General features: G+C 44.9%; 7 protein-coding genes across 13 annotated transcripts; 4 read left to right on the top strand and 3 right to left on the bottom strand.

Moving 5' to 3' along the window:
- The first annotated feature begins 24,945 nt into the window (after positions 1-24,945).
- LOC311229298 (protein FAM89A-like) lies at positions 24,946-39,797 on the top strand. The gene is made up of 2 exons (XM_084315373.1): positions 24,946-25,563; positions 33,219-39,797. Exons 1-2 carry the CDS (start codon positions 25,309-25,311, stop codon positions 33,528-33,530), a joined length of 567 nt encoding a protein of 188 aa, XP_084171499.1. The 5' UTR covers positions 24,946-25,308; the 3' UTR covers positions 33,531-39,797.
- A 1,461-nt stretch (positions 39,798-41,258) lies between these two features.
- On the top strand, positions 41,259-49,111 carry LOC311228278 (uncharacterized protein; the record flags this gene model as incomplete). Its single annotated transcript, XM_084314186.1, has 2 exons — positions 41,259-41,399; positions 47,831-49,111. 2 exons carry the CDS (start codon positions 41,259-41,261, stop codon positions 48,140-48,142), a joined length of 453 nt encoding a protein of 150 aa, XP_084170312.1. The 3' UTR covers positions 48,143-49,111.
- Positions 49,112-93,790: 44,679 nt separating this feature from the next.
- arv1 (ARV1 homolog, fatty acid homeostasis modulator) lies at positions 93,791-100,759 on the bottom strand. The gene is made up of 5 exons (XM_084314845.1): positions 100,640-100,759; positions 98,929-99,048; positions 96,583-96,736; positions 95,894-96,118; positions 93,791-94,262 (listed from the first exon to the last, which is right to left on the bottom strand). The coding sequence occupies exons 1-5, from the start codon at positions 100,733-100,735 to the stop codon at positions 94,132-94,134; spliced, it is 726 nt and encodes a 241-aa protein (XP_084170971.1). The 5' UTR covers positions 100,736-100,759; the 3' UTR covers positions 93,791-94,131.
- A 282-nt stretch (positions 100,760-101,041) lies between these two features.
- On the top strand, positions 101,042-194,409 carry ttc13 (tetratricopeptide repeat domain 13). The gene is made up of 23 exons (XM_084313740.1): positions 101,042-101,214; positions 106,590-106,684; positions 129,145-129,220; positions 131,891-131,961; positions 132,063-132,128; positions 132,631-132,723; positions 135,474-135,590; positions 135,888-135,998; positions 137,105-137,187; positions 144,494-144,635; positions 153,628-153,802; positions 169,109-169,265; positions 173,121-173,251; positions 174,492-174,624; positions 175,813-175,905; positions 181,247-181,330; positions 182,901-182,985; positions 183,317-183,426; positions 185,367-185,502; positions 185,951-186,030; positions 187,113-187,191; positions 191,110-191,189; positions 191,675-194,409. Exons 1-23 carry the CDS (start codon positions 101,046-101,048, stop codon positions 191,787-191,789), a joined length of 2,481 nt encoding a protein of 826 aa, XP_084169866.1. The 5' UTR covers positions 101,042-101,045; the 3' UTR covers positions 191,790-194,409.
- A 4,438-nt stretch (positions 194,410-198,847) lies between these two features.
- On the top strand, positions 198,848-225,850 carry selenol (selenoprotein L). Of its 7 annotated transcripts, none has more exons than XR_014619736.1 (8): positions 198,848-198,977; positions 199,720-199,798; positions 208,696-208,749; positions 209,975-210,020; positions 210,243-210,370; positions 223,404-223,526; positions 224,228-224,365; positions 225,717-225,850. XR_014619736.1 is itself a non-coding variant. In XM_084315357.1 (7 exons), the coding sequence occupies exons 1-7, from the start codon at positions 198,872-198,874 to the stop codon at positions 224,142-224,144; spliced, it is 630 nt and encodes a 209-aa protein (XP_084171483.1). In that variant the 5' UTR covers positions 198,848-198,871; the 3' UTR covers positions 224,145-224,170. The 7 variants fall into 7 exon arrangements, 5 of the variants coding, with proteins under 5 accessions (XP_084171483.1, XP_084171486.1, XP_084171485.1 ...); XR_014619737.1 differs by lacking the exons at positions 224,228-224,365; positions 225,717-225,850 and adding exons at positions 216,513-216,627; positions 224,051-224,170; XM_084315357.1 differs by lacking the exons at positions 224,228-224,365; positions 225,717-225,850 and adding an exon at positions 224,051-224,170.
- Positions 225,851-230,864: 5,014 nt separating this feature from the next.
- On the bottom strand, positions 230,865-271,187 carry clec11a (C-type lectin domain containing 11A). Its single transcript, XM_084314453.1, has 5 exons — positions 270,867-271,187; positions 260,489-260,627; positions 244,031-244,138; positions 239,613-239,696; positions 230,865-231,640 (listed from the first exon to the last, which is right to left on the bottom strand). The coding sequence occupies exons 1-5, from the start codon at positions 270,951-270,953 to the stop codon at positions 231,228-231,230; spliced, it is 831 nt and encodes a 276-aa protein (XP_084170579.1). The 5' UTR covers positions 270,954-271,187; the 3' UTR covers positions 230,865-231,227.
- Positions 271,188-275,671: 4,484 nt separating this feature from the next.
- cUnh1orf198 (chromosome Un C1orf198 homolog) lies at positions 275,672-287,627 on the bottom strand. The gene is made up of 6 exons (XM_084313770.1): positions 287,142-287,627; positions 285,505-285,555; positions 281,984-282,109; positions 281,313-281,492; positions 278,065-278,544; positions 275,672-277,250 (listed from the first exon to the last, which is right to left on the bottom strand). The coding sequence occupies exons 1-6, from the start codon at positions 287,445-287,447 to the stop codon at positions 277,194-277,196; spliced, it is 1,200 nt and encodes a 399-aa protein (XP_084169896.1). The 5' UTR covers positions 287,448-287,627; the 3' UTR covers positions 275,672-277,193.
- Between the last annotated feature and the right edge of the window lie 731 nt (positions 287,628-288,358).

Below are 288,358 nucleotides of genomic sequence, written 5' to 3' on the forward strand. Positions count from 1 at the left end.
GATGCAGAAATTAGGTATAAGACAGCGCCTTTCCTGTGTCTATAGTCCCGGGTCGCAGGGGAAGGTGGAAAGGGCCAATCTGGTCATTAAAAACAAACTGTTGAAAATCTGTATGCAAACTAAGCTTAACTGGATTGATGCTTTGCCACTTGCTCTGATGGCTATTAGAAGCAGCGTAAACCGCCAAACACAGCTAACACCGCATGAAATGCTTACAGGCCGCAGCATGCCAGCACCGCCATTTAGACACCTGGCTAGGGGCCCGGCATTAGATATTTTTGAGCAAGATCTGAAAAAATATCTTCAGCAAGTGACTAAAATACATGAAGCTGTGTTTCGACAGGAGCAGAGAAAGGAGAGAAAGGGGGAGAAGGAGGCGGAGAAGGAAGCCACCAAACCGAGACTGATCCCTGGGGACTTGGTCTTCGTAAAGGTCCACAAGAGAAAGTGGTCATCACCCCGGAGAGAGGGCCCGTACGAGGTGATCCGATCGACTGGAACGGCAGTCCAAGTCAAGGGATCAGCGACCTGGTTCCACTTCAATCACTGCATAAAGGCCAGCGGCGATCTCTTGGGGGATACAATCGATCGCAGTTATGCAGAACCCGACATGGAGGGTCCGAGACGGCAACTGGAAGGTGCCTGCTGATGCTCCCGCAGATGTTGGCAGCAGTGTGCGGACGGTCGGCCGGGCACAACGACGTCATTAAGAACCGTCACGGTCGACCCGTCCTTGAGGATGACGGGTTTGAGTGGGTAGGAGTCCCACGGGGTCCCGCTCAGGCTCAAGTACCAGCAGACTTTCATGACCAGGCTCAGAATCAGGCGCCCCCTTTTCCCTCCATCGAGGAAGGGGGGGAGAAGATAAGACTACAACCAAACGGGGTGTTTCCCGTAGGACCGCAAGGGCATGTTTTTGATTTTGACCATTCCCCCGTTACAGGCGGGGATACTTACCATTATACTAACGAGCATCGGGTTGTGGGGGTAGATAGGAGAGTTGAGCCTGTCCCGAACCAATCACAGGGGACAGGGGTGAGGGGAAAAAGGGAGGTCAAGGACACTGAGTCGGAAGAGGTGGGGGGACAGGATATGTTCCAGAGGACAGCCGGAACGTTGAGGGACTCAGTGGGCTCACTCTGGGCCAGGTTGAGGGGTTTGCTTCCTTCCGGGGAACAAGATGGGGGCGACTATGACTATGACGAGGAAGACCCGGAGGCTGACCCGATGTATAGGGCGGCTTTAGGGAATGAGTGGTTTAAGTGGGTCCAGTACACGAGCGCGCAGAATCAGATAGAGGATTGTTATGTCTGCTCCAAGGCACGTCCGGATAGGCTGCTGGTGAAGGGCACGAAGTTCAGTTGGGCTCAGTGTGACAGGGACGCAGAGGCATGGGAGGGGCCCCATAATAGTCGCCCTTGGTGCGAGGCAGAGTGTTTGGGGTTTCTCGGCTCTAGTCGTTTTAAGGCGGCAGGAAACGTCACGGATTTCAAGGATGTCACTATGCGGGAACGGTGTAGGAAATTGGATGTACGTGTGCAGGGGGTAGCGACGGGGTTGCCAATACCCAGAGGTGTCAAACTATGGCTGACCAAGGATTTCGAGTGCTTGCAAAAGGAGGGGACCCGGGATGTAGGGGAGGTGGCAGAGGGGCGGTGCACTACTATTTGGAGCATCACGACTAACTGTACGAAAGAAGGAAAGTGTGGACACGGGGTCGTGTTAAAGGGAGTGGATACCAACCCACGGCCTGTAGCTTGCCCTTTTCATGTCCAGGATATGGCACTGGCGGACCAATACTGGCTCTGCGGCGGTAGGAGGTTGAGGAATACACTTCCTTTAGATTGGTCAGGTAGATGTGCCCGGGTTCAGGCGATCATGCCAATGGTGGTCCTACCATTATCAGTGACGGAAGGACCTTCTGAGTCTCCTATCTCTCGAACGAAGCGTAGCTACAAGGCAGACCCAAGGGTGTATCTGGACAGCATAGGACAGCCAAGGGGCATTCCAGCCGAGTTCATGGCTAAGAATGAGATTGCGGCAGGGTTTGAGTCTATTCTGCCATGGATATCGGTCAATAAGAACACCGGGTGGATCAACTATTTGTTTTACAATCAGCAGCGGTATCTCAATTACACCGAGGAGGCGTTGGATGCAATGGGGGACCAGATGCACGCGACCAGTACGGTGGCGTGGCAGAATAGACAGGCTCTGAACTGGTTAATGGCGGAGAAGGGTGGAGTCTGTTCCATGTTTGGACAGTACTGCTGCACATTCATTCCGACGAATGTGGGGCCAGGGGGAAAGTTCTCCGAGGCCATGGCTAAGCTGAAGGATTTGAGGGAGGAGTTGAGGGGGAATTCTGGCCGGAATGAAGAATGGTGGGGGAGTGGGGTGTTGGAAAGATTGGGACAGTGGGGAAGCATAGTGATGCAGACGGGGATATCCATCGGGGTGGCAGGGTTGATATTGGTTCTCCTTTTCTGTTGTGGTATGCCTCTCTTGGGTAGGCTGGTAACTTCACACGTAACGAGCCAAATGCTGATGGTGGGACAGAAAGAGATTGAGCCACAAATCGGGCCATATCCTCAGCTTTATGCTGCCTTAGAGGGAGACGAGGGGATAGAGGATTAGGGGTATGGTGAGGTAGGGACATTTTCTTTTTGTTGGTTCTTTCCTTTAAGAGTGACGGGGGATGGTCTGAGTGCAGTTTTGTTGGTTTATTCCTTTAACTAGGAATTTTAGTCTGATTTTCTAATGATCCTTCGGCATAGAGATTGCAACCATTGAAAATCATTGCATTGTTTTTTATTTTTTTATTATTTTTTGTTTATTTTACTTGTGGTCCTGGTCAAACCGGAATGGGAAGGGGCATCGGCAGAGTGTCGGTTCTGAGCCTGAGGAAGCATTGAGAAGAAGTGGTCGGGGGATCGGTTCTGGGGACTGGAGGGACAAAGGGGGGGGCTAACGCAGTGGGCAAGATGGGCACCTCCCGTCGAAGATGGGGGGACACGTGGTGAGGTCGGTACCAGCGCCTCCCGTCCAGGCATGGGGACATGCTTCTACGAGGACTGGAGGTGTGGCGTGGTGGTTGCTGTATTGGCAAAATGTGACTTTTGGCAATACGGTGAGGAGACTATGGCGTGGGCATGGAAGGGGGGCTGAGCGATGGACACTGGGACTCAATGTTATGGAAGAGACAATGTCATTTTTTTGGGAGGGATGTTCTATGTTTAGTTCTGACGGTCAACTTCTCCTTTCCCTGATGAGAGTCGCGGTTTCCGGCCGGAACTGTGGCTCATTTGGTAAGCGGTGGAGGTTGGGGGGATTTGTCTGTCAGGTTAGGATTATAAATTGGGGTATTTTTTTTTTATGTTTTATTATTACTCTTGTTTTGAGCGGTTTTGTGTTTATTGTGAGAACGGTAGTCAGCCTTTGTTGGTCCGTTAGGGGTCCAGTGAATGAAGTAAGGTTTCTTGTTTAGTTAGACGTTCACATTTTCTTGGTTATATGATTTGGGTGGGACTAGGGATAGCCCCAAATGGGGGAATGTTGGGGAAAATATGTATGAGGTGGACTAGTTTAATATAGGTCAACTAGCAGTGCTGAAAGACGTCTGGCTGACGTTCTTAAAACAACTTGGACAGAGGGACATTTCAGTACGGCACATTGTGTGCTGGTAATCTTATCTTGTTCTTTTCTCTCTTTCATACATACACAGCACACACACACAGACACAGGCACAGCACACACACACAGACACACGGACACGCACATACACAATACACACATACAATACACATACGTCTGTACGCAGACGCACGCACACACAGACACACACACACATACACACACACACACACACATCTCACTCTCTACATCATATCGTGTGTGGATATCATATCTTGCTTATCTCTCTTCATGTTCTCTCTCTCCGATGTTAAATCTACGTATCATCTTAATGTACGTCATGTCAGATCTGACATGATGTGATACGTCATCATATCTGTCATGGGGGGGCAGGACTGAGAGGGGATTTAGGGACAGGCAAAGGGATCCAGGGGAGAGTGTTTTTTGTTCAAGCCGTGGTGATCCTCTTTGACCCATAGCTCTTGCTGTTAAAGAACTTCTTTTCTTAAATAAATTACCTATTTGTTACAATTGGAAATATCGTCTCCTGCTGTGTTAAACAACCTTTCCACAACACTACACTCATCTCTTCTTAATTAACCTCTACTCTCAAAGGGTCTAGCAGAACCCCTCTTTCAACCTGAAGCCACCCAGCCTGCTAGAACTGGTGATAACTCCAGGCTATTCATCCAATCAAACAGGCCGCCCTAATCAAATGTAAATAACCTCATCTGATTTGGCTCCTATTCTCCTACCCTCTTCTTAAATTAGCCGCTCTCTGTCTCAACCTCTCCCCCGTCGTAAAAATAACTGTCATCACTTTACAACTGTCTTCTGCATCTTCACCTCTGACCTCTACTTCCCCTGCTTCTAACTGCCTAGCTCCATTCCGTCTCCCTGTTTGCAGCTGTACAACTGTACACTCCTATCTTCACCTCTGTGACCTCTCTCCTGTTGCGTCCAGTCTCACTCCCTGCTTGGCCCCCCTTGGCCGTTCTTACTGCTTAGTAAAGATAGCCTGGGTCACTCTTTATGAGTTCCCATGACCTAAAATAAATCTCTTTACCCCATGACCCCCCTGTAACCCAACAGAAGGATTAATCATTACACACAAAGTCATTTATAATAACTGCTAAAACACAATCTTACATCAAGGCAGCATCAATCTTACTAAAAAACATCAGCCTATGTACCAATGGCATTAAAGATATAACACTCTAACAGCATTTCATCATAGCAATGCAACAAAATACATATACCAACAAGTCTACATCTAAAGATTTGCAACAATATTATTCCAACAGTGTACCAAAATCAATGTATCCTATACAAGCATTTTTTCAAGCTACATTTTCCAAGCACACTATTGTACATGTCACACAGATTAAAACAATTACTTTTTTAACACAACATCATCTAAGTAATAAAATTACAACCTAACTACCCCCCTTGGTAAGGGCATACCCTTGTGTAAAACAACCTTGCTTCCCCCACAGACTTAATGTATATATTTTGTTCCCACTTTTAAATGATACATTTACCCAGAGTAGTTAAATTGTGTGTCTAACTTGGTCACAGGCAAACGAAATCATTCCCTACTGATAGACACACTGCAATGTTTTGCAGTATAAACCCCCTTGGTTAAAAATATACCCCTACGTATCCAAGACAATAATACAACCTACCCAGTTCAGCCGGTTTTATGAATCCCAGCTTAATTATGGGCATGTATATTAAATCATCCACACTCTGACAACGTCCGCAACGTATTCTCAACTTCCTCCCTTAAACCAACCACTGATAAGTCACCTATCTCTACCCCTGCGTACACATAAATACAATGCACAATATACAAATATAACCATAATACATAATATAGAATATCCTCTCACCCGTTATTTCTGTCCCCTGAGCGAATTACGAATTACGAATGCATTGATCCACGTTGCATCGCGCATGCGCAGTGGCCAACGTTGCTCCCCGGACGATGTATTCCGGCAAAGCATAACTACACACTACCACGACATTCATAACCTGCCACGACATTCACAACATGCCACGTTCTCTACCCCTCCCCAAACATCATTCTCAAAACTCGAAACGTAACATATGTCGCTCGCAAACGCCACACAACAACAGCACGCAAGCTAACTAGCTTAGCCAGCCTCCATGCGAGGTTCAAGGCCCTCACGGGAGCCGTGCCTTTCAAGATCCATTCATCCACGCAATTCGCTCAGTACCAATCAAAGCATAAACAACTCACACAAGCCTAAAATAACCAACTCTAAAAGAACAAACTAACGTAAAAGAATTTAAAAACATTCTCATATATCAACGCCGTTACACAGATCAACATTAATCATTCCTCCTACCCGTCTCTCCGCCTGGTCGCACGCGCCGTGAACGCTACACACTCCCCATCCAACACCACGACGTCATCATCATGCGACTTCTTTCATTCACCATGACTAACCATGACGTCATCATCCTGCGACTTCTGTCATTCACGTTACTCTTGTACACAATTTCTACCGCATCATATACAACCACTAAAACGACCCCAATCACTGCAACGAACGCATCGACTCGCCTTCTAACAACAATTTCTCTCACAGCGTTTCGCAAATGTCTTCACAACGGCGCTCTAACATCTCTAGAATACCGCATCTTCTCCGCCAAGCTAAACTAGTTAGCTCCAACCTCCAATACGATTCGCTCCAGACTAGTATTGATCCGATCCACGTCACAACATAACAACCTTCGTCAAGCTTGCTACTGATCACATACATTTTACACAAATACACAAATACACAAATACACAAATTCAAACAAACCGACCCCCCGTACGAGACATCGATTACATGGCGCAACGCTATCAACCTTGGATTCTTGTGTAAGCCGACTTCCCATCTAAAAATTGATCACTGAACATCCACTCGTGTCCTTTTCCTAAATACCCCATATTTTCCATCTCCCGCGTCATACACAGTACCTCCGAGCGGCAAGCCCAGTCATATACTTAATAATACCAATTTTCGACCCACTAACAGGGTATAGAATTCCCACTATCACACACTCACTATACTCCATTTCTCTAATTCTACACTACATTCTTTTCATTATGTCTGGCTTCCCCGCCTTAACCACTTTAGCCACCTCACAGTCTCCTTCCCGCATATCTGTGACTTTCCATTTTCTACCACCCGACTCCATCTCCCTTAAATATTTTACCTAAACTAAACCCTTGCTTTCACCAGACAGACATACAGATTCGTACACTTTCCCTCACTTAGGCCGCTCCTGCACGTCGCCTCCTAACTAGAGATTCCTCATCACTCTTTTCCAAAATGCGCCCCTAACCATCAGCCCTAGCCTGTCCCTAAAATATGACTAATAACTCTTCGTCGGCTGCCGCTCTTATATAATCAAAAAAATTTGCAAGTTTCATCCTCCTGCTCACAATGACATTTTACAAACACGCTGCTCGCATTCACTGTAATAAAACTCAAAATAAGCAGGTTTTTTGGACATCCTAAATATAACATCACCCACCAGTCCTGTATGCAAACAATACACATATCCACCCTGGGTCCTACTGTGGCTATACACAACCATCAATATTCCTATTCACCCCACGTCTCTCTCATCCTCCAGACAGCCTCTCACTCTGTACTGCAAATTTCCAACTTCCCGGTTCTTTTTCTGCATGCTCATTATGTGAACAAATCAGAACGGGTCTTAAAAACGGCACCAACTGTAGTATATTCCTATATGAATATCTATTAATTACAGCACAGTGAGGTTGTTAACTAGAGGAAGGAAAAGATCACAGTGTGATAGAAACAATGGTCCTCATCTGGGCTCCCAAATTTAGCCAGTAGAGAATAAGTTGTATACAGCCAGACAACCAGCAGCTATGGTCCAATATTCATTTAATTGCAGCGTGGGCCGAGATGGAATAATGCATTGGTTACATACAGGACACTTCAAGCACAATACATGAGTTGTACAAAAGGATTTGATGAGGTTAAATCACAATAGCCCTCGTTGGCTTTTTACATCAAAGACAATAATGTACATTTAGTCATGTTATGTTAATGAAATAAGAATGTACTAAGCCATACATATGGGCACAACCCGGTCCTAAGGTAGGAATCTGTACATGTTACTCTAACCAACAATAATGAGTAACTTTCCCAACACTGGATTCTACTCACATGTATAACAGCACATTCTCTGGTGGCTCGATGGAGGCTCAGCCGGACCCCCCTGGGGACGGGTCGGTGGGCTGGCCTCCCAACTAACTGCACTGCTCCAATACTTATAGGCCCAATATGACCTTCCTATCTTTCAACTAGTTCAACCAATCACATGTATCTTCTTGTTGGGGCTGCTCTGCCCCCACATGTCCTTGTGGAGGCCAGTGTCGGTGGCCCCCTCCTTTTTGGGCCGTGGCTTCTTATTGACAGAGGCCTGTCTCCTCTGCAACCACTTCAACATTCCTCCATGCACCATTTTGACTTTCCCACACATATGGTTCATGCAATGACCTATAGATCTCTAATATCACCCCAGTACAGTCATTGCTTCTAGGCTGATATCAAACATCACAGGAGCAGCACCAACCTTTATTTACCAGACTGAATCTTTATAATATAACTGTGATTTGAAGGAAATGGCTTTATTACTTCCAGTTTTGACATTCCTAAAATGGTATTCTTCTTTGTAAGTTATTTTCTAATTTGTTACTATAATCTTGTTATTATTCCAATATTGTTTTTCATTCTAAACTAATATAATGCAATTATGTTTCCTGTGACCTCTAATCTTGGTTAGGCAACTGCCTTTAGGTTTTACTGAGTCACAGTTTTTCTGTGGTGTGTGACTGAGTAAACAATGTCGTCATGAGAGGTGTCGCCTGGTGATTTTCAACATGATGAGGTCTGATGACTTCAGCCTTAATAGTGCTTGTGTTGAAAACATTAACCCAGTATAGTCAGTGCTCCTTAGGTTAATACTATTCAATTCACAAGAGCCATCCCAAAAACCCCATCTACCAAACTGGCACTTTGTATTTTCTGAATCTATTTGTAAAGATTCAACCACATTCTTACAGAGGCATTTCCGCTTTTTGGTCTCTTCTTGCTGTGCTCAACTGTCACATGTCTAGGTGTTTGGTTTCCTGTGGGGGGTTGGAATGGCTCCCCTGTTACAGCTTGTTCCATCACTCTTGAGAGTCCATGTGATGAACATTACCATCACTACAGATACTTTTAGTTTTCTGGGTTAATCTAACATTTTTGATTATGAATTTATGAAATTATGAAGTCAAGTTTACCACATCTGTCTTCCTTATGTTATCATGTGTCTGTCTTCCTTTAATGAATCCGGTCTGGTCTTCGTCTATAATATCTGTCATAAATGTCTCAAATCTTTTGGATATTATTGATGTATACATCTTGTAATCTACATTAAGTATGGACACTGGTCTGAAACTGCTACATAGTTCTCTATCTTTCCCTTCTTTTGGAATTGTAGTAATTATGGCTTCTTTCCATGAAGGTGGCATTGTGCCTTCTTTCATCGTGTGTCTGAATGCCGCTTCTAATATGGGGCTCAGTTCCTGTCTAAATGTTTTGTAGAATTCAGAGGGGAATCCGTCGCTACCCGGTGACTTACTGTTCTTTGCTTTACTGATCGCATTCCCCACTTCCTGTTCTGTAATCTCTGCGCTTAATATTTCATTCTGTTCCTTCCCTATCCATGGTAGATCAACATTTTCAAAACAATTCTCTATCTCCTCTTCTCCTGCCGCTATCGGTTGTGTGTATAGTTTCTTATAGTATTCTTCAAATGTCTTCTCTATTTCAGCTGGTTCTCTTAGTATTTTGTTTGTGTTCGTGTCCCTTATTGTGTGTATTGTGTTCAGTTTTTGTTGTGTCCTGATTCGTCTAGCTAAAAGTCTGGTCGCTCTCGGTCCTCCTTCAAAGTATGTCTGTTTCATGTGTGGTAATATTGACTTTGAATTCCATAACTAAAATGTGTGAATAATTAGGAAACCATAACATTATGCCTTGTATACTGTTTAGCAGCAGAATGGGCTGCAGGGATAAATGAGGAACGATACTAGAGACAGTTGCAGCAGATAACAGACAAAGGTCACACCTACTGTGACCAGATTACAACCACACCGACGGGGGCCACTAGCAGAACCCCGCTGTACTCAGCAAAAGATCACACCGACGGGGGCCATTGACACCAACCCACACCCGAGGCTGTGTATTGAGTCACGACCCACACAGGAGATCGAGGAGGTGGGGGCAGCCAGCCCCCACAGAGGACCGCCCACAGAAAACCACAGGATTGGACCAAAATGTACTTTTAGAAATGTTATGATTGGACAGAAGCTATAGTATATAAGAGCAAACATATTGGTAGTTCAGGAGCCGCAGAAACCCCAGGTCTGCGGCTCCACCCCTCCCCACCAGAGAGACTGTGCTGCTTTTGATGTAAGTAAGCTAGATGGAACCATTATGTTTGGTTAGAATAGAATGTAACTTAGCTTAGAAACCAGGCTTACTTATATGAAAAAAGGGCTTACAATATTTTCTCTATGTGCAAATTATGTTAACAAATGACTGTTGTATGTACCTACATGTTGGGGTTTGAGATGCAAACCTTGTTGATTCCTGTACACAACAGACATATTAATGTTTTCTGATAATCCTTGTATGTGAAAGGCAACCTTTTATTCACTCTTGGCACTGGGACAAATAAATCAGTTGAGTTGAAATAGAGTTCTGGTTGTCTGGCTTACACGTTTATTTCTCATCTGCTTAAGTCAGATGAGGAGACCAACAATTCTATCACTTATGATCCTTTCTCCTCCTTCCAGATAGCAATCTCATTGTACTGTACAATAACCTTAGATTATTGTAGGATTCTATAGGATTATACTACACATGTACCTAGCTTTCTTCTCTATTTCTGTCAGCAGTTCTTTGTTTATCTTTCCTCTAACTTCCTTTACCTCTCTAAGTGTTAAGGATGTGTTAGCAGAGGGCCCAGGCGCAAACAGATACGAGGGAGAGGTAGAGGTAGATTGTCAAATATGAGCACTGCTCCTTTAATTCGAGTCACTTGGAGCCAGGGGTGAAGTGTAACAAAAACAGCTTTACTTCAAAAGAGGAGCAGTAGCAACAAACAAGGATTCTCCAAAGGACAAAAACAAACTCAGCAAGGCTGGCAAGAAAATGATTGCAAAATCTAACTACAAAATAAACACGAACCAAAAACTCGAACTGTAAATGCAAAAAACAAGGAAAGTCACAAAACAAACACTAATACTTGGGAACATACTATGAGGCAAAAACAGGATCACGTGAGACAGAGAGCAGAGCAACAGCAAACAGGAATCTCAAACATGGAACCGAAACAATGAACCGACAACAAGAGTAGGGAACACACACCAGATATAGGGGAAACAATTAACACTAGAGAGACAGCAGGGCAATTAGCAAAACGAGACGCACATGAGGGAAACATAAGACCAACACTCTGGGGAAAAAAACAGGGAAGCACACAGAACTAACTACACAAGAAAAGACTGAACACTAGACAGAGTAAACATAACAACCATAAAAGGAACTAATAATTAATTACAAAGGGAACGAGACTAAAGACAGAACACAGTTAAAAAACACAGGAGACAATAAAAACGCCAAGAGTACAAGAATGTCCAAAGGTGGGGGCTGTTGAGGAGAGTAGGAGGCAGGGAAAAGTTCTCGCAAGGGTGGGGGCTGTTGAGGAGAGTAGACAGGGAAAAAGGGTCCAGGGACAGGCGAATCCTCACACTAAGTGTCTTTTGGTTCTTTGAGCTTTGGTGTTCTTTCTCTAATTCTTTCAGTTTCTTTATCAAGTTCTGGTATGTCTCTATTCTGGCCTTCTTGAGTAATGCAGTCTTTGCTATACATTTTCCATGTATTACTACCTTTAGTGCATCCCATAAAATGTTTGGGTCTACCTCTCCATTATCATTTTCTTCTCTGTATCTAATTATGTCTCCTTTTACTTCGTTAACCAAACCTTTGTTATTTAATAGTCCTACGTTCAGTCTCCAAACTGTATTTCTCCGCCTACTTTTAAGATTCACTGTCAGATATATTGCGCTATGGTCTGATATGTCCGTTACCCCTATCCTGCAGTCTTCTACCCTGTATCTGTCCCCTGTTGTCATGAGAAAATAGTCTATCCTTGAATATGTTGTGTGTGGATGTGAATAATGTGTGTATTCTCTGTCTAGTGTGTGCATTTCTCTCTATATATCCATGATTCCTAATTCTGCCATTTGTATATTCATATATTTGCTAATGTTTGTCCTCCATTTCTTTGTGCTTGTCGTGTCTATGTCATAATTCAGTACTACATTAAAATCACCTGTACAGATTAGGACCCCTTCCCCTTCCATCGCTATGATATCAAAGATAGTTTCAAATAGATATTTCTCACTTTCTGGTGGAGCATACACATTCACTAGTGTTACCATTTGACCTTCCATTTTCCCCTTGACCATTACATACCTCCCCTTTTTATCCCTTATTTCCCTGATCATCTCAAACTTCACTGTGTTCTTAATTAGTATAGCTACTCCTCTTCTAAGGTTCTGTTTAAAAGAACTATAAAACAAATTCTCATACCCGAATCTCTTCAGCTTTTCATGTTCTTGTGATATTAGATGTGTTTCTTGTAAGAAGATAACCTTCTTTCTTAAGTTTCGTCATCACCTTACTCCTTTTGATCGGACTATTCATACCATTAACATTCAACGACATAATTTTGATACCCTTAACTTGTGTCATATTTCTTCCTCCCGGGGCTGGTCGGGGACTACTTCTTGGGTAGTGGCGGGGGGTAAAGGCATGTCCGCTCCCTCCTGGTCCCCACCGTGAGCTTGGTCAGTTACATTAGGACCTACTAGGGCCTCTGTGGTCGGGGAAACCTGGTCGTTAAGGTCAGACATAATTTTACTTTCTACTTTTACCGCGTTTACCGTTTGTCGAAGGCTAGGTAGTTGACTGACAGTGTAAGCCTCTAAGTACTGAGGTGTCTGTCGTCTGCGCCGTGGGCGTTCTAGGTTAGGAGGATCGTTTCGTGGAGTGTTCATCATAGGCCATTTCAATATTAATAACACTATATTAATATTACACTAGTTACCCTCCGGCTCGAAGGACCAATTGTAACTGAGGGGTACAATTCCCTGACTGTATTGTTAGATATGATATTTAATACCACTACCTCTTGTACTTTAACTTCTGGCCATCCAGTACATGATATAAGTATGATGAACACTTTCCCACCTGATGAAACGAATCCACACAAATGTACCAAATCGAAGGTTTAATATAGCAAAAGGTATATACAACGTTCACTTAATTACATTTATGATTTGAAATATGAAATATGCACTTTTATGGCAAATGAGTATTCGTGGGTAAATCAACATTGAATGTCCAATCTCTGGTTACGCAGGGAGTAAGTATACAACCTGGAATATTTAGGAAACGATAGCGATGGTACTTAAATGATTATAGCTGGATACACTAAGGGGGGGGGGGGTCCCGCTGGTTGTAAGACAGTAGGAGGGGGGGGTTAGAGAAGCCGCTGGCGGTATCCCATCTGGCCGACGGTGTCTTGGGAGAATTCAAAGTCTTGAACACGGTGCCCACAGAACCTCGGTCCGCAGACGAATACAGCTGGACCCTCTGTGGACGGTAGCTGCCGGTCCACAACGGAGAGACGTGAGGCGACCTCACTGGTGTAGAGCGCCGTCTCACCTGGAGTCCTCTCCGGGGGGTAGTTCCAACACTCCGCAGTGTTGGCCTTTATCCATGGAATAATCAAAGCACCCAAAGCATAATCCAAGCCGTGGAAGGCTCGCCGTCGTCCGGGTAGAGTAATCCAATATACAGGTCCGGTCGCCCTGGCCCGGAGCTCCTCGGATGCAAGCACCACTAGGGGTCTGCCCAGCCTGGTTAAGCGTCCAGATAACGCCAGGAACGATGGGGGTACTGATAACTTTAGAACTCTAACCGAACGATGCACCATACATAAATAGACTATTATTAGCTTAATAGAATACGTCCAACTCGACGGTATAGTGCCAAACTATGACTATTCAACTATTAATCTACACGATATCCCAATGCCTATTCTGGGGCCAAGTAGGCCTTACTACACCACACGTGCGTCGTGGGGAGGCTTCGCGTCTGTCACTCTGTTGGAGGGTAAAGAACTGGACTAAAAAGGAAGTTCTACTTTACTTGCGCCATATATATATGCGCTATGAACAAATAGTACCATTCGTATTTCGCCCGACATATTCCTGCGCGGAACCGGGGCTTGCCACGACATGTTAGGCGGCACGATTGAACTTGGACCTAGGGGTATGGCAACCTGGCGCCAGGTTCTCGTCCAATGGTAGAATGAAACTATTATGGGCTGTTTAGTAGACTAAAGGGATATTCAGTGCATATTGTACAAGGAATATACAGGGGATATCAAACGATATACAAATACAATTAAATATATATATATAAATAAATATATATATTCGGTTTAATCTGATCCTTCACAACAGCCGCCCCCTAATTAGTCCCACCTAATTAGCTAAGCAGAGACAGATTAACCGCACTGTCTACCACTCAAGGTCCGCTGTAAGGGTCAGTCAACTCACAAAGTCATGGGGTCATGGTCATCATCGATAGTATCTGGGAGTCGGGGCAGTTCTATGAGCCTCGCCACGGGACGTGTGTAAGTGCGCCCTTGGACGAGTACTTCAGCTGCTCGGACCTTGCCATCGGCACCGGTGATCACTTTGCTTACGCGGCCAGCCGGCCACATAGCTCTGGGTAGTGACTGGTCAATAATCATGACGACTGTTCCTTCTGTCAAATTGTCTCTCTCTTTTACCCACTTCTGGCGGGTCTGTAGAGACGGTAGGTAGTGAAGTAGGAAGCTGCTCCAAAACTTGTCAGCTAGTACTTGGCTGTACCTCCACATTCTTCGGCCGTTCGCTTCTTCAGGCCTGTACATTGTCTGGGGTAGCGCGGGGTCCAGCCGCCCCATTAGGAGTGTGTTGGGGGTGACTGGGTCGACATCTGCTACATCACTGGAGACGTAACCGAGGGGCTTTGAGTTCAATACTCCCTCGATCTCCGTGAGGACTGTCATTAGGACTTCCTCCGCCACAGTCTGGGCCCCAAGTACGGCGTACAGGGCTGTCTTTATAGAACGTACTTCTCGTTCCCAGGTTCCACCGAAGTGGGGTGCGTTCGGGGGATTAAACTGGAAGTCAATCTGGGATGGAGCGAGGTGGGTCTTAAGTTCTGGGCCCATAGCTTGGAAGCTCTCTCTCAGCTCTCTTTCTCCGCCTTTGAAGTTGGTCCCGTGATCAGACAACAATGTAGACGGTTTTCCTTTCCGTGATGTGAATCTTCGGAAGGCCATAAGGAATGAGTCTGTGCTCATGGTCGGAAGGAGCTCGATATGTATCGCTCTGGTGGTCATGCATTTGAATACAATACCCCACCGCTTCTCGGTGCCTCTTCCTCTCTTTATATACAACGGGCCAAAGCAGTCCATGCCTGTGGAGTGGAATGGCTTGTCGCCGATTCGGAGGCGACAGGGGGGTAAGTCAGCCATTCGTGGTATGCTGGGCTGCGCGCGCCACTTACGGCAGTCTAGACAGGTTCGCTGGAAGCGCCGTACTGCTTCTCTCCCTTGCAATATCCAATAACGACGTCTGATCTCCGCGAAGACTCTCTCTGCTCCTGCGTGGTGTACATCCTCGTCGTATTTCTTTATGATCAGCTCTGTGACCTTGTGTCGGCTGTTCAAGACGATCGGGTACTTAATGTCATCTGGTAGATCGGGGGCTCTCCGCAAGCGACCACCCACTCTGATGAGATTATGGGCGTCACTCTCTGGTGCCAGGTGAATCAGTCTGCTGTCTGATGGGACGGGGTTTCCTCCCTGTAGACAGTCTAGCTCATCGGGGAACAAGTCTCTCTGGGCTCGTTGTAGTAGAAGAAGTTCTGCTTCTTCGTAGTCAGCTGCTGACATGTCAGTGGTGGACTGAATCTCTGGGTGGTGCCGCAGGAATGTTCTTTACTGCGCACTCTCTAGGGTAATGCAGTCATCTATGTTGGGGTCTGTGGAGGCGACGGTGCTCAGTCCACAGAACATAGGTTTCTTGTTCTCAGCCTCCTCGTTACTTGCTTCCCGCGGGGTGGGCGTAGGCCAATCTCCTTCCGGGAGCTTGAGGAATTCTGGTCCGTCACTGTAGATGTTGCGACGGGTTAGGTCATCCAGAGACATTCCCCGGGTGATGACGTCAGCTGGGTTGTGTTTGGTGTCCACATACCGCCAGCTCGCTTCTTCTGTTACTCTTGAATCTCGGTGACTCTGACTCCCACGAAGACTTTGTATCTGCATGAATCAGACTTGATCCATGTGAGTACTGTCGTGGAGTCTGACCACAAGATTGTTCTGTGCACCGGAATGGTGAGTTCACGTTGGATTAACGTGGCTAGATGCGCTCCTGCGAGGGCTGCGCAGAGCTCTAGACGTGGGATAGATTGTTGCTTACGTGGGGCTATTCTTGAGCGGGCCAGGATGAAAGCAGTGTGTATCTTTCCTCCCTTCTCTTGGGCACGCAGGTAGGCCACCGATCCGTAGGCTACTTCGGAGGCGTCGCTGAAGACGTGTAGATCAATCTCGCATGTCTCTGGCCTCACTGTGGATGGGAAGTAGCTGCGGCGTATATTGACGCCGGGGAGTGAGCAGGGTCGGGGTAGCGCCGTCTATGAGCGGGATAGGTAATTGGCGCAGGTGCACATATTTATCCATCAACTTGGTGACAGGGTAGGTGTACTGCGATAGTCCTATTTCTTGGCTGGTGAAAGCATTTGTAATCTTGTACCGTCGCTCTGGCTGCCCGTTTGCTGCGATGGTGAAGGAGACATTCTCGCCCTTTATCGTCTTTAAATCTCTTCTTATTGTCCGAATCCTCATTTCGTTCTTGCTCCCCCGCAGTCCCAACTGGGCTGCAGCGGACGCGAGCAGAAGGGTCTTCTCTGACCCGTCATCAAGGACGGCGTAAGTGTCCATGACTTTATCTTGGTAGCTCAATGTCACACGGACTACCTTTAAGAGCACTTGGGCGCCGCTGCTGCTGGCGGGGTCAATGTACATGACACTTGCCTTGGTGCCGCTCCGTGGTGCAGGTGGAGGCTGTCTTCTGTTACTATCGTGTAGTATATCTAGATGGGCTCCATCGCACCGGCTGCACCTTTTCTTTAGGCGGCATTTGGCTGCCATGTGGGGCCGCGCACATCGATAACAGCGCCGGTTGGACTTTATCCATTGACTCACTTCTTCTGCATTCATCTTTGTGAATAGGTCACATTGTGACAGCCAGTGTTCTTTCTCACAGTAGGGACACGCTATCTTCCACTTCTCTTTTCTCGAGGGGGTGCTGTGACTCTTACTGCTCGGTACTGACTCTGAGTGGTGCATGACAGTCACCGATCTTCTTCCATCATTTATTCTCCTGGGTCCCTCTCTGGAGCTTGGCGTGCTCCGCCCAAATGTATCTAGTCGTAAGCTGCTGACTTCTCTCGCCAGGAAGTCGGCTAGATCAAGGAGGGATGGCTCGGGGCCGTTGGGATCCCGGTAATCTCTCTGCCGCCTAAAGCGCTCCTGTCTTGCGGGTGGCAGCTTCTCCAAAATCCTCTCGACGTTAGAGTTGGCGTATAGCTCATGCATGCCCTTCTCCCGTTGCGCTCCCAGCATCCCTACCAGGGACTGCACTTTGATTGACAGGTCGTCTAGTGAGCGATTGTCTGTGGCTGGGGGTAGGCGATCAATATGCCTTATCTCTTGGATTACGTAATCCCATATACGTCCATATCTCTGGTCCAGCGCCGCTAGGGCCGCTGTGTATGGTGTCGAAGAGGTGGCATAGGCTAGCGCTATATTGTGCGCTCGCGGTACTTTCAGGTGCTTCAGTAATATTGCATACTTGTGGCGTTCATCAGCGACATCCACCATCATTGTCTCTAAGCACATCCGGAGCTCCGTGTACTGTGCTCGACTCTCATAGGCGAAGTCTGGGAATGACGGCGTGGCAATGTATGACGCCGTGGATGGCTGATACATCGGCGAGCGTTGGGGGAGAGACCTCCTGGGCGAGTCCCCTCTTGCGCCTCGCTGTGGGCTGGTACTGACAGGGTACCATGGCCCGCTGGTCCAGGTGCTATTCCTCGGGGCTGGTCGTGCGTCGTGCTCACCCGTGAATAGAGTCTATATGACTGACTGGGTTAGCTGAATCTGAATCTAGAATCTGTAGCGCAGCGCCGCGGGGGTATAGCCTGGACTGTATGGGACCTCCTGGTCCGGTGGAGTACTGTGCTGTCGTCGGGCTTGGTTCTCCTCCTCTCCCTCTTCTTCCTCTATCAGATCTTCCAGATCCTGTAATCGTTTATTTAGCTTCTCCGCAGTGTATGCCGCTCCTTCCTTGTAGCTGGGTCTCGCTTGGACCGGTCTGTGAAGGGGGTCTGCGGGGGGTATAGGCTCGGTCTGTTGGTCAAGTTCAGGGTCGCTTGCTCGTTGAGGAGACGCTGCCCTTGACTGTTGTCTCGACAAGTTCCTTGAACCCCTGGCGGAGGGGGAGGGTGTTGCCTTGCGGATCAGCTGCTCTATTAGTTGCGCTTGTAGTCTGTCGCGCTCTGCGTCTCTTTGGGCACCGGCAGCGGCACGCTGGGTGTCTGCTCGGTCTCTTGCCATATTCTCTTCCGTCTGAAGGCGTCTCATTTCCAGGCGTATGTGCTCTTCTTCGCTCCGTTGCTGTATCTGAAGTCGATCGCGTTCACCCTGGAGTCGATCGCGTTCGGTAGAGGCTGTCAGGCTGACGAGGAACGCCTGTTGTAGCATCCTCTCCGCTTCGCTGGGGGAAGGCGGTTGTGGAGGTGAGCCGCTCCTGCGTGAGCCGCTCCTGGGGGTACTCGTTGGGGAGTCCTGGAGCTCTATTTCCTCGGCGCTCTCCTCCTCTTCTTCCGTGCAGAGTTCTCTCTCTGTAGGGTTGTCTTCCTCCCGGGGCTGGTCGGGGACTACTTCTTGGGTAGTGGCGGGGGGTAAAGGCATGTCCGCTCCCTCCTGGTCCCCACCGTGAGCTTGGTCAGTTACATTAGGACCTACTAGGGCCTCTGTGGTCGGGGAAACCTGGTCGTTAAGGTCAGACATAATTTTACTTTCTACTTTTACCGCGTTTACCGTTTGTCGAAGGCTAGGTAGTTGACTGACAGTGTAAGCCTCTAAGTACTGAGGTGTTTGTCGTCTGCGCCGTGGGCGTTCTAGGTTAGGAGGATCGTTTCGTGGAGTGTTCATCATAGGCCATTTCAATATTAATAACACTAGTTACCCTCCGGCTCGAAGGACCAATTGTAACTGAGGGGTACAATTCCCTGACTGTATTGTTAGATATGATATTTAATACCACTACCTCTTGTACTTTAACTTCTGGCCATCCAGTACATGATATAAGTATGATGAACACTTTCCCACCTGATGAAACGAATCCACACAAATGTACCAAATCGAAGGTTTAATATAGCAAAAGGTATATACAACGTTCACTTAATTACATTTATGATTTGAAATATGAAATATGCACTTTTATGGCAAATGAGTATTCGTGGGTAAATCAACATTGAATGTCCAATCTCTGGTTACGCAGGGAGTAAGTATACAACCTGGAATATTTAGGAAACGATAGCGATGGTACTTAAATGATTATAGCTGGATACACTAAGGGGGGGGGGGGGTCCCGCTGGTTGTAAGACAGTAGGAGGGGGGGGTTAGAGAAGCCGATGGCGGTATCCCATCTGGCCGACGGTGTCTTGGGAGAATTCAAAGTCTTGAACACGGTGCCCACAGAACCTCGGTCCGCAGACGAATACAGCTGGACCCTCTGTGGACGGTAGCTGCCGGTCCACAACGGAGAGACGTGAGGCGACCTCACTGGTGTAGAGCGCCGTCTCACCTGGAGTCCTCTCCGGGGGGTAGTTCCAACACTCCGCAGTGTTGGCCTTTATCCATGGAATAATCAAAGCACCCAAAGCATAATCCAAGCCGTGGAAGGCTCGCCGTCGTCCGGGTAGAGTAATCCAATATACAGGTCCGGTCGCCCTGGCCCGGAGCTCCTCGGATGCAAGCACCACTAGGGGTCTGCCCAGCCTGGTTAAGCGTCCAGATAACGTCAGGAACGATGGGGGTACTGATAACTTTAGAACTCTAACCGAACGATGCACCATACATAAATAGACTATTATTAGCTTAATAGAATACGTCCAACTCGACGGTATAGTGCCAAACTATGACTATTCAACTATTAATCTACACGATATCCCAATGCCTATTCTGGGGCCAAGTAGGCCTTACTACACCACACGTGCGTCGTGGGGAGGCTTCGCGTCTGTCACTCTGTTGGAGGGTAAAGAACTGGACTAAAAAGGAAGTTCTACTTTACTTGCGCCATATATATGCGCTATGAACAAATAGTACCATTCGTATTTCGCCCGACATATTCCTGCGCGGAACCGGGGCTTGCCACGACATGTTAGGCGGCACGATTGAACTTGGACCTAGGGGTATGGCAACCTGGCGCCAGGTTCTCGTCCAATGGTAGAATGAAACTATTATGGGCTGTTTAGTAGACTAAAGGGATATTCAGTGCATATTGTACAAGGAATATACAGGGGATATCAAACGATATACAAATACAATTAAATATATATATATAAATAAATATATATATTCGGTTTAATCTGATCCTTCACAACACATTGCATAAGTCATTTTCATGTTTACATTTACTTGTATTGTGTGTGTCACATGTATACCAGTCTAATGTGTATTGTACTTATCCTTCCTTGGATCACGTGTCCCATCTCGTCTCCTCTCTTCTCCCCTTCCCAGTGTCTTTTCGTCGTTCTTCTCAGTTGATCCGCTTTGAATCGGTTCAGATCTCCTTCACCTTCCCCTCCTCCTCTCCTCGTCCTCGTCCCTCGACCCTGGTCCATCTTCTCGCCTTCTCCAACCTCTGCATCAGCGTCGGTCTCTCTCCTTCTCCTCCCGGCACCCTCCATCCTCTCCGGTTCATGTCCCTCGTTGCTTCCCTCACGTCGTTGTACACCTCTATGCCTTCTTTCCAATGGACCTTCAGCGTGGTCATTGGTGATTGAAATCTGATTCCTTTCTCTTTCAAAGTATTTTTTATCTGAACATAGCTCCGACGTTTTACAGCCACCTCTGTTGAATAGTCATGGTTGAAGGTTATCCTCTGGCCCTCCACCTCCATCTCCGTCTGCCAGGCTGCTCTGAGAATGTTTTCTTTGACTTCGAATTTCAAGAAATTAACTTTAACTGCTCTCATGGTCTGTTTATCTGTGGCTTCGGCGCTGGGGCCCTGTGCGCCCTTTGAATTTCTATCTTGTCGAGGTCTGACATTTCTAATTCTTCTCGAATTAGGTTGTCTACATATTTGGTCATCGAGTCTCCTTCTATCCCTTCTCCCAGTCCCCATATTCGTATATTATTTCTCCTTGACCTCCCCTCCAAGTACGTTAGCTTTTCTCTCAACATGTTTTTCGAGTCGCCATTCGAATTCCTTGTATTGCTGTATTCCATTCCTCCGTTTCAGCTGTCCTTTCTTCTAACATCCTTATGTCTTTCTCTTGTTCCTGTAGTTTTCCATCAATTGTCTCGAGTCTCTTATTTATTTCTTCTCTGAGCTTGTCCTGACCCTTCTTTAATTCTTCCCTGAGTCTGTCGATATTGTTCTGGATGTTCTGCGTGTTAGCTTGGATGCTAGTCTGTATGCTAGCTTGTAGCTCCTCTACCCAAGTGGGCACCTCAGCTCTGTCGCCTTGTGCCATGCTAGCTTGATTTTCCTGCGTCACCTCCTCGTGTCGATAACTTTCCTCCGGTGCAGGGCGGCTACGTGGCGTAGTGGGCAAGGCGCTCGCCACGAATGACGGAGACGTTGGACTTGCCTGTTCGAGCCCAGCGCTCCACATTGCTTTCAGTTTAGCTGGTCGTTCATACTAATACACATTGGTCGTATTAGGGGGTGGGAAACTGATGGGTGGGGATCGGGCGTTGTGGACAGCGACTCCTACAGGTCGGTTGGTGCGCCTGCGCAGTAGAATCAGGAAGTGTCTGGGGCAGCGTGAGCCTCCCACGCGTTACTCCTCGCCACTGAGAGATCAAGCTGCGCAGGTGAAAAGATGCGACTGCTGTTACCTCAAGTAACCGGAGGGGACTTGTGCTATGTATGACTTAGTCCACATTGCAGCCGGCTTGTGGGAGGCAAGAAATAGCGTTCGTGACAGGGGAGGGTTGAATTGGATGATACGAAATTGGGATGGGAGAAAAATATAGAAAATGGGAGAAAAAGTGGATAAAAAAAAAACGTTCCTCCGGTGCTTGTATCTCTTCTGGGGTCGCTTTTCTTTCGCTTTTTCTCGTGTTCATCCTTCCTTTTCTCTTATATCATTGAATTGTCACTTTTTATTTTGTTTTAGATATTTTAACTTCCTTTTTCGTTGTTCTTTGACCGGGAGCTCTTTACAATGGCCGTCTACCCGAACATCTCAAACCGGAAGTCCCCCAAATTGTATTTTCAGCTAACCCAGTCAGTCATAGTTTTGTGCTAATTCTTGTTTATTCCCGTACCCGTGTTGCCTTGCCTAACCCTGCCTTGTCCTCCTTGTCAACAGTCCTCTACAAAACCCGGACTGTATTAAAGATTGTTTAGATTAAACCACTACTAAATATTATTACTTGCCAGACAGTACAGTTAGTTAAATATGGCAGACACTCAATAGACGGCACAGGGACAAAGAGATCACGTTTACAGTATTTTAATAGCAATATCAATATACAACTGAATTAGTACGTTGCTCTTTTAATAGTGAATGATAGTAGAATGTCAGAGTATCAAAGTCAGGGGGAATGAATAATTCCGAGGTTAAGAATACTCGACCGGAGCTCTGCATGGAGTGAGAAGGCGATACAGGGCAAGCGAGGGGGATAGCTGGAGACAATGATTTCCCCCACGGAGTGGTAAGCTCCAGAGGAATTGAAGAATAGTCGGATACTCCTGCGGTCACTGAAGAAAAGGGGTTCTCGTACGGATCCAGTCCTTGTAATCCAAGTGCCCGATGGCAGGGTAATAGCTCGTAATCCAAAGCCCGACGGCAGTGATGATAGCTAGCTAGCTTCGTTGGTCCTAGAAGCTAGCCCGATGAAGGTCTTCAGGTGTAGTTAGATCAAACGCCAATGGTCTTAACTATGCTCTTCTCCACGTTACTTCGCTTACACAAGTCACTATAATACACCAACAATGGTTCTACAATATTAGGGTCATATCTAAGTAGCTACTAGCTATCCGTAACGATACACCGCGGGTAGGCTTCCACTGCTCACATGTCCACTCGTTCTGCTGTTAGGTTACTTCACACTTCACCTCGTGTTCTGATACTCGTTACGTTAAGTTCACACACAGCTGCACATTAGATTAGGTTCACACTACGGCTGCTGCGCCTTCTACAATATATATACTCAGAGTGATTTCAAGAGCGCAACCGAATTACTTGTCCGGAATCAATGCGCCGGCTAAGGGCATGTCTGAACTTGCCCGGACACGTCTTTGAACTTGTCTGGGGGGCGCGACTGCTGGCGCCGCCAATGTCAAGGGCGGTGTCCAATGAGGTGAGCGAATAGTACTATGATTCAAATGGAAGCTTAAAGGTATATAGCTTATATATATAAATAATATACAAGTTATACAAAATAATAAACGTAGATTCTCAGTGTTAATCTGGCCCTTCAGAACAGTGCCCTTAATTAACCTGCATATTGGCTAGTCCTTTATATGCCCTATTTATTATATAGCCCAGGCTGGTATATGTTGTATTTATATTGTGTGACCAATTGAAGGGGAACAGGGGAAGCAAGAGGGGTAATTAGGACCTGGGGAGTCTGCCATAATTAGTGTGTACAGTTGATCTATTATCTATGAGTGCCTATTTGAGAGTGTGATTAGCGGGCCGTGTGTGGGATTAGGCATCTACTTTGTATAACGCACAGTGCCTCTTAAGGAGGGTGTTTTGACGTGTGTCACTGTGATAGGACATATGCATGTTCACAATTGCGTGCCTCATATAGAGGGTGACTGAGTTACGTTTGCAGACTACCTTTACGGTGCCTGATTAGTCCCCCCAATTAGAGACCCCTAGTCCTCTGTATGAATTACTTAGGTGTTGTAATAAAGTGTCCTATTGGGCATGAGGCCGTACCAAGAGAGAGGGGTGGCGGAGGATTTACAGCGAGAGCGTTGGCTGGTAGCGGGAGGCGATGCCCTAAATATTCACATGGACCAGCTGGTCTGATAGAGTGTGTGTGTGACTATTGTAAGTGCATTGTGTATGTACCGTACCTCATTCAAACTAAGGGTTGTTGCCCATATAAAAGTGTGCTGTGAGATGTGCTCTACCTAGAGGTGAAGGGTTTACCTATATAGAAGTGCTGTAATTTATAGTGTGCTTAACTTAGAGGTGATATAATTTACCTAGGGGACGCCTGTCTATACCTGCTGCATTCTCTGGTTCTGTTAAAACCTGTCATGTCTCAGAGGGGAAATTCGTATTGGCTTCATGGCTCATAGGTTTTAATTAATAGATCTCGTATCATTGTTTAGCATAGGACCTTGATGAAATAAAGTTGGTATTCCTTGTAAACCGGTTGTGCAGTTGGTTATTTCAGGCATTTGGACAAATAGCAGTTTCCCTGCTACATAGCAGTTTCTCCTGCTACTGGTATAACTCACGTATTTATTACACTATAATACTGTACATACTAATATTGTAACACTGTGGATACATCAGATTAGCATTATTACTCAGTAGTAACAGTACTCATTATGTACACACATGTATGCTGACAATAGATTTGAATCTAATCTAATCAGATTATCATTATTACTCAGTAGTAGTCATTATACATAATGTACACAACCACTACACGTGTATGCTGACAATAGATTTGAATCTAATCTAATCAGATTTTCCTAGTAGCAAATCATAATTTCCGAGTTGTGACGGAACGCGGCAGGAGACGCCTGTCTCGCGCGCAGCCACACCGCCAGTGTTAAAAGGAACAGGAAGTAGATCCATTCCAACCACAGTTCCACAGATTATTGCTCCGTCCACAAGAAAAACTGCTTTTTTGTTTTGGTCGAAAAAGGAACGTTTATGTTATCTATTCGGTGATTCATACGAACTAAAAAAACTCAACATTTGTACGGTAGTTATTAGTTTCGTTTCTGTTTTCGTAAGGATATATACACGCGTCCAGGTGCGAAGAAAGAAAACGACTGTTGCTCGTGTTGTTTTTGGTCGAAGGCGTTTTTTTGTTTTGTTTTTACATTCCCTATGTTTTGATTGACCGGGCTGTTAAAAGCAACAACACCATCCGCTCGCTAATTCACCCGTTCGTAATAATTCAATTGTTTGTGTGTTTGTGAGTTTCAAGAAGGATAATAATAATAAGAAGAACGATATGAACGGTAAATGTGTGAACGGTTCGGCGGGGGGGATGGCCTGTATCGAGGGTCTGCCCCCGCTGCCCAAGAGCCTGAGCGGCTTGCTGCACACCAGCGGCGGCTCCTGGAGGGACATGGAGCGGATGTACGTGAAGAAGACCATGATCCAGGACGACCTCAGCCGCGGGAGGAACTACCAGCCCGACGCCGGCCTGCTGGCCAACAAGCCGGCCAACCTGGACGCGGCGCTGGCGCTGCTCCGGAAAGAGATGGTATGAATGAATGAATGAATTTATATAGCAGCACCCTTCACAGCACGAATACACGGGGTGCTTTTACACTACAGCTTAGTATATATATATATATATATATATATATATATATATATATATATATATATATATATATATATATATATATAAAAAAACACAACAAAAATAATAGAAATAAATGACAACAACAGACGGCAGTTAAACCAGATAAAAAAAAGTAGAATAAAAGAATTTGGATAAAATCATGATCACTAATTAAAAAACAAAACTATAGGAACAGTGAGGACAAGGAAGAGGTATGGTATGTCTGTACATGCCTACTTGCACACTTTGTATTTATATTTGCCGGATATATATATATATATATATATATATATATATATGTCTGAATAGACCTGCATACAATAATTTATATATACTTACGTATACACTTATACATTATACTGCATATAATCTATATAACTGTATGATAACATGTACAATGTATATACAGCATATGTATCTATATGTATTTTCCCCGCATTTATATATCCATATTTATCTGAATATACCTGCACTGTATGATGGCATGTACAATAAGGATGTATAACCATATATATATATAGCTTACTTATTCTTACCGTATACATATTTATCCACATCTGTCATACCTGCATTTATAATCCTTTTTACAGATCTGTTAGATACTAGCCTATATCTATATCTGTATATCTTACCTTACCTACTCTTAGTTACTAACTTACTACCATAGTGTCTTTATTCCTGTATCACTGTACACAATATTGCTACAACTATGTACATACATCTGATTAGCACTATTACTCAGTAGTACTAATTTATGTATTTTATATCCTATTTAATCACCTGTACATTGTATATTACTACTGCACTTTACTGTTACATTTGCACTCTGGTTAGATGCCAAACTTATTTTCGTTGTACTACATGATAATAATAAACTGCCAACAAAGATGTTGTTTCAACAAATGTATTCACAAAATGGATTACCATCCAAATGTTATTGAAGACTCCTGTGACCAGTAAGTAGGTACTACATTCATCTTTTCCTAACCATTTTGTGACTGCAGCATTTGCTACGTTATGTGCGCAAATATAATGCATAAGCCTATTTGCGGCTTGCATTTGGACATTTAATGCAAGAAGTTGGAGGCTTTCACTTGCATGCATCCAGCACACAGACTGTGGTTAGATGAAGCACGAGTGGATTTTTATTTAAATGAATCTTGCAACAAACCAGTTGTGTTAGTGGAGGGTTGAATCCTTGCCCACTGTTGTGGACGTCTCATCTTAGCTAACTCCTCATAGAGGGGATGGAAGGGGTTCTCCAAGATGGCATCCAGCTCCTTTCTCATCCACCTTTTCGCAACCACCATCTAGTTTGTCCAGTTTGATCCCCACTACACCAGCTTGTTCAGTTTGTTAGTGTCTCTTGAGCTGATGTTACCCCGGCCAGCATACCACAGTGAAGTAGGGGCAACCCGTGGCTCAGGAGGTAGAGCAGTCGTCTGGTAAGCCTGCACAGTGATTGATTTAATGAAAATTGTATTAACAGATTGCAGAATGGGTACAATACAGTACGGCTCAATACACACTTGTTAAGGGGATGCAGACCAGAGAAATACTTTCGTCTCGTTTACATCAGGATCAGGGTCCCCCATTTTCAATTCATAATGTATTGTAAGTAAGGGTGCAATCAGCACCGTGCAATCCATTCTTTGTGGATCTAGCCCGGGTGTCTTTCTTATCAAACACCGGTAAAACAAAATACTATAGAGAATTGTCAGTGCTGTAAAGTTGAAACCTTTTTAAATCTTAGACAAACGAAACACTTTGCTTTTATGGAATATTGTTTCAGTGTAAGCCGTCATTTGAGGTTTTATAAAAGCGCAAGATTTTGCAGGTGAATTTTATTAACATTTTTTGTTGAATTTTTATTTTATGTTCCTGTTCGAATCCTGTGCCAATCAAACGAAGTTCGAAGCTTCGAAGTATTTAAGAAGCCCTAATACGCAGCATTATTTTCACTACCATCACACTGCACAGTGGTCAACAGTGTCCGACTGTGGTTGTACTGGGCAGCTCCTAGTGGTCAACAGTAGACTGTGATCGTACTGGGCAGCTCCTAGTGGTCAACAGTGTCAGACTGTGGTTGTACTGGACAGCTCCTAGTGGTCAACAGTGTCAAACTGTGATCGTACTGGGCAGCTCCTAGTGGTCAACAGTGTCAGACTGCGGTTGTACTGGCCAGCTCCTAGTGGTTGTACTGGGCAGCTCCTAGTGGTCAACAGTGTCAGACTGTGGTTGTACTGGGCAGCTCTTCGTGGTCAACAGTGTCAGACTGTGGTTGTACTGGGCAGCTCCTAGTGGTCAACTACTCCTAGTGGTCAACAGTGTCAGACTGTGGTTTTACTGGGCAGCTCCTAGTGGTCAACCATGTCGGACTGTGGTTTTACTGGGCGGCTCCTAGTGGTCAACAGTGTCGGACTGTGGTTATACTGGGCAGCTCCTAGTGGTCAACAGTCGGACTGTGGTTGTACTGGGCAGCTCCAAGTGGTCAACAGTGTCTGACTGTGGTTGTACTGGGCAGCTCCTAGTGGTCAACAGTGTCAGACTGTGGTTGTACTGACCAGCTCCTAGTGGTCAACGGTGTCAGACTGTGGTTGTACTGGGCAGCTCCTAGGTGTGAATTGGGGGTTGGGGTCCTTACTGACTGGCTGTTGTATATATCCTGGATGGAGGGAAGCTCATGTCCACTGATGTTCTGTGCTGTCCGCACAAATCAAATGTATTTGTAACAACACACGTTAATGTCCCCATGGGCCGGACACGTCTTCTTTAAACAAGTCAAGAAGAAGCATCACAATAAATCAAGAACAAACCAAAAACACCATGAAGTCCAAACAATTTTAAATAAATAAATGAATGCAACATTTCCCAGACATACCCCACACGAAGGTAAGGAAAAACGTACTAAAAACCTAGCAATAGGAAAAAAGCACCACAGGCAATGTGCAGGGGAGAAACCTTAGAAGGGCCGTTCAAGGGGGGATCTCCCTTCTTAGATGCACAGTCAGGATGCTCTCAGTTGTGCCTCTGTAGAATATGTGGCAAATTTCAGAAAGAAACTTCAAAGACCTGTTTAGGGGACCTCAAAGACCCATGTTAACTTGTTGAAAAGGACTTGAATATGTCCTCTTTTAATCATCTTAGTTCTCCTCTGCTGCTCTTCACCAGGAAAAGAAGAGGAGCTTTCTAGTCCAGCTGCAGGCTAAAAATAGCCCCAGGGCTCGAGCTGTACCTTCCAGTCCCTTAACACTGAGTGCCAGCAGGGGGCGCCAGAAATAGCGCTTGAGTGCCAGCGCTGTAGTCAATGGGAGGGCGAGCACATTTGCGAACGCATAAACTATATCTTAAATGATGGCTATGTGTTAGGGGTGTAACGGTACACAAAATCCACGGTTCGGTACGTACCTCGGTTTTGAAGTCACGGTTCGGTATTATTTTCGGTACGGGGGGGGGAATACAAAAAAAAATGCTTTGTTTATCTTTCTTCCCCGATTTTTCTTCCATCCCACCCTTCCTGGTTGTTGCGTACTTTCCCCTACTGTTGGTCCGAGAGACCGGAGACTGTCGCATGCTTTCCTCCGAAGCATGTGCAGCCTGCCGGCAGGCCAGCCTGGCCGCGCAGGTTCTCACCGGGGAGAGTGTAGCGTGTGAGAGGCCGCACTATCTCTCCCTAGTTCCTACCCTTGCTGAGCAGGCGCCCTGACCGAACTGTAGGGGTCGCTGTCCACAACGCCCAGGACCCACCCTTCAGCTTTCCCACCCTCTAATACAGCCAATTGTATTAGTGTGAGAGGCCAGCCAAGCTGATAGCAACGCCAGGAGCTGGATTCGAACAGGCGAATCCAGCGTCTCCGGTGTTGGTGACGAACGCAATCTCCGCTACGCCACCTGACCCCCTGCATTTATCTTTTAACTGTATTAAACAATATAAAACGAATTGGCCATAATTTACTGAGCAAACTAATGCTTACTGCTGTAACCAACTAACTTTATTATTATATAGCAGATGCCTTGGAGCAGGGGTGCCTTGGAGCAGGGGTGCCCAACCTTTTTTGAACCAAGATCTACTTTTTAATTTGCCACCTAGCCGAGAGCTACCAGCCCAAATTTGTCCTACTCTCGGCTAGTATTAGTATATATATATATATATATGATTAATTGAAAATGGGGGACCCTGATGTAAACAAGACGAAAGTCTTTCTCTGGTCTGCATCCCCTTAACAATTGTATGTATTGAGCTGTACTGTACCCATTCTGCAATCTGTTAATACAGTTTTCAATCAGTAGTAATAGTATTACCTAGAGCTGCCGCGGTATTGATGTTTTCCTTACCGCACACATTTGCAATATATTTCCTACCGCCGCGGTATTACCGCACACACACACAAAAAAAAAGTTTGAATGCATTTTTTTTGTAGTCTACTCTTTATATAGTATTATAGCCTGCCTCTAGTCTAAATGTCTATCTTTAGAGGATGACTTTGCAGCATGAATATTGTTTGGGATTCGGCATGCACGCATTCGTTATTAAAAGTGAAACACGGATTCGAAATCTCCCCTCTGGTCGTGCGCCGTTCACTTTGTGTCGGTACCCCCCCGACCCTTTCTTCTTCTTATTATTATAACGTTACTACTTATGATTACAAAGGCATTCGATTTGTGGCATTAACGTTAGTATAGTTACACGTTCGTATTTACCGGACCATATCAAGGCAAGCGTTACTCAATTAATATCTAAGTTCCTTTCTTTGCTCAGAGCGTGCCGAGTTGTACCCATTCTGCGGTCTGTTAATAAAGTTTTCAATCAGACAAGTGTATAGAACGAAGGGCTTTTATTATAACATTTCGTTGCAGTAAAATCATTATGCCTCGTTCCCTGAGGAGCGACGGCGTCGGTAATCCACTCGGGTCTCCGGTAGGAGCTAACGTACTATTAGCCGTGTTGTGATGGCTGAGATTCAGGAAATAAAAGCACTGCAAGATGCTCCAAGCATGTGACGCGTATCTCTTCTGACCAATCAGTGGTCTGCAGTGTTTCATGTGACTTTTCTGGTACCCAATAGGGTCGCTTGGAATCTCGACAGAGAAGTAGGGTATATCTGCAGAGCCGCAAGCCCAACGAGAGCGTAATAATAATAATAATATAATAAAAAACAGCGGTGATGCCGGTATTCAGCCCAACGCTGCGGTGGCCATGATGTAACAGCGATACCGCGGTAATACCGATACCGCGGCAGCTCTAGTATTACCCATTCAATATGCACATGACAGAAAATATTATATGGCATATAATATGTTCTGTCATGTGCATATTGAATGGGTATATAATATAATATGCTATTTTATATATCATTGTAACAGTGTAGTGTAGGAATTACAAGAATGACAAGACTGTAACTTCTCACGTTTATTTCACACTCTGCATACACACTGACCACACACACACTCAGTTCAATGGGCATGAGAAAACATATGTTTACATTGCCAAAGCAAAAGTGGAACAATACAATCAAAACAAAAATATATGTACAATTAAAAGGGAATAGGAATGATGTGTAAACAGAGCTGTCACATTGCAAAATATAATACAATCAAAAAACAATTCCACAAAAAGGTCTGTCAACAGTCACTGGTAGTTCTCCTTTATCTGTTTTTTTCTTTTTTATTAAATGTCTCTACCTTAGTGAGAACGCTGGCACTGGGAAGAGGAAGCTAGTTTTTCAAAGTCTGGGTTGTAGGATCTGGTTGCAAGCCTCAGGCAGTCCACAAGATGGTCATCTGTCAATGTGGTTCTGTACTTGGACTTGATGATCTTCATGTGAGAGAAAGAGGCAGCCACAGTCAATGCCTCTTTTACACAGTCGCCGTCTTTGAAGGATTTTTTCTTTTTAGCGAGAATGTGACTGACACGATAAGATGCAATTGTTGCAGCTTTTGCCTTGGTGTTGGGCTTCGTAAAAGTGGACTGTTGTCCCACTATGGACTGTTGTCCCACCCGAAAATGTAAAAATCGAAATATTGCTTTTTTGACTGCATTGAAATGTTATTTATCTGTTCCCTTATTTGCTAAACTTAACACAACTTGTAAATGAGTTAATTCTTGTTATTTGTCTGACAGTATTGTGTCCCAATGCTGGTGGGAAGACTGTAATTAAACATTAAAACACCTGCGGCTTATATATGTACACATCATTCAATTTAGCTGCTGCGGCTTATATTCAGGTGCGGCTTATAGTCTCGAGGAGAGGTTTGTGAACCACTCGTCTAGAGCATACATTTGAGCCATCAAAGAAATTAAGCAAAAGTGACTACCTGTGTTGAATAGTTTTTTTTTTTAGAAAATAAAAAAATATAGTCTATTACTATTACGACTACCACTGCCAATACTACTGATGCATCCCTATTGGCAAACTTTATATTTAAATTTTTTTAAATCTTATGTATATATTTTTTGATTCATTATACAACTGTGGCGGGACTAATTAGAGCTGCCACAGTCTAGGTAATTAATGGGAAACCCTGTGTTGAAAGAGGAGCTGTCATGACAAGTTGCGGAGGCTCTTGCACTCTTGCCATCTTCGGAGCAAATGAGAGGATTTGTTGACGAGACGGGTCTGTGAGGGGGAGGGGCAATGCGTGCACTGCAGCAGCGTGTGTGTGTGTCAACAACTTGCTGTAGGAGAGAAGACAGCGAGAAAGCCAGCTGGTATCGATAGTGCCGAACGTATCGATATTGCGGGAAATTAATATTGAAACTGTTAAAATATTCAGTATCGAAAAATCGATATTTTTCACACTTCTGAATTCACCTCATTTGAATGTCTTGCTTTCCACCTCAAAATTCCTGTCAACCCTGTGCTTGTCATTCTTGTGTATAGACCCCCCAAAGCCAATAACACTGTTTTTCTCAACAAACTATCTGAACTACTGTCTGCCCTGTGCCGCAGGCAGCCCCATAAAATAGTTCGCAACAATATCAATAATGGTAGTTTCAACATGCTGCAATATGATAAACTATAATATATCTCTCTCTCCCAGGTGGGTCTACGTCAGCAGGACATGGTTCTGCTGTGTCAGCTCTGGTCTCTTAACTATAATATCTCTCTCTCTCTCCCCCCCAGGTGGGTCTACGTCAGCAGGACATGTCTCTTTGTCAGCTCTGGTCTCTTAACTATAATATCTCTCTCTCTCCCCCCCCCCCCAGGTGGGTCTACGTCAGCAGGACATGTCTCTTTGTCAGCTCTGGTCTCTTAACTATAATATCTCTCCCCCCTGTGTCTATACTTTAAGCAAGTGGCTTGTCCTTCCGCGTTCCCGTTTTGCACTCTGATTGGCCACGCACGTTTCTGGTCATGTGACATGTGCGCCAATCGTGGGACGGCAAGTTCTGCGCCTATTGGGTCTGCGTCAGCAGGACAAGTCTCTCCTCTTGTCAGCTCTGGTCTCTTAACTATAATCTCTCTCTCCCCCCCCCCCCCCCCCCCCCCAGGTGGGTCTGCGTCAGCAGGACATGTCTCTCCTTTGTCAGCTCTGGTCTTTTAACTATAATATCTCTCTCTCCCCCCCAGGTGGGTCTGCGTCAGCAGGACATGTCTCTCCTCTGTCAGCTCTGGTCTCTCCACGAGTCCATCCAGGAGTACAAGGGAAGCTGCCAGGACCTCAGCTCCGCCTCCAGCGCCGACGGCCCCTACGGCCTGCTGGAGAACGGATACTTCGACGAGGACGACGAGTACTACCAGGATCCCGGGGCCACGCCCACCGGAGAGCAGCCGGACGGGGAGGGGGCCACGGCCCTGGGGGGGGGTCCCAAGAACGGGAGCGGAGGAAAGGACGGCAACAGCAGCAGCTGGCTGCAGGACTCGTTTCACGTGACCATCTGAACGCCACGCTCCCGGCGGACGTCCAGGCAGATGTTACCAGCATCTGTCAGCAATGCATACAAGACGGGTTGGGGGGTGGAGAGAGAGAGGGAGAGGGAGAGGGTTGTAGTTAATACAGCCGTCTCTGCAGACGGACGTTCACACAGCAGAATAGTTTTTTTTCTCAACATCAGGGTATTGAGCAGAGTGGTGGCGTGTTTTGAAGAGCGGATTATACGGCTACATTAACTCTGCAGGAGAAAGTGGCCCAAATCATTTATTTTTGCTCATGGATCGGATCGGATCGGATCTGATTTATTTTTTTCACAACAGCGTGAAACGGCACAAGTCACATGGAATCTAATCATTTCAATTCTGATTTGGGCCACTTTCATAATTGTGGTCCTAAATCAGATGCTGGTCCGATTTTTCTTTTGTGCAACTTGACCTCAAATCTGAACAGTCGTGTTGGAATTCATGCAACTTTTACGTCACTCTAGTCTAGATTGACGTTCTGTGGTGGGAGTCACTCTTAATACAAACACGGAAGACTGCTGTGATCGAGGTGGCCAGTGGGGGGACAGTGAGGATCTTACCATGTTATTTGGGGTGATACTTCTGTAACTATCTTCGCTGGACACTGGAATCTGATCTTGGTCACATACAAAAAGAAATATAATAACGATGTGAACAGCCGACACAAAACAATCCGATCTGAGCAATACATCAGAATTGATACAAGGCTTGACCTCTGAAACACCCAGGGGTTGAGTTGGACTCTCCTGCCCCACTGGACTCTGAACAACCTACGTGAGACAACATGCTTTTCTTAAGTCCCAGTTCTGCCGACACGTTTACGGCCGCTGGTGCTATGCTAGCTCATCATCCCTTTTTACATATACAGATATATAAACAAAGATTGATTATTTATTATATGAATAATATTATAGTATTTCTTTTTCTTTCTTTTTTTGGTTTTACTGTTTATCCTGATTTTACAGATTTTTTTTTTTACTAGGAACTGTGGTGGGAGACACGCAAAGTACAAGTATGTGAACAATGCCGCTTGTCTACATATTAAAATCGAGTATATCTAAGCCTTTGGTCCACAACCACACATGTAAGGTTTCAGGGTGCAGGGTTTTTTCAGCACCCACTTTCACGTATGTACAAGTGTTGGGACTTCATTTCCCGCAGGTTAGCTGGAGCAGACTTTTTGCAGTGAAAATGTGAAATGTTCAACATGCTGTAAATGGGTTTACCTGTTGGAATGGGTTTAAGTCCTTTTGAAGCTGCAGATGGCGTGCTGATCTGCAGGCCTCACCCTAGCCATCAACAAACTGTATACAGGGTACTTTCTTACCATTTGACCAGTGTATTTACTCCTGCTATGCTTGGTTTTAAAAGATTCATAACATCCACCTCAGCAACACCTGGCCTACAGTATGAACAAGACCCACCAGTCTTCCTTGAGATCAACACTCTAGAAGATCTAAGCTAAGATCAACTCTCTAGATCTAAGCTGAGACTGTTTCTCTAACCAACACTGCAAAGTAGGGCTGTACATTTCAATTCACTATCAGTGCAATTTATAAATGTGAAGAGGTTTTTCACCACAGGTATTCTGGTGCTTTGCATAACCCCAGAACTATCGAGTTGGATATCTGTGAAAATATTTTAATTACCGGTATACGGCATTTGTAGCTCTTTTTTATATTTTTGAATATAAAAATAAATGAGCATAGCTGTGTTCACATGTACCACAATAGAATATAATTCAACTGTGATTTAATTCAAACTAAAATAGAAATAATAATAATGACCATAGTTCAGCCCTACATAGATGCAGCTGTGAAATACTGGAGCAATAGACCTGATCTCTAAACAATAGCTCTATAAACCATCAGTCATCTGATTGACATTGTTTATAAAGTGCATTTGTGAGGTGATGTGTGGCTGTGTTGTTCGTGTATAGCTTGTATGAATCATCTGACATTATGTTGAAGTTCATAGACTGGCCCACAGTTTGTGTGCTTGTGGTATGCAAACCAAAGAAAGCTAATTTTTTTTTTTTTTTTTTTTTTTTTTTTAGAACTCAATTGTATGATTTAATGTATATTCTGCACCTGGTTGGCGTTGCCTTCCTCAAACTTTTTTAATATAATTTAGTAGTTAAAACAATTCTGATATGAAGAATGTTTTAACAATGGAAATTTGGAAACATAAAGGGGCTGAAAGATAGTGACCGAACAATCTGTAATGGTGTCACAGGGAATGCAGTTCTAGAATGTTGGCGAAGGATCTTTCGGGCATTAATTGAGCCTTTCCACTGAAGAACTATATAAGTCCATTTTTTTTTAAATGTTTTTGGACGGCTCATGTATTTGCAGTTGTGAAGTTAATCTAAATCACTTGGTGTGTGAATATGATGCATCACAAGTAACTACTCAACCTCAACTTGTCTTTTAACTATGAGTAATCACAACACTCTTAACTTGACTATCTATAGATAATAAAGTTTGAAAATATTGTTCCTCTGAAAACTTAAAACGGACTTGTATGGTTCTTTGTCTGAGGTGCTCAGTTATGTGGCTCTGCGGAGGTGATAACTGCAGCCAGTGTATTTTAAGAATGTTCTCTGATGCATAAAGTAAATTGGATAGCAATCATCAAGGCATGGGTTCCAATCAAATGGTAATGAATTGTTATAAAGCTGATTTCATTTGATTCTCAATGAAAGTTAGGACACTATGCCTCCATATTTATTGCAAAACATAGCATTTAAATTGTTGTCCTAACCGTTACGTGTTTGGCCTCATGATGAAACGGCAGAGGCATAGCTGTCGCACTAATAGAAGAATGTGATGTAAAACACAGTTTTTTGCCTCCTGTGTGACTGTATATCAACCTCCATGTTCACAGCCATCTGTCCAGAAACCACCTTGTGACCTCTCTGGATCTGTAAGGAGAAGGATGAGTATGAAGGCTACCTAATCTTGGCACATAAATTCCAGATGATTTATTCGTCTAGTTAAAAAGTAAGATGGGAGTTGCTGCACCACTCGATAAAGTTGATTGAATGTTTCCTATCTCGTTTACACTTATCCGATTCCACACTTATCTGCTTTCTGCTCATAGGTCAGTGGTCAAGTGTTTTGTTTCTGGACAGGGTCATGGTTAATGAACGTGAGGCGGCCACAGTGTTACTACAGCAACAGTCCTGTGTTGTTACTCCACAGCATGAATCCTGGATAGACATGAGGCAGAATGTTAGTAGGAAGGAATCCATTCATTCAGCTTCCTGGGTTGATTGTAGTTGCCTGGTATAGCGCTGCCTAACGCCTATAGATTGTCCCAAGCAGACCAAACAAGAGGAATTGGAAGGTTTTCAGTTAATGCCTGACCCAGGTCTCATGTAATGTTCCCTGAGCTGTAATTAGTGCCTTTCTAAATCTTCAGGTCCCAGACCTGAGCTAAACTACAAGCTACCTGAAAACACTTTCAAATATTTGAGCTGCTTGACATTCGCTCAATTTAACTTGTCTGGCTCAAAGATCAACTAAAAGTGGCAGCTGGGTAGCGTAGAGGTCTAAGGACTCTCTTACCACTGTGGTGACCCGGGTTTGATTCCTGGCAGCGGTACTTCCAGCTCGGTCAGACATCCCTACGAACACAATTGGCAGTGTTTGCGGTGGGGTATGAGTCCTGGTCGTTGCAACAGCGACTCCTACTGGTCGGTTGGGGAGCCTGTTCAGCAGGAAGGGGATTTGGGGGAGATGGCGCAAACCTCTTGAGTGTTACGCTCTCCCAGTGAAAGTCATCGCTGTCTGGTGAAAAGAGGATGGCGACTCCACATGTATTGGAGGAGGCATGTGGTAGTCTACACCCTCCCCAGACCAACAGTAGGGCAGCACAACGACCAGTGGGGAATTAAAAAGTATAAAGGCTAAAAGAAGAAATATCACCTGAAATACAAGCTACTAGTTAGATTTTTTATTTGATTTTGTAAGTAGAATAAAGAACTGAAATGAGTCGAGCTAAATGTAGAGCTCTTTATGATTTCAAATATTTGAAGTGTGTTCAGCTGATGTTTTGCACGTCTGCTGTTAAATGTCTTTCTCCCTAAAACCTTGTACCTGTCTTCTTATCCTGTATTATGGTCACTTTTTCCAGCACAACAAATGGTTCCAAATCTTACGAAAAGGAGCCACGCCAGCAAATTTGTACCCAAAACCAAATGTTCATTAATTAATTGATTTGTATGGGTTTGTATAGTCTCTGTCTACAGCCTACTACTGTGTGGTGATGTCATCTGATGGGGAAATGTTACTGTTACCCTGTTGTTTTTCTTGTGTTATTGGCTCATTATCAAAAACTATAGATGGCAGTTTCACCCTGAACTGTCCTGTCCTGAATAGTTCTGAACTGACCCACGCTACTCCTGTTTACATGCTGGGCTGTATCTGAATGACGTGAACCTGCCCTCTGACCTCTCCAGTACAAGTCAATAGAAGAGCGCATGGAGCAACAATACCACAAGGTTGCTTCTTAAGACAATCTGAATTCAGTTCTAATTTTACCAAGAGGGTGTGTGTCTGAATAGTTGTGCCTAAAGCCTGAAACACGTGACACTGCATGGAGCCATGTTCCCTCAGCGTACTGGATTGTTGATAGACGAGATTAAAACTAGTGCACTTCGTAAAAACCTTCCCACCGCTACTGCGCCATTAGAGCCAAGTGATTCAGCGGCGGTTGGAACACTGAACGCTGTGCATTACTGACAGTAGAAAAGAGTGATGTGGATGTATAACATCAATACGGAATAAATCGGAGCCTCTATGGGGATGAACACGAAAAAAAAACTGTCGATCGCTTTTACACACGTAGAAAACGATTTTTCAGAAGTGCTCGTTGTGCGTATCAATCAGGGCTGTTGGCCTGGCAACTAGATTCTTCCTCCACTAACCAGTTGTTTGTCTGAGAAAACAGAACGTCCACATTATTAGCAGTTTTATGTATCTAAAGTGTTTTCAGGGTGTGCTGTGCACAAAAAGTTTCGTAATTTGCTCGCCATCCCTTCTTTTTTTGTACAATTTGCCAGCTACTCTGTCTTTTGTAAGTCCACCCTGCTGTATGACGGTGGTCTTTGTATTCCCCATGCAATGCCTGTTTTCCCTGTGATTATAAAAAAGTACCACTCGCATATTCACCCCATGAATAAAAAGAAAGTTCAGAATCAGCTGAAAAGAGCAGACTGCCCCCATCCCTGTCAGACGACCAACTTCCCTGTGTGTAGGGTCTCATAGGAACAGATCTGGGACCAGGACGTGTCTATTCGTTTCCTAACGCATTTATGCGTTCGCGTTTTGCGAATCTGATTGGCCACTGCCGTTTCTGGTGCGATCTGATTGGCCACTGACGATTCTGGTCATGTGACGTGCGCCCAATCGCGTGACGCGCCCATTTCCGCCTCGACCAGCAGCAAACTACCTAACGCCTAGTTTATCACTGGTTAAGCTTAGGTGACTCTTTCGAAGTTGGTTAAGGTTAGAGTTTGGAATCAGGGCTGGTGTTCTATCGCCCTCCTCTAAGACAAACTCTAACCTTAACCAACTTCGAAAGAGTGCCTAAGCTTAACCGGCGAAAGAACCTGCCGTCACACGATTGGTGCGACCAGAAACATCGGAGCGCAAAACGCGAACGCGGAAGCATAAATGTGTTAGGAAACGAATAGACGCGACCAGCGTAGCCCATGGGGGACCCTGATGTAAACAAGACGAAAGTCTTTCTCTGGTCTGCATCCCCTTAACAATTGTATGTATTGAGCTGTACTGTACTGTACCCATTCTGCAATCTGTTAATAAACTTTTCAATCAATCAATCAATGCTCAGTTTGGTTAGTTTTGGTTGATCTGTGTTGAAACTACCTGCAACAATCGGACAAACAAACCTGAGAATCATTGTACCATTAAAATCCATGAGCATTAGATAAAAACCATAGGCCATAGATTTCTCCTTTTTTCTACTCGGATGATAAATATCATACAACAGTCAAACAGTTCTGAATCTGCCCTCCGCAGGATAGTGGGATCCAGTGGAAGTAATAATAGATCTTTTTATCCTCCCATCAGAATCATTCGTTAAATTTAGTGATGTATGTTTTAATGTTGTCCATTCCTCCTGTCTATCAGTGAATGACCAGACTACTGTTCATTGAAAGATTGTTTTAACGATCTCTTATTATGTCATAGTTATTCTTACTTATATGGATTTAATAAAGTGACTTGATACTCGGATGGTTTTTGTCTTGTTTTATTTGATTACACATTTTTGTCGTTAGAAAAAGCTTGGTTTAGGTCCGGTAAAATAAGACACTGTGATCGTTACAGAAACATGTTTCAGGTTCGGTAAAATAGACATAGAATATACCTTACCTTAGCCAGAAGGTACTCCAAAAAGAATAATTCCAATGATCGTATGGGTTATGATAGCGCTGTATTGGTTATTATGATAGCTCAGTATTGGTTACGTATGGGTTATGATAGCTCTGTATTGGTTATTATGATAGCTCAGTATGGGTTATGATAGCTCTGTATTGGTTATTATGATAGCTCAGTATTGGTTATGTATGGGTTATGATAGCTCTATTGGTTATGTATGGGTTATGATAGCTCAATATTGGTCATGTATTGGTTATTGTAAGGGCAACCTAACAAGAAATGTTGCCAGTGAGGGAATACTGGGTGAAGCTCTTTCCTACGCGTGATGCTTGTTGATAATAAAATGATGTCTTCTCCTTGGTTACTGTTGAGAGTTTTTATTACTACTTGCGGTGTGGACAAATATAAGCATACAAAATAAACTCAAAAAGTGACTCAATATAACTGAAAACAAACAAACGAGCACGGTAAAAAGATAGTGTGGCTTCCCTGTGATAATTACCCAAATTCCCTGCCGCTGCACACCTGTGAACACATACATATAGACTGCACCTAAGCGCACATGAGCCCCGCCTCCTGTGCCCACTGCCTGCTAATTGGTCAACACTTTCATGATGACACGGTGCCTTCATACAATAACATAACGGCAGAAAATCATTAAATTGGCTATAACAGTTATGATAGCTCAGTATTGGTTATGTATGGGTTATGATAGCTCGGTATAGAATACAAGTACTTTATTGATCCAGAGGGAAATTCACCACTGCAAATCATTCACAATAAACATTTAGGTAGGTTATGATAGCTCAGTATTGGTTATGTATGGGTTAACTTATGATAGCTCTATTGGTTCTGTATTGGTTATGATAGCTCAGTATTGGTTGATTGCTCAGTATTGGTTATGATAGCTCAGTATTGGTTATGTATGGGTTATAGCTCAGTATTGGTTATGAGAGCTGAGTATTGGTTATAATAGCTCTATATTGGTTATGATAACTCAGTATTGGTTATGATAGCTCAGTATGGGTTCTGTATTGGTTATGATAGCTTGATATTGGTTATATATTCATACTGGCCAATCGCGTCTCACTCTGCCATTATGAGATATCATCTCCAGCACCTACTGTGGCGTGAATAATTGCACATGCACCTCACTTGCACGTGACCACGCCTACTCCTGTGCGTGCCTCTACAAGACACAGGAAGTGGTCACGTCCACGCCCTTCCTTATTTTTTTCCATCCGTGGATCTGCTATATGCACTTCAACCAGGTGGAACGTTGTTATGAAGCAAAGGGAGAGATTACGCAATGTTGGACTTTCGCCAGCCCCCGGACCCTTCTCGGCACGTCCGGACGGAACGTCGGTCCTATACTGAACTTTCCTCGTCTCTTGGCAGTGGACCGATGGACTATGTGCAGTGTTTGGCAGTCGAGCCACGCCGCGCTCAGGTAGGACCGACAACGCCATGTGTTGGTACTAGCATATTCAATACTACTCGTTGTCTCGTGAGACGACCGGGCGATGTATTGGCGCGGGGAGCTGGGTATTTGGATGAATGTGGTCAACATGACTCGTTGTTGAATGTTTTTCCAATTATCCTGGCGCGCGCAGCTACTGCTAATGTTTTGGGGCGCCGTTCCCATGTGTCCCGCCGGGACAGTTTTCCCTCCGCTTAACCATTTCATTGCTGACGGTCAATCGGTGTCTAATGTTGGGGGTTTGGCTGAGGCTTATTTACCCTTTACACGGGTGGATGGTCTGACGACAGGGCCCAGGACAGGTGTGCCGTGCTTAGAGAAGCGGGTGGCATCGGTTCTTTGCCCTGGCATGGTAGAATGGTATCCCGCCCGGAAGCCGACGCCAGAGGGCGAGTCGGCCCGGCAGGTGGCTGAGTGGGCTGATGAAGCTTATACCGCCGCAGTACAGAATTTAGCAGCAACTAATAACATTGCTCAATTGGCTGCTTTTCTGTCAAAAATTTTGTCGGGTGGTGGGGCCGACGTCAAAACCATCGCGCAAGGTTTTGAGGTTATTCAGCTTTTGACCCAGCCGCAAGCTATAACCGCAGGGAGGGCTAGGATGCTGTCGACGCTTGTTCACAGGCATCTTTGGTTGGAGCAATCTTCCCTTGAGGAGGAGAGGAGAGTTCTCAGGGCTCCCCTCTCCGTGGATGGACTTTTTGCACGGCCTCGCCAGCGGCTGCGGCGAGGCCCCCGACCGGCGGCCATGTGTCCCCCGCCTGGGATAACCTGGACACAGAGAGAACAGGTTGTCACGGTGCCGACAGCCTCGGCGGCCGAGGGATCGGCTATATTAGATGGGCATGCCCTGAAAAACCGTTGCCATCTAGCTGTGTCTAGCACGCTCTCCGGTCACTCCTCCCCGCTACACTATGGGACTCAAGGCTCTGATTTGTCCCCTTTGGCTGCGGGCCACGTTCTTCCAGTGAAGCGCAAGCGGCCCCACATATCACTTCTCATGGAGACAGGGGCTGACACCCAGTTGCTAGCTAGGCCTGGGTCTGTCTATGAGAATGCTGTGCTGTCAGGAGGCTCCCACGCCACACGTCCTGCGTCTGTGTTTGGTGAGCCTAGTGTTGTATCTGACGACGGAGCAGGGTTCCCTGTATCTAAAACATTTTGTCAGAGGGGGAACCCTAGGCCCAGGAGATCGCAGCGTGGGTTCCCCCAGCCCCGCCCTCGCCAGGCCGGGTATTACGTTAGTGCCTCCCCCATCTGGACTTCCGATCCCGCGGTGGTCAGTTAGGCACGCGTAATTTGGGTGGTAGTAATATCACTACAGGGCTACGGTGTGTAGAGACTCACCCTATCGGGCAGCGTGGGGACCACACACCTTGCATGTCCAGCCGCAGAGCAGGCTGTCCACAGCAAGCTAAGCCGGGAAGATGCTCAGCGGGGGAACTACCTCATTCACCGGGGTTGATGAGCGCTCCCCCCGTATCAGACTGCCCCCTTTTTTGTCGGGGTCCCCCTTGGGTGCGATTGCCTCGTTGGTAGAGTCAGGGTGCGATATCCCGACTCCGCGAGACACCTTGCTCGCACGGTTGGCGAAACCAGGGTTTGCAATGCACAGCGGGAGGGACCGGGCCGCCTGTCTACGATTCTTAGAGGACCGCCGCCATTTGGCGGCGGGGGCGCTTTGGGATTTTTACCACGTATGGCTACAGTAGTACCATATGTCGGTGTGGATGGAGAGAACGCTGAGGGCGGGGCTTGTGTTACAGTTTGCACACCCCCACCCTCCGTTTTTGGGTTTGGTACAGACTCTATTGTCAGAGTCTGCGGCAGTGACAGCCCTGGCCGAAGAGATTTGTTTCTCTGGTGGCGAAGCAAGCCATCGTCGTGGTCCCATGGAAGGACGCGATGAGTGGCGTTTACTCCCGATATTCTCTGGTGCCCGAGAAATCGGGGGGGGGGGGGGGGGGTCAGACCTGTCCCATGGAAGGTTGGCAGAGCGAGACGTGATTGGCCAGTATGAATATATAACGAAGGTTATCCTATAACCCTAGTTATATGAATACTGGCTGAGCGTCTCGCTCTTCAGCGCCCTGAGGTCCCTTGGATGTTTTTCATGTATGGAATTCAAACTTGGAAGGGCGTGGACGTGACCACTTCCTGTGTCTTGTAGAGGCACGCACAGGAGTAGGCGTGGTCACGTGCAAGTGAGGTGCATGTGCAATTTTTCACGCGCACAGTAGGTGCTGGAGATGATATCTCATAATGGCAGAGCAAGACGTTCAGCCAGTATTCATATAACTAGGGTTATAGGATAACCTTCGTTATGTATCAGTTATGATAGCTCAGATAGCTAGAGGAATATATCAACAAATTTGGTGTCTTATTACTGGATCTTGTGTTTTACCTACTCTACCACAGTACAGAAATTAGGCATTTTCTTTCAAAAGCGGCTTATTAGAGTTATGCATGCCTTTGTGACAACACGGCCCGACTACTGTAATGCACTCTACTTTGGTGTTACGCAGGCCGCCTAAATATTAAAGGCAACCAACTTGTGTCTAACTACGCCCAACTTGCGTCACATGGGCGTATTGGCCAATCAGAGAAACGCTAAACACAAGTTGGTTGCCTAAAATATTCACACGGCCAATAAATGAATGCAACATTTCCCAGACATACCCCACACGAAGGTAAGGAAAAACGTACTAAAAACCTAGCAATAGGAAAAAAGCACCACAGGCAATGTGCAGGGGAGAAACCTTAGAAGGGCCGTTCAAGGGGGGATCTCCCTTCTTAGATGCACAGTCAGGATGCTCTCAGTTGTGCCTCTGTAGAATATGTGGCAAATTTCAGAAAGAAACTTCAAAGACCTGTTTAGGGGACCTCAAAGACCCATGTTAACTTGTTGAAAAGGACTTGAATATGTCCTCTTTTAATCATCTTAGTTCTCCTCTGCTGCTCTTCACCAGGAAAAGAAGAGGAGCTTTCTAGTCCAGCTGCAGGCTAAAAATAGCGCCAGGGCTCGAGCTGTACCTTCCAGTCCCTTAACACTGAGTGCCAGCAGGGGGCGCCAGAAATAGCGCTTGAGTGCCAGCGCTGTAGTCAATGGGAGGGCGAGCACATTTGCGAACGCATAAACTATATCTTAAATGATGGCTATGTGTTAGGGGTGTAACGGTACACAAAATCCACGGTTCGGTACGTACCTCGGTTTTGAAGTCACGGTTCGGTATTATTTTCGGTACGGGGGGGGGAATACAAAAAAAATTGCTTCGTTTATCTTTCTTCCCCGATTTTTCTCCCATCCCACCCTTCCTGGTTGTTGCGTACTTTCCCCTACTGTTGGTCCGAGAGACCGGAGACTGTCGCATGCTTTCCTCCGAAGCATGTGCAGCCTGCCGGCAGGCCAGCCTGGCCGCGCAGGTTCTCACCGGGGAGAGTGTAGCGTGTGGGAGGCCGCACTATCTCTCCCTAGTTCCTACCCTTGCTGAGCAGGCGCCCTGACCGAACTGTAGGGGTCGCTGTCCACAACGCCCAGGACCCACCCTTCAGCTTTCCCACCCTCTAATACAGCCAATTGTATTAGTGTGAGAGGCCAGCCAAGCTGATAGCAACGCCAGGAGCTGGATTCGAACAGGCGAATCCAGCGTCTCCGGTGTTGGTGACGAACGCAATCTCCGCTACGCCACCTGACCCCCTGCATTTATCTTTTAACTGTATTAAACAATATAAAACGAATTGGCCATAATTTACTGAGCAAACTAATTAACCAACTAACTTTATTATTATATAGCAGATGCCTTGGAGCAGGGGTGCCTTGGAGCAGGGGTGCCCAACCTTTTTTGAACCAAGATCTACTTTTTAATTTGCCACCTAGCCGAGAGCTACCAGCCCAAATTTGTCCTACTCTCGGCTAGTATTAGTATATATATATATATGATTAATTGAAAATGGGGGACCCTGATGTAAACAAGACGAAAGTCTTTCTCTGGTCTGCATCCCCTTAACAATTGTATGTATTGAGCTGTACTGTACCCATTCTGCAATCTGTTAATACAGTTTTCAATCAGTAGTAATAGTATTACCCATTCAATATGCACATGACAGAAAATATTATATGGCATATAATATGTTCTGTCATGTGCATATTGAATGGGTATATAATATAATATGCTATTTTATATATCATTGTAACAGTGTAGTGTAGGAATTACAAGAATGACAAGACTGTAACTTCTCACGTTTATTTCACACTCTGCATACACACTGACCACACACACACTCAGTTCAATGGGCATGAGAAAACATATGTTTACATTGCCAAAGCAAAAGTGGAACAATACAATCAAAACAAAAATATATGTACAATTAAAAGGGAATAGGAATGATGTGTAAACAGAGCTGTCACATTGCAAAATATAATACAATCAAAAAACAATTCCACAAAAAGGTCTGTCAACAGTCACTGGTAGTTCTCCTTTATCTGTTTTTTTTCTTTTTTATTAAATGTCTCTACCTTAGTGAGAACGCTGGCACTGGGAAGAGGAAGCTAGTTTTTCAAAGTCTGGGTTGTAGGATCTGGTTGCAAGCCTCAGGCAGTCCACAAGATGGTCATCTGTCAATGTGGTTCTGTACTTGGACTTGATGATCTTCATGTGAGAGAAAGAGGCAGCCACAGTCGATGCCTCTTTTACACAGTCGGCGTCTTTGAAGGATTTTTTATTTTTAGCGAGAATGTGACTGACACGATAAGATGCAATTGTTGCAGCTTTTGCCTTGGTGTTGGTCTTCGTAAAAGTGGACTGTTGTCCCACTATGGACTGTTGTCCCACCCGAAAATGTAAAAATCGAAATATTGCTTTTTTGACTGCATTGAAATGTTATTTATCTGTTCCCTTATTTGCTAAACTTAACACAACTTGTAAATGAGTTAATTCTTGTTATTTGTCTGACAGTATTGTGTCCCAATGCTGGTGGGAAGACTGTAATTAAACATTAAAACACCTGCGGCTTATATATGTACACATCATTCAATTTAGCTGCTGCGGCTTATATTCAGGTGCGGCTTATAGTCTCGAGGAGAGGTTTGTGAACCACTGGTCTAGAGCATACATTTGAGCCATCAAAGAAATTAAGCAAAAGTGACTACCTGTGTTGAATAGTTTATTTTTTTAGAAAATAAAAAAATATAGTCTATTACTATTACGACTACCACTGCCAATACTACTGATGCATCCCTATTGGCAAACTTTATATTTAAATTTTTTTTAAATCTTATGTATATTTTTTTTGGTTCATTATACAACTGTGGCGGGACTAATTAGAGCTGCCACAGTCTAGGTAATTAATGGGAAACCCTGTGTTGAAAGAGGAGCTGTCATGACAAGTTGCGGAGGCTCTTGCACTCTTGCCATCTTCGGAGCAAATGAGAGGATTTGTTGACGAGACGGGTCTGTGAGGGGGAGGGGCAATGCGTGCACTGCAGCAGCGTGTGTGTGTGTGTCAACAACTTGCTGTAGGAGAGAAGACAGCGAGAAAGCCAGCTGGTATCGATAGTGCCGAACGTATCGATATTGCGGGAAATTAATATTGAAACTGTTAAAATATTCAGTATCGAAAAATCGATATTTTTCACACTTCTGAATTCACCTCATTTGAATGTCTTGCTTTCCACCTCAAAATTCCTGTCAACCCTGTGCTTGTCATTCTTGTGTATAGACCCCCCAAAGCCAATAACACTGTTTTTCTCAACAAACTATCTGAACTACTGTCTGCCCTGTGCCGCAGGCAGCCCCATAAAATAGTTCGCAACAATATCAATAATGGTAGTTTCAACATGCTGCAATATGATAAACTATAATATATCTCTCTCTCCCAGGTGGGTCTACGTCAGCAGGACATGGTTCTGCTGTGTCAGCTCTGGTCTCTTAACTATAATATCTCTCTCTCTCTCCCCCCCAGGTGGGTCTACGTCAGCAGGACATGTCTCTTTGTCAGCTCTGGTCTCTTAACTATAATATCTCTCTCTCTCCCCCCCCCCAGGTGGGTCTACGTCAGCAGGACATGTCTCTTTGTCAGCTCTGGTCTCTTAACTATAATATCTCTCCCCCCTGTGTCTATACTTTAAGCAAGTGGCTTGTCCTTCCGCGTTCCCGTTTTGCACTCTGATTGGCCACGCACGTTTCTGGTCATGTGACATGTGCGCCAATCGTGGGACGGCAAGTTCTGCGCCTATTGGGTCTGCGTCAGCAGGACAAGTCTCTCCTCTTGTCAGCTCTGGTCTCTTAACTATAATCTCTCTCTCTCCCCCCCCCCCCCCCAGGTGGGTCTGCGTCAGCAGGACATGTCTCTCCTTTGTCAGCTCTGGTCTTTTAACTATAATATCTCTCTCTCCCCCCCAGGTGGGTCTGCGTCAGCAGGACATGTCTCTCCTCTGTCAGCTCTGGTCTCTCCACGAGTCCATCCAGGAGTACAAGGGAAGCTGCCAGGACCTCAGCTCCGCCTCCAGCGCCGACGGCCCCTACGGCCTGCTGGAGAACGGATACTTCGACGAGGACGACGAGTACTACCAGGATCCCGGGGCCACGCCCACCGGAGAGCAGCCGGACGGGGAGGGGGCCACGGCCCTGGGGGGGGGGGGCAAGAACGGGAGCGGAGGAAAGGACGGCAACAGCAGCAGCTGGCTGCAGGACTCGTTTCACGTGACCATCTGAACGCCACGCTCCCGGCGGACGTCCAGGCAGATGTTACCAGCATCTGTCAGCAATGCATACAAGACGGGTTGGGGGGTGGAGAGAGAGAGGGAGAGGGAGAGGGTTGTAGTTAATACAGCCGTCTCTGCAGACGGACGTTCACACAGCAGAATAGTTTTTTTTCTCAACATCAGGGTATTGAGCAGAGTGGTGGCGTGTTTTGAAGAGCGGATTATACGGCTACATTAACTCTGCAGGAGAAAGTGGCCCAAATCATTTATTTTTGCTCATGGATCGGATCGGATCGGATCTGATTTATTTTTTTCACAACAGCGTGAAACGGCACAAGTCACATGGAATCTAATCATTTCAATTCTGATTTGGGCCACTTTCATAATTGTGGTCCTAAATCAGATGCTGGTCCGATTTTTCTTTTGTGCAACTTGACCTCAAATCTGAACAGTCGTGTTGGAATTCATGCAACTTTTACGTCACTCTAGTCTAGATTGACGTTCTGTGGTGGGAGTCACTCTTAATACAAACACGGAAGACTTCTGTGATCGAGGTGGCCAGTGGGGGGACAGTGAGGATCTTACCATGTTATTTGGGGTGATACTTCTGTAACTATCTGCGCTGGACACTGGAATCTGATCTTGGTCACATACAAAAAGAAATATAATAACGATGTGAACAGCCGACACAAAACAATCCGATCTGAGCAATACATCAGAATTGATCACAAGGCTTGACCTCTGAAACACCCAGGGGTTGAGTTGGACTCTCCTGCCCCACTGGACTCTGAACAACCTACGTGAGACAACATGCTTTTCTTAAGTCCCAGTTCTGCCGACACGTTTACGGCCGCTGGTGCTATGCTAGCTCATCATCCCTTTTTACATATACAGATATATAAACAAAGATTGATTATTTATTATATGAATAATATTATAGTATTTCTTTTTCTTTCCTTTTTTGGTTTTACTGTTTATCCTGATTTTACAGATTTTTTTTTACTAGGAACTGTGGTGGGAGACACGCAAAGTACAAGTATGTGAACAATGCCGCTTGTCTACATATTAAAATCGAGTATATCAGTCTTCCTTGAGATCAACACTCTAGAAGATCTAAGCTAAGATCAACTCTCTAGATCTAAGCTGAGACTGTTTCTCTAACCAACACTGCAAAGTAGGGCTGTACATTTCAATTCACTATCAGTGCAATTTATAAATGTGAAGAGGTTTTTCACCACAGGTATTCTGGTGCTTTGCATAACCCCAGAACTATCGAGTTGGATATCTGTGAAAATATTTTAATTACCGGTATACGGCATTCGTAGCTCTTTTTTATATTTTTGAATATAAAAATAAATGAGCATAGCTGTGTTCACATGTACCACAATAGAATATAATTCAACTGTGATTTAATTCAAACTAAAATAGAAATAATAATAATGACCATAGTTCAGCCCTACATAGATGCAGCTGTGAAATACTGGAGCAATAGACCTGATCTCTAAACAATAGCTCTATAAACCATCAGTCATCTGATTGACATTGTTTATAAAGTGCATTTGTGAGGTGATGTGTGGCTGTGTTGTTCGTGTATAGCTTGTATGAATCATCTGACATTATGTTGAAGTTCATAGACTGGCCCACAGTTTGTGTGCTTGTGGTATGCAAACCAAAGAAAGCTAATTTTTTTTTTTTTTTTTTAGAACTCAATTGTATGATTTAATGTATATTCTGCACCTGGTTGGCGTTGCCTTCCTCAAACTTTTTTAATATAATTTAGTAGTTAAAACAATTCTGATATGAAGAATGTTTTAACAATGGAAATTTGGAAACATAAAGGGGCTGAAAGATAGTGACCGAACAATCTGTAATGGTGTCACAGGGAATGCAGTTCTAGAATGTTGGCGAAGGATCTTTCGGGCATTAATTGAGCCTTTCCACTGAAGAACTATATAAGTCCATTTTTTTTTAAATGTTTTTGGACGGCTCATGTATTTGCAGTTGTGAAGTTAATCTAAATCACTTGGTGTGTGAATATGATGCATCACAAGTAACTACTCAACCTCAACTTGTCTTTTAACTATGAGTAATCACAACACTCTTAACTTGACTATCTATAGATAATAAAGTTTGAAAATATTGTTCCTCTGAAAACTTAAAACGGACTTGTATGGTTCTTTGTCTGAGGTGCTCAGTTATGTGGCTCTGCGGAGGTGATAACTGCAGCCAGTGTATTTTAAGAATGTTCTCTGATGCATAAAGTAAATTGGATAGCAATCATCAAGGCATGGGTTCCAATCAAATGGTAATGAATTGTTATAAAGCTGATTTCATTTGATTCTCAATGAAAGTTAGGACACTATGCCTCCATATTTATTGCAAAACATAGCATTTAAATTGTTGTCCTAACCGTTACGTGTTTGGCCTCATGATGAAACGGCAGAGGCATAGCTGTCGCACTAATAGAAGAATGTGATGTAAAACACAGTTTTTTGCCTCCTGTGTGACTGTATATCAACCTCCATGTTCACAGCCATCTGTCCAGAAACCACCTTGTGACCTCTCTGGATCTGTAAGGAGAAGGATGAGTATGAAGGCTACCTAATCTTGGCACATAAATTCCAGATGATTTATTCGTCTAGTTAAAAAGTAAGATGGGAGTTGCTGCACCACTCGATAAAGTTGATTGAATGTTTCCTATCTCGTTTACACTTATCCGATTCCACACTTATCTGCTTTCTGCTCATAGGTCAGTGGTCAAGTGTTTTGTTTCTGGACAGGGTCATGGTTAATGAACGTGAGGCGGCCACAGTGTTACTACAGCAACAGTCCTGTGTTGTTACTCCACAGCATGAATCCTGGATAGACATGAGGCAGAATGTTAGTAGGAAGGAATCCATTCATTCAGCTTCCTGGGTTGATTGTAGTTGCCTGGTATAGCGCTGCCTAACGCCTATAGATTGTCCCAAGCAGACCAAACAAGAGGAATTGGAAGGTTTTCAGTTAATGCCTGACCCAGGTCTCATGTAATGTTCCCTGAGCTGTAATTAGTGCCTTTCTAAATCTTCAGGTCCCAGACCTGAGCTAAACTACAAGCTACCTGAAAACACTTTCAAATATTTGAGCTGCTTGACATTCGCTCAATTTAACTTGTCTGGCTCAAAGATCAACTAAAAGTGGCAGCTGGGTAGCGTAGAGGTCTAAGGACTCTCTTACCACTGTGGTGACCCGGGTTTGATTCCTGGCAGCGGTACTTCCAGCTCGGTCAGACATCCCTACGAACACAATTGGCAGTGTTTGCGGTGGGGTATGAGTCCTGGTCGTTGCAACAGCGACTCCTACTGGTCGGTTGGGGAGCCTGTTCAGCAGGAAGGGGATTTGGGGGAGATGGCGCAAACCTCTTGAGTGTTACGCTCTCCCAGTGAAAGTCATCGCTGTCTGGTGAAAAGAGGATGGCGACTCCACATGTATTGGAGGAGGCATGTGGTAGTCTACACCCTCCCCAGACCAACAGTAGGGCAGCACAACGACCAGTGGGGAATTAAAAAGTATAAAGGCTAAAAGAAGAAATATCACCTGAAATACAAGCTACTAGTTAGATTTTTTATTTGATTTTGTAAGTAGAATAAAGAACTGAAATGAGTCGAGCTAAATGTAGAGCTCTTTATGATTTCAAATATTTGAAGTGTGTTCAGCTGATGTTTTGCACGTCTGCTGTTAAATGTCTTTCTCCCTAAAACCTTGTACCTGTCTTCTTATCCTGTATTATGGTCACTTTTTCCAGCACAACAAATGGTTCCAAATCTTACGAAAGGAGCCACGCCAGCAAATTTGTACCCAAAACCAAATGTTCATTAATTAATTGATTTGTATGGGTTTGTATAGTCTCTGTCTACAGCCTACTACTGTGTGGTGATGTCATCTGATGGGGAAATGTTACTGTTACCCTGTTGTTTTTCTTGTGTTATTGGCTCATTATCAAAAACTATAGATGGCAGTTTCACCCTGAACTGTCCTGTCCTGAATAGTTCTGAACTGACCCACGCTACTCCTGTTTACATGCTGGGCTGTATCTGAATGACGTGAACCTGCCCTCTGACCTCTCCAGTACAAGTCAATAGAAGAGCGCATGGAGCAACAATACCACAAGGTTGCTTCTTAAGACAATCTGAATTCAGTTCTAATTTTACCAAGAGGGTGTGTGTCTGAATAGTTGTGCCTAAAGCCTGAAACACGTGACACTGCATGGAGCCATGTTCCCTCAGCGTACTGGATTGTTGATAGACGAGATTAAAACTAGTGCACTTCGTAAAAACCTTCCCACCGCTACTGCGCCATTAGAGCCAAGTGATTCAGCGGCGGTTGGAACACTGAACGCTGTGCATTACTGACAGTAGAAAAGAGTGATGGGGATGTATAACATCAATACGGAATAAATCGGAGCCTCTATGGGGATGAACACGCAAAAACTGTCGATCGCTTTTACACACGTAGAAAACGGCCGCGAGGGACATGATTTTTCAGAAGTGCTCGTGCGTATCAATCAGGGCTGTTGGCCTGGCAACTAGATTCTTCCTCCACTAACCAGTTGTTTGTCTGAGAAAACAGAACGTCCACATTATTAGCAGTTTTATGTATCTAAAGTGTTTTCAGGGTGTGCTGTGCACAAAAAGTTTCGTAATTTGCTCGCCATCCCTTCTTTTTTTGTACAATTTGCCAGCTACTCTGTCTTTTGTAAGTCCACCCTGCTGTATGACGGTGGTCTTTGTATTCCCCATGCAATGCCTGTTTTCCCTGTGATTATAAAAAAGTGAAGTACCACACGCATATTCACCCCATGAATAAAAAGAAAGTTCAGAATCAGCTGAAAAGAGCAGACTGCCCCCATCCCTCTCAGACGACCAACTTCCCTGTGTGTAGGGTCTCATAGGAACAGATCTGGGACCAGGACGTGTCTATTCGTTTCCTAACGCATTTATGCGTTCGCGTTTTGCGAATCTGATTGGCCACTGCCGTTTCTGGTGCGATCTGATTGGCCACTGACGATTCTGGTCATGTGACATGTGCGCCCAATCGCGTGACGTGCCCATTTCCGCCTCGACCAGCAGCAAACTACCTAACGCCTAGTTTATCACTGGTTAAGCTTAGTTGACTCTTTCGAAGTTGGTTAAGGTTAGAGTTTGGAATCAGGGCTGGTGTTCTATTGCCCTGCTCTAAGACAAACTCTAACCTTAACCAACTTCGAAAGAGTGCCTAAGCTTAACCGGCGAAAGAACCTGCCGTCACACGATTGGTGCGACCAGAAACATCGGAGCGCAAAACGCGAACGCGGAAGCATAAATGTGTTAGGAAACGAATAGACGCGACCAGCGTAGCCCATGGGGGACCCTGATGTAAACAAGACGAAAGTCTTTCTCTGGTCTGCATCCCCTTAACAATTGTATGTATTGAGCTGTACTGTACTGTACCCATTCTGCAATCTGTTAATAAACTTTTCAATCAATCAATCAATCAATGCTCAGTTTGGTTAGTTTTGGTTGATCTGTGTTGAAACTACCTGCAACAATCGGACAAACAAACCTGAGAATCATTGTACCATTAAAATCCATGAGCATTACATAAAAACCATAGGCCATAGATTTCTCCTTTTTTCTACTCGGATGATAAATACCATACAACAGTCAAACAGTTCTGAATCTGCCCTCCGCAGGATAGTGGGATCCAGTGGAAGTAATAATAGATCTTTTTATCCTCCCATCAGAATCATTCGTTAAATTTAGTGATGTATGTTTTAATGTTGTCCATTCCTCCTGTCTATCAGTGAATGACCAGAGTACTGTTCATTGAAAGATTGTTTTAACGATCTCTTATTATGTCATAGTTATTCTTACTTATATGGATTTAATAAAGTGACTTGATACTCGGATGGTTTTTGTCTTGTTTTATTTGATTACACGTTTTTGTCATTAGAAAAAGCTTGGTTTAGGTCCGGTAAAATAAGACACTGTGATCGTTACAGAAACATGTTTCAGGTTCGGTAAAATAGACATAGAATATACCTTACCTTAGCCAGAAGGTACTCCAAAAAGAATAATTCCAATGATCGTATGGGTTATGATAGCGCTGTATTGGTTATTATGATAGCTCAGTATTGGTTACGTATGGGTTATGATAGCTCTGTATTGGTTATTATGATAGCTCAGTATGGGTTATGATAGCTCTGTATTGGTTATTATGATAGCTCAGTATTGGTTATGTATGGGTTATGATAGCTCTATTGGTTATGTATGGGTTATGATAGCTCAATATTGGTCATGTATTGGTTATTGTAAGGGCAACCTAACAAGAAATGTTGCCAGTGAGGGAATACTGGGTGAAGCTCTTTCCTACGCGTGATGCTTGTTGATAATAAAATGATGTCTTCTCCTTGGTTACTGTTGAGAGTTTTTATTACTACTTGCGGTGTGGACAAATATAAGCATACAAAATAAACTCAAAAAGTGACTCAATATAACTGAAAACAAACAAACGAGCACGGTAAAAAGATAGTGTGGCTTCCCTGTGATAATTACCCAAATTCCCTGCCGCTGCACACCTGTGAACACATACATATAGACTGCACCTAAGCGCACATGAGCCCCGCCTCCTGTGCCCACTGCCTGCTAATTGGTCAACACTTTCATGATGACACGGTGCCTTCATACAATAACATAACGGCAGAAAATCATTAAATTGGCTACAACACTTGATCGGCCCCCAATTGTGACACAATCTGTAATGGTGTCACAGGGAATGCAGTTCTAGAATGTTGGCGAAGGATCTTTCGGGCATTAATTGAGCCTTTCCACTGAAGAACTATATAAGTCCATTTTTTTTTAAATGTTTTTGGACGGCTCATGTATTTGCAGAATAAAGAACTGAAATGAGTCGAGCTAAATGTAGAGCTCTTTATGATTTCAAATATTTGAAGTGTGTTCAGCTGATGTTTTGCACGTCTGCTGTTAAATGTCTTTCTCCCTAAAACCTTGTACCTGTCTTCTTATCCTGTATTATGGTCACTTTTTCCAGCACAACAAATGGTTCCAAATCTTACGAAAGGAGCCACGCCAGCAAATTTGTACCCAAAACCAAATGTTCATTAATTAATTGATTTGTATGGGTTTGTATAGTCTCTGTCTACAGCCTACTACTGTGTGGTGATGTCATCTGATGGGGAAATGTTACTGTTACCCTGTTGTTTTTCTTGTGTTATTGGCTCATTATCAAAAACTATAGATGGCAGTTTCACCCTGAACTGTCCTGTCCTGAATAGTTCTGAACTGACCCACGCTACTCCTGTTTACATGCTGGGCTGTATCTGAATGACGTGAACCTGCCCTCTGACCTCTCCAGTACAAGTCAATAGAAGAGCGCATGGAGCAACAATACCACAAGGTTGCTTCTTAAGACAATCTGAATTCAGTTCTAATTTTACCAAGAGGGTGTGTGTCTGAATAGTTGTGCCTAAAGCCTGAAACACGTGACACTGCATGGAGCCATGTTCCCTCAGCGTACTGGATTGTTGATAGACGAGATTAAAACTAGTGCACTTCGTAAAAACCTTCCCACCGCTACTGCGCCATTAGAGCCAAGTGATTCAGCGGCGGTTGGAACACTGAACGCTGTGCATTACTGACAGTAGAAAAGAGTGATGGGGATGTATAACATCAATACGGAATAAATCGGAGCCTCTATGGGGATGAACACGCAAAAACTGTCGATCGCTTTTACACACGTAGAAAACGGCCGCGAGGGACATGATTTTTCAGAAGTGCTCGTGCGTATCAATCAGGGCTGTTGGCCTGGCAACTAGATTCTTCCTCCACTAACCAGTTGTTTGTCTGAGAAAACAGAACGTCCACATTATTAGCAGTTTTATGTATCTAAAGTGTTTTCAGGGTGTGCTGTGCACAAAAAGTTTCGTAATTTGCTCGCCATCCCTTCTTTTTTTGTACAATTTGCCAGCTACTCTGTCTTTTGTAAGTCCACCCTGCTGTATGACGGTGGTCTTTGTATTCCCCATGCAATGCCTGTTTTCCCTGTGATTATAAAAAAGTGAAGTACCACACGCATATTCACCCCATGAATAAAAAGAAAGTTCAGAATCAGCTGAAAAGAGCAGACTGCCCCCATCCCTCTCAGACGACCAACTTCCCTGTGTGTAGGGTCTCATAGGAACAGATCTGGGACCAGGACGTGTCTATTCGTTTCCTAACGCATTTATGCGTTCGCGTTTTGCGAATCTGATTGGCCACTGCCGTTTCTGGTGCGATCTGATTGGCCACTGACGATTCTGGTCATGTGACATGTGCGCCCAATCGCGTGACGTGCCCATTTCCGCCTCGACCAGCAGCAAACTACCTAACGCCTAGTTTATCACTGGTTAAGCTTAGTTGACTCTTTCGAAGTTGGTTAAGGTTAGAGTTTGGAATCAGGGCTGGTGTTCTATTGCCCTGCTCTAAGACAAACTCTAACCTTAACCAACTTCGAAAGAGTGCCTAAGCTTAACCGGCGAAAGAACCTGCCGTCACACGATTGGTGCGACCAGAAACATCGGAGCGCAAAACGCGAACGCGGAAGCATAAATGTGTTAGGAAACGAATAGACGCGACCAGCGTAGCCCATGGGGGACCCTGATGTAAACAAGACGAAAGTCTTTCTCTGGTCTGCATCCCCTTAACAATTGTATGTATTGAGCTGTACTGTACTGTACCCATTCTGCAATCTGTTTTTTTTTTTATCCACTTTTTCTCCCATTTTTCCATATTTTCTCCCATCCCAATTTCGTATCATCCAATTCAACCCTCCCCTGTCACGAACGCTGTTTCTTGCCTCCCACAAGCCGGCTGCAATGTGGACTAAGTCATACATAGCACAAGTCCCCTCCGGTACTTGAGGTAACAGCAGTCGCATCTTTTCACCTGCGCAGCTCGATCTCTCAGTGTCGAGGAGTAACGCGTGGGAGGCTCACGCTGCCCCCGACACTTCCTGATTCTACTGCGCAGGCGCACCAACCGACTTGTAGGAGTCGCTTGTTCACAACGTTCGATCCCCACCCTTCAGTTTTCCCTCCCCGTAATACGGCCAATGTGTATTACTGCGGACGACCAGCCAAACTGAAAAACAATGTGGAGAGCTGGATTCGAACACGCGAATCCTAGCGTCTCCACACTGGTGGCGAGTGCCTTGCCCACTACACCACCTAGCCGCCCCCATTCTGCAATCTGTTAATAAACTTTTCAATCAATCAATCAATCAATGCTCAGTTTGGTTAGTTTTGGTTGATCTGTGTTGAAACTACCTGCAACAATCGGACAAACAAACCTGAGAATCATTGTACCATTAAAATCCATGAGCATTACATAAAAACCATAGGCCATAGATTTCTCCTTTTTTCTACTCGGATGATAAATACCATACAACAGTCAAACAGTTCTGAATCTGCCCTCCGCAGGATAGTGGGATCCAGTGGAAGTAATAATAGATCTTTTTATCCTTCCATCAGAATCATTCGTTAAATTTAGTGATGTATGTTTTAATGTTGTCCATTCCTCCTGTCTATCAGTGAATGACCAGAGTACTGTTCATTGAAAGATTGTTTTAACGATCTCTTATTATGTCATAGTTATTCTTACTTATATGGATTTAATAAAGTGACTTGATACTCGGATGGTTTTTGTCTTGTTTTATTTGATTACACGTTTTTGTCATTAGAAAAAGCTTGGTTTAGGTCCGGTAAAATAAGACACTGTGATCGTTACAGAAACATGTTTCAGGTTCGGTAAAATAGACATAGAATATACCTTACCTTAGCCAGAAGGTACTCCAAAAAGAATAATTCCAATGATCGTATGGGTTATGATAGCGCTGTATTGGTTATTATGATAGCTCAGTATTGGTTACGTATGGGTTATGATAGCTCTGTATTGGTTATTATGATAGCTCAGTATGGGTTATGATAGCTCTGTATTGGTTATTATGATAGCTCAGTATTGGTTATGTATGGGTTATGATAGCTCTATTGGTTATGTATGGGTTATGATAGCTCAATATTGGTCATGTATTGGTTATTGTAAGGGCAACCTAACAAGAAATGTTGCCAGTGAGGGAATACTGGGTGAAGCTCTTTCCTACGCGTGATGCTTGTTGATAATAAAATGATGTCTTCTCCTTGGTTACTGTTGAGAGTTTTTATTACTACTTGCGGTGTGGACAAATATAAGCATACAAAATAAACTCAAAAAGTGACTCAATATAACTGAAAACAAACAAACGAGCACGGTAAAAAGATAGTGTGGCTTCCCTGTGATAATTACCCAAATTCCCTGCCGCTGCACACCTGTGAACACATACATATAGACTGCACCTAAGCGCACATGAGCCCCGCCTCCTGTGCCCACTGCCTGCTAATTGGTCAACACTTTCATGATGACACGGTGCCTTCATACAATAACATAACGGCAGAAAATCATTAAATTGGCTACAACACTTGATCGGCCCCCAATTGTGACACAATCTGTAATGGTGTCACAGGGAATGCAGTTCTAGAATGTTGGCGAAGGATCTTTCGGGCATTAATTGAGCCTTTCCACTGAAGAACTATATAAGTCCATTTTTTTTTAAATGTTTTTGGACGGCTCATGTATTTGCAGAATAAAGAACTGAAATGAGTCGAGCTAAATGTAGAGCTCTTTATGATTTCAAATATTTGAAGTGTGTTCAGCTGATGTTTTGCACGTCTGCTGTTAAATGTCTTTCTCCCTAAAACCTTGTACCTGTCTTCTTATCCTGTATTATGGTCACTTTTTCCAGCACAACAAATGGTTCCAAATCTTACGAAAGGAGCCACGCCAGCAAATTTGTACCCAAAACCAAATGTTCATTAATTAATTGATTTGTATGGGTTTGTATAGTCTCTGTCTACAGCCTACTACTGTGTGGTGATGTCATCTGATGGGGAAATGTTACTGTTACCCTGTTGTTTTTCTTGTGTTATTGGCTCATTATCAAAAACTATAGATGGCAGTTTCACCCTGAACTGTCCTGTCCTGAATAGTTCTGAACTGACCCACGCTACTCCTGTTTACATGCTGGGCTGTATCTGAATGACGTGAACCTGCCCTCTGACCTCTCCAGTACAAGTCAATAGAAGAGCGCATGGAGCAACAATACCACAAGGTTGCTTCTTAAGACAATCTGAATTCAGTTCTAATTTTACCAAGAGGGTGTGTGTCTGAATAGTTGTGCCTAAAGCCTGAAACACGTGACACTGCATGGAGCCATGTTCCCTCAGCGTACTGGATTGTTGATAGACGAGATTAAAACTAGTGCACTTCGTAAAAACCTTCCCACCGCTACTGCGCCATTAGAGCCAAGTGATTCAGCGGCGGTTGGAACACTGAACGCTGTGCATTACTGACAGTAGAAAAGAGTGATGGGGATGTATAACATCAATACGGAATAAATCGGAGCCTCTATGGGGATGAACACGCAAAAACTGTCGATCGCTTTTACACACGTAGAAAACGGCCGCGAGGGACATGATTTTTCAGAAGTGCTCGTGCGTATCAATCAGGGCTGTTGGCCTGGCAACTAGATTCTTCCTCCACTAACCAGTTGTTTGTCTGAGAAAACAGAACGTCCACATTATTAGCAGTTTTATGTATCTAAAGTGTTTTCAGGGTGTGCTGTGCACAAAAAGTTTCGTAATTTGCTCGCCATCCCTTCTTTTTTTGTACAATTTGCCAGCTACTCTGTCTTTTGTAAGTCCACCCTGCTGTATGACGGTGGTCTTTGTATTCCCCATGCAATGCCTGTTTTCCCTGTGATTATAAAAAAGTGAAGTACCACACGCATATTCACCCCATGAATAAAAAGAAAGTTCAGAATCAGCTGAAAAGAGCAGACTGCCCCCATCCCTCTCAGACGACCAACTTCCCTGTGTGTAGGGTCTCATAGGAACAGATCTGGGACCAGGACGTGTCTATTCGTTTCCTAACGCATTTATGCGTTCGCGTTTTGCGAATCTGATTGGCCACTGCCGTTTCTGGTGCGATCTGATTGGCCACTGACGATTCTGGTCATGTGACATGTGCGCCCAATCGCGTGACGTGCCCATTTCCGCCTCGACCAGCAGCAAACTACCTAACGCCTAGTTTATCACTGGTTAAGCTTAGTTGACTCTTTCGAAGTTGGTTAAGGTTAGAGTTTGGAATCAGGGCTGGTGTTCTATTGCCCTGCTCTAAGACAAACTCTAACCTTAACCAACTTCGAAAGAGTGCCTAAGCTTAACCGGCGAAAGAACCTGCCGTCACACGATTGGTGCGACCAGAAACATCGGAGCGCAAAACGCGAACGCGGAAGCATAAATGTGTTAGGAAACGAATAGACGCGACCAGCGTAGCCCATGGGGGACCCTGATGTAAACAAGACGAAAGTCTTTCTCTGGTCTGCATCCCCTTAACAATTGTATGTATTGAGCTGTACTGTACTGTACCCATTCTGCAATCTGTTTTTTTTTTGATCCACTTTTTCTCCCATTTTTCCATATTTTCTCCCATCCCAATTTCGTATCATCCAATTCAACCCTCCCCTGTCACGAACGCTGTTTCTTGCCTCCCACAAGCCGGCTGCAATGTGGACTAAGTCATACATAGCACAAGTCCCCTCCGGTACTTGAGGTAACAGCAGTCGCATCTTTTCACCTGCGCAGCTCGATCTCTCAGTGTCGAGGAGTAACGCGTGGGAGGCTCACGCTGCCCCCGACACTTCCTGATTCTACTGCGCAGGCGCACCAACCGACTTGTAGGAGTCGCTTGTTCACAACGTTCGATCCCCACCCTTCAGTTTTCCCTCCCCGTAATACGGCCAATGTGTATTACTGCGGACGACCAGCCAAACTGAAAAACAATGTGGAGAGCTGGATTCGAACACGCGAATCCTAGCGTCTCCACACTGGTGGCGAGTGCCTTGCCCACTACACCACCTAGCCGCCCCCATTCTGCAATCTGTTAATAAACTTTTCAATCAATCAATCAATCAATGCTCAGTTTGGTTAGTTTTGGTTGATCTGTGTTGAAACTACCTGCAACAATCGGACAAACAAACCTGAGAATCATTGTACCATTAAAATCCATGAGCATTACATAAAAACCATAGGCCATAGATTTCTCCTTTTTTCTACTCGGATGATAAATACCATACAACAGTCAAACAGTTCTGAATCTGCCCTCCGCAGGATAGTGGGATCCAGTGGAAGTAATAATAGATCTTTTTATCCTTCCATCAGAATCATTCGTTAAATTTAGTGATGTATGTTTTAATGTTGTCCATTCCTCCTGTCTATCAGTGAATGACCAGAGTACTGTTCATTGAAAGATTGTTTTAACGATCTCTTATTATGTCATAGTTATTCTTACTTATATGGATTTAATAAAGTGACTTGATACTCGGATGGTTTTTGTCTTGTTTTATTTGATTACACGTTTTTGTCATTAGAAAAAGCTTGGTTTAGGTCCGGTAAAATAAGACACTGTGATCGTTACAGAAACATGTTTCAGGTTCGGTAAAATAGACATAGAATATACCTTACCTTAGCCAGAAGGTACTCCAAAAAGAATAATTCCAATGATCGTATGGGTTATGATAGCGCTGTATTGGTTATTATGATAGCTCAGTATTGGTTACGTATGGGTTATGATAGCTCTGTATTGGTTATTATGATAGCTCAGTATGGGTTATGATAGCTCTGTATTGGTTATTATGATAGCTCAGTATTGGTTATGTATGGGTTATGATAGCTCTATTGGTTATGTATGGGTTATGATAGCTCAATATTGGTCATGTATTGGTTATTGTAAGGGCAACCTAACAAGAAATGTTGCCAGTGAGGGAATACTGGGTGAAGCTCTTTCCTACGCGTGATGCTTGTTGATAATAAAATGATGTCTTCTCCTTGGTTACTGTTGAGAGTTTTTATTACTACTTGCGGTGTGGACAAATATAAGCATACAAAATAAACTCAAAAAGTGACTCAATATAACTGAAAACAAACAAACGAGCACGGTAAAAAGATAGTGTGGCTTCCCTGTGATAATTACCCAAATTCCCTGCCGCTGCACACCTGTGAACACATACATATAGACTGCACCTAAGCGCACATGAGCCCCGCCTCCTGTGCCCACTGCCTGCTAATTGGTCAACACTTTCATGATGACACGGTGCCTTCATACAATAACATAACGGCAGAAAATCATTAAATTGGCTACAACACTTGATCGGCCCCCAATTGATACTATATAAACATGTAACAATTCAATGCATGCAAGTGATTGTAGCCAAGTGCGTAGTCCACGTTGATATTTAATTCGTAATGTCCAAAGTTCATGCAGTCCAAAGGAAAACAGATACTAATCTAATCAGCTTCCAAAAGAAGACAGATCTTGGTGATAGTTCAAAGTTCATGTAGTTCATACAGTTTATGTAATCCAGTAGGGTTGGTAACCCCAGTAATAGAAAATTGGCTTCAGTCCATTCAGCATCCAATAGAAGATAGGTCTTTGCGATGGTTTGCTCCAGGACGTTGTACTTGATCCGGACATTCAAACTGCACAAGTCCATGTCTGACAGGATCCACGAGGCGCATTAGAGTCCGCTACCATGGAAACGTCTCCTATGAAAAGTTCATCTTGTTCTTTGGCCACCGTTGTCTTTGTCTTTTCCTCGCTGTCATCCCTCTTGTCCGACAGCTCCTGTTTCCTTTTCTTTTCCTAATTAGAGTCAATTGACATTGTCTTTACATTCCTTGTGTTCCTTGTGTGTGTGTAGCATCCACAGAGTCTCTTGCCTTTGTTGTGTTTCTCCAGGGAGTCTTTCCTCTCTTTAGCCATGTCAAATATGCCCTTTTTCCTCCTTCTTCTCTTTATGGTCTTTCTCTTTTGTTTTTTCTGTTGGGAAGTGGTTCAGTTCATCCTGACCAGGTGTTGAGTCTTTCCTATGGGAGTCAGAGAGGCCTGGAGAATCACTTAACTTAGCTACACGGCGTTTGTGGGATTTGTATTCCTTGTACTCCTTCACAGGACCGTCCCAACTGTCGTCCCCGTAGAGGCAGGAATCAAAGAAGGGGTCTGAGGCCCACCTGTCGTGGTGGTCATCGGAGGCACTGAGCTTGGTATCTTTCATGTTCAGGAAACGGTTGTTGACGTCGTAACCTTTATGTTTCGGCTCCCCCTTTGGTGCCTTTTCATTTTTAGATTTCTCCTCCCTGGTGTTCTTCTCCTTGTCCATCTGCAGATGTTTCTCCTCGTTCTGTTTACTTTTCCTGTCAGCCTTTGAGGAGGACTTCTCCTTGGACCTTTTCTCCTCTTTGTGAGCCTTAGGTTTCTCCTCCTTGAGCTTGTCTCTCTCTTTGAGGGTCCTTTCCTTCTTGGCTGATTCTTTAACTTTCTTAATTTTCTCCTTCTTCGCCGTTCTCTGCAGCTCTTTCCCAGAAGACCAGTCCTCGTCCTCAGGTTCCATTTTTGAAAGCCGCTCCTTTGACTTATCTTTCTGAGAAATGGAGATGCGGTTGGCTGTGACTGTGGGGCAGCTAATCCCACTCTCATTGCCTCCTCTCAATGGTCCGTTGACAACCCATCCCAAAAGGGTTCTAACAGCGTAAGGTCCTCTACTCCTGCTGTTTATCACCTCCCATGGCTCCATTGCGTCTGGAGTATTAGTTCCAATTAACAACTCCACGTCAGCGTCAATAGCAGGAATTTCCACAGTGTTTAAGTATGGCCAAGCATACAAGTCCTTCTGTCGCGGGATGTTATCGCGAGTCACAGGCATCTTGTGTTGGGTGTACACATCAGGCAACTCAATGTAGGTGTCACTGTTTAGTGCCGCAACTTCTAGTCCCAAGATGACGTGACTGTTGACGAAGTTTTCTTGGTTCATCGTTTTCATTAGGAATCTAGTGTTCCTTCCTGTCACGTTGAGCTTCCTCATGAGTTGCTCAGAGCAGAAAGTGGATGAACTGCCGGGATCTAAGAATGCATAAGTTTCTAAAACTGTGCTGCCTTTCTTTGCCTTGATCTTGACAGGCACAATAGACAAGACGCAATTCTGTGCTCCGGCCCCTATGTGGCCACAAGTTTTGGGAGTGGTGACTTGACTCATTCTGTTTTCATCTCGTGTGTCATCTTGTCGTGATCTTAGTTCTTTCCATTCCCTTTCGTGAATATGGAGAACGGTAGGATTACACGGTAACATTGTGCAGGTGACCTTGAAACCATTCTGTTTGTTTAGACATTTCGTCGTCGGGCAATAGAGGTTTTAGTGATTCATGTACCCGTGTAGTTTCACCAACCAACTTCCACAGTGTGTCGTGCTTAATTTGCATGACGGAAATATTTTCATTTGAGCACATCATTTGATCCAACTCTTTAGCCATTTTACACAATTGTTTCAGTCCAAAGTTCCTTTCTTTATGCAACAACATGATCTTTGTTTCCAAAGCTTTAAATGTGGGCTTAGAAAGCCTTTTGCCAAGTTCATTGTCTGTTTCATCTTGATTGACAGTTGCCTCCATTTCAACGTTAATTTCCTGATTCCCCACGCTACTCATGTCTACAATGTCAAGCAATAGGCGGAGGTTTTATTTAGAATTCTTGGTAGGATTTGCCTTTATCCATTTGCGCGAGGCCACTCCTTTCACAACTTTATTCCATTCATTCATGAATCCGTCTCACCGTAACTTCTTTGATGTGTTGTTCCGCGTTGTGCTGCGTGCATGTTGATATCGTGGTTGAATCGGCAGAAACGTCAATGAAAGGGGCGCTGTTCCTTGACTCCTTCCGTATCTGTCTGTCTTCGAAAACAATCTTGTTTAGAAGCTTATCTTTTTACTTGTGTAAGGGCAACCTAACAAGAAATGTTGCCAGTGAGGGAATACTGGGTGAAGCTCTTTCCTACGCGTGATGCTTGTTGATAATAAAATGATGTCTTCTCCTTGGTTACTGTTGAGAGTTTTTATTACTACTTGCGGTGTGGACAAATATAAGCATACAAAATAAACTCAAAAAGTTACTCAATATAACTGAAAACAAACAAACGAGCACGGTAAAAAGATAGTGTGGCTTCCCTGTGATAATTACCCAAATTCCCTGCCGCTGCACACCTGTGAACACATACATATAGACTGCACCTAAGCGCACATGAGCCCCGCCTCCTGTGCCCACTGCCTGCTAATTGGTCAACACTTTCATGATGACACGGTGCCTTCATACAATAACATAACGGCAGAAAATCATTAAATTGGCTACAACAGTTATGATAGCTCAGTATTGGTTATGTATGGGTTATGATAGCTCGGTATAGAATTCAAGTACTTTATTGATCCAGAGGGAAATTCACCACTGCAAATCATTCACAATAAACATTTAGGTAGGTTATGATAGCTCAGTATTGGTTATGTATGGGTTAACTTATGATAGCTCTATTGGTTCTGTATTGGTTCTGATAGCTCAGTATTGGTTGATTGCTCAGTATTGGTTATATTTCGTATGGCATCGCTCCCGCTCTGAGCCTTACGAGATACCCTATATCGCCTGTGATACCTAATGTATCTCCCACGAACAAAACACATGCACCCCACCTGTATGGGGCCCCGCCCCTTATGGTGGCACCACCCATATAATCATGACTCTGGTCATGACACACCCTTCCTCTATTTTCGTCCCAGCGCACTGGATGCTTGCACCATGCGAGCTAGCGGAATGTAAAAGATTAAGGAAGATTAATAATGTTGGAAGCTTACCGGAGGTTGCTGGCCCCTGGCATCTTCGACGCATGTTTTCGGCGACACGACGGGCCTGTGATGTTCCTCGTTTGATGACTGCACATCGAGGTTCAGCTGTACAAGGCTGGCTGTCGGGCCAGCTTGTACTCAGGTAGGCCCTGTGTCTTCAGGCATGGGTATTAGTGTTAGTAATGCTGGTTTGTGTTGTTAACACAACCTTGTTGTGTGTTGGCGCCAGGGGCAAGATGGTTTGGTGAACGTTCTCTGCAGGGAACGGTTTCCAAGCTGTCTTGGGCGTGCTGCTAAAACATCTAAAGCTATGCTAACATGCTATCGCTACTGCCGCATGCTATCACTACTGCTAATTGCTATGCTGTTTTAATGTCTCCGCCGTGAGATGTTGTCACTCTCCCGCCTCTTGCCCGGTTCATCAATGAAGGTCAGTCGGTAGCTGTTGTGGGGTTTTGAGTTCTATTTACCTTTTTCGGGTAAATGGGTTGACAACGGGGTAGGTCGTGGCTAGGTTCTAGCCAGGTATTACCTTGTGTTCCGGCGGGGTTTGTTGAACGGTGTTCCCATCTGGGTTGGCGTCGGGTAGTGGGGCTATGGGTCCAGCCGACATGGTAAACATGTTGCGTGTCTGTGCACAGGCAATTGTTGTCTTGGGTTCCACATTGCCTGGCGTTAGGCTGCAGTAGTATAAGGGCAGGGCCGCTTGGGAGAAATGTGAGGCCCTGTGCGTTTTTAGACGCGAGGCCCCCCATCTCCTGGGGCGGCCCTGTGTAGGGGGCTATTGTTTCATTTTGTCACTCTGCTATGAGAAGGTCTGTCTTGCTACAGCTTTCTCTCCTCTCAAACCATTCATACTGACGGTCAATCGGTATACTGGGGGAGTAGTGCGGGGGGGGGGCTTTGTTTACCTTTTTTGGTAAATGGGCTAAACTAGGGCTGGTGTTCTGTTGTGAATATTTTGAATGAAGACGGGTCTGGTCCGTCTCCCCTTAAACTTTGTGTGTATGGGTTTGCTCATTCTACAGTTTTTGTGGTTTAGCTCTTTTTATTCATTTAACCTTTTCATGGTCCACACCACAGTGGAGGGTGCTGTTTGCAATCACCACTGGTGCTCCATGTTAACGTCAGTCCTTTGTTTTTGATATATTGAAACAATGCCCCGCCCGGCCGACACCATGGGTCGGCCTGGCGAGATGGTGTCTGGTGGAGGGGCCTTGAGGGCCGGCCGACGTCGACACATCGCGCACGGTGTTGGTAAACCACTCCGTCGAGGATGTTGACGTTATTAGCTTTGACCCAGCCGCAAGCTATAACCGCTCGGGGTTCCCCTCTCCGCAGGGGATTTTGGTCTTCTGCTGGAGCGCGGGCGGTATTGTCCTAGGCCCTACACCGCCTCACACCGCGCAGCCAGAAGAAGAGAGAGCACGGCCTCGTCAGCGGCGATGACGGGGCCCTCGACAGGCGGCCATGTTTCCCCCGCCAGTGGTGCCCTGGTTGGAGAATCGACAGGGTATCGCGAGGCCGACAGTCTTGGCGGCCGAGGGATCGGCCATTTTGGGTGATTTCGGTGTTGGTAAACCACTCCGTCGTCATTTTGCCGCGAGCAGCCCGCTCCCCGTTCAATCCTCTCTCTGGTATCCCCAGAGGCGGGGCTCTGAGCATTCTCCTTTGGCTGCGGGCCGCGAACCTTCATTGAAGCGTATGCGGCCCCATTCTTCGCTTCTCATGGAGACAGGGGCTGACACCCAGTTGATGGCTGAGCCTGGGTCTGTCCGTGAGAATGTTGTGCTGTCAAGCGGCTCCCACATCTTGAACTGTGTTGGTTGAGCCTGGTGTTACGTCTGTCAACTTAAGTGTTGTCAGCAGGGGGGCTCGAAACCTTTTGAGGCACACAGTGCGGGCTTCCCCGGCCTCGCCTTCGCCAGGCCAGGTATCATGTTGGTGCTCCCACTCCTGGAATATTGGCAAGTGGTCGCAGCTCACATGGTTTGGGGTGGTAGTGATATCACTGCAGGGCTACGGTGTGTAGGAACCCATGGGGGCCTTACACCTTGCATGTCCGGCTGCGGAACAACTCCTTCAGCATGTTCTGGAGGGGTGTTCAGTGGGGGGGCTTTTTTGATCGGAAGCCCCCCGTATCAGACAGGCCCTTTTCTGTCGGGGTTCCCCCTTGGGTGCGATTGCCTCGTGGGTGGTGTCAGGGTCAGGTGTTCCGACACGGAACGCGCTCCTCGCACGATTCCAGGGTTGTCTTCGCACAGCGGGGGGGACCGGGCCAACTATCTACAGTTCCTGGCGGACCTGCGCCACGTGACGGCGGGTGCGTTGGGAGTGTCGTCACATATGACTACGGCAGTACCATATGTCGAGGTAGATGGAGAGAATGGTGAGGCGGGGACTTGTGTTTACACAACCCCACCCGTTTTCAGGTTTGGTACAGACCCTGTTGTCGGGGTCTCCAGCAGGGACAGCTCTGGTCGACGAGATCCAATCTCTGTGGACGAAGCAAGCCATCGTCGTGGCGTTCTCCTCCCGGTGTTCTCTGCCCGAGAAGTCGGGAGGGAGGGGTGTAAGACCCAGGCTGGACCTGTCCCATGGGAAGGTTCAGCATTTTTTGGATCGTCTCCTACCTGTTGAACACTGTCAGGTGGGGGTCTGGTTCTCCTCCATAGACCTGTAGGATGCGTATGCGCATCCCCGATCTTCCATCCTAGGGCTTACCTACGCTTCCTTTGCAGGGTTAGCGTATGAGTACCAGAGGCTGCCGTTCGGTTTTCTCTGGCTCCCCGCATCTTCACCAAGTGCGTGGAGGCCGCACTGGGGCCTCTGCGTCATCCGGGGTTACGGAGTGTTCTGCCCTGATGACGTTCTGGTCCTTCGCGGTCAAGGTGGATCGTCAGGTCTCGTACCAGGCAGGTCTCTACCAGCCTGGGGTTGCTGTAGACTGGATGTAGAGTATTCCTCTTCCCAGTCAACGGTTGGAGGGCTATGGGCATCCATCTCGGAGCGTGTTGTCAACACGCTCGGGAGGTTCCGTCCTAGGACGGTTACGGCGCTGTCTCACGTCGCGTTTTCACCGACGCCTCCCTCGCTGGTGATGCGTCGGGCCAACGCAGTAGGGGGCAGCTGGCAAACCATGCTGCCCGGTCTGCGCTACGTTCAATGTGTTGGTGTTGAAAGCGGTCCTTCTGGTCCACAAATGGTGTTGATCAGGACGGACGATACGACGTCAGTGTCGTGTATCGACAGACAGGGAGGAGTACGCTCCCCCTGTCTGCACCAGGCGGCGGGCGGCTGGCTATGGGCGTCCTCCATCTGCGCGGCCTAAGGGCTCCCCACATCCCCGGCAGGGAGAATGTGGGTGCAGGTGTACTGTCGCGGGGCGGCCCTCATCCTGACGGGTGAGGATTGCGTCTGGACATGGCCAGGCAGGTCTGGGACCGATGCCGTGCCGCCAGGGATTCTTCCCCATACATCTGTTAGGTCAGTTGTTGGGACGGGTACGTTGAGGGGTGCAGGTTCTTGATCCTGATGGTGTTACCATCTGGAATGCGCATGCTCCCTCCACTGTCGCGCTTACGGCGTTAAGCCGGTGCAACGCTCCTTGGCTCCGACTTGGGATCTTCAATTGGTCCTCGGTCGGTTGTCCTTGGCCCCGTTTGAGCCGCTCGAGCGGGCGCCGTTGGGACAGCTGTCCTTCAGGACCGCGTTCCTTCTGGCTGTCACTTCCGCTAAACGCGTAGGTGAGCTCTGTGCTCTCTCGGTACGTCCAGAGTGCCTGTCTTTTCGGACCGATTGCGGTGTCACTCTGCGACCTAATCCTGCTTTCGTGCCTGAGAATATCCGGAGTTCTTTCCGCTCCCGGGATATTGTGGTTCAGGCGTTTCGTCCTCCTCCTCACACTGGTGAGTTAGATGCGGGCCTTCACCTGTCATGTCCAGTCCGTGCTTGGGGATTTACCTCAGCCGTACTCAGGATTTCAGGGTTACCGACCAGCTTTTTGTCTGTTACGGTGGGGCTCGTGCTGGTAAGGCACTGTCGGAGCAGCGCCTGTCCCATTGGTTGTGCGAGGGTGTTACCCTCTGCTACACGCTGGCTGGGCAGGATCCCCCTGGGGGCGTCAGGGCGCACTCCACTCGTGGGGTGGCTGCCTCTGCCGCTCTCCTGGGTGGGGCCTCGGTGGAGGACATCTGTGCTGCAGCTTCATGGTCCTCCCCGGGCTCCTTTGTAAGGTTTTACCTCATGGACATGACCGGGGGTTCTGTCTCCCAGGCGGTTCTGGGGTCTGTGGCCTTTCCTGCTTCCCGTCCTTTGGTCGGGTAGCGGGAGTGTATGGGTATGGGCCGCAGTGTGTTGAGTCACACGTGGTTCCGCCTGTACGGTGTGTTCAAGGGGTTCTGGCTCCCTCTTGTTCGCATTCAGGTGGAGTTGACTGCGCCCCCCCTTCGTTAGGAAGGATGGGGTGACAGGGCTCCCCGCACCCCTTGATGTGGGCTTACGGGTCCTCAGGGGGTACATCTGTCGGGTCTCGCACCCGCTCTTCCCCATTATCTCGTAAGGCTCAGAGCGGGAGCGATGCCATACGAAATATAACGATAGGTTATGTAGATAACCTAGTTATATTAGTATAGGCTAAGCTCCCGCTCTGCGCGCCCTGAGTTCCCTCTTGAGGGATCTTTTCCTGGGACGGGTTTTTGGCGAGGAAGGGTGTGTCATGACCAGAGTCATGATTATATGGGTGGTGCCACCATAAGGGGCGGGGCCCCATACAGGTGGGGTGCATGTGTTTTGTTCGTGGGAGATACATTAGGTATCACAGGCGATATAGGGTATCTCGTAAGGCTCAGAGCGGGAGCTTAGCCTATACTAATATAACTAGGTTATCTACATAACCTATCGTTATGATAGCTCAGTATTGGTTATGTATGGGTTATAGCTCAGTATTGGTTATGAGAGCTGAGTATTGGTTATAATAGCTCTATATTGGTTATGATAACTCAGTATTGGTTATGATAGCTCAGTATGGGTTCTGTATTGGTTATGATAGCTTGATATTGGTTATATATTCATACTGGCCAATCGCGTCTCGCTCTGCCATTATGAGATATCATCTCCAGCACCTACTGTGGCGTGAATAATTGCACATGCACCTCACTTGCACGTGACCACGCCTACTCCTGTGCGTGCCGCTACAAGACACAGGAAGTGGTCACGTCCACGCCAGGCCATGTGAGCGGATCGGAGCGTGAGCGGCGCGGGGCGCGGAGCGGGCTGTTTTGACGTGAGCGAGGAGTGGGTTTTAAAATGAGTCGGCGCGACGTCCGGAGCGAGAGTTCTCCTCCGCTCCAATCCACTCCAGGCCGCTCACAGTGGTTTAACACTGTTGATGTAATATATACATGCAGTACAATGCCAAAGCAACAGATGGCGATGTACAAACATGAAGGCCATTTTCAACCAATGAGAAGGGTTCAGGCTTCGTCACTGTAGAGACGCCCACCATAGATATCTATGACGCCCACACTCACTCCTGTTAAAAAAAGTATCGACGCCATTGTTGTTGACGTTAGCTTACATGCTAACGTTAATGGCAGCGACCATAGCATTGTGGCTCGGCTAGCCTATCATCGCTTAATAGAACTAGTGAATGGATAAACAACGTTATTTAACATTGCAGAATGGCTACAATTACAATGCGGCTCAATACAAACAATTGTTAAGGGGCCCAGGGGGTGTAGACTGTTGTAGTTTGAGCTCATTTACACCATGCTCCAAAAAAGAAAAAGAAAAACTGCCGAGCGATCTGGCGCGGGGAGCGGGGAGCGCTCGATTCAAGGTGAGTGGGGAGCGAGCGGAGAGCGACTTGGGAGCGGGGTCAACATGAGCGATTAGCGGAGCGGACCAAGCTTTAAAGAGCGAAGAGCGGATTTCTCGGCCGCGCCGATCCGCTCACGTGGCCTGGTCCACGCCCTTCCATATTTTTTTCCATCCGTGGATCTGCTATATGCACTTCAACCAGGTGGAACGTTGTTATGAAGCAAAGGGAGAGATTACGCAATGTTGGACTTTCGCTAGAGGTTCGCCAGCCCCCGAACCCTTCTCGGCACGTCCGGACGGAACGTCGGTCCTATACTGAACTTTCCTCGTCTCTTGGCAGTGGACCGATGGACTATGTGCAGTGTTTGGCAGTCGAGCCACGCCGCGCTCAGGTAGGACCGACAACGCCAGGCGTTGGTACTAGCATATTCAATACTACTCGTTGTCTCGTGAGACGACCGGGCGATATATTGGCGCGGGGGGCTGGGTATTTGGATGAATGTGGTCAACATGACTCGTTGTTGAATGTTTTTCCAATTATCCTGGCGCGCGCAACTACTGCTAATGTTTTGGGGCGCCGTTCCCATGTGTCCCACCGGGACAGTTTTCCCTCCGCTTAACCATTTCATTGCTGACGGTCAATCGGTGTCTAATGTTGGGGGTTTGGCTGAGGCTTATTTACCCTTTACACGGGTGGATGGTCTGACGACAGGGCCCAGGACAGGTGTGCCGTGCTTAGAGAAGCGGGTGGCATCGGTTCTTTGCCCTGGCATGGTAGAATGGTATCCCGCCCGGAAGCCGACGCCAGAGGGCGAGTCGGCCCGGCAGGTGGCTGAGTGGGCTGATGAAGCTTATACCGCCGCAGTACAGAATTTAGCAGCAACTAATAACATTGCTCAATTGGCTGCTTTTCTGTCAAAAATTGTGTCGGGTGGTGGGGCCGACGTCAAAACCATCGCGCAAGGTTTTGAGGTTATTCAGCTTTTGACCCAGCCGCAAGCTATAACCGCAGGGAGGGCTAGGATGCTGTCGACGCTTGTTCACAGGCATCTTTGGTTGGAGCAATCTTCCCTTGAGGAGGAGAGGAGAGTTCTCAGGGCTCCCCTCTCCGTGGATAGACTTTTTGGTCTGTCCACGGAGGCGCGGGCGGTATTTGACCGGGGCCCCACGCTGCCCCACACCACGCAGCCAGAGGTGAGAGCACGGCCTCGCCAGCGGCTGCGGCGAGGCCCCCAACCGGCGGTCATGTGTCCCCCGCCTGGGATAACCTGGACACAGAGAGAACAGGTTGTCACTGTGCCGACAGCCTCGGCGGCCGAGGGATCGGCTATATTAGATGGGCATGCCCTGAAAAACCGTTGCCATCTAGCTGTGTCTAGCACGCTCTCCGGTCACTCCCCCCCGCTACACTATGGGACTCAAGGCTCTGATTTGTCCCCTTTGGCTGCGGGCCGCGTTCTTCCAGTGAAGCGCAAGCGGCCCCACATATCACTTCTCATGGAGACAGGGGCTGACACCCAGTTGCTAGCTAGGCCTGGGTCTGTCTATGAGAATGCTGTGCTGTCAGGAGGCTCCCACGCCACACGTCCTGCGTCTGTGTTTGGTGAGCCTAGTGTTGTATCTGACGACGGAGCAGGGTTCCCTGTATCTAAAACATTTTGTCAGAGGGGGAACCCTAGGCCCAGGAGATCGCAGCGTGGGTTCCCCCAGCCCCGCCCTCGCCAGGCCGGGTATTACGTTAGTGCCTCCCCCATCTGGACTTCCGATCCCGCGGTGGTCAGTTAGGCACGCGTAATTTGGGTGGTAGTAATATCACTACAGGGCTACGGTGTGTAGAGACTCACCCTATCGGGCAGCGTGGGGACCACACACCTTGCATGTCCAGCCGCAGAGCAGGCTATCCACAGCAAGCTAAGCCGGGAAGATGCTCAGTGGGGGAACTACCTCATTCACCGGGGTTGATGAGCGCTCCCCCCGTATCAGACTGCCCCCTTTTTTGTCGGGGTCCCCCTTGGGTGCGATTGCCTCGTTGGTAGAGTCAGGGTGCGATATCCCGACTCCACGAGACACCTTGCTCGCGCGGTTGGCGAAACCAGGGTTTGCAATGCACAGCGGGAGGGACCGGGCCGCCTGTCTACGATTCTTAGAGGACCGGCGCCATTTGGCGGCGGGGGCGCTTTGGGATTTTTACCACGTATGGCTACAGTAGTGCCATATGTCGGTGTGGATGGAGAGAACGCTGAGGGCGGGGCTTGTGTTACAGTTTGCACACCCCCACCCTCCGTTTTTGGGTTTGGTACAGACTCTATTGTCAGAGTCTGCGGCAGTGACAGCCCTGGCCGAAGAGATTTGTTTCTCTGGTGGCGAAGCAAGCCATCGTCGTGGTCCCATGGAAGGACGCGATGAGTGGCGTTTACTCCCGATATTCTCTGGTGCCCGAGAAATCGGGGGGGGGGGGGGGGGGGGGGGGGGGGTCAGAACTGTCCCATGGAAGGTTGGCAGAGCGAGACGTGATTGGCCAGTATGAATATATAACGCAGGTTATCCTATAACCCTAGTTATATGAATACTGGCTGAGCGTCTCGCTCTTCAGCACCCTGAGGTCCCTTGGATGTTTTCAATGGAATTCAAACTTGGAAGGGCGTGGACGTGACCACTTCTTGTGTCTTGTAGAGGCATGCACGGGAGTAGGCGTGGTCACGTGCAAGTGAGGTGCATGTGCAATTTTTCACGCGCACAGTAGGTGCTGGAGATGATATCTCATAATGGCAGAGCAAGACGCTCAGCCAGTATTCATATAACTAGGGTTATAGGATAACCTTCGTTATGTATCAGTTATGATAGCTCAGATAGCTAGAGGAATATATCAACAAATTTGGTGTCTTATTACTGGATCTTGCTTTTCCAGTGTTTTACCTACTCTACCACAGTACAGAAATTAGGCATTTTCTTTCAAAAGCGGCTACTTTAAGGACTTTAAGGAGAGTTATGCATGCCTTTGTGACAACACGGCCCGACTACTGTAATGCACTCTACTTTGGTGTTACGCAGGCCGCCTAAATATTAAAGGGGAACTATCTTATAAATGGCCTTTTTGAGTGTTTAGCATTGTTTCCTAGCTATGTGAACTTATATTAATATGATCTATGTCTCAAAATTCTCATATTGGCGCATTCTTCCAATTCTCCTCTCACAATATTCACCCTCACTGAACTGAGTCATTTGAAAATGTGCGCGATATGTGATGTCAGAAAGACACCGCTGCATGTTAATGTTCAGGCGGCGGGGCCGTGGCGCAGTGGTTTAGGAGCCCAGGCTCAAAACGGCTTGAGATCTTGAGGTAGAAAAATGCTGTTTTTGAGGACTTGATTAGAAATACAAAACAATGAATAAAAAAAATATATATATATTACAGAGGTGTTCCATAGACTCACAGGAATTGTGTAAAAGTGCTGTTGTGGCTGATGGTTGTTTAACACAGCAAGAGACGATATTTCCAATTGTAACAAGTAGGTAATTTATTTAGGAAAAAGAAGTTCCAACAGCAAAAGCTATGGTTCGAGCAGAGGATCACCACAGCTTGAACAAAAAACACTCTCCCTCTCAATCCCTCTGCCTGTCCCCTAAATCCCCTCTCAGTCCTGCCCCCCCATGACAGATATGATGACGTATCATATCATGTCAGATCTGACATGACGTACATTAAGATGATACGTAGATTTAACATCGGAGAGAGATAAGAACATTAAGAACATGAAGAGAGATAAACAAGATATGATGTACACACACGATATGATGTAAAACATTTAAGAACATTGAAGAGAGAGTGAGATGTGTGTGTGTGTGTGTGTGTGTGTGTGTATGTGTGTGTGTGTCTGTGTGTGTGCGCGTCTGCGTACAGACGTATGTGTATTGTATGTGTGTATTGTGTCACAGGGAATGTGTGTGTGTGTGTGTGTGTCGGTGTGTATGTCTGTGCGACTGTGTGTGTCTGTGTGTGTGTGTCTGTGTGACTGTGTGTGTCTGTGTGTCTGTGTGTGTGTGCTGTGTCTGTGTGTGTGTGCTGTGTATGTGTGTGTCCGTGTGTCTGTGTGTGTGTGCTGTGTCTGTGTGTGTGTGCTGTGTATGTGTGTGTCCGTGTGTCTGTGTGTGTGTGCTGTGCCTGTGTCTGTGTGTGTGTGCTGTGTATGTGTGTGTCTGTGTGTGTGCTGTGCCTGTGTCTGTGTGTGTGTGCTGTGTATGTGTGTGTCTGTGTGTGTGTGCTGTGTATGTATGAAAGAGAGAAAAGAACAAGATATGAAAGCGATACGATGTACGAGATTACCAGCACACAACGTGCCGTACTGAAATGTCCATCTGTCCAAGTTGTTTTAAGAACGTCAGCCAGACCGTCTTTCAGCACTGCTAGTTGACCTATATTAAACTAGTCCACCCCATACACATTTTCCCCAACATTCCCCCATTTGGGGCTATCCCTAGTCCCACCCAAATCATATAACCAAGAAAATGTGAACGTCTAACTAAACGAGAAACCATATTTATATAATAAAAGTTTAAATGGCTGATCTAAACAAGAAACCTAGCCATATAATACATTTTAAATGTCTAACTAAACAAGAAACCTTACTTCATTCACTGGACCCCTAACGGACCAACAAAGGCTGACTACCGTTCTCACAATAAACACAAAACCGCTCAAAACAAGAGTAATAATAAAACATCAAAAAAAAATACCCCAATTTATAATCCTAACCTGACAGACAAATCCCCCCAACCTCCACCGCTTACCAAATGAGCCACAGTTCCGGCCGGAAACCGCGACTCTCATCAGGGAAAGGAGAAGTTGACCGTCAGAACTAAACATAGAACATCCCTCCCAAAAAAAATGACATTGTCTCTTCCATAACATTGAGTCCCAGTGTCCATCGCTCAGCCCCCCTTCCATGCCCACGCCATAGTCTCCTCACCGTATTGCCAAAAGTCACATTTTGCCAATACAGCAACCACCACGCCACACCTCCAGTCCTCGTAGAAGCATGTCCCCATGCCTGGACGGGAGGCGCTGGTACCGACCTCACCACGTGTCCCCCCATCTTCGACGGGAGGTGCCCATCTTGCCCACTGCGTTAGCCCCCCCCTTTGTCCCTCCAGTCCCCAGAACCGATCCCCAGACCACTTCTTCTCAATGCTTCCTCAGGCTCAGAACCGACACTCTGCCGATGCCCCTTCCCATTCCGGTTTGACCAGGACCACGAGTAAAATAAACAAAAAATAATAATAAAAAAAAAAAAAAAATAATGCAATGATTTTCAATGGTTGCAATCTCTATGCCGAAGGATCATTAGAAAATCAGACTAAAATTCCTAGTTAAAGGAATAAACCAACAAAACTGCACTCAGACCATCCCCCGTCACTCTTAAAGGAAAGAACCAACAAAAAGAAAATGTCCCTACCTCACCATACCCCTAATCCTCTATCCCCTCGTCTCCCTCTAAGGCAGCATAAAGCTGAGGATATGGCCCGATTTGTGGCTCAATCTCTTTCTGTCCCACCATCAGCATTTGGCTCGTTACGTGTGAAGTTACCAGCCTACCCAAGAGAGGCATACCACAACAGAAAAGGAGAACCAATATCAACCCTGCCACCCCAATGGATATCCCCGTCTGCATCACTATGCTTCCCCACTGTCCCAATCTTTCCAACACCCCACTCCCCCACCATTCTTCATTCCGGCCAGAATTCCCCCTCAACTCCTCCCTCAAATCCTTCAGCTTAGCCATGGCCTCGGAGAACTTTCCCCCTGGCCCCACATTCGTCGTAATGAATGTGCAGCAGTACTGTCCAAACATGGAACAGACTCCACCCTTCTCCGCCATTAACCAGTTCAGAGCCTGTCTATTCTGCCACGCCACCGTACTGGTCGCGTGCATCTGGTCCCCCATTGCATCCAACGCCTCCTCGGTGTAGTTGAGATACCGCTGCTGATTGTAAAACAAATAGTTGATCCACCCGGTGTTCTTATTGACCGATATCCATGGCAGAATAGACTCAAACCCTGCCGCAATCTCATTCTTAGCCATGAACTCGGCTGGAATGCCCCTTGGCTGTCCTATGCTGTCCAGATACACCCTTGGGTCTGCCTTGTAGCTACGCTTCGTTCGAGAGATAGGAGACTCAGAAGGTCCTTCCGTCACTGATAATGGTAGGACCACCATTGGCATGATCGCCTGAACCCGGGCACATCTACCTGACCAATCTAAAGGAAGTGTATTCCTCAACCTCCTACCGCCGCAGAGCCAGTATTGGTCCGCCAGTGCCATATCCTGGACATGAAAAGGGCAAGCTACAGGCCGTGGGTTGGTATCCACTCCCTTTAACACGACCCTGTGTCCACACTTTCCTTCTTTCGTGCAGTTAGTCGTGATGCTCCAAATAGTAGTGCACCGCCCCTCTGCCACCTCCCCTACATCCCGGGTCCCCTCCTTTTGCAAGCACTCGAAATCCTTGGTCAGCCATAGTTTGACACCTCTGGGTATTGGCAACCCCGTCGCTACCCCCTGCACACGTACATCCAATTTCCTACAACGTTCCCGCATAGTGACATCCTTGAAATCCGTGACGTTTCCTGCCGCCTTAAAACGACTAGAGCCGAGAAACCCCAAACACTCTGCCTCGCACCAAGGGCGACTATTATGGGGCCCCTCCCATGCCTCTGCGTCCCTGTCACACTGAGCCCAACTGAACTTCGTGCCCTTCACCAGCAGCCTATCCGGACGTGCCTTGGAGCAGACATAACAATCCTCTATCTGATTCTGCGCGCTCGTGTACTGGACCCACTTAAACCACTCATTCCCTAAAGCCGCCCTATACATCGGGTCAGCCTCCGGGTCTTCCTCGTCATAGTCATAGTCGCCCCCATCTTGTTCCCCGGAAGGAAGCAAACCCCTCAACCTGGCCCAGAGTGAGCCCACTGAGTCCCTCAACGTTCCGGCTGTCCTCTGGAACATATCCTGTCCCCCCACCTCTTCCGACTCAGTGTCCTTGACCTCCCTTTTTCCCCTCACCCCTGTCCCCTGTGATTGATTCGGGACAGGCTCAACCCTCCTATCTACCCCCACAACCCGATCCTCGTTAGTATAATGGTAAGTATCCCCGCCTGTAACGGGGGAATGGTCAAAATCAAAAACATGCCCTTGCGGTCCTACGGGAAACACCCCTTTTGGTTGTAGTCTTATCTTCTCCCCCCCTTCCTCGATGGAGGGAAGAGGGGGCGCCTGATTCTGAGCCTGGTCATGAAAGCCTGCTGGTACTTGAGCCTGAGCGGGACCCCGTGGGACTCCTACCCACTCAAACCCGTCATCCTCAAGGACGGGTCGACCGTGACGGTTCTTAATGACGTCGTTGTGCCCGGCCGACCGTCCGCACACTGCTGCCAACATCTGCGGGAGCATCAGCAGGCACTGCACCTTCCAGTTGCCGTCTCGGACCCTCCATGTCGGGTTCTGCATAACTGCGATCGATTGTATCCCCCAAGAGATCGCCGCTGGCCTTTATGCAGTGATTGAAGTGGAACCAGGTCGCTGATCCTTTGACTTGGACTGCCGTTCCAGTCGATCGGATCACCTCGTACGGGCCCTCTCTCCGGGGTGATGACCACTTTCTCTTGTGGACCTTTACGAAGACCAAGTCCCCAGGGATCAGTCTCGGTTTGGTGGCTTCCTTCTCCGCCTCCTTCACCCCCTTTCTCTCCTTTCTCTGCTCCTGTCGAAACACAGCTTCATGTATTTTAGTCACTTGCTGAAGATATTTTTTCAGATCTTGCTCAAAAATATCTAATGCCGGGCCCCTAGCCAGGTGTCTAAATGGCGGTGCTGGCATGCTGCGGCCTGTAAGCATTTCATGCGGTGTTAGCTGTGTTTGGCGGTTTACGCTGCTTCTAATAGCCATCAGAGCAAGTGGCAAAGCATCAATCCAGTTAAGCTTAGTTTGCATACAGATTTTCAACAGTTTGTTTTTAATGACCAGATTGGCCCTTTCCACTTTCCCCTGCGACCCGGGACTATAGACACAGGAAAGGCGCTGTCTTATACCTAATTTCTGCATCAGCCCTTTAACCACCTTGTCGATGAACTCGCGGCCATTATCGCTTTGTAATATCGTGGGAATTCCAAATCTCGGAATGACCTCGCGACACAGGAACTTGATCACTGTGTCCGCGTTCTTGTGTTTAGATGGAATGGCCTCAATCCAGCGACTAAAGCAGTCCTCTACTACCAGGAGGTATCGTTTGCCCTGCACTGGCGTTATCATGTCTGTATAGTCCATAATCAGATGTCTGAATGGTCCCTCAGGGAGGAGTGTGTAAGCCGCCACTGTCGGTACTCCTTTGCGCACATTGCCCTGTAAGCATGTTAAACACCTGGCTAGTGTAACGTCAATTTGTGCCTGAAGCTTTGGGGACCAAAATCCCATTTTCGTGATTCGTTTCAGGGTCTCTGCTCTTCCACAGTGATCAACACCATGAGCCTCAGGTATCACTAAGGACAGAAGATCGATGGAGGCGACTATCAAACCGTTATGACTCCTCCACAGACCATCTGCCCCACTTACAGCCCCCCTCTCCGTCCACGACTGTTTCTCGGCCTGCGTGGCTGAGTCCTGAAGATCACTCAAATTATCCTCAGTTACCTCAGTCGTCAGTTCGGCCGCAAACATCAGAACAGCCGTGGACGGCACCGCAGCCGCCGCCTTCGCGGCCTCGTCCGCCGCGTTGTTTCCCGTCGTCACAAAGGACAGGTCTTTTCTGTGTGCCTGGCACTTTACGATAGCAATGCTTTTGGGCAACTTTACAGCCTGAATAAGCGCCACAACCTGCTTGTGGTGAAGGATCGGTGAGCCGTCCGATTTCTTAAAGCCTCTTGCCTTCCAAATGGCCGCGAATAGGTGGCATACGCCATGCGCATACGCAGAGTCTGTAAAGATGTTAACCGTGCGATCTTTAGCTATTATGCATGCTTCTGTTAGTGCTATTAGTTCTGCAAGCTGGGCCGAACATGGTTGCATGCATTGTCCGGCCTTTCTTGTTAGTGTTTCTCCGTTAGGTTTGCACTGTACGACGGCGTATCCTGACCTTAAATTTTCCCCCTCCCGATAGCAGGACCCATCCACAAAAAGTGAGAGTTCTGCTATCGCGAGCGGGTCGACTCCCAAATCAGGACGGAGTTTCACGAAAGCCTGTACCTCCACCTCACACTCGTGCGGTTGACCCTCGCTCGGGAGTGGTACCAGATCCGCCGGGTTACTGCCGTGGCATGTTTTTATCGTAACGTCCGAGTACTGCAGGAGCCTCATGTAAGCCTGTTGCCGTTGGCTGGTCAGAACAAATTTGCCTCTTTCAATCAAGTTTGCCAATTTGTGATGTGTCCAAATGCAAATGTCACATCCCATTGTCACGGCCGTTGCCTTCTCATACATCAAATGTGCTGCGGCCAGGGCCTGATAACAAGGTGGCAGACCCTGCTCCACCGGCGAAAGAGCTCTAGAGTAATATGCTATCGGTTGTTTTTTCCCACTCCCCCCCTGTTTGAGTCAGGACAGCTGTTGCATGCTGCGCTCTATGTGAGACGAATAGGTGGAAACACTTCTCATAATCCGGCAGCGCCAGGGCAGGGGCCTGTAACAACAGACGCTTAATGTTTATGAACACGTCCTCCCCCTCCTCGGTCCATGTCAAGGGAGCGCGAAGCTTGTCTGTACCCGCCTCTTTTATCATCATCCTCAACGGCGCTGTCGCTATCGTATAGTCCTCCACCCACTCAGAGCTGTACCCAGTCATCCCTAAAAACGTCATCATCTGTCGGACCGTCAATGGCCTAGGTGCCTTGGATACAGCTTCGAGTTGCGTGGGTGAGATGTTTTTTATGCCCTTTTGAATGACGCGAGACAAGTACTCAACTTTTGGCTGGCAGTACTGCAGTTTTGAACGGGATGCCTTGTGGCCTCCCACGGCTAATCCACTCAAAACTTTGATGGAGTCCTCATGGCACTGCTGACGTGTATCCGAGCAGATTAGAATGTCATCTGCATACAGTAAAACCGTGCTGAGTAGTGTGTCGCACACTCCTTGCAAGTCTTCCTTGAGCGCCTTCGAGAAGTAATGCGGCGAGTGCGCGAACCCTTGTGGCAACCGGGTGTAAGAGTATTGTTTCCCCCTGTGGGTAAAAGCAAACAGATACTGAGACTCTTTTTCCAATGGAACACTGAAGAATGCCTGCGTGAGATCAATGACCGTATAGTACTGCGAGCTACTCGGGATGTTTGTCAGGAGGGTGTGTGGATTAGCAACTTCCGCCTCTGGTCCAGACACCACGTCGTTCACCGCCCTCAAATCGTGTACCAGTCTGTACCTAGCCCTGTCCGCCTTTAGCACTGGGTGGATAGGTGTATTACATCTGGATTTGAAAGGGACGAGCACTCCCCCCTTTAACAGTCCCTCAATCTGATGTGATATAGCTTCCTCCGACTCTGGCTTCATTGTATACTGTCTGATAAAGGGTGGTCTACAACCCTTCTTTAACCTGACCTTCACTGGCTGTGCCGACAATATTAGACCCACATCTGTGTCGTGTTTTGACCACAACCGTTCCGGGGTGCGCGCCAACATGTCCTGTTCCAGCAAAGCATCCGCCTCTGGAATAACGCAAGGGTCTCCTGGTAATCTGATTACTTGCGGTTTTGCCAAAACTGAAAAGGAAATCATTATTTTTATGAAACTCCCATCTGCGCTGTTCCAAATTAGCGGAGATTCCGTGGAGACCCACCTTTGAGTCTCGGATTCCTGTATCATTGAACCTAGATGTTCGGATTCGTAACCAGGATTTATTCTCAGAGTGATGTGTGGGGCGGCGTCTCTTAGTCTATGTTGTTCCCGTAGATACTTACCCGTGTTAACCCTCAACGCCGCGCCCTGTCTCCCTACAATTATCGTAGATGAGTCAATCTGCACCTGCTCGGGCTGTCCCTGCAACCATGCCTTGTTCCTAACTAGGTCACTATTCGTCAAATATTGTAGTGTGCAATGTGCCTCCATGTTTGTTTGTCTAGACTGAGGCAGTTGGGTTTTCAGAAATGGCTCCCAGGGGGCACAGACCCTTTGCAGCTCTGCATCTATGTTGCCCAGCCAGAACACAGTGGCCTCTTTCTCCCCCGTCCCTTGTAGCATCATTTGGTACACGTCTTGTTCAATTTGAATCCCCTCAGGCGTACATAGGATTTTACAGCCTAGTTTACACATTGCATCTCGTCCCAAGAGATTGCGCGGGGTGCTGTCCGAAATTAATACAGGTATTGTTATGGTCTTGTTGTTATACGTCATAGAGATTGGATCTGATGTGGGTATTAATTGTGTTTTTCCCGAGAATCCGACCGTCCGAACATACTGTCCAGACTGGGGTAAGTGAGCGGCGTATTTTTGCTTTATGCAGGAAAAACCTGCTCCAGTGTCTGCCATCATCTCTGTTAATTTGCCCTCCACTAGGACCTGCAGAATAGGTTCTTGCTCAGCTCCCTTGGAAACCACAATCATTTGATTTCCCCCCGTCGCATTCTCTGGGCACCCCTAGTGATTACCCCCCTGGTTTCGGGGCCCTCCTGTCTCCCCCTGGTCGTGGGGCCCTTGTGACTCCCCCTGGCGCACGGGTCTTCCATACTCCGAGCCGGGACGGTATGGTTGCCTACATCTCATTTCCCTGTGTCCCTGCATGCCGCAGTTCCAACAGTGGAAACGGGGAAACTGTTGTTCGTTCCCCGGTCCCTGTGTAAACCGTGGGCCTGATTGCCCATTCCCTGCCTGCCGCCTGGACGCCTGGTTCTGTGAACTATAGCCATAGCTTCTCACTACCTGAGGTGCAGGCGGGGGTCCCTGGTCCTGCATGGGTGGAGAGGTAGCAGATGACACCATTACTGCCTGCAACCTCCTTTGGGGCTGCAGTTGTTGCTGAGTTAACTTCCTTGCGTCATTTCTATCCTGATCCCTGACTTTCTGCTCCTGAGCCCTTTGCTTCTCCACACTATGTGTTACATGTGCACAGAACAAAGGATAAGTCATGTCCATTAACCCCACCACGTCTTCCAGTCTATTCTTAACCACCTCTGGAAGCCCTCTCATCACACTTTCTCTAAACATCGCTCTCTGCAACGGGTCAATTTCTGGGTTGTGTCCTAGCTCACCTCTCCACTCCTTCAGTACTTTGTTCACATAGGCGCCAGGCCCTTCCGTCTCCATTATGGGGTTGCCTGCCAGTTTTGCCGGATTAATACGTGATGGATATTGATTCCTGAGTTTGTACCACAACGCCGCTCTATGCGCGTTGAATATGTCTCCATCATGGGCCTGCGTGTCGCATGCCACTCGCATCGATGTATCACCCATGATGTCCCGGCAGGCACCAACTCCTAGCAAACGCGTCAACAGGGATTTGACGTCACCCACTGCTAGCAGAAAAGATGACGTATTTTCCTCAAACTGCGTGATCCACCTGGAGGCTCCTTCTGAAAGGTCCGGTAGTCTTACTATTAAACCATCGATGTCTAGAGGTGACCATGGCATGTGAAAGATATCGTTCCCCTTTATTAGCAGGGGAAACTGGCCTGTGCTTGTCACACTTCCCACGAATGTAGGGGCGAAAGTCAGGGTTCCTGTAATGTTTCCTTTCTCCTGTCCTGGTTTTGTGTCATTCTCATCTTCCTCCTCATTCAACAGTTTAGTGTGGCCACACGCTCCGTGTTTCTCTGATGTCTGCTGTGCCACACTCTGACGGGGCTCTTCCTCTATCTTCCTCCCGACTCCCTCCCTCTGCCTGCCCAGGTTCTCTACCTCCTCTTCCTCTGCAGTATACAACTTCCGACGTACTGTCTCGCCATATGCCGCCAGGGCTTTCGGATAGAGATCCTGCGGGGTCAGTTTGGGGGGGGTATCTCGCCTAAGGGAGGTCTCTGATCTAGCGGAGGTTTCTGACCTAGCGGGGGTTTCTGACCTAGCGGGGGTCCCTAATTCCGTCTCCTCATATTCTCCTCTTATTGTCACAGTGCCCACCGGCAATTGCGTGACATAAGGTGGGGATGTTGGTTTCCCTATATCCGTCTCTCTCTGATTTAGCGCTAAAGCTTCCTGCCTGTATGCTCTCCCCTTCTGGGCGTAGAGCTTCATTACCCCCAACTCTTCTGTCCTCTTTTTCAACCTCTTTTTTCTGTTGTCGCCTGGCTTGTGGTTACGAATCATTACATTCATCTCTTCGTTAACCTAGATCTACTACTCTACAACTACCCCAGGACACAGTTAACCTAGATCTACTACTCTACAACTACCACTCCAGGACACAGTTAACCTAGATCTACTACTCTACAACTACCCCAGGACACAGTTAACCTAGATCTACCACTACAACGCTACTACAACTCGGTGTGTGTGTGTCTGTGTGTGACTGTATGTGTGTGTGTGTGTGTGTATGTCGGTGTGTGTGTCTGTGTGTGTGTGTATGTGTGTATGTCGGTGTGTGTGTGTGTTTGTGTGTGATTGTGTGTGTGTGTGTGTGTGACTGTGTGTGTGTGACTGTGTGTGTGTGCGTCACAACCCGCTGTCTACCGGGACACAGGAATGTGTGTGTGTGTGTGTGTGTCTGTGTGTGTGTCGGTGTGTGTGTGTGTTTGTGTGTGATTGTGTGTGTGTGTGTGTGTGTGACCGTGTGTGTGTGACTGTGTGTGTGTGCGTCACAACCCGCTGTCTACCGGGACACAGGAATGTGTGTGTGTGTGTGTGTGTGTGTCGGTGTGTGTGTGTGTCACAACCCGCTGTCTACCGGGACACAGGAATGTGTGTGTGTGTGTGTGTGTGTCTATGTGTGTGTGTGTGTCTGTGTGTGTGTCGGTGTGTGTGTGTTTGTGTGTGATTGTGTGTGTGTGTGTGTGTGTGACCGTGTGTGTGTGACTGTGTGTGTGTGCGTCACAACCCGCTGTCTACCGGGACACAGGAATGTGTGTGTGTGTGTGTGTCGGTGTGTGTGTGTGTCACAACCCGCTGTCTACCGGGACACAGGAATGTGTGTGTGTGTGTGTGTGTGTCTATGTGTGTGTGTGTGTGTGTGTGTGTGTGTCTGTGTGTGTGTGTGACTGTGTGTGTGTGTGTGTGTGTGTGTGTGTCTGTGTGTAGTGACTGTGTGTGTGTGTGTCGTGTGTGTGACTGTGTGTGTGTATTGTGTGTGTGTGTGTGTGTGTGTGTGTGTGTATTGTGTCACAGGGAATGTGTGTGTGTGTGTGTGTCGGTGTGTATGTCTGTGCGACTGTGTGTGTCTGTGTGTGTGTGTGTGTGTGTCTGTGTGACTGTGTGTGTCTGTGTGTCTGTGTGTGTGTGCTGTGTCTGTGTGTGTGTGCTGTGTATGTGTGTGTCCGTGTGTCTGTGTGTGTGTGCTGTGTCTGTGTGTGTGTGCTGTGTATGTGTGTGTCCGTGTGTCTGTGTGTGTGTGCTGTGCCTGTGTCTGTGTGTGTGTGCTGTGTATGTGTGTGTCTGTGTGTGTGTGCTGTGTATGTATGAAAGAGAGAAAAGAACAAGATATGAAAGCGATACGATGTACGAGATTACCAGCACACAACGTGCCGTACTGAAATGTCCATCTGTCCAAGTTGTTTTAAGAACGTCAGCCAGACCGTCTTTCAGCACTGCTAGTTGACCTATATTAAACTAGTCCACCCCATACACATTTTCCCCAACAGTGCCCAAATAGTGAAAGAAATAGTAAAATAGTTCCCCTTTAAAGGCAACCAACTTGTGTCTAACTACGCCCAACTTGCGTCACATGGGCGTATTGGCCAATCAGAGAAACGCTAAACACAAGTTGGTTGCCTAAAATATTCACGCGGCCAGGCCTCGCTGTCGCGTCTTTAGCTGGTCCAAAATGCTGCTGTTCGGCTGTTGACAGGGACACGCAAACGGGATCACTCCTGTCCTCGCCTCTCTTCATTGGCGATCCTGTTATTTGCATATAAAGCAATACATAGCCTGGCCCCACCCTACCTCACAGAGATCCTGCACCCCTACTACACCCCATTCATTACAGTCTCTGAGGTCTGCTGACCAGTCCCTCCTTGTTGTCCCCAAACCCAGGCTAAAAAATAGGGAAGACGAGTTTCCCACCCAAATTAGGCTGGCCCCAACGCTCCCAATGTTTAAGTCCCATCTTAAAGCGTCTCCCTAGCATTTTAAAGATTGTATTGGGTTTATGTATTTTTTTTACTATATTATGGTTTTATTGTGAAGCACTTTGGTCAACCTTGTTGTTTTTAAACGTGCTATACAAATAAAGTTGGATTGGATTGTATACCAATGGTTACAGGCAGCCATGTTGCAAGAAAGAGAACTACGTAAACATTCTGTGAAAAGCTTCCACTGGGTGAGGACTAATATTACTTAACTGTTGATCAACAACACATCTCTCTCTGTCTCTCTCTTCCTCCCTCCCTCCCTCCAGTCCCAGTCCTGTGCCGACTGGCTGAACACCCGTTTGGGGATCACAGTGGATTAACAGATTGGGAGCGCAAATCCAAGGTGCATGTTTCTCTCTCGGTGGAGGCCAAGAGACAGACTGCTACACAGGAGCTGGGCTGAGAACTGTGTCATTCACCAATGTAATATATACACACACACACACACAGATTACAGGGGTAATAGGTGAACAAAGCAGGCATATATATTCATTGATTCAGTTTTGTTGTGTGTCTACTTTACTAGAGAGAGAGAGACATGTTGTTGATCAATAGTTATGTAATATTAGTCCTTACCCAATAGAGTCTTTTCACAGAATGTTTGTGTACTTCTCTTTCTTCCAACATGGCTGCCTGTAACCACTGGTAAACACTTTGAGAAGAAAAAGCCTAATTTCTGTGCAGTGGTAGAGTAAGTAAAACCACCTCTATTGGGACTGTGGTAGAAAATATCACACGTTTCATCCTATTACAATTACTGTATTTGTACAGCTTACTGGGCCTACATTCTCTAGTGTGCTGACAGCATGTTTTTGTCTGGAACCATTTTAACGACCAATTCTCTCATAACAAAATATCTGTTCTAGGGTCAGGTGCAGCTTATCAGTGTTCATCCCACGCTGTTATGAGAACTGCCCGACTTTTCTTCTGTACGCAAAACCTTGATTTATTTTACTATAAGGCTGAAAGCCTCCTTGGGCTTGGGGCTCACTTCACAGATTGTCTTCCGCTCTCTCTATCGAACTGAGACTCTGTCCACAGAATAAACATTTATTTTCTTATTGACTCAATCTCAATTTCTGCAAGCTCACTGGACTTGGTTAAATAATTTCCCACAACAGGACAGAATCCGGTCAAACTCTTGCAGTGTGAATGGTCCATCGGCGGGCCTGAGACAGACCGCTGGTTCTGTTCAGAGAGTAAGAGAGATCTGGTAGAGCTGCTCTTTATATTAAAACCACTTAGACTGGAGTCTCTCCTGGGGATTCAGACACGCTCCATCGGCACACAGGGAAAATGCCAGACATTCTGGGTCATAGACCTCTCACGCGTTCACATTTCTTTCCCCCGCCTATGGCAGAAATTAAGGTGTTTTTCTTTCCCATTTACCAGTGTTGTCCTTGATGCTGCATGTGGGGTTAATGTTGTCCTTGATGCTGCACGTGGGGTTAATGTTGTCCTTGATGCTGCATGTGGGGTTAATGTTGTCCTTGATGCTGCATGTGGGGTTAATGTTGTCCTTGGTGCTGCATGTGGGGTTAATGTTGTCCTTGATGCTGCATTGGGGTTAATGTTGTCCTTGGTGCTGCATGTGGGGTTAATGTTGTCCTTGATGCTGCATGTGGGGTTAATGTTGTCCTTGATGCTGCATGTGGGGTTAATGTTGTCCTTGATACTGCATGTGGGGTTAATGGGAAAAGTGTGTTTCAACAAAGGATTTTGTGTTTCGTTAATATTTCCAATTTTTAAAAGCCAAATTGCTGACCCTAAATGACCGGATGTTGCAGAGAATGCACAGACGCTGGTGACCTGATCTGACTGCAATGCTAAGCTACTTTTGGCTAGCAATTTTTAAACTGTTGCTTAAAATGTAAAATCCCCTGCCTTATCAGAGAGAAATATATATTAGAAGGCTTTCTTCATGGGACCACAGCGGCATGAACCACAGACAAAGCTAGGATTGACCTATTAATAGTCCATTAGTCTTCCTATAACTGCAGCAAAGACTGAATACTCTTAGGAGCTGTGGAATGTGTAGAGGACAGACTAATACCTGTTCAAACACAGAGCTGTGGAATGTGTAGAGGACAAGCTAATACCCATTCAAACAGGGGATTTCATTTGACCGTATTAATGTGTTCATAATCACAAACATGATTGAAGTTTGAGTTAGATGGACAAGAAGCTTTTTGGACCTTTCTTAACCCATTATAAATTCGTATGTAGGTCTATTCTACTCCCTAGACAGTGACACGTGTTTATAAACATTACAAATGCAAACAAAGCAAATACAAGTAAGACCCTTACTAAAGAAACCCAAACTAGACAGTAATGTACTAACCAACTATATTTTAGCACTCTGACTCTCAGGAATGTAGGGTGCGTTACAAATTAAATGTAATTATTATTATTATTATTATTAACTATAGGCCTCCCATTCATCAACAAGATACTTGAAACAAAATTCTCAATACAAATAAACTCCTTTCTCAAAGAAAACAACATGGAGGAATTTCAATCAGGCTTCAGAACGCATCATAGCACTGAAACTGCTCTTACAAAAATAATTAGTGACCTCAGAATAAACTCTGATGCAAACAAAGTCTCAATTCTCGTCCTATTAGATCTAAGCGCAGCGTTTGACACAATCGACCATGATATCCTAATAAATCGTCTAGAAAAATGTGTTGGTCTTTCTGACTATGTAGTAAACTGGTTCAGAACATATATCAAAGGGAGAAAATATTACGTCAGGCTTGGAGATCATTCTTCTGAGAAACATGACACCTACTTCGGAGTTCCACAGGGGAGCTGCCTTGGTCCATTATTATTCTCAATATACATGCTGCCACTCGGAGACATCATTAGAAAACACTGTATGTTTCCATAGTTACGCAGATGACACACAATTGTACATCTCCGCTGAACCAAATGATCACACAGCTATTAACTCCATTTCCGCCGGTCTCTTAGCAATAAACAAATGGATGACATCAATTACTAACGTCCTCATATGAAAACCTCCAACTAGACTCTGTCTGGAGGAGGGATATACCAGACCTGGAAAGTGTCTTTGATTGGCAAGGAGCATGGGCAAATGTCTGACTTGCATCAAGGAACCCGGACCATCAACAAATCAATCTTAACTATATTCACAGGACATACTTGACTCCTATAAGACTGAACAGAATGGGTCTTAAACAAGACTCCAAATGCTCCCAATGTACAAATGGAGACGAAGGGACATTTATGCACATGTATTGGGACTGCCCACCAGTTAAGGCATTCTGGAAAGATGTGACCCAACAATTATCAAAACTCATATCTTGGAATATACCAGTACACCCCTCTGTATTACTATTGAATGATGTTTTTGAGTTTGCAGTAAATCCACAGCTAAAGAGATTGGTTTTATCGGGTATCACAGTAGCTAAAAAGCTGATCGCATCACGCTGGTTTCAACCGGAAAAAATGTGCCGGAAAGTTTGGTTTCTTACATATCTCGATGTGATTTATCAAGAAATATCTACAGCAAGAATTCTGGGTCTCAATGAATCCAAAATGTCAATGTGGTTAGAAGTGGTGGAGAGAATAAAAGCTAGCTTATAATGGTAGTGTCTGGTTAGGAGCGAGGGATAATGGAGGTACTATCCAAAGAGGGGTCCGGGAGGGGGGGGTTCGAGCTGGAGCATATGTGTGTAGGGTTTTAGATAACAGGTATTAGGGGTATATCCTGTATAAGACATTGGTATAATTGGTAATTTCGTTGGATATACACTGTATACGGTAAAGTATTATTATATATATTTTTTTGCTTTCCGTTTCTGTGCTTGCATGTCATTTTAGCCATCTTAATTGTTAGTTTCATTATGCATTGTGTGTTGAGTACTGACTTTTAATCATTTTGTTTTGCAATAAAAAAAAAAATGGATGACGAACAACTTCCTAAAATTAAATGAGGGCAAAACTGAAATCCTACTAGTCGGTCCTATAACAAAAAGAGAAATGTTACAGAGCAATATGGAGCAACTTACTCCTTGGATTAAACCCGAAGTTACAAGTCTTGGTGTTATAATAGACTCAGACCTAAGCTTTAAATCACAACAATCAACAAGGTGACAAAAACATAATTTCCCCACCTTAGAAACATAGCTAAGGTACGGCCGTTTATAAATCAAAAAGACGCTGAAAAACTGATCCAGTATTAGCGAACCTACACTGGCTTCAGGTAACATTTAGAATTGATTTCAAGGTCATACAAAGCACTAAATGTAACAGCAGAACATTGCGATCATCTACTACTCGTCTATTGAAGGTTCCAAGCCACAGTCTAAGGAAAATCGGGGATGCAGCCTTTGCAAACTATGCACCAAAGTTATGGAACACACTACCTACGAACATTAGGGAAGCTAGATCTCTTAATATTTAAAAAAATAAGCTAAAAATGTACCTCTTCACCATAGCCTTCTAATACACTCTGCTGTTGATAGTACTGTAGCACTATTTTACTCTGTCCATTCTATTGCATAATTTTACTATCTATTCTATTCTACTATTTTATTGCACTGTATTATTGTCTATTGCTTTTTATTACAGGTTCAAAACTGTCAGGTATTAAACTGTGGGTATCAAACAAGAGACTGTCAGGCTTTAAAACTGTGTAGGACCCAGGCCTAGAACTGCACCCTGAGAGGGAGGTTTGCCCTGAGTGGGAGGTTCGAAGGGTCAAAGTGGGTATAAAACAGGAGGGTAAAGACGACTTTGAACTGTTAAACAGTAATCCAGAACTATTTTATTGCACTGTAAAAATATATATATATATTTTATCTATTCTATTCTACTATTTTATTGCACTGCACTATTGCACTATTTTACCTTACTCTTTTTATTATTGTCCATTTTAAACTGAATCAAACCATAAACAAGGTTGCCTGTTGGGATGTTAGATCCTAATGTGAAAAACTGTGATTTTATGTCTGCACTTTATGTGCTCATTTTATGCCTGTCTTTTTTCTGTTGTGAAGCACTTTGAACTGCAGTTTCTGTATGAAAGGTGCTATACAAATAAAGTTTATTATTATTATTAATATATTTACTCTGGCTAGTGTTAATTGTTGCCTCAAGAGTCAGTCAACTAGAGAATGAAACCATTTCTCCATTCCCATCTGTTATTTTTGGTGGCAGGGCTACACTTTACAGGCTTTAGGTGTGGGCTCAAGCTACAAAGCTGAGACTGGGTTTTGTATGCTGCCCAGTACAACCAGTCTGACACCATTGATCACTAGGAGCTGGCCAGTACAACCACAGTCTGACACTGTTGATCACTAGGAGCTGTCCAATACAACCACAGTCGGACACTGTAAACCATTAGGAACTGCCCAGTACAACCACAGTCTGACACCATTGATCACTAGGAGCTGCCCAGTACAACCAGTCTGACACCATTGATCACTAGGAGCTGCCCAGTACAACCACAGTCTGACACAGTTGACCACTGAGCATCTCAACTGGAGAAGTCGGGGGTTCCGTGCCTTGCACAAGGGCACTTGACTGGTAGTTGTTGAGCAATGGGAGGGGAGAGCATTAACACTTCTCACATCAATATCTTCTCGCTGGTCTACATATTCAAACCAACAGCCTTCCAGTCACAAGTAGCGGTCGACCGATATGGGTTTTCAACAGTCAATGTCGATACAGATATTTAAAGAGCAAGGTGGCCGATGGCCGATATAACAGCAATATATATAAAAATGTAATAAATTTTGAAATCTCATAAAATACAATGACTTTGTAATAATAACAAATGGCGGCTGGGTTTTCATTTGCCAACATTACATTTGCCAACTGGAAATCTCACTTATAGACTGGAATCAATTGAATTATACAGTACGTACATTTTTGTAAATCCGATGCAGATTATCTCAAGATGCCAGATAGGACAGGGGTCTGATGAACCCAGTGGCTCTAACCACTGCCATCCCCTTTCCTTAAGCCCCGCAAATATAAATGCATATTCTATCATGCATGTCTGAAGATGGTTAAACTTTTTTTAAATTTTATTATTAAATAATATAGATTTTTTCATCTCAACTTTCAAATGAAAACCTCTTGCTCTCCAGTTCAGTTATGTTCCGTTCAGTTCAGTTATATTCAGTGTGATTAAGCCCTTGTCTCAGCCAGTCCTCCATAGCAGTCATTAGAATGTCAAAACATCCTGAATTGTCCTCTGGAAGGCCTTGATTGATTGATTGATTGATTGAAAACTTTATTAACAGATTGCAGAATGGGTACAGTACAGTACAGCTCAATACATACAATTGTTAAGGGGATGCAGACCAGAGAAAGACTTCCGTCTTGTTTACATCAGGGTCCCCCATTTTCAATTCATCGTAACATATGTGACATACATGACATACCGATAGACAGTACTGCTACATCTATACATTTATGACATACCAGATTTGCAATTACAGTACTGTTTGTGATACAAAAAGAGTCCAGAAAGAAAAGAGTATATACATTAGACGTAGAAACTGTACATTGGATTGGGTAGGTGGGGGTGGGGGGGGACTGTACATTGGAGGTGGATGGGTGGGTGGGGTGGGTGGGGGGGGGGTGGGTAGGAGTGTGGGGGGGGGGGGGGGGGGGGGTTGGGTAGGAGGGGTGGGTGGGGGACACTGTACACCTGTACAAACAAACACTGTACATTGGATTATTGACAAGACCATACTTGGTAATTTACTGTACATTGGAGGGGGTTGTGTTCGGACATTTACAGGGGCCAGTTTCGAGTTGCAGTCTCCTTAGGTGTTTTTTGAGAGTGTTTTTGAAAGTGGGTAGTGATTCACATTCCTTTACAGCTTTGGGTAGGGCGTTCCACATTGATGTGGCATAATTGCGAAACGTGTTTAGTCCCTTGTTTGAGCCGAATCTGGGTTTAACATGATTTGTGGAGCTCCCTCTGGTGTTGTGATCGTGGTATTCACTGACCTTTGGGAAGTATTTTGTCATGTACATGGGTACCTTGGTCGTGTAGTGTATCTTGTAGACCAGGCACATTGCAAGTTGCTGTACTCTGTCGTCTACTCTAAGCCATCCTAGGTTGTCAAAGTGGGCAGGGGTGAGGTGGGTTCTAGGAGTAAGGTCAAGGCCTGAGCTGCACACGTCTCCGACAGCAACCCCACACACACAGCCACCAGGGACAGACGTCTACTACTGTTCAGAATGACTGGAGGAGAGGAGAGGAAAGGAGAGGGGAGGAGAGGAATAGAGAAAATAAGAGGAATTGAGGAGAGAAGAGGAGGTGGGAAGAGAGGATGGGGAGAAAAGAGAAAACACGGTTTTGAGATTTTAAACATTTCTAAGATTTCTTTAAATAAAGATTCACCATTTATTCATCACAACAGTTTGGGCATCAAATATACTTCCATATATACTCAAATACTTCTATATATATATATACACTCCCAATACAGGGGCACCAGATTCACCATTAAGAGAACCATAACCATAACTGTTAACCCAACACTTATTAAAACCTAACTTTATATCCTAACCATAACTGTTAAGCGAATCTTAAAACTAACCATAATCCTAACCATGACCATAACATGGGTGTGTGTGGGTAGTGTAGTGTTGAAAGCACTCGCCTAACTACCACAGTGACTGCTGGTTCGATCCCCGGTCGTGGAGTTTCTTTTTTAAATTATTATTATTAATCTTTTTACATACGGCTTTTACCGATACAATATGTAAATATATTACTTATGGCTATAACATAACATACACTTTATGTACATTTGTACCTGTGGTCAAGTACTCAGTAATATGTACATGTACTTAGAATAAGTAGTATTTACTTTTTTGCTAAAAAAAAGTTTGCAGTCCTCAAGTTCAAGTAAAAACAAATTGCCGCTTTTCTGGGTGCATGTTAAGAGGTTAAAAGTCTAGACCCCAGAAATAAGAGAATGCCCCTTTTTCAGATTTTTTTTCTGATGGCATCAATGTGTATTATTTAGATAGTTGATCAGCCAAAGGCTATGAACCCCAGATTCAATAAAATGTATGGTAAACAGGACGTGATGTGAATGTGAATGATTTGTCCAGTTCGTACTAAATTTACCCTCCACTTCATCCCTGAATGGTAATAAAAAGGTATTAAACTGAGTTTAGGTAGGTTTACCCTCCACTACATCCCTGAATGGTAATAAGACGGTGTTAAAGGGGACCCATTGTGAACATGGCCTTGCCCTGTGTGTTGCATTCTTTTGAGGGGTTGTCCCAACACTGAGAAAATTATAAATATGTGCATTGTGCCTTTTCTGCAGTTCAGCTGTGACAAGAACCCTCCCTCTTGAAATGAGCCATTCAGAATTGCAGCCACAATCTCTGTAGTTAATAAACTGTATATGTGCACGTGAAGATATCTTGATAAAATGATGGCGGCTCACACGTAAATCTTCTCTTTTCGTACTGTAAACCTTTGAACCTAATCTATATTTGACAACATTTTTAACAACAAGATTGCTATGCTATTGCTGGATCTTGAGTCATATTTGATTTGCAATGTCTAGTCTGAAAGTTGGATATGAACTTTGTTTGACAGTACAGGCGCGCACACCATTGCTAGTAGATGTACAATAATGATCGTATTTGTACTATAAAAGCAGCTCGCTCGTTACATGCATAGAAACAGCCCTAAGAACAGGAATGAAACGGAGAGGTATAGAGGCTGCTAGAATGCATAATCTGAGTGTTGTTCTCTGCAAAAAACTTAAGACATATGTTTAGGGGACCTGAAACCTATATTAACCAAAAGAATACTAAAATATGTCCCCCCTTTAAACTGAGGTGTCCTACCTCGGACAGCCTGTGAGTTGGAGGTGAGGACGAACAGTTTGATGAGTCCGAGGCAGAGCGGGGAGTAGTCGTGTTCCCAGATGACTGCTGGGATGAGGAGGATCTTCCCGTAGCAGGAGAGGAGCAGCGCTCGGAGCAGCAGACCCAGTTCCACCGGTCCTCCCTGCAGACGAGCCACCACGACCCACAGGAACCACAGGACCCCGCCACAGAACGCGGACAGCTCTGGAGGGACAGACGAGACAGACCGCTGCACTTGTAAGTCTATCTGGATAAGAAATAGAATGCATTCATATAGAGCTTTTATCCAAAGCGCTTTACAACTTATGCCTCACATTCACCCATTCACTCACACACAGATGGCGGAGGCATGCCATGCAAGGTGCCAGCCTGCTCATCGGGAGCAATTAGGGATTAAGTGTCTTGCTCAAGAACACTGCCAGGAGGAGCCGGAATCAAACCGGAAACCTTCAAATTACCAGACGACGTTCTACCTCCTGAGACACTGTCACCTCGAATGAGGAAACCAAGCCTACCTTGAAGAAACCAACACAAACACAGGGAGAACATGCACACTGAACACAGACAGGCCTCCCACCTTGGGTTCAACCCCAGAACCTTCTTGCTGTGAGGCAACAGTGCTAACCACTGCGCCACGTGCCATTTATGGATGGCTGTGCATATCTTACCGAGGGTAGCCAGGGCGAACATGCCGTAGAAGTCCCACTCCTTGGTGTACCTGATGATGTCAGCAGGGTCACTGCTCTGCTCTGAGCCCTGCAGGTGAGACCAACGCAGGTACGCCTCACACAGCAGACAGAACACACACATCTTCCACTGGATCTGGACAGAGGAGACGCACACATGCATATGAATATATGAACATAGACACACACAAACACACAGACACAAACAAACATGTATGAACACATACACAAACAAACAAACCAACGCATATGTGTGTGTGCATTTGGAGTATTATATACGAATTTCGGGAGGACACTATGACGTGCGCCCCTTTGTTTCCTCATACCCAGGCCTGCACCCTATTCCCATGGTTCCCCCTATCCAGCCCAACCGAACCAGTCCATTCAATACACGATTCGGCTCCACCGACATGGTTCGGGAGCGGTTCGCCCATTCACCCAATTTCCCACGGTATGCCCTTTAAAATCCCCCGTTTCCCTTCCTCATTGTCTGTTGTGTTTGTGGAAACAAAAGGTACGTGTGTCAAAAGTCTTTGTTTATATACCGATCATTCAGTCATGTTATTATGCGCTTTTATCCATCTGGATAGTTTATATCCAGAATGTAAGTTAAGTATTTACATCACGTTTAGAATTACGATAAGCATCGGTAACTATAATTGTCAGTATAAGGATTATACATATCCTGTATATCGTGGCTTCGCCAACTATGTCGGGGGGGGGGGGGGGGGATCCCGAGTCTAGCGCATAGAGACGGGGCTCTGGGAAAAGGTCCCCTTTCCTCTCCCTTTCCTCATCCAATCTCCGCTGAGTGCACCTGCGCGCAGCTCCATGTGCATCCTCCCCAAACCGTTTGCATCAGGCTGTTGCATTGCTGCTAATAAACTATACATTTTTATGGAATTCGTTAAACCTATCCCTTGTGTCTGTTGTCATTGTAAGGGTTGAACTCGTGAATATGCACAGTGGGCAGGTAAGATAGCTGTGTGCAGTGTGTTGATATGTGTTCAACGTGTCTATTTTGGTGAAGAAGTCGATTGTATTGGTGCAGTAGGCCAGCAGGTGGTTGTGGCTGCTTCTTATAATAAAACCTGCGATTTTAAGGAATGTATAAATGTACTGAACTTTGTGAAGCACTGTACCAATACACCACAACAACCTTTTCAATTGATTTACATTGCTATGGGTAGAGCTTGGGCCTAAGTCAGCTATTGATTAGAAAACCCAAGCAAAACCCTGGACAGGCTCCAGTATGTTCAAAACTCAGCTGCCAGGGTTCTAACCCGCACCAAACCCTGGCAGCACATCACCCCCACCCTCATCCACCTCCACTGGCTCCCCATCAAATCCCGCATCACCTACAAAACCCTCCTGCTCACCTACAAATCCCTTCACGCCCTGGCACCTCAGTACCTCACTGACCTCCTCCACCCCTACACTCAGTCACGGTCCCTGCGATCCACGGACACTGGTCAGCTCTCCATCCCCCGAACCAGACTACGGACGTTCGGGGACAGAGCTTTCAGTGTGGCAGCTCCCACCCTCTGGAACTCCCTCCCTCACTTTATATGTCGTGTCTGTCCACTATGTTTGTTAATTTGTCATCTCCCCCCCCCCCCCCCCCCCCCCCCCCCCCCCCCCCCCCCCCCCCCCCCCCCCACCCCCCCCCCCCCCCCCCCTTATGTAAAGCGACCTTGGGTCCTCTGAAAGGCGCTATATAAAACGAAGTTATTATTATAATTATTATTATTATTTGGTGATTAAAGTGATTCTGACGGGCAGTCTTGAATCCCCCTCCCTTTCCCAGGTCAATCCCCAGCGCAGTGGGCGTCTAGTTTTTTACCAACCATTTCCAGTTCCGCGTTCGCATTCTGCAATCTGATTGGCCACTGACGTTTCTGGTCGTGTGACATCTGCGGCCAATCGTGTGACGCCTGTTTATTTCACCGGTTAAGCTTAGGCACTCTTTCGAAGTTGGTTAAGGTTAGAGTTTGGTTTAGAGTAGGGCGATAGAACACCAGCCCTGATTCCAAACTCTAAAGAGTCGCCTAAGCTTAACCAGTGATAAACTAGGCGTTAGGTAGTTTGCATGCTGTTCGAGGTGGAAATGGGCAAAGACACAGGCGTCACGCTATTGGGCGCACATGTCACATGACCAGAAATGTCAGTGGCCAATCAGATCGCACCAGAAACGTCAGTGGCCAATCAGATCGCAGAACGCGAACGCTGGAAATGGGTTGGTAAAAATCTAGACGCGGGCAGTGGTGATGATGTCACTGCCTCAGCTGACCTCCCAGCCAAAGACAACTGTTGTGTTCGGCCCCTTACGTTCAGGCTGGTATTGAACAGAATGTGCCTGAAGGCCTGTGTCTTGCACAGAATGGCATCGATCAGAATGATGACGGGGTCGTACTCAATGTACTTATCCACTGGCTTCTGGCAGGATTTCTGAGACAAAAGAAATACACAATTAATAGGCTACTCCTTGTAGAGACGCACTGATACCACTTCTCCACTGACACCAATTCCCAGTCCTAGACTTTCAGTATCAGCCGATACCGAGTACCAATCCGATCCATTACTTTTACTGAACAGTATAGACTTTGACCATTAGTTTGACTGAACTAACTAATCCGTTTACCATCCGTTTACTAAACAGTATAGACTTAAGACCATCAGTTTACTGAACAGTATAGACTTAAGACCATCCATTTACTAAACAGTATAGACTTAAGACCATCAGACTTAAGACCATCAGTTTACTGAACAGGGTGGACTTAAGACCATCAGTTTACTAAACAGTATAGACTTAAGACCATCCGTTTACTGAACAGTATAGACTTAGACCATCAGTTTACTGAACAGTATAGACTTAGACCATCAGTTTACTGAACAGTATAGACTTAGACCATCAGTTTACTGAACAGGGTGGACTTAAGACCATCAGTTTGGGGTCATTGGACAAAGTAAGATCTAACATGCTTCTTTCTATGTCTTAAAAATGCAGCAAAATTAAGTCTGATTTCTAGCAATTAAATTTGATTTCTAGCATGTTACGTATTTCTTACCCTATTTTAGCCTGGTATATCATGCCAGTATCATATCGGTGCGCTATGCATTTAGTTGGGCTGAGCTTTCTCCCACTGAGACCCTGCATCCTGGAATACAGTCCCTGCTATTGACTCCCTCCCTGGAGGTTTCTAAATCAAAAACACTTGTATTCTTTTTAGAGACTATGAAGTATGATGATAGGTAGGTCCCTGTTGTTTTGTTGAACAGCACAAATCATTCATAGCCAAGTTAAGCCAACAGTGCATGGATGACAACTGGACACCGGCTGGCGATGGATGAAAATAAACTGGCAACGCAAGCTACAAGTTCCTACAACACTAACCACGTGAGAGTTGAGATAGGTAACATCACGTTAGAGACATATATTATCATACTATATGAATTGAAAATGGGGGACCCTGATGGAAACAAGACAAACGTCTTTCTCAGGTCTGCATCCCCTTAACAATTGTATGTATTGAGCCGTACTGTATTGTACCCATTCTGCAATCTGTTAAATAAAGTTTTCATTCATTCATTCATTCATCTAGTTACAAGACATATAAACATCACTGAACCCTACTAGGCTAGTAAGTTAGCTGCACCACACACACACACACACACACACACACACACACACACACACACACACACACACACACACACACACACACACACACACACACACACACACACACACACACACACACACACACACACACACACACACACACACACACACACACACACACACACACACACACACACACACACACACACACACACACACACACACACACACACACACACACACACACACACACACACACACACACACACACACACACACACACACACACACACACACACACACACACACACACACACACACACACACACACACACACACACACACACACACACACACACAACCCATCACCAGCCCACTCTTGCGAGGTTGAATGAATGAAGTTCATAGTTAACTCACACATATGGTTATCTTGAGGATCCCGTTGCTGTAATCCCTGTGCAGTTCTGTCGCCTTCTCGTTGCATTCAACACATCTAAACACAAATTTGTCCATCGTTGTTTACTCATAGAAGTGTGTGTGTGTGTGTGTGTTGGTTCTTGACAAGCTGAGGATGGTTCCGGGTCTCCTGAAGTAAATAATGACGTTTTGTTTACTGATTGGTCGAAATGGTGCTCGTCATCGAGCGTGCTTCTACCAAAAAAGAAGGAAAAAAAATACTCTGATTTGTCGCAAAGCTTCTCGGGAAATGTAGTCGTCGCGCGAGGAGGGGGGCGTGACGCGCGCTCGTGAGAACTACATTGTGAACGAACACTTCGCTTCCTGCTCTCATCGTCACCTCCTCCATACAGTAACGAGACACAACATGGCACCTGCTGTTGTTGTTGTGCTCCATGTAGCCCTGTCTCTCCTCTGCCGGTGTCCAGCCGTCCTCTCCTCTGAGTATTTCTCCACCCTCACCTTCTTCAACAGCGAGCTGCACAAACACGGCTGTAGCTCCCCGGCGGACTGGGAGGAATACACGACGGACTGCGGTGAGAGAGACGCTGCTGCTGTTAGCTTGTTAGCTCTGCCACGTCTTTCTGACACAGTAATAGTGCTGTCAAAGAATGAATGAATGAATGAAAAATGTATTTAACAGATTGCTGAATGGGTACAATACAGTACAGCTCAATACACACAATTGTTAAGGGGATGCAGACCAGAGAAAGACGTTTGTCTTAATGTCTTGTTTACACCAGGGTCCCCCATTTTCAATTCACATTGAGACATTGATTGATTGAAAAGTTTATTAACAGATTGCAGAATGGGTACAGTACAGTACAGCTCAATACATACAATTGTTAAGGGGATGCAGACCAGAGAAAGACTTTCGTCTTGTTTACATCAGGGTCCCCCATTTTCAATTCATCATAACATATATGACATACATGACATACAGATAGACAGTACTGCTACATCTATACATTTATGACATATCAGATTTGCAAACAGTACTGTTTGTGATACAAAAGTGTCCAGAAAAAGAGTGTATATGTAACAGAGGCAACTCGCCCCTGCCACGAATTCGACCATGCCTTGAGTGGGAGTCGAACCCCAGGCGTCCGCACTGCGGGCGACATCACAAACCGCTGCGCCAAGAAAGGAATTCCCTTCTAAGCGCTCAGTTTGGATGCCTCTGGGGAGTGAGTTTTACACCCGTTACATTTATACATTTGACGTAGAAACTGTACATTGGAGGAGGTTGGGTGGGGTGGGGTTGGGTGGGGGCTGTACATTGGAGGTGGGGGGGGGGACACTGTACACTGTACACTGTACATTGGAATACTGACAAAGCCATACTTGGTCATTTACTGTGCAACTGGGTTAGGACATTTGTAGGGGCCAGTTTCGAATTGCAGTCTCCCGTAGGTGTTTTTTGAGAGTGTTTTTGAAAGTGGGTAGTGATTCACATTCCTTTACAGCTTTGGGTAGGGCGTTCCACATTGATGTGGCATAATTGCTAAACGTGTTTAGTCCCTTGTTTGAGCCGAATCTGGGTTTAACATGATTTGTGGAGCTCCCTCTGGTGTTGTGATCGTGGTATTCACTGACCTTTGGGAAGTATTTTGACATGTACATGGGTACCTTGGTCCGGTCGCGTAGTGTATCTTGTAGACCAGGCCCATTGCATGTTGCTGTACTCTGTCTGTCGTCTACTCTAAGCCATCCTAGGTTGTCAAAGTGGGCAGGGGTGAGGTGGGTTCTAGGAGTCAGGTCAAGCAGTAGTCTGACTAGCTTGTTTTGAGATGTTTGTAATTTGTTTTTTAGTGCCTTTGAGGTGCTTTGGTACCATGAGGTGCAAGCATAGTCGTAGTACCCTTGAATGAGTGCTCCTGCTAGAGTCTTCAGGGTATTCTTGTTTACCAGAGAGGAGATCCGGTACAAGAATCGAGTTCGTTGGTTGACTTTTTTTATTACATTGGATGCCATTTTGTCACAGGAAACATTAGCCTCTAGGATGGAACCCAGGTAGGTAATTTCATCTTTCCTTGTGACAATATTGTCACCCACTGTAACCGAGAAGCCGTCGGTCTTGCTGAGTTTGTTATTTGAACCGAAGAGAATGGACTCTGTTTTGCCCATGTGTAATGATAGTTTGTTGTCGGCGAGCCATATGCAGATTTTGCCTAGTTCTGAGCTGAGGGCTTTTTCAACCTGTAACTTGTTCTTGTCAGAGACCAGCAGGGCTGAGTCGTCCGCAAACAGGAACAAGTTGCAGTCACAAGCTGACGACATGTAATTTGCATAAATTAGGAATAGTAGCGGTCCTAGTATGCTTCCTTGTGGAACACCACAGCTCACTGTGAGGGGGGGGAATAGGGTACCGTTTACCTCCACCATCTGTTCTCTCCCCTCCAGGTAGGATTGTATCCAGCTCACTGATAGACTATCAAAACCAATTGCTTTTAGCTTGTCAATCAGAATGGTGTGATTGACAGTGTCGAAGGCTGTAATGTATCAGGTTGTAATGAGCTAACATTATTATTATATATATATATATATATATATATATATATATATATATATATATATATATATATATATATATATATATATTAGGGATGCACCGATATGAAAATTGGCCACCGATACCGATTGTTCAACTAACACAATCGGCCGATACCGATACTTGTGGCAAAAAATAAGTATTTGTAATTTTTTTTAATATTTTTTTTTAAAAAAAATTAATGAAACTACTGTATATTTGTATGTGTATGTTTGTATTTGTAGGCCTCTTTACTTACTTAAAAAAAGGAAACATCAAGAAATATGTTTATGGTATCACTATCCCTCTCCCAGTATCGTCTGGCGGCCTGCAGCGGGATACTATTTTCTCAACCAGAGCTTTCAACCAATGCAATGGAACCATTCTGGCGGCCTGCAGCGGGATACTATTCTCTCAACCAGAGCTTTCAACCAATGCAATGGAACCATTTTGATTGACAGTCGATTCGGCCAATTACGCCACACCGCTAGCACCCACCTCCTGCTGTTCTTACCACCAATCGGCAAGCGTTTATTCATTTTCTACTTCGGGGCATGCCGCCATTGATCTGCTTGCGACTCGAGAGCACAACAAACTTAACGTAGCTAATACCTTAGCTGCCCGGCCCGCCGACCAGCGCTCCACAGCATGACCAAATGAGACATAATGATTTTACTGCAACAAATGTTATAATAAAACAAAGCCTTTCTATACATTTGTCTGGTTGAAAACTTTATTAACAGATTGCAGAATGGGTAGTTTGGTACGGAATGAGCAACGGAATGGAACTGAGCTATGAACGGAATAATGCCTTGCTTACTTGCTGTGTTCGCGTAAATAATATGCTGATGTTATATTGAACGTGTAACACTAACTATATAACGTTATTAACTAACTAGCTACCGTACCGGGAGCTCACGTTGATGCCTGGATGGTGCTAACTAACTAGCTACCGTACCGGGAGCTCACGTTGATGCCTGGATGGTGCTAACTAACTAGCTACCGTACCGGGAGCTCACGTTGATGCCTGGATGGTGCTAACTAACTAGCTACCGTACCGGGAGCTCACGTTGATGCCTGGATGGTGCTAACTAACTAGTAGTGGGTAGTTGGGTACGGAATGAGCAACGGAATGGAACTGAGCTATGAACGGACTCGGAGTAATGCCTTGCTGCTATGGGTAATACTAATATGCTGATGTTATTGTCCGTGTAACACTAACTATATAACGTTAATGCCACAAAACGAATGCCTTGTTAATCATAAGTAGTAACTTTGATGCAGTAGCTTGTGTGTGTGTGTGGGGGACGGCAGGCGTTGTGCAGGTAGGTCGCGAGTGAATTTTTATTTTTTTGCCTTTTGACGCTACACAAATTGATGGTTATTTATCGGCGACTGCTATCGGCACATTTGAGCTTATCGGCCGATAGGCCGATTGCAGTCAACAAGGCACTTATCGGCCGATACCGATACCCGACCGATATATCGGTGCACCCCTAATATATATATATATATGCAGGTATATACAGACAGACGTGGATAAATATATATATATATGGTAAGTGTGTATACCTGTCTGTATGAATTATGATGAATTGAAAATGGGGGACCCTGATGTAAACAAGACAAACGTCTTTCTCTGGTCTGCATCCCCTTAACAATTGTATGTATTGAGCTGTACTGTATTGTACCCATTCTGCAATCTATTAATAAAGTTTTCAATCAATCAATCAATCAATATACCTGCATATAATCTTTTTTTTAAAGGGAAAGTCCGTATCAATTTGATCAGATTTGTTTGATTGATTGAACATTTTATTAACAGATTTCAGAATGGGTACAATACAGTACGGCTCAATACACACAATTGTTAAGGGGATGCAGACCAGAGAGACTTTCGTCTTGTTTACATCAGGGTCCCCCATTTTCAATTCATAATTGTCCTTTCAGACCTTAAAAAACACCTCCTTGGGTGGAATAACTATTGCTATACCTATTGTAGATTTGAATCTTGCTCCATGCCTCATGATGGGCCCTGTGTAATATCATTATTAGTGCTCTGTAATATCATGATTAGTCTGTACATTTCCAAGTTATAAGTGTGTGTATTTATATGTGTATGTATATCTGTGTGTATGTGTATCTCTATGCTCTCGTACGTCTATGTTTCCTTCCACGTTGGCTTTATTTACGTACTACTGACGTCACAGGGACATTTAAGTCTTATCTTAAATGTCCTAAAAACAATTGTATGTCCTGTCCTATCAGTTTTACCACAGTAGACATGTGTCCACACACAGTCCACACACCAGACGGAAGACACGATGGGTTTCTGGGTTTGAGCGAGTCCACCTGACATTTGAAGCCTTTCTGGTGACATGACGCAGGTCTGAGATGTGGTTTGTGTGTAGGTGGGAGACAGGAGTAGCGACTCGTGAGTAGTCTGTCCTCAGAGTGAGAAGGACTTTTCTAAACTTTCTTTAGCCATATTCACACAGGACTAGTATTTCCTGGGGTTCACATATCTTCAAGCAACTGAAGTATTGGTATTAAATTCCTCAGTCTAAAGAGATGACCTTGCCCCTGGCAAGCCTTCTAGACAGTGATCCATTGTTAAAGCGCCTCAGAGTGAATCTCTTCCAGTAATGAAGAACACTCTTATCTCAGTTTTTGGATGAATCCCACTCATGAGAAACAACTAATATGTGATTCTTCTTGCAGGGAGTGCAGAAACATCTGCACTCCTATCACAGATAGCTGATAAATTACATTATTAAATGTAGTGTAATACTAAAACAAACTAAAAGCTCAAGGACTCCTATAGGAGCCAAAGCACTCATGAGTTATACTTTATTTCTATTGGCATAGTTGCCTACACTGTTAAAGTCTACATTTCAGAATACAATGGGGCTTAGCTGTATATTTAGGTTATTGTATTATTATATGAATGTTTATATGTTTATTTTTATAACCTTACATTGAAACGGCATTAGGAATATTGACTGGATTTAGATAAAGTAATTGAACCGTCTTATTTGTCATAGGGCCTAACAAAAATAATGGTTTGGTTCCGGTTGCCGACCGACCCTGCCGATTTAGGTGCGACCCAATTTATTTTATGAGTTTAAAAATAAAAAAGAAAGATACATTTTTATTTTTATTTTTTTTACAATAAAGTTTCATAGAAATCTTAGTCAAACCTTTAGTATTATGGATATTAAACATGCTGGCAGAGTACATGCATCCATGTTGTTGTAAACATTTTAATTAAATAAAGAAATTCTCTCTCTCTCTCTCTCTCTCTCTCTCTCTCTCTCTCTCTCTCTCTCTCTCTCTCTCTCTCTCTCTCTTCCCTTCTCCCTCTCTCTTTCTCTCCCCCAGAGTCTTCTATCTTGCAGTTGGAGGATCCAGATTGTGATGAAGGTGGAAGTCCTCCCTGTGAGTCAGTCTTCTCTCTCAATGCTGAGAAGATCCTGGTGAGATCTCACACACACACACGCACACGCACACACACAGGGAACAAAATAAGCACCCGCCAAACGCCAATGGCATGTAGATTTCCTCTTTGGCTGGTAAATTACAGAGGCTACTCAGCCACTGTGGCGTGTAAAATAATTGGGAGCCATATGAGCATATTAGAGTATTATATCAGGGCTATACAGTGCGAGCATTTCACTCGCATTTGCCTCTAAAAATAGATATGTGCAAACCGGAAAAATCATTTAGGAGCACAGTGTGCAAGTAATAGTCTTGCGTAGTGGGTAGGGGTGGAACGATACGCATTCTAACCGTGTACCGTTCGATACGACCTCCACGGTTCGGGGCGTCTGTGTATCGTGCGGTTCAGGGGATGCGCAAATAAAAAAATTCAATAAATCATTTGGCACGGAGCCGGGAGAGGTGAGCGCTGGCTGCAGCAGCAGCACTGCAGCCAGGTGCTAGTCAGTTAGTGTAAAGCACAATATAAATCAATCTTCATTACGACTTTAAAAACATAGCTGTTCTGAAGGGCCAGATTAACTCTGAGAATCTATGTTTATTATTTTGTATAACTTGTATATTGTTTATATATATAAGCTATATACCTTTAAGCTTCCGTTTGAATCATAGTATTATTCGCTCGCCTCATTGGACACCGCCCTTGACATTGGCGGCGCCAGCAGTCGCGCCCCCCAGACAAGTTCAAAGACGTGTCCGGGCAAGTTCAGACATGCCCTTAGCCGGCGCATTGATTCCGGACAAGTAATTCGGTTGCGCTCTAGAAATCACTCTGAGTATATATATTGTAGAAGGCGCAGCCAGCCGTAGTGTGAACCTAATCTAATGTGCAGCTGTGTGTGAACTTAACGTAACGAGTATCAGAACACGAGGTGAAGTGTGAAGTAACCTAACAGCAGAACGAGTGGACATGTGAGCAGTGGAAGCCTACCCGCGGTGTATCGTTACGGATACTAGTAGCTACTTAGATACGACCCTAATATTGTAGAACCATTGTTGGTGAACCATTGTTGGTGTATTATAGTGACTTGTGTAAGCGAAGTAACGTGGAGAAGAGCATAGTTAAGACCATTGGCGTTTGGATCTAACTACACCTGAAGACCTTCATCGGGCTAGCTTCTAGGACCAACGAAGCTAGCTAGCTATCATCACTGCCGTCGGGTTTTGGATTACGAGCTATTACCCTGCCATCGGGCACTTGGATTACAAGGACTGGATCCGTACGAGAACCCCTTTTCTTCAGTGACCGCAGGAGTATCCGACTATTCTTCAATTCCTCTGGAGCTTACCACTCCGTGGGGGAAATCATTGTCTCCAGCTATACCCCTCGCTTGCCCTGTATCGCCTTCTCACTCCATGCAGAGCTCCGGTCGAGTATTCTTAACCTAGGAATTATTCATTCCCCCTGACTTTGATACTCTGACATTCTACTATCACTCACTATTAAAAGAGCAACGTACTAATTCAGTTGTATATTGATATTGCTATTAAAATACTGTAAACGTGATCTCTTTGTCCCCGTGCCGTCTATTGAGTGTCTGCCATATTTAACTAACTGTACTGTCTGGCAAGTAATAATATTTAGTAGTGGTTTAATCTAAACAATCTTTAATACAGTCCGGGTTTTGTAACCCCTCAGTTACAATAGCCATTAACATTACATAGGCCTAGGCCTGCCGCGATAAGCAATAAATCGATTAATTGCCGCGATAATTTAAATGAATGCAATGATTTTGACGGGCGCGATTAATTGCTATTTGCGCGTTTGTTTTAATGAGGCGGAACCAGTGCCCCTTGTCAGTCACTGTCCGTGTTGGGAGGCGGGCCGCTGGCTTTACTACAGAGCACAGCACAGGAGCTCCGTGGGGCAACACCACATAGCTTAACTACATTTCTCAATAGTGTTGCTCCTTTTAACCAAGTAGCGTTATTTGTAGTGTAACGTTAGAATAACACAGAATAACGTTAATACAATTACATGCATCATTGTTTACAATGAACGGGTGGGGCTAGTCAAAGGACTGGAGACGGGGACAAGTTAAACATGAATTAATTTATTATAACAGGTCGTTTTCGAGTCGTGCTGCAGTGCCTACGCACCACAGCTATTCTATTATAATACTGCTTTGGCGCTTCCTCCTCATCGTTGATTGCCTGTAGTAGCTGCATCTAACGTTAGTAGCTAACGTTAAAACTAAAAAACACAACCGGACGAGACAAGTTGTCGGCTAGGATAATCACAACAATACTTCCGGTCCGGTCGGTGGGCTTCAAAATAAAAGTCTTAAACACCGGAAAAGACGGAGCGGTGGGCTTCAAAATAAAAGTTTTGGGAAATACATTTCTCAAAAAAATTCTCTAACCGGTCGCAATAATATTGCTTATCGCGATATTTTCGGGGGCAATTAATCGCCCAGCAAAATGTGTTATCGTGGCAGGCCTACATAGGCCTACACACATCTTGCCATAGCGTTAGCAGTTTATACAACACAACGCATGTTGAACTATGGTAGCCCGCCAGCTAATACAGTCAATGCAATGTTATCGTAGCTACTAGCTAGCAGAGGAGAAAATGGGAGTCTGAGAGGCGGGGTGTTTAAAGACAATGATAGGCGTTTATTCAACATCCAAGAAGGCTAACATACAACTGTATTTACTAACTCCAACCGGGACTATTGCCGCTTTTCCACTGCATGGTATCACCTCCTAACGTTACCGGAGCTGATAACGTTGACTGAGCTGAAGGTCCGTGACACTAAAATGTCCGTGGGGACCCGCCAACCCATAGATAGTTCCAACTCACCGAATTACGTAATCAACCACAGTTGCACTCGATATTTAAATAATGTTAGTCTAAATAAATGTAGACAGATAATGTACGTATTTTAAAAATAGAATGAACAGAGCAGTGTTGTTTTGAAACAGTACAGTGTGTGTATGTTAGTTTGATGTATGCTGCAATTTATATTGATGGCCTTCTAATTTGTTTATTTATTTATTTTAAATAACCGTGACACTTTTCCCTTTGATAAGAAATCCAGCCATATTCCTTTCATTGTATTTCAAATACTGCACTTTAATTTCAAGCAGAAAACAAATCTTTCCATTAAGAACTGACAATCAGGGATGTCAGTGTTGACATTGTTTTTGTGTGTTTATATTAACCCTTTATCTGCCAGGGATTATTCTGATCATATACCCCTCTCTGCCACAGTTGAAAGTCTATGGAGATGTTCCCCTTCTTTGCAGGGCTATAACTTTTTAAATTGTATTGCTAAATTGACATTACTAGGGCCCATTCAACGTCAAGTATCTATCGTTTAGGATGTAGCAACGTTCTACTTTTTCATTCACATATTCATACTAAAATATGGTCTGTGTTTTTGATAATTTTTTTTTATTATTATTTACATGAAAATAAGACAACACAATAACCACAATAACAATACACAGAACTTCACAGGGAAATAACAGAAACAATAATAATACAGAAATAACAAATTATAAAGACAAAAAAAGAAAACGGAGTACAACCTTTTAAAATTTAAGGGGTACTATCTAATAAATGGCCTTTCCCAGTATTCAGCACCGTTTCCCGGCCGTGTGGCCCTATATTAATAAAACTTATATATCTAATTCTCAAAAAGGCCCATTCTTCCAATTCACCTCACAACATTCACCCTCACCGAGCTGAGTCATCACAAAATGTGCATATCAGAGATGTCAGAGATTTCCCAGCTGCATAACAATGTGGCAGATGCCACCGGGTCACACAGTGGTTGGAGCCCAGCCTCAAAACGGCCTAAGGTCCTGAGGTAGAAAAACGCCGCTTTTGAGTACACGACTAGAAAAACAAAACAATGAACCTTCTTGAAAAACAACCTACAGAGGTGTTCCATAGACTCACAGGAACCGTGTAAAAGTGTCCAAATAGTGAAGAAATAGCCAAATAGCTCCCCCCCAATAAAATCCCCCAGTTAAAGTCAATAGGACAACACAAAAGACAAGACAGACCAGACATGTCCTCCTCCCCCTCCCACGAGACCGCCGGACTCCCCCGAACAAGCACCCCAACCCCGCTCAGCCGCACACGGCGGTCCTGACCTTCTCAGCTGCTGCGAACCACAGGTCAATCCCAGCCTGCCCCACCCCAATCACCCGTGGATATCTCAAGATAAATCACATCCAACAGCGTTAGGGACCAGTTAATCACTGTGAGCTTCTCAGGCTCCTTCCATCTCAATGCTATTAGCTTCTTCGCTGCTGTGACGCCCGCTAGGACAACCCTTTTTAGTTGTACGGACGCGGGTAGTGTTGTTATATCGTTCAGGAGTAGCGTAATAGCTGTGAATGGGATAGTTAAGCCACACAGATCTGAAAGTTTGTCCGTTATTGACCTCCAGAAGCGGGCCACTGGTGGGCAATCCCAATACATGGGAAAAAACACCAGGAACTGTTTGTAAAATACAGGTGGATGGAGAAAAACTTGAACAAGTGAAGGAGTACATGTACCTTGGAAGCTGGATCAGTGAAGGTGGAAGAGCTAACATGGACATTAAGAGAAGAACCGGAATTGCAAAGGGCGCATTCTGGAACCATAAAGAATTATTGAGAAGAAATATAAGTTGGAAAACGAAGACCAGGATTTTGGAAACGTATGTTATGTCAGTCTTTTCATACGGAGCAGAAGCATGGACGCTGAATGAAGAGGCAAAGAGGATGATAGACTCTTTTGAAATGTGGACACTGAGGAAGATGCTGAAGATAACATGGAAGGATAAGATCAAGAATGAGGAGGTACTGAGAAGAGCGGATATGCAAGGGGGACAGCTGCTGGAGAGGTTGAAAAAGAGAAAGATGGAGTTGTGCGGGCATGTTCTGAGAGGATCCAGCGGGGAGATGTTCAAGAAGGTGGTGATGGGGAAGGTGGATGGAAAGAGAGGAAGTGGAAGACCAAGAAGAGGCTGGGTAGACGATGTCTGTGATTGGAGTGGAGTGAGAGGCGGAGTCACGGAGTTGGAGAGAAGAAGTGGGGACAGAATGGGTTGGAGAGTGATAGGCAACCTTCGGAACGAAGAAGCCACCTAATGATGATGATGATTTACGCAAATTGGAGGCGAAAAGTGTGACATGACCCCTGATAAATCCCTTCAATGCGTTCCACAGGACCCTAGGGTCTTCGACTGTGCCGACATTGATCTGCAAGAATTCAACTAGTTTACTCCTGAACTCGGTACAGAAATCATCGTTCTTTAATAAGGTTGAGTTAAAACTAGGGATGCTCGATATTGGCTTTTTTACCGATACCGATATTCCGATATTGTCCAACTCTTAATTTCCGATACCGATATCGACCGATATCAACCGATACCGATATATGCAGGGTTTCCCCCCCCAAAAAACGGAATAATTTCAGGTAACTAATAATTTCACTGGATATATATATAACAAATATTGTTATTGTTTTTTTCTTTTTTTAAACCGATACCGATATTTTCCGATATCACATTTTACTGCCGATATCGGCCGATAATATTGGTCGGCCGATAATATCGGACATCCCTAGTTAAAACGCCACCTGGGAGCTCTCGTAGAGAGCCTGCCAAAGGTTGCCATAAGGAAAATCCCCTTGTGGTCCGAGAGAGCTAGGGGAACCAATGAGACGTCGAAACTATCAAACATATTAGGGGACGCGAATGCATAGTCTATTCGAGAGAAGGTTTTGTGTCTGGCTGACAGGTGAGAGTAATCCTTGAGGGTGGGATTGGATATGCGCCAGAGGTCTGCGAGCCCCGTGTCCTGGGCCCACATCCTGAGGGCCTTAGAGGACTGTTTTTGGTCGCTTGTTTCAGAGGACCCGGACCTATCCATCTCCGCATCCCAGCACGCATTAAAATCGCCACCCACAATGAGAGCGTATCCAGTAAGTTCCAACATATTCTTTGTGATTGTATTATAGAACGCTGAATCAAATGTGTTAGGGGCATACAATGCTATTATTGCCATCTTCCTATGAGAAAACTCAACTTTTGCTATAGTAATCCTTCCCTCCGTGTCCGACCACACATCCAGGACTTTGATATCAAGGTTACGTCTTGTAACTATGACGACTCCTTTTGTCTTATTGTCGGCTGAGGATGAGGAGATAACGTGATATTGTCGATTTGCTAGCCTTGACACATCACCCACCAATAAATGCGTCTCACTAAGGAGAGCAATGTCAATATTTCTTCCCTTCAATAACCAAAGGACATTGGCACGCTTGTGTGGGGCGTTAAGACCCCCTGCGTTCCAAATTAAAATATTCAATTTAGCCATGGTCGAATTTGTCTAAATGCGTGGAGAACATACCAGTGCAGCCAGGCTGAGGACAGAGGCGCTGATCCAGGCGGGCCCAGACGGTCAATCCCAAGAGTTCAGAGGAGGAACAATTACACACATATAGGACAACAGTACAGAAAACACAGAAAAATACCACCCCAGTTACAACCCCCCCTACTTCTACTCTATACCCTAACCCACCCATCCTAATAATAACCCTCCTATACCCACTCTCCAATCCCCTCCCTATGCTCCATCCACTAAGGATGGTCATCTCCCTATCGTTTCCCACTGGAATCATGGATCCAATAAGACGCTCTCCACTCCGACCCCCTCTCTAGATAAAACCCTGATTAAACCCCCCACTAGTCCAAGAAAAAAAATAAAAAATTAAAATTAAAGTTATTGGTCGAAAACAAACGTGAGCCTTGGCCCTAACATGACCCAACTATAAGGGAAAAATTAGCTATTATTATATAATAACTCAACATCATCCCTGTAACCAACTACTTCCGAATCTGCGTATCAACGTCGCAATGCTATAGCACAAATGGATAAAAGAAAATTAAAAAAATTTAAGCATACCAGAAGATAGTCTAAGGCAGGACCCGATCACAGTTAAATTGTGCAAACAGATGTCATTTAAACAGCAACAATAAAAAGAAAAAGAAAAAAGGGTTATTGGTCAAGGTGCAAGCATTTCACAGTCCCTCTGGTCAGGCACAAAGGTTGGAATGACATAATCCTATATAAGAATAGAAGTAAACACCTTCATTAACCCGGGGGTAGTAATAAGCTATACCCGACACAACCTGTTATTATATATTACATATATATACATAACCGACCTTCAATGACCGGAGCCTAAGGCTCAAAAACAGTCATAGAGGCGACACACACGTACGACCATGAGGTCAGCATTAGCAAGTAACAGAAGTCATTGGGATGCCCCGCTAGTTTGGATGGGCAATGGCCAGTTAGCCTGTTTGGGCATGACAATAAACAATTGTGAGTAGTCCGCCCTATCAATGTATTTAGGCCCACATCGCCACGTCACTCACCCGACACAGTTATCAAGCTACGGTCTCGGCTATCCCCCCGAGATATTCCTCCGCTTTAGCCAACGACCAAAATGATCGACGATCATCGCCCTTATACAGCACAGATAATCTCGCGGGGAAGAATAGCGTAGGCCTCAGGCCCAATTTCCATAGCCTGGCCATGACCACTTTGTATTCGCCTCTCTGTGCTTGAACCTCCGGCGTAAAGTCTTTGAAAATGGCCACTTTGTGATTGCCGAGACCGAGTTCACCCCTCCTGGCACGGGCCGACCGCATGATGAGCTCCCTCTGTTGTAGCCTGTTTAGCTTAACAATGATGGGCCTCGGCTCCTTGTTCACTCCAGGACTGGTCTTGCCCGCTCTGTAGGCCGACTCGCACATGGGTGGGCTGGGGTGGACATCCTCCCCCAGTATCTTTTGTAACAACTCCGGCATGGTCTCCGAGAGACGACCTCCCTCACTGCCCTCCGGGACACCAACGATCCTGATGTTGTAACGTCTCACCCGGGACTGCATTTCCACAATTACCGACTGTAGTTTGGCAACGTCAGCCTGCCTAGCCAGCAGGGAGCTCTCCAGACACGCCAGCCTCTCGCCCTGTTGTGAGGCCTCTGTCGTTAGCGAGGCTAGTTCGTTAGCATTAGCCATGGAGGCAGTGTGTAGCGACTCCATCTTCTCTCTCAACGGGTCGACCGCCAACCTAATTTCCTCTGTCATTGCCCGATGAAGGGTATCAAAAAATTCCGCCTGTGCTTTTCTTTGTGTTTCAGCAAAGCGTACCTCAAAGTCTGCATGGAGTTTGGTCATGACGGAGAGAACAGCTTCACTTATTTCACTGATTCCGGGCGAAGGCGAGGACAGATTCGGTGACAGTCTGCCGGCTGGCGTGCTCATGGCTCGGGTCTCCATTAACACTGCAGAAAGTTGAAAAAAGTCGACGAAAGTAGTTGCTACTCAACGACTCAACAAGAAAACCAATAACAAATAAAAATAAAATAAAGACTAATGGGGAGAAAAGTGTATTTTTGCACGATAGTAGGGAGCTCTCGTGAAACACGTCCTACTCCATGAATGCTTGGCTCCGCCCCCCCCCCCGTATAAATATCGTTTATCGTTTTCTGCAGCATTCTGCAGAACGTGAGTTATAGCCAAAAATGCATTATATTGATGATCAAATACAGTTTGATAGCGATCGGCGGCAGATAAAAAATTTCAAATGTACGTGCTTCTAGAAGTTACTACTCATCATCTGATGTTGACCGGATGGGGGGGGGGGTCGTTTATAATTCCGTGGCCAACGTTAGATGATTCATGTAGTGTGGGTGATATGATCATCAGAGCAGTTTGTATCGAACACGGTAATAATAAACGCTGAAACTTACCCCAGTCTCCTCGGGCCGTTGGGCGATCAGCTTGGAGTAGAACGTTTTCTATTATGGGATGTTGATCTAGATCAGGGGTGGCCAACCAGTCAGAGACTAAGAGCCACAAAAAAATGACTGTGGTACCACAAAGAGCCACACCATATACCAGCGTTTCTCAACCTTTTTTTTCAGTCACGGCACCCTTCATGTGTTTATAGGTCTCACCCTCTGGCCTCTGAAGTTGCTAATGTCTTTTTTATTTGGGCCTCACAGGGTTAAAAGTACCCTGTGAGACCCACGGTTGCAAAATTACAAAATCACTTTTAGCCATTTAAAAAAATAATGTTTATTTAAAAAATGTTAAAGGGGAACTATTTTACTATTTCTTTCACTATTTGGGCACTTTTACACAATTCCTGTGACTCTATGGAACACCTAGGTTTTTTTTTTTTTAAATGCATTGTTTTGTATTTCTAATCAAGTACTAAAAACCGCATTTTTCTACCTCAAGCCGTTTTGAGGCTGGGCTCCAACCACTGTGTGGCCTGGTGCCAACTGCCACATCAACTGCCACATTATTATGCAGCTGAGAAATCTCTGACATCACAGATATGCACATTTTCAGATGACTCAGTTCAGTGAGGGTGAATATTGTGAGAGGAGAATTGGAAGAATTCGCCAATATGAGAATTAGAGACATATATCCTATTAATATAAGTCCACATAGCTAAGAAACAATGGTAAACACTGAAAAAAGCCATTTATAAGATAGTTCCCCTTTAAGCACATGTATAGTCAATTGGTCCTGTTGTTCAGCCTCACAATGCTATTTGATAGTAAATGTGTTTATATGTCCCACCCTCTGGCCTCTGAAGTTGCTAATTTATTTTTAATTTGGGCCTCACAGGGTTAACCTCTAAAGCCCGAGATATACAGTAAAAGTGTATATTTTCAGCATTATGTTTGTTTACCAATTATTTTAACTGTTATTAGTGAAATATAAGATTATAGAAATCTCAGGGCATTGAGTCGGAAACCGGCGCATATTGACAGGAGGAAGTGGCACAGCCAAAAGTGAGTGTAGTCTTTTGAAGGAAGAGACTCGGGGCTTTCAAATTTCGAAAAACTACCCTACCCAGCTCACACCAGCCCCTGTCAATCATCTGACTTCTGGATTTACTTTTTAATTTCTCTTATTTTTTGGGATTATCTCCCACAAACCTGAACGTTATTGCCATAAAACAGAACGCAGTTAGTTTCTCTACCTTTCTGTGAACGTCTTGCAAAAAACGGTGTTGCAATATGATGAAGAATGGTGGAGAAATTTACATTATAAAAAAGATGGCAGAATTCAGTACTGTATCTACAAAACCTTCTGTTTAATCATCTTCCCTTTATTCATTTGCTTAGATTGTTCAGGTCTGGTCAATTTTAGCATGGTGTTATTTACAGTCAAAGATATATATTTTTTTTAAATAGAATTGATATTCTCCTTTGGTTCATTACAATTTACTCAAGCCTAGTAACAGACACACTATTTCTGACACTGATCCATATATGTCCCTAGATTCAGATACCAAGAACATGCAAATGGACCATTTAAAAAAAAATTGTAAATGTTTATTCTACGTCCTTATGGAATGAGTGACATAAAAAAAAAAAAGTAAAAAAAAAAAAAAAAAAAAAAAAATTTAAATTTTTTTTTATTATTTTTTTATGGATGGAAGAGCCGCACATTGACGGGCAAAGAGCCGCATGCGGCTCGCGAGCCGCGGGTTGGCCACCCCTGATCTAGATGAACCATTTCCAGGTTGTATAATACTATATATGTCCAAATAACGTTGTTTATTGAGTTAGGGCGAGCTATTGATTATCCAGTGTGTCGAGATGGAGCCCCGGGAGCTATAGCGAGTGGCCGGACCGAATTTGGATGAGCACCACTTTCGGTTTCCGGTTTGCTGTTTGGGCGATCCGCCGATCGGCCACCAGATGGCGCTCTTGAACCGTTGGAGAGTTGAGAGGAGATCAACAGGAGATCTCAAGTCTCCGCGGGTGAAATATGATTGCCATCACAGATTTTGGCCAATGACGTGTTACGGCGTCATTGGCAGATTACGCATGGCGGAGAATGGCGTGTTAACTCGTCCATGGCGATTAAAGGGTTAAAGAAAGCAATGCTTGAAGAAGACCGGAAGGGTCGAAACGTTGCATCTGCCTTTTTGTCAATTAAAACACCTTGGAACTACAAATGAGTTGCGAGCCCCGCTTTGTCCTATGTATTACTGTTTTTACAGTTTGGCTCAGCACGAACAAACGGAGGATGTGCGTTATTTATTTTTTCTGTCGGCTCTGTAACAACTCATCTCGAGTCACGCTGCTTCTATGTGCAACGAAAACTCCGTGAGCAGCAGTTCCAATTGTCTAACATGCTTTGCATCCTCGCCAGTTATACCCACATTGCGCTAAAAAACAATAACTACTGTAATGTTATCTGTTAACTGGGTACTCCAACTAAGCTAACCTGCTAACCAGTGGCGGCTGGTGAATTTTTCTCCAGGGGGGTCGATACCAAAAATTAACATGTAACAAGGTATCACAATGTCACACAGCACACAAACACGCTCGTGCGCACGCATCGCGAAACCACACACTGAGTAGCCTACTGTGTGCGTCAGAGCGTCGGTGAAACCACAAGCGTATGAATATTTAAGTAGGTACAGTTACAGTACAACTATCACCATTGCCATCAATCAATATGATCACAGTCCATGCACCAGCCAGGTTTCCAAACATGCACATCCCGATCTCCCGATCTCTCCCTCTCTCGCTCTCTCTCGCTCTCTCTCACACAGCATTAACCTCACGTGGAATCCCAAGCAGATCAGACCTAGTATACTACTGTATATGAATAACGTCAGTATGAGACTGAGTACAGCATAGTTTGCATATTGTTAAAAGAGCCAAGGCTGGCTTGTGTAAATTAAACATAATGACTTACCATCAGAAGAGTTGACATTCAGCTGTCCACAAAAAAATATATAGCTCATTAGTGTGGGTGACCTGGCGAAGCCAGGTTGCCACCCACACTATAGATATTGTTACTCTTTTTATTTCTTTCTTTATTCCACCGATTTTGCAAACACTTTGCAACACGTAAGCGTTCGCGCCCCATACACGTGAAAGGTATCAAAACGAGCGGCTTGCCTATGGCAACAGCGGTCTCCGAACTCGTAAAGTTTCACCGCACCGTCTGGCTACGAATCGACTTTAAACAGTAAAATTTCAGAAATGCATTGCAATTTAGAGTGCGAGATCCACCGATTTTGCAAACACTTTGCAACACGTAAGCGTTCGCGCCCCATACACGTGAAAGGTATCAAAACGAGCGGCTTGCCTATGGCAACAGCGGTCTCCGAACTCGTAAAGTTTCACCGCACCGTCTGGCTACGAATCGACTTTAAACGGTAAAATTACGGTCCCATTGGGAATGCATTGCAATTTAGAGTGTAGCAGCTGAAATAATCTTTTTTCCCCTACCTTGGGTGAATTGCGAGTGTGATCTCAATTTTGGACGTAGAAATAAAACAAACACATCAAAACGATGACACGGCTGTCAGCCCGCTCACAAAAGAAAAATAAATTGAATTGGACATTTCTATCTCAACTGACGACCATTTGTTTGAAGGTTCTCCTCCCCATTGACCGCCATGCAATCGCACTCTAGAAATCACATTTTTCACACTATTTTTTAGCCTTCTGTTCCGATCGCCGAAGGAGTGCCACAATATCGCACGAATGCCACAATTATCGCACACAACCCTTCGCCTACTCGTTGTAGTGCTCTTGTGCGAGTCACAACGCTTCATCTCTTATAGTTTTCTTTTAATCAACGTGACAATGCAGTCATGTAAAGAAAATTCAGAATATGCAAGTCATTGTGCTCATGGCTGATTGGTTCAGGCTTAACAGCTGTGAGGCTCAGGGCTCATGGCTGAGCTGACCTGCCAATGACATCATCCACTTAACCCATCATTGCCCATCACTGTGTTGCAGTACTGAATTGCTGGACAGCGCCCTCTGTCTTGTGGGTTGTGTCATTGTACTCAGTAGGGATATCCTCTTTCATTTTTCATTGGTCCATGTTGACCACCTTTCATTGGTCGATGTTGACCACTCCCCCGATCCTTAGACCACGCCCCCTTAGGCCACACCCCCTCAGTGTATCTCTTGAACCGTTTGTCGTAGAGACTTGCGGATTGTGCCATTGGTCGATGTTGACCACCTTTCATTGGTCGATGTTGACCACTCCCCCTGTTGACCACCTTTCATTGGTCGATGTTGACCACTCCCCCGATCCTTAGACCACGCCCCCTTAGGCCACACCCCCTCAGTGTATCTCTTGAACCGTTTGTCGTAGAGACTTGCGGATTGTGCCATGTATGGAAAAAAGTTCAAAAACTCTGAAAAATCCGAAAACTCGGAAACATCAAAAATCCGAAAAAGTTCAAAAACTCGGAAAAGTCCGAAAACCCGAAAACTCGGAAAAATCCAAAAACTCGGAAAATTCCGAAAACTCGGAAACATCAAAAATCCGAAAAAGTTAAAAAATTCGGAAAACCCGGAAAAATGCAAAAACTCGGAAAATTCCGAAAACTTGGAAACATCAAAAATCCGAAAAAGTTCAAAAACTCGGAAAAGTCCGAAAAAAAATTAAAACTCAGAAACGTCCGATCTTCAAATGGTATATGTTGACCACTCCCCCGATCCTTAGGCCGCGCCCCCTTTTTGTATCCTTTGAACCGTTTGTCATAGAGACTCGCGAGAGACTAATTCAAACCAGACTTGATGCTCAGGATAAATGCGCGCGGCTGCCTCATCTGAAAAGACAGCATATGCCGATCGCAGAAATCCTGATTTTCTAACGGCATTGATTGATTGATTGATTTAAAACTTTATTAACATATTGCAGAATGGGTACAATACATACGGCTCAATAGCCTCGCCAACAGGTTAAATGCATAATCTATAGGCTAATGTTAAATCCCTCATTACCCCAATCAATCAGATTATATTTCTTTAAATGTGCCTGATGGCAGTAGGCTTAATAGAATGAATAATCGAATGAGATCTATTGCTAGCGAAAATAATTAGTTAAACTCTTTCAGAATAAGTAGATACAAACAAGCCCAAAGAGTATCTAATTGATAAGAATTAATAGATGCTTATGAGGATATCTGCACTGTATGCGCTCGGCTTAGGTAACATGTACTTTATATATAAATACAATTTTCAAGGCGCAACCCCCGAAATAACAGAGAGGCTTGGAGCCGGCTATACAGTTTCACTATTAATCAGGTTTTAATCTGTTTCGGACATAATCCATATGCATTGAATTGATTAACCTTTGGTTTATACCAGTGACGCATGTTCATCATCAGATAACAGTGCTTGAACAGATAAATGCATTTTCTCAAATGCGTTAATGTGACGTCAACGGCTCATTCAATTGCTCAAATCTGTCAAACAGCGCATCTCATCAGACATTTTAATCCCAGTTACAATATCACAGTAACGTGTGAGTGATGATACAATTCAACAATCCTCAGATTCCTCGTAATTCATAATCCACAAAGACCACAATCCACGCATAGACACTTACATTTTATGCTTGAATGAAACACAATTTGGGCGCTCCGTTAAGCAAATCTACAGCGGAGAATATATGAAACTAATCAGAGCCAAACGGCCGATAGGTTTCATTAATTAAAAATATCCCAGCGGGATTCACATTTGCAATACGCTGTTATTAAAATAACCACTCCGAGCGCCGTATATGACGTGCATTATTTTATTTAGGACAAAGTAAATCTATAGGCTGAATATGATTTATTATCAGCATTTAGGTATATTATTTTACATTTCAAAAGCCCCCTCTAGGAAAACGAAGCACAAAAACATCATTTAGAATGGTATAATACAGATCTACACTGTGGTAATTATTTCAGGAAGCGAGCTGGCACTTCTTTGCGAGGGTGTGGCCATGGTTCATCCAGCTAACTGAACTTAACCCTGCTCTGGAGCAGGTTCAAACTTTCTGATCTGTTACCATAGCGATTTAGAAAATCCGACATCGGGGAACAGAAATGTCTGGCTTAAGTCAAGCTATGCTGAAGATTATCCGGCTAACTCAGTTAGCCAGGTACAGGGAATAGGGCCCAGCTAAGACAGAGTATAGCCTAACCCTTCAAGCTTTGTGGTCCAGGCTTGAACTTTCCATAAAAGTGTCTATATAAATCTATTTAGTTAGATCCAACACTGTCTGAATGTACAGTATCTTGTGATTATTATCAATTTCCGACAACTCCTAGCCGAGCGTATTTCCCTACTAGACTCGAGGTGAGTAGGGACGTGATGTCACGTGCCACTCTCAGCCAATAGAGTGACTACTTCGGGCACTAGAGATATCGTATTTTATTGTGTTATGTTGTATGTACGTATTTATTTAGGGTACGTATGTATTTGCATTTTGCCCTGTGAGTTGCGCACCTTCGGTGGAGCTGAGATCGAGCGCCCATGAAAAGGGAGTGGAGGGGGCTAGGCCGGTAGGGGCCGGGGGGCGTGAATACTTTCCCCAAGGCAGTTGTATCAGGCCGCATAAACCGAACTCGGAAGGACAATTGCCTTGGGGAAAGTATTCACGCGGCCAAAGAATTCTTTCTTCTTCTTCTTTTTAACCAGGGGGGGGGGGGGGGGCGGCGCTCTAGCGGCCTCTATTGACCAGCCGCCACTGCTGCTAACGCTAACTACTGCTAACGCTAATCACTGGGGACGCTCAGAGGCATAGTGAGGGAAGGAGGAGCTGAGAATCTCTGTCTCTCCGTCTCTCTCTCTCTCTGTGTGTGTGTGTGTCGCTCTCCCTCCCTCTCCCTCTCTCCATCTCTCTCCTGAACCTATTTCATTCAAAAGGAAGATATTGATGGACAGTAGCTATAGTATATAGCTCAGTAGCTGTAACAGAATAATTGTATTAATTACTATTGATCAACTATTATTCAATATCGTTTAAATTATAATGAATTAAATAATTGTATAAAGAATTTTCCATGTTCTGTCATCTAATAATATATTCCATTACCTTTCCTATCTGTATCAAAGTCAAAATGTTGGTATTGTGACAACAGTACAACATACAAAAGCAGCTTGACAACCGATATCCTTTGTGTCTAGTAGGCATGGGTCAATGTGTGATTTTGGTGATATGTGCTATATTGCACCGATGTTGACCCTTAGTATGCACACGCACGCACAGTATAATATGCATGTAATAAATAGTTTGTTAATAAACTCTGTTACTTGAAAAATTTTCACTGTGCTAAATTTCTTTGTGTGCTCCTAATTTTTATTTTATTTAGGAGCACATGTGCTCCCTGGGGAAAAGGTTAGCGTAGATCCCTGTATATAATAATAACACATGGCGATATACTAAAAAGCTATTTCAAATTTTTGGCTGGTAAAATATCTGCCTGGCTGGTAGTTTTTTTAATCTACCAGCCACCTTGGCTGGTAAGCCAAAAAGTAAATTTTGTTCCCTGCACACACACACACACACACACTTCTGTATATTTTACTGTATATTTTAGAATATTCAATATTACACTTACTGTACAGTAGGCTTCTGTATATTTTACTGTATATTTTATATTAGAATGTATAAACATAACATAGGACATGTATATCCCGGAGCTGGGTATTTGTACTCACTGATGACCTAAGAGGTCTAGAGCAGTGGTCACCAACCTTTTAAAGCCCAAGATCACTTTTTTTTTTTTTTTTTTTTGTGAAGGCAAGATCTACCTATTGAAGTGTTGAGAGAAAAAGACAGCCAAGATTGTACTTTAAACAAAATTACTTTTATTTGCCTGTATTCTAATTACATGCAATGTTTTGGTCCAACATTAAAACGTCAAAGTAGAACTGTAATATGTACTTTCTCAGTCAGTGCTAAGTGTAGTCATCTTATGCAGCATCACTTTTCACATCAAAACAAAAGTAGAACTGTAATGTGGACTCTCATATTATTAACATTGACAAACATATTTACAATTAGCATTTTATAAAGTAGAACTGTAATGTGTACTTTCTCAGTCAGTCCCAAGTGCAGTCATCTTATTCAGCATAACTTTTTACATCAAAACAAAAGTAGAGCTGTAATGTGGACTCTCATATTATTAACATTATAAAATGCTAATTGTAAATATGTTTGTCAAAGTAGAACTGTAATATGTACTTTCTCAGTCAGTGCTAAGTGCAGTCATCTTATGCAGCATCACTTTTCACATCAAAACAAAAGTAGAACTGTAATGTGGACTCTCAGGGAAAGATCTAAAAAAAAAAAAAAATTACAGGGAAAGTCTCAAAGATCGACCAGTCGATCGCGATCGACGGGTGGTGACCACTGGTCTAGAGGGTTCATGGGTTGGAAGAGATGTATTTTGGCCCTAAACCATTAAGTGATTTATAGACAAGTAACAGTATTTTTTTTTTCTAATAATTTCTATGTCTTAGTCTTTGTTAGAACTCTAACAGCAGCATTTATAGCAAGTGTGTTTTGGGGAAGACCTGAAAACAGACTATTACACTACTGGAAATGAAAGTGTGTGGAAATTAAAGCGTCAATTCGTTTTTCTAGGTCTTGTTTGGACATGTATCCTCTAATTCTTGCTATATTTTTAAGATGATAATAGTCAGATTTAGTTATTGACTTGATGTGGGTGTTAACACATCAACATTTTGGTCTGAGTCAATATTAACACAATATTATTAAGATTTCTGACTCTAGTTTTTAGACTTTAAAGAAAGGGAGTCAAGATGTGCACTTCGTCTTTAGCACCAAAGACGGTTATCTCGGGGTGTACAGTACGTCAGCATCGTTATGTCACAAGCAAAATGCTTCCTTCGACAGTATATACACCCATAGCTTGAACAGGATGCAAAGTGCTTGGTTAGGCTCCACCCAGGAACTCACAGCCATCAGATACCATCTGGGTGTGAAACGGACTGTTTCACAGTCAAAGGTGGATTCAGTTGAAATCTCTAAGCTGCCATAAGTAGTTTTTCAGAGGAGGAAAGGCTGATGGAAGATACTGTTGGGTTGGCCAACCGTCAAAGTGGCTTGAGGGAGTTGCCAGGCTTATGAGCCACATTTGAAATTGAACTTCATTTCGGTGGTGGCTGGTGTTTATTTTAAAGCCATTGTGTATATATTTTTTTATTTTTATTTAAATGAACCCCGTCTGTCAGTTCAGTCAAATACCCTCAGAGGAAACATACGGTTATCCTATAACCATAGTTATATGAGTATAGCGAGCGCTCTATTGGAACATATCCATATCCAGTCTAATACTGAATACGTTTCTTCACATGTACACACCCATCCGCCTGGCCACACCCCCATCCGCTCCTCTACATAAGCGGGGATGTGGCCATACTAACAGCTCCTTCCCAAGTCTTTCACCACCGAAGGCGAAGACCACGGGGTCCTCAGTGAGTCAGCGCAGAGCTCTCGCTATACTCATAACTATGGTTATAGGATAACCGTATGTTATATATCGTATAGCTTACGCTCTGCGCTCTATTGGAACACAGGAGCTGAGCAGAGTGGAAGCTCGACAAATGTACCCGCTGACGCCCCCGACAACCCATCAGAACCGGAGAGGACCCGAGCCCCCAGACCCCCCTAGTGGAGGACGGGAGGGAATCGGAGCCGACTGTGCGAAGAGGGTTTAGCAACTCAAACGCACAGGGTGAGCAGATCGTGGGACTTACCTTCCCACAGAAGAACCCACGACTACACAGGCGCACAACCCACATGCCACTAGGGAACGAACGGGAAGAGAAAAAAAAACGTTACAATCCCTAATATCACGGGGTCAAGAACCCAGCCCTGTGGCAAGGCCGTAGCAGCGGAGCGCAAAGGAGGACCCAGCCCCAGGAAGGGTCAGGACCCCCCGGAAAAAGGGGGCATGGTGAGGCCAACGACGCCGCATCGAGAAAACAGCACCCCGGCGGAAGGGGCGTTCGGTATGCTGTGCAAAAAAAACCCGGCCCTCTAGAGGGGCCGAGGCAGAGAAGGCTGACACGATTGGCAGACGTCATGAAGGGTGCGGGGGCACAATCGCAGGCAGACGGGGTCAAGCCCGGCCTAACCCGAGAGTCGACTCCGCTACCAACACACCTGGAAACCAACCACCACCTAACAGGAGGCGGTTGTTCCTATAACCCCCCCAAGAAAAAACTCCAAAACACAACTGCGGGTATACACCGGCTATACAGCAGTACAAGTGTTTCAGTTCTCAAGAAGGGGTTAACCCAGGCCAACAGGTCGACGAGAACGAGTCCGGACCTGCGCCCGGCGGACCGGGACGTACACAGGGATGCCAGAGGGGTACAAGAACCACCTCGACAGCCCCCTCCCAGCCCCGCCAAGCAGGAGAAGAGAGGGGCGAAAAAAGAATGGAGAAGGACCAGGCTCCTTTAGCACAGCGCAAGGTACAACACAATATGGACCAAGCAATAGTGAAGGATAACACGCAGTGACATAACCACGAACACCTCCATAACATCAACCCCTGCAACGCCTGGGCCAACCCGGCATTTCCCCCCCGAAAAAGCACAAGTCCTTCAGGGTACCAGAACAGCAGATCTGCGCCCCGGCGGACAATGGGTTAACTGACCTGGGCCGGCGCGACCAGAACCAGTCCCGTGTCCTAATCACGCCACCATCCCCAGTCCTAAGAGGGGGGTAGGTACGCGTGTTGCCAAATGCGTGTTGCCAATGCTTTGATCTATTCCGTTATCTCCCCCCAGAGATGAACGAGAATTCATCGAGACTAACCCAGTACACAGGCGCTCGGAAGAGACAAACTCCATCCTAGTTGCCCCATAAAAACGCTGTTTCAATGATGAGCAACCAAGGCGCGCAAGCCCATGCGTGGTTCCACACAGAAGCACCCAGGGCCAGCACTATGTGTACACGTCGAGACCCAAAACATATCAATGGTAATTCTAACAAGAACCCAGATAACGTTCCCTCCAAGCCGCCTGGGAGAGCGGCAGGAAGCTGGCCAAGACACAGATATGGGTCCCATATGACGCGTCTGAGGGAAAACACCCGTCAACCCTGCCCTGTACAAAAGAGAGGAGACAGGGAACCCCCAGAGAGACTTCCCACGTGAGTAATAATTGAAAAGATATATGTAACATTGAGCTACGTGACCAAGCTCAAGACATATGCAACAGAGCGTAGAGCAGAACTTCTTTTTAAGTTCTCACGCAACGCATAACTCATCCTGACAATAACAGAGGTCCACAACATGGAGCCTGAAAATAACTCACGGAAGTCTCACAACCAATAGAAATGCACCCAGTGACGTACTCTATGGCGGGGGGAATTCCGTGACCCACCTGCCCAAATATGGCGTGGGACCAGGGAACCCCCCCCCCCCCCCCCTGACCAAAAAGGGGAGCGAGGGTTTATCAGTTCACCCCCTCATGACCCCTCACCCCTGATACGATGCAATGACAAAGCAAAGCCATGACACCAGTCATAGCGTGCTACATGAAGCGCATGTATACCTGTTTAAGGTAACAGCTTCACATACTGTAGGCTCATGTGCGAACCTGCCACCTGAATTTTTACACCTTTACCCTAAAGGAAGAAAAAAACACAGACCAAGAGAGGGGCCAAGGGCCCTGGTACAAGAGCTTACACATGTAACTTCTGTAGGCCAACACCTAACCCAGTTGTGGATCTTAAACGTGAAAACGATACACACAACCCTACATCACAACAAAAAAGGGCAAAAGTACACTCTCACTACTGTAAGAGGAACGCCGTTTTTCATGATGAGAGAAGACATAAGTCCTCGATTAAGTACTGGTCACAGGCCTTGCTAAATCCACATGACAGCGACCAAACAATTTTCAGAAAAAATTGCCTCTCTCTAAGCAAGAGCACAACCCCAGCAGAAGCTGAGGGATTACACCGTATCCCCAAAACATAGTGAATCAACACACATTTTGTAAACAAAATCATATTTGAGGGGAGGGGGGGGGGGGGGGGGGGCCCAGGGGAAAACCGGGGAAACCCACCCCTCACCACCTTACCCCTGATACGACGCCAAATGTGTAGAGTAAGCTTTACATCATGCACACCAGCACAGCCGAAGACCTTTTTTGAACAGGCACAGCCCTGCTTATGTGTGAAAAAAACTTGCCACTTGTTATTGTCATCATTACCCTCAAGTAAGAATAACAAGCTGAGAGAGGGACTCATCCCTCGATCACATGCCACTATGCACAGTATTGTAGGGTAACTCAGCCAGTTGTGGGCTCAGCCACGTTGTCTAACGTTACATGAACATACACAACTTCTCAACAACAAAAACACAGTTCATTTTTACTCGCGTAAAAAACAACGCTGTTCCTAGGTAGAGAGAAAGGCACAAGCCTTGGCCAACGTTACCCAAGCTATACAAAGCGACCAAGACAATTCACACACAGCACATGTCGTATCTGTAACATATGTTTTGCAGACAAAGACATCGTTATTAACAAAACATTTGGGAGGGGAAGGAAGGAAGAGTGGAGTAATGTCCAATGGACATCTTACCTGCACCAAGGAACGCAGGGTATCCGTTTGTCCAGAGACCCGGGGAATTGAACCGCAGATTCGGAATCACGGTCCCAGGAAAACAAAGCTCTTACTCGATGAGGAACTAATATTAACGTGGGCATCAAACCAGAACCCTCTCCACGCCGCTAAGTGGCAGCGAAAAAGGATACCAGCCTGGAGCCGGCCTTCGTAAGCTGTGTAGTTGTTCCCCCCACAACTGACACACCTGGCGCCTGCGTCGCAAAAACATCACCCGCCCAGAGAGGCCGTCAGCCCTCACACGGCCGAGCGCCTCCCAAGCAAAGTGTCCAACTGCAGAGCCGGAGATAATGCCGGCGGGGATTGCTCAGCGACGCGAGCCCCTAATATGAAGCGCCGGTGGAAGTCCGAATGATCATCTTCTAGACACTCCGGTGGCGAAGACATTATCGCTGTATTAACCCGAAAATAGTGAGAGAGAAAACAAAGATATAATGTCAACGCAGCTCCTTCTCTTCAACGTAGCTCCTTTCCAACTATTTCGGCACTAAACCCAAGTGGTGTATACAGACACTTGTCGGTGGTGAAAATAAGGAAGGAGCTGTTAGTATGGCCACATCCCCGCTTATGTAGAGGAGCGGATGGGGGTGTGGCCAGGCGGATGGGTGTGTACATGTGAAGAAATTTATTCAGTATTACACTGGATATGGATATGTTCCAATAGAGCGCAGAGCGTAAGCTATACGATATATAACCACTGTCTGATCTCTATCAACTCTCCATCACTATCAATCACTATGTCTCTGTCTCTCTCTCTGTCTATCTCTCTGTGTCTGTCTCTCTTTCTCTCTCTGTCTCTCTTTCTCTCTCTGTTTGTCTCTCTCTCTCTGTCTGTCTCTCTTTCTCTCTCTTTTCTCTGTCTCTGTTTGTCTTTCTCTCTGTCTCTCTGTCCATTATTTCTGTCTGTGTCTCTCTCATTCTCGTTTTCTCTCTCCATCTCTCTCATTATCTGTCTGTGTGTCTCTCTCTGTCCCTCACAGAGCCAGGCCAAGTTGTTTATCGAGCAGAAAAAGTTTCCTTTCCCTGTAGAAAACCTCAACACAAATGAAGAGTTGGGTAAGTTGCCCTGATGAAGAGGGTCACACCAGACCTGTATACCATCCTGTCTGATCAATACATCCTGTTTTATCAATACATCCTGTCTGATCAATACACCCTGTTTGATCAATGCACCCTGTCTGATCAATACATCCATCTGATCAATACATTATTTTTATCAATACTTCCATCTGATCAATACACCCTGTCTGATCAATGCACCCTGTCTGATCAATACATCCATCTGATCAATACATCCTTTTTATCAATACATCCATCTGATCAATACACCCTGTCTGATCAATACACCCTGTCTGATCAATACATCCAACTGATCAATACAGAATGTGTTCTTAATTGCTTGCCTGGGTAAATAAAGGTTAAATAAAATAAAATGCATCCTTTTTACCAATACATCCATCTGATCAATATACCCTGTCTGATCAATAAATCCTGTCCGATCAATACACTTTGTCTGATCAATACATCCATTTGATCAATAGACCCTGTCTGATAAATACACCCATCTGATCGATACATCCTATATCACAATCAATATATCTTATACCTGGCTCAATACTTCCATCTGATCAATACATCCTATTAGGGATGCCCCAATCACGCTTTTTGCCACCGATACCGATCACCGATCGTCGTAAGCCATATCGGCCTATACCGATCCGATACCGATAATTTTTGATTAATATTTTTTTAAATTTTTTTATATAATTTTTTTTTATATAAAATATATATATTATATAATTAGACTTGTACTTGTATTATCTGCGAGACATCGCCACCACGCAACAAGTCAAAATGCTCGCTATCTGCAAACAGCTCCACTGTCTGTGTGTACTAGTAGCCTCCAGCTACGGCCAGGATTCTCCGGCGCTGCAGCTGGACCCTCCGGCGCTGCAGCTGGACCCTAGTATTGGTATAATGTTAAATCACATTCAGCAAGTCCTCAGCTCGAATACGCATCGAGTCAATGTTATAAGACATTGATATCAGGAGCTATCTGTAGCTACTGCTAGCCGGATATATAACGTTAAGACAACGCCTCAGTGAACTATTTAGTTGAATGGGACATTTCGTTTTGAACAGTGAACTAACGTCAGCTAACGCGAGCTAACGGAGGTATCAACATGCACTATAAGACTTGCTGGAGCATTTGTTGATATCAGGAGCTATCAGTAGCTAGCCGGCTAAATACCGTTAGACAATGCCTCATGTATTAAACTAAAAGTGAATAGTTGACTGGGTAATTTTGTTTAAACAGTAACGATAGCTAGGTAGCTAACGTTAGCTCAGGTCGAATACACTATAGACTGAGCAGAGGAGCCTCCTCCTCTGTGTTTACAAACTGTACACGGGTGCGGGCGGGGCTAGGGAGGAGGAGCAGCGGCAGTTTGCAGGTCCGCGATCGGCGAATATGACTCATTATCGGAATTCACCGATCGCATATTTATACTGATTATCGGCCGATAACGATCGGTGGCCGATCGATCGGGGCATCCCTACATCCTATACATCCATTTGGATCAATACATCCTATATCTGAATCAATACATTTAGTAAAAAACCAACCATCCACTTTGATCCAATGTACATGAATAAATAGGACATTCTCCCCTCAACAACTACCACTAAACTGCCTCCTAGTGGTCAACAGTGTCAGACTGTGGTTGTACTGGGCAGCTCCTAGTGGTCAACAGTGTCAGACCGTGGTTGTACTGGGCAGCTCCTAGTGGTCAACGGTGTCAGACTGTGGTTAGGCCTGCCGCGATAAGCAATAAATCGATTAATTGCCGCGATAATTTAAATGAATGCAATGATTTTGACGGGCGCGATTAATTGCTATTTGCGCGTTTGTTTTAATGAGGCGGAACCAGTGCCCCTTGTCAGTCACTGTCCGTGTTGGGAGGCGGGCCGCTGGCTTTACTACAGAGCACAGCACAGGAGCTCCGTGGGGCAACACCACATAGCTTAACTACATTTCTCAATAGTGTTGCTCCTTTTAACCAAGTAGCGTTATTTGTAGTGTAACGTTAGAATAACACAGAATAACGTTAATACAATTACATGCATCATTGTTTACAATGAACGGGTGGGGCTAGTCAAAGGACTGGAGACGGGGACAAGTTAAACATGAATTAATTTATTATAACGGGTCGTTTTCGAGTCGTGCTGCAGTGCCTACGCACCACAGCTATTCTATTATAATACTGCTTTGACGCTTCCTCCTCATCGTTGATTGTCTGTAGTAGCTGCATCTAACGTTAGTAGCTAACGTTAAAACTAAAAAACACAACCGGACGAGACAAGTTGTCGGCTAGGATAATCACAACAATACTTCCGGTCCGGTCGGTGGGCTTCAAAATAAGTCTTAAACACCGGAAAAGACGGAGCGGTGGGCTTCAAAATAAAAGTTTTGGGAAATACATTTCTCAAAAAAATTCTCTAACCGGTCGCAATAATATCGCTTATCGCGATATTTTCGGGGGCAATTAATCGCCCAGCAAAATGTGTTATCGTGGCAGGCCTAACTGTGGTTGTACTGGGCAGCTCCTAGTGGTCAACACTGTCAGACGTGGTTGTACTGGGCAGCTCCTAGTGGTCAACAGTGTCAGACTGTGGTTGTACTTATGTATCACTCTGTTTTCTGTCTGTCTGTCTTGTTTCCTGCAGCTATAGGCTACGTCCTAATAGGCAACGGGCTGTACGATGAAGCCATCAAACACTTCTCACTGCTGCTACAGGTCTGTTTACACTGATTTTATCACCTGATGTCAAAACAATACAGAACACAGCTGACATGGTTTAAAAGAAAACTTTATGTGTGTGTGTGTTCTTGACTCAGGGAGATCCAGAGCTGGTCAGTGCAATCTATGGCAGAGGGATTGCTTATGGAAAGAAAAGTTTACAGGTTAGTAATGATGATGGTGGTGGTGGTGAATGGTGATGATGATTATGTAGGCTATTTTCATGCATTTGCACATATGTTGTACATGTTTAAGTTTGTCTCCTTGCATGTTCAGGATTTATTCATAGATCTCAAGATTAAACACGCACATACACACACACACACACACACACACACACACACACACACACACACCACCTCTGTCCTTGCTGTCTTGTGTCTGTCCTCTCTGTCTCTCTCTCCATATATATCTCTCTCTCTTTCTCTCTCTCTCTCTGTGTCTCTCTCTCTGTGTCTCTCTCTCTTGCTCTCATGCCCTGTCTCTCTCTCTCATGCCCTGTCTCTCTCTCTCTCTCTCTCTCTCTCTCTCTCTCTCTCTCTCTCTCTCTCTCTCTCTCTCTCTCTCTCTCTCTCTCTCTCATGCCCTGTCTCTTCTCTCCATATATATCTCTGTGTCTCTCTCTCTGTGTCTCTCTCTCTGTGTCTCTCTCTCTCTGTATATCAGGACATAAAGAATGCTGACTTGGCATTGTATGAGCTGAGCAGAGTGATCAGTCTGGAGCCCAGCCGACCAGAGGTGTACGAGCAGAGAGCCGAGGTGAGGAACAAAAATAGAAAGTCAACTATTTCAAATACTTTTAAAGGTGCTATAACATTTGGCCGCTAGATGTCACACTAGAGCACCAGCATGTCATTTATCCAATCAGGTGCATTCCACATGGGGGAAATGGGAAGTAGGGAGGGGATACACACACACACACATGTAAACAACAACATTAACACTATCAGTGCCGGCCTTGTTTACCTTTTTACCCCCTTGAATGCCATCATCCACTTCAATGTTAGCGTTAAAAACGCATAATCTATGTTTTAAATTATGGTGTCTAATCTGCCCATCGCTTATCAATGACTTGTTTGCAGTCAACATTGTCGAAACGCATTTTTTTTATCTGTTCATATCTTTTTTATAGCATTTCGAAAAGCTATCGTTCTCTCGAAAATTTCCGGAAAATTGAAAGATTCCCCCATAAACGGCATTTATTGGAATATTCTCGAATACACTAGACACGTTGTCATTTGTCGGCCTATTTATGAATCGTTTTCAAATAAACGCTAGATTATCGATAGTATATGTGTACTTATGCACGCTATAGAAGCGGGCTGAAAAATCTATTCTCTCATTTCCTCAATATTACACACACACACACATACACACATATGGGACACTCTGTTATCTCAGTGAATACAGCTCTGATTATCCTAAAACTGGTAACATAGACTCCTTACCTTAGATCAGATGTTCTCCAAAAAGATTATTCCAATTCCTGATCGCCATTCCAAATATCGATCGCGTTTATTGATTGATTATTGGCTGCTGTAAATATAGATTCCACGCTGCTTTCCAACCCGAGATCACTTCCATGTTCATCAGACGGCTTGCCAGCACAGTGGAGCCACCTCCACAGATCCAGCAGTATAATCGAATGGCCTGCAGTTACACAGGGATAGACGATAGGGGGCAGTATTTTCCCATCTGAGCTCCTAGAGGGTCTGCTGTACTAGGGCTGGGCGATATGGCCTAAATATGATATCACGATATTTTCTGACCTTTCGGCGATACACGATACACATCACAATGTTTTTCTTTTTTTCCCCAAACAATTCATTATGAGGCTTACCAAGACAGTATTTGAGTTTGCAAGATAACATTAAAGACAAAATAAAATACCCATGCATTTAGCATTTTTATATTATATATTAGATTTAGATTATTGGATTATTAGATTATATATTGCATATATTTAGCAAGTGTATCATTAATGAACTGTACCCGATATTTATATAATATCGTCATATCGCCCAGCCCTATGCTGTACCAACGGGAGACTCGGTTGATGAAATATGAATTCAGATCGCGAATAAAAAAATCAAACGACAATACACGTCGTCGGCACTCAACGGGGGGCATGATAAGACGACAATACACGTCGTCGGCACTCAAAGTGTTAATTGTTGACCTGCACATTTTATTTTTATGATACATTCTTTAACTCATTGATCGCCACGCTCTTTTCCCATCTTTACTCAATGGCGCCAGCGTTATTGACCATTTTAGCAATGTTTGCAGACCCATCGTGTGTTCTGTATTATAGATATGGAGACAATAGTATGGCTCATTTGACAGGCATTGTTCATAGTCCATCACTGACTAACCAGTTCATTTCTACATACTGTAGTTTGTGAACTATTACATGCTAAACATCGCTCCTTTCCAAAATAATCCAGTATTTTTTCATAGATCGTGAGATATGACACGTTATATGCATTATGCCCAAATCGTAAGGGTTGCTCGCCTGAAACCCCAAATACTTCCAAATCAAAGGTATATACCATTTACATAATGTGTCTTCACAAAATCATCAAGGGGGGGGGGGGGGTTTCAGGTTCGGTAAAATAGATATAGAAGAGACCTTACCTTAGCCAGTAGGTACTACAAAAAGAATAATCCCAGTGATCCCATCGCCATCGCGATTACTCATATATGTGTATACGGGAAATAGGTTTGAGGTAGGGATGTCCGATATTATCGGCCTACCGATATTATCGGCAGATATCGGCATTAAAATTTGATATAGGAAAATATCGGTATCGTTTTTTTTTTTTACATTTATATAACCTTTATTTACCCAGGCAAGCAAGTAAGAACAAATTCTGATTTTATTTATTGTCAAAAGTATGCATAATGTTGTGTTAATTCCACAACAAGAGACATGTAATGTTAATTACCTGAAATTATTCTGTTTTTGGGGGGGGGGTAAACCCTGCATATATCGGTATCGGTTGATATCGGTATCGGAAATTAAGAGTTGGACAATATCGGTATATCGGTATCGGTAAAAAATCCAATATCGAGCATCCCTAGTTTGAGGTGATAAAATCTCTGAGCGATCGCTCTGTCGCTCTGTCCTCTGAGGGGGTGGAGTTCTTGCAAACAAAAAAAATAAAGAAAAGTGTCCCCACACTAAACTATCCCAGTTCAAAAGGTATCCACCTGGCAGGATTCGATCGTCATTGCAATTGTAACGTAGGCAGATGTGCCAGGGAGACCCAGGGAGCTCCGGCCGAGAACGGGGATCAAAGGAAAAATATCAAAGGATCAAAACCCGAGAAAAGTCGGGTTTGGCGCTCAACCGTTGGCGACGAAACTCGACTTTTCTCGGGGTTTGACCCAGAAAGTGTTTATCAATATTTTTTTGGGGAAAAGCATTTTTATTCTGCACCTTTCTAAAAGGTGTGTGTGTGTGTGTGTGTGTGTGTGTGTGTGTGTGTGTGCGTGCGCACGCACAGATCCTGTCTCCTCTGGGTCGTATCAGTGAGGCTCTGGGGGACCTGACCAAAGCCATCCAGCTGCAGCCGTCAGCTCGCCTCTACAGACACAGAGGAACTCTCCTCTTCATATCAGAGGTTCAACATCTCATCTCTGCTTCCCTTTCTGTCCTTTTGATTTGATTTGCACAATGTATTATATGTAGCTAGCGTAGTTATTATAAAACAGCGTTTGATTAATCATGTGTGTGTGGTTGCTTCACTGTGTGTGTGTGGTGTGTGTGTGTGTGTGTGTGTGTGTGTGTGTGTGTGTGTGTGTGTGTGTGTGTGTGTGTGTGTGTGTGTGTGTGTGTGTGTGTGTGTGTGTGTGTGTGTGTGTGTGTGTGTGTGTGTGTGTGTGTGTGTGTGTGTGTGTGTGTGTGTGTGTGTGTGCAGGATTATGTGGCAGCTATGGAGGACTTTCAGCAGTCTTTGGATTTAAAGAAGAACCAGCCTATCGCCATGCTGTATAAAGGCCTGACCTACTTCCATAGAGGCATGCTCAAGGTACCCTACAGAGAGACCTACAGAGAGACCTAGTGTGATACTTCCGGGTTGAAAACAAGGAAACTATAAAAGAAGGAAGGGTCATCACGTCAGAATACCAGCGTTCTGTGCTCTGCTTGGTGCCAGTTCTATTGAAGCCTATATTAAAATTGTAAATAATATATACAAGCTATCTGAGGAAATATACATCAACCAATATATCAAACATTAGCTAGTTAACAAGGCAACAAGTTGTAACAAAAAGTCATAAACTAATTCAACCATTCAACTTGATGTTGGCCAAACTGAACGTTTCCACACTTGGCACCAGTGTGTGTTCACACACTACACAGTGACGTGATGACCCTTCCTTCTTTTATAGTTTCCTTGGTTGAAACTAATGTGATGAACTAACAATATATAAAGTTAAAATTTGTATTTCAAAATGGTAACGTCCTTTTTGGAAGTAGATTAAGAGTTCAAATGAGCTTTACATTGTTTGAAAGCTACTGATAACTAGCACAGTACTGTGATCTAGGCCTACTACACTATCACAGAGTTAGTAATTAGCTCAAAACCTTTGCAAAGCTAACACTAAACGTTGCAAGTAAAGTGAATGGCCAAGGCTACACAATTAGCCTTCAAACTCTGGGACGTGTAGTTCAGTAAAAACAAGAGATTTGGGTGGTCTAACCTTGTATGCTTGCTGATTTAGGCAAGGAAACTAGCTGATTTCGCCATTTTGAGTTGTCTGATGACTGACATGAACACTTGCAAGTTGTGACTGTAGGATATTTCCCCTCGCTACCTTCTGTCCCACGTAACATGAAAACACCATTAGCTAGTTGGCTAATGTTAGCTTCTCTACCAAGATGTTTTTTTAAACACCCTGGTAAGTGATTGTACATATGACTACAGATTGACTTTATAATTTTGAGATACAAATATGGACTTTATATACTGGACTGACTTATGTCAGATCATTGGACATCTTTACGTCTCTGTTATTTTTTACTCAAAGCATCCGTTTGGGTTGATATATGGACTAGGATTTAAGGCCAACATGTCAAAATTCATAATTTACCGTATTCTTTGTTCAGTCTTTTAACTACATGTTCTCTCTTCAGGAAGCCATAGAGACATTCAAAGAGGCTCTCAAGTTGAAGTCAGACTTCATCGATGCCTATAAAAGCCTGGGGCAGGCCTACAGGTACAGTCAGAACATTAAACCATGCTCCTACAGTCAGACCATTAAACCATGCTCCTACAGTCAGACCACTAAACCATGCTCCTACAGTCAGACCACTAAACCATGCTCCTACAGTCAGACCACTAAACCATGCTCCTACAGTCAGACCATTAAACCATGCTCCTACAGTCAGACCATTAAACCATGCTCCTACAGTCAGACCACTAAACCATGCTCCTACAGTCAGACCATTAAACCATGCTCCTACAGTCAGACCACTAAACCATGCTCCTACAGTCAGACCATTAAACCATGCTCCTACAGTCAGACCACTAAACCATGCTCCTACAGTCAGACCATTAAACCATGCTCCTACAGTCAGACCACTAAACCATGCTCCTACAGTCAGACCACTAAACCATGCTCCTACAGTCAGACCACTAAACCATGCTCCTACAGTCAGACCACTAAACCATGCTCCTACACTCAGACCACTAAACCATGCTCCTACAGTCAGACCACTAAACCATGCTCCTACAGTCAGAACATTAAACCATGCTCCTACAGTCAGACCACTAAACCATGCTCCTACAGTCAGACCATTAAATCATGCTCCTACAGTCAGACCACTAAACCATGCTCCTACAGTCAGACCATTAAACCATGCTCCTACAGTCAGACCACTAAACCATGCTCCTACAGTCAGACCACTAAACCATGCTCCTACAGTCAGAACATTAAACCATGCTCCTACAGTCAGACCACTAAACCATGCTCCTACAGTCAGACCATTAAACCATGCTCCTACAGTCGGACCACTAAACCATGCTCCTACAGTCAGACCACTAATCCATGCTCCTACAGTCAGACCACTAACCCATGCTCCTACAGTCAGACCACTAAACCATGCTCCTACAGTCAGAACATTAAACCATGCTCCTACAGTCAGACCATTAAACCATGCTCCTACAGTCAGAACATTAAACCATGCTCCTACAGTCAGACCATTAAACCATGCTCCTACAGTCGGAACATTAAACCATGCTCCTACAGTCAGACCACTAAACCATGCTCCTACAGTCAGAACATTAAACCATGCTCCTACAGTCAGACCACTAAACCATGCTCCTACAGTCAGACCACTAAACCATGCTCCTACAGTCAGACCACTAAACCATGCTCCTACAGTCAGACCACTAAACCATGCTCCTACAGTCAGACCACTAAACCATGCTCCTACAGTCAGAACATTAAACCATGCTCCTACAGTCAGATTCAGATTCAGATTCAGATTCCTTTATTGAGCCATTTGTGTAAAACACATTGGTAATTGTTGCAGCAATACAGTGTATGCATTCTTTCTTTTTTCACAGTAAACAAACACCAACACAGACAAGAAACGAAAACAGTGCAGTGGGGGATTAATCAATAAATAAAAATTAGGCATTGATCAGCCTGGCGGCTGAGGGGAAGAAGCTCAGTCTGTGTCGAGCTTTCACAGCCTTTGGGATCCTCAGCCTTCTCCCAGAGGGGAGCAGGGTGAAGAGGCTGTGACCGGGGTGGGATGGGTCGGCCATGATCTTTCTCGCCCTCTTCAGCGCCCTGGAGTCGTGCAGGGACCTGAGGGAGGGCAGGGGACAGCCGATCACCCTCTCCGCGGAGCGAATCACCCGCTGCAGCTTGGCAAGATCTTTTGCCGCTGCAGCAGGGAACCAGGAGATGATGGAGTGGGTGAGGATGGACTCAATGATGGCCGTGTAGAATTGGGCCATCATGGTCCTCGGCAGTTTATATTTCTTCAACTGCCGGAGGAAGAACATCCTCCCCTGGGCCTTCTTGAGCAGGCCCGTGATGTTGAGCTCCCACTTCAAATCCCGGGAGATGGTCATGCCGAGGAATCGGCATGACTCCACGGAGGTCACCTGAGTGCCTCCCAGTATGATGGGAGGGGGCAGGGCTGCTTTCTTCCTGAAATCCACTACCATCTCCACTGTCTTTTGAGCATTGAGCTCCAGGTTGTTGCAGCTGCACCAGCTCTGCAGCCTCTCGATCTCCCTCCTATAGGCCGACTCGTCCCCCCTGGAGATGAGACCCACCAGGGTGGTGTCGTCAGCGAATTTCAGGAGTTTGACCGAGGGGTGCAGAGAGGCACAGCTGTTTGTGTACAGGGAGAACAGTAGTGGGGATAGAACGCAGCCCTGCGGGGAACCGGTGCTGGTGGACCTAGAGCTGGAAATGCTCTTCCCCAGCCTCACCCGCTGAGACCTGTTGAACAGGAAGTCGGTAATCCACCTGCGAGTGGAGGCCGGCACCTGCAGCAGGGATAGCTGGTGCTCCAGGATGGGTGGAAGGATGGTGTTGAAGGCCGAGCTGAAGTCCACATACAGGATCCTGACATAGTTGCCCGCGTAGTCCAGATGTTCCAGCGTGTAGTGCAGAGCCATGTTCACAGCATCCTCTGTGGATCTGTTGGCTCTGTACGCGAACTGCAGCGGGTCCAGCACAGGATCTGTGATGAGCTTCAGGTGGGCCAGGACAAAGCGCTCCAGGACCTTCATGACCACAGAGGTCAGGGCGACAGGTCTGTAGTCATTAAGGCCCGTGACCTTGGCCTTCTTGGGGACGGGGATGATGGTTGAGGCCTTGAAGCATGCTGGGACGTGACACAGCTCCAGCGATGCATTAAAAATGGTGGTAAACACCGGTGCGAGCTGGTCAGCGCAGTGCTTCAGGGCAGAGGGGGAGACAGAGTCCGGGCCGGCCGCCTTCCGGGGATTCTGACTGGAAAACAGCCGTTTCACCTCTCTCACACTGACAGAGAGAGGGGGGGGGGGGATGTGGGGGGGGCACTGGGGTGGGGGGATGGAGGTTGTGACCGAGTGGGTGAAGGAAGAGGGCGGAGGGGAACCTCTTTCTCAAACCTACAGTAAAATGTGTTTAGCTCATTCGCCAGGGGGAGGTTATCAGGCGCCTGTGGTGACTTCGGCTTGTAGTTTGTAATGGTCTTGAGGCCTTTCCAAACGGAGGAGGAATTCCCCTCAGAGAGCTGCTGCCGCAGTTTCTCTGAGAAGCGAAGTTTCGCCTCCCTCACCTCTTTGGCGAACTTGTACTTGGCCTGCCTGAACCGATGAGCATCACCACTGAGCCTGGCCACCTCCTTCTCCGACCTCAGCCGCCTGAGTTGGGCTGAAAACCAGGGTTTGTTGTTGTTGTAGATCTTCCTAGTGCGGAGGGGGACACACACCTCCTCGCCGAGGCTGATGAAGGATGTCACAGTGTCTGTGTAGTCATCCAGGTTGTTACCAGCCTCAGGCCCCGCCCACTCAACAAAGTCCTGGTCACAGCCTGCCCTCTCCAGCCAGGCGCGGAGACACTCGCATGCCTCACTGGACCACACTCTGAAGCTCCGCACTACAGGTTTTGATTGTTTTAATCTCTGCCTGTAGCGAGGGATCAGGTGGATGAGATGATCACTGTTGCCCAGTGCAGCACGGGGGACAGAATGGTAGGCCTGCCGAATAGTACAGTAGCAGTGATCCAGAGTGTTCACTCCCCGAGTTGGGCAAGTGACTTGCTGCCTGTATTTAGGGAGAGACCGGCTCAGATGAGCCTGGTTAAAATCCCCCAATACAACAACAAAACTGTCCGGGTGGTTGCGTTCAACATTCGTCAGCTGTTCGGCTAGTGTGTCTACCGCTGCGGTGACGTCAGCGTCAGGAGGAATGTAAACACAGACGAGGATGTAAGAGTTGAACTCACGGGGGGAATAGAATGGACGACAGCGGATGAAGAGGGATTCAATAGCCGAGGAACAGTGTTGGTGAATCACTGTCACATCGGAACACCAGCGATTGTTAATAAAAAACATAAGACCCCCTCCACGCGACTTACCCGCCGCCTCGAAGTCCCTGTCGGCACGAAACGCAGAAAAGCCCTCAAGCTGTACAGCCCCGTCAGGGACTGATGGCTTCAGATGGGTCTCCACGAACGCAAAGACAGCTGTGGAGTGGAAGTCCTTGTTTCCTGCAACCAGCCACCGGAGTTCGTCCATTTTATTTGGTAAAGAGTTCACGTTTCCGAGGAATATACCGGGAAGTGGTGGCCGCGAGCCCCGTCGCCGGAGGCGAACCAGACAGCCACCTCTCCTTCCCCGTTGCCGTCTGATCCAGCGCACAGCACTGGCGAAGAACGCAGTCCCCCTGACCAGTATATCCAATAAATCCGTGGAACGGGTGAGTAGTGTTGGGAAAGTGTCCGATGGGTTTGAACACCCGATGTGCAGAAGTTCTTCTTTGGTGTAGGACGTTAGACAGGACACAGATACAACACTGAACAAACAAAACGCAGCACACTGTAGCGCCAAGGCAGCCGTGGGCGGCGCCATCTTGTTTAAATTAAACCATGCTCCTACAGTCGGAACATTAAACCATGCTCCTACAGTCAGACCACTAAACCATGCTCCTACAGTCAGAACATTAAACCATGCTCCTACAGTCAGACCACTAAACCATGCTCCTACAGTCGGAACATTAAACCATGCTCCTACAGTCGGAACATTAAACCATGCTCCTACAGTCAGACCACTAAACCATGCTCCTACAGTCAGACCACTAAACCATGCTCCTACAGTCGGAACATTAAACCATGCTCCTACAGTCAGACCACTAAACCATGCTCCTACAGTCAGACCACTAAACCATGCTCCTACAGTCGGAACATTAAACCATGCTCCTACAGTCGGAACATTAAACCATGCTCCTACAGTCAGACCACTAAACCATGCTCCTACAGTCAGAACATTAAACCATGCTCCTACAGTCAGAACATTAAACCATGCTCCTACAGTCAGACCACTAAACCATGCTCCTACAGTCAGAACATTAAACCATGCTCCTACAGTCGGAACATTAAACCATGCTCCTACAGTCGGAACATTAAACCATGCTCCTACAGTCGGAACATTAAACCATGCTCCTACAGTCGGAACATTAAACCATGCTCCTACAGTCAGAACATTAAACCATGCTCCTACAGTCAGACCACTAAAACATGCTCCTACAGTCAGACCACTAAACCATGCTCCTACAGTCAGACCACTAAAACATGCTCCTACAGTCAGACCACTAAACCATGCTCCTACAGTCAGACCACTAAAACATGCTCCTACACGTACAGTCAGACCATTAAACCATGCTCCTACAGTCAGAACATTAAACCATGCTCCTACAGTCAGACCACTAAACCATGCTCCTACAGTCAGACCACTAAAACATGCTCCTACAGTCAGACCACTAAACCATGCTCCTACAGTCAGACCACTAAAACATGCTCCTACAGTCAGACCACTAAAACATGCTCCTACACGTACAGTCAGACCATTAAACCATGCTCCTACAGTCAGAACATTAAACCATGCTCCTCATAGCTGTCATAGCTGTCAACATTGGGTTTTTAAAAAACGTGCAGGTTTTAGCCCCGCCCCTTCTCCTGGCCCCACCCCCTCAGCCCGCCCCCTCCCACCCGGCCCCGCCCCCTCCCAATGGAGCTGCCTCGTCGCTGCCATCTGCTGGTCAAAACCGGTATTATTTTGTTTTCCTACTGTGTAGAGTGTAAATGCTATAAAAATACAGTAAATGACCTTTTATCAAAATATTAACCATTAAATAAAGGTTGTAATCTGTAAATGCATTTGATTTTACTGTAATTTGACAGTATTTGGAAACCATAGATGCCAGACATTTAGTTTTCTTGCAGCTTTTTTTCTTACAGTCTACAGTCAGTGAATCCTAAATCTCCACTAGGCAACCACTTAGAACATGAAGAACATATTTAGTATAACAGCGAACAGATATAATAACTAATTGTAAGAATTCTGTGTTTAAAACTGTTTTGAAACAGTTTGTACTCTCCACAGAGGAGAGGTGGGGGGGGGGGGGGGGGGTATTTTTGCATCTGAATAGAGCTGCGCCTTAGTTAGCAATCAATCAATGTATTACCAGTGTCTTTATACCTTCATCACTGTAGGCTACATATTAATACGGCAACTCAAGAAGAATCAAGAGGTTTATTTGTCACATACAGTGAAATGCAGGTGGTCACGCCCGCATTGATTGTGCAAAATGCAAAAAAATATAGACACAGGATATGCATGATAAAAAAAGACATGCCATGTTCCTGAAAAAGCTATAAAAAATACCTATGGTCATTAATTTAGCAGTGGGAAATGGGAATATCATTTTTGGAACAGTGTGTGTGTCTATTAAGTCTGTGTAGTATGTCTGTATTGAGCCGTACTGTATTGTACCCATTCTGCAATCTGTTAAATAAAGTTTTCATTCATTCTACAGAGAAAAATTAGAGAAAAAAAGCCAATGCGATTTTGTGTTTTTCCTCAATATCTCTGCAATGCCTGCGAGTTACCAGTAACTGTATTTGTCATACCATGACAATTCACGACAACTTTTAAAACTGATCAATTTATTTATATGTATAAATCGCATTCAGGAAATTGGGCGTCAGTGAAAGCATGCTATCCGTGGAGGAATGGCAGGAGCAGGAGCAAACGGCTGTTAGTGTTCACCAACCAACACATTTACACATTCCTGCATTTGTATTGTTTTATCCACAGAAGATTTGCAAACCTTTTGTTCCAGAGACAAAAGCCACAGAGTGGGCAATCAAGAGACACTGGCTAAGTTGATTTGACACCCTCGGTCCGCGGCCGCCTCGGTGCATCATCTACTCTCTCCCCTGAGCTCTGAGCTCCGGTCGCTGTCTTCTTCTGGTCGCAACGGTCTGACTTCCTGTGATAACGGTCCAATCTACACTGCTGCCACCTGTCGTCACGGAGGAGAATTGCACCCATTTTGTAAAAAAAATAAAATAATAATAAGTACAAAATACGTACCAATCCGTGAGCCGTAAAGAGGCCGTGCAGAGGTCGAAAAAACAGGAGAATCCCGGTAAAACCGTGAGAGTTGACAGCTATGATGCTCCTACACGTACAGTCAGACCACTAACAATATGGAAAGACACACGCATCCCAATGCACAACAGGATGGGCAATGGATAAAAAAAGAAATACCATACAGAGTTGAAAGAACACCTCTTCATCTCTCTATAGGCAGTCAATCAATACATTATTATTATTATTACATTATAATACAAATAATAATGTACATTATTTATTGCTGTTATCTTGGCCAGGTCTCCCTTGCAAAAGAGATCTCGTATCTCAATGGGACTACCTGGTTAAATAAAGGTTAAAAAAAAAACATATCCATCAACAATTCTATGTGTGACATGGGTCTCTCTGTGTCTCTGTCAGAGAGCTGGGGGATTTCGAGGCAGCGATGGAGAGCTTCCAGAAGGCTCTGATGTTGAATCAGAACCACATCCAGTCTCTGCAGCTCAGAGGCATGATGCTCTACCACCACGGATCACTGCAGGAGGCCATAGGGAACTTCAAGGTATGGAGACACACACACACACACACACAGACATTCTCTACTCAACTCTTCTCCTCTCCTTGTTGGAGGTCATTCCATGAGCTACACAGTTATAGACGGGGTCAATTTTCAGAAAATCATAACCCTGAAGGCATTTCGTGTTTATTTTTGGTACACAACATTTCTAAGGGTATTAAGGGGTGCTGAATCCAAATCTGCTGTATACCAAGCTCAAAAATGTCAAATAAGGCCTCAAAATTGAGAAATCCAACATGGCCGCCAGCGCCAGGCTGAAATCTATTTAAGTGCATATCTTTTTGACTAAACAAGGTAGAAACATGAATGAAATGTGTTTTTATATGTTTGCATACATGAGGAATTTAAAATCATATCCTGATTTTAGATCGGTTGTGAAAATGTTGCTTGAAACTCATATTTATAGCAGAAACGGTGGTCGTTATTGATGCATAACTCATCAACCAAATAAGAAAGAAAAGCAGGATGATCCCAGGCCATGGATTTATTCATCAAACTCTTTTCTCTTGATTTTTTTTAATCAACATGCCATTTATGCAAATTAGATAGTCCTTAATATGCATACAGTAGCTTAGGTACAGTAATTTATTGTCAGTCATCAATCGTATTCAGGCAGGTGTCGCAGGTGTCTTGCAGTTGCATGATTCATCCAATGCCACTTTTCCTGAATAGAATAGAATAGATTATAATATAATAAAATAAAAATATTATTTTACCATATCAATATAAGTGAAGGTTCAAGTTTCTTTATTAGTTGTCATACAGAATACAGAATACTTTGCATGAAATGTTTCTTTCTGTGTTGCTCCTGAGAGTGTGCTAGATAATAACAAGATAGTATAAAATAAGTATAAAATAAGAAGTCAAGTACGTAAACAAGTGTAAACAACAAAATTGTTCAGTGTATCTATATATACAGTATGTACAGCTCAAGTTTCAAGTTTCTTTAATAGTTGTCATACAGAAGTACAGAATACTTTTGTACAAAATGCTTCTTACTGTTGCGCTCCAGAGACTGTGCAAGACAAGATAAGTATGAAATAAAAACATAGTAAAATTAGAAGTAAAAAAAAGGTCACAGTGTTCAGTTTAGACATTATGTACAATGTTCGATGCAGAATAGACGTAGTTACCATACAATATACAATACTGTGCAGTGTACTAATATACAATACTATATACAATACTATATAGTGCAAGGCAGAAATGGAGAAATGGGACGAGTGTACTAATATACAATACTATATACAATACTATATAGTGCAAGGCAGAAATGGAGAAATGGGACGAGGTGCAATTTAGGTACAATTCACAGTAGGTGTACGAGTTGTAGTGCAAATCCTTTATCAATAAATATAAAGTGTAAGTGTGTTTGTGTGATCTAAAGTGTGGAGAGTGGGTGCTGCAGTGTGTTGTTTGTTTGAGTGAGTGTGTGCGTGTGGGTGTGTGTGCTGTGTGCATTTGATGGTTGTTGCATAGTGATTATTGTTCGTTTAGCGATTATTGTTCGTTTAGCAGCCTGATGGCCTGGGGATAGAAGCTTCTTCTGAGTCTTTCTGTGCAAGCTGGTACAAAAATGGTGAGGTATAGCTTAGCTTGTGGTGCCACCTTGTAGTGGTGAGGTGCAATAAGGAATGAGAATGATGTGCAATTTCCTTACCAATAATATAAATATAAAGTGTAAATTGTGTCTAAAGTGGTAAAGTGGGTGATACAATGTGTTGTTTATTTAAGTGAGTGTATGTGCGCTGTGGGTGTGTTGATGGTTTGCTTATTGTTCATTGTTCATTCATTGAGCATCCTGATGGCCTGGGGATAGAAGCACCTTCTGAGTCTCTCTGTGCTTGCCATGGAGACTCCGGTATCGCTTGCCTGATCGCAGCAGTTCAAAGAGGCAGTTGTTTTAGTGGCTGGAGTCTTTGATTATTCTCTTAGTCTTGCCCATGCACCGCTTGTTGTAAATGTCTTGGAGAGTGGGAAGCCCACCTTCAATTGTGCATTCGGCTGAACGGGCCACTCTCTGTAGTCTGCTGCGGTCTTGTGCAGTGCTATTCCCAAACCAGGAGGTGATATTGCCAGTCAGGATGCTCTCTATTGTGCATGAGTAGAAGTTCTTGAGGATCTTCTGACTCACGTTGAACTTCCTTAAGCGCCTAAGGAAGTAGAGGCGTTGTCGTGCCTTCTTGATAACACTGTCAATGTGTGTGGTCCATGTCAAGTCCTCGGATATGTGGACTCCGAGGTACTTAAAACTGTTCATTCTCTCAACCGGTGCCCCGTCGATGCTGAGGGGGCTGTAGTCCCTGACCCCGACCTCCTAAAGTCCACAATCATCTCCTTTGTTTTGCTGATGTTCAGGGAGAGGCTGTTCTCTTGACACCATCCCGCTAGAACCTTAACCTCTTCCAGGTAGGCCCTCTCATCGTTTGCAGAGATCAGGCCCACCACTACTGTGTCGTGAGCAAATTTGATGATTGTGTTGTTGTTCCGCTGTGCCACACAGTCATGTGTGTACAGGGAGTGGAGGAGGGGACTCAGGACACAGCCCTGGGGGGCCCCTATGTTGAGAGTGCTGGATGAGGAGGTGCAGTTGCCTGCTCTCACCACCTGGGGTCTGCCCGTCAGGAAGTCCAAGACCCACTGGCAGAGGTCATAGTTCAAGCCCAGGTCCCTGAGCTTGGCTATGACTTTGGAGGGGACTATGGTATTGAATGCTGAGCTGTAGTCGATGAATAGCATTCTCACATAGTCCCCCTGCCTCTTGTCCAGGTGTGATGCTGCTGTGTGCAGCACATGGGCTATGGCGTCCTCCGTGGACCTGTTGGGGCGGTATGCAAATTGCAGGGGGTCCAGGTTGATGGGTAGGAAGGAACAGATGTAGCCCTTCACTAGCTTCTCAAAGCACTTCATGGCTATGGAGGTGAGAGCTACAGGGCGGTAGTCGTTGAGGCAAGCTGGCTTGGATTTTTTGGGTACAGGGATAATGGTGGACTTCTTCAGACAGGTGGGGATGACAGCTTGTTCTAAGGACAGGTTAAATATGTCAGTGAATACCGGGGCCAGTTGGTCGGCACAGACTTTTAGGACGCGGCCGGGGATACCGTCCGGACCTGCTGCCTTCCTGATATTCACTTTCTTAAACGTCCTCCTCACCTCATGTTCTGTTATCCTGAACACTGAGTCTCCATCAGCAGTGTCCCCCCCCCCTCCTCCATTGCAGTGGTTTGTAGGCTGGTGCTGTTATTCCCAGCCTCAAACCTCGCATAGAAGGTATTGAGATCATTTGCCAGTTGGATGTCACTGTTCAGTTTGAGGGAGGTGCCTTTGTAATCTGTCATCGTTCTGAGGCCCTGCCACATAGCTCTAGAGTCAGCCTGTTCATATTGAAGTTCAATTGAATCCCTGTAGCGCCTTTTTGCTTCTATTACTGTCCTCCTAACATTGTATCTCACCACCTTGTGGTCATTCATGTTGCCTGTCACAAGCCTGGCGTTGTCTGCTGAGGTGCACGCCTTCAGAGCTTCACGGACGGATTTGTCTACCCAGGGCTTTTGGTTTGGGTAAACTCTAATTGTGGTAGAGGGGATTGTTTCTTCTACCAAAGTACAAACAAAGTCCAGCACTGTTTCCGTGTAGTCATTAATATTATGTGTTATCGCGGAACACCCCCCAGTCTGTACATTCTAGTGCAGCTTGGAGCGTCTCCTCCGACGCCACCGTCCAGCGCTTCACCTCTCGCGATACTACAGGAATGCGCTTGAGACTTTGTTTATACTGCGGTACAAGAAAGATGGCGTCGTGATCTGACTTGCCGAAAGGACTGGCAGCATGTGATTTTTAACCGCTCTTAAATTGCGAGTAGCAATGGTCTAAAATATTCCCGCCTCTGGTAGAAGAAGTCACATGCTGGTAGAATTTTGGCAGCACTTTTCTCAGATTAGCGCTATTGAAATCACCCACAACCACAATAGCAGCGTCAACGTTAGCTGCTTGGAGCTTGTTTACCTCGTTGTGGAGCTTGGAGAGCGCGTCGCCTGTGTTTGCTTGTGGTGGAATATACACTCCGATCAGAATGACCGACGTTAATTCTCTCGGGAGAAAGAATGGCCGGCACTTGATGGATATATACTCCAGGTTTGGGGAGCAGTGGTTTGAAAGCTCCTTCACGTTGCCTGGATCACACCAATTGTTGTTCAACATGAAAGCTATTCCACCTTCCCGCTTTTTACCGGAATCTTCCTCTGTACGTTTGAATACTTGTTACAGTAATCCTTACAGTGACAGCTTATTCACACTCTTCCTCAGTGTTCCGGCAGGTGTTGACTTTCTTACAGTTGCATGCTTCGATACATGCCATGTGACTCTTCCTGAATAGAATAGAGTAGAAGATAATTAAAAGATTATAGCCAGCTCCCGTACAAGTATATTCGAACACATGATACAATTGTCCTTACAGTGATTTATTCTGTTCCTTCATTCCTTTTTTTCTCTCTGTTATAGGCATTATGTTCACAATTCTGTTAACGACAAACAGTCTAGAGTATACAGTCTTGCAGGTGGATGTAGAGATGTAGAGATCCAGCTTTCATGTAGAGATGCGTACATCGGATTCTGTCATAGTGAGCCAAGAGTAGAAGCAGCACATCTGTGTCACGCGCTGACACGACGATTGTTTCCACTGGAGCCTGGATGAGAAAATCAGACGTGTATCAGCTTCCTCATGGTCAGCACTCAGAGAGGAGACTTCAAGATCTGGATCTGTTGACTTGACAGTTGTCGCTTCAGCAAACCTCTCTGATACTACAACTACAGGTTCATCATCCGGGCTGTGTTCTATCAGGTGGTTTGAGAGTAGTTGAGCGATATCTGATTTGTTGTCTTCAAGGGCCATGAAGCTCGACCAATCGGCAGGAAGTGGAACAGACTTGTTTTTGATTTCACGACGTACTGGTCTGTGGCGCTGTTTGCGTTTCACCCTTGTGCCTGTTTTGATGGATTGGTCATGGTATCTGTGAAAGACGACATCTACCCTCTGGTATTTTGCTCCCATCTTCAACACTGTGTCAGTGAACTTGTTGGCATAGTCACCAAATGTTGTAGTGTCAGGTGGCTTTCCGAGTGCCATTACCAGAGCTTGGCCATCAATGACCAGGCAGCTGGGTCCCTGAAGGGTAAGATCTGCAGGGGTTTTAACTTGTTTCGTCAGTATATTTGCTAACACAGACTTGTTGGTGGAATGTAGACTCCCGTTAGTTGTGGCCAGAGATGGCGTGATGGGCATGAGCTCATGCTGGAGGATATTGTCAAGGTCTACCTTACGACCTGCTCTGTAAGCTGTGATGAGCCTTTGTAGAATCTGCCTGTCCACTTTGATGGTGTTTTGCTTGTTCTTGGAAAATTGCACAACTTCATACAAAGAGGCAAATGTCTTGGCTTTGTTCTTTCGAATGGGTGATTTCAGGTTCAGGTGCTGGTCACTATCTGGAGGTTCACACAAACGTTTGTCCACAAACATGTTCAGTTGTGCCTGTCCAAGGTGTTCTGCGCCAAGTATGGATTCTTGAATCTCCGGTGTGACTACGTCCTTGTTGATGTATATAAGAAAACTTACAAAAGCACATTTAATTCTGGTTTGTACCTTGTGTAGTCACACTTAACTCATTAAGCCCCACCATTTATTTTTAGAAAATTCGCCTAAAACAGCATGCTTACATTAAAATGCTTATATATCCAGATCTATAAGAGCTACTTGCATAAACTTGGTGCCTGAAGAAAGCTAAGACTTGGGGGGATTCTAATGTTGGTGTCCAACACTGTACAGTTATTACCAAATTGCTGTCGTATTCCTGCAAACACTGAAGAAATGTCTTTTTTATCCTCACCTATACAAAGATTACAGTTAGACAGTCAAAAACACCCTGTTACTCATGGTTGCACCCCAGCTATATTCCTACTCTCTTCCTCCATAGGTGCAGATGTTCTGTGCAAAGTAGAATAAAAACTGTGGGTTTAGCACCTGTTTTTGTGGAGAGAGGGCCTGGTGCTGGCGGCCATGTTGGATTTCTCAATTTTGAGGCCTTATTTTACATTTTTGAGCTTGGTATACAGCAAATTTGGATTCAGCACCCCTTAATACCCCTAGAAATGTTGTGTACCAAAAATAAACACGAAATGCCTTCAGCACTTTATACAAGCACATTTTCTGAAATTCTGCCTAGTGTATTAGCACAGTAGAGCGCCTCCCTTGCCGCTGGCAGCAAGACAGTGGCCAGGTAGTTACCGGATACTCAACCAGTAGGGGTGCTCGGGTTACACCAGGTTACACCCACATCCATTTTACTTCTCATCTCTCCCGACTTTCTCTCCCGCAAGTTGCATCATCACAGCTGATCCAAGAAAATAAATACAATCCTCGTCCTCTATTTAGTTAGCCTAATCAATATGATCAATGGATTGGCACGGCAAAATTGGGATGGGAGAAAAATTTAAAAATGGAGGAGAAAAAGTGTATAAAAAAAAAAGTGTGTGCATTCAGACAGAATGTTGTGATGCTGCGCTCCCGAGTTGGATAGATGGAGACGCAGCGTGGATAGAATAGGCAGCACGTTCTGAAATAGGTCTCCAGACTTGTCATTCATCCATGGTTTTGTAGTACAGGAGAGGAGAGGGAGGAGAAACAGCCCTGTGCCAAGGTTGTTCAATTGCTTCGTTCTCCGCTTGATATAATGAATCTAATGTCCAATTGAAATTAATTTTGTTTGCTCATAAAATGCTTAAAATGTTAAATATATTAAATCTGATCCGTTCACTAATGCTTCGCAAGTTGCAAACAGACTTTAAGAATATTTCTATTTTATCCTCAAATTCGGATGATAAATAAAACGTTGACGCTTGTAAGGGCATGATGACAAGCGGAGAACGGAGCAACTTGTTTCTCCCCTCCTTCCCTCGCCTTTACTACAGGTGTCCGAAACAAAACCACGGATAAATGACAAGTTTGTAACACAGCAGGGTCTTTACAATAGGCGGAAAATGTTAATATTTTTTCTTGTTTGCCCCAATAATGTTAATGTTGGGGAAACATACACACACCAACCTTCTTCAACGCAACTTTCTGCATCATTACAGCTGATCTGAGAAAAGAAAATACAATCCTCGTCCTCTACTTTAGTTAGCCTAATCAAAATGATCAATGGATTCACGTGAAAAATAAATAGTACGACTGTTGAACACATTATGCGAGGGGCAGCCCTGATTTGAATGGATTCGACTGATCAGCGATAACTTTTTTGACAGCACTATTTGACTTTGGAGGGCAAGGCGCTCGCCACTAACGCAGGAGATGCTGGGTTCGAGCCCAGCTCTCTGCGCTACTTCCGGCTTGGCTGGTCGTTCATACTAATACAATTGGCAGTATTAGGGGTGGGAAAGCCGGTGGGTGGGGATCGGACGATGTGGACAGCGACTCCTACAGGTCGGTTGGTGCGCCTGTACAGCAGAATCAGGAAGTATCGGGGGCAGCGTGAGCCTCCCACATGCTACTCCTCGCCACTGAGAGATCGCGCTGTACAGGTGAAAAGATGCGATGGCTGCCTCCTCGTGTACCGGAGGGGACACGTGATGCAAGGCTTTGTCCACATTGCAGCCGACCAGTGGGAGGCATGGTCTAGCAACGTTCGAGACAGGGGAGGGAAGAATTGGATAATACGAAATTGGGATGGGAGAAAAAATAAAAAAATGGGGAGAAAAAGTAGATAAAAAAAAAAGCCTAAAGGAAGGTTGTCTTAACTTCATTATGAGTTATGAATGTCAAATTGATGAATAAATATTTTTCATTGTGTGCTATGCCTTTCGAGACCTATTTCTGAACGTGCTGTGGCTATCCTATCAACACTGCTTGTAGTTTCAAAAACACGTTGATACCATAAGCTTCGGACGTTCTCAAACTTTGATTCTCCCGTTCCACATCCACGTACAAGAAAGCCACTGACCACAGCGTAATATTCACTGTTTATTGTCCAATTCGGGTGTTCAATACACTTTCGCGTTTCCTTATATTAAAGTTGTCCAGGGAGAGAGGGGTCTAAAAACTGTCTGGCTCCACTCTCTCATCACTCTGCCTGACTGCCGGTACAATTCGGGAACGACATCACAGCATTCTGTCAGGCTTTGCGTCTCCTGGTGGCAGATAACAGAACAGCACTTCATCAGGAAATTGCATTAAAATCTACTGCATGAGCACCGCCTATTGCCGACGGTAGAATGGTTGACAGATATTTATTTTTATTTCAAAAAGATTCTGTAGAACATTTAGGGGATACAATAACGATGGTTGACAGATCTGTGTGCTCCATTCGTATAGGGAAAGGAAAATGCTGATTTTTTTTGTTTAAAAATAAATAAATAAAAGAGTGTCTGTAATGAGCACTAATCCGCTTAAAGGTCCTTGACCTGGCATATCGCTCAGTGAAGGGAACGGCTCCCACCTACCTCCGCTCAATGGTCTCTAACTACACACCTTCAAGACCCCTCCACTCTACATCTTCTGGCCGCCTCAGACCCACTCCTATTCGAGCTCCGGGAGGGTCATCATCAAAGAGAAGCCGCCTATTCTTTGGCCTTGCTCCACAATGGTGGAACGAACTCCTCACCACAGTTAGGACAGCCGAAACCCGACCACAATCGTTTGGCCGTCAACTAAAGACAATCAATATCTGAAACCAGAAGGAAAAAAAAACACTAACCTTCTTACTGTCTTCTACTATCATGCACTCTTCCTAATATACTAATGTCTTTACAACTATGCACTCAACACTGCAGCAAACAAGTTTCAACACTTTGATGAACATTGTTACTCAGCTGAAAGTTGTACCATTCCTGTTGACTTCGTACAGAACTTGTAAGTCGCTTTGGATAAAAGCATCAGCTAAATGTAAATGTCACTCTCTGTGTCTCTCTCTCTCTCTCCCTCCTGTAGAGGTGTCTTCAGTTGGAGCCCTACAATGAGGTCTGTCAGTACATGAAGGGTCTGAGTCATGTGGCGATGGGTCAGTTCTACGAGGGCATCAAGGCCCAGACCAAAGTTATGCTGAACGACCCCCTGCTGGGCCAGAAGGCCAGCTCTGAATACCTCAAAGTCAAATACCTCAGAGGTGAGGACTCGAAACACACACACACACACACACACACACACACACACACACAACTTTGATATGTTGATGATATGTTACAATGTCTGTTTCTTATTTCATTGTAGCTGTCGGTAGAATGGTGTATTTTCAAAGCATGTTTCAATGAACAGATAGAGGGCGCAATATAACTATGACGAGGAGGCAACCATCTCTGTCTGGAAAATAAGCGAGGAGGGAAAAACGAGCGATGGCAACTTGCAAAATTATGCAGGCTAAGGCTGAGGTTACACCTAGGGTGTTTTTAGTTTCGTTTTCAAAATGAGTTTCGCTTTCCCGGTCGCTTACCCAATCCAATGTACAGTTTCTACGCCAAATGTATATACTTTTTTTTTCTCTGGACTCTTTTTGTATCACAAACAGTACTGTATTTGCAAATCTGGTATGTCATAAATGTATAGATGTAGCAGTACTGTCTATCTGTATGTCATGTATGTCATATATGTTACGATGAATTGAAAATGGGGGACCCTGATGTAAACAAGACGAAAGTCTTTCTCTGGTCTGCATCCCCTTAACAATTGTATGTATTGAGCTGTACTGTACTGTACCCATTCTGCTATCTGTTAATAAAGTTTTCAATCAATCAAAGCAGCCGAGTTTGACATTTGTTTTGCAACCTGAGCATTTTCGTTTTGCCTCCTGAGCACAGTGATGTAGTACAATGCCAAAGCAGTAGGTGGCAGTAGGTGGCGAACATGAAGGCAATTTTCAACCAATCAGAACTTAAATGTGCCAATACACTTCCTGCAAAAAAAATATACAAGCCGCCATCTTTAAATGCCTCCTTGAGCTATTTCGCCACTGTAGCACTTATTTTTCAGCAAAGAACGTGCAATAAACAAAACGGATACATTCACTGTGTGTTCTGCCTCTCATTTGTTGATGAAACAAAACTAACATCAACACAATTGAACACCAAAAGCGGAGTTTAGTCTCATCTGCGCCGATTTTGTTAGCTTACATGCTAATGTGAATGGAATATGCCAGTATAACAGTATAGCATTGTGGCTATCAGCTAACGTTAGCTCACGTTAGTTAGCCAGCCAGCACCAGGATGATATCAGTAGCTAGATAACATTAGAGACAACGCCTCATGTATTAAACAAAGGTGAATAGATGACTGGGCCATTTTGTTTAATGCTTGTTATGTTGAAAGAGGGGCTCTGAGCTAACAGGGTCTGGTAGCTAACGTTAGCTCACGTTAGCCAGCTGCTCATGCAATCATTAATGCTAGCAGAATGAATGGATGTAAACTTTATTTAACATATTGCAGAATGGGTACAATACAATACGGCTCAATACAAACTAGGGATGCACCGATATGAAAATTTGCCACCGATACCGATTGTTCAACTAACACAATCGGCCGATACCGATACCGATATTTGTGGCAACATTTTTTTTTATATATTTTTTTTTATATATAATTTTTTTTTTATATTTTTTTTTTAATGAAACTACTGTATATTTGTGTTACAAATTGTGCTGACCGATATGAACATAGGCCTCTTTACTTACTTAAAAAAAGGAAACATCAAGAAATAGCACTATCTCTCTCCCAGTATGTTCTACAGGGCTGCAGCTAGATACTAGTTCTCCCAGTATGGTCTACCGGCTGGGCTGCAGCTGGATACTATTGTCTCAACCAGAGCTCTCAAGCAGTCTCAACCAATGAAATTTTGATTGACAGTCGATTCTGCCAATTACGTCACACCGCTAGCACCCACCTCCTGCTGTGTCTATGTCTATATGAATTGAAAATGGGGGACCCTGATGGAAACAAGACAAACGTCTTTCTCAGGTCTGCATCCCCTTAACAATTGTATGTATTGAGCCGTACTGTATTGTACCCATTCTGCAATCTGTTAAATAAAGTTTTCATTCATTCATTCATTCATTCATTCATTCATTCATTCTGTTCTTACCACCAATCGGCGTTTATTAGTTTTTTACTTCCGGCAATGATCTGCTTGCGAGAGCACAACAAACTTACCGTAGCTAATACGTTAGCTGCCCGCCGACCAGCGCTCCACAGGATGACCAAACGAGACATAATGATTTTACTGCAACAAATGTTATAATAAAACAAAGCCTTTCTATACATTTGTCTGATTGAAAACTTTATTAACAGATTGCAGAATGGGTAGTTGGGTACGGAATGAGCAACGGAATGGAACTGAGCTATGAACGGAGTAATGTCTTGCTTACTTGCTATGTTCGGGTAAATAATATGCTGATGTTATTGAACGTGTAACACTAAGTATATAACGTTAATGCCACAAAACGAATGCCTTGTTAATCATAAGTAGTAACTTTGATGCAGTAGCTTGTGTGTGTGTGTGGGGGACTGGGGACGGCGGGCGTTGTGCAGGTAGGTCGCGAGTGAACTTTTTTTTGTCTTTTGACGCTACACAAATTGATAGTTATTTATCGGCTACTGCCATCGGCACATTCGAGCTTATAGGCCGATTGCAGTCAACAAGGCACTTATCGGCCGATACCGATACCCGACCGATACATCGGTGCACTCCTAATACAAACAATTGTTAAGGGAATGCAGACTGTAGCTTGGACTGGGGTCCTTATAACAATAACTTGACAACACATGGTAGCTGCAGCTATTTGGGACAGCTCTGTTGTCACCGGACGTTGGTGAGGGCACGCAGATGTCGGTATCTACTGCGCATGGGCGTTGAGCAACAATGGCTCCGCGCAGATTACACAACGCGTTGTCGGCGAGTTTTGGCGTTTTTCCAAAACGGAAACACAATTTAACGCTGTCAGTAGGGCAACGCGTTTTCCTGCCAAAGCGGTATTTCTATTTAACAGGGACAGCAAACGTATTCAAAACAGCAACAAAACTAAAACTAAAACAGTCTGTGTAACCATGGCCTAAGAGGAGCGTTGATTTTAAGCTGCGACCCACAATGGGCCGAAAAAATAACCCAAGTCAGTCTGCTGATTGTGGCTGCATGTGCTCCCGTCTGACACCCAACCATATCTATATGCTGCTTTTCATCAACGAGAACAAATAAATCGCGACTATGTGAGTCAGTCTGAGACAGGCTATTTATGTTCTATGTAGGCTATCTTGTTGCAAAATAATAATGATAATAATAATAGCCTCATAAAAAATACTCTTGTTGCTTCGTTTTATGCGCGTTATCTGTTATTTATTTAGGCCTATTGGACATAAGTAGATTTTTTTTTTTTTTTTTTTTTTTATACTTACATTTTTATTAACATTTATAGACAAACAGCACTTACAAAAAAAAAAAACTAACAACACAATAAAAAAAAAAAAAACAGTGCACATAAATGGTTACATGGGTATCATGGTTAGTTGTCTGGTTCCACTACAGTTGTTTTCCAGGTACTTAATACAAAAGCTGATTGTGTACCTCCCTTAAACAGGTATAAAAATATAATTCCTACTCAAAGATATTAAATACTGACTAAGGCATGCATGTGTGATATGGGTCCAGAGACCTTCCTTGAGCTTCTTTCTTCCCTTATCCTGCGTCCTTTTTTTTTTTCTTTTTTTTTTTATAAGATAAGATAAGATAAGATAAGATATTCCTTTATTGATCCCCTTGGGGAAATTCAGGCATCATAGCAGCATGGGGGGAGGGGGGAGGGGTACAGGTAGTAAAACAACACAGTATACAGGTAGTAAAAGACAACACAGGCAGTGTAAACAATTTGATCAATATGGTCAATATAATTTACTATCTGACTAGCTGAGGAATATTCACATTATTCACAGTGTCACATGAGGTGCAGTATGCAAGAGGTAGTGTTATAATAATTTACTATCTACTGAGTATACATTAATCAAAGTACCAGGGTAGTCTACTTTGTCCCCCTTGGGTTCCTATAAGTCCCAGGTCAATGTCTGGTAGCAGTCGCTATTGACTTTCACTTTGCCTTTTGATTCACCCATACACAAACCACATCATCCCTGAATCTTAATATAACACTGTTAAACAGACATAAATAATAAAGTATAAAAACATAAAACAATTGTAATACCCCAAAAAAATAGAAAATGCTAACTAAAGCATAGGTGTGTGACATGGGTTCAGAGACCCTCCTTGAACTTCTTTCCTCCTTTACCCTTCGCCCTCTTGTGTTGCATTTGGTTCTTCCTCTGTGATGTCGCTTTCGTTCCCTTTATAATCCTCCCACTTTCCCCATCTTTCCCCAAATTTCTCTTCCTGTAACCTCAGCATGTGTGTTATCCTCTCCATATCCTGTATTTCTTCCACTATTCCTACCCATTGTGCTATTGTCGGTGGGTCTTCCTTGTACCACAGTCTCGTTATTGCTTTTCTGGCCGCTATCAACATTATCTTTATTAGATATTTGTCCCCCCCTTGTATTCCCTTGTGTGTCAGGTCTCCTAAGTAAAGCACCAGTCCTGTTTGTGGTAACCCGTATCCTAATATTCTGATCATTGCCTCCCCTATCTCCTCCCAATACCCCTTCAGCTTCTGACATCCCCAGAATATGTGCGTGTGATTTGCCCCCTCCTTCCCACACATCCTCCAGCATGCTCTTTGTGTTGGTGCATATTTTCCCTTCAGCTCTGGGGTTATAAAGAATCTGATTATGTTTTTCCATCCAAATTCTTTCCATATCCTCGATCCTGTTGTTGAATGTTGCACCTCGCATATGTTCCCCCATTCCTTCCCTGTTATTCCCATCTCTAGTTCTCTCTCCCATTTCTCCCTTATATAATCGGTCGTGTGTCCCTTGCTGGTCATTATAGCCCGGTACAGTGCTGATATTACCCTTCCTTTCCCTCCTTCGTATGCCCTTACTATCATCCTAATTATTCCATTCTGTTCTTCTTCCTTGTCCCCTCTTATTTCTTTATTATAGTAATCTCTAATCTGTAGATATCTGAAGTGGTCCTTGTTTTCTAGTCCAAATTTCTCCTTTAATTTTTGTAGTGTTTGCATTTCCCCCTTCTCTATCATTTTGCATATCGCTGTTGCCCCCCCCCCCCCTCTCCCACCTTCTGAATCCATGGTCTAACCTCCCTGGTTTGAATCTCTTGTCATGTGCTACCCATCTCAGGACCCCTGACTGCTTCTCCAATTTGTGTGTTTTTACTACTCTGTTCCATATGGTCAAGGTGCATTTGGTGATTGGATCTAATAGTCCCTCTTTTTCTTTAAATAGTTCCCTATCTCCCACCAGAGCTTGTACCTTGTATCCCTCCCCTTCTTTTTCAATGTCTTTCCATCTTGCCTCATATCTGTCGTTACACCAGCACGTCACTGCTCTCAGTTGTGCTGCATAGTAATAATCTTGTAGGCTGGGTACTGCCATCCCTCCCTCTTCCTTTGGTAGTTGTAGTGTTTTATATCTGACCCGTGGTCTTCTCCCCGCCCATATGAATCTCGATATCAGTCTGTCCCACTCCCTGAATTGATTCTGTGGTATTTGTATCGGTAGTGACTGGAATAGGTACAGTAACCTTGATAGTATATTCATTTTAATGACCTCTATTCTTGAATTGAAGTCCAAGGGCATTACTGTCCATCTCTCTAAGTCTCTCTTGATGTTCTGATTTATCTGTGTATAGTTCGCCTCAAACAGTTTCTCCACCCCTCTCGCGATGTTCACCCCTAAGTATTTAATCTTGTCCATGTCCCATCTTATCCCGTACTGTTCTCTAATTTCCGTCGTTGGGGTATAGTTCCATGTTAAGGTCTGTGTCTTTGTCACGTTTAGTTTGTATCCTGAGTAGTGGCCATATTCCTTCAGTAGATCCATCAGTGCCGGGAAGCTCTTGCCTGGTTGCCTCATGTATACTATCACGTCGTCTGCAAATAGGCCTAGTTTATATTCCGTTCCCTTTATCCTTACTCCCTTAATGTCCTCGGTCTGTCTGATCAGTTGTGCCAGTGGTTCTATGAAAACGGCGAAGAGCGTAGGTGAGAGACAACCCTGTCTGGTAGCCCTCTCTAATCTGATTCTATCCGTCAAGCTGCCATTCACCTTAACCCTCGCTGTCGGTTCTTGATATAGCGCCTTGATCATCTTCATCGCCCTCCCGTTCAGTCCGAACCTCATCAATGTTTTATATAAAAATGTCCAGCTCACACTGTCGAATGCTTTTTCTGCATCTAGGCTAATCAGTACCACGCTACCCCCTTGTTTTTGTATCTCCTCTACTATGTGTAATGTCTTTCTCACGTTGTCCTGTGTCTGTCTCCCTTTAATAAATCCAGTTTGATCTTCATCTATAATGTCTGGCATAAACGTCTCAAATCTCTTTGATATTATCGATGTATACATCTTGTAATCCACGTTGAGTATGGACACAGGTCTGAAACTACTACATAATTCCCTATCCTTCCCTTCCTTCGGTATCGTGGTGATTATGGCTTCCTTCCACGAGGGGGGCATTTTTCCCTCTTCCATCGTGTGTCTGAACGCCGCCCCTAACATGGGTGCTAATTCAGTTCTAAATGTCTTGTAGAATTCCGATGGGAATCCGTCGCTCCCCGGAGACTTGTTGTTTTTAGCTCTACTAATTGCCTCTTCCAGTTCTTGTTCCGTAATTATTTTATTTAATTCTTCATTCTGTTCTTTCCCTATCGATGGTAACTCTAGCTTCTCCAGATATGCTTCTATTTCCTCTTCTCCCGCTGCTTTTGGCTGTGTGTATAATTTCTCATAGTATTCTCTAAATGTCCTCTCTATTTCAGCTGGGTCCCTCAATATTTCATTAGTCTTTGTATCCCTTATCGTGTGTATCATGTTCAACTTCTGTTGCCTCCTAATTCTCCTAGCCCAACAGTCTGGTCGCTTTTGGTCCCCCTTCATAGTACGTTTGTTTCATGAACCTCGCTTTCTTTTCTATTTCCGTCAATAATTCCCTATTTATCCTGGCCTTTACTTCTTTGATTTCTCAGAGCGTTTCCTGTTCTTTTGATATCTGGTGTCTCCCCTCTAGCTTCTTCAGCTTCCCTATCAGATTGTGATATGTCTCCGTTCTGGCCTTCTTCAGCATTGCTGTCTTCTCCATCAATTTCCCCCTTATCACCACCTTCAGTGTGTCCCATAGAATGTTCGGATCTACCGCCCCGTTGTCATTTTCTTCCTTATATCTGGCTATCTCCTCCTTGATCTGACTCACCACCCCCTTGTTATTTAATATTCCTACATTTAGTCTCCAGATCGTGTTCCTCTGTCTCCCTTCTAGATCTACTGTCAGATATATGGCACTGTGATCCGATATGTCCGCTACTCCTATTCTGCTCTCCCGTGCCCTGTAACTGTCCCCCGTCGTCATCAAAAAGTAATCTATTCTCGCATATGTCACGTGCGGGTGTGAGTAATGTGTGTATTCCCTGTCCATGGCGTGCATCCCCCTCCAAACATCTGTAATTCCCATTTCCGTCATCTGAATATTCCTATATCTACTGATGGGTGCTCGTCCTTTTCTAGTACTCGTGGTGTCTAGGTCGTGATTCAGTACTACGTTGAAATCTCCCGCGCATATCAATATCCCTTCTAGTTCCATCACTATCATATCAAAAATGGTCTCATATAAATCCCTCTCACTCTCTGGGGGTGCATAAACATTCACTAACGTAACCATTTGGCCCTCCATTTTCCCCTTCACCAGAACAAACCTTCCCTCCTTGTCTTTTACTTCCTTGATCAATTCAAATTTGACTGTTTTTGATTAACGTGATTACTCCTCTCCTCGGGTTCCGTTTAAAGGAACTATAGTATGCATTTTCATATCCAAATCTCTTCAGTTTCTCATGATCCTGTGCTACCAAATGTGTCTCCTGCAGAAAAATCACTTCCATCTCACTTTTTTTACATTTCAACATCACTTTGCTCCTCTTTATTGCCTTATTCATTCCATTAACGTTTAACGACATCATTTTTATACCTTTAACCATTGTCATCTTTCTTCTTCTTTCGTCTGTCAGTCCCCCCCATGTCACATTCATTCCCCCCTCCGGTTGGAGCCTCCGCTCTCTTCACCGAATACATATAATGATTAACATAAATAAAAAACATAAACTTTACATAAAGTGCTCCCAAGGCGTTCGGGGGGTCCCTGTGTCCCCCCCTGTCCCCTGCTGGTGGGTGAGGGGTAATTGCTCTCCTAGCGAGAGGCCCCCTCCTGACGGCTTGGGGGTTTGAAACCCTTACCCCCAATCGCTCGTCATATTTGTCCAGCTTTCTTACTGTTTTTTTTTTTGCTGTCGAGCTCCTGGTCAAAAGCGCTCTGTCCTTCCTTCTGACCAAAGACCCTCTTTTCCTAGGTCCCTCTCAATGTGTCTCATATGTTTCAATGCCCCTCCTTCCTCCCAAACCCGTGTGGTGTCTCCTGTGTACCCCTTTTTACTTTCTTTTCCTCCCCTCTATTTTCTATGTGATGTCCATTTATCCCCTTAATCCCTTCCAACTGTGTTACTCGCAGCGTGTGTCTATGTATTTGTTTCAGTATGTTCTGTGTCTCGTCTATCATACCTAGTTATATTTCCATTATGTGTCCATGTATACGTTATGTTCATTTCTATATCCTGCCTCTACCTGGGAATGTGTGTTTATACATATGTTATTTCAGTTTCTATATTTTGTCTCTATTTGGATAGTTTTTTCAATCTCTTGTGCGTGTACTCATCCGTTCGCCTCCTCCCGCCTCCTCTCCCCTCCTTCTCCGTCTCTGGCCTCCTCGTCCGTCTCCGCCCTCGGTCTGTCACGTTTCATCTCTGCCTTCTCCTCTCTCCTCCCTCCTCTCCCTGGTTTCGGTCTCCTACTCTGGTCCATCTGCGTGCCCCCTCCAATCTCTGCTGCAGGCTCCGCGTCTGGTCCTCCTGTCTCCTTCCTTCTCCGTCCTCCGCCATCTGCATCCCCCGTCGTCTCATCTCCTGCGCCGCCTCTCGTGCCGTCGCGTACGTCACCGTCCCTTCCTCCCAGTGAATCCTTAGCGAGGTCATGGGTGATTGGAATCTCATTCCGTTTTCTTTCAGAGTTCTCTTCAGTCCCGCGTAGGACCTGCGTGTTATTGCTACCGCTGTCGAGTAATCATGATCAAACGATAGTCTTTTCCCTTCGATTTCAATCTTCTTGGTCCACGCGGTTCTGAGTATCAATTCCTTAATCTCAAATCTCAGAAAGTTAATAATCACCGCTCTCGGAGGTCTGTCCGGTTTCGGTCTCGGAGCCAACGCCCTGTGGGCCCTCTGAATCTCCATTTTTTCCAGTCCCGTATCCTTCCATTGCTCCTTGATAAGCTTTTCTACATAATGGGTCACCGATTCCCCTTCGACTCCTTCTTTCAATCCCCATATTCTGATGTTATTTCTCCGTGACCTCCCCTCCATGTCCGACATCTTTGTCTCCATCTGTTCTTGTTTCTGAATCGCACATGTTAATACCTCGTGTATCTCTGTGTTCCATTCCTCCGCTTGTGCCGTCCTAGTCTGTAACTCGGTCACGTTTCTGTCCTATTCAGCCATCTTCTCCTCCACCCTTTTGAGTTCTGTATTCATTTCACCTCTGAAGTCCTCCTGTTCCTTCCTCAATTCCTCCCGTAGCTTCCCAATATCATTCCTTATCGTGTCCGTGTTCAGTTTTATCGCCGCTGTTATGTTCTCCAATATCCCGGCCTGCATGACCACGGCCCATCCTGGCATTCCCGTGTCTGCCTCAGCGGGACCTCCCCCTTCTTCCGCCTGTCTCTTCTCGGCTTCGCTTCGGGGACTCTGTTTCTTCAAATTCTCCTCTTCTCGTGTGTTCTCCATTTCTCTTTCCATCACAATCGTTGTCTCTTCCTTACTTCTCGTGTGCATTTTCATTTTTAATCACTTTTCGGGTATTTTTTTATCCGTTTTTTTCGCTCATTTGACCAGGAGCTCTATCGCACGTGTGTTACCCGTCTGCTCTCATACCGGAAGCGATTTTTCGTTTTTATTTATTAAGTTAACACTTTGATTGCCTAAGGCTAAATTCATTATACCATAGGTTGCCGGCTCTATTTGTCTATGGAGAAATTCCCCTTATTTGCAGGGCTATAACTTTTTAAATTCTATTGCTACATTGCCATTATTAGGGCCCATTCAAAGTCCTATATGTATTGTTCATTGTGTAGCAACGTTAAACTTTTTCATTCACATAAAGTATGGTCTAATGTATAAGTATGTTTTCATCTCTTTCTGCAGCTTTCTCCAGAACGTGATCTATAGCCCCAAATGCATTATATTGATGATGAAATACAGTTTGATGGCAATCGGGGCGATATAAAAAATTTCAATTGGACGTACTTCTAGAATGATCTACGTATGATCTGATGATGACCGGATGGGCGGGGGATCGTTTATAATTCCGTGGGCAGCGTTATATCATTCATCTAGTGTGGATCATATGTTCATCATAACAGTTTATATGGAACACGTTCAAAAATAACGCTGAATCTTACCGTATCTTCCTCGCGCCGTTGGACGATCAGCGTGGTGTAGACCGTTTTCGATTATGGGATGTTTATCCTGATGAACCATTTCCAGCTTGTATAATACTATATACGTCCAAATAACGTTGTTTATTGAGTTAGGGCGAGCGATTGATCATCCAGTGTGTTGAGATGGAGTCCGGCTACCGGACGCGAGTGCCCGGAGCTCATATGGATGAGCACTTCCTGTTTGGGGCGCCCCTCCCTCTTGGCCGATCTGCCGATCGGCCACCAGATGGCGCTCTCGAACCGTTAGACAGTTGGTGGGAGCCCACCAGCACATCTCAGGGCTCCGGAAAGAAAATATGATTTCGATCACAGATTTTTGAAATATTGATATCAAAGACGAGTTACGGCGTCCTCGGCACCTTTAGCATGGCTCTGAATGACGTGAAAAAGCGTTTTCCGGCAATCAAAGTGTTAATATAAAATCGTGTTTAGAAAATGTTTGAGTTTGTTAAATACATGCTTTTGATATTTTAAGTAGCCAGTGACGTTCTTTTTGTAGCCACATATGCAGCTCGCCTGCTTAGAATCGATATGATGTAATTTATTCCACAGGTTGGGAGTGCGGTAGACAAAGGCTCTGTGGCAGGCGGATTTCTTTTTAACCTTAGAAATCGATGGAAGCCCCGCATTTTGTGAGTGCAGAGCACAAGCAGGCGAGTATTGTGAGATGAGATCGGATAGATAGAGCGGTGCAAGCCCATTTAAAGGTCCCATGTTTTGCTATTCCTTTCACTATTTGGGCAATTTTACACAATTCCTGTGAGTCTATGGAACACATCTGTAATTTCTTTTTAATTTTTTTTTTAATGCATTGTTTTGTATTTCTAATCAAGTACTCTAAAGCAGCATTTTTCCACTTCAAGATTTCAAGCTGTTTTGGGCTGGGCTCCACCCATACTCGCAAAGCGCTTTGAGTGACAGTCACCCACAGTCTGCACTGGCAGACAGAGAGAGACATAGGGAGATGGAGAGGGAGACTAATAAATTTCACCACAGGGGGGGGCATAATCCCACGGGACAATGCATTGGTAACTTGTTTCAAATGACAATATATACTCCTGTGGATATTATTGCGTGGATCGGAATACGCGTGGGAGTGTGCGTGTGCACTATGATACTTTGCAGTGGGTTGATGTGGCGCGGGTGCCGACGGGGGGGGGAGCGGAGGGTGGGCGGGAGAGGGAGGGAGGGAAGGAGATGGAGAGGGAGGGATGCGGAGCGTTTTGCGCGCGCTCCCGACTGCGCGTGTGTGGGGTGCTCCGTGTCCCTCTCTGTCTCTCTCTCTCTCGCTCGCTCGTCACAGTCTGTGTCCCGACTGCGTGTGTGTGTTTCCCCGCTCGCACGGTCGGGAGTGTGTGTAAAGTGCTCCGTCCCCCTCGCGTGTATCACTTCCGCAACGGATTTAGTCTGATTTCGGTTTCCGGGTTCGCCTGATTGGCCGCGGCGGCCACGTGACACGCTGTGGCACGCCCCCGCGGCAGCGGCAGACTTCACTGCCGCTTTCCCACTCCAACGCCAGAGCAATATTGTCGCGCCATCTAATAATATTGTCGCGTTGTGGAAAGCAGGATGAGAGAGCGTAGATTTCAGTGTGTATCATTTAATCATTTATCATTTAACAGCTGTTTAATGCTCACTTTTCCCACTTCAATGACAGGGCTGCTGTTTAATAATATTGTCGCGTTGTGGAAAGCAGGATGAGAGAGCGTAGATTTCAGTGTGTCATTTATCATTTAACATTTGAAAGGCATACATTGTTGTCATACAGAAGTACAGAATACTTTTATCCAAAATGCTTCTTACTGTTACTGTTAGAGACTGTGCTAGACAAGATAAGTATGAAATAAAATAGTATAGCACGCAAAATAGATGTAAAAATAGAGGTCACGCTGTTCAGTATAGACATATGTACAATGTTCGATGCAGAATAGAAGTAACTGAGTTACCATACAATATACAATATACTATGCAATGTACTAATATACAATACGGCTCACTTTTCCCACTGCAATGACAGAGCTGCTGTTTAATAATATTGTCGCGTTGTGGAAAGCAGGATGAGAGAGCGTAGATTTTATGCTATACTATTTTATTTCATACTTATCTTGTCTAGCACAGTCTCTAACAGTAACAGTAAGAAGCATTTTGGATAAAAGTATTCTGTACTTCTGTACAATGTATGCCAATGATAAATGATTAAATGATACACACTGAAATCTACGCTCTCTCATCCTGCTTTCCACAACGCGACAATATTACTAGATGGCGCGACAATGCTGCTCTGGCGTTGAAGTGGGAAAGCGGCAGTGAAGTCGAAACCGAAATCCGACTAAATCCGTTGCGGAAGTGATACACGTGTCCCCCTCTCTCTCCCTCTCCCTGTCCCGACTGTGTGTGTGTTTCCCCGCGCGTGCAGTCGGGAGTGTGTGTAAAGTGCTCCGTGTCTCCCTCTCTCCCTCTCTATCTCTCCCTCTCCCTCTCTCTCGCTCGCTCGTCACAGTCTGTGTCCCGACTGCATGTGTGTGTTTCCCCGCGTAGTCGGGAGTGTGTGGGGTGATCAGTGTCCCTCTCTTCCTCTCTCTCGCTCGCTCATTCTCTGCTCTCTCTCTGTCTGCGCCCGCGCCGCGTCAACCCGTTTGAGGAAGTGTCGGTATTTCCACTCGCTCTGTTGTTGAGCGAATGGTTGAGTGTGCACTACAACCATAGAGGGGGCGTTAGTTATGCAGATCAGCTCCTTGCTACGTAGAATAGCGAGTCAAATCAGAATGGCTTAGTTCACTGGGGGAGGATCTTGTCTGAACTGAATTGGAGCAATCCGCCAAGATGAGAATTAGAGACACAGACCCCATTGATACAAACCCCCATTGCTAGAAAACATTGCTAAACACTGGAAAAGGGGACCTTTAACATTTTGTAAGTGAGGAGTAGCACTTTAAAGTCAGATCTGGCTTGAATAGGAAGCCAGTGTAGGGAGGACAATACTGGTGTGATATGATCACATTTTCTTTGTTTTAGAAAGATGAAATATGTTTTTTTTTTTTTTTTTTTTAATCTTTTTTCCCCCTCCATTTTCCTCAGATTTTCTCCCATCCCAATGTTAGTCGTATGCCAATTCCCAATCCCCTTCCTGGTCGCTGCGCACTTACCCCCCACAGTCGGATCATCTGGGAGAGTGGAGGCTATCACGTGCTTCCTCCGACACACGTCCAGCCAATCAACCGCTTCTTTTCACCTGGCAGCGCGGATCCTCCCTGAGAGGGCGTAGCGTGTGGAAGGATCACACTATCCCACTCAGGTCCTATCCGCGCTTAGCAGGCGCCCCGACCGAACTGTAGGAGTCGCTGTTTACAACGACCCGGACCCACCCCGCCAGCTTCTCCCACCCTCTAATACAGCCAATTGTATTAGTGTGAACGGCCAGCCAAGCTGGTGACAACCCCGGAGCTGTGAGCTGGATTCGAACAGGCGAATCCAGCTCACAGCTCCGGGGTTGGTGACGAACGCAATCTCCGCTACGTCACCTAACCGCCCTGATGAAATATGTTTTAATATGTCTAGGCCTCTACATTTCTATATGTTTCATATGCTGTGCAATGTTGTGAGAATGCAATATGTTGCTGCTGTGGAAATTCACCTTTTGATTGAGGAAACAAATACATTTGTTATTGTTTGGTAAATGTGGTATTTTTTGTTACAATTACTCGATTCATTTATTATTAACGTTATCAATAATGGAGTGCAACAATCAATTGCAACCCTACTTCTATCATATGAAATCCCATTTTAGGGGTTAGGGGTTCCATTTTCTGTATACTAACACTTTAAAAAAACGTTTTTTTGTTTTTTATTTTTTTTAATTAATTTAGATTATAATCTTATTCTAACATTTTCAAATCGATGCAGTTGAATCGTCACATTAGAATCGATGCATTTCGATTAATCGATGCATCGTTACACCCCTAGTCTCAGGTAATCTGAATGTTAGGGCTAGCAGTGTCTCAGGTAATCTGAAGGTTAGGGTCAGCAGTGTCTCAGGAGGTAGAGCGATAATCTGAAGGTTAGGGTTAGCAGTGTCTCAGGATTTAGAGCAGTCATCTGGTAATCTGAAGGTTAGAGTCAGCAGTGTCTCAGGATTTAGAGCGGCCATCTGGTAATCTGAGGGTTAGGGTTAGCAGTGTCTCAGGAGTAGGGATGGGTACCGAATTCGGTACTTTTGAGGTACCGAACTGAAACACGTCGGTACTACCGAGTATCGATTCAAGTGAGATACCGAAAAAAGAATTTTTTATTTTTATTTTTTTTCTCACCTTTTTTATTTTCATGTCAACGTTCACACGCACAATATATGCTTACCTAGGATTTGACTTGATTTAACAACAAAGCAGTTGGAGCAATGGCAAGCCAAAAACTGTCTAAATTGTAGTTATTTGAAGTTTGGATTTTTTTTTTACGACTGAGGTAGGTAAATAACATTTCTTGAGACTAAAGTACCGAAAAAAGGTACCATTGGGTACCGGTATCGATTCACAGGTACCAGTACCGGTACCGTATCGGTTCAATGTGAAAGGTACCCATCCCTACTAAGGAGGTAGAGCGGCCGTCTGGTAATCTGAAGGTTAGGGTTAGCACTGCAGTGTCTCAGGAGGTAGAGCGGTCGTCTGGTAATCTGAAGGTTCCCTGTTCCTCCTAACTGGGTGAATGTGAGGCAAGTTGTAAAGAGCATGAATGCAGTCCATTTACCATAACCTCATTTCCCTCCCGTATCCCAGAGTACTCTCGTTACCTCCACTCCCACCTGGACATCTCTGTAGCAGAATACAATGTGGACCAGGACCTGCCAGGGAACTTCAAGAACCACTGGGCCAAGAACCTTCCTTTCCTCATAGAAGACTATGAAGAACAGCCAGGCCTACAGCCTCATATCAAGTAAGTTAACTAACTAACTATCTATGATAGATGGTGGATGTAAACGGTACCCTATCCCCCCCCCCCTCCCAGTGAGCTGTGGTGTTCCAGAAGGAAGCATACTAGGACCGCTACTGTTCCTAATTTATGCAAATGACATGTCGTCAGCTTGTGACTGCAACTTGTTCCTGTTTGCGGACGACTCAGCCCTGCTGGTCTCTGACAAGAACAAGTTACAGGTTGAAAAAACCCTCAGCTCGGAACTAGGCAAAATCTGCATATGGCTCGCTGATAACAAACTATCATTACACATGGGCAAAACAGAGTCCATTCTCTTCGGTTCAAATAACAAACTCAGCAAGACCGACGGCTTCTCGGTTACAGTGGGTGACAATATTGTCACAAGGAAAGATGAAATTACCTACCTGGGTTCCATCCTAGAGGCTAATCTTTCCTGTGACAAAATGGCATCCAATGTAATAAAAAAAAGTCAACCAACGAACTCGATTCTTGTACCGGATCTCCTCTCTGGTAAACAAGAATACCCTGAAGACTCTGGCAGGAGCACTCAATCAAGGATACTACGACTATGCTTGCACCTCATGGTACCAAAGCACCTCAAAGGCGCTAAAAACTAAATTACAAACATCTCAAAACAAACTGGTCAGACTACTGCTTGACCTTACTCCTAGAACCCACCTCACCCCTGCCCACTTTGACAACCTAGGATGGCTTAGAGTAGACGACAGAGTACAGCAACTTGCAATGGGCCTGGTCTACAAGATACACTACACAACCAAGGTACCCATGTACATGTCAAAATACTTCCCAAAGGTCAGTGAATACCACGATCACAACACCAGAGGGAGCTCCACAAATCATGTTAAACCCAGATTCGGCTCAAACAAGGGACTAAACACGTTTCGCAATTATGCCACATCAATGTGGAACGCCCTACCCAAAGCTGTAAAGGAATGTGAATCACTACCCACTTCCCACTTTCAAAACCACTCTCAAAGAGCACCTACGGGAGACTGCAATTCGAAACTGGCCCCCGTAAATGTCCTAACCCAACCCCCTCCAATGTACAGTAAATGACCAAGTATGGTTTTGTCAATATTCCAATGTACAGTTTTGCTTGTACTGCTTGAGCTGTACTGTACTGTACCCATTCTGCAATCTGTTAATAAAGTTTTCAATCAATCAATCATGAAGAACAACCTGGCCTACAGCTTCATATCAAGTAGGTTTAACCCTCTGAAGCAGAGTGTCGTGCCCTAGACATGTTTTGCAAGAAAATGTAATATCTTTGGAACCTTTTATGATAAAGACTCTTGTCGGCTGACTTGCAGTGCACGGAACTAAGGCCTAGAATCTTGAAATATCTAGATCTGAAATGTTCTCTTTCCTAATGCAGGCTGCATCTAATCCTCTGCGTATATAGATCTGCCACTTAGCCTATAGCCAATGGAAATGCTATAAAAGGTAATGTGGGCTGAGAGGACCAATGGAAAATTCCTACAATTTCTCTATACTCCACTCTATACGCCCATCCCGATCCCCTGCACCAACACACTAGAGCCATTCGATGACTCATCACATCTAGCTGACCTGTGTTAGCGTGTATCTAGTTTACCTGTGTTAGCGTTAGGGATGCCCCGATCACGTTTTTTGCCACCGATCGTCGTGAGCCATATCGGCCGATACCGATCCGATACCGATCCGTTTTTGATTAAAAGAAATTAAAATGTATTTTATATATTTTTCTTTTTCTTTTTTTATAAAATATATATATTATATAATTAGACTTGTACTTGTATTATCTGCGAGACATCGCCACCACGCAACACAAGCTCCACTGTCTGTGTGTACTCTAGTAGCCTCCAGCTACGGCCAGGATTCTCCGGAGCTGCACCTGGACCCTATTGGTATAACGTTACTTAACTGTGCTCAACAAGCCCTCAGCTCGAATACGCATCGAATCAGTGTTATAAGACATTGATATCAGGAGCTAGGGCTGGGCGATATGACGATATTATATAAATATCGGGTACAGTTCATTAACGATACACTTTTTTAACGTATTGTGGATATCGTGATGTTTTGCCCAAGAGGATTGTGTCGCGTCAATCTGGTCCACACCCGTTCAAACTTTTGAACAACGCCGCCCCCACACACACTACTGCATCAAAGTTACTAATTATTATTAACAAAGGCATTCGTTTTGTGGCATTAACGTTATATAGTTACACGTTCAATAACATTAGCGTATTTACCCAAACATAGCAACGTCCGATGACGACAGATAGCAAGCGTTACTGTTCATATCTCAGCCCGTGCGGAGTTGTGCATGCCCATTCTGCGGTCTGTTAATAAAGTTTTCAATCAGACAGATGTATGGAAAGGCTTTTATTATAACATTCGTTGCAATAAAATCATTATGGCTTGTTTAGTCATGCTGCGGTGCGCTGGTAATCACTCGGGGATTGGGAGCTGTTGTTGTCGTTGAGCTGAGCTCAGCTCTCGTCAAAATCAATTGCGGAAGTAAAAAACGCATAGAGCTTGCCGATTGGTGCTAAGAACAGCAGGGCGGGTTCAATCGGTGTGACGTAATTGGCAGACTCGACTGTCAATCAAAATTATTCTCGAATGAATGAAAACGTTATTAACGATTGCAGAATGGGTACAATACAGTACAGCTCAATACAACAACAGTGGACTGGGGGATGAAGACCAGAAAAAGACTTTCGGCTTTTTTACATAAGGGTCCTCCATTTTCAATTCATCAAAACATTTAGAGACATACAAATATACAGTAGTTTCATAAAAATGCTAAAATGCTATTTATTGATTGATTGATTGATTTAAAACTTTATTAACATATTGCAGAATGGGTACAGTACAGCTCAATACATACAATTGTTAAGGGGATGCAGACCAGAGAAAGTCTTTCGTCTTGTTTACATCAGGGTCTCCCATTTTCAATTAATCATATTTCATATCTAAATCATATAATATCTCATTGCTAAATATATGCAATATATAATCTAATAATCCAATAATCTAAATCTAATATATAATATAAAAATGCTAAATGCATGGGTATTTTATTTAGTCTTTAATGTTAGCTTGCAAACTCAAATACTGTCTTGGTAAGCCTCATAATGAATTGTTTGGGGAAAAAAAGAAAAACATCGTGATGTGTATCGTGTATCGCCGAAAGGTCAGAAAATATCGTGATATCATATTTAGGCCATATCGCCCAGCCCTATCAGGAGCTATCTGTAGCTACTGCTAGCTGGATATATAACGTTAATACAACGCCTCAGTGAATTATTTAGTTCAATGGGACATTTCGTTTTGAACAGTGAACTAACGTGAGCTAACAGCTAACAGCTAACAGGTATCATATACATCTTTACTATACTTGCTGGAGCGTTTGTTGATATCAGGAGCTAGCTGGCCGGCTAGATACCGTTCGGTTAGACAATGCCTCATCATGTATTAAACTAAAAGTGAATAGTTGACTGGGTCATTTTGTAACGGTAGCTAAGCTAACGTTAGCTCAGGGAGACGGCGACGCCGTCCTCCCGTGTCCCGTCTCACTAGACTAGACCCGTGTTTACATGCGTGCGGGAGGGAGGAGCAGACCCCGCACCATCCGGTGTCTGAGACAGAACTCAGCGAATGAGATCGGCTTTGACGATCGGCGAAAATAAAGCATTATCACCGATCACCGATCGCATATTTATACTGATTATCGGCCGATAACGATCGGTGGCCGATCGATCGGGGCATCCATAGTTAGCGTGTATCTAGCTAACCTGTGTTAGCGTGTATCTAGCTAACCTCTTGTCTTGTCCTGGTGTGTTTCAGGGATGTTTTACCACAGAACTTTGACAGCTACAGCAGTGAGGTGCAGAAGCTGATCTGTACAGCCGACCACCTGGGGGCGCTGATGCAGTACAACACCCCCGGCTTCCTGCCCAACAAGAGAATACACAGAGGTACCGCACTAGATCTTAGAGGGAAAAATATATATATACAAACTTTATATATATACAAGTTTTATATAACTACCAGATACTAGCCTAATATAATAATAATAATAATAATAATAATAATAATAATAATAATAATAATAATAATAATAATAATATATTAACAGTAGGGGCGGCTGGGTGGCGCAACGGAGATTGCGCTCATCACCAATGCAAGAGACTCCGGTCTCGAATCCGGGTGTCAGCATTGCCTCCGGCTTGGGCCGGCCGTCATACTGGCTCATTGGCAGAGTCAGCGGTTGGAAGTCGATGAGTGGTAATTTGAACGTTGTGGACAGCGACTCCTACAGGTCGGTTGGGGGACGCCTGCACAGCAGAGACAGGAAGTGGCGGGGGTAGTGTGAGCCTCCCATACGTTACACCTCGCCAATGAGAGTCCGCGCTAGCAGGTGAAAAGATGTGACAGGCTGCCTCCTCGTGTACCGGAGGGGACACGTGATGCAAGGCTTTTATCCTCCCTACAACCGACCAGTGGGGGGCATAGTCGAGCAACGTTCAAGACAGGGGAGGGGAGAATTGGAAACACGAAATTGGGATGGGAGAAAAAATAGAAAATAAGGAGAAAAAGTGGATACATTTTTTTTTTTATAATATATTAACAGTAATATCAGTATTCATGTCAAGTGGAAGATGATGATGATCATTTTGACAGTTATGGGTCTAGCCATGCTGGAGGTGATGAAGGCCATAATGATAATATTGATGATGATGATGATGTTCTGTACTGACAGCTATGGGTCTAGCCACACTGGAGGTTATGAAGGTCATAATGATAATATTGATGATGATGATGTTCTGTACTGACAGCTATGGGTCTAGCCACACTGGAGGTGATGATGGCCATAATAATAATAATATGATGATGATTCTGTCCTGACGGCTATGGGTCTAGCCACACTGGAGGTGATGATGGCCATAATAATAATAATATGATGATGATTCTGTCCTGACAGCTATGGGTCTAGCCACACTGGAGGTGATGATGGCCATAATAATAATAATAATAATAATAATAATAATAATAATAATAATAATAATAATAATAATAATAATAATAATAATAATAATAATAATAATAATAATAATAATAATAATATGATGATGATTCTGTCCTGACAGCTATGGGTCTAGCCACACTGGAGGTGATGATGGCCATAATAATATGATGATGATTCTGTCCTGACAGCTATGGGTCTAGCCACACTGGAGGTGATGCAGGCCATGCATCGGACATGGAGCAACTCCAAGGTTCGAATCAATGGCAAAACCAGACAGATGCAGTGGAGAGACATGTTTGATATCGCTGTCAAATGGAGGAGGTGAGGGTTCACTAATGTCACTCTTCCACTGACCAGTAGGCACGTCACAGTGCAGGTCGGCTTGCTGTACGTCGTTGTGTTGTTTTTCTAGTACACAACACAGGTAGGTAGGAGGAGCTGAGACAATAGAGGAGCCTCTTTGGGAGGAGATACTCTGCTTGATGGAGTACATTTCACATTTCACTAGAGACACAACAACATGACACAGTGGAGGACGTTTATTTTTTTGTAGCTAGTAAAATGCAAAAAAGAGTGTAAGCGATTTGAGTCGGAGAGGAAGAGTGAACGTCTGTTTGCGTCTTTTGATTGATAATTTTGATGTCACTCGATCACAGCTCAAATATGAATAAGATCCACCAATTGCATATCCTATTTCTTGCCTAAAGCATATTTAAGTGAAGCGTTTAGGTGGTTGGATTCTCTCGTTCCCCTCACGCTGTGCTCCTCCCCTGGAGATGGACTGACTGTGGTGACGTCACCAATAAAATACAACACTTCATCTTTATACAATCTTGTTGTAACTAATAGATTCGCAGACAAAAGTAATAATCTTTGTGAATAGATCACTAGATTCTTCACAACTTCTTAATACAAGTTTTACTAATCTTTTCCACAATATGAGGTTGGCTGTAAAGTGTTGCCACAGACCATAAACATGTGACAAGTTGCATGATAGTACCTACCCCAGAGCAGTGCTTAAATCAGCACATACAGTATAGCATGATAGTACCTACCCCAGAGCAGTGCCTAAATCAGCACATACAGTATAGCATGATGGTACCTACCCCAGAGCAGTGCCTAAATCAGCACATACAGTATAGCATGATAGTACCTACCCCAGAGCAGTGCCTAAATCACCACATACAGTATAGCATGATAGTACCTACCCCAGAGCAGTGCCTAAATCAGCACATACAGCATAGCATGATAGTACCTACCCCAGAGCAGTGCCTTAAATTAACACGGGTAGGCACTGTTCCACACGGGTCGGTTGGCAGTGGAAACGGCAAAACAAAGCGGGAGCATGCATTCCAGCGTGAGACAACATGGTAGTGATAAGGTGTCGAGAGAGCGAGAGAGAGCGAGACTTTTCTCTTCACAATGGAAGATCAGGAGAGAATGCTCTCAAGTTACAACATTGTCTGAATCAAAGACTTTCTTGTCCTCATTGTGTGTGTGTGTGTCTAGGATTGCAGATCCTGACCAGCCGGTCCTGTGGTTAGATCAGATGCCTGCCAGGAGTCTGAGTCGAGGTTTTAACAACCACATCAACCTCATCAGGTGACCAGCTGCCTTTCTGCCCTTTCCCAGAGGGAAGAGGAGCCATAGAGGCGGGAGGGAGAAGGAGGGAGAAGGAGCCTTTAGAGCAGTGGTTCTCAAACTACGGGTTGCGACCCAAAGTGGGGTCGTGGGTAGGTGACAGTGTCGTGCATTCGGGGGAGAGGGGGGGGATCCCTTTTTTTTGTTTTTTTGTTTTTTTGTTTGCAACATATTTTGGCTAAATATGCCTTGTTTTATAAATGTGTATTCATAACATAGTGCTGTAATACAATTTTCTAATAAATATGCATGATCAAGTTCAACAACTTGTGCTTTTATTTTGATATTCCTTAATTCGACATTTACGCGATACATTAACTCATTCCCTGCCAACAACGATTTAATACATGTCAGGGCTGTACACTGCGAGCATCTCGTCGCAAATTGCCCCCTAATCTGGCCGGTGCGAGTGGAAAATATCATCTGGGGGCAAGCTTGCGAGTAGTGATTGCAACCCTTCATTCGCATTTCACTCCTAAATTAATCCATACAAATTGGATAAAACATTAGCCTACAACCAGGGCATAATGTTGCGGTTGTAATTTCATTAGACAGACCAGCGCGGACCTTTAATAACATGCAATTTGATTGACACGAGCAATGGGCTAACGTTAGCTGCTATCCACGGTATCCATTAGGATTATGCTAAGCTAACTAGCGTTAGCTGCTGCTAACCCTGGACACCAGTCAAAGCGGACTCCACAACACTAGTTCCATTCGGGAGGAAAGGGGGTGGGTTATATTGACAACGCTTGACAACAGAAGTTTAAACATAACTTCATATTTATTGGTTATTCGTTTCTGTTACTGTATATCATCCACTTTCCATCTCCGTCTGTTAAACGCTTCCTGTTTACATTCGAGTGTGACGTCATCACCTACGGCAGCTTAGACGATCAAAACGCGAACCTAGAACAAAACCCGGGGGGGGGGGGGCTGGCTCTCTCATTCGTTCTCGCCCTCTCTCTCTCTCTCTCTCTCTCTCTCTCTCTCTCTCTCTCTCTCTCTCTCTCTCTCTCTCTCTCTCGCTCTGATTGATTGAAAACTTTATTAACAGATTGCAGAATGGGTACAATACAGTACAGCTCTCTCTACATTCAATGATTTAAAGTAGCCAAATGTTACAGACAGTATAAATACTAACTGGATAGTTGATGATATAAACATTTAATTTCATTATCTGAAATATTCTAAAATCATTAAGTCTGCTATAAGCCATTATCCCTTTGTGTGTGTGATTATTATTTTCTCACAGTAGTGTGTGTGTGTGTGTGTATATATATATATATATATATATATATATATATGTGTGTGTTTGGCTAAAGTGGATAGAAAACACAGTACTGTGCAAAAAAAAGGCACCCAAACGTTTTTATATAAATGGTCTTAGATGTAAATACATTTTTTATTAGTGTGTCAGTAGACTACTCTTAGTACATTTTCATTAAATTATTTTTTAAAGCATCTTCATGGTTTAATAATGCAAACATATGTTGCAGGGACTTATTATAATCATCATATTGGCGTGACTGTATGCATCAAAGGGTTAAATCAAGCATTTTTAAGTGCTTTAGAGGAAATGTCAAAATATTGCGATATATATCGTGTATCGTGATATGGCCAAAAAATATCGCGATATCATTTAGAGGCCATATCGCCCAGCCCTACTATAATGGTAAAATAGTTATTTAAAAATTTGCCCCTAAAAAATATTCTTTGCCCCTAAATTTCTCATTTAGGGGCAAGTGTGCCCCTAGTGAAAAAGCTTAGCGTACAGCCCTGCATGTTTGTCCGCCAATCGTTGAACGCCAACCACGTATATATACGTTATTTGAACGTTATTTCTTTTATTAGCTATTTCCAATCGTTATCCATCCAGGGAGCCTGTGTAACCATAGAGAATGAGTCTGAGATCGCAAAAGTCCAATACTGCCGCCTGGTGGTATGCGGCCGATGTTGCACTCCCTTTGAGACTCTGTATGTGGCTGTGTGTCGATGAAATTCATCCGGGCGGACTTTTCTAGTAGCCTGGACCGAGAGCTTTATCTGATCGCATTGAATAGTTTTCGGGACCCCCGATTCATTATGCTGTGGTGGCTTATGTCGTGGCCCAAATGGACATACGATCTACCAGATGGCAATCAAATAATTGGAATATTCTTTTTGGAATCTCACCGGCCACAGGTAAGAGCAATTTAACGTCAATTTCAGCTTGATTGTGCCTTGTTTTCATAGCCATCACCCTGATCAGCGTATGCTGTTGTACTAACGAATGCCATTATTGACAAGCAATCAATTAATCAGAAATGACCCCCTCCCCCCCTTTCATGCATTCATGATGGAACATAATATACCGATCATATGCATTTGAATTTTTTATTGTAGCGTGTATAGGGACGAAATACCAATGGATTAAGTATAATATGCATCGTGACCTATTACTAGCCTCCCAGGAATTACCCTAAACCGCTCTAAAACCATACTTATATTCACCACGGTATAAAACGGGAATGTATGGATGGAATTTTTTTTTCTTTTTCACATCTTAAACGATAGATACTCTATGCCAAATGGGCCATAGTATTGCATCCATAGCTATAATATATATATATAGTTATAGCCCTGCAAACAAGGTGAGCAACTCCATAGACACATAGCGTGGCAGCAAATCCTGCTTTAGAGGGAGGAGTGGCTTTTATTAAATGGGGGAGTGGCCTTTATTAGATGGGGGAGTGGCCTTTATTAGATGGAGGATGGGCCTTTATTAGAGGGAGGAGGGGCCGTTATAAGAGGGAGGAGGGGACTTTATTAGAGGGAGGAGGGGCCGTTATTAGAGGGAGGAGGGGACTTTACTAGAGGGAGGAGGGGCCATCCTCCTTTATTAGTTAAGGGGTTGGCTCTGACCTTAACTTAACCAGGGCTGTACGCTACGCTTTTTCACTAAGGGCACACTTGCCCCTAAATGAGAAATTTAGGTGCAAAGAATATTTTTTAGGGGCACATTTTTAAATAACTATTCTACCATTATAGTAGGGCTGGGCGATACGGCCTCTAAATGATATCGCAGAATTTTTTGGCCATATCACGATACACGATATATATCGCAATATTTTGACATTTCCTCTAAAGCACTTAAAAATGCTTGATTTAACCCTTTGATGCATACAGTCACGCCATGATGATTATAATAAGTCCCTGCAACATATGTTTGCATTACTAAACCATGAAGATGCTTTAAAAAATAATTGAATGAAAATGTACTAAGAGTAGTCTACTGACACACTAATACATTTTTTTATTTACATTTAAGACCATTTCTATAAAAACTCTTGGGTGCCTTTTTTTGCACAGTACTGTGTTTTCTATCCACTTTAGCCAAACACACACACATATATATACACTACTGTGAGAAAATAATAATCACACACAAAGGGATAATGGCTTATAGCAGACTTAATGATTTTAGAATATTTCAGATAATCATCAACTATCCAGTTAGTATTTATACTGTAACGTTTGGCTACTAATCATTGAATGTAGAGAGAGAGCGAGCGAGAGGGGGCGAGAACGAACGAGAGAGCCAGCCCCCCCCCCCCCCCCTCGGGTTTTGTTCTAGGTTCGCGTTTTGATCGTCTAAGCCAAGGCAAGCTGCCGTAGGTGATGACGTCACACTCGAATGTAAACAGGAAGAGTTTAACACACGGAGATGGAAACTGGATGATATACTGTACAGAAACGAATAACCAATAAATATGAAGTTATGTTTAAACTTCTGTTGTCAAGCGTTGTCAATATAACCCACCCCCTTTCCTCACGAATGGAACTAGTGTTGTGGAGTCCGCTTTGAGCATTTTCCAGGGTTAGCAGCTAACGCTAGCTAGTTAGCTTAGCATAGTCCTAATGGATAACTTGGTTAGCAGCTAACGTTAGCCCATTGCTTGTGTCAATTAAATTGCATGTTATTAACACTTTGATCGCCAGGGTTAAATTCATAATTTACCATCCCTCGCCAGCCCTATTTAACATGGAGAAGTTCCCCTTCTTTGCAGGGCTATAACTTTTTAAATTGTATTGCTAAATTGACATTACTATGGCCCATTCAACGTCCTATATCTATTGTTCAGGGTGTAGCAACGTTATACTTTTTCATTCACATGTTCATACTAAAATACGGTCTAAAGTATAAGTATGTTTTTATCGTTTTCTGCAGCTTTCTCCAGAACTTGATTTATAGCCCCAAATGCATTATATTGATGATGAAATACAGTTTGATAGGAATCTGTGCGAGATAAAAAATGTCAACTGGACGTGCTTCTAGGAGTTACTAAGTATGATCTGATGTTGACCGGATGGGCGGGGGGTCGTTTATAATTCCGTGGCTAACGTTATATCATTCATCTAGTGTGGGTGATATGATCATCAGAGCAGTTTATATCGAACACGTTAAAAAATAACGCTGAATCTTACCGTATCTTCCTCGCGCCGTTGGACGATGAGCGTGGAACTGAAATATTCCTATTATGGGATGTAGAAATATCCGATCCATTTCCAGGTTGTATAATTGTATATACGTCCAAATCATGTTGTTTATCGAGTTATTTGCAACCGATCGCTATCCAGTGTGTCAAGATGGAGTCCCGCTAACGATAGCGAATGCCCGGACGAAATATGGGTGAGCACCACTTAATCCGCATCACTTCCTGTTTGGGCGATCCGCCGATCGGCCACCAGATGGCGCTCTTGAACTGTTGGAGAGTTGAGAGGGGCTCAACAGTACATATCATGTCTCCGGGGGAGAAATATGATTTCGATCACAGATTTTTGAAATATTGATATCAAAGACGCTGCCCAGCGTCTTCGGCAGAATAAGCATGGCGGGGAAAGACGCTGCCCAGCGTCTTCGGCGATTAAAGTGTTAAAGGTCCTCACTGGTCCGTCTAATGAAATTACAACCGCAACATTATGTCGCACTGTACAGCCCTGGTTGTAGGCTAATGTTTAACTTTTTTTTTGTATCCAATTTGTATGGATTAATGTAGGAATGAAATGCGAATTAAGGGTTGAAATCACTACTCGCAACCTTGCCCCCAAATATTATTTTCCACTCGCACGGGCCAAATTAAGGGGACATTTACGATCATCTCGTCGCAGTGTACAGCCCTGTTAACTGTGATGAGAGGAGACTAGTTGTATTTATTAATTTTGTACTTTATTTAATCATTTTAAGATATGGAAATTTTCCTTTTAAAAAGATTTCAAAGCCATGGTATAAATTGACTGTTTGTTTTTGTTCCTTTTGCAGAGGTCAGATCATCAACATCAGATACCTGGCTTACTTCAACAACATCCTCAGCTTCATTAAAGACAGAATACTAGTCTACCATGGGTCAGTAGTTTCAGCTTCATTAACACTATCAGTGCCGGCCTTGTTTTCCTTTTTACCCCCTTGAATGCCATCATCCACTTCAATGTTAGCGTTAAAAGCGCATAATCTATGTTTTAAATTATGGCTATGTGTCTAATCTGCCCGTCGCTTATCAATGACTTGTTTGCAGTCAACATTGTCGAAACGGATTGTTTTTTAATCGGTTCATATCCTTTTTATAGCATTTCGAAAAGCTATCGTTCTCTCGAAAATTTCCGGAAAATTTTAAGATTCCCCCATAAACTGCATTTATTGGAATATTCTCGAATACACTAGACACGTTGTCATTTGTCGGCCTATTTATGAATCGTTTTCAAATAAACGCTAGATTATCGATAGTATATGTGTACTTATGCACGCTATAGAAGCGGGCTGAAAAATCTATTCTCATTTCCTCAACATCACACACACACACATACACACACGGCACATGCTGATATCTCAGTGAATACAGCTCTGATTATCCTAAAACTGGTAACATAGACTCCTTACCTTAGATCAGATGTTCTCAAACGATTATTCCAATTCCTGATCGCCATTCCAAATATCGATCGCGTTTATTGATTGATTATTGGCTGCTGTAAATATATATTCCACTCTGCTTTCCAACCCGCGATCACTTCCTTGTTCATCAGACGGCTTGCCAGCACAGTGGAGCCAGTAGGCTCCCCCCACAGGGATCCAGCAGTATAATCGAATGACCTGCAGTTACACAGGGATAGACGATAGGGGGCGGTATTTTCCCATCGGGGCTCCTAGAGGGGCTGCTGTACCAACGGAAGACTCGGTTGATGAAATATGAATTCAGATCGCTAATAAAAAAATAAAACGACAAATTGCGTCGTCGGCACTCAACGGGGGGCATGATAAGACGACAATACACACGTCGTCGGCATTCAAAGTGTTAAAGAGAGAATACTAGTCTACCATGGGTCAGTAGTTTCATTAAAGACAGAATACTAGTCTACCCTGGGTCAGTAGTTTCAGCTTCATTAAAGACAGAATACTAGTCTACCATGGGTCAGTAGTTTCAGCTTCATTAAAGACAGAATACTAGTCTACCATGGGTCAGTAGTTTCAGCTTCATTAAAGACAATACTAGTCTACCATGGGTCAGTAGTTTCATTAAAGACAATACTAGTCTACCACAGGTCAGTAGTTTCAGTTTAATTAAAAACAGAATACTAGTCTCATTAAAGACAGAATACTTGTCTAGAATACTAGTCTACCATGGGTCAGTACTCATTAAAGACAGAATACTAGTCAGTCACATTAAAGACAGAATACTAGTCTCATTAAAGACAGAATACTAGTCTACCACAGGCTATGGTTCTCCACAGTGCTGAGAGCTGAACAGTCAGAGCGCTGAGTGCTAGAAGTTGAAATAGTGGTCACCTAGCAACAACCCAACAGCTCAGTAAAGAGGCCTAATGTGGACATTATGCTGCCTTTGACTAAACTTTCCTCAAATTTGAAAAGCTTTTGGTTTAAATCACTTGAATTACTCTCTTCCTCCTCTTCTTTTTCTCAGGGCCTACAACCCCAGAGGCCTGCAGGAAGTCCGTCAGGCTCTCGAGAATGTTAATAAAGTAGAGGATCTGCTTCCTATAATGAAGGTAAGGAGGAAGAGAGAGAAAGAGAGGGAGGGGAGGAGGAAGAGCGAGGGGGAAGGAGGGAGGGAGAGAGGTGGAGGAGGGATGGGAGGTAGAGAAAGAGAGAGAGGGAGGGAGTGAGGAAAGGAGGGAGAGGGGGGGAGGACAAAGAACAGAGATGAAAGTAGATACACCCTGACAAATACAACAGATCTAGAAATATCTACTATGTATATGTTGCTCTCTCTGTGTTTAGCAGCTCTGGAAGCAGTTGGCCAGTGACCCTGTGTTTAGCAGCTCTGGAAGCAGTTGGCCAGTGAAAAACAGAGCTGTGTTTTGTGTGTGTTTCCTGAAGCAGTTCAATAGTAAAACCAGAGACGGCTTCACAGTGAACTCCAAGGTCCCCAGCGTGAAGGACCCGGGCAGGGAGTACGACGGCTTCACCATCACCATCACAGGAGACCGGTGAGCTCTGCCGGCTTCACCTCCACCACCACGACACACACGTACGCACACACATGCACCGACAAGGACAGCAGTGCCCTACGGTGCAATTACATTTTTAAAGCAGTGTTTCTGACCACTAGAGGGCAGCGACGAGTCGACCACACATAAACAAACACTGCGCCCCCTCCTCCCCCTCTCCCAAAATGAAACATTGTAAATACATCACGTATATAAACATAACACCATGCCTGTAGCTAAATGCTGAAAAACAGGGAATAAAATTAACTTTTTAGATTTTAAAAACTACCAGCCAGAGAGATTATTTGCCAGCCAAAAATTATAAATAGCTTTTTAGTATATCTCTGTCCGTGCGTACGTGCATGCGTGTCAGTGTGTGGTGTGCGTGTCTGTGTATGAGCGTGCTCATTCACCTGCACATGGTTATATGTGTACATCCTCTGTATAAACTGTTTATAAGCCAACAGAAGGTGATGGTCTCTCTTTCTCTCTCTTCCATCTCTTTTTCTCTCTCTCTGTCTCTTCCCTTCCCCTATCTGTCTCTATTTCTCTGTCTGTCTCTCTCCCTCTCTCTTTCTCTCTCTCTCCCTTCTCTCTCTCTCTGTGTCTCTTTCCTTCTGTGTCTCTCTCCTCTTCCCCTATCTCTCTCTCTGTGTGTGTGTGTGTGTGTGTGTGTGTGTGTGTGTGTGTGTGTGTGTGTGTGTGTGTGTGTGTGTGTGTGTGTGTGTGTGTGTGTGTGTGTGTGTGTGTGTGTGTGTGTGTGTGTGTGTGTGTGTGTGTGTGTGTGTGTGTGTGTGTGTGTGTGTGTGTGTGTGTGTGTGTGTGTGTGTGTGATTGTTAGACTAGAAGTCTTTATTTGTCATGCAGTTTAACACACACGCGAGATGGGCGACCCACAGGAACACACACACACATGCACTGAGTCGCAGATGAAATGTCTCTCTGCACTTTTCCCATCCCGTTGTCCTTCCCCCCATGGGCAGCCGGGAGCAGATGGGGCGTCAACGTGAGCCGCGCCCCCGGGGACCAATCCAAGTGCTCCTGTCCGTCTTCATCAAGGACACCACAGCGTTAGCGATCTGTTGTGCATGTTTTTCCATTGGGTTTATCTTATCGGGGGGGAAACCCTCGCGAGCACGGGGAGAACATGCAAACTCCACACAGAAAGGCCTGGGAGATACCCCACCTGAGTACCTGGCATCATGGAAACCTGGTCCCCAAGCGGGAATCTAACCCTGGACCTTCTTGCTGTGAGGCGACAGTGTTAACCACTACACGTGTGTGTGTGTGTGTGTGTGTGTGTGTGTGTGTGTGTGTGTGTGTGTGTGTGTGTGTGTGTGTGTGTGTGTGTGTGTGTGTGTGTGTGTGTGTGTGTGTGTGTGTGTGTGTGTGTGTGTGTGTGTGTGTGTGTGTGTGTGTGTGTGTGTGTGTGTGTGTGTGTGTGTGTGTGTGTGTGTGTGTGTGTCTCTCTGTCTCTCTGTCTCTCTGTCTCTCTGTCTCTCTGTCTCTCTGTCTCTCTGTCTCTCTGTCTCTGTGTGCTAGGGTTTGCATGCACTTATTTGTGTTTCATTACACGTATATGTGCATGCTTAACAACCGTTTCACCTGTTTTATAGCAACACTACTATCACCGACATCTAAGAAGGGAGATCCCCCCTTGAACGGCCGTTCTAAGGTTTCTCTTTCTCTCCTCCACATTGCCTGTGGTGCATTTTTCCTATTGCTAGGTTTTAGTGAGTTTTTCCTTACCTTCGCGTGGAGTATGTCTGGGAGTGTTGCATTCATTTATTTTATTTATTTAAAAATGTTTGGACTTCATGGTGTTTTTGTTTTGTTCTTGATTTATTGTGATGTTTCTTTCTGACTTTTTTAAAGAAGACGTGTCCGGCCCAATGTGTGTTGTCGGGCCTTACAAATAAATTTGATTTGATTTGATTTAGGGTTGGGAACATGTTGTTCTCGGTGGAGACTCAGACCACAGAGGAGCGTACTCAGCAGTACCAGTCGGAGATAGAGTCCATCTACAAGGACCTCACAGCCAAGGGAAAGGCCCTGATACTGTCTACTGAACTAGGGGTGAGAAACATCTATCTGATACTGTACTGAACTAGGGCTGAGAAACAAGTCTATACTGTTCCGTTAAACTAATGGTCTAAGTCTTTACTGTTCAGTTAACGAATGGTCTAAGTCTATACTGTTCCGTTAAACTAATGGTCTAAGTCTCTACCGTTCACTAATGGATCAGAGGGGTACTCCGTATTGTGCAATACTTAAAGTTGATGACATGAATTAGTGTGGGCAGTATCGGTGCCACTTTTAGAAGCTGTTGTCCCATTGTGTCTTTGACATCACTTTTTACTCATAATTTTCACCCAAATAAGTTGTTTACAAACCTTTCCCTGACCCTTAACCCTAGCCTTAACCACTCCCACAGTCCTTCCGGTGTAGGATCTAGACACTACTTTATTATCCTGGGTCAGTATTTGACCTCCTGGTTTACCTTTGCCCTCTTTCTCATTTACAGGATTCTGATGCGGTTTGTAACCTGATCCTGTCCCTGGTCTATTACTTCTGTAACCTCATGCCTCTCTCCAGGGGGTCCAGGTAATACTACTACAACCTCATGCCTCTCTCCAGGGGGTCTAGGTAATACTACTACAGTACCACTACAACCTCCTGCCTCTCTTCATGGGGTTCATATAACTTTTCAGGAGATAATACATTCAGCATGAGAAAAAAAACATTAAATAAACTAGACATCGATGATTGGCTGTGGGTTTATCCCTGAACGGCCTGCATTCTCAAACCACCTTTTTCCCATGCCCCAAATCTGAGCTGTTGAGGAGTAGTTACTGTTTTTAGTTTTATGAGAATAGCGCCACCATGAGGCCAGATGAAACTGGTCGAGAGATATGTGTCAAGTTGGGTGGAAATCGGACAGTGCAACAACAAATCACTTTCTGTTTACCATGTGTTTTTCTGAAATTTGATTGGATCTGGCATATGTTATATGGCTTGGCCTATCAATTATTTAAATGACACATTTGTCCTGCAGACGTCTCTAGTTTGACTCCCGTCCTGCAGACGTCTCTAGTTTGCCTCCCGTCCTGCAGACGTCTCTAGTTTGCCTCCCGTCCTGCAGACGTCTCTAGTTTGCCTCCCGTCCTGCAGACGTCTCTAGTTTGCCTCCCGTCCTGCAGACGTCTCTAGTTTGTCTCCCGTCCTGCAGATGTCTCTAGTTTGCCTCCCGTCCTGCAGACGTCTCTAGTTTGCCTCCCGTCCTGCAGACGTCTCTAGTTTGCCTCCCGTCCTGCAGACGTCTCTAGTTTGCCTCCCGTCCTGCAGACGTCTCTAGTTTGCCTCCCGTCCTGCAGACGTCTCTAGTTTGCCTCCCGTCCTGCAGACGTCTCTAGTTTGCCGCCCGTCCTGCAGACGTCTCTAGTTTGCCGCCCGTCCTGCTGAACTACTATGGAAACTGAGTTCACCAAATCACATCTTCTGATTTCAATGGCAGGTGCTGACCTCACAAAACCAGCACCATCAAGCCTCATTGGATATAGATATCAAATCAAAGTCTAATCAAATAGAGACCATACCCAGCCCTGCTCAAGCAGTCCAAACTGTAGCGTTCATATTCCCCTGAGACAGAGGAACTCTCTCTAATCTATATTCTTCCTGTTTGTCAGTGTGGTGGCTTACTCTGTGGTGATGGGAGCTCTGATGGCCAGCGGGAAAGAAGTCATCGGTAGGATCCCTAACGGAAAGGTAAACAGACCCTGTACCTACCTGTACCTGTGCCCTGTACCTACCTGTACCTGTGCCCTGTACCTACCTGTACCTGTCAGACTGGTCTGACTTCACGAGGCTATAAAAGGTGTGTGTGAGCTCTTAACCCCTAGCCATATTTATTAAGTAGATGGAAGATTGTTCCACTTCTACAAGGTCCATTTGCATGTTCTTGGTATCTAGGGACATCTATGGAACGCAGGGAATGTATTCTCAGGGTGTATATTGTATTGTGAGATGACTGAATAAACTACTACTATTCCCAGTGTCAGAAATATTGTGTATGTTACTATGCTTGAGTACATTTTAATGTACCAAAGGAGAATATAAATTATTATTAGTTTTTCCCATCTTTGGTGGTGAATAACACAATGCTAACATTGACCAAAAGTGGAAAATTGCCACTGAGCTTATTCAGCACCTTCTTGAGATCATGTACTAATAATCTAAGCAAATGAACAAAGGACAGATGATTTACAAGTTTTTTTGTAGATACAGTACTGCATTTTGCCATCCTTATACAGGCAATTTGAATATAGAATATAGAATATCAGCCCTATAAATGACCTTATTATGGCCATGTCATACATCTATGGATTGGGCCAAATATCCTCTTTCCAATGGCAGAGTTAAATCTGGATTTAGTACCACCAGGCGCCCGTTACAGGGCAGCAAAGACTACTGTAAGTACAGTTACTTTTGTATAATGCCCATAGCTCCGCCATTTTCTACCGGACGTTTTCTACAATTTTTTCTAGACGTTCACAGAAAGGTAAAGAAACAATATACGTTGTATTTTATGGCAATAACGTTGAGGTTTGTTCGACCCATGAGATATAAACATGAAAATCACTTCACTTCTGTTGTCGGCGGCTGTTGTGAGCTGGGTAGTGTAGCTTTAGGACATTTTGATTGTCCATCAAAAGCCCTGGGCCCTCATTCATCAACGTGTTCTACGCACAGATCTGTGCTTACCCTGTGCGTACGATCATTTCTAAGCAAAGAGTGGGATTCATCAATTTCGATTTGAACTTGACTCCGTGCTTACATCTACGCACAGGTCAGACCAGGCGTACCTCGCGCCCAGTGGTAGAATATCGTTACTACGCATAAGCACTCCTCAGTCCTGCATTAGTTTCAAGGCGGAAATAAGCTTCCGTGCATTAGTGTTCAACTTCTGTATGACCCGTAATTCATTATAGTTCATTGTAAAATAGCGACAGTAGTGTAATTATAACGGGCTCACACGCGAACAAGAGGTTGGCCTGCTTGTTTGGCACGGGGGGGCAGACGCAAAACACCAACCTCCAAACGCGATTAGATATTGTTTCAAATAAAAAGCAAATTATTTTGTGTGTCATGATTCCAAATAAGATTGGTCACGAAATGCTTTCTACTTCAATTTGTTGGTTAGAATAGATGACCTCCGTTGAAACTTCACTGAGACTAACAGTCTATTTGTAAGCTCCCGCACAGATGTGATGATAATAATAATAATAACAATAATAATAATAGCTTCATTTTATATAGCGCCTTTCAAGAGACCCAAGGTCGCTTTACATAGATAGGGGGGGGGGAATAACAAAGTAACAAACATAGTGGACAGACACACAACATATATATATGATGATGGAATTCATTCAAGATCCTCTCCACCCTCGGGTCTTTGCCACCGCGGCACGGTCCATCGTGATATTGGAGATGGATCGACCAATAGACTGTTACTGTAGCTGTCAAAGCTCCATCACAAATGCAGTTATGTGAATAGAAAGGGATTCCACTCAGTCAATGTTGCGATGCGCATTTGCCTGATACATGTTATTGCTGGATGCCGGGAGGAAGGCGATGCTGAATGTTTTCAATTCATTAAATAAAACGGATACTTTTTGCAAGGGTTTACTGACTGTCATACAAATGATCAACCAACTACATACTGTAACTTTTCAGTGCACGTTCTTATTTACATTGTGACAACAGCCTTGTGAGTTCCCGCAGTGACCCGCACACAGACATGATGGAATTCAAGTTCATGTTTGTATTGATCACATATAGGCAGGCTACACATGGCGTATCTGCTACGTCATCATACATGGCAGTAAGATTCATTGTTCTTGTATAGCTCTCGTATTATTGTTTATGTAGGCTACCCAATACTGACAATCAAAATGGATTGTAGTATGCCTCTAGAAATCATATGCAGCAGGTAGAAAATTGACGGGAGATCCATCGCGATTTGGAATCAAATTGAGGAGAACTTTAATCCCTGCAGGGTATTAATCAAACAACACGGGAAAAGGCAGTCATATTCCAGCGCGGTCTTTATTAGCCGACAACAAAATAGATGCCTCTAAAAATCATATAGCCAATCGAACACAACTAATAAAGGCATTCATATTACAGCACGGTTATAATGACACACAACCAACACCAAACAGTGGTCAACGAACGGTCGTTATTAGTATTTTGAGCTGTCCAGGCAGAATTGCAGCAATGGTCTTAGGGAGCCGTTGATATCTGACATCACCGTTTACAAATCCGCCTTTTATTTATCCCATAATACGCGATAGTGTCTTCTTGGTTCGACAGCAGTGAATTCTCCGTGGAGTTTCTCAGAGTACCGCTCGGGTCAGTCCATTATTTCACATCCCATGGGGGGTGTTTCCTCACTTTCATGACCATATATGGATAATCATGCACGAGCATTGACGGTAGAACAAAGTTCTACGGAGGAGCGTAGAGCCTGCGTACGCACCATGTGATGAATCCCGACTTCCCTGTGCGTACACTAGTTCTACATTCTGTGCTTACGTGTGGAAATGGAACATATTCTACGTCCACGTTGATGAATGAGGGCCCTGGTCTCCTCTTTCTTAGGACTACACTGATTTCATGAAGGCTTCTTCTTCTCGTGTCTAAATCGTCCGTTTTCCGGTGCAATGCGCAGATATTTCTATAAGCTCATATTTCGCTAATAACACTTAAAATCATAGGTAAACAAACGTAGTGCTGAAAATATACACTTTGACTGCCGTTTTGATAGGGCTAGGGTATTTACTCTTGGCTACATTTGAAAAAGAAACGCAACATTACCTAATACTGTAATGTATTGATCTATTTATGACGTGAAATACATCTCGTACCGGGCCGATTGGGCTTAAGAGGTTAACCCAAACAGGTTTATATTCTAGAATTTCTAGAAGGTCTGCACTTCCTGAATAATCAAACCCTCATTTTGGTCTAAGAGCTCAAACTAATATTTCCTTGCCTCATAAAGTCTGAACTATGCTCTATGGAGCAGCCCCAGACATTCACATCCCGGTGACTTCACATCACTGATTGGAGGGTTCTCTCTCTGATTTCTAGATTTAGGAGAGAGTGGTGTGTGTTCACCAATACTGACTGTCCTGAGGCACAGGAAGAACATACGTGAATTTTTTTTAAATGGGTGGCATGCCCCTTTTAAAGCCCCACCCATCTGGTTCTCCAAGCAAGTTAAACCAAATGCTGAGAATTATTAGCAAATACTATTTTCCCCAGGTCTGTTGGTGTCTCTAGACACAGCCGTATGAGACGATAATAGACCATATGTACATTCTGGCCAAAAGATGTGTTTTTAATGGACCTTTAAGCTCTGACCAGTACCTGTGTCTATTTTAGGTAAGGTAAGGTGAGGTAAAAAAATAATTGTATAGTGCTTTTCAAGATTCAAATCACAAAGTGCTTTACAGGCAGTAAAAAGTTAATCAAAATAACATAATATAATATATAATATATATATATAACATATAATATAAATTAAAAGCTTGTAAAAATACTTTACAAAAAGTTAATTAAAATAACACAAATGTTACACTGCATACATGATCAATTAAACCTGTTTGGTTGTCATGGTTTCAGCTGGTGGACTTTGAAGCGATGACTACGCCCACTCCAGACAGCTTCAGCAAAACAGCCAAGAACTGGATGAACCTCAAGAGGTGAGAAGACACTTCAGTCTTTCTGTTTAAAGGAACACGCCGACATTATGGGCTTACCGTATTCTCCAGAGTCAGACAAGAAGATGGATTCCAATATCCTCTCTGTGCGTTCAGTAGAAAGCTATCTGGCTGCAAGCACAAATTAATGGAAGTGGATGGGGACCACTAAACTCCGGGAGAGGTTAATAAAGACAGCTAGGCTAGCTGGTCCGTATCCAGATGGTAAGTGCATTTCCCATAATGCTGGCGTGGCCCTTCAAGTTATAACAACAGCGATAAGATACTTTTAGGAAACCAAACTTGGCTCCTGTTGACCATGTAACTTAAGACCATATTTAATTTGACTGTCTTACATCAAAAGATGTCCCGTCCACACACAGGCTTACAAGACGCTATCAGAATAATATTTACTTACACGTGTGTGACACCAAATATCATGCAAACGACAGGGAAAGATAAACACTGTTGAACTCACCTCTCCCCAGTTTACCCAGTTGGTACCAGAGTCTTCCGTCGGTGGCGGAGAGCTTCCCCTCCAGCAGGACCATGATCGAGGTGCTGAACTGTGATGTGGTTTGTGCCGTTGTCAGGCGCTCCTAGTGTGATGTGTTGTGTCTACTTGTAGTTCCCTGTCCTGGTCTTGTGGTCCTTAGTGTTTCCCCTTCCAGGTGTATCAATTTTTTTATTTTATTTTTTTTTTATCTTTTTCCCCCTCCTTTTTCCTCCGATTTTCTCCCATCCCAATGTTAGTCGTTATGCCAATTCCCAATCCCCTTCCTGGTCGCTGCGCACTTACCCCCCACAGTCGGTCTGGGAGAGTGGAGGCTATCACGTGCTTCCTCCGACACACGTCTAGCCAATCAACCGCTTCTTTTCACCTGGCAGCGCGGACTCACTGAGAGGGTGTAACGTGTGGAAGGATCACACTACCCCCCTTAGATCCTATCCGCGCTGAGCAGGCGCCTTGACCGAACTGTAGGAGTCGCTGTTTACAACGACCCGGACCCACCCCGCCAGCTTTCCCACCCTCTAATACTGCCAATTGTATTAGTGTGAACGGCCAGCCAAGCTGGTGACTACGCCGGGAGCTGGATTCGAACAGGCGAATCCAGCATCTCCGGCGTTGGTGACGAACACAATCTCCGCTACGCCACCTGACCGCCCCTAGGTGTATCCATTTGTAATCAACCCAGGTGTGTCTCGTATCGTCATTCCCTCATGTATAAGTGTTCTGTCTTCTCCTGTGTCTGGTGCTGATCCTGTCTGTGTAGTTTGTGTCCTTGTTTGTCGTTACTTTAGTTTTCCTAATTTTTCATCCACGGTAATTATTTTATTAAATATTTCTTATAAACCTACTTTGACTGCCGTCTCCTTGTTGTGTTGCATTGACTCGACAGCGAGCTTAAAGAAGGTCAATGACAAGCATAACATGGGGGCTCGGGCCAAACTAGTTTGAGCAAACAATTGGCGGTGGCCGCTAGGCTTGACCCACACTGTAAAGTATGGTTGGCAGTGTCGTGTGTGTGACCCATGTTTTAGTCCCCCTTGGCAAATGATTCTCCAACAGGGAGCGTTCTCAACCAGCTAGGGCAGTTGGACCATTTTTTATGGTGCCTTCCGTCGCCTGGGGACACACCATATGCGGTCGGGATTTTAGAAGAATCCTGTCAGGCTCCTCCTAGGCCGGCGTGTGTCTAGCTTTTAGTTACATAGGGGGCATTATAGTGAGGGGTGAGAACGTTTGGGGATGGGTTTAGGTTTTCTTTCGACACACGACAGTTGTTCATTTCAGAATTGGTTCCTATGTTATTCTTGACAGCATTGAATTAACGTACACTTATTTTTAAATGGTTAGCATCTGGGCCCTATTCCCCGTACCTGGTTCAACTAAGTCGATCAAGAGTCCCATTATCCAGATTCAATTAACCCGATGTTTGAAGCCGGGATTTTCCTGTTCCTCGAAGGTGGATTCAGTCTCGTTAACTCGAACCAGACTTGATACTCAGGATCAGTGCGCGCGCCCGCCTCAGCCGAGAAGACAGCAAGTGTCGAGAGCAGAGATCCTGATTTTCTAACGGCATTGATTGATTGATTGATTTAAAACTTTATTAACAGATTGCACGTAATTCAGAATGGTATAATGCAGATCCTAGACTGAGAATCATTTCAGGAAGCGAGCTGTCATTTCTTTGCGGGGGCGTGGCCATGGTTCATCCAGCTAACTGAACTTAAGCCTGCTCTCGACCAGGCTCAAACTTTTTGATCTGTTGTCATGGTGATTTGGACAATCGAGCGTCGGGGAACAGAAAGGTCCGGCTTAAGTCAGGCTATACTGGAAATTATCCGGCTAACTCAGTTAGCCAGGTACGGGGAATGGGGCCCTGGTTAGCTTGCAGCTAGTTGCTTACTATTTTGTTCTGTTGCAATGAATGTGAACAAGCTAATTGCTCCGTATTCGATTGATGGTCATGGTTCCTTAGAACCGCCCTCTGTGACGTCTGATTGGTTGGAAGATTCTTTGGGGTTTAATGGGATTAAATGAAACAGTGTGTCCTGATGGAGCAACAGATGCAACAGTGTATCCTGATGGAGCAACAGATGAAACAGTGTATCGTGATAGAGGAGCAGATGAAACAGTATTGTGATAGAGCAACAGATGAAACAGTGTATCGTGATAGAGGAGCAGATGAAACAGTATTGTGATAGAGCAACAGATGAAACAGTATCGTGATAGAGCAACAGATGAAACAGTGTATCGTGATAGAGGAGCAGATGAAACAGTATCGTGATAGAGCAACAGATGAAACAGTGTATCGTGATAGAGGAGCAGATGAAACGGTAACGAGCAGGTGAAACAATGTGATATAGTTATACCACACAACACCTTTTTTATTTTCTTTGGGAACTGTTATTTATCTGATGGGGGTTTCTGAGACAGGTAATCACACGGGCGTCCGCAGCCTAATGTGTATCAATGTGGGGGTCCTAATGTGTATCAGTGTGGCGGTCCTTGACATGAGAGAGGTTTGAGAACCACTGTTTTGTGACGACTGTTGGGATGTCGATGTTTTGGCTTTTGTCTATTTTCTTCTTTTTTGCACTGGGTGAATGACTGATTTTAAAGTGGTGTGTTGAGCTTTTAAAACAATGACGGAACGCGTCGTAAACTTGAAGGAAGAGCAGACTTTGTATTGAATGTTTGGTGGTAAATAAAACCCTGTTTGACAACTTTAAGGTCTGTTTTCTGCTGTTTGTCTCCTAGTAACACTTCACTTAAAGGAAAACTCCAACATTTTGGGAAATTAGCTTATTTGGCATCTACCCTGGAGTTAGACAAGAAGATACATACCCTTTTTCTTCTCTGTGCATGCAGTAGGAGTAGGAAGACACGCACCGTTAGCCTAGCTTAGCGTCAGTGACTGGAAGTAGGTTCCTCCATTAGCCTAGTTTCAAACGTCTTCCTACTCCTACTGCATGCACAGAGAAGAAAAAGGTATGTATCTTCTTGTCTAACTCCAGGGTAGATGGCAAATAAGCTAATTTCCCAAAATGTTGGTGTTTTCTTAAAGCTGCACTATGTAGTTTAGGTCTGTTTTCATTGCTGTTCATCTAGTAAGACTTCACTTAAAGCTGCACTATGTAGTTTAGGTCTGTGTTTTCACTGCTGTTCATCTAGTAACACTTCACTTAAAGCTGCACTATGTAGTTTAGGTCTGTTTTCACTGCTGTTCATCTAGTAAGTTAGTAACACTTCACTTAAAGCTGCACTATGTAGTTTAGGTCTGTGTTTTCACTGCTGTTCATCTAGTAACACTTCACTTAAAGCTGCACTATGTAGTTTAGGTCTGTGTTTTCACTGCTGTTCATCTAGTAAGTTAGTAACACTTCACTTAAAGCTGCACTATGTAGTTTAGGTCTGTTTTCATTGCTATTCATCTAGTAAGACTTCACTTAAAGCTGCACTATGTAGTTTAGGTCTGTGTTTTCACTGCTGTTCATCTAGTAACACTTCACTTAAAGCTGCACTATGTAGTTTAGGTCTGTTTTCACTGCTGTTCATCTAGTAAGTTAGTAACACTTCACTTAAAGCTGCACTATGTAGTTTAGGTCTGTGTTTTCACTGCTGTTCATCTAGTAAGTTAGTAACACTTCACTTAAAGCTGCACTATGTAGTTTAGGTCTGTGTTTTCACTGCTGTTCATCTAGTAAGTTAGTAACACTTCACTTAAAGCTGCACTATGTAGTTTAGGTCTGTTTTCATTGCTGTTCATCTGCTAATAACACTTCACTTAAGAAAACGCCTGCCTTTTTCTTTCTCTCATTTGACACAACTTCAAGAATATGATTACTTATGTTCCCGTCGTCCAAACGAAGAAACGGGGCAGTCCTACAGGTCCTAAAGGTAGTTTTGATGGCAGTCTGACAGGTAGGTTTTGCCCGTGAACAGGCACTAGGTGGAGCATGCTGCATCAATGGAGCTCATAACATAAAAAAAAACATTTTCCTGAATAATTACATTAACTTATTCCCCGCAAACAACGAGTTTACTCGTTATTGGGAGTCAATGCTTGAACGCCAACAACGAGTATACTCGTTATTTGATTGTTTTTCCTTTTTTTCCGATATTTTTATTCATTATTCATCCAGGGACCTTGGCGTTACCATAGGGAATGAGTGAGATCGCCAAAGTGCAATACCGGCCACATCTAGCTAGACGGCGTATCGAGCAACCTTTGAAACCTTGTATCTTGGCCTGTGTAACGGTCAAATGTCTCCGGTCGCACTTTTCTTTGTCGGGCGAATGGAGCGGTTATAACGATCGGATTTGATTGAGAAGCGTCAAATGATCCCGATGCATGATGTGTGGTGGATTATGTTGGCGACACGATCGACACCAATACTGGGACTCGCGATCAGATAATTGGAATATTCTTTTTGGGGTACATCCTAGTGAAGGTAAGGGCTATATGATATCAATCCTTTATTGATCCAACCATGTCTTCACCTCGATCGCAACGTGTGTGTGTAACGTTACTCCACAACGTATGTCGTTTGTGACGATCAAAGCATCAAAAAACGACCCCCCCTTTCATGCATTCATGATGAAACATAATACCTACCATACTTATATTCACCACGGTATAACACGCTAACGTATGCTCGAGTCCAACTCATCCAGAACGTCCTCTGACTTCATCTGCAGCATGTCGGCCCGAGCTGAGCAGTGGACAGGAGAGATCTCTCGCATCAATCTGTCCTCTGACTTCAGATACTCTTGGATCTCTCGATGGACAGAGTGGTCATTCATCTCCATCAAACAGTGTAAGATGTTCAGTCAGTCTTTCAGGTGAGAGGCCTCTGATTGATTGATTGATTGATTGATTGATTGATTGATTGATTGATTGAAAATTGTATTAACAGATTGCAGAATGGGTACAGTACAGTACAGCTCAATACACAATTGTTAAGGGGATGCAGACCAGAGAAAGACTTTCGTCTTGTTTACATCAGGGTCCCCCATTTTCAATTCATCATAACATAAATGACATACAGGTAGACAGTACTGTTGCATCTAGACATTTATGACATACCAGATCTACAAATATACAGTACTGTTTGAGTACAAAAATAGTCTAAAAAGAGTATATACATTTGATGGGGAAGAAACTGTACATTGGAGTAGGTGGGGTGGGTAGGGGTTGGGGGGGGGGCGGGGGGAATTGTGCATTGGAGGGGGTTGGGTTTGGACATTTACAGGGGCCAGTTACGAATTGCAGTCTCCCGTAGGTGCTCTTTGAGAGTGGTTTTGAAGGTGGGTAGTGATTCACATTCCTTTACAGCTGTGGGTAGGGCGTTCCACATTGATGTGGCATAATTGCTAAATGTGTTTAGTCCCTTGTTTGAGCCGAATCTTGGTTTAACATGATTTGTGGAGCTCCCTCTGGTGTTGTGGTATTCACTGACCTTTGGGAAGTATTTTGACATGTACATGGGTACCTTAGTGGTGTAGTGTAGTGTATCTTGTAGACCAGGCCCATTGCAAGTTGCTGTACTCTGTCGTCTACTCTAAGCCATCCTAGGTTGTCAAAGTGGGCAGGGGTCAGGTGGGTTCTTGGAGTAAGGTCAAGCAGTAGTCTGACCAGTTTGTTTTGAGATGTTTGTAATTTTGTTTTTAGCGCCTTTGAGGTGCTTTGGTACCATGAGGTGCAAGCATAGTCATAGTACCCTTGAATGAGTGCTCCTGCCAGAGTCTTCAGGGTATTCTTGTTTACCAGAGAGGAGATCCGGTACAAGAATCTAGTTCTTTGGTTGACTTTTTATTACATTGGATGCCATTTTGTCACAGGAAAGATTTGCCTCTATGGAACCCAGGTATGTAATTTCATCTTTCCTTGTGACAATATTGTCACCCACTGTAACTGAGAAGCCATCGGTCTTGCTGAGTTTGTTATTTGAACCGAAGAGAATGGAGCCAATAGTTATCGGAAACAGCAATGCTTTTAGCCAATAGTTATCTTCTTCAGGTTGGTGGTCACTCCCCTGATGTTCTCCGGACTGATATCTCTCTGAACCAACAGGCCTCCCGAGAGACTCTGGTTGGACTCCAGTGAGAGGCCATGAAGGAAGCGAACAAAGAGGTCCAGGTGGCCTTTCTTGAGGCTTCTCCATGATTATCTTTAGAAGGTTATCCAGGGATGCGTCTACAATGCACTCCTTTCCATATTTGCTCTTGAAGTGCTTCAGTTCTTCCATGTTCTTGGTTGTATAACAGTGGAACACGTAGACTGCAGCGAGAAACTCCTGAATGCTCCGATGAATAAAGCTGTAGATCTTTCACTGAGGCCTCCTTGACATCAAGACCACACTCCAGGTCTTCTTGGTAGAACATGAGGTTCTCAAGATGTTCAAACGCCAGCTTCCCCAGCTTCAGAAGAACTTCCCTCGGTCTCCATGGGCTCCTGTTGATTCACCTCATGTCTCCCATACTTCTGCTTCTTCCTCTATGTCTGAATGAGCAGAAAGTGTGCATACATCTCAGCCAGGGTACTGGGCAACTCTCCTCTCTCGTCTGTTGTCAACATGTGCTCCATAACTGTGGCAGCGACCACAAAAGACTGGGATGTTGCACATGATGTCTTGATGTGTGAGATTTTTCAGCTGGACAGCTTCTCATCGCTGAATCTCTTCCTGAAGTACTCATCCTTTTGTGGGTCAGTGAACCCTCGCACCTCTGTCACCATGTCAACACACAGCAGGAGGGATCTGCTGCAGGTCAGGAGGTTATCCAGAGTGTCATCAGAAATCACCAGTCTTTTTTTTTTTTTTTTCATGTCTGTTTATTTTTGTTCTGTCTCCTCCTTTTTGCTTGTCTGTTCTTGTCTATAGTAAACTGAGAAATAAAGTATTTATAAAAAAAAAAAATATCACCACATACAGTATACAGGAACATTCTTTTTTCTGTGACCTTTCAGATAGGTACTGTATATATTGAGGTATATTGAAGGATGGCAACACTGTTATAGTCACCACTGGGTGTCGCCATGCAGCTCAGACTACAGTCTCTGTAGAAGCCACATGGTTGTGTCATGTGACCAGGGAAGCCTCTTTCATTTCATAACCCAGTCAGCCATCTCCCACGAGCAGAGTTCAGTCTGGAGTGGAGCCCAGAGGAAGACAGCAGCATGGCTGAAAATGTGAGTGCCTCAGAGGAGACTCTGACAGACGGCCTGTCTCTGCTGGTCAACCTCGGGAAGGTCCTTCTACAGGCAGCCAAGCTCCAAGCAGCGGGTAAGAGACAGTGTCTGACTCTGTAGCAGAACACTCTCACACTGATGTTCATCCAACTTCAGCTCAGAACTTTATATATATTTATTTATTTATTTATTCTTACCATATATATATATTTATCCACATCTAATCCTGTTTATATATCTGTAGATACTATATATCTGTACATATCCTTAAGCTGCTGGCCAGTATGGCTTACTAACATAGTGTCTTCATACCTGTATCACTGTACATAATAATACTACAACTCTGTACATACATCTGATTATGTCTGATTTTGCTCCTATTGCTTAGTAGTATTCATTTATATATTTGTATACCCATTTTAATTTGCTGTACATTGTATTACTATTGCACTTTACTGTTACATTTGCACTCTGGTTGGATGCCAAACTTAATTTTGTTGTACTGTACTTGGGCTGTATAATGACAATACATTTCAATCTAATATAAATTACCAAGCTTGTTACAGCAATTATTTATTGTTAATCAAATTCAGAGGCTAACTAATCTATTCTACATGTCTGTATCTCCTGTGTGACACCAACTTGTGATCCACAACGCTGTGACCTGCAGTTGTTATACTTTATAAGTCGGTCCTGAAGTCAAACCATAGAACAATGTGACCAGTCCCGTGAATTGATAGTGACATAGTTGAGCAAGGCACTAATCTCAGTCATGCCTGTTGCCCACATAATGGCACTGTTACACAACCGTACTATGGCTCTTTGTTCCCCCACAGCCTCTCTGGAGGATTTTGTTCCTAATAAGATCACTACTTTATTTGGCCTGATGACCGCGGGGGCCGTGTTCTATAAGAGGTGGGTATGCCACATATACTGTGGAGGAAGTAAGGAAGTCATTCATTAGTAAGTACATAAATAAAGTAGTAAGTAAGTACATAAATAAGTAGTAGGTAAGTAAGTAAGTAAATCAATAAGTATGTACGTACGTACATATGTAAGTAGTAAGTAAATAAATGAAGTAGTAAGTAAGTAGTAAGTAAATAAATAATAAAGTAGTAAGTAGTTAGTAAGTAGTACGTAAGTAAGAAAGCAAGTAATTAAGTAGTAAGTAAGTAAAAAAAGTTATAAAATAGTAAGTAAGCAAGTAAGTAATGAATTAGTAAGTACATAAAGAAATAAGTAAGAAATAAGTAATTAAGTAAGTAAATAAATATGTACATACATTATGTAAGTAAGTAGTTAAGTAAGTAGTAAGCAAGTAAGTAATTAAGTAGTAAGTCAATAAGATATAAAGTAGTAAGTACATAAATATATAAATAAATAAGTAAGTAGTAATTAAGTAAGTAAGTAATTGCATTATTACAATAACATTTACATATTATGTATGTATATACATGAATGTATATTACAATACCACAACATGTAAAGGCCTGGGATAGGAGGGATAGTATAAGTTCAAAATCTTTTAATCATGGCCTTATTTCTTACTTACCAAGATGATGTTGATGTTAGAATCCTTTCTCACCTTTCTGCTCTTCCTCATACCCTGGATAGTTAGTCGCAAACTAATGCAAAGTCAATGGGGTCAAGCTCGTGTCTGTACAAGCTGACTGAGGTTCACTGAAATGTACTCCACAGTGCACATACAGTAGATTTGATTGATTTCACAGTTTGTACAGACATGAGCTTGACTCCCTTGACTGTGCTGAGATTCTACTAATCAACATCATCATTGGTAAAAAGGAATAGGGCTAGATCTATCTATCTATCTAATAGATTTATTCATTTAAAGTATACCATCATGGATCCATGCAAAGGTATGGATTTTAACTATACCATTGTCAATGATATATACAAATCGAAGTTAATTATAAGGGGTTAATTAAAGCAGAATAAAGAGTCACTGTATGGTAAGGACATATATAGTAACTAAATGTATTGTAACTAAATAGATTGTGATGAGTTAGAACAGGAGGAACAGAGGTTAGGATGTGGGTATAGTAACTAAGACATGTTGTAACTAAATGTATTATAACTGTATAGTAACTAAGACATGTTGTAACTAAATGTATTGTAACTGTATAATAACTAAAATATGTTATAAGTAACTAAATGTGTTGTAACTGTATAGTAACTAAGACATATTGAATCTAAATGTATTGTAACTGTATAATAACTAAAATATGTTATAACTAAATGTATTGTAACTGTATAGTCTATTTGCCAACACAATGAACCCGGAAATTTTGGAACCACCAAACTTTTATGATAGATATGGATAGTATGGGTCACCAGCACTCAGAAACTGCCGGATGCTAAATTGTACATGTTGAGCAACTTTTTGTATTTGCATAATTAGCATGCATTTGCATAATCACCTAAATGGGCACATCTCGGAAACTGCTTGATCAATTTCAACAATGTTGGAGTGGTTTTGGAGGTTATTCGGGATGCTGAATCCATTTATGATACTCAAGAGTTTCGGAATTGCAATATTTACTGGAATTTACCAAATTTCTATTTCAAGAGAAATTCTGCTGAATAATATTATGGGGAAACTTACTCCTTGCTTACAAGTCTTGGTTATCATAGACTCGGGTCTACTGTACGCTTTAAGTCCCACATTAACAAGGTGACAAACATAATTCTTCCACCTTAGAAACAAAGCTAAAGTACAACCATTTATAAATCAAAAGGATGCTGAAAAACGGATCCATGCCTTTATTCCAAGCCGACTGAAGAAAATACTTCAGCTTATTCAACTCTCAGCTAGGCTATTACTGTAACTAGAACCAAGAGGAGAGAGGACATCCAGTGTTAGCTACCCTGCACTGGCTTCCGGTAACATTTAGAATTGATTTGAAGGTCCTCCTTATGTACAAAGCCCTAAATGGAACCAGACCAAGCTATATTGGCAATTCAACTACATGCCCCCAAGAACACTACAATCATCTACTTCTTTTTATTTTCTGCATTGCATTTATTCTGTCTATTTTATGCTCATTTGATGTATTCTAGTGTATTTTCTGCTGTGAAGCACTTTGGGCTGCAATTTGGAAGTTGTACAAATAACGTTTATTATTATTATTGCCATCCTTAGAGTTATTTGCTACCTCTATCTAGCAGGGCTAAAATTATTTGAAATGGTTTTGTTAACCCTCCTGTTATCCTCAAATTGACTTTACACTCTTTATCCTTGGGGACATTTTGACCCCAGCAGTTTAAACCTCCAGAAAATGATCATAATCAAAAGTGTTACCCAAATGTATGTTTCAGGTGCTTCGTGTTACTTTGTTGATTACCTAAATAACCATTTAAATAAAACATTACCCCTACTCCCCCCACCCACCCAATTATACATACATAATATTAGGGATGCTCGATATTGGCTTTTTTACCGATACCGATATTCCGATATTGTCCAACTCTTAATTTCCGATACCGATATATGCAGGGTTTCCCACCCCAAAAAACGGAATAATTTCAGGTAACTAATAATTTCACTGGATATATATATAACAAATATTGTTATTGTTTTATTTATTTTTTTAAACCGATACCGATATTTTCCGATATCACATTTTACTGCCGATATCGGCCGATAATATCGGTTGGCCGATAATATCGGACATCCCTACATAATATATATTATGTTGTTCAAATGGGGAGTGGGACCATGATAACTTTCCGTTTTTGGAAAGTAACGTGTCTGCTTGTGGTTGAGAGACAACAGGAGCATCTGCACTAAGGGTCTCATTCTCATCAGAGGAGGACGCCTCATAATCAGGGTCTCAGACACATTCTCTCCTATGTCACTTTCACCGTCAAATATCTGTGACAACTTCACTGGCAGAAAACCTTTTCTTCAAGGCAATTTTCAAATTAGAGTTTAGAAGGCTGCTATGCAAGCTATGTTTGCTCCTCCCCTATGTTGCGTAAAGTTTAGGTAGTCAAAAATCACAAATAACAATAAAAATACAGTCCGGGATATACATTCTAAAATATATACATTCTAAAATATACAGTAAAATGTACAGTAATAAATGTAGAATTTTTTAAATAAAAATGTTTAAGTGTATATGTAAAAATAAGAAGTCAAAAGTCCAGGAAGATTACCAGAGTTTGTACTGTCACTCTGTGGTGAGGCAGTGAGGCACAGTGATGCGTTGTATACTCTGATGGCTGTTGAAATTAAGGACTTCCTGTGCCGTTCAGTGTTGCATCTAGGGAGTCTTAGTCTAACACTGAACATGCTCCTTCTATCAGCGTGTGGGAGGGGTTGTCCATGATGGTGTGGAGCTTAGCAAGGCTCTTCCTCTCTGACAGAGGAAGAGTCTAGCTCCACTCCCACTGTTGGAGCCAGATTCAGTCCTTAATATTTATTTATTTATTTAGTTAAATATATGAATATAGTCAAGTTAGACCGCGCTCACAAGTTCTCACACTTGGTGCTGCAATCCCATAAAGTTCAGTATATCAAAAAGCAGGGTAGCCGGACCAGCACTCTCAGTTTCAATGTTTTTAATGGCAGCCTGAATGGATAGCAGACATGTTTCGGACAATGTCCTTCTTCAGTGATATGGCTAGTATATGAAGCAATATTGTTTGGAAAATGATTTGAAATTAACTTGATTGATAACATCTTTTATTTGCTATGACTTGGATGCGTGTTGCTTCGACAACGTGGAGGCGTGTCTGGTCCAGCTCATTTTGAACCGGTGATTACAGCACCCGAGTGTGTGAACTCACTTTATCAATGGACTGGTGCGCTAGTAAAAAACACGACACTGGAATGCAAGGCATGCAGCCCACACGGTTTTTGACCGTCGCAAGCACTATGGATTTGAAACCTTAGAAATTGGAAACAGGACACCATGCAATGGGAATAAGCCAGCACACCTCCACGCCGCCTGGTAAGAACCCATCCACGCTAAACAAAGCTTCAAGTAAATGACAATAAATACTCTTTTCTATAAACCAAACAATTCATCTCAGCTGTTTTCTTATGGAAAAGTGCATGCGCGCGTCAACCAAGGCTGTGGAGTCCACACCCACCATGTTACTGGCCTTCCTGACCAGCTTATTTGTCACATATAAGGTACATGTACATTACAGTGAAATGCTTGGTTCTGTATGAGCCCCCTGAGATTGTGCTTCAGACAGTAAAAAGTAAAAAAAAAAGAAAGACCAAACACTATACAAAATATACAGTACAAGTACACAATGCAAACAAATGCAAAGATGAGTTAGAGAGGTAGTGCAAATCTTTTACTAATAAATAGATTCAATATGGTGTAGTGTTAAAAAGTGTTTAAAGTGAATGTTAAAGGTGAGTGTTATTCCATACACATGCAGGGTGCGATCCACGGGGGAGCTGGAGCAGCCATGGCTCCCTTAGATCAGACATCAGCTCCCCTGAAAACATGATTTGTGAATCTTTGGGGGGTCTCTAAATTACTGAAAATAAATGCTACTTTTGCCATGCATTTCTCATTTTTCTGTAATTTTCTGTATCATCATCGTGTATAATAATAAACATATGCTATTTTGGATGTATGATTAATGATTTGCGCACTAATTCACACACGTAATATGGCAACATGCATGCTATTCTTGCAATTACCATTCGGAGCGCGGCGGCGCTGCAGCCTGCACGCACGGCACAAATCAAAGCCGTTGTCGGTTACACCTGCTGCTGGTGCTGCTCCGGTGGCGGGGACTATTATATCTCTGACAACAACGCCCGGTGGAGTTAGTAAGTCAGGAGTCTGAGAGATAATCACGAGATACTGTAGACAGTGTTGGATGATGATCTATCATCTATCTAACTAAATGGATACTTTTTTTTTATCATGGAATGTGCTGTGGAAGCCCAGACCGTCCAAACATCAACAAGTGAGTTGTCTATATTATGTGTTCTGTAGTTACTGAAACTGATTGAATATATGACAGGATTCAAGAGGTTTATTTGTCACATACACAAGGCCTACCTACTACAGGCTACAGTAACGTCTGCGATCACAGTATCCGACTGTCCGACTCCGCCCTGCGAGGCGCAACCCCCCCCCCCGCAAAAAAATATTAAGGTTCCTTGGCTCACCCAAAGACCATGCTATGGTTCGCACACTGTACACATGGAATATGTATCTCGATACGATAGAGGGCACACATTGTGAAAACAAAGAACAATTTACCGCCTAATAGAGGCCTTGCACAGAGTGTTTAGAATGCCCATTTCTCATTGTTAGGGACCAAGCAGTGAGACAATGAGGAAACAGGAGTTGTAGATGAAAACTGGGTTTTTATTTACCCACAAGGTGCAAAACCATTGCAAACCAAGAATTTGATAACTAGGCCTATAGATGGGTTTCTCGTCCACGTCAGACTCAGCAAGGAGGCCAAAAGGAACGTAATAATCCTGGTCAGAACAATGGGGCAGACTGTATAGAGGATACTTTGTAGGACATGACCTCGAGAACATTTGAACCTGTTTGGGGAGAGATTTCACACAGACTCAACCAGGAATGAGGAAGATATGGATGGTGGTTTACCATTGTATCTTTGTTCCTGGATTGTAGCCAGCTCTTCATAACAACTCATCAACAATAGTCTGGCACCCTTCCACCCTCATGACAGCTACAGCATCACCATAATTAAAAGTCACACCAGTATCTGCTTACTGCAGAGAGGTGCCCGGAGTTGGCTACATATATATCATGTAACTCTGACAAATGTTTTTGAAGGATGACTTTCCTGGTCTCTCAACAGTCCGGCATTGTTTCACTGGCTTCCATCTATCAGGGTGTTTGGTGTCTTTGGGTTCACAAAATATACCACAAAACAGACATTGTTTAGAAAACTCAAAGGCATGAGAACGAGACATACGTTTCCTTAGCTGAGCTGAGCTTGCGTTTGGTTGCATTTCTAGACTTAGGTATATGAGCTATAACATGATTTGTGACAAACTACAGAGGCTGACACACCATGGGTAGCAATGATGTTCGATAAAGTCTCAGTTGTAACTGAATCGTCAAGCTCTTCACTCCCCTGAAGCAAAGCTGTAATGCCTTTTGGTCCAGATGTCTTGAAGTCATTGTCCTTGCCGTCACAGGGCTCGAATAGGCATTTCTTCCTTGACATGTCAATCTGAAATTAACAAGAGAAGAATGCACTATTTGTATCCTCCATCTCTACACACTCTACCTTACAAAGCAATATGGATACATTGCCAGGATGTACATTTCAGACGGGCTGTTCACTATTCTAATGAAAACATGTATTTCCCATGTTATTGGTATCCTACATGAACTTGACTGGTATTTGCATTACCTTTTGGGTCTCTTTCTCTGCCTCAGTGCCTCAGATATTCTATCACACAATTCTACATTAAGGAGAGCAAAAGTACCATATTAATACTTAGAATCAAACTTGATGCTTCTCTGTGTGACGAGGGATAGAGCCTGGTGATGCGAGGCTAGGTAATAACAGGTTATAATCACACATTCATATCATGACATACATTCCTAACATAGCTAACCGTCAGATGGCTAACGTTAACCCTAAGAGCTGGCTTACTACAGCTTGTGATCATATTATATTCAGTGTTTGTTATTGGATAGTAATAAAACCACAGTTTGTGTATCTGTTTCTATTTTCTCAACTTACTTGCATTGAAACAACAATCCTTGAAAATCAGGGGTCTGTATTTTATGCAGCTGCAGTTGCTCGTTGCCACAGTAGGAATGAGATCATTGTGCAAATGAGCCACTACTCACTTGGAAGTTTTGCGTTAACGATTAGCACACTGAACGTCTCAGTCAAGGCTAGGAACTGGGGTTCTGAGGACATTTTATAAGGTAACAGTCACATACAAAAATCCAATAGAATAGTTTCTAGTTGTGGCAGCAAACTGCTCCGATGCCACGTGGACTCATGGCAGAGCTCAACTGCAGCAGTTACCCCAGTAACCAAGCATAAGCACCTAGAGTACCCCATTAGGCGCTCTACAAATTAAAGTTATTATTATTATTATCATTCCGTTTACAATTGAACATTCCATGAAAATTATCTATAAATTCTGCATCTTCTGAAACATTTATAAACAGACGATTTAAAAAAAAATGGCACCAAAATATGGTAAATTCCAGTAAATATAGTAGCAATTTTGAAACTTTTTTCTTCTCTTAAGTATCATACATGGATTCAGTATCCCGAATAACCCCCAAAACAACTCCAACATTGTTGAAATTGATCAAGTAGTTTCTGAGATTTGTCCATTTAGGCCAGGGCTATTCAACTAAATTGTTCAGGGGGCCACATTGTCAGAAACCCAAGGGGCCAGGGGCCGGACTGCCACGGCGCCTCCCCGTGCTATTAATATATGTACACTTGACACAACACGCAACCACATTTTCACAACTTTTATTTAACTACATTGCAAAAGTAGTATACTTTTCAAAAAAAGTGCTTCATTTATGTGCCACATCTGCAACATCTCCTGCAGAAAGTGCTTCATTTATGACTGTGCAACAACTGCAACATCTCCTCTTCAACATTTCAATATACAAATAAAATAAAAAACAAACAAGTGCATGATGTGCATCTGAACATTCTAACATCAACACTTGAACAAAAAAACACATTTATAGTGCAGCTGAGCTTATGAAAAAGTGCTTCAACAGCAAATCACAGCATCCTATTAGCACTTATTGTCCACTCTTAACTCTCAAACATCAGGGGGGTGGGGGGCAGACAGGCCTAGCCTACATACACACATCTAATGAGAGCGATTGCACTTCTTTGACTGGGCAATGGCAGAGAAAGAGGGTTCATAGGAAGTGAGGGCTACCCGCAAACAGTGATGCAAATGCTCATTTGTCAAGGAGGCACGTTGCTTGTTTTAATGGCATTCATGTGAGAGAAACTGGATTCACAGGTGTATGTTGAGCCAAACATTGTTAGCACAGATATTGCCAGCGTTTTTATTTTGGGGAATGTCTTGACATGAATACACTTTATCCAAAATGTTGTGGTGGATTCATTCTCAAGTGCCTGCTTCAGAGCAGATGATGCTTGCATGTCAATTATTTCAAGTTGCAGGAGACCTTCATCAATGTGAAGTGATGCAAGGAACTCTTGTCCTTTTGTGGAAATAGCAGCTACATTGGCAAATGGGTTGCTCACAAAAAATTCATGTCAAATTCATCAAATCGACTTGCAAAGTTTTCCCTCAATTTATCAATGAAATCTGTCATTAATTGAGTGACTTTTGGCTCAATTGTGCGTGTTAACGTTGACATGAAAAGAAAAAAGTAAAAAAAAAAAAAAAAATTATTATCATGTAATCTTTGGCGGGCCGGTCAGAATCATCCCGCGGGCCGGATTTGGCCCGCGGGCCGCCAGTTGAATAGCCCTGATTTAGGCGATTATGCAAATGTGGCTAATTATGCAAATAAATAAGTTGCCCAACATTTACAACTTTGCAGCCAGCCGTTTGAGTGCTGGGGACCCGTACTTCATATCCATCATAAAACTTTGGTGGTTCCGAAATTTCCGGGTTCACAATGGGGCTCTATGGGATGGCAAATAGACTATAGTAACTAAGACATATTGAATCTAAATGTATTGTAACTGTATAATAACTAAAATATGTTATAACTAAATGTATTGTAACTGTATAGTAACTAAGACATATTGTAACTAAATGTATTATAGCTAACTGTGTTGTACTATAATCTCTTCGGGTTGATCAGGCTTGGTGTGACCAGGAAGACTGAAGCAGAGGCTATATGGCAAAAGTACTTCTGGTGAGTTTTTCTTTTCTTTTTCTGATGTTATTATACGTGTTAGGTTTGATGTTATTATATGTGCTACAGTTGTATTCTGATGTTATTGTACTGTACGTGCTAGGTTTGATGTTATTAATACTTGGTAGGGTTATTATTATACGGGCTAGGTTGATGTTGTTATATGTTCTCGGGTTGATGTTATTATATGTTCTCGGGTTGATGTTATTATATGTTCTCGGGTTGATGTTATTATATGTTCTCGGGTTGATGTTATTATACTTGCTAGGGTTGATGTTATTATATGTTCTCGGGTTGATGTTATTATATGTTCTCGGGTTGATGTTATTATACTTGCTAGGGTTGATGTTATTATATGTTCTCTGGTTGATGTTATTATACTTGGTAGGTACTGTAGGGTTGATGTTATTATACGGGCTAGGTTGATGTTATTATACTTGGTAGGTACTGTAGGGTTGATGTTATTATACTTGGTAGGTACTGTAGGGTTGATGTTATTATACTTGGTAGGTAATGTAGGGTTGATGTTATTATACGGGCTAGGTTGATGTTGTTATACTTGCTAGGGTTGATGTTATTATATGTTCTCGGGTTGATGTTATTATACTTGGTAGGGTTGATGTTATTATACGGGCTAGGTTGATGTTATTATACTTGGTAGGGTTGATGTTATTTTATGTTCTCGGGTTGATGTTATTATACTTGGTAGGTACTGTAGGGTTGATGTTATTATACTTGGTAGGTACTGTAGGGTTGATATTATTATACGGGCTAGGTTGATGTTATTATATGTTCTCGGGTTGATGTTATTATACTTGGTAGGTAGGGTTGATGTTATTATATGTTCTTGGGTTGATGTTATTATACTTGGTAGGTAGGGTTGATGTTATTATATGTTCTCGGGTTGATGTTATTATACTTGGTAGGTAGGGTTGATGTTATTATATGTTCTCGGGTTGATGTTATTATACTTGGTAGGTAGGGTTGATGTTATTATACTTGCTAGGGTTATTGTATCAGGCAGGCAGGTTGACAGAGGTAACAATCATATATACTGTAGATATATAAAGACATATACTGTAGATTATATAAAATATAAAGAAATATACTGTAGCTAAATAAATATTTTCTCTCTCTCTCTCTCTCTCTCTCTCTCTCTCTCTCTCTCTCTCTCTCTCTCTCTCTCTCTCTCTCTCTCTCTCTCTCTCTCCCCCTCCCCCCCCAGTCAGGCAGCAGTGAGAGAGCTGGTTGAGGAACTGCTTCAGTTGGAGGTTTGTCTCATAATAACATTCAGTTTTTAAGTAGATTGTTGTCTGAACACGAGCGCACACCAATATGGCTTATCTACTACAACTGCTTTTCTGCATTCTTAAATCCTGTTCTTAGCTAAGAACGAATCCCAGATAAGAAACCGTTCATGAATGCCAGAATTGGCTTGAGTATTGTATATCGAGTGTGTGTGTGTGTGTGTGCGTGTGTGTGTGTGCACACAGAGTGAGTGGGATACGTTCCTGGAGCGTGTGGACACTGACCTGCAGACAACTGACAGACAGTTGGCAGGAGCAGCGACAGCAGACAGTCTGAGTCCTGACATAGCCCTCACCGATGCTCGCACTGGAGAGTGAGTCAAACAAACACACGCACACCGCTCTGACCCTAGTGGTAACTCACAGGAAATGCACTTTGCCTCTATGACACTTGTTCCGGTCTGATTTTTCCATTGATTTCCATACTAAACTTGGATTGGATAGATTAACAACAATACATACACACCCAGCAGCTTTTAGCCACCCTAACCCCCTGGAAACCTTCCCTGTGCCAACTGTGTTAAAGGGGCAGTTCACCCAAAAAATAATAGGTTTCCTCTTCCCCAGAGTGCTATCTATCCATCCTCCCAAAGAGGCTCCTCTATTTTCTCAGCTCCTCCTACCTACCTGTGTTGTACTAGAAAAACAACACGGCAACGTACAGCACAGCAGGCCTACCTGCACTGTAACGTGCCTACTGGTCAGTGGAAATGAGCCAAAAACCAGTACTAGTTAATAGAGCTGCCGCGATTACCGCATTACCGCGGTATCGCTGTTACATCACGGCCACCGCAGAGTAGGCTGAATACCGCGTCACCGCTGTTTTTTATAATAATAATAATAAATTACCCTCCTCTCGTTGGGCTTGCGGCTCTGCAGATATACCCTACTCCTCTATCGAGGTTCCAAGCGACCCTATTGGGTACCAGAAAAGTCACGTGAAACATTGCAGACCACTGATTGGTCAGAAGAGAGACGCGTCACACGTTGTAGCGTCATGCAGTGTGTTACCACCAATCGGCAAGCGCGTATTAGGTTTTTACTTCCTGAATGTCAGCTCATCACAACACGGCTAATAACGTTAGCTTTAACTCTCCGCCGGAGTGGACTACCATCGCTCCTAAGGAGTACTAAACGAGACATAATGATTTTACTGTCTGCAACGAATGTTATAATAAAAGCCCTTCGTTCTATACACTTGTCTGATTGAAAACTTTATTAACAGACCGCAGAATGGGACAACTCAGCACGCTCTGAGCAAAGAAAGGAACTGAGATATGAATAGAGTATTGCTTGCCTTGCTATGGTTCGGTAAATACGCTGATGTTATTGAACGTATAACTATAATGTTAATGCCACAAAACGAATGCCTTTATTATAAAGTAGTAACTTTATAGTAATAATAATAAGAAAGGGTCGGGGGGGTTAGGGGTAACCACCCCTGCCCGCGACACCGAGTGAACTGCGCACGACCAGAGGGGAAACTTCGAATCCGTGTTTCACTTTCAATAACAAATGCGTGCTTGCCGAATCCCAAACAATATTCATGCTGCAAAGTCATCCTCTAAAGATAGACATTTAGACTAGAGGCAGGCTATATGCTATAAAGAGTAGACTACTACTAAAAAAGAAAATGCATTCAAACTTTTTTTTAAAATTTTTTGTGTGCGTGCGGTAATAACCGCGGCGGTAGGAAATATTTTGCAAATCTGTGCGGTAAGGAAAACATCAATACCGCGGCAGCTCTACTAGTTAATGACAGTGTTCCAACCATAGCTGTCAACCCTCCCGTTTTTCCCGGGATTCTCCTGTTTTTCAACCTTCTTCACACCCTGTTCACGGTTCACGGAATTGGCACGTCTTTGCACATTAATTTGTATGCCGAGCTGATTTCAATGTCTCACACGGAGGAAAACATGACGTCAGTCAGCATGACAAATCGGCGAAACACAAGCGAATATTATGTGTTTAGAATATGTTGCGACGGTCGGATTGTTATTAAAAACAGAGGGATACTAGCTATGATGTGTAGGAGTTGGCGAATATGAATTGATTGCTTTAAAAACGAAAATAAATGTCGTATTTACGCTGTTTAAAACAGGATGGCGGACGAAAATCTTCGGTTTTCGCTTAACTTGACGTTAGATTCAATTTACGTGCGGGGAAATGGTTTACGTAAGGATTAATGACATGAACTAAGGTTGGGTGAGAGGTGTGAATGTAACTGTGAAAGCAGATAAAAAAAATCGAGCTGGTTTGGCATATAATGAGGAAGGTTGCCGATAAGAATGAACATTTTTTACTTCCTGTTTTGGATAACTGGGGAGTTTGGTTGAATATCGACGTCTCTCATTGGTCTGTGTGGTATGACTGAACAATGTGACCTCCCATTGGCTTAGATGAATGAATGACGTCAGCAGAATAGTGACGTGCTGCACTGGTTTGCGTGAAAGCAAGTCAGATAAAGTTTGGATGAATGTTTTGTGACTGTTGATATGAATGAAGAAATATGTTTTTCTCTCGTGGTATGTGAAGAATGATTGTTTACAGTTAAGATGTGATGTGAAAGTGTCTGGATGTGGAAGAGTGCAATAGATGTATAAATGAGGGAATTCCGTTTTCACCACAAGGTGGGAGCAAATCAATTACAATGGCTTGTTTTTAGCAGAGAAGGACTTCTTCCCCCATTTTCAATTCATCATAACATTTACAGTAAAATCAAATACATTTACAGATTACAACCTTTATTTAATGGTTAATATTTTGATAAAAGGTAATTTACTGTATTTTTATAGCATTTACACTTAAAGTAGGAAAACAAAACTAATCTGTAAAATAATACAGTGAATTTCCTGTGAAAAAACATTTACAGTTTACCCAAACCATTGGATTACGGGAAACTTACCAACTGGATTACTCACTGGACCAGCTTTCCGAACCACAACAATGGCCTGAAGAGATTCTCCGGAGATTAGGACCAGATCCTTTGTTCCTTGATCCCAGGAACAGAGGAACCAGACGGCGTGGGAAGAGAGCTGGGATCCGTAACAGGCTGAGATCCAGACGCCACCGAACACCATTGCCCAGTATATTGCTAGCCAATGTACAATCAATTGACAATAAACTGGATGACATCCGAGCAAGGATTCAATACCAAAGAGACGTTAGGGACTGCAACGTTCTCTGCTTCACCGAAACGTGGCTCACGCCGGAGGTTCCAGACCACGCAATTCAACCAGCCGATCACTTCTTTATCCATCGCAAGGATCGGACAGCAGAGTCCGGTAAACAACGTGGAGGAGGTATTGCCTTCATGTTTAACAAAAATTGGAGCGATCCAACTAACGTGAAGGAATTATCCAACCACTGCTGCCCAGACCTGGAGTATATAACCATCAAGTGCCGTCCTTTCTTCCTCCCGAGGGAGTTAACGGCGATCATCCTTGTAGGAGTGTATATTCCACCGCAAGCCAGCAACAACGCCGCGCTCTCCAGACTCCACGACGAGGTAAATAGAATACAAGCGACGAACGTTAACGCCGCCATTTTGGTGCTGGGAGATTTCAATAGCGCCAATCTGAGAAAGGTATTACCTGACTTCTATCAGCATGTGACTTGCAACACCAGAGGCGGTAACATCCTAGATCACTGTTACACGCAATTTAAAGGTGGCTACAAGGCTCATTCTGATAGTGGCTTTGGTAAATCAGATCACGCGTCAATCTTTCTTTCACCAAAGTACAAACAGAGAATCAAAAGTACTCCTGTAGTCTCGCGAGAGGTGCAGAAATGGGATCTGACGTCAGAGGAGACGCTCCAGTCTGTGTTTCACTGCACAGACTGGAACGTGTTCCGCGACACAGATAACATTAATGTCTACACGGAGACAGTGCTGGACTATGTTTGTACTATGGTGGAAGAAACAATCCCCACTACCAAAATGAGAGTTTACCCAAATCAAAAACCCTGGGTAGACAAATCCGTCCGTGAAGCTCTGAGAGAGCGCACCAAAGCATACAACGACGGCCTAGTGGCAGGCAACATGAATGACCACAAGGTGGCGCGATACAACGTAAGGAGGACAGTGTCAGAGGCCAAACGGCGCTACAGGGATAAAATTGAACTCCAGTTTGAACAAGCTGACTCTAGAGCTATGTGGCAGGGGCTCAAAACGATGACAGACTACAAAGGCGCCTCCCTCAAACTGAACAGTGACATCTCCTTAGCAAATGACCTCAATACCTTCTATGCAAGGTTTGATGCTGGTAATAACAACACCAGCTCACAAGCCACGGCAATTGGGGGGGGGGGGGGTCGGCTGCTGATGGAGGCGCAGTGTTCAGGGTAACAGAGCATGAGGTGAGGCGGACCTTTAAAAAAGTGAATATCAGGAAGGCAGCAGGTCCGGACGGCATCCCCGGCCGCGTCCTAAAAGTCTGTGCCGACCAACTGGCCCCAGTATTCACTGACATATTTAACCTGTCCTTAGAACAGGCTGTCATCCCCACCTGCCTGAAGAAGTCCACTATTATCCCTGTACCCAAAAAATCCAAGCCTGCTTGCCTCAACGACTACCGCCCTGTAGCTCTCACCTCCATAGCCATGAAGTGCTTTGAGAAGCTAGTAAAGGGCTACATCTGCTCCTCCCTCCCCATCAACATGGACCCCCTGCAATTTGCATACCGCCCCAACAGGTCCACGGAGGACGCCATAGCCCATGTGCTGCACACAGCAGCATCACACCTGGACAAGAGGCAGGGGAACTATGTGAGAATGCTATTCATCGACTACAGCTCGGCATTCAATACCATAGTCCCCTCCATACTCATAGCCAAGCTCAGGGACCTGGGCTTGAACTATGACCTCTGCCAGTGGGTCTTGGACTTCCTGACTGGCAGACCCCAGGTGGTGAGAGCAGGCAACTGCACCTCCTCATCCATCACCCTCAACATAGGGGCCCCCCAGGGCTGTGTTCTGAGTCCCCTCCTCTACTCCCTGTACACACACGACTGTGTGGCTCAGCGGAGTAGCAATACAATCATCAAATTTGCTGACGACACAGTGGTGGTGGGCCTGATCTCTGCCAACGACGAGAGGGCCTACCTGGAAGAGGTCAAGGTCCTGGCGGGATGGTGCCAGGAAAACAGCTTCTCCCTGAACGTCAGCAAAACAAAGGAGATGATTGTGGACTTCAGGAGGTCAGGGGTCAAGGACTACAGCCCCCTCAGCATCGACGGGGCACCGGTTGAGAGAGTCAACAGCTTTAAGTACCTCGGAGCCTACATATCCGAGGACTTGACATGGACCACACACATTGACAGTGTTGTGAAGAAGGCACGACAACGCCTCTACTTCCTCAGGCGCCTAAGGAAGTTCCAAGTCAGTCAGAAGATCCTTAAGAACTTCTACTCATGTACAATAGAGAGCATCTTGACCGGCAACATCACCTCCTGGTTTGGGAATAGCACTGCACAAGACCGAAGCAGACTACAAAGAGTGACACGTTCAGCCGAACGCACAATTGGAGGGGGGCTCCCCACCCTCCAGAACATTTACAACAAGCGTTGCAAGGGCAAGGCTAAGAGAATCATTAAAGACTCCAGTCACCCGAACAACTGCCTCTTTGAACTGCTGCGGTTAGGCAAGCGATACCGGAGCCTCAAGGCGAGCACAGAAAGACTCAGAAGAAGCTTCTATCCCCAGGCCATCAGGCTGCTAAACGAACAATGAATTAACACTACACAACAACAACCACCAAACGCACATAGCACACACATCCACACGCACACACTCACTTAAACAAACACACTGTAGCACCCACTCCACACACTTTATAGCACACACCCACTTTAAACAAACACACTGTAGCACCCACTCCCCGCACTTTATATTTATTGATGAAGGATTGCACTACAACTCGTACACCTTACTGTAAATTGTACCTAAATTGTACCTCATCCCATTTCTGCTTTGCACTAGATAGTACTGTACATTAGTACACTGCATAGTATTGTATATTATATGGTAACTCAGAACATTGTACATATGTCTATACCGAACACTGTGACCTCATTTTCTTCTTCTAAATTACATGCTATACTATGTTATTTGATACTATCTTGTCTAGCACAGTCTCTGGAGCGTAACAGTAAGAAGCATTTTGTATGAAAGTATTCTGTACTTCTGTATGACAACTATTAAAGAAACTTGAAACTTGAAACTAAACTTCAGATTTTAGAATGGCTGGGTACATACAGGTTTTGACCAGCAGATGGCAGCGACGAGGCAGCTCCATTGGGAGGGGGCCGGGTGGGAGGGGGCGCGGCCGGGGAAGGGCCGGGGCTAAAGTGTAGACGTTTTTTCTCCTGCCAATGTTGGTTCCAACAGGGGTGCCAAACTGCCATCTACAGAATGAGACTTGAATGGGTCTGTTGTCCCACTGTTGTGTGTTGCCAGGACGGTCACGCTGGGACAGTACTTTGGACAGAACCAGAGCCTCCTGGTGGTCCTGATCCGACACTTTGGATGACTGCCCTGACGAGACCACCTGGCCGAGGTGCAAGCCAATCAGGTCGGTTCTGTTATGGGAACAGAGGAACGGGACCAGAATAAGAGAATGCCATCCAGTTCAACAGAGAAAACGCTAAATAAGCGTATATTTATTTACAACAGGAAAATATACAATACAAAATACAGAGCACTACAACAGCGTGGTGTATGCAGGTTGGGGCCTGAGTTAATGAAGTGTGTGTTAACCCAAAAATGTGTGGTGTAGCAGATTATGTGTGTGTATTTAATATGTGAATAAAGTCTTACCGTGTTGAAAATATGTAGTGGAATCAAGGTTGCTTCAGCAACGCCGGGGGCAAAACAATAACGGATCCCTGAGGGGATAACGCGAGGGGAAACAGGCGAGATGGGGGGAGAAAGGAAAACACAGGAAATTAACGAGGCGATGAACGCGACGAGCGTTAGAGAACGGCAGCCTCCGAAAACTAGACAAAAGAGAAAAAGAGAACACGATATTAGTTAACCATCTATTAGTTAATCATCTACCCACGCTAGAGGGGAGAGAAGAACGAGGTTAGGATTAACAACAAGCAGATGACAAGCGCACCAACAACGAGAGTTAGGGCCCGCGTCCACTTGGCGCATATTTCTGACCGCACGTATCTGTTTTCAATGTATTCCAATGGGGAGGGAGCGCATGCGGCCGCATGCGGCCGCCTCTAGGAAGTGCGCTGCCGTCGGCTTCTTTTCTCAGCTTTTTTGTGCGGACGAAAGTTGAAACTTTTCTCAACTTTCAGAGCGATGCGCTGGGCTCATTTTCAGACAACCAATCACAGCCATTCATCTACCACTCTGTTTGTAACCTGACACCGGAGCTGCCTGCCTGTCTGGCTGTCTCCCACAGACCATTGAGATTCGCGACAAAACTAATAATAATAACTACACGAATACACTACTAAAAAGCTAATAAAAAGCAAAGGGCGAACTGTGGTGTCAGGCAATAACTATATATATAATTAATATACAATAAAGTTATTCAAATATGCTATAATATGTGCAAAACCGCGGCATGGCTGTAGATTTCTTTCTGTCATCTACGTTTTTTTCTCTGTCACCGCATGCATGCGCCCCGCCCCATTCTACCGGGCGCACTCCCAGCATGTTTCACGGAGAAATATGCGCTAGGTGGACGCGGGCCCTTAAGTACACAGAAATCTGAATGTAAATCACGAGAACTAGGAGAGACTAAATAGTCTAGAGAATGACTTTAAGACGCAACAAACCTATGTTCCAACAGAACGAACTTGCATAGTCCACTGGGCTGGTCAAGCATGTATAATCCGGGAAGAGGCAGCAGTCTCTGATTGTAGATCAGAACCAGCCGTGGAACGGGAGCATCTAGGGAGACGCGCACCTTGGGGCTGAGTAACAGCGCCACGCGACCTCTGGGGGGAGCTGTCAAACGCAGTCCTCACAACAGGTTCACCAGTCCTTCTGTTATAAAATTATATATTTTAGAAGTTTAGTATTGTATTTGAAACAATGAAGCACTTGTATAAAACTAAGGGGAAAATATGGTAAATGTTCCTTAACAAGCGGGCAGAAAAGGCAATTTTTTAACTTGAACTTGAGGACTGCATACTTTCTTTGCAAACCAAAATACTATACTTTATCCTTATAGCATATGCATGAGCCTGGGCCCTCATTTATCAATGGTGCGTACGCACAGATATGTGCGTACACCGTGCGTACGATAATTTCTAAGCAAAGTGTGGGACTTATCAATTTGAACGTGTGCTTGACATTGTGCGTATATCTACGCACAGCTCAGACCATGCGTACCTGGCGCCCAGCGGTAGAATATGAAGACTGCCACACGGAAATAAGCTTTCGTGCATTAGTTTCAACACTGGCGTGTTCATATGACCCATAATTCATTATAGTTAATTGTAAAATATAGCGACATTAGTGTAATTATTGTCAAACCCTATAAATAGCATTTGGAATAGGTCTTTCCAAATGAATGCATCTTATTTATTTATCGTTGCATTTGGCTGATAAGTCATTGCCGGTGGCCGGGAGGAACGCATTAAATTGTAATGTTATTACTGGGGTATCTGTAATTAAAATATCACTTAAATGCAGGGGATCGGGGCTATCTACTGAAGCCATGGCTGATGACTCCTCTGATCAACCCCAACAGGAGCGCATCTACAACCGGGCACACTCGCGCACAAGAGTCACCGTGGAGCGTGCAATTTGCCTGCTGAAAGGTCGATGGCTCTGCCTGTCTGCATGGCACAGGGGGCACGCTGCAGTACCGGCCTGAAAAGGTTTGCCACATCGTCATGGCTTGCAGTGTGAGATATTCAGGGATTAAAGCAAAATAACTCCACTGTATATTTTTTTTATTTAATAGCGTTAGTGTTTTAACACATTGACGACCGGCCCTCGCCATCTAATATGTGGCTGGAGGACAACGCTTTGTAAACAAACCGATGTACTTTTGGATAGCTATATATATACTTTATAGCAGGGGTCAGCAACCTTTTTGACATGGAGTGCCTGTTTGAAATATAGTTGTAACTAGTGTGCCTCAACAATATTCCATGCATCGTAATATTTTTTTCTCATAATCAGGTCTTTTTAATGATAATCTTTACATTATTACATCATTATTGTTGTTATTATTAACAATATTATTATGATGGTTGTATCAACCCTAAATCTGAGTTGGGGGGGGGGGGATGCAATGCAGACAAACAGCTGCATACAGTGCGACCATTTCACTCACATTTGCCCATTCATTTTTGGACACATCACACACCATTGGTGTGTGTACTGTACGTGTGCTGTCATAGCTCCACCTACAGGCCTAATGGAGAACACCAGGATGTGAATGGAGAGTGAATGTGAGGTATATCGTGTAAATAAGTTTTGATTGATCGCAAGACTACACTGTAAAAAAAATATAATAAGTTACCAGAACTTAAAAATATTGAGTTCAGTTACTGTGCATTAAGGTTTTCAGTTTTCAATCCATAATAAGTTAACAGAAAAATAAGTACACAACCACATTATTTCAACCTAATAAAACTATGTTTATTGTCATTGTTTTAAGAACACAAGTTGACTTGGTAATACTCACATTTTGAGTAAAAAAATTGCTTTTAACATGTGCAATGTTCAATGAAATAGAAAAATAAATAATACAATTTGTTGATTAATCCCACTGGTCACAATGGTGACCGTAATAATGTTTTTGTTATAAGGCTCTGCAAATGTTACTGAATGATGTAGCAATGTATTTCCAGCTAAATTGAAATAATAAACAAATAAAGGGTCTCAATTAAATATGTGGTAGTAAAAAGAACCTGTGGGAGGATTTCAACAAGATAAATGCGACAACAGTGCAAAATATTTCACTATAATATTTCAAAGCACGCGTGCCTAGGGTTGCCTACCCCTGCTTTATAGTATTGCTATCTGTCCATTCTCATTGTCACTTGAGTGCATAAACCGTGCCTTCATAATGGCTTAAAGAAAATAAAAATCCATCGGTTGGTTGTCATTTTATAGCGTCGTGAATATAAGCTTTATCGCAGTTTTCGTCTCGTATTTTTTCTGGAAAGCTAGATATGAGGCTAAAGGCTACTCACGTTATATCGAACAGCATTTCTGTTGTATATATACGAATGAAATAAAACAAACTGCTTAGCATCCAGACTATTACAGAGCATCTATGGATGAAATGGGGGCGGCGGGGGACGCCGATTAGTATTATTGATTAGCAATACAGTGTGCGTTCAAGTAGCCACATTCACTGATCGATCGCTTGCATTTTACAACAATGTCCAATCCGGCTGTAATTTGGGTCAAGAGTGTCCTACCGTCAGCCCATGTGATCGCCGGCAGCATTTCCCCATTATTCATCGGCATCTGGTAGATCGATATGTCCATTGGCTGATCATAAATCCCATTATTCCAGGCTGAAATCTGCGCTTCGAACCGTGATCAACGGTGGAGGATGGTCGCTTGGGATCCAGGCTCATATGAAACGCCCATAGACTGTAAAAAAAAAATTATCCACTCGCCCACAATGATACTGCCCCTAAGAGGATCTGGCCGGTATTGCATGTCGCCGATTTCAAGGAGGCAGGTAAATCTGCAGAGTCGATCGGGGATCTTGATCCGTTTATTAATATGGAATAAAACAATAACAACTTGGTCCTCAACGCATGGCACCGAAATCCGAGTTAACTGGTGGTTGGGCGGCAAAGTGTTAAGGGAACTAGATTATTTTGAACATCTTTTCTATTGCCAGTTTGCTTTTACGTTTTCAATTCAATAAAACTGATACTTTTTGCAAGGGTTTACTGACTGTCATACAAATAATCAAGCATCTACATACTGTATCTTTTCAGTGCACGTTTTTATTTACATTGTGACAACACAGTATATTTGTGCACTCCCGCACAGACGTGATGGAATTCAAGTTCGAGTTTGTATTGATCACATACGCAGGCTACACATGGCGTAGGCTACATGGCAGTGAGATTCATTGTTCTTGTATGCTCTCGTATTATTGTTATAGTATAGGCTATTGTCAAGGAAGGAAGTACATTATTGTCAATCGTGGCTTTAATTCGTAGCCGAGAAGCAGTTTCCTAGCAGATTCTAATCCCGAGCCGTCTCAGCCACATGCATAACTGTCTGAGACCGGCTATGGAAACAAATCATGAATATACTACTATAAATAAAATAGCCTATAACATTATAAAGGATAGGCTATAGCAGGGGTTCCCAACCTTTCTTCCCCAGAGCCCCACGATTCCTTGGAGACATAGGAATATGATATGATAAAGGCTACTGGTCCGTCAGCGAGATAGCCCACAGCGGATAGCCATTTGAGAATAGGCTATGGCCAAACGAGGGCCTATAGCCTATACATATTATTTAATGTCTTCATAAGCGTAAAGATACAAGGACAACAGTTAGATTAACGATGAAGTTAGTTTACTGTATGCAGGCTTCACAGGGCTTTGTGCCATGCGTTATATATGCGCAAGTTACTGTTCCATAATGTAGGCTATGCTATTATATATAATTTATATAGGCTACCTAATACCGACATCAAAATAGATTGTATGCCTCTACAAATCATATTATACCAGGTAGAACTTTAAAAGAACGAAACAAAAAAAGGCATTCATATTTCAGCATTGTTATTATGACACCAACGCCAAACAGGTTAACTGTCTTTATTAGTATTTTGGCAACAATGGTCTTTAGGGAGTCGTTGATATCCAACATCACCGTGTACAAGTCCGTCAGCCTGTCGCGTATTTCTCCCGTAACACGTGTTGTGTCTTCTTGGTTCGACAGTGCGTTAAATTAGTTGGTTAGACCTCCGTGATCAATCTCGCTCTCAGTGAAGTTTCTCAGAGTTCGCTCGGCTTAGTCCATTTTCCACATCCCATGGGGGTGTTTCATTACCAGGACACATAGTATAACTGTAGATTGTATAGTATAGCATTGTATAGTAGTGTACATAAGACCCAGTGCCTCATCCGTAGCTAACAGTGTAGTGCACTATCACAGGACCTAGCATGTCTTACCATGCTTTTGTAAAACTCATGTACATATACCTGATATGTCTTTACTCTTATTACTTGTATTATTGCACAAATGTTGCATTCTCATCCTATTGGATTCTTATTATTGTATTATGCACAATCGTTGCGGGCAAGACCCCCCGCATTTCACTGTATACTTGTATGCCGTGACAAATAAAACTCTTGACTTGACTTGACCATAATATGGATAATCATGCACGAGCATAGATGGTAAGAACAATTGGTATTTATCAACACAGAGTGTGCGTATGACCTGTGTACGCACGGTTGATAAATCCAGATTTTTCTGTGCGTAGAGACATTCTAAATTCCGTGCGTAGGACCGAAAATAGAACCATTTCTACGCATTATTGATAAATGAGGGCCCAGGTCTCTTTTGAAAGATAACATTCTGAAGTTTCTGATACAATAAAGAAAATTCACTTTTAGTGCTAATGAAATAGAGTAACATAGGTCTGAACTTGAGTTGTAGAAAAACATGTTACTCACGTTTTTCTGTAATAGTTGCAATATCCAAAAGTATATTTCCCCAAAAATATGTATGGCTGGAAAAACAGCATGGGTCCATAGCCTGAAGTCTTGTGTAGTACATGTCCGAATTTCACAAAAATCCGTTCAGAAATGAGTGATTAGGAGCGATTGTGGAAAAAAAAGAAGCTCTGCAGGTTTCAGTTTTCTCATAGACTGCATTCGGCATTTTTACTTCCTGTTTTCGCTTGTGACTTTTCACATAGATCCCTGATTCCCTCATCCCCACGTGGGATATCATTGGAAAGCTACACTCATTGGTTACAACCCTTTCCAAATGATTAACGGAGCTAGAGCCTCGGGAGTCGGGAGTGGTATTTGAAAAATATTTAAACTGTGCCATGTACTTTGGCACAGACCTCACATATCGGCATGTATCTCGAACGGATTTTGTCGCCTGAAACGGCAATCGACAGGCAACAGATAGGGCTTTAATTAATTTGCCCGTGGGCAAATCGTCCTCAAGAGTTCGGCAAATACGGGCCGTTGCGTGTTAAGAGGTTACGACAAGATTATTTCTCTTGGTCTGTACTCTGTCTGTCTGTCTGTCTGTCTGTCTGTCTGTCTGTCTGTCTGTCTGTCTGTCTGTCTGTCTGTCTGTCTGTCTGTCTGTCTGTCTGTCTGTCTGTCTGTCTGTCTGTCTGTCTGTCTGTCTGTCTGTCTGTCTCTCCAGGCTGTCCTACAGGCTCGGTCTATGCAGGTCTTGGTGTTGTCGTTTGGCAGTGTGGAGGGAGCGAGGCTGTGGCTGGAACAGACTGGATGTAGCTACGACATGCTACTGGACCCGCAGAGAAAGGTGTGGGGGGGGGGGGCGCTGATAGTTGGCTCTACTGTGTCCCTACCGTCCTATATGGTTGATGGTGACTAGGCTTATGGCAGGTGCACCCTCTCTACACTAAAGAGGTGAGGATCCACTCTAAAACTTTTAATACCCTTGACTGCCCTACTGGTTTCACATTGGTATACAGTCCAATGAAGATGGTGTCTGATACATGTGTATGTGTCTACTGAGCTTTCAAATGGCCAATGCCAATACCCATATTTAGAGAACAGGGCGGCTGATGGCCGATGGCTTATTCTTTGTTGTTTCTGATCATATACGACACTTTAATAATAATAACAAACGACACACAAAATTCCTGACCTTTCAAGTTCACTAATGTTAAGCTGGTTGATGACAGCTAGGTTTGCACTTTCTAACATTAGCCTGAATAAACATAGTTAGCTTTTATTTAGCCTGACAAAATATTTCTGATCTTTTGAAAAAACATTACTTTATATATACTGTATTTTCCCTTCAAAATATCTGTGAACATTTAGATCTACAAGGCGTTTGGACTGGGTTCATCCTATGATATGTTTCCTCTCTCCTACTGTAGATCTACAAGGCGTTTGGACTGGGTTCATCCTATGATATGTTTCCTCTCTCCTACTGTAGATCTACAAGGCGTTTGGACTGGGTTCATCCTATGATATGTTTCCTCTCTCCTACTGTAGATCTACAAGGCGTTTGGACTGGGTTCATCCTATGCCAAGGTGCTGAGGTTCAGCTATTTGCTCCTCTACTCTGAGTACTTGTCCCAAGGCAGAGACTTCCCAGACATCCCCGCTCGCATGCTGGAGGACATCTTCCAGGTCTGTCTAACGCTGAGCCCAGAGAATCTTCAAACGTTTTTTTGTGGTGGGAGTGATTAGAATTAGGGTTAAGATAAGGGATATGTTTATAACTTAACAACGTTTAGGTTTTATTTCTAGAGCCTCCGAAAACTCAATCAAAAACCAAGGGTTGAAACATTTTATTTAAAAATTCTTATACTGTAGGGGGAATGTTTCTTAGCAAAAAAGTTAAACATCTGAGAAAACAAATGATATTTGTTGCAGACTTTGAAAAAGCATTTGATAGGGTAAGACTGGATTTTGTTTATAAATGTCTGAATTTTTTTAACGTTGGGCCCTCGTTAATTAAAATGGGTAAAAGTTATGTACAACAATACTAAATTCCGAATCATAAATAATGGTAATTTTTCCAGTTTTTTTAAGTTATCAAGGGGTGTGAAACGCCATATTTATCTATAATTGCTATAGAAATGTTAGCAATTAAGGTAAGATTAAATGGTGAAATAGAAGGATTGGATATCCATCGTCTACGAACAAAGGTATATGTATGCGGATGACGCATGCTTCTCCATCTCTCCAGGTCTAGACTCTTTAAAAAACCGTATACAAGATTTGGATATTTTTGACAATTTGTCTGGTTTGAATAGAAATTATTACAAGTGCACTATATTGCGGATTGGGTCCTTAAAAAACACTGCTTTTACACTGCCTTGTAGTTTGTTGATTTTTTGTCTGAACTGTACTTGTTTGTCCAAAGTGTTTTATGTCTATTGTAAACAGGTCACACGTGAAAAAGACATTTTTTTTTTTTTTTTTTTTTTTTTTTTTTTTTTAAACTTCTTACCTGAATCACTGTTAGATACCATAGTCATTACTCAAACTGTACTGTTATCACCTTAAACTTAATCACAACCCCCCTACAGCCTTCTGTTGATATGCGACAAATACTCCACTTGAATCTACAGTTGCTACATCTACACTTGACTTATTTGAATTTTAAATAGACAACAACACTTGATTATATTGATCTAACCAGTCACAAAGACCCCCTGATTCTATTGATCTAACCAATCTCAAAGACCACCTGATTCTATTGATTCTAACCAGTCTCAAATACCACCTGATTCTATTGATCTAACCAGAGTCCCAAAGACCACCTGATTCTTGTTTGTCTGATTGAAGAGCCACGCAGCGCTCACATTATTTGTATCTTGTCAAAAACAAACATATAACTATGTTCCACAGATCCAAGGAAATCCTATAAAATTGTTGAAAAGATAAAAAAAAAAAAAAGAAAAAACAATGACGGGATGTTTTCAAGGTGAAGTGAAAACAGAAACCCTGTTCTGTGTCTTGTGTTGTCTTCCAGCTGGGCGGTGACGTGGTGCTGGACGAGGCAGGGAAGGTTCTGCTGGCACGGCCCAGTAGGAGCCCTGACGACCGGCCCACTGTAGCAGAGATCCTGGAGGTCTGCTGCTCTAACCCCAAATAAAACTACTGACCAGATCAACCCCCTGAGCCGCATGGAACACACACACACACACGCACATACACATACATATACACATACACATACACAACACACACAGCAGGCCAGGGTTTGATTTGGGCCAAAGCAGTAGATGTTTTTTTGAGACATGACACTGACACCACAGAAGAAGAGCAACACTTCGGCTCACATCGATGACGACGCGTCTCACACTCATGGCATCATGAAGAGGCGTGGCTGATGAGGATATTCCCGTGAGCCGAGGACAAGCGCTCTTCTTGCTGTCGTACCTGTGTTGTGTTTTTCCATTAAAAGGGCTCTGCGACATCATGTAAACGGCGACATTCATTTTGGACCCGCAAAAGTTGTATAATGTTAAATTCATTAATCAATAATGTTTTGTGTGGGAAAAGCAATACATTTATTCTGCACCTTTCTAAAAAGCTCTATGGATGTTTTCTTTTTCTTTTTTTATTATTATTATTATTACTCTACATAAACATTTTAAATTGTTTTATTTTTGCACATTTATAAATACAAAACAGAATCTGCACATCAAATACATGCAACATATATAACAATAGCAATAACAACACTTACTTGCCACTATAGTTAATTATATAGAGACTAACAACACTACGTGTCACTGGTTATTTCTATAGAGACTAACAACACTACTTACCACTGGTTATTTCTATAGAGACTAACAACACTACTTACCACTGGTTATTTCTATAGACTAACAACACTACTTACCACTGGTTATTTCTATAGAGACTAACAACACTACTTACCACTGGTTATTTCTATAGAGACTAACAACACTACTTACCACTGGTTATTTCTATAGAGACTAACAACACTACTTACCACTGGTTATTTCTATAGACTAACAACACTACTTACCACTGGTTATTTCTATAGACTAACAACACCACTTGCCATTATAGTTATTTCTATAGAGACTAACAACACTACCTGTCACTATGGTTATTTCTATAGACTAACAACACTGCCTGTCACTGGTTATTTCTATAGACTAACAACACTGCCTGTCACTGTCACTTAGTTTTACTGTAGTTTGTGCCTGTATTGATTGATTGATGAATTGATTGATTTAGTTATCGATCAGAGGCTCTTAGAGGTTTAGGTGACTAGGTGATGTGTAAAACTGTCTGGATACGTCCATATTTATCTTCTCCTTTAACACCAGATACTACATGAATGCTTGGTAGTAATTTAATTATATTATACTCTAGATAGTTAAAGTGTTAACCCGTAACATCCTCATTCTTGTTTGTTTTGGCAACATCTATGCTTTCCATCTTAAAAACTCATGCCAATTATTGAGTTAAGTTTTCTATTCATTCCAAACAAACTGCTGTTGCTGCTGGTGATGTAAACCACATCACTTCCTGTGAGCCGGATGATTTCCCCTGGAATGTCCTACCCATGGAGATATTATTTAATTGGACGAAGGATGGCAAAATGTCAGCGTAAGTTGCTCACCCAGGGCATAATGCTGATATATGGAAGCCCTGAGAGGCAAATTCAGTAAACAATCACGGTCCTCTGGCTCATAGAACATGTGCAGTATGTCTCACAGCTGATAGATAGTTGCTGTCTGCTTTTACTAGTTAACTTCACCAGCTGATAGATAGTTGCGGTCTGCTTTTACTAGTTAACTTCACCAGCTGATCGATAGTTGCGGTCTGCTTTTACTAGTTAACTTCACCAGCTGATCGATAGACGCTGTCTGCTCTACTAGTCAACTTCACCAGCTGATAGATAGACGCTGTCTGCTCTACTAGTCAACTTCACAAGCTGATAGATAGATGCTGTCTGCTCAGTACTAGTCAACTTCAAGTTACAGCTTACAAAATAAATACCGTAATTCCTCTAATAGTAACCGGGTCTCAAATACAAGCCGGGTCTCTATTAATGGCCGGGTGCGCTCTTGAGCTAAGCAATTATAAGCCGGCCTCCTAATACAAGCCGGGTTACTAATATACTGAGCTGCATACTGAGCTAGTTACTTGATTTCACTGTAACGTTGAAATGACCAGTGACCACCTGTAATTGCACTGTTTACTATTTCATACAGTACTTGGTTTCAATAAATGAACCCAGTACATTTTACTGGGTTCAAACTGACACAAAATGTTGATTTATTCATTATGATCCGTTTGAAAATTTGAAATATAGGCCTCCCTCTTATACAGGCCTCCTCCTAATACAAGCCTGGTACCCGCTACAGTTGAAACAAATACAAGCCGGGGTTACTATTAGAGGAATTACGGTAGTCTTTGTGGTAAAAAATGTGCAGTATGTCTCACAGCTGATAGATAGTTGCTATCTGCTTTTACTGCAGGTAGAATCACTATTGTGTTGTATCCATTGGCGAGAGTGGCAAAATAGACGTGAAAATATTTGAGATTATTACTTTAATAAATTAATGAAGAATAACTCAAATCACTACATCAGTCTCCAAATTACTGTCCAATAATACAGTCCACTGTCATATAAGTTTACTGTAATATTTGATGTTGAGAATCCCTTGACATTTGGAATTTTCACTGCCATCTTGTCACAATGGAGGGAAAACGTTTCCCTTTTCACGTCATCACAGGGTAGTAAACACAAGTCTTAGTTAACCCTTTCACCGCCGCGCTACCAAAACGTTTAACCCTTTCACCGCAGTGGCGTCGCGTGGGTAAAATAACAGGGGATGCCAAAAAAAATTATTAAATTTTTTTTTATTAATTTATTTAGGAAAAGCTTCGGCACGCCGAGAGGTACCCGTGGATTTAATCTCGCGAGGATCGGGGCAATATTCGGCCCGTGGGAGCAGTCACGGGTTAATAAAATTTTCAAATGTGCAGAGGGGAGGCCAGACTACTTAGTCTGCTGACAGGCCCGTTTTAAGGTGTGGGCAGGGCTTTAGTCAGCTCGAATCTGATTGGCTAGTATTGGTTTTGGAGTCCACATACATGGGGAGGCTGGAGAAAGACACCTCCCCCCTGCCTCCTCTCCAGTCTCCTCTGCTGCAGTGAGTCTGACAGTGTGTTAGAGAGAGTGAGAAGGAGAAGAGGGAGACATTAAAAAAAATAAAAATAACACAGATGAAAAATAATGATTTTTTTTATTATTATTGTAAACTATATATAATTTTTTTTCTTTCATATTTCATATTTGATATTAATTCATATTTTTATAGGGAGGCCTGGCTTCCGTTGGCTTCCATGAGGATTCGCCACTGTTTCACCGTGACAATAAACAGAAGGTTAACCCTTTCACTGCCACACGGCAGAAGGTTAACCGACCGTCGGTTGTGTGATAGTAAATGGTTAACCTTCTGTCGTGTGGCAGTGAAAGGGTTAATAATATGAACTAGGCCTGTCCCTGACTAAGGATTTGTATAGTCGACTTTGATTGGCAAACATTTTCCGATAGTCGACTGGACATTTTTTTAATATTTTTTTTGGGATCATTCCATTTGGGCTGTGGGGGTGCTTAATGTCTGAAGGAGTCGACTGAAGGCTTCTTGTCCTCTGCGAAAGCATGCAATTGGTCCACTGATGGATACATCTTGATATTTGTCTAGTCTAGTGTGTTCATTAGATGGGTGACATCCTCTTTCAGTGCCTTCATCAGTGTTTTCTTATGCAGTTAGCCTCACTGGTATGCGCGCCATTAGTGTTAGCCACGCTTCTAGGCCGCTTTGCTTTTGGAAAGAATGATAAATAAAAAATATATATTGTACTTTTTTTTTTTTTGCATTCGACTAAGAGGTTGGCAGTCGACTACGGCTCCTTTCGATCGATTAGTTGACTAGTCGAGGTCAGCCCTAGTATGAATTATGGTCCCGTTCCATTGAGGTGTATTGGGGGCCAGGGCCCTGGTATGTGTGCACGCTCTCTCACTGGAACAGCTGTACCTGTACACTGGAACCTGAATGGAACATCCTGGATACATCCAAGGAAAATATAAAAGAGTCATCATGTCACTGTAGCGTCAGTTCAGTTTGGCCGGCATTGAGTTGAATGGGTTCAGCCATCTCCTCGTTTATGACCTGTCATTTAACCATTTCACTACCACACTACCAAATGGTTAACCCTTTCACTGCCACAATACAGAAGGTTAACCCTTTCACTGCCACACTACAGAAGGTTAACCCTTTCACTACCACACTATAGACTGTTAACCGTCTGTAGTGTGGTAGTGAATGGTTAACCTTCTGTAGTGTGGTAGTGAAAGGGTTAAACAGCATCGGCAATGTTTGATATATTGGTTGGTGTATATTTCCTCCGATAGCTTGTCTATTTTTTTTTTTTTAATACAGGCTTCAATAAAACTGGCACCAAAGTCTGACACCAAGCAGAGTGTAGAACAATGGTGTTCTGACGTTACTTATGACCCTTCCTTCTTTTATAGTTTCCTTCGATACGTCCTGTTTACAAGAACGCAAATCAGCTCTTTTCTGGGTTATGAGAAATCCGGGAGAGACAGCGTATTTGGAATATTCTGATATTAGTCAGTACACTCTTGTAACTTGTAGCGGTGGTCAGCCCAATATAACGGCACGGTGGTGTAGTGGTTAACACTGTCGCCTCACAGCTAGAAGGTCCAGGGTTCGATTCCCGCTTGGGGACCAGGTTGCGGCGTTGCCAGGTACCCAGGTGGGGTATCTCCCGGCCCTTTCTGTGTGGAGTTTGCATGTTCTCCCCGTGCTCGCAAGGGATTCCCCTCCCGATAAGATAAACCCAATGGAAAAACATGCAGAACAGATCGCTAACGCTGTCGCGTCCCTGACGAAGACGGACAGGAGCACTTGGATTGGTCCCCGGTTGCGGCCCCACGGTGCAGCCCATGTCTGCTCCCGGTTGCCCTTGGGGTGGAAGGACGACGGGATGGGTCAAACACAGAGAGGAACATTTCATCGTTGACCCAAAAAAGAAATTGCATCTGTGTGAGCCGCCCATCGCATGTGTGTGTCACTGCATGACGACATTGTCAATGTGTGCAATGAATAAAGACTTCTTCTTCAAAGTCCAGTTTAATCTTAATCTTTAATCTTAATCTTAATAATCAAATGTTAAATTGTGCTTTGGGCGCCAGACAGGCTAAACCTGTCAACAAACGAAATAAGCGATATAAAGCTTACTATCCAATACCGGTTAACTCTAGTAACCTCCACTACAAAAAATGATAAGTGATAAATGATCACAAAGATAAAAAAAACAATAGAAATGTCATATTTAGCACTTACAGTGGATCACTTTTCAGTAAGAAACATATACATTCTTTCAAGGATATAGCCAATATAATATATATATATATATATATATATATATTGCCACAAAAGGTTTTCTAATAAAATAATGGTCCTCATTACAGTGCCACTCTGTCATCGAACTCGCAGACATAGTACATGTTGCGGTTGCAGTAGTGGTCCCACCAGTCCCCATCATCCGAAGACATCGCCACGCAGTTCTCCCTTTTCCCGCCGTCCGGCTGGCTGGACAGGAAGTGCTTGCGCCACTGGAAGTATGAGACACGCGTTCCGTCATCGAAGAGGTACAGGCCCTCGGAGCGCAGGTCGTTGACGCCCAGCCACACAGGCCAGTTCCCCGGGTGGAAGAAGGACTTGACATAGTCAGCCAGGGCCTCCTGCTCCTTGCGGTCACGGGGCATGGCCATGCGCCCGCCGCGCTCCAGACACTTCATGGAAGCTCCGGCATAGTCCTGGTAGCTGCGGTAGACCAGGTAACACTTGTAGCCCACCCGCCGGCCCTTCTGGCAACCTGGGGAAGAGGGTAGATAGATAGTAGTGGTTATTCACTCTTTATATAACCTGGTAGAGAGGAGTGGTTATTCACTCTTTATATAACCTGGTAGAGAGGAGTGGTTATTCACTCTTTATATAACCTGGTAGAGAGGAGTGGTTATTCACTCTTTATATAACCTGGTAGAGAGGAGTGGTTATTCACTCTTTATATAACCTGGTAGAGAGGAGTGGTTATTCACTCTTTATATAACCTGGTAGAGAGGAGTGGTTATTCACTCTTTATATAACCTGGTAGAGAGAGGAGTGGTTATTCACTCTTTATATAACCTGGTAGAGAGAGGAGTGGTTATTCACTCTTTATATAACCTGGTAGAGAGAGGAGTGGTTATTCACTCTTTATATAACCTGGTAGAGAGAGGAGTGGTTATTCACTCTTTATATAACCTGGTAGAGAGAGGAGTGGTTATTCACTCTTTATATAACCTGGTAGAGAGAGGAGTGGTTATTCACTCTTTATATAACCTGGTAGAGAGGGGAGTGGTTATTCACTCTTTATATAACCTGGTAGAGAGAGGAGTGGTTATTCACTCTTTATATAACCTGGTAGAGAGGAGTGGTTATTCACTCTTTATATAACCTGGTCTTTATATAACCTGGAAGAGAGGAGTGGTTATTCACTCTTTATATAACCTGGTAGAGAGGAGTGGTTATTCACTCTTTATATAACCTGGTAGAGAGGAGTGGTTATTCACTCTTTATATAACCTGGTGGAGAGGAGTGGTTATTCACTCTCTTTATATAACCTGGTAGAGAGGAGTGGTTATTCACTCTTTATATAACCTGGTAGAGGGGAGTGGTTATTCACTCTTTATATAACCTGGTAGAGAGGAGCGGTTATTCACTCTTTATATAACCTGGTAGAGAGGAGTGGTTATTCACTCTTTATATAACCTGGTAGAGAGGAGTGGTTATTCACTCTTTATATAACCTGGTAGAGAGGAGTGGTTATTCACTCTTTATATAACCTGGTAGAGAGGAGTGGTTATTCACTCTTTATATAACCTGGTAGAGAGGAGTGGTTATTCACTCTTTATATAACCTGGTAGAGAGGAGTGGTTATTCACTCTTTATATAACCTGGTAGAGGGGAGTGGTTATTCACTCTTTATATAACCTGGTAGAGAGGAGTGGTTATTCACTCTTTATATAACCTGGTAGAGGGGAGTGGTTATTCACTCTTTATATAACCTGGTAGAGAGGAGTGGTTATTCACTCTTTATATAACCTGGTAGAGGGGAGTGGTTATTCACTCTTTATATAACCTGGTAGAGAGGAGTGGTTATTCACTCTTTATATAACCTGGTAGAGAGGAGTGGTTATTCACTCTTTATATAACCTGGTAGAGAGGAGTGGTTATTCACTCTTTATATAACCTGGTAGAGAGGAGTGGTTATTCACTCTTTATATAACCTGGTAGAGAGGAGTGGTTATTCACTCTTTATATAACCTGGTAGAGAGAGGAGTGGTTATTCACTCTTTATATAACCTGGTAGAGAGAGGAGTGGTTATTCACTCTTTATATAACCTGGTAGAGAGAGGAGTGGTTATTCACTCTTTATATAACCTGGTAGAGAGAGGAGTGGTTATTCACTCTTTATATAACCTGGTAGAGAGAGGAGTGGTTATTCACTCTTTATATAACCTGGTAGAGAGAGGAGTGGTTATTCACTCTTTATATAACCTGGTAGAGAGGGGAGTGGTTATTCACTCTTTATATAACCTGGTAGAGAGAGGAGTGGTTATTCACTCTTTATATAACCTGGTAGAGAGGAGTGGTTATTCACTCTTTATATAACCTGGTAGAGAGGAGTGGTTATTCACTCTTTATATAACCTGGTAGAGAGGAGTGGTTATTCACTCTTTATATAACCTGGTAGAGAGGAGTGGTTATTCACTCTTTATATAACCTGGTGGAGAGGAGTGGTTATTCACTCTCTTTATATAACCTGGTAGAGAGGAGTGGTTATTCACTCTTTATATAACCTGGTAGAGGGGAGTGGTTATTCACTCTTTATATAACCTGGTAGAGAGGAGCGGTTATTCACTCTTTATATAACCTGGTAGAGAGGAGTGGTTATTCACTCTTTATATAACCTGGTAGAGAGGAGTGGTTATTCACTCTTTATATAACCTGGTAGAGAGGAGTGGTTATTCACTCTTTATATAACCTGGTAGAGAGGAGTGGTTATTCACTCTTTATATAACCTGGTAGAGAGGAGTGGTTATTCACTCTTTATATAACCTGGTAGAGAGGAGTGGTTATTCACTCTTTATATAACCTGGTAGAGAGGAGTGGTTATTCACTCTTTATATAACCTGGTAGAGGGGAGTGGTTATTCACTCTTTATATAACCTGGTAGAGAGGAGTGGTTATTCACTCTTTATATAACCTGGTAGAGGGGAGTGGTTATTCACTCTTTATATAACCTGGTAGAGAGGAGTGGTTATTCACTCTTTATATAACCTGGTAGAGGGGAGTGGTTATTCACTCTTTATATAACCTGGTAGAGAGGAGTGGTTATTCACTCTTTATATAACCTGGTAGAGAGGAGTGGTTATTCACTCTTTATATAACCTGGTAGAGAGGAGTGGTTATTCACTCTTTATATAACCTGGTAGAGAGGAGTGGTTATTCACTCTTTATATAACCTGGTAGAGGGGAGTGGTTATTCACTCTTTATATAACCTGGTAGAGAGGAGTGGTTATTCACTCTTTATATGACCTGGTAGAGGGGAGTGGTTATTCACTCTTTATATAACCTGGTAGAGAGGAGTGGTTATTCACTCTTTATATAACCTGGTAGAGAGGAGTGGTTATTCACTCTTTATATAACCTGGTAGAGAGGAGTGGTTATTCACTCTTTATATAACCTGGTAGAGAGGAGTGGTTATTCACTCTTTATATAACCTGGTAGAGAGGAGCGGTTATTCACTCTTTATATAACCTGGTAGAGGGGAGTGGTTATTCACTCTTTATATAACCTGGTAGAGAGGAGTGGTTATTCACTCTTTATATAACCTGGTAGAGAGGAGTGGTTATTCACTCTTTATATAACCTGGTGGAGAGGAGTGGTTATTCACTCTCTTTATATAACCTGGTAGAGAGGAGTGGTTATTCACTCTTTATATAACCTGGTAGAGGGGAGTGGTTATTCACTCTTTATATAACCTGGTAGAGAGGAGCGGTTATTCACTCTTTATATAACCTGGTAGAGAGGAGTGGTTATTCACTCTTTATATAACCTGGTAGAGAGGAGTGGTTATTCACTCTTTATATAACCTGGTAGAGAGGAGTGGTTATTCACTCTTTATATAACCTGGTAGAGAGGAGTGGTTATTCACTCTTTATATAACCTGGTAGAGAGGAGTGGTTATTCACTCTTTATATAACCTGGTAGAGAGGAGTGGTTATTCACTCTTTATATAACCTGGTAGAGAGGAGTGGTTATTCACTCTTTATATAACCTGGTAGAGGGGAGTGGTTATTCACTCTTTATATAACCTGGTAGAGAGGAGTGGTTATTCACTCTTTATATAACCTGGTAGAGAGGAGTGGTTATTCACTCTTTATATAACCTGGTAGAGGGGAGTGGTTATTCACTCTTTATATAACCTGGTAGAGAGGAGTGGTTATTCACTCTTTATATAACCTGGTAGAGAGGAGTGGTTATTCACTCTTTATATAACCTGGTAGAGAGGAGTGGTTATTCACTCTTTATATAACCTGGTAGAGGGGAGTGGTTATTCACTCTTTATATAACCTGGTAGAGAGGAGTGGTTATTCACTCTTTATATAACCTGGTAGAGAGGAGTGGTTATTCACTCTTTATATAACCTGGTAGAGAGGAGTGGTTATTCACTCTTTATATAACCTGGTAGAGAGGAGTGGTTATTCACTCTTTATATAACCTGGTAGAGAGGAGTGGTTATTCACTCTTTATATAACCTGGTAGAGAGGAGTGGTTATTCACTCTTTATATAACCTGGTAGAGAGGAGTGGTTATTCACTCTTTATATAACCTGGTAGAGAGGAGTGGTTATTCACTCTTTATATAACCTGGTAGAGAGGAGTGGTTATTCACTCTTTATATAACCTGGTAGAGAGGAGTGGTTATTCACTCTTTATATAACCTGGTAGAGAGGAGTGGTTATTCACTCTTTATATAACCTGGTAGAGAGGAGTGGTTATTCACTCTTTATATAACCTGGTAGAGAGGAGTGGTTATTCACTCTTTATATAACCTGGTAGAGAGGAGTGGTTATTCACTCTTTATATAACCTGGTAGAGAGGAGTGGTTATTCACTCTTTATATAACCTGGTAGAGAGGAGTGGTTATTCACTCTTTATATAACCTGGTAGAGAGGAGTGGTTATTCACTCTTTATATAACCTGGTAGAGAGGAGTGGTTATTCACTCTTTATATAACCTGGTAGAGAGGAGTGGTTATTCACTCTTTATATAACCTGGTAGAGAGGAGCGGTTATTCACTCTTTATATAACCTGGTAGAGAGGAGTGGTTATTCACTCTTTATATAACCAGTGGTCCGCAGCAAAATGACAAATAGTTTAAAGGAACATGCCAACATTAGGAGAAAATGTGCTTTACCGTCTTCTCCAGAGTCAATAAGAAAGACACAAATGTCCTCTCTGTGCGTTCAGTAGAAAGCTATCAAGCTGCAAACTAGCCTAGCTTAGCACAAACAAATAGAAGCAGATATGGACCACTAGCTTAAAACTACGGGAGAGGTGTTTTTGGCCAACAGCTAGGCTAGTGGTCCATATCCTGTCTGCCTCTGTGGGCCCGCCTCCTCTGCCTGCCTCTGTGGGCCCGCCTCCTCTGTCTGCCTCTGTGGGCCCGCCTCCTCTGTCTGCCTCTGTGGGCCCGCCTCCTCTGTCTGCCTCTGTGGGCCCGCCTCCTCTGTCTGCCTCTGTGGCCCCGCCTCCTCTGTCTGCCTCTGTGGGCCCGCCTCCTCTGTCTGCCTCTGTGGGCCCCGCCTACTCTGTCTGCCTCTGTGGGCCCGCCTCCTCTGTCTGCCTCTGTGGGCCCGCCTCCTCTGTCTGCCTCTGTGGGCCCCGCCTACTCTGTCTGCCTCTGTGGGCCCCGCCTACTCTGTCTGCCTCTGTGGGCCCGCCTACTCTGCCTGCCTCTGTGGGCCCCGCCTACTCTGTCTGCCTCTGTGGGCCCCGCCTACTCTGTCTGCCTCTGTGGGCCCGCCTACTCTGCCTGCCTCTGTGGCCCCGCCTACTCTGCCTGCCTCTGTGGCCCCGCCTACTCTGCCTCTGTGGGCCCCGCCTACTCTGTCTGCCTCTGTGGCCCCGCCTCCTCTGTCTGCCTCTGTGGGCCCGCCTCCTCTGTCTGCCTCTGTGGCCCCGCCTACTCTGTCTGCCTCTGTGGGCCCCGCCTACTCTGCCTGCCTCTGTGGCCCCGCCTACTCTGTCTGCCTCTGTGGGCCCTGCCTACTCTGTCTGCCTCTGTGGGCCCGCCTCCTCTGTCTGCCTCTGTGGGCCCGCCTCCTCTGTCTGCCTCTGTGGCCCCGCCTCCTCTGTCTGCCTCTGTGGCCCCGCCTACTCTGTCTGCCTCTGTGGGCCCGCCTACTCTGTCTGCCTCTGTGGCCCTGCCTACTCTGTCTGCCTCTGTGGGCCCCGCCTACTCTGTCTGCCTCTGTGGCCCCGCCTCCTCTGTCTGCCTCTGTGGGCCCGCCTACTCTGCCTGCCTCTGTGGCCCCGCCTACTCTGCCTGCCTCTGTGGCCCCGCCTACTCTGCCTGCCTCTGTGGGCCCGCCTACTCTGTCTGCCTCTGTGGGCCTGCCTACTCTGCCTGCCTCTGTGGGCCCGCCTACTCTGTCTGCCTCTGTGGGCCCCGCCTACTCTGTCTGCCTCTGTGGGCCCCGCCTACTCTGTCTGCCTCTGTGGCCCCGCCTACTCTGTCTGCCTCTGTGGCCCCGCCTACTCTGTCTGCCTCTGTGGCCCCGCCTACTCTGTCTGCCTCTGTGGCCCCGCCTACTCTGCCTACTCTGTCTGCCTCTGTGGCCCCGCCTACTCTGTCTGCCTCTGTGGGCCCCGCCTACTCTGTCTGCCTCTGTGGCCCCGCCTACTCTGTCTGCCTCTGTGGCCCCGCCTACTCTGCCTGCCTCTGTGGCCCCGCCTCCTCTGCCTGCCTCTGTGGCCCCGCCTCCTCTGTCTGCCTCTGTGGGCCCCGCCTCCTCTGTCTGCCTCTGTGGCCCCGCCTACTCTGCCTCTGTGGGCCCCGCCTACTCTGCCTGCCTCTGTGGGCCCCGCCTACTCTGCCTGCCTCTGTGGGCCCCGCCTACTCTGTCTGCCTCTGTGGCCCCGCCTACTCTGTCTGCCTCTGTGGCCCCGCCTACTCTGTCTGCCTCTGTGGGCCCCGCCTACTCTGTCTGCCTCTGTGGCCCCGCCTACTCTGTCTGCCTCTGTGGGCCCCGCCTACTCTGTCTGCCTCTGTGGCCCCGCCTACTCTGTCTGCCTCTGTGGGCCCCGCCTACTCTGTCTGCCTCTGTGGCCCCGCCTACTCTGTCTGCCTCTGTGGCCCCGCCTACTCTGTCTGCCTCTGTGGCCCCGCCTACTCTGTCTGCCTCTGTGGCCCCGCCTACTCTGTCTGCCTCTGTGGGCCCCGCCTACTCTGTCTGCCTCTGTGGCCCCGCCTACTCTGTCTGCCTCTGTGGCCCCGCCTACTCTGTCTGCCTCTGTGGGCCCCGCCTACTCTGTCTGCCTCTGTGGCCCCGCCTACTCTGTCTGCCTCTGTGGGCCCCGCCTACTCTGTCTGCCTCTGTGGGCCCCGCCTACTCTGTCTGCCTCTGTGGCCCCGCCTACTCTGTCTGCCTCTGTGGCCCCGCCTACTCTGTCTGCCTCTGTGGCCCCGCCTACTCTGTCTGCCTCTGTGGCCCCGCCTACTCTGTCTGCCTCTGTGGCCCCGCCTACTCTGTCTGCCTCTGTGGCCCCGCCTACTCTGTCTGCCTCTGTGGCCCCGCCTACTCTGTCTGCCTCTGTGGCCCCGCCTACTCTGTCTGCCTCTGTGGGCCCCGCCTACTCTGTCTGCCTCTGTGGGCCCCGCCTACTCTGTCTGCCTCTGTGGGCCCGCCTACTCTGTCTGCCTCTGTGGGCCCCGCCTACTCTGCCTGCCTCTGTGGGCCCCGCCTACTCTGTCTGCCTCTGTGGGCCCCGCCTCCTATGTCTGCCTCTGTGGCCCCGCCTACTCTGTCTGCCTCTGTGGCCCCGCCTACTCTGCCTCTGTGGGCCCCGCCTACTCCGCCTGCCTCTGTGGGCCCCGCCTACTCTGTCTGCCTCTGTGGGCCCCGCCTACTCTGTCTGCCTCTGTGGGCCCGCCTCCTCTGTCTGCCTCTGTGGCCCCGCCTACTCTGTCTGCCTCTGTGGGCCCCGCCTACTCTGCCTCTGTGGCCCCGCCTACTCTGTCTGCCTCTGTGGGCCCCGCCTACTCTGCCTGCCTCTGTGGGCCCCGCCTACTCTGTCTGCCTCTGTGGGCCCCGCCTCCTCTGCCTCTGTGGGCCCCGCCTACTCTGTCTGCCTCTGTGGCCCCGCCTACTCTGTCTGCCTCTGTGGCCCCGCCTACTCTGTCTGCCTCTGTGGCCCCGCCTACTCTGTCTGCCTCTGTGGGCCCCGCCTACTCTGCCTCTGTGGGCCCCGCCTACTCTGTCTGCCTCTGTGGGCCCCGCCTACTCTGCCTGCCTCTGTGGCCCCGCCTACTCTGTCTGCCTCTGTGGCCCCGCCTACTCTGTCTGCCTCTGTGGGCCCGCCTACTCTGTCTGCCTCTGTGGGCCCGCCTCCTCTGTCTGCCTCTGTGGGCCCCGCCTACTCTGTCTGCCTCTGCCACTTGGGATAAAAGCATCGGCTAAATCAATCAATTAATCAGCTAAATGACTAAATGAACCGATCGCTGATTTGATCTGTACCTTCTAGTCGGCCGACCTCCTTGCGGTTGTCCCTGCTGTGTTGGTCCACCAGCCGGACGTCGTCCTCCACCTCCACTATCTTAGCTGTCGGGGGAGAGGAAGGTTTAGGGGCCATCCTACCATCTATATTACATACAGGTGATGGGGGCCATCCTACCATCTATATTACATACAGGTGATGGGGGCCATCCTACCATCTATATTACATACAGGTGATGGGGGCCATCCTACCATCTATATTACATACAAGTGATGGGGGCCATCCTACCATCTATATTACATACAGGTGATGGGGGCCATCCTACCATCTATATTACATACAGGTGATGGGGGCCATCCTACCATCTATATTACATACAGGTGATGGGGGGCCATCCTACCATCTATATTACATGCAGGTGATGGGGGGCCATCCTACCATCTATATTACATACAGGTGATGGGGGCCATCCTACCATCTATATTACATACAGGTGATGGGGGGCCATCCTACCATCTATATTACATACAGGTGATGGGGGGCCATCCTACCATCTATATTACATACAGGTGATGGGGGGCCATCCTACCATCTATATTACATACAGGTGATGGGGGCCATCCTACCATCTATATTACATACAGGTGATGGGGGCCATCCTACCATCTATATTACATACAGGTGATGGGGGGCCATCCTACCATCTATATTACATACAGGTGATGGGGGGCCATCCTACCATCTATATTACATACAGGTGATGGGGGGCCATCCTACCATCTATATTACATACAGGTGATGGGGGCCATCCTACCATCTATATTACATACAGGTGATGGGGGCCATCCTACCATCTATATTACATACAGGTGATGGGGGCCATCCTACCATCTATATTACATACAGGTGATGGGGGCCATCCTACCATCTATATTACATGCAGGTGATGGGGGGCCATCCTACCATCTATATTACATACAGGTGATGGGGGCCATCCTACCATCTATATTACATACAGGTGATGGGGGCCATCCTACCATCTATATTACATACAGGTGATGGGGGGCCATCCTACCATCTATATTACATACAGGTGATGGGGGCCATCCTACCATCTATATTACATACAGGTGATGGGGGGCCATCCTACCATTTATATTACATACAGGTGATGGGGGGCCATCCTACCATCTATATTACATACAGGTGATGGGGGCCATCCTACCATCTATATTACATACAGGTGATGGGGGGCCATCCTACCATCTATATTACATACAGGTGATGGGGGGCCATCCTACCATCTATATTACATACAGGTGATGGGGGCCATCCTACCATCTATATTACATACAGGTGATGGGGGCCATCCTACCATCTATATTACATACAGGTGATGGGGGGCCATCCTACCATCTATATTACATACAGGTGATGGGGGCCATCCTACCATCTATATTACATACAGGTGATGGGGGGCCATCCTACCATCTATATTACATACAGGTGATGGGGGGCCATCCTACCATCTATATTACATACAGGTGATGGGGGGCCATCCTACCATCTATATTACATACAGGTGATGGGGGCCATCCTACCATCTATATTACATACAGGTGATGGGGGCCATCCTACCATCTATATTACATACAGGTGATGGGGGGCCATCCTACCATCTATATTACATACAGGTGATGGGGGGCCATCCTACCATCTATATTACATACAGGTGATGGGGGCCATCCTACCATCTATATTACATACAGGTGATGGGGGGCCATCCTACCATCTATATTACATACAGGTGATGGGGGCCATCCTACCATCTATATTACATACAGGTGATGGGGGGCCATCCTACCATCTATATTACATACAGGTGATGGGGGCCATCCTACCATCTATATTACATACAGGTGATGGGGGGCCATCCTACCATCTATATTACATACAGGTGATGGGGGCCATCCTACCATCTATATTACATACAGGTGATGGGGGCCATCCTACCATCTATATTACATACAGGTGATGGGGGCCATCCTACCATCTATATTACATACAGGTGATGGGGGCCATCCTACCATCTATATTACATACAGGTGATGGGGGCCATCCTACCATCTATGTTACATACAGGTGATGGGGGGCCATCCTACCATCTATATTACATACAGGTGATGGGGGCCATCCTACCATCTATGTTACATACAGGTGATGGGGGCCATCCTACCATCTATGTTACATACAGGTGATGGGGGCCATCCTACCATCTATATTACATACAGGTGATGGGGGCCATCCTACCATCTATATTACATACAGGTGATGGGGGCCATCCTACCATCTATATTACATACAGGTGATGGGGGCCATCCTACCATCTATATTACATACAGGTGATGGGGGGCCATCCTACCATCTATATTACATACAGGTGATGGGGGCCATCCTACCATCTATATTACATACAGGTGATGGGGGGCCATCCTACCATCTATATTACATACAGGTGATGGGGGGCCATCCTACCATCTATATTACATACAGGTGATGGGGGCCATCCTACCATCTATATTACATACAGGTGATGGGGGCCATCCTACCATCTATATTACATACAGGTGATGGGGGCCATCCTACCATCTATATTACATACAGGTGATGGGGGGCCATCCTACCATCTATATTACATACAGGTGATGGGGGCCATCCTACCATCTATATTACATACAGGTGATGGGGGGCCATCCTACCATCTATATTACATACAGGTGATGGGGGGCCATCCTACCATCTATGTTACATACAGGTGATGGGGGCCACGTTTAGGGGCCATCCTACCATCTATATTACATACAGGTGATGGGGGCCATCCTACCATCTATATTACATACAGGTGATGGGGGGCCATCCTACCATCTATATTACATACAGGTGATGGGGGGCCATCCTACCATCTATATTACATACAGGTGATGGGGGGCCATCCTACCATCTATGTTACATACAGGTGATGGGGGGCCATCCTACCATCTATATTACATACAGGTGATGGGGGGCCATCCTACCATCTATATTACATACAGGTGATGGGGGCCATCCTACCATCTATATTACATACAGGTGATGGGGGGCCATCCTACCATCTATATTACATACAGGTGATGGGGGCCATCCTACCATCTATATTACATACAGGTTTAGGGGCCATCCTACCATCTATATTACATACAGGTGATGGGGGGCCATCCTACCATCTATATTACATACAGGTGATGGGGGCCATCCTACCATCTATATTACATACAGGTGATGGGGGGCCATCCTACCATCTATATTACATACAGGTGATGGGGGCCATCCTACCATCTATATTACATACAGGTGATGGGGGCCATCCTACCATCTATATTACATACAGGTGATGGGGGGCCATCCTACCATCTATGTTACATACAGGTGATGGGGGGCCATCCTACCATCTATATTACATACAGGTGATGGGGGCCATCCTACCATCTATATTACATACAGGTGATGGGGGGCCATCCTACCATCTATATTACATACAGGTGATGGGGGCCACGTTTAGGGGCCATCCTACCATCTATATTACATACAGGTGATGGGGGGCCATCCTACCATCTATATTACATACAGGTGATGGGGGGCCATCCTACCATCTATATTACATACAGGTGATGGGGGGCCATCCTACCATCTATATTACATACAGGTGATGGGGGCCACGATTAGGGGCCATCCTACCATCTATATTACATACAGGTGATGGGGGCCACGATTAGGGGCCATCCTACCATCTATATTACATACAGGTGATGGGGGCCACGATTAGGGGCCATCCTACCATCTATATTACATACAGGTGATGGGGGCCATCCTACCATCTATGTTACATACAGGTGATGGGGGCCATCCTACCGTCTATGTTACATACAGGTGATGGGGGCCATCCTACCATCTATGTTACATACAGGTGATGGGGGCCACGTTTAGGGGCCATCCTACCATCTATGTTACATACAGGTGATGGGGGCCACGTTTAGGGGCCATCCTACCATCTATGTTACATACAGGTGATGGGGGCCACGTTTAGGGGCCATCCTACCATCTATATTAGATACAGGTGATGGGGGCCACGATTAGGGGCCATCCTACCATCTATATTAGATACAGGTGATGGGGGCCACGTTTAGGGGCCATCCTACCATCTATATTACATACAGGTGATGGGGGGCCACGTTTAGGGGCCATCCTACCATCTATATTACATACAGGTGATGGGGGCCAGGTTTAGGGGCCATCCTACCATCTATATTACATACAGGTGATGGGGGGCCAGGTTTAGGGGCCATCCTACCATCTATATTACATACAGGTGATGGGGGGCCAGGTTTAGGGGCCATCCTACCGTCTATCGAAGCCAAGCGGTCTAGGATCTGGTTCACTCTAACGTCCAGGGTGTAGTGACCGACATTCAGCTTGTGGATGGCCTGGTCCATACCTGCTAGTCTGGACACTATAGAAGAGAAGAGATCAGAGTATGAGAGAGAAGAGAAGAGAAGTCAGTATCAGGCAGCATGTTCTGTCCAGTCTGGTTCAGATGGTGTGTTTTCTAAAAGACGGGGGATTTGCTATTGCCTCTTAAGCCTGATGGGTCCGGTACCGGACCCAAAATGACATCACGCCATAAATCCATCTCTACAGACTGTATGCATTAATGTTGAGTTTCTTTTTCAAATGTGGCCAAGAGTAAAGACCCTAACCCTGTCAAAACAGCAGTCAAAGTGTATATTTTCAGCAATACGTTAAAGTGTTATTAGTGAAATATGAGTTTTGGAAATCTAGTCGGAAACAGGCGAATATCGACGCTAGGAAATGCGTGTTTGTAGTCATATGAGGAGAGGAGACCCAGGGCTTTCGATGGGCTTTGGAATTTCGAAAAACGACACTACCCAGCTCAAGCCAGCTCTTGTCAATGAATGAATGAATGAATGAAAACTTTATTTAACAGATTGCAGAATGGGTACAATACAGTACGGCTCAATACATACAATTGTTAAGGGGATGCAGACCTGAGAAAGACGTTTGTCTTGTTTCCATCAGGGTCCCCCATTTTCAATTCATATAGACATTTATGACATACACAACATACATGACATTTATGGCATAGGGACATATAGGTATTTAGTACTGATACATTTGTGACATAAGCGGTATTCAAATATACAGTACTGTTACCCCTAGATCCTGACAGAGTATATACATATGATGGGGAGGGGACTGTACATTAGGAGGGGGTGGGTGGGTGGGAGGGAAATATACATACGGCGGGGAGGGAATATATACATGCGGTGGGGAGGAGACTGTCTATTAGGAGGTGGTGGGGGTTTTGGGCATTTACGGTGACCAGTTTCGAATTGCAGCCTCCCGTAGGTGCTCTTTAAGAGCGGTTTTGAATGTGGGCAGGGATTCACATTCCTTTACAGCTTTGGGTAGGGCGTTCCACATTGTTGTGGCATAATTGCGAAATGTGTTTAGTCCCTTGTTTGAGCCGAATCTGGGTTTAACATGATTTGTTGAGCTTCCTCTGGTGTAGTGGTTGTGGTATTCACTGACCTTTGTGAAGTATTTTGACATGTACATGGGCACCCCGGTCGTATGTGGGGCGGCGTGTCTCAGGGGTAGAGCGGGTTGTCCAATGATCCAAGGGTTGGTGGTTCGAATCCCGCTCAAGCCCATGTCCATCCCACTGCCGTTGTGTCCTTGGGCAAGACACTTAACCTACTTGCCTCGTATGAATGTGTATGCATGTGAATGAATGTTGGTGGTGGTCGGAGGGGCCGTAGGCGTTGATTATTCGCCACGCTTCCGTGAGTCTGCCTCAGGGCAGCTCTGGCTGCAATTGTAGCTTACCACCACCGGGATGACTGTGTATGAACGAATAATGGACTCTGTGAAGCGCTCTGGGTCAGTGAAGAGCGCTATATAAATCCAAGTCATTATTATTATTATTATTATTGTAACTGAGGGGTACAATTCCCTGACTGTATTGTTAGATATGATATTTAATACCACTACCTCATGTACTTTAACTTCTGGCCACCCAGTACAAGATATAAGTATGATGAACACTTTCCCACCTGATGAAACGAATCCACACAAATGTACCAAATCGAAGGTTTAATACAGCAAAGGGTGTATACAACGATCACTTAATTACATTTATGATTTGAAATATGAAATATGCACTTTTATGGCAAATGAGTATTCGTAGGTAAATCAACATTGAATGTCCAATCTCTGGTTACGCATGGAGTAAGTATACAACCTGGAATATTTAGGAAACGATAGCGATGGTACTTAGATGATTATAGCTGGATACACTAAGGGGGGGGGGGGTCCCGCTGGTTGTAAGACAGTAGGAGGGGGGGGTTAGAGAAGCCGCTGGCGGTATCCCATCTGGCCGACGGTGTCTTGGGAGAATCCAAAGTCTTGGACACGGTGCCCACAGAACCTCGGACCGCAGACGAATACAGCTGGACCCTCTGTGGACGGTATCTGCCGGTCCACAACGGAGAGACGTGAGGCGACCTCACGTGTAGAGCGCCGTCTCACCTGGAGTCCTCTCCGGGGGGTAATTCCAACACTCCGCAGTGTTGGCCTTTATCCATGGAATAATCAAAGCACACAAAGCATAATCCAAGCCGTGGAAGGCTCGCCGTCGTCCGGGTAGAGTAATCCAATATACAGGTCCAGTCGCTCTTGGCCCGGAGCTCCTCGGATGCAATCACCACTAGGGGTCTGACCAGCCTGGTTAAGCGTCCAGATAACGTCAGGAACGATGGGGGTACTGATAACTTTAGAACTCTAACCGAACGATGCACCATACATAAATAGACTATTATTAGCTTAATAGAATACGTCCAACTCGACGGTATAGTGCCAAACTATGACTATTCAACTATTAATCTACACGATATCTCAATGCCTATTCTGGGCCAAGTAGGCCTTACTACACCGCACGTGCGTCGTGGGGAGGCTTTGCGTCTGTCACTCTGTTGGAGGGTAAAGAACTGGACTAAAAGAAAGTTCTACTTTACTTGCGCCATATATATATGCGCTATGAACAAATAGTACCATTCGTATTTCGCCCGACATATTACTGCGCGGAACCGGGGGTTGCCACGACATGTTAGGCGGCACGATTGAACTTGGACCTAGGGGTATGGCAACCTGGCGCCAGGTTCTCGTCCAATGGTAGAATGAAACTATTATGGGCTGTTTAGTAGAAACGGGGATATTCAATGCATATTGTACAAGGAATATACAGGGGATATCAAACGATATACAAATACAATTAAATATATATATATAAATAAATATATATATTCGGTTTAATCTGATCCTTCACAACAGCCGCCCCCTAATTAGTCCCACCTAATTAGCTAAGCAGAGACAGATTAACCGCACTGTCTACCACTCAAGGTCCGCTGTAAGGGTCAGTCAACTCACAAAGTCATGGGGTCATGGTCATCATCGATAGTATCTGGGAGTCGGGGCAGTTCTATGAGCCTCGCCTCGGGACGTGTGTAAGTGCGCCCTTGGACGAGTACTTCAGCTGCTCGGACCTTGCCATCGGCACCGGTGATCACTTTGCTTACGCGGCCAGCCGGCCACATAGCTCTGGGTAGTGACTGGTCAATAATCATGACGACTGTTCCTTCTGTCAAATTGTCTCTCTCTTTTACCCACTTCTGGCGGGTCTGTAGAGACGGTAGGTAGTGAAGTAGGAAGCTGCTCCAAAACTTGTCAGCTAGTACTTGGCTGTACCTCCACATTCTTCGGCCGTTCGCTTCTTCAGGCCTGTACATTGTCTGGGGTAGCGCGGGGTCCAGCCGCCCCATTAGGAGTGTGTTGGGGGTGACTGGGTCGACATCTGCTACATCACTGGAGACGTAACCGAGGGGCTTTGAGTTCAATACTCCCTCGATCTCCGTGAGGACTGTCATTAGGACTTCCTCTGCCACAGTCTGGGCTCCGAGTACGGCGTACAGGGCTGTCTTTATAGAACGTACTTCTCGTTCCCAGGTTCCACCGAAGTGGGGTGCGTTCGGGGGATTAAACTGGAAGTCAATCTGGGCTGGAGCGAGGTGGGTCTTAAGTTCTGGGCCCATAGCTTGGAAGCTCTCTCTCAGCTCTCTTTCTCCGCCTTTGAAGTTGGTCCCGTGATCAGACAACAATGTAGACGGTTTTCCTTTCCGTGATGTGAATCTCCGGAAGGCCATAAGGAATGAGTCTGTGCTCATGGTCGGAAGGAGCTCGATATGTATCGCTCTGGTGGTCATGCATTTGAATACAATACCCCACCGCTTCTCGGTGCCTCTTCCTCTCTTTATATACAACGGGCCAAAGCAGTCCATGCCTGTGGAGTGGAATGGCTTGTCGCCGATTCGGAGGCGACAGGGGGGTAAGTCAGCCATCCGTGGTATGCTGGGCTGCGCGCGCCACTTACGGCAGTCTAGACAGGTTCGCTGGAAGCGTCGTACTGCTTCTCTCCCTTGCAATATCCAATAACGACGTCTGATCTCCGCGAAGACTCTCTCTGCTCCTGCGTGGTGTACATCCTCGTCGTATTTCTTTATGATCAGCTCTGTGACCTTGTGTCGGCTGTTCAAGACGATCGGGTACTTAATGTCATCTGGTAGATCGGGGGCTCTCCGCAGGCGACCACCCACTCTGATGAGATTATGGGCGTCACTCTCTGGTGCCAGGTGAATCAGTCTGCTGTCTGATGGGACGGGGTTTCCTCCCTGTAGACAGTCTAGCTCATCGGGGAACGAGTCTCTCTGGGCTCGTTGTAGTAGAAGAAGTTCTGCTTCTTCGTAGTCAGCTGCTGACATGTCAGTGGTGGACTGAATCTCTGGGTGGTGCCGCAGGAATGTTCTTTGTTGCGCACTCTCTAGGGTAATGCAGTCATCTATGTTGGGGTCTGTGGAGGCAACAGTGCTCAGTCCACAGAACATAGGTTTCTTGTTCTCAGCCTCCTCGTTACTTGCTTCCCTCGGGGTGGGCGTAGGCCAATCTCCTTCCGGGAGCTTGAGGAATGCTGGTCCGTCACTGTAGATGTTGCGACGGGTTAGGTCATCCAGAGACATTCCCCGGGTGATGACGTCAGCTGGGTTGTGTTTGGTGTCCACATACCGCCAGCTTGCTTCTTCTGTTAATTCTTGAATCTCGGTGACTCTGACTCCCACGAAGACCTTGTATCTGCATGAATCAGACTTGATCCATGTGAGTACTGTCGTGGAATCTGACCACAAGATTGTTCTATGCACCGGAATGGTGAGTTCACGTTGGATTAACGTGGCTAGATGCGCTCCTGCGAGGGCTGCGCAGAGCTCTAGACGTGGGATAGATTGTTGCTTACGTGGGGCTATTCTTGAGCGGGCCAGGATGAAAGCAGTGTGTATCTTTCCTCCCATCTCTTGGGCACGCAAATAGGCCACCGATCCGTAGGCTACTTCGGAGGCGTCGCTGAAGACGTGCAGCTCAATCTCGCACGTCTCCGGCCTCACTGTGGATGGGAAGTAGCTGCGGCGTATATTGACACCTGGGAGTGAGCGGAGTTCCGTCTCCCACTCTCTCCATGTTGAGGCAAGGTGTGCGGGTATTGGATCGTCCCAGCCCTGGTCCTTGTCCCATAGTGCTCGTACAATCATCTTTGCCCTGGTGGTGTAAGGTAGAATACATCCCAACGGGTCATATTGTCTGGCGAGTGTTCTGTACACACTCCGTCTGGTGGTCGGTATCGCCGCCGACCTTCCTTGCTCTGGAGCCAAGGGTTTGTGTCTATAGTGGAGCGAGTCTGTTTTGAAACGCCAGACTAGTCCTAGTGTCATTTCTTGGGCTTCTCCTGGGATTGTCGCCATCCAGGTCTCGCTGCTCGCAGCCTTGTCCGCGGAGGAGAGGCTGCGCAATACGTGCGGGTCGCTGCTGGCCCACTGCCTGAGATCAAAGCCGCCTTTGGTTAGGGAGGCGCGTAACTTGATTAGGAGAGCCTCGGCTTCTTCTTGAGTCGAGACGCTTTGTAAACAGTTGTCCACGTAGAAACTGTTCTTCACACTGTGTTGGACCTCTTCATCTGCTGCTGGGTCCTCTGTGACGTGTTTCTGTAGTGCAAATGTAGCACAGCACGGGCTGCATGTGGTTCCGAAGGGGAGTACTTCCCACTGGTAGATGGATGGGTTCTCATCTCCGATCTTCTCTCTCCATAGGAACCGTAGCAGAGGCTTGTCCTCCTCTACTAGTCTCACCTGCAAGAACATCCCTTTGATATCCCCGCTTATAGCCACCTTGTCCTGGCGGAAGCGCAGTAGCACGCCTAGTAGGGAGGGGCCGAGTGTGGGGCCGGGCAAGAGCTCTTTATTCAGATTTTGGGATCCGATCTGGTAGCTGCAGTTAAACACAATGCGATCCTTGCCGTTGTGATGGACCTTGTGATGCGGCACGTACCATGATTCGGTCGTCTGATCGGCCTCTTTAATGTCAATCTTTGTTACGTGTCCCGCTGTGATTAGCTTCTCAATCTCAGCTCGGTACACACTCTCTTGAGCGGGGTCTTTGGCTAGGCGCCGCTCTGTGTTCAGTAGATAGCGCTCCGTGGCGTCTTTCTTTGCGTGAAAGGTGGGCATTCCCTCTCGCCTCAGGAGTGGAGTTGCGTATCTCATCACTCCGCCGACTGTGACTCTCTTTGTCCCCTGCTCAAGTAGGTTGATGGCGTAAATGTCTTCTTTAGAGCGAATATCTTTCTTTTCGTTCTTAAAGGGCATTGTCTCTAGGGTCCATAGCCTCTCGACATGCTGCAGGAGAGTGGTGTCTTCTTCTGTCGTTCTGGAGTGGAAGCAGCTAGTGGCTGCTGTTCGGTTGAGAGATTTAGCGAGGGGGCCTTGGAGGGTCCACCCTAGGCGGGTCTCGACTGCTGCAGGACAGCCTCGGGGGCCTGTATGGACCCGGTCAATCGGGACTATGAGTTCTGCATGGTCGGAGCCTATCAACAGGGTCGGGGTAGCGCCGTCTATGAGCGGGATAGGTAATTGGCGCAGGTGCACATATTTATCCATCAACTTGGTGACAGGGTAGGTGTACTGCGATAGTCCTATTTCTTGGCTGGTGAAAGCATTTGTGATCTTGTACCGTCGCTCTGGCTGCCCGTTGGCTGCGATGGTGAAGGAGACATTCTCGCCCTTTATCGTCTTTAAATCTCTTCTTATTGTCCGAATCGTCATTTCGTTCTTGCTCCCCCGCAGTCCCAACTGGGTCGCAGCGGAGGCGAGCAGAAGGGTCTTCTCTGACCCGTCATCAAGGACGGCGTAAGTGTCCATGACTTTATCTTGGTAGCTCAATGTCACACGGACTACCTTTAAGAGCACTTGGGCTCCGCTGCTGCTGGCGGGGTCAATGTACATGACACTTGCCTTGGTGCCGCTCCGTGGTGCAGGTATAGGCCGTCTTCCGTTACTTTCGTGTAGTATATCTAGATGGGCTCCATCGCACCGGCTGCACCTTTTCTTTAGGCGGCATTCGGCTGCCATGTGGGGCCGCGCACATCGATAACAGCGCCGGTTGGACTTTATCCATTGACTCACTTCTTCTGCATTCATCTTTGTGAATGAGTCACATTGTGACAGCCAGTGTTCTTTCTCACAGTAGGGACACGCTATCTTCCACTTCTCTTTTCTCGAGGGGGTGCTGTGACTCTTACTGCTCGGTACTGACTCTGATTGGTGCATGACAGTCACCGATCTTCTTCCATCATTTATTCTCCTGGGTCCCTCTCTGGAGTTTGGCGTGCTCCGCCCGAAGGTGTCCAGTCGTAAGCTGCTGACTTCTCTCGCCAGGAAGTCGGCCAGATCAAGGAGGGATGGCTCGGGGCCGTCGGGGTCGCGGTAATCCCTCTGCCGCCGAAAGCGCTCCTGTCTTGCGGGTGGCAGCTTCTCCAAAATCCTCTCGACGTTAGAGTTGGCGTATAGCTCATGCATGCCCTTCTCCCGTTGCGCTCCCAGCATCCCCACCAGGGACTGCACTTTGATTGACAGGTCGTCTAGTGAGCGATTGTCTGTGGCTGGGGGTAGGCGGTCAATATGCCTTATCTCCTGGATTACGTAATCCCATATACGTCCATATCTCTGATCCAGCGCTGCAAGGGCCGCTGTGTATGGAGTCGAAGAGGTAGCATAGGCTAGCGCTATATTGTGCGCTCGCGGTACTTTCAGGTGCTTCAGTAATATTGCATACTTGTGGCGTTCATCGGCGACATCCACCATCATTGTCTCTAGGCACATCCGGAGCTCCGTGTACTGTGCTCGACTCTCATAGGCGAAGTCTGGGAATGACGGTGTGGCATTGTATGACGCCGTGGATGGCTGATACATCGGCGAGCGTTGGGGGAGAGACCTCCTGGGCGAGTCCCCTCTTGCGCCTCGCTGTGGGCTGGTACTGGCAGGGTACCATGGCCCGCTGGTCCAGGTACTGTTCCTCGGGGCTGGTCGTGCGTCTTGCTCACCCGTGAATAGAGTCGGGGGTCTGTAGCGCAGCGCCGCGGGGGTATAGCCTGGACTGTATGGGACCTCCTGGTCCGGTGGAGTACTGTGCTGTCGTCGGGCTTGGTTCTCCTCCTCTCCCTCTTCTTCCTCTATCAGATCTTCCAGATCCTGTAATCGTTTATTTAGCTTCTCCGCAGTGTATGCCGCTCCTTCCTTGTAGCTGGGTCTCGCTTGGACCGGTATGGGAAGGGGGTCTGCGGGGGGTCTAGACTCGGTCTGTTGGTCAAGTTCAGGGTCGCTTGCTCGTTGTGGTGACGCTGCTCTTGACTGTTGTCTCGACGAGTTTCTTGAGCCCCTGGCGGAGGGAGAGGGAGTTGTCCTTTTGATCAGCTGCTCTATTAGTTGCGCTTGTAGTCTGTCGCGCTCTGCGTCTCTTTGGGCACCGGCAGCGGCACGCTGGGCGTCGGCCCGGTCTCTTGCCATATTCTCTTCTGTCTGGAAGCGTCTCATCTCCAGACGTGTGCGCTGTTCTTCGCTCCGTTGCTGTGCTTGGAGGTGTTCGCGCTCACTGGTCGCCTGTGCTTGGAGACGTTCGCGCTCGCTAAGCGTCTGTGCTTGGAGCCGATCGCGTTCGGTAGAGGCTGTCAGGCTGACAAGGAACTCCTGTTTTAGTATCCTCTCCGCTTCGCTGGGGGAAGGCGGTTGTGGAGGTGAGCCGCTCCTGCGTGAGCCGCTCCTGGGGGTACTCGTTGGGGAGTCCTGGAGCTCTAGTTCCTCGGCGCTCTCCTCCTCTTCTTCCGTGCAGAGTTCTCTCTCTGTAGGGTTGTCTTCCTCCCGGGGCTGGTCGGGGACTACTTCTTGAGTAGTGGCGGGGGGTAAAGGCATGTCAATTCCCTCCTGGTCCCCACCGTGAGCTTGGTCAGTTACATTAGGACCTACTAGGGCCTCTATGGTCGGGGAAACCTGGTCGTTAAGGTCAGACATAATTTTACTTTCTACTTTTACCGCGTTTACCGTTTGTCGAAGGCTAGGTAGTTGACTGACAGTGTAAGCCTCTAAGTACTGAGGTGTCTGTCGTCTGCGCCGCGGGCGTTCTAGGTTAGGAGGATCGTTTCGTGGAGTGTTCATCATAGGCCATTTCGATATTAATAACACTATATTAATATTACACTAGTTACCATCCGGCTCGAAGGACCAATTGTAACTGAGGGGTACAATTCCCTGACTGTATTGTTAGATATGATATTTAATACCACTACCTCATGTACTTTAACTTCTGGCCACCCAGTACAAGATATAAGTATGATGAACACTTTCCCACCTGATGAAACGAATCCACACAAATGTACCAAATCGAAGGTTTAATACAGCAAAGGGTGTATACAACGATCACTTAATTACATTTATGATTTGAAATATGAAATATGCACTTTTATGGCAAATGAGTATTCATAGGTAAATCAACATTGAATGTCCAATCTCTGGTTACGCAGGGAGTAAGTATACTACCTGGAATATTTAGGAAACGATAGCGATGGTACTTAGATGATTATAGCTGGATACACTAAGGGGGGGGGGGTCCCGCTGGTTGTAAGACAGTAGGAGGGGGGGGTTAGAGAAGCCGCTGGCGGTATCCCATCTGGCCGACGGTGTCTTGGGAGAATCCAAAGTCTTGGACACGGTGCCCACAGAACCTCGGACCGCAGACGAATACAGCTGGACCCTCTGTGGACGGTATCTGCCGGTCCACAACGGAGAGACGTGAGGCGACCTCACGTGTAGAGCGCCGTCTCACCTGGAGTCCTCTCCGGGGGGTAATTCCAACACTCCGCAGTGTTGGCCTTTATCCATGGAATAATCAAAGCACACAAAGCATAATCCAAGCCGTGGAAGGCTCGCCGTCGTCCGGGTAGAGTAATCCAATATACAGGTCCAGTCGCTCTTGGCCCGGAGCTCCTCGGATGCAATCACCACTAGGGGTCTGACCAGCCTGGTTAAGCGTCCAGATAACGTCAGGAACGATGGGGGTACTGATAACTTTAGAACTCTAACCGAACGATGCACCATACATAAATAGACTATTATTAGCTTAATAGAATACGTCCAACTCGACGGTATAGTGCCAAACTATGACTATTCAACTATTAATCTACACGATATCTCAATGCCTATTCTGGGCCAAGTAGGCCTTACTACACCGTACGTGCGTCGTGGGGAGGCTTTGCGTCTGTCACTCTGTTGGAGGGTAAAGAACTGGACTAAAAGAAAGTTCTACTTTACTTGCGCCATATATATATGCGCTATGAACAAATAGTACCATTCGTATTTCGCCCGACATATTACTGCGCGGAACCGGGGGTTGCCACGACATGTTAGGCGGCACGATTGAACTTGGACCTAGGGGTATGGCAACCTGGCGCCAGGTTCTCGTCCAATGGTAGAATGAAACTATTATGGGCTGTTTAGTAGAAACGGGGATATTCAATGCATATTGTACAAGGAATATACAGGGGATATCAAACGATATACAAATACAATTAAATATATATATATAAATAAATATATATATTCGGTTTAATCTGATCCTTCACAACAATTATTATAGTGTATCTTGTAGACCAGGCCCATTGCAAGTTGCTGTACTCTGTCGTCTACTCTAAGCCATCCTAGGTTGTCAAAGTGGGCAGGGGTGAGGTGGGTTCTGGGGTTCAGGTCAAGTAGTAGTCTGACCAGTTTGTTTTGTGATGTTTGTAATTTTGTTTTAAGCGCCTTTGAGGTGCTTTGGTACCATGAGGTGCACGCATAGTTATAGTACCCTTGAATGAGTGCTCCTGCCAGAGTCTTCAGGGTATTCTTGTTTACCAGAGAGGAGATCCGGTACAAGAATCTAGTTCGTTGGTTGACTTTTTTTATTACATTGGATGCCATTTTGTCACAGGAAAGATTTGCCTCTAGGATGGAACCCAGGTAGGTAATTTCGTCTTTCCTTGTGACAATATTGTCACCCACTGTAACTGAGAAGCCGTCGGTCCTGCTGAGTTTGTTATTTGAACCGAAGAGAATGGACTCTGTTTTGCCCATGTGTAATGATAGTTTGTTATCAGCGAGCCATATGCAGATTTTGCCTAGTTCCGTGCTGAGGGTTTTTTCAACCTGCAACTTGTTCTTGTCAGAGACCAGCAGGGCTGAGTCGTCCGCAAACAGGAACAAGTTGCAGTCACAGGCTGACGACATGTCATTTGCATAAATTAGGAAGAGTAGCGGTCCTAGTATGCTTCCTTGTGGAACACCACAGCTCACTGTGAGGGGGGGGATAGAGTACCGTTTACCTCTACCATCTGTTCTCTCCCCTCCAGGTAGGATTGCATCCAGCTCACTGATAGGCTATCAAAACCAATTGCTTTTAGCTTGTCCATTAGAATGGAGTGATTGACAGTGTCGAAGGCCTTTTGTAGGTCCAGCATGACCATGCCGCAGTATTTGCCCGCGTCCACCTCTTGTTTGATGTGGTCGTTCAAATAGAGGAGGCATGTGTCAGTGGAGTGGGACGTTCTGAAGCCAGATTGGAATTCGTAGATTAGATTTTTTTCCGCCAGGTACTTTTCGACCTGTTCGTAGACTATTTTCTCCATGACTTTCGAGATGGAGGTAAGAATAGAAACAGGGCGGTAGTTGCCTGGGTCTAATTTGCTGCCCTTTTTGTGCAGAGGGGTCACTCTCGCAATTTTGAAGTCCTTGGGGACGTGCCCCTGTTTTATAGAGAGGTTTATTATGTGTGTGATGACTGGGGTGATGGCGGCTGCTGCGTCTCTGAGGAATTTGGAGGGGATGTTGTCATGGCCAGTGGCCTTGTTAGGTTGGAGGGCGCTCAATTTTTTGAGTACCTCATCGGTTGTTACCATTTCAAGTTTGAAGTCGTCTTTGTGGACCCCTAGGTTTTTGTAGTATGCTACTATGTGTTCTACCCCATAATGCCCTGAGTGGGAGGGTAGTTTGTTTACCAGTGTTGTGGCTATGTTTGTGAAAAAGATGTTTAAGTAATTGGCTACATCCAGTTTGTCTGTGATGAGCGTGTTGTCCGTCTTTATGTTTATGTTTGAGAATCTGGTTTTAAGTTTTTTACTGCAGCCTAGTTGATTATTGAGTAATTTCCAAAGTTCGCAGGGTTTGTTTTTGTTTTCCTCTGTTTTGTTGTTGATGAAATTTCTTTTTGCGGTTCTGATCATGGTGTTTACGTCATTTCTTAGTCTGTTTCTTTGAATTTTTAGTTCAACCACGTGGGCTTGGAGTTCACTGTTTGAGCTTTTGGAAAGCTTTGTCTGACTTTTATGAAGTTCAGAGCATTTTTTGTCTCTGGTTTTCATAGCGGCCAGTATTTCAGTGTGCATCCATGCCTCAGCGCGATTTTTAACCCTGGTGGTTCTTATCGGTGCCATGTTGTTGAGTATTGCTGTGAATTTGGTTTTGAATCCAAGCCATGTTTCTTCAACCTGTGTACCACTGAGTTCATCTGACCAGTCCAAGCTCCCCAGTTCTAGGTTAAAGGCCTCTCTAGAGTAAGTTTTGAGGTCTCTAGATGTGACTGTTTTGTGACAGCCGGCCTTCTGTTTTAGCTTTTTGCGGGTACAGAAAATCATATAATGATCACTTAACACTTTGATTGCCTAAGGCTAAATTCATGATATACCCTAGGTTGCCAGCTCTATTTGTCTATGTAGAAGTTCCCCTTCTTTGCAGGGCTATAACTTTTTAAATTCTATTGCTAAATTGCCATTATTAGGGCCCATTCAATGTCCTATATATATTGTTCAGGGTGTAGCAACGTTAAACTTTTTCATTCACATATTCATACTAAAATATGATCTAAAGTATAAGTATGTTTTCATCTCTTTCTGCAGCTTTCTCCAGAACGTGATTTATAGCCCCAAATGCATTATATTGATGATCAAATACAGTTTGATAGCAATCGGCGCGATATAAAAAAATCCAACTGGACGTACTTCTGGAAGTTACTACACATCATCTGATGTTGACCGGATGGGCGGGGGATCGTTTATAATTCCGTGGGCAGCGTTATACCATTCATCTAATGTGGGTAAAATGTTCATCATAGCAGTTAGTATCGTACACATTGAAAAATAACGCTGAATCTTACCGTATCTTCCTCGCGCCGTTGGGCGATGAGCGTGGAACAGACATTTTCCTATTATGGGATATAGAAATATCCGGTCCATTTCCAGGTTGTATAATAATATATACGTCCAAATCATGTTGTTTTTTCGAGTTATTTCCACCGATCGATGTTCACTGTGTGAAGACTGAGTCTCTCTAACACTAGCGAGTGCCCGGACCCCATATGGAGTGAGTCCTACCGGGTTAAAGGTAACATCCGTTTTTTCGATCTGCCGATTGGCCACCAGATGGCGGTCTTGAACCGCTAGAGGATTGAGAGGAGATCACACTTGTGTCTAAGGCCCCCGGAAAGGAAATATGATTCCGATCACAGATTTTTGAAATATTGATATCAAAGACGAGTTACGGCGTCTTCGGCAACTTGAGCATGGCGGGGAAGGATGCCTAAAAGCGGCTTCCGGCAGTTAAAGTGTTAACCCGCATGCTATCACCCCTTTATTGGAGATCATTGACTTGTCAGAGGTCAAAATGAGTTCAATGGTGGTTTGTGTCGAATCGCATACCCTTGTGGGTTGGGTGATTAGCTGGCTGAAACCGTGCAGATCAGAAAATCTACTGAAGGCCTTGAAGACGGGTGCTGCTTTACGCAGCATATCCGTGTTCCAGTCCCCAATCATATGACTTGTGGATTTACTTTTTTATTTCTTTTATTTTTTGGGATTATCTCCCACAAACCTGAACGTTATTGGCATAAATTAGAACGCAGTTAGTTTATCTAACTTTCTGTGAATGTCTAGCAAAAACGGCGTTGCAATCTGATGAAAAATGGTGGAGAAATCTACATTATAAACAAGTAACTGTACTTACAGTAGATTTCATTCACGGTTTTTGCTGCATGCCTGGTGATACTAAATCCAGATTGAACTCTGCCATTGGAAAGGGGAGATTTGGCCCGATCCATATATGTGACTTGGCCATAATAAGGTCATTTATAGGCCTGATATTCTATATTCTATAATCATATTTCAAATAGCATGTGTCCGGATGGCAGAATTCAGTACTGTATGGCAATCTTTCATGTCTGGTCAATTTTAGCATGGTGTTATTTACCGTCAAAGATGAAGAAAAAAAAAGAAAAGAAATGTATATTCTCCTTTGGTTCATTATACTCAAGCCTAGTAACAGACACAATATTTCTGACACTGGGAATACATGTCCCTAGATACCAAGAACATGCAAATGGGCCTTGTAGAAGTGGAGCAATCTTCCATTTACTTAGGTATGTATTTTTAGGCAGGTTTTCTGAAAATAGGGCTAGGGCTAAAGAGGTTCAAATGTAATCAAAGTTATTTGACACAGTTTCAGGAGAAGGGATTTATGATCAAAGACCATCAGTTCACTATTTTCCTTCATTCACAAACTAATTACCTCTCTCCAACCTTCTGATGAGTGCCTCAACCACTACCCCAAGTCCAATGAATTCTCACGTGGGTCCATTACCTCTGATTACTCTCAGGTGTTCACCTCTGATTAACACCAGGTGTTCCACATCAGCCAAGAGAGTAAGTAAACCCCACTCACCGTTTACTCCTCCACCAGTTTCAAACTTCAGCTTTGCACGTCCCACCACCTTCCTGTTGCCAGGCGCCCCAGGCCCAAACGACAGCCATCCTACCTCCAGGCCCCAATAGCAATTTCCATCCAGCAGGTTGCCCAGCTATTGGCTTATTGAAATCGAGACTGTTTCCCTCCTCTTATCCTGGGAAGGGCCATGCCCGCCAGACTCACCTTCCTCAAATCCAGAGGCCTTGTCCGGGAGTTCTGTGCCCGCTGGGGCTGCCCTTCCTCTAATCTGTGCAGGCCAGGGACAAGGCATATGTCCAAACAATTTTCCCGCTTCTAGGCTATCTGGCCCACATTTGCTTGTTTGGAGAGGGATTTAGCCACATGGACTGTTCCTTCAAGCGGGAGAGTCAGTTCTCCGGTACACGGCCGGTACGGTCAGCTGGCTCCACCAAGGGGAGGATGTGCCATGCCCCAGCAGCTCCTCATCCACGCCTAAGATCCTATGAGTACACCAAACCATCCTCCTAGACATTCTAGAACACCAAACCATCCTCCTAGACATTCTAGAACACCAAACCATCCTCCTAGACATTCTAGAACACCACACCATCCATCTAGACATTCCAGAACACCATACCATCTTCTAGACATTCCAGAACACCAAACCATCTTCTAGACATTCTAGAACACCAAACCATCCCTCTAGACAACACAAAACCACCCTTCTAGACATTCTAGAAAACCAAATCATCCTTCTAGACATTCTAGAACACCAAATAATCCGTCTAGACATTCTAGAACAAACCATCCTTCTAGACATTCTAAAACACACATGCCTGACACACACACACACACACACACACACACACACACACACACACACACACACACACACACACACACACACACACACACACACACACACACACATATTCCTCTAGACATTCTAGAACACCAAACCATCCCTCTAGAACAAACCATCCCTCAGTCTAGACAATCTACACACTGAACCATCCTTCTAGACATTCTATAACACCAAACCATCCTTCTAGATATTATAGAACACACAATATCCTCCAATAACTCCCCAATTATTTATTGATCATAGAAGACTGAACTTGTGAATGGGATTATTATATTGGTGATAATAAAACAATTCCTGCAAATAACATGTCAGAAAGACGCTCTTTATTTTGTTATACAAAGCAAAAGAGGAGCCTCATTTTAACAACAGGCTCAACAGTTTGAAGGACAGCAAATATTTTAATATTGAAACTTTTACAGCAGCACATTCTGCTGTTGCCGTCGATGTTGGCCGTAGCAAATTTTGCCACCATCTCTCCTTGAAAAGCGTGTGATATTTGGTTTGCTGCCTACTCCACAGTCTGAACGCTGCATACAAATGTATCACTTCTATTTGAGGTGTCTGAATGTGTGCATGCTTGTGTGTGTGTGTGTGTGTGTGTGTGTGTGTGTGTGTGTGTGTGTGTGTGTGTGTGTGTGTGTGTGTGTGTGTGTGTGTGTGTGTGTGTGTGTGTGTGTGTGTGTGTGTGTGTGTGTGTGTGTGTGTGTGTGTGTGTGTGTGTGTGTGTGTGTGTGTGTGTGCGTGTGAATGTGAGGCGTACAGATGTAGTTATAGGTGTTGTCCAAGTCTGATAAGGGACTGGTAGGCTCCACCTCTGACCCCGCCTCCTCCTCTTGCCCCGCCTCCAGAGGCTCGTCGGGAACATCCCCCCTCGCCTTCTTCACCATTGGCACTGATGCCTGACACACACACACACACACACACACACACACACACACACACACACAGGCATACTATAAATCACTACAGAATTTCCGACTTCTGCTACAACTCGAGCATGTGCCACTTACAGAAGTTCTCTGACGACTCCTCCATCATCAGTTACATCACAGATGATAGCGAGGATGAGTACAGAGCCCCGTAGAGAGCCTCGTAGGGTGTAGCGACAGCAACCACCTCCAACTCAACACAAGCAAGACCAAGGAGCTGGTGGACTATCTGTGAGGCAAGACGAGCCCCCCCCCGACTCCCATGACTATCGGGGAGGGGAGGAGGTGGAGATGGTGGAGACCTACAGGTTCCTGGGAGTACACCTGAACAATAAACTGGACTGGTCGGACAACACAGAGCCCCTCTACAGGAAGGGCACGCTGTTCTTCCTGAGGAGTCTCATGAGTTGTTTTTACCAGTCTGCGGTAGCCAGTGTCCTCTTTTTCACCATGGTATGCTGGGGGGTAACATCAACTCAAGACACACTAACAAACTGAACAAGCGTGAGGAAGGCAAGCTCCAAAGTGGGAATCAAACTGTACAATCTAGAGGTGGTGGAAGAGAGGCGGATGAGGATCGCCTTGGTCAGTGCTTCATGCCAGTAGCCATCACATCACGCTCAACAACCGTGGGCATGGACTGCTGCCAATAGTTGGATAACTAACAGCTGGAGAACTTGAGTTGAACTGTTATATTATCGTACTTGGCTTATCGCGTCCCGCTCTTAAGATATACCTCATCTCATGTACCTATTGTACTTACACAACGAATAAAACTAATACACCCACACCTGCCGGGTCCCGCCCCTACGGAGGCGTAGCCTATAAGATAGTAGGCGTGGTCCCCAATACACCCTTCCTCTATTTTCGTTCCCAGCATAGCGGATGCAATGCACCTTATGTAACTAGTGTTATGAAAAGATTAGAGAAATTACGTAATGTTGAAAGCTTACTGGAGGTTTGCTTACCCCTGGCATCTTCGAGGCATGTTGATGTTTCCTCATCTGACGACAGCAGATCAAGGGGCAGCGTACATGGTTTGGCTATCGGGCCGGCTTGTACAACGGTGAGCCCTGTGTCATTAGGCATCAATGTTGGTATTGGTAATGCTGTGGAGTATGTTTCGGCGCCGGGGTGGCTTGGTGAACGTTCCACTGCAGTGGACGTTTTCCTGGCAATCCTGGAGCACGCTGCTAACGCTAATGCTACTAATGCTACTAATGCTAATGTTGACGCTGAAATGGGTCGTTGTTCTAATGATCCCCGCCGCGGGACAATTCCGCTTTTCCCTCCTCTTACCCGCTTCATTGATGAAGGTCAGTCGGTTGCTAATGTGGGGGGTTTCGCTGAGTCCTATTTACCTTTTTTACGGGTAAACGGGCTAACAACTGGGTGCAGGCCGGGTGTACCGTGGCTACATAGCCAGGTAGCTTTGATCCTGTGCCCCGGCGGGGATGAACGATGTCCCACCCGGCCGATGCTTGAGACCGCATCGGCTCGGAGGGTGGCAGTATGGACGGATGAGTGGTATACTGCTGCAGGATGGTTTGTAGCGGCGGCCAGTGTTATGCTAGTTTCCTATCCACATTGGCGTCGGGTAGTAGGGCTATGGGTCCAGCCGACATTATAAACATGTTGCATGTTTGTGGTGTTATAGAGATCTTGACTCAGTCGCAAGCTATAACTGCAGGGAGGATTAGGATGCTGTCAACGTTTGTTGTTCGGCATGTTTGGTTGGAGCACTCTCCTCTTGGGGAAGAGGATAGGTTTTCTCTCCTCACGACTCCTTTTTTCCACGGAAAGGCTTTTTGGTCATTCTGTGGAGGCGCAGGCGGTTGTTGATCTGGGTTCTACATCGCCTCACGCTGTGCAGCCAGAGGTGGGAGCACAGTCTCGTCAACGACTGTGGCGATGTTTCCCCCGCCAGTGGTGCCCTGGGCGGAGAGTCAACGGGGTTCCACAAGGCCGACAGCCTTGGCGGCCGAGGGATCAGCCATTTTGGGTGAATTCGGTTTGGATAAAACAAGCCGTCGTCACTTTGCCGCGAGCAGCCCGCTCCCCGTTCAATCCTCTCTCTGTTCCCCACGGAAGCGGGGCTCTGATCGTTCTCCTTTGGCTGCGGGCCGTGAACCTTCTTTGAAGCGCATGCGGCCCCATTCTTCACTTCTCATGGGAACAGGGGCTGACACCCAGTTGATGGCTGAGCCTGGGTCTGTCCATGAGAATGTTGTGCTGTTGCGTGGCTCCTGCACCACACGTTGTGTGATGGGTGAGCCTGGTGTTATGGCTGCCACTAGCTACAGTGGTCAGCAGGGGGACTCGAGGCCTCTTCTGTTGAATGCACAGCAAGGGTTACCCCGGCCTCGCCTTCGCCAGGCGGGGTATCGCGCTGATGCCTCCCACTCCCGTGAGAGCGGCAGTGGTCTGCGAAGCAGAGGCGAGCGTGATTTGGGTGGTAGCAATACAGGGCTTCGGCGTGTAGGAGCCCATGGGGTCCTCATGCCTTGCGTGTCTAGCTGCGGAACGACTCCTCAGCGTGTGCTAGAGGGGTGTTCAAGGGGGGGAGGTGTGTCAACCAGTTTGATGACGGCTTCTCCCGTATCAAACCGGCCCTTTCTGTCGGGGTCCCCCCTTGGGTGCGTCGCACAGCGGGAGGGACCGGGCCAACTATCTACTATTTCTTGCGGCCCAGCGTCAGTTGACGGCGGGTGCGCTGTGGGATTATTTTCACATATGGCGACAAGAATGCCATTTGGAGGAGTGGATAGAGAGAACGTTGAGGGAGGGGCTTGTGTTACAGTTCGCACAACCCCACCCTCCGTTCTCAGGTTTGGTGCCGACCCTATTGTCAGGGTCAGAAGCAGTGACAGCCCTGGCCGACAAGATCCAATCTCTGTTGGCGAAGCAGGCCGTCGTCGTGGTTCCGAGAGAGGACGCGATGTCAGGCGTCTACTCCTGTTATTTTCTGGTGCCCAAGAAAACAGGGGGGGTCAGACCTATACTGGATCTGTCCACGTTCAATCGTATGATTGTAGCGAGACCGTTCAGGATGTTGACCGTCAAACTCCTTCTGCTTGCTGTCAGAAGGGGAGACTGGTTCACCTCCATAGACCTGAAGGATGCGTATTTTCACATCCCATTTTTCCCTCCTCACAGGAAATTCCTACGGTTCCTGTTTCAGGGCGTAGTGTACGAGTACCAGAGGATGCCGTTCGGCTATTCTCTGGCTCCCCACACATTCACCAAGTGCGTGGCGACTGCACTGGAGCCTCTACGTCGTTGGGGGATACGAGTTCTATTCTATCTCGACGACATTCTACTCCTCAGTCGTTCGGAGGAGGTTGCCAGGTCTCATACCAGGCTGGTGGTGGAATTCCTCACCAGGCTGGGTTTTGCTGTGAACTGGAAGAAGAGTACGCCTCTTCCCAGTCAACAGGTGGAGTACTTGGGCTTGACGCTGAGGTCGAGGCCCATGATTGTAACCCTCTCGGAGCAGCGCCGGGTGTCTATCAGTTGCGCGCTCAGGGGTTTCCGTCTGGGAGGGACGGTCAAGGCGCTGCAAGTGATGCGTCTGCTCGGTATGATGGCATCTGCTCACACGGTGGTTCCTCTTGGCCTTCTCTTCATGAGGAGGATACAGAGGTGGTTTTTCTCTATGAGAATAGATCCGGTGAGGGACAAATGGAAACGGTTGATGGTTCCTTTGTCGATATGGGGAGATCGCCCATTGGAAGAGGCTGGGTATCCTCACCATTGGGGTCCCCATGGGCAGCAGGCGCTCACACGTCGCGGTCTTCACCGACGCCTCTCTCACGGGTTGGGGAGGGACGTGTCGGACCCACGCAGTGGGGGGCAGCTGGCCGGCGGTTCATGCCGGTCCATCTACCCCGCACATCAATGTGTTGGAATTGAAGGCGGTCCTTCTGGTCCTCAAACGGTTTGGCCACCTGGTGGTAGGCGAGCACGTTTTGGTCAGGACAGACAGTGTGACGGCAGCGGCGTATATCAACAGGCAGGGTGGGACTCGTTCCATCCACCTGCACCGGGCGGCGGTCGAACTTTGGCTATGGGCATCTCACAGGCTGCGCAGTCTGAGGGCGCTCCACATTCCTGGTGCAGAGAATATGGGCGCGGATATGATGTCTCGGGCGGTCCTCGTCACGACGAGTGGGAACTCCGCCCGACATAGTCAGACAGATCTGGGATTGGTTCGGGGAGGCCTCGGTAGATCTGTTTGCGTGCCGACACTCTCACAAGTGCCCCTTGTGGTTCTCGGTCAGTCGAGCGGATCATCCCCCCTTGGGGGTGGATGCCTTCTCGATCTTTCCATGGCCGCCCGGTCTTCTGTACGCCTTTCCTCCTGTACATCTGTTGGGTCAGCTGTTGGAGCGGATACGGAGGGAGCGCAGGACGGTGATCCTGGTCGCGCCGGACCGGGGCACGGCAGTGTAGTTCCCGGTCTTGATCCAGCTTCTGGTCGCTCCTCCTTGGGTTATTCCTTGGTCGGCGACGGCCCTCTCACAGCACAACGGGTCTCTGTTCCAGTACCCGGTGTTGAGCCAACGCCTGCTGGTGTGGCTGGTGGGAGGGTGAGTCTGGAGAGGATGGACCCTTCTGTGGTTGATACCATCCGGAATGCACATGCTCCCTCCACTGTCGCGCTTTACGCGGGCAGATGGCGTATGTTCCAAGAGTGGTGTAAGGCGGGGGGCCGGGACCCAGTCTCCTGGCCCCTGGATGCTGTCCTGAGTTATCTCCAGTCTCTCCTTGATAGACTGTCAGCTTCGACGGTGAGGGTATATGCGGCAGCTATATCCTCCTATCATGAGGGGTTTGAGGGGACTGTCTTGTTCAGCCACCCTCTTGTGAAGCGTTTCCTGCTTGGCGCTTGACGCGTTAAGCCGGTGCAACGCTCTTTGGCTTCGATTTGGGATCTTCAATTGGTCCTCGGCCGGTTGTCCTTGGCCCCGTTTGAGCCGCTCGAGCAGGCGCCGTTGGGACAGCTGTCCTTCAAGACCGCGTTCCTGCTGGCTGTCACCTCCGCTAAACGCGTGGGTGAGCTCTGTGCTCTTTCGGTACGTCCAGAGTGTCTGTCTTTTCGGGCCGATTGCGGTGCCACTCTGCGACCTAATCCTGCTTCATGCCTAAGAATATCCGGAGTTCCTTCCGCTCCCGGGATATTGTGGTTCAGGTGTTTCGTCCGCCTCCTCACACTAGTGAGTTAGATGCAGGCCTTCACCTGTCATGTCCGGTCCGTGCTTTGGGAATTTACCTCAGCCGTACTCAGGACTTCAGGGTTACCGACCAGCTTTTTGTCTGTCACGGTGGTTCTCGTGCGGGTAAGGCACTGTCGAAACAGCGCCTGTCCCATTGGTTGTGCGAGGGCATTGCTCTCTGCTACACGTTGGCTGGGCAGGATCCCCCTGGGGGCGTCAGGGCGCACTCCACTCGTGGGGTGGCTGCCTCTGCCGCTCTCCTGGGTGGGGCTTCGGTGGAGGACATCTGTGCTGCAGCTTCATGGTCCTCCCCGGGCCCCTTTGTTTTTTTTTTTTTTTTTTGTCTTTTTCCCCCTCCATTTTCCTCCGATTTTCTCCCATCCCAATGTTAGTCGTATGCCAATTCCCAGTCCCTTCCTGGTCGCTGCGCTTTACCCCCCACAGTCAGATCATTTTGGGAGAGTGGAGGCTACCACGTGCTTCCTCCGACACACGTCCAGCCAATCACCGCTTCTTTTCACCTGGCAGCGCGGATTCTCATTGAGAGGGCGTAGCGTGTGGGAGGACCACACTATCCCCCTCACGTCCAATCCGCGCTTAGCAGGCGCCCCGACCGAACTGTAGGAGTCGCTGTTTACAACGACCCAGACCCACCCCGCCAGCTTCTCCCACCCTCTGATACAGCCAATTGTATCAGTGCAGACGGCCAGCCAAGCTGGTGACAACCCCGGAGCTGTGAGCTGGATTCGAACAGGCGAACCAAGCTCACAGCTCCGGGGCTGGTGACGAACGCAATCTCCGCTCGACCACCTAACCGCCCTCCCCGGGCCCCTTTGTAAGGTTTTACCTCATGGACATGACCGGGGGTTCTGTCTCCCAGGCGGTTCTGGGGTCTGTGGCCTTTCCTGCTTCCCGTCCTTGGTAGGGTAGCAGGAGTGTATGGGTATGGGCCACAGTGTGTTAAGTCACACGTGGTTCCGCCTGTGCTGTGTGTTCAAGGGGTTCTAGTTCCTCCTTGTTCACACTCCCTTCGTTAGGGAGGATGGGGTGAAAGGACTCCCCAAACCCCTTGATGTGGGCTTTCGGGTCCTCAGGGGGTACATTTGGCGGGCCTCGCGTCCGCTCTTACCCCATATCTCGATAGGCTTAAGAGCGGGACGCGATAAGCCAAGTACGATAATATAACGATAGGTTATGTATATAACCTAGTTATATGAGTACTGGCTGAGCTTCCCACTCTTAAGCCTATCGAGATATGGGGGATCTTTTGACTGGGAACAAGATTTTGGAGAGGAAGGGTGTATTGGGGACCACGCCTACTATCTTATAGGCTACGCCTCCGTAGGGGCGGGACCCGGCAGGTGTGGGTGTATTAGTTTTATTCGTTGTGTAAGTACAATAGGTACATGAGATGAGGTATATCTCGATAGGCTTAAGAGCGGGACGCTCAGCCAGTACTCATATAACTAGGTTATATACATAACCTATCGTTAACTTGAACTGTCATGACTGTCTAAATACTGCACCGATTCTGGTGCAGTGTGCTACTACAATATATATCATGTATACTATTGGTGTCAGTATTATTACTATTATTGATTGAATTCTGCCATTCCACTATGTTCTACTCTATTATTGTTGTGAAGGGCCAGATTAAAGCTGAGAATCTACATTTATTGTTTTATATACATTGTATATTATTTATATATACACGGTATATCCCTTTAAGCCTGCGTTCGAATCATAGTAATATTCGCTTTCCTTATTGGATAACGCCCTCGGCGCCAGACCGCGAGCCCCCAAAGTCAGGTTCAAAGGCGAGCCCGGGCATGTCGTAACATGCCCGGAGACAGCGTATTGATTCGAGACGAGAACTGAGGTTCGGGACTAGATAACCACTTAAGTATATATGCTGCGGCAGGTGCGAACAGCAGTGTGTGGTCGTCTAAGTAGCTGTTCATCAAGTTCGGTAACAGTGAAGTGAGCAGCAGTGCGTCTAACAGAGCGTTGAGAACCATGTGCGAATTGAATAGTAAAGTGTCAGATTTAATGCAGTAACGTCAAGTTCGACTTAGTTTAATGTGAAGTAAATAGTCGTTAATTTATTGTGTATCGTGCCAACAACAGTTAGTTCGTGTGTAGCATTACCCAGCGGTTCGTTCGTTTAGCTAGTGGACCTTAGCCAGTGCGCGTGGACTAAATACATTGGTACCAGCACACGAGGAGGCCTAGTCGGAGAACCTACTGGACATGTGCACAGGAGAACCGACGGCGGCGATTGCAGAACCAGTATTGGTTGGATTATATTGATTGTGGAACGTATTACCCGGAGAAGAGCATCGTTAATCTCCACTGTCGTTTGGATTTAACCTCGTGAGGATCTACATTCGGGCTGGCCTCATGGACCGAGGCTAGTTGGCTATCATCGTTGCTATCGTGCAATTGGATTACAGTTATTGCTTTGATGCTGAGCTTTGGATTACAAGGACTGGCTTCTGTACGTGAATCCCCTTCTTCTTCAATTGATCAGACTGAGTATCCGAACATTCCTCTCTCCTCCAGACCTTACAACTCTGGGAGGAACCCATTGTCTCCAGGCGGTACCAGCGTTGCCCTCTATAATTGCTATTATACGCCAGGTGGCGTTAGCCTAGTACCCATCGTAGGAATCATTCTATTCCCAGTGATTTATGCTACTGACTGACTTTATGCCTATTCTTCGCCATACAAGCGCAACCCTAATTCTCATATCTGTAACCAATTATTGCATAATAATAAATACCCTCAAATACTATTTCTTTGTCAATGCCGTGTTATTATGAGTGTCCACCATATATTCGATGTACTGTCTGGCCAGTAATTAAAGTACATACCTAGCAGTGGTTTAATCTATCACAATCTTTAATACAGTCAGGGTTTTGTAACCCCTCAGTTACAATTATTATTATTATTTGTGATGATTGTAGTTTTGTTCCTTTGTGTTCTATTGTGTAGTGTGTGTCCCCCCCTCATCCTGTCGTTTAAGCAGCCTGGCAATGTCTCCATTTACATTCATCTTGTTTATTTTTTGGTCGACCACCGCCTCCATCGACATTTGTATGACAAGTTTCAAGATTGGTTGCTGCTGCTGCTGGTGCTCCCACATAGGCAATAACTGTGGCAGCATTTCTTTTAACCATACAGCTTTTGATTTTTGGCTGGACAGGATTTTGCGCTGCAGGACTTCCAATTATCTTTCGCCCTCGATTTTCTGTTGCCTTTACCGGAGCCGCCATTAAACCTGGGCGGTCAACAGTATAGTGATAAGTCTCTTCGATTGTCTAGTGCTGTAAATGTTGTTGGCCATTCTGTCATCAATATTCTAGCAGCTGCAGTAAGAACTTCAGAGCAGAATGTGACTTCCTGTTGCATTGTTTCCTGATATCCATAACTGACTGGAGATTAACACAAATCCAAACTGAACACAATCCCAGTCATCTGGAATATAGTTAATTTTGGTCTGGGACAGTCCAGACCAGCCTGGTAACATCCACACCACAGCCTGGAACCAACTATGTTTTCTCTGGTTCGACCATCATCATTATCATCATCATCATCATCATCATCATCAGCATCATCATCATCATCATCATCATCATCATCATCATCATCATCATCATCATCATCATCATCATCATCATCATCATCATCATCATCATCATCATCATCATCATCATCATCATCATCATCATCATCATCATCATCATCATCATCATCATCATCATCATCATCATCATCATCATCATCACCCCAAATCGTTGAACATAGCTGTCACAGCATGGCAGACTGTGTATGTCATACAGGAAATGAGGTCACCACATTCACAGACAGATAGACAATAGACATACACACACAAGTTCACTTTAGGCCACTGCTGACCCCATTATAGGGTTAGGCACCTTGCTCTCTAGAGCATAATGGTGATGGTTGATATCAGGGTTAAGGCGGGTAATTCACTTTCAATTAAAAATGTAAACAGATACAGCAGTTTATTATTATTAGTTAATAGGTTGAATAAGACAACCCTCTCATACCAACAGTTTATTATTGTTTTTATTTAATAGGTTGATTAATACTTTTAAAAACCAACCGTTTATTAATGTTATTAGCTAATAGGTTGAACGAGACAACCTTCTCATGCCAAGTTTATTATTGTCACTAGTTAATAGGTTGAATAAAACAACATTCTAATACCAACAGTTTATTATTGTTATTAATTAATAGGTTGAATAAAACAACATTCTAATACCAACAGTTGATTATTGTTATTAGTTAGTAAGTTAAATAATACCTTCTAGCAGTTTGTCAATGATTTCATTGTTAAAGAGAAACATCCACTCTAAAATAAAATTCACATACGGTTATTTCTATAATATTACACTGAATATGAACAAGTATCTCCTTAAGCTGAACACCAGAGAGACAAGACACTAGTGATGATGTCATCAAGAGATACACCCAGGAGCTGCTCCAGAGACAGTGGATAGTGGAACAACTCCCAGGACAGTATCCATGGTGATTTTACTGGGATATGATGAGTTATTATATGATTCAGTGCTGTAAGACCTACATTTAAATAAAACCTCTGTCATTACTTCTATTATTATAACAAAGTGGGTGGAATCAGACAGATCAACATCTCCGTAAAACACAGGCAGTTATACGATTCTTTCTCTGTTTTGCTTTTATATTTTATATGGAATCTCACCCAAGACTCCCAAGAATAACACAACTGATTCAATGAGACACACACACGCACACACACACACCTACACACTCTCTCTCTCTCTCTCTCTCTCTCTCTCTCTCTCTCTCTCTCTCTCTCTCTCTCTCTCTCTCTCTCTCTCTCTCTCTCTCTCTCTCTCTCTCTCTCTCTCTCTCTCTCTCTCTCTCTCTCTCTCTCTCTCTCTCTCTCTCTCTCTCTCTCTCTCTCTCTCTCTCTCTCTCTCCTCACCTGTGTTGGACCAGCGACAGCAGGGGGCCAGAGAGCCAGTGAACAGACACACAGCAGGACAGACACTACGGTTCCTACTGAGGCCATTTTCTCTCCTTAAAAACACACTCCTCTTCTCCTCCAGCTGTTGCTGCGTTTCTCCTTTCTCTCTCTCTCTCTGCTTCTCTCTCCTTCTGTCTCTCTCGCTCTCCTTCTCTGTCTCTCTTCCTGTTTGTCTCTCTCCTTTACACTCACTTCTTTAACGCACACTTTCACTCTGCCCTCACATTGACTTTCTCATTACACACTCCTTCTCTCCACCTCTCTCTCTCTGCTCCTCTGCCTTGCTCTCTCTCTCTCTCTCTCTCTCTCTCTCTCTCTCTCTCTCTCTCTCTCTCTCTCACTCTCTCTCTCAGAGGGCCTCCTCAAACCAACAACAGGAAACCTCTTTGTTTTCGCTTCAACCTCCCATTTCCAGTCTTTGTGTTAACAGAGGCTTTTTACACACACACACGCACACTCCCCTTGTTCCCATTATTAAGCGGCCCTGGTTTTTTAACAGTGTTATTAGCAGGGACATGCCAGGCTCTGCCAGTGGAAAGAACGAAATCACTGCTAACGGATGCACTGTGAGGAGCGTGCACGGACTGTGAGGAGCGTGCACGGACTGTGAGGAGCATGCACGGACTGTGAGGAGCCTGCAGGGACTGTGAGGAGCGTGCACAGACTTTGAGGAGCGTGCATGGACTGTGATGAGCGTGCACGGACTGTGAGGAGTGTGCACGGACTGTGAGGAGCATGCACGGACTGTGACGAGTGTGCACAGGGGAACTGAATGAGAACTAAACTGTCTAAACTGTAAACCCATGGCTGTGTGTGTAGGGCTGTTTATATTTGCATCCGTATGTGTGAGTCAGTGTGAATATATAATAGAAATCTTTGGTGTGAATGCATGCCTCTATGTGAGAGAGAGAGAGAGAGAGAGAGAGAGAGAGAGAGAGAGAGAGAGAGTGTAGGACGGTTTATGTTTGCATCCATGTGTGATTCTGTGTGTGTGAATATCTGAGAGAAATCTTTGAATGTGAATGCTTGCCTGTGTGTGTGTGGTATTGGGTATATTTGCTTCCGCGTGCGATCCGTACGCGTGCATGTGTGTGTGTGAATGCATGTCTCTGTGTGTGTAGTTGGACAGCATGTTAACAGGAGGACTGAAGATGTGTGTGTGTGTGTGTGTGTGTGTGTGTGTGTGTGTGTGTGTGTGTGTGTTTAACTGGAGGAATGCCAGTTAAGATGCCACAAGAGTTTCCAGTGCAGGGAGTGTTGGGTTGTGAACATGGTGTACAGCGGCCGGGTGGAGTTAGGGACGCGACAGACACACCGCAGTCAACGGAGGAAGTGGAAGTATGTAACCAAGGTGTGCCGAGGAAAAGGAAGGACAAGAAAATGAGAAAGGAAAGCGAGAGACAAAGAGAAAGAGAGAAGGGACGCACGCACGCACGACACACACACACACACACACACACACACACACACACACACACACACACACACACACACACACACACACACACACACACACACACACACACACACACACACACACACACACACACACACACACACACACACACACACACACACACACACACACACACACACACACACACACACACACACCCAAAGTTGGCTAGACGCTACTGGAAATGAGGCAAGACAACAAAAAAACATTAACTGCTTGGCAACGACCTGTCACTCGACTGTTGCCACAGTGACAATGCTAATGACCTAACGTTATACTAGCAAGCCTTTCTGTCAATAACGTTGCCTATATGGTTGACAAACAGTGACTATAATCAAACAGTACGTTTCAGAGCATGGTTGGCTAGCAATACATTCAGAAAAATAAGTAACGCACATCCTCCGTTCCTTGGTGCTGAGCCAAACTGTAAAAACAGTAGTACATGAACAAAGCGGGGCTCGCAAGTCGCAACTCACTTTTCAATGCTCCAAAGGTGTTTATTTGTGACAAACAGCAGATAGGCCTATATGACGTTTCAACCCCATATACTTGAAAAAGACCGGAAGGGTCGAAACATTGTATATCTGCTGTTTGTCACAAATAAACACCTTTGGAGCATTGAAAAGTGAGTTGCGAGCCTGGCTAGCAATACACACATCTTGTCCCCGAATGATTAACCTTTTGTGATGTTAGGCCTACAAGACCTCTTCTGCTCGGGTGTCTTCTTTGAGTTCAGTCTTTAGGAAGTGACCCGTTTGTATTGTTCTATTCTTCTGAGAGCACCCACATCTGGTTGACATTCCTTCAACTGTGTTGTGTGACAAGAACTTCCTGTTGGACTGGTCCAGGCACCAGCTCTCCCTGAGGGCCTCACCACTAGGACCATGGCCGAGACCAGGTGGACACAGACCAGCAGACCAGGGTGGACCCAGACCAGCAGACCAGGTGGACCCAGACCAGCAGACCAGGTGGACCCAGACCAGCAGACCAGGGTGGACACAGACCAGCAGACCAGGGTGGACCCAGACCAGCAGACCAGGGTGGACCCAGAACAGCAGACCAGGGTGGACCCAGACCAGCAGACCAGGTGGACCCAGACCAGCAGACCAGGGTGGACACAGACCAGCAGACCAGGGTGGACCCAGACCAGCAGACCAGGGTGGACCCAGACCAACAGACCAGATGGACCCAGACCAGCAGACCAGGGTGGACCCAGACCAACAGACCAGATGGACCCAGACCAGCAGACCAGGGTGGACCCAGACCAACAGACCAGGTGGACCCAGACCAACAGACCAGGTGGACCCAGACCAGCAGACCAGGGTGGACCCAGACCAGCAGACCAGGGTGGACCCAGACCAGCAGACCAGGTGGACCCAGACCAGCAGACCAGGGTGGACCCAGACCAGCAGACCAGGGTGGACCCAGACCAACAGACCAGGTGGACCCAGACCAGCAGACCAGGGTGGACCCAGAGCATCCATGTCTGGCTACTTGAACCAGCTCTAGGTGGCTATTTCCAGCGGCTGAAGCCCCTGACAAGCCTAAAAGATGCGTCCAAACTGTATACTCAAGGTGTGGTGTAAATGGACTGCATTCATCAGGGTTCCTGCCGGTTACAAGATACATTTAAGACCATTTTGAATAAAATTGAATACCTATTTCACAGCCATACTGAAAAGAAAAGTATGAAGGAAAATCAATATGAAAGAAGTTATTCCATATCGATGGCTGAAACGCAAAACCTCCTATCTGAAGATTTCACTTCATTGAGAAAAAAGTGCAGAATACTATTTCTTTAGGATACCCAATAAGATACACTGCTTTTGGGTTTTGGAAAATATCTTGCAGACAGACTGAATAGGTGCAGATGGGAGGTTTCTCATCATCCAAAGTGAAATCCGAAAATCCAAAATTTTGCAGATAGGTTTTGTGTTTCAGCCATCGATATGCATTGTTATGGGGGAACTGATTACCGTAGGCTATTACCATACACTGTAAAACATTTGTTTTTTCACAGGAAATTCACTGTATTATTTTACAGATTACTTTTGTTTTTCTACTTTAAGTGTAAATGCTATAAAAATACAGTAAATTACTTTTTATCAAAATATTAACCATTAAATAAAGGTTGTAATCTGTAAATGTATTTGATTTTACTGTAATTTGACAGTAAGTATTTGGCAACCATTGATGCCAGACATTTACCGTTTTCTTGCAGCTTTTTTTCTTACTGCTTACTTTGCAGCCCGGACATTTCCCCCAAACACATTTAAACAAGATACAGAGAGGTTATCACAACATAGAAGTAACTTCCTAATCCAATACATGTTTAAGTGTAAGTCACAGGAGATATATTCTACCAGGTGAGAATTTGAGTCTTAACTTTACTGCAGGTGTTTTTGAACCATAAGAATGACCTGAACAGCGTGAAATATTTACAGTACATAACTGTCCGTCAGTCAGCTGGGATTAATTATGGTTATGGATATTGATGTTTAAAGTAGGGGTGGGGGAGAAAATCGATACAGCATAATATGACAATATCCTAGATGCCACATATTGATGCTTTATTTTTGCTGCAATAAAAAATATTGAAGGGCCAGGGACCTATATGACAGGCGTTGTATTATTAAACAGTACTGTATATTTGTAGATCTGGTATGTCATAAATGTCTGGATGTAACAGTACTGTCTATCTGTATGTCATATGTTATGATGAATTGAAAATGGGGGACCCTGATGTAAACAAGACTAAAGTCTTTCTCTGGTCTGCATCCCTTGAGCCGTACTGTATTGTACCCATTCTGCAATTTTTTTTTTTTTTTTTTTATCAATCAATCCATTAGCTATGTTTAGCCTGGCTGGGGCTAGCCATGATCTAGCATGGTATTGTATGGTTGGGTTTGTGTCTCCATCAGCTATGTTCAGCCTGGCTGGGGCTAGCCATGGAGCATGGTATGATGGTATGCTTGGGTTTGTGTCTCCATTGCATTTCTTGTCAACTCTCTGGTTGCTACAACAGTCCCAACCGGCTTTGGCCAGATGTGACCAGGTTGTAAAAGGTGTCCGTCTAGGCCAGGGTCCAGCCAGGTTTATCCAGGTTCTAAAGACAATGGAGACGCTCACTGTGTCAGACAGGCCACAACACGGCTAAACTCTGGCTAGAACAGACAAGGCATTACACCTTGGTCACAATATTGAGGACACTTTGTGATAATTGTGATACGTAATCATTTTATCTTACTGTTGGGCACAGAATGCCTTTGAGTAAAACAAACAAACACAATAAAACAATGAGGAAATCTATGCTTTAGTGTAATTTATTCAATTACAATCTGTGAACTCAAAAATGCACGAGTGCAATATATAGCATATGATACAATCAATGGATATACTTTTTACATACAAAATTCAGCAAAATAGTTACTCTCTAGTTCTGTAAAATGGTTCTTAAATCTACAATACAGGCGATACAAATCACTACCTGCCGCTTTATCTAAAGTATAGCGTGTGTACATACTGCTTACTACCTTGCTAATAAGCACTACTTACAGCAGGAGGTCCGGGATTTAAAAAAATTAAAAATGGGGCAGAGAGGGGGTTACAGAGTGGATACCAAAAGGCCCTTCCCAAGATTCCTCACCTCCTCTCTTCAAAATCACACTAGCCTGGATGGCTGCATAGTATGGCTGCTTGACTATGGCAACATCAGTTATTTTGTATTGATATTGAAATCACGATTATTAAACTCGATGTTAGACTGTGAGAGCAACACACAGGCATCAGTCACAAGGACGTACTAAAGAACGATGCAGGGGTGGAAAGTATTGGCAAGTTAGAGCCAAATACACGTCTCGAGGAGAGACTATTCGTCTGAGACTCATTGATTTGAAAAGATCACATGACGACGGCGGAAGTTGTTTTTATCTTTCTTCTCGACCAATGGCTGCCTGTCATCTTCTACAAGTTACCGGAGATGTTTCAAAATAACTGGAGCACCGTGGCTCCCTCCTCCCTCTCAACACGAGCTGAAACTACCGTTTGGGCTTGAGGAGGGGTGGAGCACACTGCTGTCAAGGAAGGGTGCGCTGCATTTACAACACGACTAAATGAGAGCAGCGTGGCATGCTGCAGCACAATAATCATTTTATCTTCATTATGTTGTTTTCATGATCATGGGAAGACAAAATCATAATGGTAATTGAAATTTAAACTTTCAATTTAGTCTTTCACTAGGAGGTAAATATACAGTCTAGTTTAGTTTATAAACATTAGGAACACCTTTCTAATATTGAGTGTTTATGTACATTTCATGTCTCAATTATCAAGGCTTATGGGCTACAGGCTTCACCAAAAAACAATGCCGATTTATTTTTTATCCCATAGCCTGTTACCAACCATCTTTCTAAAAGGTTCTACTACTGAGCATGCTCAATTGAATCCCAGTCTGACTGCTTCGGAGCATGCTCAGTTTGATCCCACAGTCCCACTGCTACTGAGCATGCTCAGTTTGATCCCACAGTCCCACTGCTACTGAGCATGCTCGGTTTGATCCCACAGTTTACACCCAAACATCCTTCAAGTTATCTGGTCACTAGGTGGAGGTTTTCCTTCAATGTACTTTGAGGAGATTTTAAGAATTTTAAGAATTTAAAAAATGCAGTGAAACACATATGTAGTGAAATGCTTTAACAAGCCACTGGAGATAAATAAAGAGGATAATATAACATGTGGTCGTTGACATGGAATAATGATGTCATAGCATGGTGGTCCTGCTACCGCCATGATGCTCATCCATCAGGGGCTACGATTGGTCCTCGTCATGGTTACCAGTTGTCCAGGAAGTCGAATCCAGTCTTCAGAATGTTGCTGCTTGTATTAAACTGATAGAGCGAGAGAGGGGCAGAGAGCAAGAGAGAGACAAAGAGAGATAGAAAGAGACAAGAGACAGGGGCAGAGAGAGCGACAAAGAGAGAGAGAGAGACAGACAGGGACAGAGAGAGAGGGAGAGAAGCAGAGAGAAAAAGAGAGAGAGGCAGAGAGGGGGGCAGAGAGGGAGAGAGATAGAGGTTATTATTGTTATGATGAGTATGAGTATGTATGTTGTTGTCGTTACTACCATACTTGTTGTGTATAATACTATACATTACTATATAGGGCTGACCTTCGAATTTTCTTTTTTTGGAATTCGAAGCTTCGGGGCCGAGATTCGATTTTAATTCGAAGCTTCGAGATAAAAAAAATAAAATAACTATAATTATTATTTTTTTTTTTTATGTTGTGGGACTTGTACAGCACTTTGTTCAACTTTGTCAGTGCTGTAAAGTTTAAACCTTTTTAAATCTTAGACAAACTAAACACTTTGCTTTCATGAAATATTGTAAGCCGTCATTTGAGGCTTTATAAAAGCAGCACAATGAACACAAATCTGTCAGTGCCGAGTCCGACCTCATCTTAAATAACAAACAGCATTGCTTGTTGTAATTAACAAAGAGAGGCAGAGTTGATTTTGCACACAATTTTTTTTTAAGAAAAAATACCTTTTTTAAAAAAAAATATATTCAAATTTTATTTTCATATTCGAATCCCATGCCCATCGAACGAAGCTTCGAAGTATTTAAGACAGCCCCATTACTATATTGAGTATATATGTACTCCTAGATATACGTGTCTACATGTATGTGTATGTTAGTATACCTGGGCAAAGGTGGGGCTTGTGGCCAGGGGGGGTGCCCCCTCCCCTTGCTGTTTGTCCCCTTGCCGTTTGTCCCTCTTCCTCTCCCCCCCACTGGGGCGAGCAACAGCGGGCGGCTTGGAGACGGGCGGCTTGGAGGCGGGTGGCTTGGAGACAGGTGGCTTGGAGGCGGGTGGCTTGGAGGCCAGGGTGCTACCGGAGAACACGTCGTCTGGCACGTTGCTCACGGAGGGCAGGGTGCTCTGACCGCGCTCCCAGCTCGACGCTGGCACGCTCGCAGGGGCGGGGCTCGGCGTGATGGAGATGGTGGCCGCTGGGGTGGTCGTCACGATGGAGATGGTGGCCGCTGGGGTGGTCGTCACAGCAATGGGGACAGGGGGAGGGGGTGCGGGGGCTTTTGGAGCTCGCTGCTTGATGGACCTGGAAGGAGGCGGGGGGTCTAAGGCCTCTGGCTCCTTGGGGCTGGTTGTGACAGAAGTCTCCTGATGATGATGATGATGATAATAACATGAATAATAATAATATTAAACTCCAATAATCATCTTATTAACATTTAAAGGGATAATTCACCCATTTTCAAAAGCCTACCTGATTTGGTACAATTTGGAAATCAATGGAATTTTTCCATAAACACGTACATAAAGGCTCCCAAAATGTAGATGATTCTTTTGTAAACTTAAAATGGGCATTTCACCAATTTAACCTGAATTTTGAGGGCATGTGATAATCGGTACATAAAACTTCGGACCAACGTGTCTTGAGAGCCAACCCCCTGAGAAACAAGAGGAGAGCAGACCTCTAGTAAACTACAGACAGAGGAGAGCAGACCTCTAGTGAACTACAGACAGGAGAGCAGACCTCTAGTGAACTACAGACAGAGGAGAGCAGACCTCTAGTGAACTACAGACACAGAGGAGAGCAGACCTCTAGTGAACTACAGACACAGAGGAGAGCATCAAATTTGCTGATGACACAGTAGTGGTGGGCCTGATCTCTGCCAACGACGAGAGGGCCTACCTGGAAGAGGTAGAGAATCTGTCACAGTGGTGTCAGGAGAACTGCCTCTCCCTGAACGTCAGCAAAACAAAAGAGATGATTGTGGACTTCAGGAGGTCGGGGGTCAAGGACTACAGCCCCCTCAGCATCGACGGGGCACCGGTTGAGAGAGTGAACAGTTTCAAGTACCTCGGAGCCCACATATCCGAGGACTTGACATGGACCACACACATTGACAGTGTTGTGAAGAAGGCACGACAACGCCTCTACTTCCTCAGGCGCCTAAGGAAGTTCCAAGTCAGTCAGAAGATCCTTAGGAACTTCTACTCATGTACAATAGAGAGCATCCTGACTGGCAACATCACCTCCTGGTTTGGGAATAGCACTGCACAAGACCGTAGCAGACTACAAAGAGTGACACGTTCAGCCGAACGCACCCTCCAGAACATTTACAACAAGCGGTGCAGGGGGAAGGCTAAGAGAATCATCAAGGACTCCAGCCACCCGAACAACTGCCTCTTTGAACTGCTGCGGTCAGGCAAGCGATACCGGAGTCTTAAGGCGAGCACAGAAAGACTCAGAAGAAGCTTCTATCCCCAGGCCATCAGGCTGCTAAACGAACAATAAACACTATGCAACAACCATCAAATGCACACACACCCACACGCACACACTCACTTAAACAAACAACACACTGCAGCACCCACTCTCCACACTTTAGATCACACAAACACACTTTATATTTATTGATAAAAGGATTTGCACTACAACTCGTACACCTACTGTAAATTGTACCTAAATTGCACCTCATCCCATTTCTGCCTTGCACTATATAGTATTGTATATTAGTACACTGCATAGTATATTGTATATTATATGGTAACTCAGTTACGTCTATTCTGCATCGAACATTGTACATATGTCTATACTGAACACTGTGACCTCATTTTTTTTACTTCTAATTTACATGCTATACTATGTTATTTTATTTCATACTTATCTTGTCTTGCACAGTCTCTGGAGCGTAACAGTAAGAAGCATTTTGTTGTGGGAGCTCCAGTAGCTCACCACGTACCGCGAGCGCTGTTTCGGCGCCGTGGACAACCGTGCTCGTCACGGATCTGGGGCTTAGCGAGTTCGAATCCCGACTGCAGCCGTGCCTTTCCCAGAGTGTCTTCCCCCCCATCTGAACCCTTTCAGCCTGTTTCTGTCGGTCATCCTTGACCAGTATAAATGTGATAAACACATAAAAGAGCCAGGGGAATGGCCAAAGTAAAAAAAAAAAAAAAAAAAAAAAAAGCATTTTGTATAAAAGTATTCTGTACTTCTGTATGACAACTATTAAAGAAACTTGAACTTGAACTAGTGAACTACAGACACAGAGGAGAGCAGACCTCTAGTGCAGGGGTTCTCAAAGTCGGGGTCGCCAGATGATAATTTTTTTTTTAATAAATCAGTCAGGCCACTGAACTTAGAAGCAGGCCAGGACAGTGTTTCTAGTTGCAGCAGCACAATAGTTAGATAACCTAGGTGGGGAACAACCAGGAGATCACTGCTGTGGTGTTATGATCAGGGCTGAAGTTGAATAAAATATTGTATTATTTTCAATCTGATATTACAAAAAAACTGAAAATCCATCCAGTGTTGTTGCTAATCATACATATGCTAGCCTGTTTTTTAACAATAATTTGTGATGCCATCACACACACTGGCATTTAAAGGGTACAAATAAAAAAATGCCTGCACCAGAATGCAGGAAATGAAGTCTTTGTAACAAGAAATGTCCTGGTGGGGGACCCCCAGACCCCCTGCTTAAAAAGTGGCCTGACTGGGGCTATATTTCGCACTATATTTCCTGGCCTGAATGATTTCCCCAGTCCGGCCCTGGTTAAAAGCCTCCAATGCTTATTAGTGTGTGTGCGTTTGAACATGTGCATGTTTCAACCATACATTTCCATTTATAAAACTTTATAAATTATAATTTTTTTTTACCTCCTATAATAGTGGGGGTCGCGGCTCTCTGACCCCGTTATTTTTGGGTCGCGGCCTGAAAAGTTTGGGAACCCCTGCTCTAGTGAACTACAGACACAAAGGAGAGCAGACCTCTAGTGAACTACAGACAGAGGAGAACAGGCTCTAGAGACACAGAACACGCTGGTACATTTTATGTTTGATTATCACATGTCCTCCTCACAACAGAACGATAGGTTGAAAACTGGTTAAAACAGGTTAAACGGGTCAAATGTCTTGTTACCGGTCTGAGGTAGGAGGGGAGTGGCTTCTCCCCCTTCTCCATAGATTTGATCTGGCTGGGGGTGAGGGAGTGGAAGTCGGCCTGTTCTCCCTCCAGACGGGACCTCTCTGCACTCAGCTTCCAGAACGATGACTCCTCCTCGGCCCGTCGGCCCAGAGTTGGACCCTCGCCACTGGACGCCTTCAGACAAAAAAAAACAAGCAAAAGTCACAATCACACCAAGAAAATAAATCTAAATTATAATCACAATCGTATCCATATCTCTCAAAATCAGACACAATCACAACCACTATGCAAATATTAAACACAAATCAACAGCCAAAATCACAATGAAAATATTTCCTTCAGCTTGATTTGAAAAGAGGAAAAAAACATGTTATCGAGAGAACAGGGAATGTATTGGAACAACTGCGGTAGGATTCCTCAGTCTGTCAGAAAGCTTTGAAGTGATCATGAAACAACTTTAACTCGTTCATAATGATATTTTGTTGTTTGGCGTGGCTACAAGATATCCAAAGAACCAACTAGTTTCATTTAACGCTGGATTCTTCAAAACACCAGGAGTTCAGACTGAACCGTTACATTCACCGTTATTTAGTGGTCTGGGTGATCTTGTTTCTTAAAGAGAAATGAGAGAAATATTCAGGTCATGCAGAGAAGTCTGAGAATACCTTGGTGATGGAGGTGGGTTTGCTGAGCTGACTGGTCTGGGGAAGTTTGGTGCTCTTGGAGTCTGCCGGAGAGAAGGAAACAGCCTGGTCTGCTGGGCCGCACGTCAAGCTGAAATCCAACTGGCTCTGAAAATACCAAATACCAAAAACCAGGAACATTACAGGATGACGATGGCTGAAGTAATCTAACCCTAACCCTGGTAGTGTTAGTGCCATGCTCTAACCATTGAGCTACACAGGGAATGGAACCCCTAACCCCGATAGTGTTAGTTCCTTGCTCTACCCATTAATGGCCATTTTCAGCTGAGAATTATGCCACAAAAGTTAACATTGTGGAAAAACAAGACCATTAATCATGAAATTACATCTGCCACAATACTACACAAAGTAGTAGTGATTTCACAGCAAAGTAATGGAGCAAAGAGCGAGCCCCTATGAGAGCTGCATAGGTAAGACAAATAATAGGATTGTGTCTTTGGAATAGTGTCCGTCCAAACTTCAAAACACCATCTCCAAAAGCCACGGTAGGTTTCTAGTCAGTGCCATGCACTACCCATTGAGCTAGACGGGGAACAGAACCCCTAACCTTCTTCTTCTTCTTCTTCTTCTTCTTCTTCTTCTTCTTCTTTCGGCTTTTCCCGTCAGGGGTCGCCACAGCGGATCATCCGTTTCTGTCATCTGCGTCGTCCTCCGTCACTCCCACTGCCTGCATGTCCTCCTTCACTGTGTCCATAAACCTCCTCTTGGGCCTTCCCCTCCTCCTCTCTCCTGGCAGCTCCATCTCCAGCATCCTCCTCCCGATGTACCCCACCTCCCTCCTCCGCACATGTCCAAACCATCTCAGTCTTGCTTCTCTCACTTTCTGCCCGAACTGCTCAACATGGGCCGTTCCTCTGATGTAGACATTTTCGATTTTGTCCAACCTGGTTACTCCCAGAGAGAACCTTAGCATCTTCATCTCTGCCACCTCCAGCTCCGCCACCTGCTTGTTGGTCAGTGCCACTGTTTCTAGACCATACAGCATAGCTGGTCTCACTACCGTGCTGTAGACCTTTCCCTTTACTCTTGCTGGTACCCTTCTATCACAGATCACCCCTGTCATCCTTCTCCACCCCTAACCTTGGCGGTGTTAAATTATTTACTATATTCTGATTATATTATGTAAGTGTAGCAGCCTGAAAATATTGTCTATTATTCAGAACTGCTGACTTGTGTTTTATATCCCCTTTGTACACAAAGACATCATTGATATTCCCACGAGCAATGATGTGAGTTTCTCTTCCTTCTATCGGCTGGAGTATGGACCATACACATTATCGCTGGACGATATTCAACATCCTCCCCTGTGTGACTAGTAGGCGGGACCAGCAGGGGGCGGTGTCAGGCAGAGAGTGTCGGAGAGAGATGGGACGAGATATATGGAGGCGGAAGGAGATACTCTTCGGCAGTGAACTTGACCACGAACAGTCGCAACGGGCGTGGGCTCTGGGAGAGCCCTGTTGCAGAAGTTATGTTGGAGGGCCCCGTGGGATAGCGACGGGTGATAGGAAGTACTTGCTAGTTGACGTGATATCCTCGAAGTACCAGCGATAGTGTGTGAGCAAACGGTACAGAACAAAGCACTAACATTAGCGGGTTATAGTAGTTACTGTGTGCGGTATAAGTAGCGTGCGGCTAATGGCATATCTGAGTCCTTAGTAGTCGGGTTATAGTAGTTACAGTGTGACGGTATAGAGTGCGAGCCCAGATACGCGCATGGACCTACAACCAGTCTGCTCCGGCTGCCTGCAATCAGTCTGCCCCGGTTACCTGCGACCAGATCTGCACCTGGCTGCCTGCAGCCTACGGGAGTTCTCCCCGTCCAGCAGAGGTCGTCATCGCCCAGCACGCGCTCTCAGCCGGCGCTGCCTCTCTGCCCCAGCTCCGCCTGCTAGTATCCTCACCGAGAGCGTTCAACGCCATCTTGCTTTCCGGACAACAGTGGCGCGGCGAGGCGGCCATTTCGGATGAGTACAAATGGGCATTGATGCTCCCGAGCTATTATACAGTATACAGTGTGGTGCAGCCTGCGGGCGAAGTTAACGTTGCTACTACCGTTCAATAGGGGAACCCCAAACAATATATGCCGGCATTAAGATAGGACTTTTATTGGTATTTTGTGGGCCCACCCTTTTGCTTTCTTTTTATTTCCTTTGAGTGTGATACCGTGTTGATGTTTAATAATATTTTTCCCATCTAGTTAACCCTTTCACTGTGGTGAAGTTACAGACCTGGTGTGTTATAAATAAAGCCTAGAGAGGTATTACTCTTGCCGTATAATTAAAGCCTTGGGAGGTATTATACAGAGTGAAGACCCAGACGTGGGCGATGAGTCAAACGCATTGAAGTATATTAGCCCTGACAGTAACCCAGGTGTGGGTGTATAATATACATGTTCATGAGATATGGAGTTACAAGCAGCACTACAGTGGGACTTCAGTCCAATTGGTCACTTATATTAAATCATTGTAGTGAACCAGAATAAGTAACATTAAAGAAGTAGATGGGAGATTGGTGTGTGTGTCTATCCATGAGCCGTTTGACCATCCTTTTGGTGTGGGAAACGTTAACCTAATTAACCCCTTCCTATTCCACCTTTCCCTTTTCATTGTAAGGTTTCTAGGGTCATTGAGGGAGGGTACTGCTTGCGGGGGGAACTCAGGGTATTTATTTACAATTCAGTCACTAGGTGTGGGAGGGTTTAAGGAGCAACTGGGGGAAGTGGGGAACGTGTTGGGGAGTACTGCTGACCGCCCTGCTGTAGGGGAGGAAGACCAGAGTACCAGACCAGGTTGGTAAACCCCGGGCCCCATCCATTCACACTACCAGCCTCCAGTCTACACCCCAAGCCCAAAGACGAGGGTGCAGTCAGACTGAGCTCTACTGTGTCCAGCTACCTCGTGACTACCAGCAACCGTTCCCACGAAGCAGGGATAATCCACCCTGCTACATAAGGGATAATGTATAGCTACGAGGTCATTGTCGCAAAATAATTGACCGACACTGCGTTCTGGAACACCGAGGCGCAGCCGAGGTGTTCTAAACGCAGTGAAGGTCAATTATTTTGCGACAATGACCGAGTATAGCTATACATTATCCCGCTTATTACATGGCTAATACCTAATTCATTTTACACCATCGACAAGACGAGATCAAATGCAGACGCAGTTGTTCTGTGGCTCCTCTGTCATCGCCGGCAGCCGGCAGGTGTGTGGACTTGATTGCACTGATGTAGTGCAGCTGTGCATATGCTGAGCTTAGCTTTCGTGACTGCGATCAAAATGCTTGATTGTGATTGGTCAATAGCGCTCTGTTGCCCCTAACAGCGGTCACTATTGCGCGTTGCCCATGACAGCGGTCAGTTATCGAGAAATAATTGACCGCTGTCAGGGGCAACCGAGCGCTATTGACCAATCACAATCAAGCATTTTGGCGAATGTTAAAACGCCATGTAATAAAGATTATTATTGTCACTTATTTACCTTGGTCTCCCATGAGAAGGGTGCTGAATGTTCATCCTGCCACGTGATGTCCTGCAAAAATAAATAAAACACTTTATAATGTCAAGGACCCCAAAATTGATACATTACATAGTAGGAGACCATGGACTCTCATTTCATATGATTTAGTCCAGAATCCCATAACATTCTGTAGGTGTGGGGATGCCAGAGGAGAGGATAAAAGGTAATTTGTACAGGCCTACATTCTCTCATTCTAGTGAAGGAGACCCACTGGAACCCCTCCAAGGACCCCTGCAGGTTTGTATGTCTTTTTATTTGTCCTTGTTGAAATGTTCCAAACCCGTGTTCTTAAAAATAAACATTATTTCTACCCACCGCTTATTTGGTTGCTTTCTTCTCAAACGTTAAGAAGGAAGAGGGCTTATATGCTAATCTATCCAATGTTGTCATTTGTGATGACTTGCTTGGTGGTGGACGGTGGGTTGTCAACTTTGTTCTCAACCTTTTAGCAAGAAGCAAGCGTTCAGCAAATGGACGATAAGTTAGCAGCATGTTTAGCAAGCCCAACCCAAAAAATATTGTATTGTACATTGTATATTGCACTTTACTGTTACATTTCCACTCGTTGGATGCCAAACCTATTTTCGTTGTACTGTACTTGTGCTGTATGACAATAAAATGTAATCTAATCAAAAATATATATATAAATAGGGGAGGGAACCCAAGAAGATAAATTGCACCTGGAGCCAATGACCATTACTTTACGCCTGTTGTACCCCAGAGTCAGACCCCACTTTGAGAACCACTGCTCTAAATAAAAAAAATAAAAAAATTGCCTCATCTATAGTTCTCTTTTTCAGTGCCCAGCCCCCTCTCTCTCTCTCTAGACTCTTACTCACTTTCCCATCCTCTCCCCCCTCCCTCCCTCTCTCTCTCTATGGATGTATCATTCCTCTCCCTCTCTCTCCCTCTCTCTCTATGGATGTATCATTCCTCTCTCCCCCCCCCCCCTCTCTCTCTCCCTCTATATATCATTTCTCTCTCTCTCTATGGATGTATCATTCCTCCCTCTCTCTCTCCCCCCTCTCTCTCTCTATGGATGTATCATTCCTCCCTCTCTCTCTCCCCCCCCTCTCTCTCTATGGATGTATCATTCCTCTCTCTCTCCCCCCCCCCTCTCTCTCTCTATGGATGTATCATTCCTCTCTCTCTCTCCCCCCCCCTCTCTCTCTCTATGGATGCATCATTCCTCTCTCTCCCCCCCCCCTCTCTCTCTCTATGGATGCATCATTCCTCTCTCTCCCCCCCCCCCCTCTCTCTCTCTATGGATGCATCATTCCTCTCTCTCCCCCCCCCTCTCTCTCTCTCTCTCTCTCTCTCTCTCTCTCTATGGATGTATCATTCCTCTCTCTCTCTCCGCCCCCCCTCTCTCTCTCCAATTCAAATGGCTTTATTGACATGGGGAAACATACGTTTACATTGCCAACGCCAGTGTTTAAAACAAACAAAACTAAGCAAAACAGCCAAACAGACAAACAGAGACATCTCTCTCTCCTCTCTTGCTACGTGGCACCCTAAATTCAACAACACAAAACCGAGTCACAAAACAACAACAACAACAACAACAACAACAACAACAACCACCAAACTGCCGTCACCTCGTCTCCGAAGTGGACTATCTTCTGTCCCGTCTGCAGCAGTAGTTTGGGGTAACAGATCACCTCGTCCCGGTCCACTCTGTGCGCGGCGTATCGGTCTCTGACGTGCGGGTCCATCAGACAGTCGTCCACCGCCGCGTCCTGCTCGCCGCTCGTCATCTGGTCCCAGGCGGCGCCGTGCTGCTCCCGGACCCGCTCTCGCTCCTGCATGATCTTCCTGGCCATCGAGTTGATGGAGGAGAAATACTCCAGCTTCTTCTCCTCCATCCTGAGGGCGTCGAGCCCTACCATGGTCGCGGCAGCCATGTTTGTACTTGTTGTAGCAGCAGCTGACCTGGGAGCAGCGACAACAAGACACACAGGGTGGACGATTATTACGTGTGATGCTGCGTTCGACAATCACTCGGGAGGTCGAAATGTCTTCTTCTTCTTCTTCTTCTTCTTCTTCTTCTTCTTCTTCTTCTTCTTCTTCTTCTTCTTTTTCTTCTTCTTCTTCAATGGATTTAATGGCAGAGCGCGACCACAAAAGGCGCATACCGCCACCTACTGTACAATCCATTTTACAATGTCTTCTTCTTCTTCTTCTTTGGATTTAATGTCGGGTCGCAATCACACAAAAGGCGCATACCGCCACCTACTGTACGATCGGAAATGTCGACTTCCTACTAGGAATAAATCAAATTCCATTAGATTAGATTAAAATGTATTGTCAATCATTATACAGCACAACAGTACAGTGCTGGTATAGGTATAGGTATAGGTTTGATTGATTGATTGATTGATTGATTGATTGATTGATTGATTGTAAAGGAATGTGAATCACTACCCACCTTCAAAAGCACTCTCAAAGAACACCTACGGGAGACTGCAATTCAAAACTGGCCCCTACAAATGTCCTAACCCAGTTGTACAATAAAGACCAAGCATGGCTTTGTCAGTATTCCAATGTACAGCCCCACCCAACCCCACCCCACCTACCCAACCTCCTCCAATGTACAGTTTCTATGTCAAATGTATGTCAGTATTCCAATGTACAGTGTCCCCCCACCTACCCAACCTCCCCCAATGCACAGTTTCTATGTCAAATGTATATACACTCTTTTTCTGGATTTTTTTAGTATCACAAACAGTACTGTATTTGAAAATCTGGTATGTCATAAATGTATAGATGTAGCAGTACTGTCTATCTGTATGTCATGTGTGTCATATGATGAATT

This window comes from Notolepis coatsorum, assembly GCF_963971535.1.
Source record: "Notolepis coatsorum genome assembly, chromosome: 5".
NCBI lineage: Eukaryota > Metazoa > Chordata > Actinopteri > Aulopiformes > Paralepididae > Notolepis > Notolepis coatsorum.

Bases quoted from the DNA above. Each gene is read 5' to 3' on its own strand.
- cUnh1orf198 (XM_084313770.1), bottom strand. From the start codon at position 287,447: ATGGCTGCCGCGACCATGGTAGGGCTCGACGCCCTCAGGATGGAGGAG. The intron at 281,493-281,983 runs GTATTCTCAGAC...TTTTGTCTGAAG, and splicing joins AACCCACCTCCATCACCAAG to GCGTCCAGTGGCGAGGGTCC. The intron at 277,251-278,064 runs GTATACTAACAT...TCGCTCTATCAG, and splicing joins CAAGCCCCACCTTTGCCCAG to TTTAATACAAGCAGCAACAT.
- selenol (XM_084315357.1), top strand. From the start codon at position 198,872: ATGGCTGAAAATGTGAGTGCCTCAGAGGAGACTCTGACAGACGGCCTG. The intron at 199,799-208,695 runs GTGGGTATGCCA...CGGGTTGATCAG, and splicing joins GGGGCCGTGTTCTATAAGAG to GCTTGGTGTGACCAGGAAGA. The intron at 208,750-209,974 runs GTGAGTTTTTCT...CTCCCCCCCCAG, and splicing joins ATATGGCAAAAGTACTTCTG to TCAGGCAGCAGTGAGAGAGC.
- ttc13 (XM_084313740.1), top strand. From the start codon at position 101,046: ATGGCACCTGCTGTTGTTGTTGTGCTCCATGTAGCCCTGTCTCTCCTC. The intron at 135,999-137,104 runs GTACCCTACAGA...TTCTCTCTTCAG, and splicing joins TCCATAGAGGCATGCTCAAG to GAAGCCATAGAGACATTCAA. The intron at 169,266-173,120 runs GTAAGTTAACTA...GGTGTGTTTCAG, and splicing joins GGCCTACAGCCTCATATCAA to GGATGTTTTACCACAGAACT.
- arv1 (XM_084314845.1), bottom strand. From the start codon at position 100,735: ATGGACAAATTTGTGTTTAGATGTGTTGAATGCAACGAGAAGGCGACA. The intron at 99,049-100,639 runs GTGAGTTAACTA...CTTTTGTCTCAG, and splicing joins TCCTCAAGATAACCATATGT to AAATCCTGCCAGAAGCCAGT. The intron at 94,263-95,893 runs GTAGGACACCTC...CCTCTCCTCCAG, and splicing joins CAACTCACAGGCTGTCCGAG to TCATTCTGAACAGTAGTAGA.
- LOC311229298 (XM_084315373.1), top strand. From the start codon at position 25,309: ATGAACGGTAAATGTGTGAACGGTTCGGCGGGGGGGATGGCCTGTATC. The intron at 25,564-33,218 runs GTATGAATGAAT...TCTCCCCCCCAG, and splicing joins CGCTGCTCCGGAAAGAGATG to GTGGGTCTGCGTCAGCAGGA.
- clec11a (XM_084314453.1), bottom strand. From the start codon at position 270,953: ATGGCCTCAGTAGGAACCGTAGTGTCTGTCCTGCTGTGTGTCTGTTCA. The intron at 244,139-260,488 runs GTACGCCTCACA...TCTCTTCTATAG, and splicing joins CAACACCTATAACTACATCT to TGTCCAGACTAGCAGGTATG. The intron at 239,697-244,030 runs GTAGGATGGCCC...CTCCCCCGACAG, and splicing joins CCGCTTGGCTTCGATAGACG to CTAAGATAGTGGAGGTGGAG.